This window comes from Mixophyes fleayi, chromosome 2, assembly GCF_038048845.1.
Source record: "Mixophyes fleayi isolate aMixFle1 chromosome 2, aMixFle1.hap1, whole genome shotgun sequence".
Taxonomy (NCBI): domain Eukaryota; kingdom Metazoa; phylum Chordata; class Amphibia; order Anura; family Limnodynastidae; genus Mixophyes; species Mixophyes fleayi.
The window spans coordinates 118,579,137-118,867,494 of NC_134403.1; the positions used below are offsets into that span (position 1 = coordinate 118,579,137).

At 39.0% G+C, this 288,358-nt stretch overlaps 2 protein-coding genes and 1 long non-coding RNA gene across 5 annotated transcripts; 2 read left to right on the forward strand and 1 right to left on the reverse strand.

The window, feature by feature from the left end:
* The first annotated feature begins 21,303 nt into the window (after positions 1 to 21,303).
* On the forward strand, positions 21,304 to 146,977 carry SLITRK6 (SLIT and NTRK like family member 6). 2 transcript variants are annotated; one of them, XM_075199890.1, is made up of 2 exons: positions 21,304 to 21,379; positions 144,186 to 146,977. In XM_075199890.1, exon 2 carries the CDS (start codon positions 144,204 to 144,206, stop codon positions 146,694 to 146,696), a length of 2,493 nt encoding a protein of 830 aa, XP_075055991.1. In that variant the 5' UTR covers positions 21,304 to 21,379; positions 144,186 to 144,203; the 3' UTR covers positions 146,697 to 146,977. The 2 variants fall into 2 exon arrangements, with proteins under 2 accessions (XP_075055991.1, XP_075055990.1); XM_075199889.1 differs by lacking the exon at positions 21,304 to 21,379 and adding an exon at positions 110,552 to 110,986 and having other exon boundaries at positions 144,182 to 146,977.
* Positions 146,978 to 174,044: 27,067 nt separating this feature from the next.
* Positions 174,045 to 175,199, forward strand: LOC142140206 (uncharacterized). 2 transcript variants are annotated; one of them, XR_012688335.1, is made up of 4 exons: positions 174,045 to 174,158; positions 174,280 to 174,645; positions 174,730 to 174,818; positions 175,025 to 175,199. It is a non-coding gene; the product is annotated as an uncharacterized LOC142140206 (long non-coding RNA). The 2 variants fall into 2 exon arrangements; XR_012688336.1 differs by having other exon boundaries at positions 174,730 to 174,792.
* Positions 175,200 to 178,289: 3,090 nt separating this feature from the next.
* LOC142141416 (uncharacterized) lies at positions 178,290 to 182,870 on the reverse strand. Its single transcript, XM_075199887.1, has 10 exons — positions 182,102 to 182,870; positions 181,951 to 182,022; positions 181,787 to 181,837; positions 180,905 to 180,967; positions 180,762 to 180,824; positions 180,012 to 180,074; positions 179,742 to 179,810; positions 179,454 to 179,552; positions 178,530 to 179,328; positions 178,290 to 178,380 (listed from the first exon to the last, which is right to left on the reverse strand). Exons 1-10 carry the CDS (start codon positions 182,706 to 182,708, stop codon positions 178,377 to 178,379), a joined length of 1,890 nt encoding a protein of 629 aa, XP_075055988.1. The 5' UTR covers positions 182,709 to 182,870; the 3' UTR covers positions 178,290 to 178,376.
* Positions 182,871 to 288,358: the final 105,488 nt, after the last annotated feature.

The following is a 288,358-nucleotide window of genomic DNA, read 5'->3' on the forward strand; positions in this document are numbered from 1 at the left end:
TGCAGGTCAAAATAATTTAAGTGGTGTACAAAGCTAATTTTGGAATTCCTTCCATGTTTAGCATGGGGCAAAAGGGCAATTTTATCTCTGCAAAATTACTTATTTTATATATGTCTTCAGAGGCCAAAACCAAACATTGCCTATACTTTCAATGGGTTAGCTTTTGCACATTCCAAGTGCCCTTTATACAGGAACGCAGAATTCTATGTCCATTTCAACTAATGTAATAAAGCCATTCAAAGAAATAGAATGTCCCCTCATTTTTACAATTCTTTAAAAACACAAATGAGGTTAAAACAAGCATTGAAAAAAGTTTAATATAGTAGGTGGTCTTACAGTGGCATTAGACTGGGCAGCACCGTGGCTAAGTGGTTAGCACTTCTGCCTTACAGCACTGGGGCCATGAGTTCAATTCCCGACCATGGCCTTATCTGTGAGGAGTTTGTATGTTCTCCCCATGTTTGCATGGGTTTCCTCCGGGTGCTCTGGTTTCCTCCCACACTCTAAAAAAACATACTGGTAGGTTAATTGGCTGCTAACAAATTGACCCTACTCTGTCTGTCTGTGTTAGGAAATTTAGACTGTAAGCCCCAATGGGGCAGGGATTGATGTGAGTGAGATCTCTGTACAGCGCTGCGGAATTAGTGGTGCTATATAAATAAATGGTAATAATAATAATACTTTAAATTGACATTTTACTGTACCCACCATACGCCTTTCCAAACCATAAAAGGCTAAAAATAAAAATGTATATATGCTCCTTATTATGTGCAAGGTGGTCATTTAGGAAATCTATAATAATAAATTACAGTTAGTGTCTTTACATTGTTGCATATTTTTCTCGGTAAAATTCTCTATACAAATGCTAATTTAATTTATTATATTTTACTTTTATAAATATGCCTTGCTAATAGTTTGTTATTTGATTAATGTTCTATTTATGTACTTAGTGGGTCTGATTCAAATCGGTTTAAAATAGAGCGGTGAACCTGAGCGCAGTTTTGCCCATATTCAAATCCAAGCGGATCTCAACATACATTTCAATTTAAATCTGGGTGTAAGTACACTCTGCCTACACAGAACTTGCCGTATGTTAACAGACATAACATAGTGCAGTATATGTACAAGTGTATGTGCAATATAAGGCACAACGGAAAGCTTAAAACTCTAAACAGTATAATCATTATTAAAAATATGGCTGGTTTAAAAAAATATATATAATTATTTTTTTTTACGTTAAATACATAAATCAAGATTTCCTTAATATGTACTCTGCCTACAATGCATTTTTATAATCTACCTGACTTGCTTATATATGGACCTGGTTACACATGGTCTGTGCTATCTAGTGGCTTGCATATGTGTACTTTTCCAAACAAGACTATGCCATGGCCGTCATCACTACCAGTCAGCACTTATACCTGCACTGTTGCTGGTGCAAATTATACGCCTACCAACAAGTGTACTTAATAGAAACCGAAAGATACAGCAAGCAATTGGACTTATGTCTGAACATGATTCAGGCCCAATGTGTTTATTGAGAAAAATAAGCAATATAAAATGTCATAAAATGGAGTGCACTTTAAACTTTATTATACTGTAATTCAGACATCAGAACTTATTAAAAGATTTGTTATCACAGACTGTGAAAAATGGACCTCGCTTTTCTCTGTCTGTAACGTGAGTAAAATCTATAAAGGACACTGAATTGTACATTGCTTTGGAGATTTAACTAGTAAATAGAAAGGTATAAAAGAAATTCAAATTGCGTTATTGCCAGAAAAAAATATTTTTGGAATTTTTTAGAGCCTATTTTTAGAATGATCTTAAATTTTATATAAATTTTATATAATTTAGTATCCTATAAATTCATACTGGACCAGCTGTGTGGTTCGACCAAGCCTACAGGCATGTAACTTAATTAATCTCACATGAGCAGTCACTTACGGTGCTCATCTTTTGACTGAAATATATTTATTTCATCCAGATATTTATAGAAAATTAAACTATTTTTAAAATTAGAAAACTAATCATTAAAATAGATACATAAACAAAGACTAAGTTGAAATGTGTAACTTATGTATTTAAAGTTACTCTTTGTCAATTTATGACTACTGGTACCAGGTGTCCACAAAGATTTTTATTTCCTTGTTGGAAGCAGAGGATTCGATCAAAAATCTTCATAGGATATGTTATCTTATAATACAGAACCTTGTATTCCCATTTTTTTGCTATCTGTTTTCTATGCATTTTGTATTAATAGTTTACAAAGCATTTATGTATTACACTTTCAGGGATTTTCTTAACATTTCTTTCAAAACGCCATAATAAGGGGACATTGCCTAGCAGATGATGAGATGAAACCAGCAGCAGGAGTCCCTTGGTTAGAAAATGATTTACTAAGCTGCAGAAAGCATTTAAATTTTTCCAGGTAAGGTTATCATCAGTGTGACAAAGGTAATAAAGGATTTGGAGTGAATGAAACAATAAATGTTCTATAGAATTTGTCTGGCCATGGGAGTTATGGTTATAGGGAAACAAAAGTGGCACTAACACCAAGCACTTTATGATATGATACACTACAAAATGTTACCAAGGAAAAGTCTATCATTTAGATCAGATGTCAGATTTTTCACCCTGGCTTATGTCTTTAACAGAAGCCAGGATGAAAAAAATTTAGCAGCCCTAAATAAAACTATACAATCAGATATTGAAGGGAAACTTCAAAAAAAGCTTTAATGTAGAAAATAAACTTGCAAAATGTGTCAGAGCTCATAATAAACATGTGGATGCTAATAAAGATCTGTAAGAGGAGGTTGCAACTGAACTTGGCAGATTTGGAGGACAGATTATGGTTAAAAATATCAGATTGGAAGGAATTTCTAAAGAATTGTCCGCAGGCAAACAACCAGCTTTATTTCATGATCTATTACTGCTTTACTGCCTGGAAAATCTCAATTTTCAAGATACATGGAGCAGATCTATAAAATAAAAAAGACAATGCTATCCATTATTTATAGGGATTTGCAATAAAACTGATTATAACAAACAATTGAGCTCAACACACCGCTACCTCACCTGCTGAAGCTACAAACTTGTTGGCCAATTGAGACACATACTCAGCAGAAGACAATCCCAAAACTACACTAGCAAATAATCCTACATTATGTACAAGAAATGGTCAGCTGAAGCAAATACCTCAATTTCCAATCTAAAATAATGGTGACATGAATTTGCACAAATCAGGATTCAGTGCAAAAAGAGATCTGATTTAACTTTTGGTTAATTTTGGTGCATAATGCCCCTGATTATAACCAGTTTTATATTTAGACATAGCTTAATACCCCTAATATTACTGCTTAAATGTTATATATTTTGACACTATTTTTTTGTATTGTATGCACCTCAAGTTATATGAGGAATGTAATTAATTTTAAAGTTATGTTGTTTACATTTTAAGGTTGTAATTTTAAACATGCTGAAATTGAGTTTAAGAAGCAAAGTATCTGTATCTCACCAAACAAATATTTGGTAAACTATTCAAGGCTCATTTTGTAGTGGACGCATATGCACCTTTTGCATTCAAAGGAAAAGTCGCATATAACGTCTCATGCATCCGTAAGTAAAAGTTTACTGTCAGGGATAACCGCCTCTATCAGCTGCCTGATTTAATATCTTATCATATAATCAAACAGTCAAACAATATATCACCTCTATTTTATCAGGAAACCAATAATAACCACCTTTATCTGTCATGAACCGCACTCTGCGCACTCGTGACTTGGAAGTTTCCTTTAAGGGAACACACAGGATTCCAGTTTCAATTTCATTCTCACCTATCTCTTAGGCTACAGATATAACTGGTCCCTTTCCCAACACAGGCGTACACATCCACACCTCTCCGCAACTGCCACCAGCTATGTATAAGGCCCGAAGCAAATCTATGACTTAATTACGCACACTCTGCACTCTGATAGCTAAAGAATTAACACTTCCCAATCTGTTATTTAAAGGGTAACACAGCCAAGCAATCCACCTTTTCTAAACAGGAAGTGAATTTGTTTAGAGCATTAATGACAGCACTTATTAAATGTTTAGCCTTAATATACAAAAAGAACAATGCTTACAAGTAATAGATAACAATTAACAAAAGATGACAAAATATACGGCAAACAGGTAAAATAAAAGGAGAAAGTTCAGATTATAAACTTACACATGAGTTGTATAATCTGTACCTAGGGAAATTGGCTTGGAAGATGGACAATTTAGCAATGTTGATTGATTTGCCAAATGGCAGAAAATATCTTGTAAGTAATGTCATCTTTTTAAAGACACTTTTTTTCACCTTCCCCCCTCCTACTGGGATGTGGTGTGCCACATGAAAAAACAGTCAGTATTTAACTTATGTGCAAAACAGAATGCTAATTTGCATTTTGCACCCCTTGCATTGTAACATGGTTTTGTCCAGGAGACTGAAATATGAAGTTTCTCAAGTTAAGATCCTTAATGAATCAGGCCCTATATCCGTATCTAAACAGATAAGGTTGATGAATATTTATTCACAAATAGTTGCTATATAACCTTTAAAACCATGTAATTTGGTCCAGACAAATAGGTGAATATCTAACTTCAATGATACAAACAATAACCAAGAAGATTAAAGTTAGATATTCACCTATTTGTCCGGACCAAATTACATGGTTTTAAAGGTTATATAAGCAACTATTTGTGAAGGCCTGATTTGGATGTGATGCAGCGAATTAAAAATGTCTTCTGTAAAATTGTTAAATAATAGAATTAAAAACGTCATCTGTAAAATTTCTAAGCAATAATATATTACATGTTACTCCAAATGTGACAGCAAAGTGGGCTGATAACCTTAACCTTCATCAAAGAAATACTACAATAGGGAGAGTAACATTCTGTGGAGTGTGTATTTTTTGGTTAAAAATTACATGGTAGGCCTACTATAAAATATTCAGATATATAATCCCTTATTACAAGTCTGTAAGCTGGAGGATATTTTAGAGATACCCTTTTCCTGCCTCAATCAAATACTGTAATGGGGGTGGGGGTTCAAGACAGTATAATACACTGTGTTGTACTTGTTATAAAAATAATATGTGTGTTGTTAATGCTTTTTGCATATTAGAAACTATCATTAATTGCAGCAAGAAAATACTAAATTAAAAAATCCTGCCTGGCTAGCTAATATTAACAAGACAATAAGACATCTGGACATGATTCATCTAGGAACATATCTTCTGATTTTGCGCATAAAATCCCTAAATTTGCACATGCTCAGAAACCGGACCATAAGCAACAAAATACAGCAACGTTCAAATTATCTGGGTATGCAAAAGACATTTTACTACAGTCTATGATTTCAGTGAGGGAATGGGGCGGAGAAGGGTTGTTCAACCATAGTTAATGTATAGTTAGGGCGTGCCAAACTCGAGCACACACAGCCACATCCAATTCAAGCTTTGGCTATCTCAAAAGTACTAGTTTTTTTGCTGTATCTCTTGCTCCAGCTACAGGGCTAGTCTAAGTCCTAATTACTTGTGATGACAGTCATGTATTCGTGTTATAAGTGTTTGTAATCAAGAGCAATGTTAAAAATGCATTTTATGTTCAGTAGACATTATAAACATCCTAAAAAATGTATTTCATGGGGAGAAAATATATTTTTTTAAAAAAAATCTTTTTATATTTACTGCTTTATCATTATTGCCTATATTATTAACAGGTGACATTAACTAAATTAATTTTTTTCTGTGTGTTCTTTTGCAAATTTATATTCCACATAAGTATTGGAAGCACTGTAATGTCTTGTGTAGTAGTGCTGAGCAGATCTACACCCCCAACTCATCAGCGCACATATCTTCAGATCCGCTCCTTGCTAAATGCGGGCGTGCATATACCTGAATTCTGTGCATTTTAAAACAAACGCATGCTGCACTCAGTATGCATGTCTTGATGAATGAGGCCCCAGAATCCTTATTTCCTTTATTACATTTTGAAGTAGATGCTTCCTTAGTTAGTCACGACATTGTGGAATGTGATGAGGTGAGCATTATGGTAATTAACATCAAATCACATTTAAAAGCTCTTTATCAACACTAAGAATATAAGGATCATGAACCATTAGCTATGAATCCCCATGGTTATTTAGAGGAGTAAGTTTAAGTTTTACTGTAATGTGATGATCAGCCAAGCAATGGTGAACAATGCGCGCAGACAACCCAGTATAACAGACAAGAAATAGTGTTAGTCAAACTGCAGGCAATGAAGACTGCATGTCCTGATGAGTCATTATCATCACCAAACTTGAAAATACATAAGGAAATGTATCAAATGTGACCAAAGATATCCTTTCTGTGTTTGGAGATGTTGGTGACAATGCTTCAGAATATTCATTGATATTTCTCAGTATTCACAAAGCACATGTCAAGTATGTATGTCAAAAGGTACAACTCATAAAATGTCAGGAAACTGTAAGAAATGTGTCAGTCCAAACACCTGCATCACTAATGACTGGAATAAAATCAAATCCCCTGTGAGCCAAAATATACAATTACAAAGAGTCATTGAAAATGACGCAACAATGAAGTGTCATTGATTGCAGATCTTGTCACAATCAAAGAAGCACCAAAACGGATTCTAACACAAGCAATGGGAGTTCTTCATCATTCAAGAGTTGTAATATGGCAATGAGGAAAGCAGCTTGGATTTTTTTGCATAGTGACACTGACAAGGGATGAGTACAAAAGAACAAATCGGGAAAACAAACCTGAAAACAATACCTGTGATGCAACATATAAAAAGACATCATTGACTGATTTAGGACAAACGTCTGTGATGAGTATTCTTGAATGCAAAGATAACAATCATCTATATCTGATTGTACAGGAAAATTGCACACCAGCCACGGCTATTACCTTCAACCATCCCTAACATAATTTGTAAACAGAAGACAAAATAAACAAAAACAAATCACAGTTCATTGTCTTTAATCCCTTCAGGTAGTTTGGTAGTTTTCTTAATGAGCAGAACAAAATTTGCATCTTTTGCTGTATTTGCTTCACCAAAAATAATGTTTTCATTCCAAGGTATACATAAACAATTTTCATATTGTGTTTCATATATATATTTTAATATATACATATATATATATATATACAGTATATATATATATATATATATATATATATATATATATATATATATACATACACACATACACACATATATATATATATATCTATATCTATAATATAAATGTCTAGTGGCGTGTGTTAGTCTGTCTGTGTGTGGAAAATATAAAACCAAGCTGCAGCGCCACCTGCTGGGCGGAGTTATACACTGACCTACTAAATTCTTAGTGTGTGTGGGGAAAAAAATTCAGAGAGGGCTGAAATTTGGTATACTAAGATGTTTTTAATTTGTTAATTTAATTTGTTAATTGTTAAAAGTGTTTATAAAGATTTAAAAAATATATATATATATTTCTTGAAGGAGAACTGACAGTTGGGAGTGGTTGGTGGTTGCCGGGGGTGACAGTGGGGAGTGGTTGGTGGTTGAGGCCTGGGCTATGGCCCAAATGCATGACAAGAACCTTTTTAACACTTTAAGTAGCTTGATTTGACTAGAATGCATGAGTATCATGCACGGGTTATCTTGTATATATATATATATGATTCGGCAGATATCATATATGATATAAAACTTAACAGCAACTACATGCATTGTCACAACTGCCACAGTGGTGTATTTTTTGTATGTCTGACCTTTAAATATTTTGTTTTATATTTTAGTTATCATATTTTTAATGTTATAATACTGCCATTAATGTATATATAAATTTCTTTTACCACAATCTTTTGTCCTGCTAATAGTGGGGTTTGATGTCCGGCTAGAAGTCCCAGCAATTAAAGATATCTTTATAAATTTCTAAATGCATGTAATTTAAAAAAAAAAAAACATTTTTCTACTGTATCCTCCATTGCCTCCATCATGTGATATTCTTGCTGTTAGAGGGGTGGAACGAGACACTGGTTTGCTGTACTTCCTATTAAAATAACACAACATATTAATTTATAGTTGTGGCTTTAGCAGCAGTGTGTGTCTATATATATATATATATATATATATACATATATTTATAATCGATAGTATTAAGTTAGATCTGCTGAGTTTGTACAAATATACTGTTCACTGTTTTATAATATATGCATACATTTTATAATTACAATGTTAATAATACAACTAATACAACACGTTTTAAATGACGCTACATCTTGTCTGTGGTTATTCTTGAACAGATAAGCATAAGTTATTATATGAATATTGATCCTGTGGATTTCAGGGAAAATAAGAATTATATTTCTTAGGTTAAATCAGAATTACCTTTGCGAGGAGTTGGTTGACGGTAATAGTCATAAATAACGTTATTAAATGGTCATCCATATATTTGCCAGACTATTAGTGAGATTAAAACCCTAGAAACCATTTTACATTGGCGCTCGAACAAGCTCTGCTTTAATTATGATTTTCAAAGGCCTAGAGAATCCACTTTTTTTTGCAGTGAGAACCCAGTCATGATTATGATTTTGAATTTTGATTTTCATAATGTTTTGGCCAATGGATGTTTCTGTATTTATAGGTGTAGTATGTAAGGATTTTGTATGATCTTGAAGTAATCTGATAAGTTGTTTCATGATAACTGCGAGAATTTGATGGTTATTGTTTTGTCTTCACTTATAATACAATGTAGTTGAATGAACTGGTGGGACAGATAACAAAATTAATTTACACAGGAGAAAATTTTGTTTTCATAAATACAATTTTTTATAATCCCTACTTTAATAATAAGGAACATTTTTTTGTCTAAAATTTTGTGAAAAATTATATCCCCTTCCTTTTTAATCCCAATAATTAAAAATTTGTTATAACTTCTCCTTTGACAATTTATATTTTAATCAGAACTTTTTGAATGACCAAATTTACAAGTTATGTGATAATTAGGAAACATTTGAATAACATAATCTCTATATTATACCTTTAATTAAATACTAATTCAATTTGCTTTGTACCCCAAGACATTCAATTGGTTTTATATTTTTCATTTAGTGAATTTTGTTCCCAATACATTGTTTTATTATGTTATAGCTGTACACTTTGTCTACAGAACAGGTTTGGAGAGGTAGTTTTGCATACTTGGTGGTTTTTTTCAAGGGTTGTGTGATATCTGGGCGGTATAGAACCCAGTCAAACAAAGGAATCACAGGAGTAGCTCTCACGGATTCTTATCAGGAATGCATAAGCGTGAAAACTGGGACACCATGTTCTGTATTGTAGTGGTAGGAGGTGACCATTTTGAAGATTGTGTAGAAAGATGCCTATTTAGAACAACGGAGACTGTCACGGGTTTGCAAGTAATTTCAACGTTGCCGAAAATATTGGAAAAAGGCGCAAAATACGCCAATAGTTACTTTGGGTTGATGCAATATTTTTTTATCTTAAATGCACATTTCAAGTTGCTTGTCTCTTGTAGATTAAGTATACTAGGTAATTCATAAAGGCACTCCCAATCTGTTCTGTAGAAACACGCCTTTGACAGTTGTTTAATGGGTACGACTTCGGCGACACTTAAATTATGAGTGGTTCCCCCGATAAAGTCATAATAAGCTATTCTGGCTGAGTGCAGCCAGATCTGTGAGATGAATTAACCAATCATTATAGGATTGAGAACAGCAATTCCACTCACTAGACAGGGGATATTCACACAAATCACTCACTTGTCTGTGGTTATTCTTTTTTTTTTTTTTTTAAAGTATATTTTATTGACAGTTTTACAGTTTTAACAGCATACAGGTTAGACTGTAAATCAAACAATTTGTTAATAAAAGTAAACTAATAAGAACATTGTTATACTGGTAAATATCAAATGAAGGTGGAAAGAAGAAGACAGAAAGTGAAGAAAAAGAAAGGGGGGAAGGGGAAGTGAGAGAGGGGGGAGGAGACTCAGCCCAGCATCCTGATGTCCGCTAAGTGTTCAGTAAACCATTTGCAATCGAGGTCACAGTATCGTTCTTTCTTTTCATTTTGATTTTGATTTGTCCCTGGTTGATCTGTTCCGTAGATCGCAAGCCAAGGTTGCCAGGTATTTTGGAATTTAATGGGTTTATCATTTATTACACTTGTAATGTGTTCACATCGATACGTCTGCCATATTCTGTTAATGATTTCAGCTAAAGTGGGGGTTCTACTTTTTTCCAGTTTGCTGCCACTGCACAATTAGCGGCGTTAAGAATATGGCCCACAAGTGCTGCTGTTTGTTTGCCAATGTCTGGGTCAATTCTATGTAGGAGTGTGTAGAAAGGACAGGGGGGTAGTTGTAGCGTGGTGACTCTGTGTATTAGATTATGGACTTTTTGCCAGAATCCCACCATCTTAGGGCATGACCACCATATGTGATGGAAAGAGCCCTCTTGCCCGCAGTTCCTCCAACATAAGTTAGAGGAATCAGGATAAATGGCTTTTAGGCGAGTGGGGACCAAATACCATCTATAAAGTAATTTATAAGCATTCTCCTTAGTCTTGACACATAGAGAGCTCTTGGCGACACGCGCTCTAATCCTAGCCCATTCCTCCATCTCTAATACTTCTCCAAGGTCTTTCTCCCATTTAAGTTCATACCGATATTTGTCGGGTTGACGAAATGCCACCAGGAGGCTGTAAAATGTCGAGATTAAACCAGTAGGGAGGGATTTGCTTCTGCAGAAGGATTCTAAAGGTGTAAGATGATAAATGGTTTTAAGTGCTGGAATTGAATGATATAAGTGTCTTAGCTGTAGGTATTGGTAAAAGCAGTTATGTGGCTATGCCTGTCAAGAACCTGAATCCACATGAGGACCAGAGCTGATAAAAGGATTGTTGTTGTCCAGGGGGGAAAGCTGGATTATTCCATAATGGGAGCATAATTTTGCGATGTGCTAACAGGTGAAATGCTCAGGTACAGTAGTCCCATATCTGGAGGGAAAAACGGATAGTAGGTGGAAGTGAGGAGAGAGTCTGTGTTTGATCAATATCCATAAGAGGGTCGAAAGAACGTGCATAAGCTTAGCTTCTATGTCAACCCATAACCTCGCACCAAGAGGAGAATGGAACAGGACTAGTTGGGTTAGGTGTGCAGCGATATAATATTTAGAGATATTTGGAAGGCCCACTCCCCCCTCCGAGGTTCGGCGATGTAGCATACAGGCTTGCATGTGGGATATTCCCCACCCAAATAAATCGAGAAACTTGCTTCTGTAAGGTCTTTAGTGCAAGTGAAGGAACCCGTATAGGCAGCGCCTGAAATAAAATAAAGAATTTGTGGTAGTAAATTCATTTATACCGCCGCTATATGGCCTAGCCACAAGATGTACAAGCTGTCCCATTTCTCGAGATCTCTTTTAAGTGCATTCAAAAGCCGGGGGAAGTTAGCCACATATAGCTGACTATATTGGCTCGTTAAATAGATCCCCAGGTATTTAATCTTATCCGATTGCCATCTAAAGGTTGATTGACGTTTGAGGGAGTCTAATAGATGAGGAGATATATTAAGGGGGAGGATTTCAGATTTATCCATATTAATTTTAAAGTTAGAGACTTCTCCGTATTTGTTTAATTCCTCCTGTAAAGAGGGAAGAGAAGTGAGAGGATTGGTGATTGTCGGTAAAATATCGTTCGCTTACATGGAGATTTTGTAGTCATTTACACCTGTCTGGATCCTTACTATTATTGGGTTATTGCGAACTCGGGAGTCTCTGATTATTCTTGAAGAGATAAGCATAAGTTATAATATGAATATTGGTCCGTTGGATTTAAGGGAAAATAAGAATTATATTTCTTAAGTTAAATCAGAATTACCATTGCGAGGAGTTGGCTGGCGGTAATAGTCATAAATAACGTTATTAAATGGTCATCTATACATTTGCCAGACTATTAGGGTTTGCTCCTTAAACCAAGTAAACATTCCATTACTGACAGTCAAGGACAAAACACTGGGGAAGGGACATCAGCCAAAGCAGTATCTGTACATGTGCAAGGGTGACTTTCATCTAATGTGCTCGGGTGACTCCAGCATCAGAACCCAGAGATGCAAGGTTCTGAAAAATATCAGCTAAAGCATGCCTTATATCAATCCAATGTTCCACATTCATTATCCAGGATGAGTATAGTACATGTCCTATACTTTATAAAGAGTTCTTCATATAGCATTCTCTTTACAGTTTGAAGTAATGCTATCGGGATGGCGGATGCTCTTAAATCTAGACTGTCCCAGAGCCTTCAAATCAGTATTGCAACACCTAAATCGGGATGGTTGGTAGGAATGCATTATGATATTAAATAAAAGTTTAAAGTACATATATCTGAGTGTAGTTCTTTATCTATGCAGATATGGTGTTCAGTAAATGCTGTAGAAGTTGAAAATCTGTATAACCATAATTAATAAACTGTATTATGTATTGTTGAGAAAATTCTATAAACTACACATGGAAACAGCTACATGAAAGAAACAGTAAGGGATTTCAGGGTAGTAATGGATGGACAGGTCAGCACTGAAATAATAGTGCTTATTGGCAAGTACAGTATATCATAAAACACATAATACAGCTCTAAATGGAGGAGAGAATGTCACCTCTTAGGGCTTGTGGATAGGAATCCATCATGAGCAACCTTAATGGTGGTTTTGACTTATTATTAAATTATCATTTTAGATAATTAATGTGCTTATTTAATTATTAGAAGTATATGCTAGTTGACACTTTCCATCTCTCAAAACAATCTTGTACACAATTTAGTATTTATGTGGTTTTCAGTTTATTGTGCTACTGACCATCAACTCCAGGGTGTCAGTGTTGGGGTCTGTTACCTTTAGAGAGGTAGGCAAAGAGTAATAATAGTTGTCTCCCAACTACTTAAATGAACCAGTCCCACAAAGACTATGGATCTGGACAATAGCCATGGGTCTGGCAGTAATGATTAATGGTGGCACAATATTTCACATGCACCCTATGGAGGTGGTTGTCAATCTGTACAAACTGACTGGTATGCAGGAAATAGACCTTCCTGAGGTTGTAACCGACACCCTAATCCACAATACAGTTAACAAAGAAGGAGCTCTCAAACAAGTACTGTGGGTCAGAAACACATGTATTTAACAATTAAAATAACACTAATACTAGTAAGTGGAAGGAGAACAGCATTTATGAGGACAAAAAGGAGAAATTTGCTGTTACTCAGCTGCTGAGGAATAGATATCTGCTTATTGTTATGAGGTCAGGCTGGTGTTCGGTGAGATCGCAATAACTGCCCCCAAAATAACTAGGGATGAGCGCGCTCGGATTTCTGAAATCCGAGCCCACCCGAACGTTGCGGATCCGAGTCGGATCCGAGACAGATCCTGGTATTGGCGCCAAATTCAAAAGTGAAACTGAGGCTCTGACTCATAATCCCGTTGTCGGATCTCGCGATACTCGGATCCTATAAATTCCCCGCTAGTCGCCGCCATCTTCACTCGGGCATTGATCAGGGTAGAGGGAGGGTGTGTTAGGTGGTCCTCTGTGCTGTTTAGTTCTGTGCTGTTTAGTTCTGTGCTGTGCTGTGCTGTTTAGTGCTGTTTAGTGCTGTGCTGTGCTGTGCTGTGCTGTGCTGTGCTGTGTTCTGCAGTATCAGTCCAGTGGTGCTGTGTGCTGTGCTCTGTCCTTCTGAGGTCAGTGGTGCTGCTGGGTCCTGTGCTGTGTCCTGTTCAGTCCAGTGGTGCTGTGTCCTGTGCTCTGTGCTTCTAAGGGCATAGTTATTTCCCCAATATTCCCCTGTGTTTAAAAAAATAAAAAAAAGTTTTTTTAAAAAATACCAAAAACTACTTTAATATTTTTTAATTACCACAAAATTTTCACAACCAATCCTGCAGTATAAGCCCATTGGTACTGCAATATTACCAAGTTCACACATTCAGCAGTAAAAGTCCAGTGGTACTGCAATATTACAAAGTTTACACATTCTGCAGTATCAGTCCAGTGGTGCTGTGTCCTGTGCTCTGTCCTGCTGAGTTCCGTAGTGCTGCTGGGTCCTGTGCCGTGTCCTGTTCAGTCCAGTGGTGCTGTGTCCTGTGCTCTGTGCTTCTAAGGGCATAGTTATTTCCCCATTATTCCCAAGTTTTTAAAAAATAAAAAAAAAGTAAAAAATAATAAAAAATTAAAAAAAAAAAAAATATATAATAATTATAACCAAATTTGCAAAACCAATCCAGCATTATAAGTCCATTGGTACTGCAATATTACCAAGTTCACACATTCTGCAGTATCAGTCCAGTGGTGCTGTGTCCTGTGCTCTGTCCTGCTGAGTTCCGTAGTGCTGCTGGGTCCTGTGCCGTGTCCTGTTCAGTCCAGTGGTGCTGTGTCCTGTGCTCTGTGCTTCTAAGGGCATAGTTATTTCCCCACTATTCCCAAGTTTTTTAAAAATAAAAAAAAAGTAAAAAAAAATAAAAAAAAATAAAAAAAAAATATATATAATAATTATAACCAAATTTGCAAAACCAATCCAGCAGTATAAGTCCATTGGTACTGCAATATTACCAAGTTCACACATTCTGCAGTATCTTGTGCTACATATAATGGAGACCAAAAATTTGGAGGATAAAGTAGGGAAAGATCAAGACCCACTTCCTCCTAATGCTGAAGCTGCTGCCACTAGTCATGACATAGACGATGAAATGCCATCAACGTCGTCTTCCAAGCCCGATGCCCAATCTCGTAGTACCGGGCATGTAAAATCCAAAAAGCCCAAGTTAAGAAAAAGTAGCAAAAAGAGAAACTTAAAATCATCTGAGGAGAAACGTAAAGTTGCCAATATGCCATTTACGACACGGAGTGGCAAGGAACGGCTTAGGCCCTGGCCCGTGTTCATGACTAGTGGTTCAGCTTCACCCACGGATCTTAGCCCTCCTCCTCCTCCCCCCCCCTACAAAAAATTGAAGAGAGTTATGCTGTCAGCAACAAAACAGCAAACAACTCTGCCTTCTAAAGAGAAATTATCACAAATCCCCAAGGCGAGTCCAAGGGTGTTGGTGGTTGTCAAGCCTGACCTTCCCATCACTGTACGGGAAGAGGTGGCTCGGGAGGAGGCTATTGATGATGTAGCTGGCGCTGTGGAGGAACTTGATGATGAGGATGGTGATGTGGTTATTGTAAATGAGGCACCAGGGGGGGAAACAGCTGATGTCCATGGGATGAAAAAGCCCATCGTCATGCCTGGTCAGAAGACCAAAAAATGCACCTCTTCGGTCTGGAGTTATTTTTATCCAAATCCAGACAACCAATGTATGGCAATATGTAGCTTATGTAAAGCTCAAATAAGCAGGGGTAAGGATCTTGCCCACCTAGGAACATCCTCCCTTATACGTCACCTGAATAACCTTCATAGTTCAGTGGTTAGTTCAGGAACTGGGGCTAGGACCCTCATCGGTACAGGGACACCTAAATCCCGTGGTCCAGTTGGATACACACCAGCAACACCCTCCTCGTCAACTTCCTCCACAATCTCCATCAGATTCAGTCCTGCAGCCCAAGTCACCAGCCAGACTGAGTCCTCCTCAATACGGGATTCATCCGAGGAATCCTGCAGCGGTACGCCTACTACTGCCACTGCTGCTGTTGCTGCTGTTAGTCGGTCATCTTCCCAGAGGGGAAGTCGTAAGACCGCTAAGTCTTTCACCAAACAATTGACCGTCCAACAGTCGTTTGCCATGACCACCAAATACGATAGTAGTCACCCTATTGCAAAGCGTATAACTGCGGCTGTAACTGCAATGTTGGTGTTAGACGTGCGCCCGGTGTCCGCCATCAGTGGAGTGGGATTTAGAGGGTTGATGGAGGTATTGTGTCCCCGGTACCAAATCCCCTCGAGATTCCACTTCACTAGGCAGGCGATACCAAAAATGTACAGAGAAGTACGATCAAGTGTCCTCAGTGCTCTTAAAAATGCGGTTGTACCCACTGTCCACTTAACCACGGACATGTGGACAAGTGGTTCTGGGCAAACGAAGGACTATATGACTGTGACAGCCCACTGGGTAGATGCATCCCCTTCCGCAGCAACAGCAACAGCTGCATCAGTAGCAGCATCTACAAAATGGCTGCTCATGCAAAGGCAGGCAACATTGTGCATTACAGGCTTTAATAAGAGGCACAACGCTGACAACATATTAGAGAAAATGAGGGAAATTATCTCCCAGTGGCTTACCCCACTTAGACTCTCATGGGGATTTGTGGTGTCAGACAATGCCAGTAACATTGTGCGGGCATTAAATATGGGCAATTTCCAGCACGTCCCATGTTTTGCCCACACCATTAATTTGGTGGTGCAGCATTACCTCAAGAGTGACAGGGGTGTGCAGGAGATGCTTGCGGTGGCCCGCAAAATTGCTGGACACTTTCGGCATTCAGCCAGTGCCTACCGCAGACTAGAGGCACATCAAAAAAGCTTGAACCTGCCCTGCCATCACCTCAAACAAGAGGTTGTGACGCGCTGGAACTCCACCCTCTATATGCTGCAGAGGATGGAGGAGCAGCAAAAGGCCATTCAGGCCTACACAGCCACCTACGACATAGGCAAAGGAGTGAGGATGCGCCTGAGTCAAGCGCAGTGGAGACTGATTTCCGTGTTGTGCAAGGTTCTGCAGCCATTTGAACTTGCCACACGAGAAGTCAGTTCCGACACTGCCAGCTTGAGTCAGGTCATTCCCCTGATCAGGCTGTTGCAGAAGCAGCTGGAGAAAGTGAGGGAGGAGCTGGTAAGCCATTGCAATTACAGCAAGCATGTAGCTCTTGTGGATGTAGCCCTTCGTACGCTTTGCCAGGATCCGAGGGTGGTCACTCTTTTAAAGTCAGAGGAATACATTCTGGCCACCGTGCTCGATCCTCCGTTTAAAGCGTATGTTGTGTCTCTGTTTCCGGCGGACACAAATCTACAGCGGTGCAAAGACCTGCTGGTCAGGAGATTGTCCTCTGAAGAGGACCGTGACATGCCAACAGCTCCACCCTCATTTTCTTCCACATCTATGGCTGCGAGGAAAAAGCTCAGTTTTCCCAAAAGAGGCACTGGCGGGGATGCTGATAACATCTGGTCCGGACTGAAGGACCTGCCAACCATTGCAGACATGTCTACTCTCGCTGCATTGGATGCTGTGACAATAGAAAAAATTGTGGATGATTACTTTGCTGACACCATCCAAGTAGACATGTCAGACAGTCCATATTGTTACTGGCAGGAAAAAAAGGCAGTTTGGAAGCCCCTGTACAAACTGGCTCTATTTTACCTGAGTTGTCCCCCCTCCAGTGTGTACTCGGAAAGAGTTTTTAGTGCAGCGGGGAACCTGGTCAGTGAGCGGCGAAGGAGGTTGCTTCCTCACAACGTTGAAAAAATGATGTTTATAAAAATGAATAATCAATTCCTCAATGAAGTACAGCACTGCCCTCCAGATACTACAGAGGGACCTGTGGTTGTGGAGTCCAGCGGGGACGAATTGATAATGTGTGATGAGGAGGAAGTACACACTGTAGGGGGAGAGGAATCAGAGGTTGAGGATGAGGACGACATCTTGCCTCAGTAGAGCCTGTTTAGTCTGTACAGGGAGAGATGAATAGCTTTTTTGGTGTGGGGGCCCAAACAAACCAATCATTTCAGTCAAAGTTGTTTGGTAGGCCCTGTCGCTGAAATGATTGGTTTGTTAAAGTGTGCATGTCCTATTTCAACAACAGACCTCTCAACTGCAGCTCATCCCTCCTCTGCGGGGATAATGTCTCCTGTGCTCTGACACGTCACTCTGTGTACTCTCAGCCTCAGGATCTGACACTACAGCTACCATGCCTCTTGTAGCAGCCCTCACTCCAGGGCCTCTTCCATGTGCAGTGTCCCCCTCTCTCTTGGGTTCACTATAGTGGCATGGAGTTCTCCCCCTCATCCAGGGCACACATTCCTTGCCCTGGCTCAGTCACCACGCTCAGACTTCCAGGCAATGCTGGGGGAGCCTGGGAGCTTCCACCCCAGGTCCCCAGCTACAACTCTCCTCTCCTGTGTCTTCTCTCTCTTTCTGACACTTTAAAGATCGTGCCTTTAAATGAAAAAGTCAGTCTTCATTGCACGACTATGTGCAAGTGCAACAGGGACATTTTTTTGGGTTTACAAAGTCAAACAATAACACTACGACCCTGTCTGTCTGGGGTCTGTCAATGACGAATTGTCTGGAGCATGTTTTGAGGAGGTATTGTGGCCCCGGTATCAAATTGGGTACCGGGGCCACCCCACTATGCAGTCCAGATACTTGTTTGGTGGAATTCCGACACGTGGAGGGTTTTTTAATTATATTGTGGCCTCGGTACCAAATTGTGTACCGGGGCCACCACACTACGCAGTCAAGATACTTGTTTGGTGGAATTCAGACCAGTTGAGGGTTTTATTATTATATTGTGTGGACCACTCTATCTATACCACACTACAACTCTATACCACTCTATTTCCTACTTTAATTCTATTTAATTCTATTTCCTACTTTAATTCTATTACTAATTAATTACCATAAAGAGGAACAAAAAAAACCAATTTTACCAAAAGTATAATATGACTTAGACTTACAAACACTACACTTGAAAGATCGTGCCTTTAAATGAAAAAGTCAGTCTTCATTGCACGACTATGTGCAAGTGCAACAGGGACATTTTTTTGGGTTTACAAAGTCAAACAATAACACTACGACCCTGTCTGTCTGGGGTCTGTCAATGACGAATTGTCTGGAGCATGTTTTGAGGAGGTATTGTGGCCCCGGTATCAAATTGGGTACCGGGGCCACCCCACTATGCAGTCCAGATACTTGTTTGGTGGAATTCCGACACGTGGAGGGTTTTTTAATTATATTGTGGCCTCGGTACCAAATTGTGTACCGGGGCCACCACACTACGCAGTCAAGATACTTGTTTGGTGGAATTCAGACCAGTTGAGGGTTTTATTATTATATTGTGTGGACCACTCTATCTATACCACACTACAACTCTATACCACTCTATTTCCTACTTTAATTCTATTTAATTCTATTTCCTACTTTAATTCTATTACTAATTAATTAACATAAAGAGGAACAAAAAAAACCAATTTTACCAAAAGTATAATATGACTTAGACTTACAAACACTACACTTGAAAGATCGTGCCTTTAAATGAAAAAGTAAGTCTTCATTGCACGACTATGTGCAACAGGGACAGTTTTTTTCTTTACAAAGTCAACTAATAACACTTGGACCCTGTCTGTCTTTAACATACTTGATGGGATCTCAATGACGAATTGTCTGTAGCATGTTTGGAGGAGGTATTGTGGCCCCGGTATCAAGTTGGGTACCGGGGCCACCCCACTACGCAGTCCAGATACTTGTTTGGTGGAATTCTGACACGTGGAGGGTGTATTTATTTTATTGTGGCCCCGGTATCAAATTGGGTACCGGGGCCACCCCACTACGCAGTCCAGATACTTGTTTGGTGGAATTCTGACACGTGGAGGGTGTATTTATTTTATTGTGGCCCCGGTATCAAATTGGGTACCGGGGCCACCCCACTACGCAGTCCAGATACTTGTTTGGTGGAATTCTGACACGTGGAGGGTGTATTTATTTTATTGTGGCCCCGGTATCAAATTGGGTACCGGGGCCACCCCACTACGCAGTCCAGATACTTGTTTGGTGGAATTCTGACACGTGGAGGGTTTTTTAATTATATTGTGGCCTCGGTACCAAATTGTGTACCGGGGCCACCACACTACGCAGTCAAGATAGATAGATGCGTATCATAGATAAAGTACATTCAGTGGTGTGGGGCAAATTGAAAAATATTCAAAATGCACTGACATTATCAAAAACAAGAGGTTGTCACACGCTAAAACTCCAACATGTATATGATGGAGAGGATGGAGGAGCAGCCGTATGTGTAGTGTAATGCAGACCTGTTGAAGGTTTTTTATATATTTTATTGTGGTGCCCAGTGCCCACTCCTCTAGGCAGTCCAGGTACATTTATTGGTGCGATTCATAAAAGTTCAGGGTTTTTAATATATTGTGGTGACCCACTCCTCTACGCAGTCCAGGTACATTTATTGGTGCGAATCATAAAAGTTCAGGGTTTTTAATATATCTTGTGGTGACCCACTCCTCTACGCAGTCCAGGTACATTTATTGGTGCGAATCAAACAAGTTGATGGTTTTCTTATTATATATATTGTGGTGACCCACTCCTCTACGCAGTCCAGGTACATTTATTGGTGCGAATCAAACAAGTTGATGGTTTTCTTATTATATATATTGTGGTGACCCACTCCTCTACGCAGTCCAGGTACATTTATTGGTGCGATTCATAAAAGTTCAGGGTTTTTAATATATTGTGGTGACCCACTCCTCTACGCAGTCCAGGTACATTTATTGGTGCGAATCAAACAAGTTGATGGTTTTCTTATTATATATATTGTGGTGACCCACTCCTCTACGCAGTCCAGGTACATTTATTGGTGCGAATCAAACAAGTTGATGGTTTTCTTATTATATATATTGTGGTGACCCACTCCTCTACGCAGTCCAGGTACATTTATTGGTGCGATTCATAAAAGTTCAGGGTTTTTAATATATTGTGGTGACCCACTCCTCTACGCAGTCCAGGTACAATTATTGGTGCGAATCATAAAAGTTCAGGGTTTTTAAGATATTGTGGTGACCCACTCCTCTACGCAGTCCAGGTACAATTATTGGTGCGAATCATAAAAGTTCAGGGTTTTTAAGATATTGTGGTGACCCACTCCTCTACGCAGTCCAGGTACAATTATTGGTGCGAATCATAAAAGTTCAGGGTTTTTAAGATATTGTGGTGACCCACTCCTCTACGCAGTCCAGGTACAATTATTGGTGCGAATCATAAAAGTTCAGGGTTTTTAAGATATATTGTGGTGACCCACTCCTCTACGCAGTCCAGAAAGATACCTTTTTGCAACGTTTTGGACTAATAACTATATTGTGAGGTGTTCAGAATACACTGTAAATTAGTGGAAATGCTTGTTATTGAATGTTATTGAGGTTAATAATAGCCTAGGAGTGAAAATAAGCCCAAAAACTTGATTTTTAAACTTTTTATGTTTTTTTCAAAAAAAATCCGAATCCAATACCTTAAATCCGAACCGAGACCTTTCGTCAAGTGTTTTGCGAGACAAATCCGAACCTCAAAAATAACGAAAATCCGGATCCAAAACACAAAACACGAGACCTCAAAAGTCGCCGGTGCACATCCCTAAAAATAACCACAGTCATTTGCAGCTAGTGTAGGATAGAGGCCCTGCACGATTTTTTTTAGGTGGTAGTGCAGGTTTATCTAAACTAAAACTTTGTTTTGATACATCTATTATTCATTTTCAGACTTTGCAGGACTATATGACATTATACATAAATCTATTTCAGAAAATTGATTCACAAATCTTTACTGGTTCAAAGTAAAAAAATATTTAAAGGACAAAAAATTTTGTATTAGAATTCATACATTTCTAAATGTATAAATACCACTTCCTTCTTTTTTTCACGAACATCAAGCTGTTTTCATGTTTTTTTTTACCATTCTGACAGATATTATATTATATGCATTATTAGATTATTATATGATGGAGGAACAATCTGTTTTTACATCCTATTAGCTCAGTTTCAGCTAGGAAAGATCAAAGTATGATACAAAAATTAACATCATTATTAAAGCAAAACGTACACCTCTAGAGAGGTAGGATTCGGTCGGATAATTACTTCCATTTCCAAGCTTTGAATCCGTACTTACTCTGTGTATTATTTTACTTATTAGAGCATCAACGTAAATGCACTGATGTAATTTCATGTTCTATGGGCTAAGATGAAGAGACTTTTTATATCTAACAATATTACCTTTTAATATACTGCTAAAGCCTGCCAGGCGAGTGAGCATTAAATGCATAGTGTGCTCAGGTGTTTTGTACAAAATCATGAAAATGAAAAGAAAGTGGTGAAAGTGACAAACTATTGTAGACAAAGTAAGTGATGTAAATGAAACATGAAAGAACATTCTATTAAGTGATAATAACATTAACAATGCTCCTGGCTGAGCCTCAAAATATGGAGGGGAGTTATGCTGACACAATCTGACCTTGTGTCATTTTAGATAACCTATTTAACATGTTTGGCACATCAGCCAGGCAGCTGTACTATTTTAAAGCATTTTCAAGCTGCTCTTAAACATATTACTGTGAAAGAATGACCCAGTTAGATTTAAAAGGAAAGCAATGAATTTTCAAGGTGTTCTATTCAATATGTAGAGCTAACCAGAAATTAATTTGGAGGTGAGTTCTACTTTATTCATTACTGTTTTACTCATTCACCTCAGAGCGTAAAACACAACACATTTCTAATGTCATCGCTGTGTGGAGAATTTGTAGCTACTGAATCTCTGCGCTGCATTGTATGCTGTTATACTATTTTCTTCCTAGGCTAATTAATCAGGACTAAAGGATAATTCCTTGTTTTCCTATAAACTCTACCTTTGATGGCCAAGGTCCCTATGGCCAGTGACTGCTGAGCCATAATGCTTCATGACTCACATCCTGCAGTTTCAAAGTCATCATCGGACCGAACCTTTGGAATCCTTCACCTCAATAGGCAGAAATAAAAATATTCCAAGGTGTTTTGTTAACAAGCAATTATTCTATATATTATTTATATGTTAGAGGGATAGGACTTGTGATTGATATGGAAATGATAACAACGTTTTTAATAGCTTGCCAGTCTTTGAACCAATTATAGTGTAGTAATATTATTAATGTCATAGCAAACCAGACAGAAATGTGCTTAATATGAAAACAAATGCATCTTGTAATAATTTCTGCAAGCATTTGACCCTAAAAATGTACTTAAAACACAATAAAAGTCATATATTATGCTACACAACTGCTGCCCAACATTGCAAATGCCAATTAGTATACTATGTTTATTTATTGTGCTATTGAACCAGCTTATGAAATCTTGGGCTATTGCATCATAACTGAGAATGTTGGGGGTGAAAAATGTTGTGTCTTCTGATGTCAGAAGTTGGGCCGGTTGGAAGTTTTTTAAAACATGCACTAACATGGTGTAGACATGTATGTTTATTGCCTCCAATTGCAGAAACACAATTTTATATTAATAACAAGATATTTAAACTTAGTTGTTGTTCATAAAGCTGTGGGTGATAAAGAGGCTCTTTTCCTCTGTAAAACACTATGGTGTAGATTTACTAAAACTTTCAAAAAGGAAAATTGGAGGTGATGCCCATAGCAACCCTTCACATTCTAGCTATCATTTTCTAGAATGTACTAGAAAAATAAGATATACAATCTGATTGGTTACTATGCGCAACACCTCCAATTTTCCTTTACAACATTTTAGTAAATGTACCCGTAGGACTTTTACATATAGGTGCAGTGGAAGGTTTACAACTTTTGGCCTGGGGTGAAACACAAGAAGTAGCTCAGGCTCTTCTACCAGTGAAATTAGAAAATGTGTGAGTGTGTCCTTTCCTGGGTCTAAACATTTGTCTAGAGTAAAAATATTAATTATGTAGTGAAGATGAGAAGGAAAAATCTATATATGTCAGGTACATATGAATGTAGTGCATGCCATAGGGGAGCACCGTAGAGCAGAACCTGCACAGAGGAAAGGGTGCCTGGCAATATCGAATATGGCTTATGTCATGATGCTATCAGTGGATGTGATCCATGAGGAGACAGGAGGAAGACAAAGAAGGCAATAACAATCAGATAAGCAGGCAAGAAGCAAGAATAAGCAGAAAAGTGGGCAAGAAGAAAGAATAAGACATAGAAAAGAAGAAAAGAAGCGTATAAGGTAATTAAATTACTCCAGAAAAAAAACACTGGGGGGGGGGGACTGGGCAGCATTAGTGGAATACATGGTTTATATGAACATTAAATGTTAGAGTCATGGACCTCTTTATATGTAGAGGGAAGGGGGCACTAAGGGACTAAAATGTTATCTTCAGGCCCATGTCGGGACATACCTTTGCATGATAAATACAGTAAATATCCAAGTCCTAATAATCCAATGCAAGGCAAGTTATTAATAAACCAGATTAATAAAATACCAGTGAAGTGGAAAACACATAGACCAGTGACACTTCCCCTTTATAATTATTATTATTATTATTATTATTATATTTTATTTATAAGGCTCCATGAAAGGTCTGCAGCTCCATAAATAACATTATCAGGAGTATACAATAAACAGACAGCAACAATCCATAACACATTACATAATGCATGAAAATTAAAATCACATAAAACCAGACATCTACTGCTTAAGAAATAATGCACAGATAATTTGGTATTGCAGATCCAGTTATTTATGGGACAGTGAGTGAGAGTGATGGTAAGGTCCATTGTGAAGTACTTCTGGGCTCAAGAAAACAGGGCGAGGGAAGCAGGCCTAGAGTTACAGAGGGTGATACTATAGTAGAAGGAGAACACAAGGAAAGAAGGCCCTGCTCGTGTGAGCTTACATCCCTTTACCCACTTGTACCTGAAATACAGTAAAATATTCTTCCCATCCTGGGGTTCATCTTTATCTATAATGTAGTAGCAGTTCTGTCACCCCAAGATCTGAAACAAAATCTGTGGAGATTTTATACAGACAACATAGATAGAAATATATATAAATAAACCATAATACATTATTATCATGGTTGTCAAGGATTCTGCTGGACATGGCAATGCCCACTCACGGGCACGGAGTCTAACAGGTAGGTGATATTCACCAGGAAACCCCGCAAGGAAGTATGGTCTTAGTGACACCGAACATGCCGGTCGCGGCCCCGCGAGTTAGTGGACAGCAGAGTAGTGTGGAGGAGCCAGGAGATGCTAGGAGGCAGACACTGACCCCAGAAGGTAAGTGGTAGAGACACTGGAACAATGGTAATACAATGCCGGCCACGGAGATGAGAGCAAGCTGATGTAGCGGTGGTAACTCTGGACAACAGCTGAGGAGTCACAGAAACAGTGGTAACTCTGAGAGGCAGTAGAGAGATAACCAATGCTGACACGATGTAGTACTCAGGAGGTGGTAACAAAGATACTTGGAACAGCGGTAGTTCAATACAGGCCACGAGCTAAGAGCAGACTAAAGTAACGGGGGTAACTCAGGACAACAGCTGAGGAGTCACAGGAACAGTAGCAGCTCTGAGAGGTAGCGGTGAAAGAACCAAAGCTGACACAATGTAGTACTCAGGAGATGGTACCAGAGATACTTGGAACAGCAGTAGTTCAATCCCAGTCACGAGCTGAGAGCAGACTGTCAGAAACAAACGCAAACCAAAAGGAAGACAGGAACCAGAATCACAGGCTGCAGGAAGTGAGCTTGAAGAACAGACATCAGACAGGTGAACATAGGAGGTTTAAATAGTGCTCCATAATTCCATAGCCAATGAGGGAAGAGAGGAGGTCTCGAAGGAGGACAGACTCTGCACCTGCGCCAAACTGACTGCAGGGTGACCTAAGGTGTGAGCCTGATGCCAGGATATGCCGGTTTTATGGTCTGTGAGAGGCAGGTAAAGAGACAGGTGCCCGTATGCGGGACCGGAGCATGACAATAATAAATAAATATATAAAGGTGACAGCAACATATCACTCAAAGCCAGATGGGGGCGCCAGTGTACTGTTACACCCAGGGTACTAAAAAGTCTAGTTATGACTCTGAGTAGTAACAGTAGCAGTAGCAGTAGAAGCAGCATCATCAGCAGCAGCAGTAGCAGTAGCAGAAGATAGGTAGATGGATAATCCAACTTCATAGATTTTTATTCAGTTATATGAGAATCCAGGTTCAGCATCTTGTTTAAGAGGTTGTTGCTATGTTTACATTAGCAACTTATAGTTTGAGCATATGGGCAATATAATTCATATATTTCATATTTTCAAATCTATACAAAATCAAGTTTGGCTAATCTGTTTTATGCACAAACAACTCTATAACAGACTTCTGTTTAAGATAATAATTTTAGAATAATTGAAATGTGAATAAACTCAGAATTGTATAAAAAATCTAAATGTCTATCTGTCATAAATAAAAATTACAAAACTGATTGGAGTTTTGAACTTTGATATATTTTATTAAATACAATTCTGTTTTTTCAATAATGCACTTGCTGTTCTGCAATGTATGCATTCATGTGTATAAAATAAGTAGCATTCACATTTTATTTAGAGTATAGTTTCATGTGGTTCAGTTCTTGTAAGATGCATTAGCATAAGTGAATTTCTTTGTATGTGCATTTCCCAGTTAGCTTAGTCTTATTTTAAAAAGATTATCATGCTGTTCTGTGATTACTTATATGCACACATAACAAAGAAAATCCCTCCATGACCAACAATACCACTAGTGGATAGTTAAATATTTCAGACACAACACTTACATAACGAATGAAAAGGAATTTCCTAACAACAGAATGTACACACATAACACTTTATACATATTAATGTATTGCTTGACCTATTTAGAAACAAGTTCAATATATATGTACTCAGTGGTATAAAAACACAGTCAAATCCAGTAAAGTTAAATGGTCTAGAGGTCTAGTATTGAATAGTGAACATGTGCTGATGGATCTTGAAGAACTCATAATACATTTATTTCATGACAAACTGCATTAAGGCTGCTCTGGACATACATTTAAATGTAAGTATAACATAACTGACATCATTGTAACCATCATTTCCTAGATACAGTATTTAAATGATTAAAGGTTCTACAATGCTACTATTGCTACAATAGTAGCTACTGTTGTAATGCTACTATTTAATCCATTACCTTTAGAAAATACTATATAATAATGTTCATTTTGCAAGGTTTCCCCAACTCTCCTAATGCTATGAACTGGATATTTCTCCATGGCAACTGCATATTGGTAATGTTTTACAGAAAAAAATTATATCTTTTGCTTGCTTATATGAACATCTAATTTAAATTAATTTATTACTCGACTTTAAACTCAGTCCCGTGTTCCTAGTCAGAAAGAAAATTATTTGGCTCTACCACCTGAAAATTTAGAAATCTTATAAACATTTATCCAAAAATTTTATGTTGAACCTCCTCTTAACATAGTATTCATCATTAACAAAAACTGAATGCTTATCTTACTGACATACTCACTATTGTGCTCACATTCATAGAAGCATGTACATGATTTTCATGGATATCTTTACTTTCAAATTGGAATGGGTGATCATAAAATATTAGTAAGATATTATGATAGTTATTGTGGCTCGAAGACACTAGTTAGAGAGTGCTGCACTTTAAATCAGCACTATGCCCAACCTTCCAAAAAATCCTCTTCTCACAAACATAAAACATATAAATATTTGTGAAGGCTGTGATTGTGATTGGCTCTTTGCCAATACAAAGTATTGGCAAAGAGTGCCCTCACCAAGGACAGTATTTTTTTATCTGGAATGCCATATAAGTTCAGTTCCTGGGCCCAGTGAACTCAACTGCAGTTGCTGATGCCATCTCTGTTCCACATTTGAATAACTCTGTTGTCTCCTAGGTGGCCACAGCTTGTGAATATGAGGAAGAAGTGTCCAGGATTCTGTGTTAAGGATTGAGCATGATGCCAAGAAAAATACAGGGTACCATTCTACTCCGAGCTGACAGGTAACCACAAGAGAACTTGAGCACAAATATGAAAGTCATTTACAGAAAAAGAAAATGGTAATATATTCATTTAATGTAAATGGTGAAGGATAGTCATGGTTGCCAGCAGCAGACTGTCTTAAGATTTCTACAATGACTAATTAATCTTTTGTGTTTCTATCTTCCACTGTCTCCTCATAATTCAATCATAGCGCACCACCAGCAGCTGCACAGAAATACCAATCACCAATAGCTGCTTTAATATTTTTGGCTCTTAAATCTTTTGCCTTACAGTAGCCACACTCACTTCACCCACCACCATCTACAATTGTGATTCTGCTACCTTATGTTTCAATTGTACGCCACAACTTTTGGGCAGGGCCATCTTTACCTTCTGGTTCATTGGGCATAGTTTGTTTGTATTATGATCCCCTTAATGTACAGCACTGCATAATATGCTATTGTTTTTATAAAAAAACATTAAAAATAGTTATAGTGTTGTCTGTAGATAGATCATTTTGCTGTTTTTTTTCTGTATTAAATATAAAATAAAGTATGTTTATTTATGTTTTTGTTTGGGTAAATAGTTTGTCTAAAGAAAACAAAAACAAAACAACAAAAAACGGTAATCCTGCAGCCTGACCATACACAGGAAAACACCATTTATGAAAGCGATTGACTTTACTCCTTGATTTTGTACTACTGAATTTGTGATTTTTTTCCACCAGAATGTCAGGTTTAAAATGCACATACTATTCTGCAAATAGGTTAATATGACCTAAAACAAATAACTTGAGCAGGTGTGACTATTCTGTTTTAAATCATCTTAAAAAAATGTAAATTTTGCTTGAAAATTATATAAAACGATCAAAAATAAACAAATGTGTGGTTTAAAAAAATAGAAAGACCTTTGACTTCTGGGTAGGCAGTGCTGTAACTAGCCATTTTAGTGCCCTGGGCGAGACAGGGAACTGGCGCCCCCCATCTAAGTGGGAGTGTCAATCGTCGAGTGGGCGTGGTCAACCTACTGTGTGGGCGTGGCTAGCGCTTCACAAGTTCTAGACCGCACTGAAACCCCCTCCTTCCCCATTCATCTCGGTCTGGCTTTGTAAGGATCTTTATGTAATAAGCCTCCATAGAATCAAAGTACTTTAAATGCAGCTATCACATGCTAGCTGTATAACAAAAATGAATTGGTTATTGAAATAAAACTCACTGAAACAAATTAAAACATAAATGTAACGGTACCATCTGTATCACACTGCCCCTTCATCCCACTGTGCTCTCCATCACAGTTTCTCCTTTATCACACCGTGCCATGGAGCCATCTTTATCACATTGTGCCCCCTTATCACCATCACACAAAATTAATAATTATATAATAAATATATATATATATACACACACACATACAATATAAAGAGCCTCCTAGTGTCCGCCATACAATACAGAGAGCATTCCTGTGACCGCCATACTATACAGAGAGCATTCCTGTGACCTCCATACTATACAGAGAGCATTCCTGTGACCTCCATACTATACAGAGAACATTCCTGTGACCTCCATACTATACAGAGAGCATGCCTATAACCGCCACACAATACAGAGAGCATTCTTGTGACTGCGATACAGATAAATCTCACCTGAAATTAATAGACCCACCATTAAATTAAAAAGCCCCATCAATAAATTAAATTGACCCACCAGCACCCCACAAATAAAATAGTACCCATTAAATAATTAGCCCCCACCTAAACGTCACCATTAAATTAATAGCCTACCTCCCACCCATGTACTGAGACACCCAACCTCCCTACCCTCATATCACACATTATATTAATACATCCCCCCTCCCCTCACACATTATGGCAGCATACTCCCCCTTCCCTCATAAAGCATAGCAGCATCCCCCCTCCATAATATCAGCTTACATCCCCCCCTCCCTCCTTCCATAATGGCAGCTTACATCCCCCCTCCCTCCTTCCATAATGGCAGCTTAAATCCCCCCCTCCCTCCCTCCTTCCATAATGGCAGCTTACATCCCCCCCTCCTTCCATAATGGCAGCTTACATCCCCCCCCCTCCCTCCTTCCATAATGGCAGCTTACATCCCCCCTCCTTCCATAATGGCAGCTTACATCCCCCCCTCCCTCCTTCCATAATGGCAGCTTACATCCCCCCCTCCCTCCTTCCATAATGGCAGCTTACATCCCCCTCCCTCCTTCCTTCCATAATAGCAGCTTACATCCTCCCTCCCTCCATAATAACAACACACATGCCCCTTCCCCTGCTTTGAAGCTTACCTTCTTTATACCTGACCAGCCGTCGCTGCCTGGCTCCTCTCTGCTTCTCTGCTCCTCTGCTGCCTAGCAACGTCATGACATCAGACGCTGAGGCAGAGGGCAGAGTTCAGAAGGGGGTGGAGTCGGGTGCCGGCCGCCATTTTGGATGCGCCGGGCGGCCGGCAGTCTGAATCTGAGGTCTGTTTAATTTTTTTTCCACTCCTCACACAGAGGCCGGTGCAGGCGGCCATTGCGCCCCCTTGGGACTGCTCCCGGGGCAGCGGCACCGCCCGCACCGGCCTCGTTACCGCTCTGTGGGTAGGTGTCCTGTTGATGGGCGCTTTTTTACAAGCTCCTGGAGAAGCTTGTGACGAACAGTCTCCCAGGGTGCCAGGCTGTTTGTTTCTCTACGGACTGAAGAGAGGAATCTCGAGGGTGACTCTGCTGACAGTACAGGAGATTCATGAATGTTGCAGCTAATTGTAGCCGACTGTCAGCGGTGAGACTGTGAGCCGGGAGCAGGAATGGAGCAGTGCTGAGAGCCGTGTGCAGTGCCGAGTTATACTCTACTTAGAACCTGCCTGAACAGTATATCCAGGGTTGGTGTAGCCAATTCCTGTGGCAGCAGTGTGCACTTGTGCTGGAAGGACAATAGTGGTTGCTGGGATAAAGACAGATAAGGCAAGTGAAGATGTCTTGCCAGCTCCCTGATGTTGGTTTGTCCGGAGTCTAGCTCAAAGCAAGTGAGTGTTGGTCAGAGACGTGGACTTGGACTTTTAAAAACGTATTAAAGCATATTAAAGCATATTAAAGTATAGTGAAGCACAACACGGCATTGTGATTGCTTAGTGTACCAAATAGCATTGGACCAATATATATCCATTTGAAGAAGGGGCGAAAAAAAGGAGAGAAAAGAAAAAGAAAAGAAGTGGAAAAAAAAAAGGAAAGATAGTGGAGAGAGTGGAGAAAAAGAAAAGAAAAAGGGAAAGAAGGAAAAGAAAGCCACAACCAAACCAAAATTCTGTTCTGTTCCTGTTTTTCAGTTGGGGCTTGCAACTTGTAGAGGTGTTAGAGAGAGATGAGAACTGGAAAACCTATACAAGTCTATAAAAGTCTCTAAAAGATTTATAAAAGCATAAAAAAAAACCTTGATGATGAACCTATGGCTAACTGAATGATTGGATTGACTTATACTTATACTAATTCTATATTTGTATATTGGGACTAATTAATTCTTCACTTATATTTGAAAATTTAGATTGAAAATTACGGATACAGTCTGCAGCCTGCAGTTTAAAGATCACAGATCACCAGAGGAGAGAGCTGAAGAGAATGCTTGCTCTCATATGCTTGGATATGTAAAGTATGGCCTCGGTTGGAGCCGCTATCTGTTATATCTGTTATATAGTTGTTTATGCTGCTTATTCTGCTTATGCCTATGTCTACGCTTGCACTGATGTTTGATATTTAGACTGGTTTTGCATGTGACTTACTGGACTTTATTGGTATTAGTGGTATTAATGGTATTAATGTTTCAATACTCCAACACTTTAAACTGATCCCAACTGGTATCTATGTATTAGTACTTCTATACTCCTATGCTATAATTATTGTATTTTTTTTTGTTCTTCTTGTTTTTTCCTTTTTTTTTTTTGCATGTTGATATATACTGATATATGGAGATTTTTAACCACTTTAACTACTTCAATTATCAACTAGCATTGGAAGAGACGTGTCTTTGTGAATTTACTCTTTTGGGTCACTTGATTGATATTTGATATATGGGGAGGAATCCTGGGGGGAAGAATCCTGGGGTGAAAAGTGGAAGATCTAAGCATTCTGAGGGTCGATCCCAGAATACCCAAAGTTCTCTCTTCCCTACATTGAAATTCCCTATACCTCCTTCAGAAGATAGTATATCTACAGCTACAGCTAACTCTGATTCTCTGATTTCTCCTACATTTGCAGAGGTGGCTAAAAAAGTGTCACTTATATTAATGCCATTGATCGATCAGAAAGTGGATGGCATACCTGCTACTGCTGCTATGACTGTGGCACAAATTGAATCAAATGCCAGACGTATTAATTCTTTGGAGACTAGAGTTAGTGATATTGAGGACTCTAATGAGGCCTTACAGGTGGAAACTTCCTCCCAAAGTAAAACAATTAAAATGCTTATAGATAAAATAAATGATCTTGAAAATCGTTCTAGACGTAGTAATCTCCATTTCATTGGTATTCCTGAAATGGTAAAACAAACTGATCTGTTGAAATTTTTGGAAATTGAGTTAATTGAAGCTTTAAGCGTTTCATCTGATGTTAAGAGTGTTACAATAGAGAGGGCTCATAGAATGGGTCCAGAACATGGAAATATAGATAGTCGTCCTAGACCAGTCATTGCCAAGTTCCTTAGCTTCAGAGAGAAGGAAATGATTTTACGCTCTTTCCGTTGGATCGAATCTTTGACAGTGAAGGGATCAAGGATTCTGATATTTCAGGATTTGCCTACTATTATCTCACAAAAACAAAGAGAATTTACTTCAATATGTAATTTTTTTGGGAAGAATCAGGTGCAATTTGCTTTATTATATCCTGCTAAATTACGAATTACTAATAAGGGGCAAAATTATTTTTTTGAGGATCTGGTTAAGGCGAGGGATTTTGGAAATCAGATGAATCTCTAAGACACTATGCACATGAGATCATTTAAATGAATAGGATGTCCAATGATGATATTTTGTTTGTTTTGTTTTCTGTTTTGTTATTTGTGATTGTTGTTTTTTTCTCTATGCCCCTGGTACTTAAAGTCAGGTGCAAGAAGTCAGGTCAGGTGGAAAATTGGAAAAGGGAGAAGTTTTGTATTTATAGTCCACAACTTTTATTTGGATATTGATTATTAGCTTTTGGCAATCCAAGTGCAGTCATAGATATAAAGAAATTACAATTTGTTCTCATCCTGCTTGCTGGGACAGGGCGGGAGAGGTGTATAGCAAATTCCTGATTGTTTCATTTTGCCCGAGGGTGGGGATAGGATAATTGGAAAATAATATGATTTAAATTGAGTTTCAAGAATGCTGGAGTCTAAATTTAATATTATCTCCTGGAATGTAGGAGAATTGAATTCACCGCCTAAGCGGAAAATGGTTATAAGTCATTTGAAGACTCTGTCACTGGATATTTTATTCATTCAAGAGACACATTGTAATTGTACTCGGGGATGATTTTAAAGTATTCATGGATTCAAGACTGTATTTATGCCCCTTATAAAACTAAAAAGCGAGGAGTTGGGATACTTTTGAATAAAAGACTGTGTTATACTATTGAGGATAAGTTAATTGATACTGATGGTAGATATATTCTTTTGCATTTGTTAATTAATGATGAACATTTTACATTGTTGAAAATGTATGCTACAAATATGCCTAAGCAAGGCTTTTATGCTACATTGTTGGGAATTTTTACTTCAAAGAGACCTTCCAAATGTTATTGTGGGAGGTGATTTCAATAAGGTAGATAATCCACAGTTAGATAAATCAGCTATTCCTGCCTCTTATGTTAGCTCTGGGTGGGATAATATTCAATATTTTAAAGATAGTCATGGGCTTTTGTTGATCCATGGAAAGATTATAACCCCAATGAAAGAACTTATACCTTCCAGTCAGGAGTTCATCATACCTTTTCACGTATTGATTATCTGATGGTTTTAAACTTGTTACTTTCTAGAGTAAGTTATTCTCAAATTGGGAGTATTTTAATCTCGAATCATGTCCCGATATGGATAAATTTGAGGGTGCGCTCTGATGTGGCCATTCGTCGGCCTTGGAGGTTTCCTGCATATCTGGCACAATCAGATGATTTTAGAAAATATCTTTTTCAGAAATGGCTGCAATTTGTAGATGACAATTTAGATCACTGGGAAGATACAGTACTGTTTTGGGAGACCTCTAAGTTTGTACTAAGGGACCACATCATTGTGTACATGACAAAGCAGGAAATAGAATATCAAATTAAATATGATCTTTTGAACGGAGCTCTAAAAACTGCATTTGAAGCTTATATAGAGTCCTCGTCATCTTCTTCCTTTGAGTTTTAAATGAAGAAAATCAGCTTTTGGAAGACTTATTGACATCTAATGCAAAGTCTAGATTGGATTATTCTAGGAATAGATACTATAGGTGGGGCAACAAAGCAGGGGGGTGTTAACAATCATGACCAAAGCTCAATGGAAAAAACAATATGTGGAGGCAATTAGAGACCCGACTTCAGGTCATAGATATATGTCATCCTCTGAGATTGTTCACCAATTTAAAGTATACTATAAAATATTATATAGGGTAGATATAGAAGATTTATGTCTTCACCACTCCCTTTTAAAGTCTGCTAAAATTCCTAAACTAACTGAATTACAACTTAATGTTTTTGTCAAGGTTAGCTGGGATACAGACCCCTGACCTGCCAATACTAACACTCACCAGAGGCGCGGAGACTAACGCAGCGGCTGGCCTTCACCAAGAACCCCCGCAAGGTGGTATGGACTTCGCAGCAACTGCCATGCAGGTTGCGGCCCTCTGAGAGTGGGGCAGGATCCACAGAGTTCAGTGAGTTAGAGATCTGTGGGCTCCAGGAATGACCGTAGGAATAGCGGAGCAGCGTGGAGCTGTGATGGTCTGTGGGTTTGCAGGGATGACCGCTGGGATAGGGGAAAGCTGTGAAGCCTGGAATGGTCTGTGGACTGCAGGGGTGACCGCTGGGATAGCAGAGAGCTGTGAAGCCTGGAATGGTCTGCGGACTGCAGGGATGAGCGCTGGGATAGCGGAGAGCTGTGAAGCCTGGAGTGGTCTGCGGATTGCAGGATGACTGCTGGGATAGCGGAGAGCTGTTAAGCCAGGAGTGGTCTGCGGAATGCAGGATGACCGCTGGGAGAGCAGAGAGCTGTGAAACCTGGAGTGGTCTGCGGATTGCAGGATGACCGCTGTGATAGCGGAGAGCTGTGAAGCCTGGAATGATCTGTGGAATGCAGGGGTGACCGCTGGGATAGCGGAGAGCTGTGAATCCTGGAATGGTCTGCAGACTGCAGGGATGACCGCTGGGATAGCGGAGAGCTGTGAAGCCTGGAGTGGTCTGCGGATTGCAGGATGACCGCTGGGATAGCAGAGAGCTGTTAAGCCAGGAGTGGTCTGCGGATTGCAGAATGACCGCTGGGATAGCAGAGAGCTGTTAAGCCTGGAGTGGTCTGCGGATTGCGGGATGCTCAAACTGGAGGAGACATCCACTAGGAGAACCCAAACTGAACCTAAGAACAGGCTCAGAGGAGAGGAAGTGGCAGGTTTAAATAGTGGAGGGAATTCCCTCAACCAATAGGAGGCTAAGAAAGGCTTTAATACAGAAATCAGGTCTGCGCATGCGCAGACCTCTCCAAGATGGCGGCCGCAAGTGGAAATCGGAGCGCCGGAGGGGTAAGGTGAGCCGGGTCTCGACTAGTGGGTCCCCGGCGTATGACAGTACCCCTCCTTTTAGGGTGGATACCGGACACTTGGGACCAGGTTTACCGGGAAACTTAGAATGGAATTTCCTCAGAAGACCCGGAGCGTTGATATCGGCCGCACGGATCCAGAAGTGCTCTTCGGGTCCAAATCCTTTCCAATGGACCAGATACCAAATGCCACCTTTGGAAATTTTCGAGTACAAAATGTGAGTTATCTCGAAGTCCTCATCCTGTTGGAGTTGAACAGTTGAAGACGTAGAAGAGGAAGTGGAGAAACGGTTGATGATAAGAGGTTTCAACAGGGAGGCATGAAAGGAGTTGGAGATACGAAGACTCTGGGGTAACTGTAATTTAAAGCAGACTGGATTTAGGATTCACAGGATCTTATAAGGACCTATATAATGGGGTGCGAACTTCATGCACGGAATTTTGAGGCGTATGTTCTTCGTAGAAAGCCAGACTCGATCCCCGACCTTGAAAGCGGGAACTGCCCGCCTCAGCTTGTCAGCAAAAAACTTGAATCTGGAAGACGTTCTCCTGAGGGCGGACCAGACTTGAGTCCAGATGGAAGAGAATCTTTGACATACGAAATCCACAGCGGGAACCTGGTTGGGAGGGAGGGACGAAAGTTCAGGGAGGAGTGGGTGAATTCCAAATACTAGTGGAAAAAGGAGTAGAGGAAGTGGACTCATGGTATGCATTGTTATGCGCAAATTCTGCCCAAGGTAGGAGGTCCACTCAGTCATCCTGGTTAGCTGAAGAAAAGATCCTCAAAAAGGTCTCAAGATCTTGGTTGACCCTCTCGGTCTGTCCATTAGATAAGAAGATGACAGACATAAGCAGATACCCAAGACTTTACATAGAACCCACCAGAACTTGAAAACAAACTGTACTCCTCTGTCTGACACAATCTCGGAAGGACATCCATGAAGTCAGAAAATCTCCTTGATAAAATGGTTGGCTAGAACAGGAGAGGAAGGCAGACCCACCAGAGGTACGAAATGAGCCATCTTGGAAAACCTATCTACGATGACCCAGATAGTGTTAAATCTCTTGCTGGGAGGGAGGTCCGTAATAAAGTCCATGCTAATGTGGGACCAAGGCCAAGAAGGAATAGGTAGTAGCTGGAGAGGACCCGCCGGGCCTGATGGGAGGGTTTGGATTGGGCGCATGTACTGCAGGCGGCTACAAAGTCCTTTACATCATTTCGAACAGTAGGACACCAGTAGTTTCTGGATATGATCTCCAGGGTCTTCCGGGCTCCAACATGTCCAGAGAAACGAGAAGCGTGAAACCATGAGAGGATCCTCTTTCGGAGAGCGGGAGCAACAAAAGTCTTACCCATAGGTGGAGTACAGGGAGTAGAAGCAGACAACTGCAATACATTTAGGGTCCAAGAGAGGGCGTTTAATGGGCTCTTCTGAGTCAGAGGTAGGAATGAAGGCCTGAGATAAGGCATCAGCTTTCTTGTGGCAGGTTTAAAGGTGATAATGAGCTCAAAGCGGGAGAAAAACAGTGACCAACGGGCCTGCTGGGAGTTCATACATTGAACAGAATGTAAATTCTTATGGACGGAATAGATAGTAACTGGATACAGGGCTCCCTCTAGAAGGTATCGCCACTCCTCCAAAGCCACCTTAATAGCCAATAGCTCCTTATCTCCGATGGTATAATTCCTCTCGGCTGGCAGGAGGCGCCTAGAATAGAAGGCACAGGGATGGAGTTTGTTTTGTACAGATTTCTGGGACAGGATGGCCCCTATACCGATGTTGGAAGCATCGACTTTGAGAAAAGAAAGGGCGAGACGTGTCAGGCTGCTGAAGCACCTGAGCAGAGGAGAAAGCGTTCTTTAGAAACTGGAATTCCCGTAAAGGCTCCTGGAGGCCAGGATTTGGTATTGGCCCCTTTGCGGGTGAGGGCAGTTATGGGAGCAACAATGGTGGAGAAACCTTGGATGAAGCGCCGATAATAGTTGGCAAAGCCCAAAAAGCGTTGGATAGCTTTAAGGCTCGTGGGGAGTGGCCATTGTAAGACAGCTCGTACTTTCTCAGGGTCCATTTCGAGACCGGATCCAGAAACCAGGTAGCCCAAGAAGGAAATTTGTGGAAGTTCAAAGGAGCATTTCTCCAATTTACAGAATAGTTGATTCTGTCTGAGTCTGAGAAGAACTTCGGCCACATGTCTCCGATGAGAAAGGAGGTTTTGAGATAATATCAAAATGTCGTCCAGATAGACAACCACACAAACATAGAGGAGATCCCGGAAGATCTCGTTCACAAAGCTCTGGAAGACGGCCGGGGCATTACACAATCCAAATGGCATAACGAGGTATTCGTAGTGACCATCCTGGGTGTTAAGCGTTGTTTTCCATTCAGGTTGTAGGCCCCGCGGAGGTCTAACTTGGTAAAAATCTGTGCGCCCCTGATGCGTTCAAAGAGTTCTGTGATAAGAGGTATAGGATAGCGTTTTTTGACTGTAAGGGCGTTAAGGCCTCGATAGTCGATACACGGTAGTAAGGTACTGTCCTTCTTGATGAAGAAGAAGCCTGCTCCGGCTGGAGAGGTAGAGGGCCTGATGAATCCGCGGTGGAGGTTCTCTTTGATGTGATCCGACATTGCCTGGGTCTCAAGCAGAGAAAGTGGGTATACCCGACCCTTGGGTGGTACCTTACCAGGTTGTAGAACCACCGGACAATCCCAAGGTTGATGAGGAGGACGGTGTTTAGAGTGAGCCTTATCAAATACATCAGCATAGGAAGCATACTGAGGAGGGAGACCTTGTTGGAGAGGGGTAACCACTTTGACAGGGAGAATACGAGGAAGATATCTCTGATGGCATGCGGAACTCCAAACGAGAATTTGTGGCGAGCACCAATCTATTTGCGGGGAGTGAAGTTGAAGCCAAGGTAAACCCCAGGATGAGCGGACTGGTAGCAACAGGTAGGACCAACGGAGATTTGTTCCAGATGTAGAGCTCCTACTTGAAGGCTGAGCAGGGGAGTGCGTTCAGTAATAATCCCCCTAGGTATTCGTGAACCATCAATGGCCGTAACGACAATGGCCCTCTCCAGAGGAATAACGGGTAAGGCGCACCGAGAAACCAGGGACTGAGATATGAAGTTGCCTGCTGCCCCGGAATTCACTAATGCAGTAGTAGTGAATGAATTCCCGGAGACCAGGATGGACACGGGAAAGGAACAGGTTTTAGAGCCATAACAAATAGGAGAGGATTCGGAAGGCCCATGCCTGACCTCCCTGGAGCCGGTTAGGGTTTTGCGTTCCCGGGCCTCTTGGGGCACGAATTTAGCAGATGACCTGGATCAGCACAATAGCTGCAAAGCTTGTCTTTCAGTCTGCGCTCTTGTTCCTCCGGAGTTAGGCGAGAATGTCCCAGTTCCATGGGCTCCATGGGAGATAACGGGCATTGGAACCAAGGTGCCATTCTGGTGGAGGGGCGGAAGGCAAGTTTGCCTTTACAAGCCATCGCCGCTTTAAATCTTAGCTGAAAAATCGCCGATCTCCCGCGAGATGAAAAAAACGGACTTTGATACATTTACCCCCAAGTGTGTAAATACCATTTTGTGATATCATGTACCAATAACTCTGTTGCTTATTTTATGGGCAAGTGCATGGATAAGCAGAGCATGATGACTGTGCCTGTAGGTATGCAAAGTGTTGCATCTTGTGATAGGAGTTGCTGGATGCATTGGGTGTTATTTGCTGAAAGCATGCTTGATGTGCCTGGGGTTGTGATCACATGCAGAAATGGGATTTCATTTTGCTAGAAGATAAATGTAAATGAGACTCAAGGGATTACAAAGGGAACGCAAAGCCATCTTCTTCCCATTTTTTTTTTTTTCATCCTGTATGGTGGTCGGCCTATACATTCATTGGGAATGGATTTTGCACCTTCCTGATACACTTTATATGGAAAAGGTTACCTAAGGCACATGTCTACCAATCTAATAAAAGCATTAAATTGCATGATATTGAGACATGTAATCAATACACTCCCAAAGATCCTCATTTTTTTGCATAGCTAATTTAATGTAGGACATAATTGAAAATGAAACAAGCAGTATTTTAGAAGAAGCCACTGTGAATATCTGTATTCCTACAAATTTTATCAACATTGTTCAGAGTACAACAAATTTGATTGAAGTCAGCTAAACCTTTTTGGTTATTTAATGCAATACACAAGTCATAGCAATTTGAGAGGTTACGAAAACCTTTTTCACACTAGTAATAAATTCCAGTCTTTCACATAATGTGGCCATTGTCCTGTCCTGGCCATACTTGATGAAGTTGGTTTAACAATTTCTACTTGACCTCTGGTCTGTGATTGTACTGTGTATCTACAAGCATCCTTATTGCTTCACTAATATCTACTGCTCTTTTAAACAATATTTCCTCCAGTTAACTGTCCCTTTCTTATGCACATCACACATAAATGTCTTTGAGTGCATCATTCAGACCATTTTAAATTGACAGTGGTTTAATAGTTAGCTGAACTTGATGCATGAAGGACACAGTACACTCACTTTCCAATTGGTAAAAGGTTTGGGTGCTAGGGTGCTGGGCTCTCGGGGGTAGCACTGTGGCCAGGTACATGCACTAACAATGTCTCTGAATAAGACATTGTTAGTTAGCAGGTGGCAAGGGACGTGCAATTGCTGCCATCGCCTGCCCGCTATTTCCCCATGCTGCAGTGCTTATGTGTAAACAAAAGTGGTCCCCTTTCTGCATCTGCCTGGTGCTTGGAAGAGTCATGAATGTTGCAATGCTTTTAGTGGAGAGGAGCTGAGGGGGTCCAGGAAGCAAAGAAGAAAAAAGAAAGAAGCAAGAAGTGTATTAATGTATTTTCTCTGTATTAATGTATTATTACATTAATACAGAGAAAACAGAGGGAGAAGGGTCTACAGAAAAAGACAGGGACATGGAGCTGGAGACAACATGGGTAGTGGTGGCTGGAGAAAACAGGGGCATAGGGGACTACAGAGAATGGGGGGAGAGGAGTTTGGAGAATATGGAGGGAAGAGGGGCTTATATTCAGAAATCCCCACAAGTTACATACTATTAATTTAAAATAACGTCAGGTTTGAGCAACGTTTTGTCTTTTTAGTATTTACCCACTATATGGCTTTCTCCTGTTGCTATCTATTAGTATAAATAATTTTACATCTGTAGAATACATTAAAACATAATTAAAGGTATTCTAAATGAGATACATACAGCATAAAGCTGTTTATTAAAATCTTGTCGGTAACAGGGCATTTAAAAAAAATCTGTTTGGCAGAGAGGCAGGTTTGAGATTAGTTGGTGGGCATGTGTCCATTTAAGAGAAAAGCTGGTCAGGAGGGGGGAATGTGTGACAAAAGTTGGTGGCAGAGGGACATGTGTGAATAAAGCCGACTAGGGTGCCTAGGGTAGGGGCGCATATGAAAGAAAAGCCAGTGGGAATAGTAAGAATGTAAGAATAGTAAGCATGTAAGAATAGTTGGTTGGCAGGGGGCATGTGTGAGAAAAGTGGGTGGGCAGTGGGGGACATATCAATATACAACAGGTGAGTGATGTCTATTTTTTTTTTTTGCTTTGTTCTGAAATCTAACATTTGGAACCTCCACTCTAGAAATCTTGCGTTAACTCCTGGGCAACAGTGAAGCCTGGACAGTATTCTAAGAAGTGGGAATTGCAGGTTGGCTCAAGCTTTGCATAGGGTACAGAGAAACCTTGCACCGGCCCTGGGTGACATGTTCTTGTACAACTTTCACTACAGAATTTTTATGGGAATGTAACTTATCTCAATTAACTATTCCGGAATCCCTACATATGTAGGGGCCAGTTTCTAGATCATTGTCAATGGCATTCACTCTTACTCACTCAATGGCATTCACTCACTCATACTAGCAGATTTTCCATGACTCTATATTTTAAAGGGTTGTTCAACGAATCAGACTGTTTCTTTAACATTATATTATGTAATTCCCCATATTTCTGAGCATAACCAATGTTTAAGAGAGACCTCAAATTTCACTTTGGAATTTTTCAACAGAATTGCATCAAATTTTAGTGAGAGTGGTATATAGGCCACATTGTTTCATTGTTTCCCTACACTTATGGCAGCACATTCCCCCATTCTCATACATATCAGCATCACTAATATTCAGCAAACACCCCAGTTACTAGTTTCTGTAAATTTAGTAATTTCACTGTGTAACCACATACAGTTCGCCTGGAGCCATTAGTAAGTAATATCAATGGCATTATTTTCCTACACAACTAAATGCAAACTCTCCCAATCCATGACAATCTCTAACATATACCAGATACTCCATTAAGTAATATCTGTAAATGTGACTAAATTCAATATGGACCTTTTCCACAAAACTGCACCAAAGTGTTGCTAAAAGGGTACTTTAGCCACATTTTTTCCTACCCTCCTTGCATATTCTCTTTCCAATTCATCCCATATCCCAGGAAAGCTGACTTTTTTTAAGCACACCAATGAGAACCTTCTAAAGTCAGTGATATTTAACTGTAAAATGTTTCCATAAATTTATAAAAGTTAGCAAAATGGCAATTATGTAGCAAAATGTCACCAAATTTAGACAGGTTGGTAAATGGGCTTTATCTAAATGTTAGCTGGGCTGAACATATGAGGAATGTATTGTGCTAGTAGTGAAGAAAAGAAATGTGGGTAACAAGCAAAGTGGCACATTTACACAATTTTAAAGAAAAATTCCACAGTGGAATAATACTAAATGTATGGAAGTCACTTACTGGGATGATTGGTAAATGTTAGCATTGATGTAATGGATGGTGAATTCAGTGCTAGAAATGTAGGAAAACAACACCACTCATATACTATTTTGACAAGATTTGGAGCAATTTTGCAGAAAATTCCCACAGTGAAATGTTGCCAAAGTTACATAAGTTAATCACTTGGGTGCCTGCTAATTGTTAGTGGACTGACCAATTGAGTTTGCCAAAATGTGTCCCAATTTTTCAGAAAGAATCCAGTGTTGCCAAGTTTTAAATATACAAATCCCCATATTTTGAAAATGCATAAGTGCAGGACAAAGATGTTTTTCTTCTTTTGCTATGTCATGCACTTATGTTTGCACAGTTGTTCCTGTTACACAGCTAAGTTTACAACATGGCATAGATTTTAAGGGGAGACAATTTATGCTCCTCATAATGAGAGAAGTAGGCAGATCATGGGCAGATCAGGGTGCTCCATGTATAGTGTGGAGAGTGAACTTTTGTAGTGGGATTTCTATTTTAGCTGTCATTTTAGCTAAATCTGTTTTGGTAGTAAGAAAAGGACATATTTTACACAACCTCTGATGTGGTGGTAATTAGAGGTGGATGAATCAATGCAACTGATTCTGAAATTCGGCCAATCTTCACCAAATTTCAAATTGATTTGCTAATTAATCCAGGTTCACCAAAAAATTGCCAAACAATAATTGCCCACTGGAGTATCAGACCAATCATAGTACATGGAATATAAACAGCAAGTCAGCAAATCAGCAAGCATCAACCAATGTCATATAGCCCTATAAAGGAGCTAAGATTTCGATTGGTACTCATTTTTCCTGGATCGGTCTAGAGGAAAACATCTGTAGATGCAATTTATGACACATGACATGAGCTATAGCTATCAGTGCTTGACCCCTGCCAATGTTCACTTCTCTGCACTCTCTGTAGATAATTTACACAAACCAAAATGACGCATACATAATGCAAAATTATATTTGGTCTATAAAGCACCTGGATATGCAATAGTGCACCCATATTTCTGCTTGTGAAGCAAGAGGACAGCATTTGCATTGTGGGAAAGGCACATTCTTCTTGGTGGCCATGAGGATCGGTTCACAGGCACTTTCACTGTGCAATTTTGAGTTAAAAGTCAGTCATATCAGATTTGCTGTGGTTTCACACCCCTTGCGCTAATCGTACCTCAGCCACTAATTTCAATATAATTGTATTTGTACAATCTAGGAAAATTTTACAGCAGAGGTGCATTAGTATGCACATAAAAATATAAAAAATATATCAATTGAAAAATGTCTAAACATAAATTTGTAACATTTAGAACAAAGGTAGTTCCTATGTTCCCCTACTGGCATAAGATATTTATTTATATTCACGTACCCAGAGACCAGCCTCGTTATACTGTCACCCCACTATACAATTCACGCTAAACATATGGGACAAACTTAACAGCAAGAAGACGGACATCGCTACATTCCCTTCACCTCTTACTCCACTTTGGCACCATCCGGCATTCCCTCCAGGGAATTCAATCTCGTATATCACACCCTGGCAGAGAGCAGGTATAACCCAATTCGAACACATCTCGGGGGAATATGCTCCATGCACATTTTCTGATCTTAGTGAAAGAGCGGGCCTCCCGTCTTCCTTGCATTTCTCCTACATTCAAATCGGAGGGTTTATCCAGGCCCAATGCAAATCCTCCAAATTGCAGAAACCTACCTCCTTCGAGAAATTTTGCATGCACCGAGTAGGTTTCCCAGGATTGGTGTCCCTCATATACCATGATATGTTATTACCGACCACTGAGACCTTGGAACCATTTGAGAGAACATGGGAGAGTAACACTCAGAAGACTTTGGACAAGGATGGTTAGTCTAAGCTGAGGCTCAGGATATCTAAGGTATCAATTAACACCTCAATCAGAGAAAACGCATTCAAAGTTTACACACGTTGGTATCTGGTTCCAACACGATTGCACATACTTTATCCGGACACGTCCGATCATTGCTGGAGAGAGTGCGGAGCAGTGGGGACTGTTTACCATATTTGGTGGCAATGCCCTCACATCTCAACTTTGTGGCTACTTACTCAGATCCTGGACAGTGACATAATCCTCGACCCCCTGGTCATACTGCTTTGCTCTCCTGTGAAAACCAATGATAAACATAGGGACAAACTTGTAAAACACGTCTCCAGGTGGTGATCTCTCAGGTGTGGTATATAGTGTCGATGGAGTACATCACAAGCCTTTTATAGGATAAGGTTTTAAACTTTCATAAGACATGGGATTCATGGTACACATTTTATCACACTCCATTACCTGGTACTAGTTGAGCCACTTCTTCACTTCTTGACATTTAAGCATTTTTCTCTTTTTTTCTTTTTCCCAAAGTATTGTCTCTTTTACTCCCTGGGTCGATAGCGGTGCAGATCACCCCGCCCTAGATGGATATATATCTTGTCTTCCCTTACCACCACCTTTCCCTTCCCTGGTCCCTTCCCCTTTCCTACATTTATACAAAAAAATCCAACAATATTATACTTTTCCCAGTCTGGATTTCAGGATTAGATTCAGATCCAGGCATTACTTGAAGGTTAACTGCATTTCACTATTGCAATAAGTTTTTTCGGAACATGCTCCCTACTCTACGAATATATTTAGTAGCACATGTATAGACTCTATTTTTGTAGCTATATAAATTATATGCAATAATGCCATTTTTATTTAGAATGTCCAATATCCAAATGCCAATTGTTTTTCACTTTATGTTCCTGTTGTTGTTGAAAATTAACAGATTTAAAAACAAAAAATATATTTAAATCATGCATGAGCCTTAACAAGCAGAATTTTAGGTGTAAAAAGGAAGAGGTTGTATTAACTAATGTGGTGGTCATGATGTGTTAACAGGTAGCTAATTTAGGTGTTATTTAAACTTTCTTGCCAATGAGAAATGTGATTCTGCTGAGCTCACTCCATCTGTCAGCCATTTTGTTCTTTAACAGCTTAAAGACAGCTTAAATACAGCTAGTTTGTATAAGTTATTCATTAGTAGCTTGTTTCTTGCAAGGAGCTGGGCCCATGATCTTGGATATGGCAGACAGGAGATACACCACCAGTCCCCCTTGGGAGAATTCCTGTGAGAATTTAGCAAGGTTTGTGTAAAGGAATCATGTGCAACAAGTGGTTAAGACAGGGGCGTAGTTTGCTGAAGTACGTGATTTTGTATAACTAGAGGGCTATAAGTATGTGAATTTGTAAATAATAAAGGAGAGAATATTGAAAACGTAGAACTTGCAGTGTCTTATTCTCTCTGGCTGATGAACTCATAAACTGTTAAACTGACACTTACAGGTGGACTGACTGATTAGATCCAACACTAACATGCACAATTCTGTCATGGACCACATATGTGATGATGTCAGTGTGATAAGCGGAAGGGGCAAAGTTTGATGAAGGGGCAAAAGTGTGATGAAAGATGGCACAGTGTAATGAAGGCAAGGGCACAGTGTGATGAAGAAGGGCACAGTCTGATGAAGGAAGGGGCACAGTGTGATAAAGAGAAGGGGCACAGTTTAGATGAAGGGGTAAAAGTGTGATGAAAGATGGCACAGTGTGATGAAGGCAAGGGCACAATGTGATAAAGAAGGGCACAGTGTGATGAAGGAGGAACACAGTGTGATAAAAGAGGGCCACAGAGTGCTGATGGAGAGGCAAAAGTGTGAAAAAGAAGGGGCAAAAGTGTGATGAAGGGGGGCACAGTATTATGAAGTGTGATGAAGGGGCAAAAGTGTGATAAAGAGTGTCACAGTGAGATGAAGATAGGGACAGTGTGATAAGGAGAAGGGACACAGTTTGATGAAGGAGCAAAAGTGGGATGAAAGATATCACAGTGTGATGAAGGAGGGACACAGCGTGCTGATGGAGAGGCAAAAGTTTGAAAATGAAGGGACAAAAGTGTGATGAAGGGGGGCACAGTATTATGAAGAGAGATACAGTGTGATGAAGGGGCAAAAGTGTGATGAAGGGTGGCACAGTGTGATGAAGGGAGGGCACAGTGTGATGAAGGGGCAAAATTGTTATGAAGGTGGGATTTTTTGTCTCTTCTGTACTTCTTATCAAACTAATTTGCCATAAAATAAAATTTTATTACAAATATACATATTCTTTATTTATATTATTCATATAGCAATAAATGTTTGCTGTTTAAAGTCCTTATTTGAACTACTCTCTTTATTAAAGTTCATTATCTGATTTGTATTAAAAGAAGAAAAGCATTATTGACTGAACAAAAACATTCTAAAAGAGGAGGACGCAAATTTATTTTTTGCAGGGGGGCGCCAGACATGTTAGCATTGGCCCTGCTTACATTAATCTAATAATAAGTGAGGGAATAGGTGGAGAGGTCAGGTTTAAATTTAGATAAGAAACACACAAATGTGCTTGATAACCATGCCTCCAAATCGTGTGCCACACTATAAAACAGTCATGTGAGGTCTGTTGAAAGATTCCACCATCTCATTCAGGTACTGGATAGAAAAGAGAATCTTTTTCACAGTGTCTTTTTCATTCTGTTACCTGTTAAGGCATATCACAGGATAATATTGAGAAAGCCAGCTTATCAATTGTGTAGGCTTTCAAACTCCCACCCTCTTATAGGCAAATGTCAATTGACCTGGAACCCATTTTTAATTCCTTATTATTTTGCAAATAAATGTCATAAAATGCTAGCTTTAGGTATTTCTTTTATGGCTCAATAAAGCCGTTTTCTTTAGCAACCACTGCTCCCCATCAAATATTTACAAACATTGCTGTGGACTAGCTGCTTATTGCTGCTCACCTCTTGGCTATTACTTTTTAGTAAACTCCCCACACAGTGAAAGTTGCTACTGCAGTTAATCATGCATTTTAATAAAAGTGCCTGTAATATAAACCTGAGTTCATAATAATGAATCAGTGGTTAGTATTCTATCATTTATTAAGTTTTATTTCAGGAGGTTGAAATGTTTAATTAAGGTGGTTGCTGATGACATTATTGATAAGGTCAGGATGGATATGATATTGGTTGTCATTGATATCATCACAAAGGGCATAACTCATTATGTACTTTGTCAATGGTAATGTGTTTTTGATGCTTATTTTCTAAATGTCATAACATTATTGTAGGGTAAAACTAGCTTTCATGTTATTCTTCATTTAGTGTATTTATGTTGTGCAGCTTAGGCTGATCCTATGGGGCCCAAATAGTGTAGTCAATCAATCACTAGACATATTATTAGATTGTGGTCATCATCCAACTGGATATTCCTCTAATACACACATAGTACAATTGGTTGCCAATGCTTTCATGTACAGCAATTTTTGTAAATTAATATTCTGTCTGTCCTATTCTCTGCAATCTGGGTGAAGAAAAAAAAGAAACATTCATAAATATGGTCACTTTGATGCTGTTAGAGAAATTTAGTAAATAGTTCTGTTTACATTTAATGTGGGGATCATGTGTGCGGTGCCTAAAGTAAAAATTTTCAGCTGGAGTTACTGGTGTATAATGTAGGCAATTATTTCAGATTATAGTCACACCCTTAGTACTACACATAAAGTTGGTGATTCATTTAGAGATTGATCAGGAATTGTTTGGATAAACAGGAAAACTGGGCACCTGTTACTGAGTGCACTAAATGTGCTGTCTAGCCATGCCACAATAACATAGAAACTGATGTGAGTAGGTAGGGCCACTTGGGCATGCTCAGGCACATTAACATCAATAAGACAGGTGAGGGAGCATTCCAGAAGTCTAACTCAGAGCTGCTCTATTTATATCCATTTGTGTGTAATTACTTTTAATGCTAAAAATTGAAAGAATATCTATATAACAATTAGCAATAGACAATTTCTTATGTATGAGCGTCAAATTGTGTTTTGCATTTATTTTAGAAATCACTGAAACTTACTTTTATCTATTTTTTTCAATTATTAAAGAGATTGTAAATTAATTTGGATTATTACCAAGTGGCTGGGTTGCATTGTAAAAAAATAATTGAGAAGCAATCCTAAACAAGTTGTGTGTCGTTTTTTTAACCATTTATCAATTTAGCATTTACAAAAATCATGTATTTGTTAAAGTCCTGAGACAATTTCTAAATTAATTCTTTATTCTTATTTAGTATAATTTTAAAGTTCTGCACTTCAAACAAAAAGGAATATTCTGCTTGGAAACGCAATACTTAACCAGACAACAATGACATCAGTGTGTTGACTTCTGCATTGAAAAGGATGCTGTTACTCCCTCACATTCTTCCTATCTAGCAGTTGCATTGGTACAATGTTCAAATCGAAATTTCCCACAATGTACAATAGTAATGTCCATTCATTATCTCAAGCTTTGAAAATGTTTTTTACAGGGTGAAACTTGATTTTAACTGTAATGGTCTTTCTGTTTCTTGGTCATTTATGTAATTACATTTTATTCTAAGTATGTGATCTGAATTTCTATATTTAACAGTGCTCAGATACATTCTTTAGTACTAACGGACTGTAATATTAAAGCACTGTTGCTCATAGCTATCTCACAGCTGTTATACACAACGAGCAAATATAATTGGCTTAATTATGAAACAAGATAATTGCTTTATTTAAGTCCTTTGGTCTCAATCCACAAATGACAATGAATGAGCGTGTCAATTAGTAATCATTGACTGACTATATCTACTATAGTTTGTAACCCAGAAAAGTTCACCACTGATTTTTCAAGACAAAATAAAGTATATCATTTCACAATCCATTTTACCAATTTACTATTCTGAATTTAGTGTACAACTGAGCAGTCAGCATGGTGCAGTATGTTATTTATGACATAGGTTTTAGTCTATAGATATGGATATACTGTAGATATAGATGTCTTGTTCTGTAATTGAACAGAAAAACTAGGGCTAAAATCATCAAAAATAAATTAATCATTTAAAATTTTGCTTAAAGGACTAGTAAAATGAATAATATTGTTTTTGATTACCCCTCATCCGTATTTAATGTATGATCGTCAACAGCAATACTGCTAAGACCCTAAGTTTCCAAGCAGAACAGTGCCCAGAACATCACACTGCCTCAGCCGGCTTACCATCTTCTCATTGTGCATCCTTGTGTGATCTCTTCACCAGGTAAAAAACATACACGCATCCAACTGTTCACATGATGTAAAAGAAAATGTTATTCATCAGATCAGGCTGCCTTCTGCCATTGCTCCATGGCCCAAATCTGCCACTCTGCTGCCCACTGTAGGAGCTTTGGGTATGGACAGGATTCATCAATTTGTACTACAGTAGCTCTCCTGTGGGATTGGACCAGACAGGCTAGCCTTCGCTCCCCATGATCATCAATGAGCCTCTGGCACCCATGACTCTGTCACCGGTTCACTAGTTGTCTTTTCTTTGTTGACTTTGGTAGGTACTAACCACTGCATACCGGGAACACCCCACAAGACCTGTTATTTTTGAGATGCTCTGACCCAGTCGTCTAGCCATCACAATTTGGCCCTTGTCAAAGTTGCTCAGATCATTACGCTTGCCCATTTATCAGGCTTTGAATGCATCTAATTCAAAAACTGTCTCTTCGCTTGCTACCTAATATATCCCAGCCCTTGACAGGTTTCATTGTAAAATGTAATTCAATTCACTTGACAATGGTTTAATTACTGATAAGTGTATATTGTGTCTACTAGTCAATATGAGTATCTGTCAAACAATATTGATAATTGCAATAAAACATTGAACATCAAAGCAGTAAAAAAAACATTATGCATATGCAGCATCAGAAAGAGGCATAGATTAAAGATAGATAGCAACTGTTCAGAAGTCTAATGAAAAGACAGGTCAACAAATATCAAAGAGCAGTAATCACACCCAGGTCAATTAAACTTAATACAAGTCCATGAGTGATGCCATGCCTAGACATTTATAGTAGCAGAGAACCAATTGAGACCCATGTTATATCAAGATGTGAAGATGAGCACTTCTAGATATATCTGCCTGTAAGCAGCATCACAAGGATAATAAATAGCTGTAACCCATGTGGATAAGAAGATGCCAATAAGATAGCACAGCATTCCCTGCCACAACTCTTCCAGCTAATACACAATTATTCCACAAATAGACATAATATTATGATATATGCAGTGGTCAAAGTGGTGGTGTATACAGTAATATGACATACCACCACTTCTACTAACTTAATTGTAAAACTATCAAATTCCATTCAGTTATATTCCCATTACATTTTTCATGCCGCCACTTCTAAATTTTCACTTTGACCACTGAATATATGTGTGGGCTTATGCTGTATGTCTAGTTATAGTCTACTTATTATTAATTTTGGCTAGTTTCTGGATTTATTAGTTCTATTAGTTCTTGATGTTTCTTCAGCCTGTTAATTTAATTGATTTTATTTTTCAAAATATGTTTCTAGTCCAGCGTATATACCAATTTGCCTTACACATCAGTTTATTATGTAATACATATTGTACATAGTAGTGTATGCTGTATTGTATGACACACAATGGAAAAGTTTCTTTTTTATGCAATTGCATATTGAACTTTATTCACAAATAATCTAATCAAAGATATTTTACAAGATTACATACATTCTTATTTTAATCTTTATCTTTTAAGGCAACAAACACTACTCAATCTGTACAATATATGCTTAGTCTACCCACACTTGGTAAATAACTGTCCTGTCTGTTTGTACTGTAAGTTCCTGGTGACCACAAAATGCATAGAACTCTTCCATGCAGGTTTAAGAGATTATTATAACTTGTCTGTACAATCATGAGGCAATGGGCATATATGGTCTTAAAAATACTTAGCTATAAATTTGCACTACAAATATACAATATACGCACGTACAAACATAAAGATATATACATTGGTGCTATATTTATTTGTTTGTTTTTGTTGCAAATTTAAGCTTGAAATTTTTTGAGCCTGTGAACTATTTGAAAGAAGTTATTAAAATGCATACCTTTTCTTAGGGATACTATCACATGGCAATTTATCTATTTATACTTTGAACAATTCTGAATACTATTATTCAGTGGAATCAAATTGCAATAGCAGTGTATGCCTAATTGCTTGAACTGTAATTTTATGTAAATTTTACTTGACATGATATTTTATTTATGAATGAATTATAGCCTTATATTAAAAAGGAGAAATGTTTCTAAAATAACAAAATGCCAGAGTTCAAACTTGCTGTACAGAGAACTAAAGATGTCACCTGAGAAAATGTCATGTCATCTCATGGAAAGGTAATGCCTTTGTTTAAAGACATAGATTCATAAACTCCCAGAATGGTTCAGCCAAGCACAATATTTTGACATTGCTGCAGATAATTCTTATTTTTTCCTTATACCTGTAAAGTAACATTTAATTTACATTGTGGTAAATGGTCATGCTATCTTAATTGCTATTTTCAAATAATGGAATACATCACCATCATCATCATTATCATTATTAATCTGCATGGTGCCACAGATTCTGTGGTGCCTGACATATATGACATAAATAGCATATACAAAAACAGTATTCATACACACACATATGTACAGTGGCTGATTGGCCATAGACCTCACCAAGAGCTTTCACCAAGACTTCATGGAGCAAGATTTGGTATCTTTTGAAACCTTTCTTCATTTATATTTATGTTTTTAAATTTGGAAGAACCGGGTCCTGTTCTGGGGCCTCCAAGCTTATTGAGACTAGGCCTGGCCTAGGAGGCATACTTCCTCGTGGCTTCCTAGGATTTCTGTCTCCTTATTGTTTATGGCCCATGGATCACCCTAATCTGTTCATCCATCTCACTCCCCTTTCCCTACCTTTCTCTCACTGAAACATGTGTACTGCACAACTCCAGAGATGTGATTATTAAATGTGAATGATACTAATTTAATGTTAGGACTGGTTGGAATTTTATTAAATGTGATTACTATTGATTGGATATTGGGTCTGGTTGGGAGTGAGGACTTAATATTAAACATGGGAGCTATTTATTTAATATCAGAGCTGGTTGGGCAGAGTGAGGTTTAGAGTTTCCAGTCATTACTCTACTTTACATATTTTATGTACCAATCCCTTTTCCAAATAGGGCTCTAACATCTCACGATCCAGACAAGAAGCAACTGACATTCAGACAGTATCAATGGTGGGACAATCTCAGTTTTTCAGTCTGGCCCACTTAGTCAGGACTTTGTCCTGACTTTGGGGAAAATGGGTCTGTGGAGTTGTGTTGGCTGAGAAAATATAGAATACAGGAAAGCAGGGCATAGAGATACGAAAATACGAAAAGGAGGGAGAAGAGGAGGACAGTGCGTGGGGACAGAAGATGAAAGCAATTAAAAGAGTTTCAAACACATTTCACCTCCACTTAAGATCTCATCGTTTTTTTTCCATTAAATTAAAAATAGAATGTAAGCCGAGAATCTATCTTACATACTAAGTATATTAAATCTAAATATGTATCTTGCATGTACTAAATGCAATATCTTAAAATGCAATAAGTTACTTTACAGTACATGCTACATAATAACTGCATCATGATCACAATGTACTCCTTGCTTTAAAATTTCTTTTTTTCCATATTTTAAACATGAAGCGAACATTCTATGTAGAAAACCTGAAAGGCAGAAAATGTGCATCAGTAAATGTTAAAATGCCTTTAGGATGCATCCACTGGAAACAAATGAGCTAGATAAAAATATGTTGTGAGAATGCTTTTAGTTTGCTAGTATCCAAATATTTGATTTATAAAAAAGTATTGAAGCAAAATAAATGTAAAACAATTTAACACCTAGAGGGTATCTTTTCAGCAGAATGAACACATTGCTCACTTATTGCAAATGCTAGTAGAAGAGAGATTCACTACTATAGACTCATATTTTAGACACGTTTAATGCAAATTATGGTTTAATCCAGTATTATGTAATGTGCTATCTACAGTACAGAAATCAAATTTTGTACTAAAGGTTTAGACAAACAATATTTATATTTTAAGCACCATTGTTTGCTACCCTTATGCAGAATCAAGTCTTTCAGAACAGTTTTATGTTTAAGTATATTAATTATTTTTTTAACATGTTGGGCCTCATTCATCAAGGAATGCAAATCAAATGTAATGTAGGTTTTTTTAAACGCACATAATTCGGGCATACACACGTCCTTCAACAAGGAGCAGATGTTTTGTTGAATACGTATTCAAGCGTATATAGGTAATACGTTCCTTGATGAATATGGCACTAAGTCACTTAAGTGATGTAAAAACAGGTGCCCGCAGCAGTTAATTTTATTTGCCCCTCTAATTCCCCAGCAGATGTATGTTTGTGTATGACATGCATGTTTATTGCTGATTGACAGAGGAATGCACAGGCGTCCAATTTCCTCTTTACCCTCATGCTTTATTATTATAACTATTATCATAAGTAACTAAACCTGCTTATTAACTGCTCGTATATTGCAGTATATATGATGTTTGTATTATGTTGCCTGATATGAAAAAAAATACATACAGCACACCACATACCTTTGCATGGGTTGGATATGATATAGCGAGGGTGGATCTGTCGACAATCCTCCCGTAGTGACAGTCAGACTGACGACAGATTTGGCTCTACGGAATATGCTGGCGCTATATAAAGAACTGATGATAAACACAAGCAATTTGAGTCTTTTCTTGTTTTAGAAAAACCGATACAACTCACACAAGGACACCCGTGCAGATGAAATAGATCTTTAATGAAAAGAGTGGTTAGCATTGGACCAGAAGGCATGAGCCATTTTGGAACAATGGTCAACCATGACTCAAATAATGTTGAACCCTCTGCTGGGGCAATAATCAGTAATTAAATCTATTGTTATGTGGGTTCATTGTCTTTTGGAAATGGGTAATGGAAGCAGCGTCTCAAGGAGAGCTTGCAGCTGTACTTTGTGCTGAGCATGATGCAACATGCTCTTTAACATCCCAGAGGAGCGAAGGCTACCAATAATCTCTGGAACTACGGTTACTTCCTAACTCCTATGTGGCCAGTGAAATGGGAGCTGCGAGCCCAACATAATAATTTTGAAAGTAATTTGGATGGAATAAAAGTCTTCTCAAAATGAGGGATGATGAACGTGGTGCCTAGAATACAGTTGCGATCTAGCTGGTTCTAAAAAAAGAAGTCTCACAGTCAAAAGAGTAAAAAGCAGGAGAAAGCATCTGCTTTATAATTCTTGGTGCCAGGTCAAAAAGTTATCATTTGACTTGAAACAGGTAAATAATAACAAACACATTGTTTGACAAAGCTCTGAGCTGTCTGAAAGTACAAAAGGTTTTTGTGCAACGTGTAGACAGTAATGAGAAAGATTTCCTCTTCTAATTGATGCCTCGATTCTTACAAAGCCAGTTTTATAAATAAGTGTTAATTGTCTTTTGTAACATAATTCTTTTAAAAGGTTACAAACTAGAAGAGAAGAACTTGCAAGGGTTAAGTCTACCTGAAGAAGATAGTTAGGAATGAATTGTTCCCACTCCTGCACAAGAAGCATCTACTCCAGAAAAAAATGGTTGAGAGTAATTGGGCTACCTAACTAAATGAGCAAATATAAAAGCCTGTTTTAAACAATGAAAGCTTTAGAATGACTGCTATGACAACTAGCAGTCTTTTAGGTCACAACACGGATGGGAGCAGCAAGAGTAGAGTATCCTTGGATAAATTAGCTATAGTAATTCACAAACCCTATGAATTGCTCTTTAGTCTTGAGGCAGGTAGGATAAAGCCCATCAATAATCACCCACACTTTTTATGGATCTATTTGAAGACCTGTACCAGAGACAATGTATCCAAGGAAGGATAACTGATATTGTTCAAATATACACTTCTCAAGTTTACAAAACAGATGATGGGTTATGAGTGAAGAAAAGCAAATTCATTGACAATGTAAGGGTCTGAATTTCCATCCACCATTTATACAAACCATAAAAATGTTGAATGTTTAAATAAAACAGGAGATCTAAAACTCTTTACATATTGAGAGAAACTATTGCTGGCCGTCGATGTATAGGGAGATTTATTAATATTTAGATGCTTGTCCAGTATAAATTCAAAATAAATCATTCCACCAACATTTAGTTAGCCTTTTGCAAACTCCTCAGTGACCCTGGAAAGGAATATCAGTGGACTTTGCTGGTTAATTGCAGCCTTCTAAAGGTTTAATCTGGGTAGCAGTTGATTGGTTTATGGAAATTGCACATTTTATACTTTTTAGATAAATACAATCAGCTCCATAGACTATTTTGAAGCATTTGTTTTGTTTGCATGTGTGCCCAAGGTCCATTAACTTAGAGAGAGGAACTCAATTTATGTCACACTTTTGGAGAGAATTATGTAAAGCAGGACACATTCAATTAGACATTTCATCAGCATGCAATCCCCAGTCTAATGGCAAACAGAATGAGTCAATCAGAGTATATAGCAGTATCTGAGGATCCATGACCCATTTCTTTTATGGACAAATTAAACAACAAACTGGAAAGAAATACTCCATCAATGATTATATCTTGTTATCCACAAAGCATTGAGACATACTTCTGCCTAGTTAGCAAATAAATGCATAGGCCCATTTAAAAATCAGAGCCATAGCACATTTGGTGGTAAAACTTTGCTTGGCAATTACTTTATGTTGGGTACATGCTGAATTTCACGTAACTAAAGTCAAGCCTGCTATGAAGCTTTCAACATGTAATCCCACCTACTCACACCATCCATTTAAGTCCAGTGATACTAAGAGTTTATCACTGAGAAAATTCACAGATATGGCATGGGAAGCTACAGATAAAAGATCATGGGAACTGGTGGATAATGTACATTGTCACGACACGCTAACAGCTGCTGTGACTCTGGGGGTGTTTGCTTTATGAGGTCACACGATTCCAGCCTATCTTAGCTCTCTCTTAACCTATCACACAGGTTATAGACCTACTGAATCACCTCCAAACAGCGCTCACACCTCACACACTTCAGGTTGCCACCACCTATTGAATATGGACAATAGGACCCCAATATTGTGTCCCACACTGGCACACTAGGCTTCTAGCTGCTCACAGACTAGCAAGACCCACACCAGCGAACAAAGGGTTAACTCTTCACATGTTCAACTGTTACACAAATGTAAATGCAAGCACACACTAAGCTTGTTTATCAAATGTATCAACAAATCACACACTGGCATTCAAAGGGTTAACTTGGTCGAGTTATTTCTTCTTAACAGGCTAATGGATTTGTTAGAGTATCAAGGACGCATGTGGGCAGCACGGTGGCTAAGTGGTTAGCACTTCTGCCTCAGAGCGCTGGGGTCATGAGTTCAATTCCCAACCATGGCTTTATCTGTGTGGAGTTTGTATGTTCTCCCCATGTTTGCGTGGGTTTCCTCCGGGTGCTCCGGTTTCCTCCCACAATCCAAAAATACACTAGTAGGTTAATTGGCTGCTATCAAAATTGACCCTAGTCTCTCTCTGTCTGTCTGTGTGTGCATGTTAGGACATTTAGACTGTAAGCTCCAATGGGGCAGGGACTGATGTGAATGAGTTCTCTGTAGAGCGCTGCGGAATCAGTGGCGCTATATAAATAAATGATGATGATGATGATGATGAATATACAAAAGTACAGGGCATACAGATATAGAAAATAATTAATAAACAATTAATAGATTGAGATAGCATACACAAGCAAAACAGTTTAAAGTAAACAGGGTTACATTCAGAGTGTCACATGAATTGCATACTATGTGCCATGGGAAATTGGCAAGGAAGATGGACGTCTTATCAATGTGAATTGATTTCCCAAAAAGTCTGACAATTTGTTGTAACTGGTCTCAGTTTTGTAAAGACATTTCCACACCTTTCTCCACACCCAGGGGTTGTGTCTGTGATACTTTTTTCAATCACCATTTGCATGTTGCCTGATTTAATACCTAATTCTACTATGTGACCTAACTTTTCTGTGGAGTGCCACACAGACGCAATTTTATTATTAATAAATTATGAATTTGTCCATCTTTTGATATCAAACATGATGAAATTTTGACAATGTGACATACCTTTTCCAAAGATATGTGATTTTAGCTGTTCCCGGATACCACCCGTCCCTGTCATTCACAACCCTGGGGTGATTTCTGCTCCTCCGTATGGAGTGGCACCCAGATTTCCCAAAATATGAACTATGAAGACATTTTCCTTTGAAGCTTATATTTCTATATACTTGTATAGGCCTTCAAAATGCTGCCTTGGACTGCAAGGATGTTTCGCTGTGAACGGCCACTACAAAGTCTATTAAGGTGTCCAAAAACTAACTTGTGTCAGGATATATCTCACAGCAAGAGCCCTTTGAAGCTGCTACAAGAGACATGGTTATCTTCTCACACCGGAATGTGCAAATACTTATACAACAGTCTTTCTGTCTTCACATTTTGCACTTTAGCTAAACTTATCAATGGATTAATTTGATATAACATATTTACACTGCAGTTGTGATTTATCCCATATAAATAACTAAGTTCTCTAAGTTCACGACACACATGCTCCCATATTCATTCAAGTTTTCTATAATAAGTATCCCAGGAACTTTAAAGCACCTGGAAGTTACTTTTTAAAGAGGAGGGTACTGTCACAAACCATGGCAGTAGTAGCTCTTGTCCATGTACAACAACATAGGAATACTATACTGGCTAAACTGGCTCTTTTGAGAAAAATGTCCAGGAGGTAGATGTCATAAACCTTTGCTACACCCTGGGATCAGTGTCTCACACTCCTAGTTCCATGCACAGACCTAGGTTATGAACTTGACAATTCTAGATGGTATTGTGGGCATCAGTTTTTGGGTTTGAACCCTGACTATTGTTATACAGCTATCTGTGAATCAAACATAGGATGTGAATTGCATTGCTGACTATTCATCATTTAAACACTGGATTTTGGCAATGAACAGGTAATTATTGATTTCCTATATGTCTCCTGAGTGTCCATTCTGGGTTATGAACATTGACTGTTACTTAAATGCACCCTTGAACAGGTTACTGGCTGTTTGAACCGGACTCTGACAGTTAAACTGACCACTGACTTCTCATCACTTAATCCCTGGATTTTAGCTGTGAGTGCACAACTGTCTTTTTGTTTTGTATACTTAGAGGGCATTCATATTGCCACAAAGCTAGTACCAAGTATAAAATGGGATTTACCAAGTGCAGGCTTTTTTTCTTCGGTTTTGTTTAAAAATATTGTCTTGTGTTGTGTTGTCTTAGCAGCTGTCTATCAGGTCCTATGTAAGGCCTTTTTGGGACTTGCTTAAAAGCCAACCCTGGTGAGCCACTATACCTGGAAAGCAAGTGCATTTAATTTTAACTACATTTTTGTGGTGTTTGAAGGATATAGGTCAGTGTAGGACCTGCATAAAATGAGGTGCCTTTGACAATGGAATGCCAGCTTAAATGTTTTGATTTAATATGAACCACTACCTCAGGTTTTCATTTAACTACATACACACAAATATGCAGTGTTAAGGACAAGTGCTGTCAACAAAATTCTGTATGTTGTCAATATATAGTGGGGTTATTTCTTCTCTAGTTTTGTTTGTTATTTATTCAACCTTGTTTTTGAAATATAATCACTGTTCACCTAGAGTACATATGTGAACTGAATTTCAGTTTAGATACTGATTGCTGCATAAATACTCACCTTGCACCAGACTTAAATTGTAACTTGCATATGGTTCATTGTGTGTCATATTCAGGACTTAACAACTGTGCATTCTGCTGTGCATTTATTGTCTGTATTCCAGACTAGTAATAGTGGAGTTACAGCTTAGTCACCGTCCATCTCATGTATACACATGAATTGGTTTTCACCTGTGAGCCTGATAAGTTCTCACCTTGCTCCAGACTTGGACTTCAACTTGCACATAGTTTAATATACTATGTGTCAGATTTGGGACTTAGCTATTGTGCACACTGTTGTGCATTTATTGTCTGCATGCTGGACTATAGTTAATAGAAAAGTCACTGCTTTTCTGGTTTTAATAGACTTGATTTCAGTTATTGAATTTCTCTACTCTTGCAACAGTAGTGTACATGGGATATAGTTAAAATGTCGACAATAAAAATGTTAACATTCAGAATGTTGACACAGTTAAAAGCTCAACATTCAGAATGTTGACCTTCTCATTAAGTTGACAGCGCTAAAATGCCAACATTGTGAATCTCGACAGGTTGTAAAGTCACAATGCACAGGCAGTACAGTAAAAAAAAAAAAAAATGGAAGAAAATTTAGAAAAAACATGCATGCTAATGCATCCCACAAACAACTTAAAAACAGTAGCGCTGCCATCCTAGGTTGGACCCCCATTTTTCTATTACCAGCACTAGCCAGCCGGGGCTGGTTGCACTAGTACAGGGAAACCCGCAGAGTGGGGTCCCTGGCATAATGCAAAACCTTATTTTTTTTATCTCTTTGTACTGTATTGCTGGCAGTATTGCCATTTTAAATGTAATGCTTTAGGTCGACAATGTGACTATTAACTTCACAACTTGTCAACATTCACAATGTCAACCTAATGCACATCTTGATATTCAGTATGTTTACCTCTTAATTGTGTCAACATTCTAACTGTCAACATTATGGTGTCAACATTCTGAATGTTAACATTTTCATTGTCGACATTTCGTACCCAATCTAATGTGCATGTGGATTAAGCTCCTTATCTCATTGATGTTGCTTCATGATGTCTACATATGTACCTTGGCCTATATTTTAGCCCTGTTCATCAATAGTGTACCAAGGCCTATTATGTATTACCAGTCTATTTGTGCTGCAGTTAATCATATAAATTCAGACCCTTTGACTATAGGTTGTGCTTTACATTACAATGACTGGTGGGCACATTCTCTTTGCTGGCACTATACAAAGTAACTGTGGCTACAAGCCATCTTACTTGTTGAGCACTATCAGTGCAATTTAGTTTGTGACAATATGCCTCCTGGTGTCATTGTAATTGTCCATGTTTTATCCTTTGATCCCAGGTAGAAATATACTTTATTGAAGAGATGGGTTACCTTCCTGAATGTTTTCTCTACTTTAATGTACATATGTACAAACCATTGTGAATGATCTCATTAATTTGATTTATTAAACCAATATAGTTACTGTCACTGTTCGAGGTAGGTATCAACTTACTTGAGAGGCCTTGTTCTAGCTCTCTGCTTTCATTATTATTTTTAAGTGCAGCTCCTCTTTATTTTGATCACTAGATACTGATCTCTCTTTATTCCATGTGCAATGTTTTCCCCCACTTTCATGTGCAATTGTGCTATAAATTGATAGATCATTGGTCAATACACTGTACTGCTTTGCTGAATCAATGAATGTCCCTTAGAAACAATTGAAAGAAACGATCAGCCGAACAATCATGATATTAACCCAAATAATGACTTGTACCTCATAAAGTTTGCAATTTAAACTAAGCCAAGTATACATTTCTACAGTTATTTCGTACTATACCTGATTTTTGGCCATAATGGTAACCATAAAAAAGCCAAAGAAACCAAATTGTCAGGAGGGTATATATGGCATGATGAGTATATTAATTATAGACTGAAACTGAGCTAATTTTCTCTGAGCAACAGGAATACATTTGGTACTATTCTGCAAACTGTTTGCTTCTTTTGTAACTGTGACTATATAGTGGCTATGGCTGTGTTCTAATGGGATTCTTTTTTAGCATATTTGAAATACTTTGATGCAACAGATAGGCTCCTAAAATGCTGATCCATTCAACTTTAATGACACTAATGTAACCAAATTTGGACTCCAGAGCACACTCATAAGCAAGTTTTGCCATTGATGCTGCAAGTTACGCTTTTAACAATGTATGATAGATATTCCTTGATGGAAAAAAGGAATAGGGTCATCAAAATCAGCAACCATATTGCCATGAAATTGTATGGTAAATTGATTTTACCATGATAATCTTATGTCTTTTTGTATATGGTCAGTAGTAAGAGATATTAACATAAATATTCAGCCAATTAGCCAAATCAATAATTCAGAGCTTCCCTTCACTGCCCTTGCTCCGTTGTAAATTATAGTAGATGAATTATGGACAAAATATTATTAATATTGTAGATTTGCAATGTGCCACAGTGCTCTGCAGCACCAGACAGTAGGGACATACATAAAACAGTGATATATAAAGTAGACAAAATAAATTCAGAAATGAAAACAAATCGTAGTGAGGGCCCTTCTCGTGAAAGATCTTACATGCCAATTGGAAGACGGCACAGCTGAAACAAAATATGACTATATACAGTATATGACAATACATATATGACAAAATTTAACGAAGACTAAACAGCCGTATTTCACTTTTCATGTGTAACATTGTGTGTGATACTATCTCTTTATCTATTATTACTCAATGCCTGAATGAGAGAAAAGAGGGGACAAAATTAAAAAATGTCCATCCACACTTTACACCTTAGCAGCGCAAACTAAAAATATATGCATACTCAATATGACTCGTTTATACTTACCTTTTTTATATTATTCAATAAGATGAGGTAGACAGATGGGTACAGCATTTTTGATAAGTTCAGTAGCTAAACATATTTCAATAAAGAGCAAAACACGTTATGTACTATGGTATGCCGTTCGCTGACATAAATGTTGCTCCATATGTAACATTAGTGAAGTTAAATCAGGAAAATGTCCAGTAACAGTACATTTTTGATGGGTATAAATAATAAGAAATAAATGCAATAATGGACAAAAATTTGTGCAGCTGAATACATCCTCAACTTTTACCAAACAGCGCTCTTAAGTACCGTATATATATATATATATATATATATATACACACACACATACACACATATATATATATATATATATATATATATATATAAATATATATATCTATAATATAAATGTAGAGTGGCGTGTGTTAGTCTGTCTGTGTGTGTGTGGAAAAAATAAAACCAAGCTGCAGCGCCACCTGCTGGGTGGAGTTATACACTGACCTACTAAATTCTTAGTGTGTGTGGAAAAAAAAATTCAGAAAGGGCTGAAATTTGGTATACTAAGATGTTTTTAATTTGTTAATTTAATTTGTTAATTTAATTTGTTAATTGTTAAAAGTGTTTATAAAGATTTAAAAAATATATATATATAGATTTCTTGAAGGAGAAGTGACAGTTGGGAGTGGTTGGTGGTTGCCGGGGGTGACAGTGGGGAGTGGTTGGTGGTTGCCGGGGGTGAGAGAGTGAGAGGAGTGTGATACTCAGGACCGCTGAGAGAGATCCCTGTGTCTTTATAGACATCTGGATAGATGTGGCAATGAAAATGAAGGATGAGGTGATGGATTAGAATGATGAGGTGGTGACATGTGGACAAAACCACGTTAAAAAAGGGCGCATACGTCGGGAAGTAACGCTCTTCCCCTGAGGAGGCCTGGGCTATGGCCCAAATGCATGACAAGAACCTTTTTAACACCTTAAGTAGCTTGATTTGACTAGAATGCATGAGTATCATGCACGGGTTAACTTGTATAAAAGTAAAAGCCTAGCGGCGTGTGTTAGTGTGTGTGTGTGTGTGTGTGTGTGTGGAAAAAACTATTTTCTCAGAAAGGACTCATCCAAATGACCTGAAATTTGGTATACTGACATTATTTGACAAAAAAATTAGAATAGTGAAGTCAGTTAACTTCCATCATCCCCCCTTCCCCCCGTGGGAGGGGTAGTAAAGCTAAATTTACGAGTTGAGGGCTCAAACTCATTTTCGTGAGGTAATTTTACATCATGAACACACATGTGTAGCGGCGTGTGTTAGTGTGTGTATGTGGAAAAAACTATTTTCTCAGAAAGGACTCATCAAATTGACCTGAAATTTGGTATACTGACATTATTTGACCAAAAAATTAGAATAGTGAAGTCAGTTAACTTCCATCATCCCCCCTTCCCCCCGTGGGAGGGGTAGTAAAGGCTAAATTTATGAGTTGAGGGCTCAAACTCATTTTCGTGAGGTAATTTTACCTCATGAACACACATTAAAAAGGGCGCTTGCGTCGGGAAGTAACGCTCTTCCCCTGAGGAGGCCTGGCTAGGCCCAAATGCATGACAAGAACCTTTTTTAAGACCTTAAGTAGCTTGATTTGACTAGAATGCATGAGTATCATGCACGGGTTAGCTTGTATATATATATATATATATATATATATATATATATATACACATATATACACATTTATATATATTGTAACAAAGGGAGGCATTTATCTGATAAGATGCAGAGAAAGCATACAAGCAGAATAAAACATTGGCACAGGTATGAGGTTAAACCAGGTAAAGACTTATGTATAGTTTGGTTAATTTACAAGATTTGAAAGCTCCTTCCTCTCAGCAAACAGACAGGGTGTGTCTGTTAGTGCAAACAGAGCCAGTGATGGGCGTTTTCTCTTAAAGAGAAGGTGGGTGTGTCACCTGTCCATCAAACTAAGGCTGAGGGAGATGTATCATGTATAAAAGCTTGATTGTGTCATTTGTTCACGGAGACCAACATTGGGGTAGCTGGCTGGTCTTGAGAGAGCTGGTCTATGTCTAGCTAGTGTTTAGGGTCTCCAGAACTGCTGTGAAATTCATACATTTTAACCATCCTGACAATAAAGCTGCATAAAAAGAAGAAGTTGTTCGCGTGTGCTTCAGCAGTAGCGGGCTCTTGCCACAAGTGGTGTCAGGAGTGGGATGCTCCGGGAAGCAAGTTTCCGCTACCCAACCCACGCAGACGTCAACATGGAGGAAGTACTGAGAATCCTTGTGAATGTGGCCGCTGCGCAGCAAAAACAGCAAGCTCAGATGCTACGAGTTGCCGAGGCACAGGTGGAAAACACAAGGCTCTTAAGGTAAGCAATAAGCCAGGTGAGGCATGACAGAAATGAACCACCTGGTCTGGTTCTCCAGAAAATGTCGCCAGGTGATGACAAAGAAGCATATCTGGTGTCCTTTGAGAGACTTGCAAAAAGGGCAAAATGGTCTCCTAAAGATTGGGCTGAGAGGCTGGCGCCATATCTGACTGGTGAAGCTCAGAGAGCTTATATGGATCTAGATGAGGACCGGGCCTCTTATTATTTGTGCCTAAAGTCTGAGATATTGGCTCGCATTAGAGTTTCCAGGCCAGGCCGAGCCCAGCGCTATCACTAATGGCGCTATGATAAAGAAAAACCGGTCACTGCATCCGGGGGCTGACCCACGATTTGCAAAGGTGGGTGCTGCAATCAGACCCACAAACTTATGAAGAGCTTGCCACAGTGGTAGAAAGGTTTTGTGCCCTACATCAAATGACTAAAGAACCTGCATTCTTGCCAAAGCTGTTGCCACGCCAAAAGCCAGGTTTGACAATCCTTGCTACAGGGCCCAATGGCAAAACTGCTACGGACAGAGGGCCAGGTGCAAAGCTGTCTAATCTGAAGTGTTTTGAATGTGGTGAGCCAGGCCACTTTAAGGCAGAGTGTCCTAAACTACAGGAACCCATGGACTGTTCTGTGGCACATATTGGGCCTGTGTTTCCAAGCTGTTTTGCCATGAGTCCCACATCAGGAAGTCCTTGTTTGTTCCGGGTGACTGTGCTAATCAACAAAAACCTTCTTTTGGCCTTGGTTGACTCGGGGAGTGAACTTTCATTGGTTTCTTGCTCTGCCTTACCCGAAGCCAAAACTTCTCGGTTGTCCAAGGTGAAGGTTCTTTGCGTACATCGCACAACAGAGGAGTATAAAAGAACAATACTACCAGTCACACTCAAAGACAAAACTGTTATGGTGGTAGCTGCCATAGCACCTAAACTCCCGTATCCACTCATTTTGGGGCGAGACTTCCCACTGTTTAATGAGGTCCTCGGTGAGCGGATCCAGCCGGACATGCCGGCAACTGATGCAACGGACGGAAGCCCGGTCTTAAAGGAACCGCCTAAGAATCCACAACATCTGGACATCGATCTTTGGGAACCGCCAAACCGGAATGCCATCCTGGGAGTCACAGCAACAGTTCCACTAAAGCATCTACCTGCGGGGAAACCTGGACAGTCCAAATTAGCATTGGTCGGTGATGTCGCAGATGAGTTCACCCCGCCTGTCAGTGAGGATACGGACTGGTCCGCAATACCGATTTTGTTTCCTCTGCAGGACTTTGCTCGGGACCAACTTAATGATGCCACTTTAGAACATGCCTTTAAAAGTGTGACTGAGGTAAATGGGGAAGCGAAAGCTACCCAGCCTGCAGAAGGTATACCATATTTTATTGTCAAAAATAATTTCCTGTATAGAGTTGCTATTGTACAGGTGGAAAAAGTAGAACAATTAATGGTTCCTCAGGTCCATGTACCCCTAGTGTTAAAAGCAGCACACACACATGTCTGTGGGGGAAACCTAGGGGAGGATAAAACACGGGAATGAGTTCTGCTTAGGTTTTACTGGCCAGGGGTACACATGGCAGTGAAAAGTATTACCGGTCTTGTTCCATTTGTCAGAGAACTTGTCCCAAACCCATGTACAGGGCACCTCTCATTCCAATACCAATAGTACAAGTTCCTTTTGAACAGATAGCCATGGACCTTGTGGGGCCCACTGGAAAAATCTGCATGTGGGCACCAACATATACTAGTGGTGCTTGACTATTCAACCAGGTATCCAGAGGGAATTCCCCTACGAAACATAAAATCCAGCACCATAGCTAGAGAACTTGCATTAATGTTTACACACTTGGGAATACCCAAAGAAATTCTCACAGATCAGGGTACTGCATTCATGTCTAAACTGATGAAGGACATGTGCCAGTTGCTAGGGGTTACGGCACTTCATACCTCCGTGTACCATCCACAAACAGATGGCTTGGTGGAACGCTTTAACAGCACATTAAAGCACATGCTCAGATAAGCAGTGGCTCAAGAGAAAAAAGATCGGGACACTCTTATTCTCTATTTGATGTTTGCCATCCGTGAGGTACCTCAAGCTTCAACAGGGTTTAGTCCCTTTGAATTATTGTTTGGGAGACAGCTCAGGGGTATCTTGGATATGTTAAAAGAAGGGTGGGGGCAGCAAGGTCTCAGGGAGCCAATTCTGGTACAATTTGTTTCCCAAATGTATGAGAGGCTAGGAAAGAAAGGGCCCATTGTGCAGCAACATGTAAAAGAGGCTCAGGAACGACAGAAGAAAAGTTATGACAAAAGTGCTGTTGTTCGATCTTTTAAGCCTGGGGACAAGGTCCTAGTCCTGGTTCCTACCCAGGAAAGCAAACTTTTCGCCCATTGGCAGGGGCCATATGAAGTTCTAGAGGCTGTCGGTCCTGTCAATTACAGAGTCCGCCAGTTAGGTAGGAGAAGGGAGAAGCAAATATATCATGTTAACCTCCTTAAACCTTGGCATGATGAGGAAACCTCTCCTCAGGTAGTGAGTACTGCCATTGAAAAGTCTGAAGTGCCCATAGAGCCAGCATTGTCTGTTAAGCAGAGACAACAGACTGAAGAAATAATTCGCCGGAACAGGTATGTCTTCTCTTCCCTCCCTGGGCGCACTACCTTAATCAAACACGACATTGTCACTCCACCAGGAGTCATTGTAAAGCAGAAGCCGTATCGTATTCCAGAAGCCAGACGGGTAGACGTGAGAAAGAAGATCGAGAAGATGCTCCAGTTAGATGTAATTAAAGAGTCCACTAGGGAGTGGAATAGTCCCATTGTGCTTGTTCCGAAACCCAATGGAACAATTAGGTTCTGCAATGACTTTAGGCGCCTAAACAGTATGTCGCAGTTTGATACCTATCCGATGCCACATGTGGATGAACTAGTGGAAAATCTTGCTGGTAGCAACTATTTGACAACCCTTGATCTAACAAAGGGTTATTGGCAAGTTCCCCTGACTTCCATGGCCAAGCCAAAGACTGCATTTTCCACCCCTGATGGTCTCTATCAATATAGTGTCCTACCCTTTGGGTAGCATGGGGCACCTGCCACCTTCCAAAGGGCCATGAATAAATTGCTACTACCTCACACAGCTTATGCAGCCGCTTACTTGCATGATATAGGGATTTATACCCCAGACTGGGGATCACATTTAGCCAAAGTTGAGGCGGTCTTAGCTTCATTAAGGTCAGCAGGGTTAACAGCTAAGACAGAAAAATGTGCCATAGCCATGAGAGAAGCCAAATATTTGTAAAACCCCAGCTAGACAAAGTGGAGGCAGTCAAAAATTGGGCAAGACCAGAAAAAAAGTCGCAGTTAAGAACCTTTTTTAGGCTTCGTAGGTTACCACAGGTGGTTTGTAAGCCACTTCGCCACTAGAGCTGCTCCACTTACGGACATGTTAAAAAAAAGTTGTCCAGATAGATTAACCTGGTCTGACTCTGCAGAAACCGCCTGGTCTGATCTTCGGTTAGCTCTTTGTTCCTCCCCAATTCTACAAGCACCGGATTTTACCCAGAGGTTCTTCCTCCAAACTGACGCTTCTGGTGTTGGCTTAGGTGCAGTCTTGTCACAGGAGAAGAATGGAGTAGAAAATCCTGTCCTGTACCTAAGTTGTAAGTTGCTTCCAAGGGAATAAAAATAAAACATTGGCGCAGTTATGCACCTAGATTGAGGTTAAACTAGGTAAAGACTTATGTATAGTTTAAAGTTTGGTTAACTTACATGATTTGAAAGCTCCTTCCTCTCAGCAAACAGACAGGGTGTGTCTGTTAGTGCAAACAGAGCCAGTGATGGGCGTTTCCTCTTAAAGAGAAGGTGGGTGTGTCACCTGCCCATCAAGCTAAGGCTGGGGGAGGAGTATCCTGTATAAAAGCTTGATTGTGTCATTTTTTCACGGAGACCAACGCTGGGGAGGCTGGCTGGCCTTGAGAGAGCTGGTCCATGTCTAGCTAGTGTTTAGGGTCTCCAGAATTGCTGTGAAATTCATAAGGTGTCAAATACATTTTAACCATACTGACAATAAAGCTGCATAAAAAGAATAAGTTGTTCGCGTGTGCTTCAGCAGTAGCGGGCTCTTGCCACAACATATATATATATATATATATATATATATATATACATATACACACACACACACAGATATATATATATATATATATATATATATATATATATATGTACATACATACATACAATATATACATTATATATACGTACGTACATACATATATATGAAACAAAAAAGGAGAAAAACAAGCCCATGCTCGGTATATCCCACATCATATATAGTACCAGCTGCTTGGCAATAAGCCCGCGCTCGGTATATCCCATATTGCATATGGTACCAGCTGCGTGGCAATATAAATGCCCTTATAAGTATACAAAACAAAAAGACAGTTGTTAGCGCTTATCATTTACACTATCTGTGTGTGTCTAGCAAAATGAAAACATGAGGTATTAGTTCATATTTTTATCAAAACATTTAAGCCTGCACCCCAGAATCTAGGGCATCTCATTTTATGCTTTAAACACCATTAAAATGCACTTAAAATCAGATGCACTCACCTCCCAGGTATTGGGGTTTAAATCAGGGCTGGCTTGTGAGCCACATCATAATGAGCCTTAAATAAGCTTGATGGACAGCTGCTACATATATATATATATATATATATATATATATATATATATTCATATATACATACTGTACACACAGCATATTGCTAGATATAAGCTGCTATACCTGGGAAGGGAGTGCAGCTTATATCTGCAATCCCTGCATTTGATTTTAGCTGAATTTTAATTATGTTTGAAGCATATAGGTCAGAGTAGGACCTCCATACAATGAGGTACCCTTAACGGTGGAATGCAAGCTTAAATGTTTTGATCAAAATACGAATGAACACCCCATTGTTTATTTTTGCTAGATACACACATATATGCAGTTTGAAGGATAAAAACTGAAACAACTGATTATATATATATATATATATATATATATATATATATATATATTTACTTATTTTATGGCAAATGCTATGAAGAAAGCTGCTATTTGCACAAACAACCCCAACCCACATGGTACAACATGAAGCAATGTATGAATGTATTATGCCATGATGCAATACATACATTTCAGACACAATCATATTAATATTTCCCAGCAGGTAAGTAAAGCTTGATTATTTGTCACAACAATGTCATGATAATTACTGAGGCAGACATTCACACTTTTTCGCCATAAATCATACATATATCAATTTGAAATTCCAGCTGATGGAAATGAGAAAATCAATGTCATTTGGAAGTTAGCTGTGGAAAGTAGAACCAAGGGCAATCTGTCATTCTTCCTTACATCACAGTTTTAAAATAAAACAAAGTATGTACATTTTAAAGTTGATGGGCGTTATCTAACTTTTTGTTTTTCTATATAAGCTGAGTTCATTTGTATTTTTTATTTTCAGTTTGTCCTTAGTAATTACTTTACACATTGAACTACAAAAAAAGTCAAAAGCATAAAGAAGGCACAAGGCTGAAAATATTCTTATAAATAGACTCTTACTGCAAATAAATGAATGAACATACTTGCATATTACTTAAACATTTACTTTAGACTGGCTTGAATCAGAGGCACTGATGCAAATTTAGTTTTTTGAACCAAAGGATTGATTTCAGCATTTGAATAAAAATTTGCAACACCTCTGAAACATTAAATTTAACAGCCCGTAATATAATATCCTCACTTTTCCTAACAAATAGATTTGCTTTAAATAATGAAATAAGTAAAACCTACTGTATATGCTGCATGTGCTTGTTCAGTTTCTGTGTCACATTTGTTTTAGCCCATACATAAATTCCGGTTACAGCAGTATGGTCTTGGTAATCACTCACACTATCTTGAGGTTTATTTTGACATATATATTTAACTCTAACATACAGATGGAGCAAGTTTACTTTAATGAAATAGTACAACACTCATGGCGGCATTGAGAAAATGTGTAACATTGCACCATGTTGAGAGTCAACTCACATAGGGCCTCACTTAGAATAAGACGGTCTTACATCTATATCTTAAGATACGTGCAACTCAAAATACAGAGTATAGTTGTGTCCACACCAGGATACAGCTGCTCAGAGTATAAGTCGGTGAAGTCAAACTAAAGCTAAGCCAGTCACTATCATCAACTTGAGCTTTATCTATAATCATCATCATCATCATCGCCATTTATTTATATAGCGTCATTGATTCCGCAGTGCTGTACAGAGAACTCATTCACATCAGTATAATAAAAGAAGAACAAATAAAACTTGCATGTCCCACCATACACACACACACACACACACACACACATATCAGCACCAGTGCTATAGCCAGAGTTGAGTCCTTCTTCAAATGTAGCAACACCAGGCTATGCCATGCTGGTCACACTATAACAAGAAATCCTCCTGTCATAATGTGAAACCAGCTCCAGCCTAGTCATGCATTTGCAAATGTGTGTCACTGAGAATCTGCATTTTTATGTACAAGTAGAATAGAAGATATTTTATTGGCTCACAGCAGAGTTGTTGGGGGATTTTTTTCTGTATCTTTTCTTTTCTGTATAAAACCACCCTTTCAAACACCTGCTATGAAGCTATAAATTGATTGAGCAACTTTAATTTCTGTATTGTTATTTGAGAGTCATGTTCTGATATGTGTAGCTGATGGGGAGTGCTGGTGCTCTATTGCCGTTTTGATGCTCCTGGGGTACCTCTTGGTAAGTTAACTCTCAATTTAAAAACACTTGATTATATGACACAGTATATAGGGACTCTTTGTTTAGAGTTGGGACCACCCTATTAGCAGAAGCGCCACTAAGTGGCAGATGGATTATCATGCATTTGCAAATGTTTGTAACTGTGAATCCTGCATTTTTATGTACAAGTAAAATTAACAGCTCTTTCATAGCAGTGTTACTGGGGGATTTTTTTCTGTAACTCTTCCTGACATCTATGGAGCAGTGAGTAATAGCAGAATGTCCAAGCAATCCCTGGCAGCCAAAAACTGCTTGCGCATTTTGGTGCTTATAACCCATGGGTGACAGAGCATGCTGAAGATTGTGGAACTACAAACACCAGCTGTAACATTACCAGGGTACCCACAGATTATTTAGCCAGGCCAACTGATACAAAGTATGCTCATTATTAATCGTCAAAGACTCCGGTACCAGATTATCACTTACCAGGCTTCCTTCTGACTACCGCCTGCCCTTGGCACCGTGGATATAGGTACATATTTTTAAATGAAGCCAATTATCCAATTACTATCTAATATTTATGGCTTATTAATCAAAGGTATAATAATAGTGAATTTTACACTTCCATGATTATAATACATACATCAACGGCAATTATAACACGTACAGGCAAGTGTTTACAAGATCAATCGGCAGAAAATGCAACAGCACACAAAGGGTTAAATGCGCAACACTATACAGCCCAGTTAGTGGCCAACACTGAGTATATGATACACACTTGGGGGTAAATGTATGAATCTCCGGATTCTTCATCTCCGGCGTGTTCAGCCTCTTCAGCGCTTAAATTTAAAGCGGCGCTGCATTGTAAAGGGAAACTTCATTTACCACTTGATCATAGGCTACAAGGGCTTCTAACCTGACTATACTAGCAAGGAAGCGGTTCTGATTCACTGTCACCCCAGTTTTGGCAGGTACATAGATCCATAAGACGAGCAGGGATTCCATATGGGGGAAGAAGACTTGATGATCCTCTCAGTCCTTCAGTAGTACTCCAAGTCCTCAGTCAGTTCAGCAGGAGCCATAATCTCTTGCCAGTCCTGGCATCCAGCTCATAAACTCCCAAAAGAACATGGTACCCCATACATACAGTAACATGTGCTATTTATATAGAGCTAAAACCAGTCTGCACCCCTAAAATAAATTAAAATAAGCACTTAAAATACTGCACCAATCCTAGTGTTAGACAAACCTGCAGATGCAATAGACTGCACTGAGCCAGCCAATCTGGGGGGATTTGGAAAGGCCAGTAGACAGAGCCTTTATGAGAACGCCAAAATTAATTGTACTCTGACTTTCAAAGAGGAAACGTGTCTATACATGCCAGCAGGGGAGCTTATAACACAAATATATTACATTTAATGTTTAGCATCAGAGGTAGCTCTAAGAGTAGATCACAAGAGGCAATATAAAATTAGGATTTAAGTACTATATAAAGCAATATGTGATTTTCCCAAATTATTTTTGTTTCATCATTTAACATATTCTCTTTTATCTCTAACACACAGAGCACACAGGGACACAATGGTGTGCATTTAAACAAAGGAATGATTTCTCATAGTCGGCATTCATTCAAAGTTTCTTAATCTCACAGGGTCGGACTGGCCCGCCAGGGATCCGGGGTATTCCCCAGTGGGCCATGACACCTAATAGCTTCGCCCCCTTCGTTTGTGGGGGGAGCAGGGTACTTTTTAAAAAACAATACTTACATAATTGCGGCATCGGCGCACCTCCTTTCTCCTCCCTGTTCCATTTGCACTGAATGCCGGCTGTGACGTGATGACGTCATGTCCGACATTCAGTGAGAAGCGGCGCAGAGAGGAGCCAGCATGCAAGAAAGAAGTCAGATGACAAAATACAAGAGAACAAAAGAGATGAAAGAAGCCAATAGGAAGGTAAGTAAAGGAACTGAGGCAAGGGGAGGAAAGCAGGATGAGACAGAGTGATGAAGAGGTGGGGCAGAATGGCACAGAGTGATGAAGAAGATGGGGCAGAAAGGCACAGAGTGATTAAGATGGGGGGCAGAAAGGCACAGAGTTATGAAGAAGGGGGGACAGAAAGGAACATAGTGATGAAGAAGGGGGGAGCAGAAAGACACAGAGTGATGAAGAAGGGGGGGAGCAGAAAGGCACAAAGTGATGAAGAAGGGGGGAGCAGAAAGCCACATACTGATGAAGAGGAGTGGCAGAAAGGCACATAGTGATAAAGAGGGGGGCAGAAAGGCACAGATGATGAAGAAGGGGTGAAAAAAGGCACAGAGTGATGAAGGGGGAGCATACAGCCACAGAGTGATGCAGAAGAGGGGAGCAGAAAGGCACATACTGATGAAGGGGGGGCAGAAAGTCACATAGAGATGAAGAGGACTAGCAGAAAGGCAGAGAGTGATGAAGAAGGGGGGCAAAAAGGCACATAGGGATGAAGAAGGGGGGAGCAGAAAGGCACATAGGGATGAAGAAGGGGTGAGCAGAAAGGCACAAAGTGATGAAGGGGGGCAGAAAGGCACAGAGTGATGAAGGCCTAATTATTAATCATGAGTGCTACTGATTTAACGCCGGGGTTGGATGGCATTTTCTAAATGTGCCCATTTATTTTTCTAAATAGGGCCCCCAACATTCCAGGATCCAGAAAAGCCACTACTAAAGAAATCAGCAGCCACAGGTTGTGAAAGTGACAAGAACAGGTAGGAGAGAGCAAGACAGTTTGTCAACTGTTCTGATTCTAGTGGGACAATCCCGATTTTTGGTGACTGTTCCGCCCAGTCTATGGGGCAGGCCAAGACTGTGTACTCTTTAAATACACACTGCATTCTTTATATACTACACTATGTTGCTAGCTGTCCTTTGTGGGCTTGCCACACCCCCTCTGGTAGTTTGGTTACGCCTCTCCAGTGGGTGGCCACACCCCTTCTGGTGGGCCTCTACCATTATATTCCCCCTGTGGGCCCTTCAATACCCAGTCCGACACTGCCGATGTCCCATGATCGGTGGCAGTCATCATTACAATGACCACCATTTGGAGAAGAGTTATAGTGACACTGATTTGCTGAGCAATTTATCTCTGACTTTTAGGAAATGCAGACTTCCCTAAAAACTAACACAGAATATTTCCGACTCCAGTGCTATAAACTGCAACAGCAGAAAATGTCGTCAGTGTGATTGTTGTCACTTAAAATAGTGACAGTCACATTAGCGGTATTAAGGGGGCACTGCAAGGACCTGGCAGCTGTTTAAAGCACTAAGCTTACTTAAATATCAGCATCGCTATAACTCTTGTTGGAAAGGTGCTCATCAAAATAATATACCCCTCCCCCATTAAAGCAGGTAAAACAAGTCTAAATCAATAGTAATGCCAGCAAACAGGACCACTGACCAGTGTCAAAATTGGGTGATCCCCAAATTACTTGTCACTCACCAGACTGTGAGTGCTTCTTCCCGTGTATTTAGGAACCGTGGCCGTCCACCATCCTGAGGGTCGGCGCATGCGCAGCCCTTTCAAACCTTCAGTACCTGTCCCTTTACTTAATTGGCTGATCAGGCAACACTCCCTATTTAAAGCACCTGAGTTCCATACCTCGTTGCCTGATCTTGGAGTCTCATTCCCCATGAGCCTCTGAAGGTGTTCCTGTGTTTCCTCCTGTATTCAGCGCTGCTGATACCTGTGGTTTCCAGACCACTTCAACTCTCCTGTGTTTCATCGTGACTGTTTAGCTGATTCCTATCCGCTGCCTCCGTGCACTACAGTCTTCAGCTCATCTCAACTCTCCTGTGTTTCATCGTGACTGTTAGCTGATTCCTATCCGCTGCCTCCGTGCACTACAGTCTTCAGCTCATTTCAACTCTCCTGTGTTTCATCGTGACTGTTTAGCTGATTCCTATCCGCTGCCTCCGTGCACTACAGTCTTCAGCTCATCTCAACTCTCCTGTGTTTCATCGTGACTGTTTAGCTGATTCCTATCCGCTGCCTCCGTGCACTACATTCTTCAGCTCATTTCAACTCTCCTGTGTTTCATCGTGACTGTTTAGCTGATTCCTATCCGCTGCCTCCGTGCACTACAGTCTTCAGCTCATCTCAACTCTCCTGTGTTTCATCGTGACTGTTTAGCTGATTCCTATCCGCTGCCTCCGTGCACTACAGTCTTCAGCTCATCTCAACTCTCCTGTGTTTCCTCGAGACTGCACCAGCTGATTCCTATCCGCTGCTCTCCGTGATTAACAGTTCCAGCTCAGCTCTACTCTCCCGTGTTTCATCGTGACTGCACCTGCTGATTTCTATCCGCTACCTCCGTGTACCTGCAGAGTCCTGCCGGCTGCTACCCCTCAGTTCTACTCGTGTCTGCAGCAGCTGATCCGCTCTCCGTGCTTCTCAGTGTTCCTGCCGGTGTCTACTCGCCAGTCTGCATCGGATCTCCGCCTCGCTGCTTTCATCTCGTCTAGACCATCGCTACTCTTCAGGGTCCTCCAGGAGTCCAGTTCTACATACTACTGCTTCCTGAGTATTTGTTACTATCCCTGCTGGTCTACCTACCTGGGCGCTGCACCTACTTGATTACCGCTTCACCCTCCAGGGACTTTGTATCCTGCCGGCCTCCAGCCGTTCAGGTATCTCTGCACTCCTGTCTGACAGCCTGCTCCTGAACCACGGTATGCATACTTCTCATTGACTGTGCTGGTGTATTGCATATCTTGCTGGACTGAGTTGTTCTTCTCTGGAGCTTACTATCCGCTGAGACTTTTGCCATCATTGACTGTGTTATCTTTGCCCGGATAGTTTCTGTGACTTTGTATTATTGCAGTGCTGTTCAGTCATTACTATATTGTGCATGTCATTGTGGATCAAGTTCAAGGTGCCCGTGTATCCTCTGTATTGCAGTCTCTCCCTGTGCTACTCCTCACATATATATTCAGTGGTACAACTTGCTAGAGGCAGACCACTGATCCCTGTTTCCTGTGTCACCTGTTCCAGTGTCCTCTCACATAGCAGTGGTACAACTTGCTAACGCAGACCACTGACTCCCCGGATACCTCCACCTGGATTCCATTCCTTCACCCAGACAGCGGTACAACTTGCTAAACACAGACCGCTGACTCTCATCACCTCCTCGTTGCTGTTGGACATTCCTCCTCACTATAGCAGTGGTACAACTTGCTACCGCAGACCACTGACTACCCTTCCTTTGTCCATTCAGTTCCTCGTGTACTACTACATATATATTACCAGTGCTGCTAGTCATAGACTTTCACGAGCATCTCTATCCTCCGCTGTCTCCTGTTCCGTGATCACCCCGCTACCAGAGTACCATATTACCATCTACACTGCTCTGGTAAGCTCATCACCTGGTGATCCCTGGGTAAAGACTCCTAGTGCCCATGACATTACTGTTGGCAATACTCCACGAGCATAAATTTTGTCTTTATTCGCCAGTAACAAGGGAATTTAAATGCTCTAAAAATCCTCCATTGGCCTGTCCTATCCCTAAACACAAAACTAAAAGCTGAGCGTAGGCAGAAAAACTTAACTAAATCAAAGTGGATTTCAGCAGAGCTGCTTTAGACTCATCACCCCAGCACCCATTGGTAGGCTCTTTGACTGCCAAACCTTCTTTGAGGTGTGTAGGGGCCATGTTTAACTTGACAAACGTGCAGAGGTGTCTGGAGGTGGCATATTCTACGTTCCACTTTCTGGTCTGTCATCTGCTTGTGGGTCATTCTGACACAATGCCCTCCAGGCCTCACACTCAGTTACCATTTCCCCATCTACCATCTCAGCATATGGGAAGACGTTGACCTCCAGTTGTCTCACCCTCTGATTGCTGCTGGTGATGTGGTCATCTTTTTGGGCCTGCTGGCCTATGAAAGAAACTACTGTTAGCTTAATCCCTTCCTCCTCCAACAACTCACATTGCCGCCACCATCTTGAATCCAGAGATGTGGCTCTATCCCCCTGCCTTTATCATGGCTTCCTCCAGCATTTTAATCTTTATATTTGGAACTATTGGTTTGCTGTCCAGGGATACCTGTTGCTGGTAATAGTTTCACAAATTGAAGGAACTTTTCCGGCTTTTCCTCATCTAAAGCACATTGAATATCTGTCTGGGTTGTTGTTAAAGGTTACAGGATTTTAGGTTCTTCTTTGCCAGCTACTTCTCTGTGGACAATTCTCAGTGATTCAGGACATCTGGAACAGGTTTTGTAGTCTCTTGTGACAGTTGGAACAGCTAACACTAGGGCAGCTTTAACCTTGAGACTTGTTTTCCCTTCATCCTCAGTAGCCATTTTTATCTCTGGCTTGTATTGCAGTAGTCAGGACATAGCTATACCTTTACACTGACGTCAAGAAAATTTCTTATCTTCTCCTGCTTGTCAGCACCTTTCCTTGTACTGATTTCTTCCCAGACTTCTGAGAAGTACTTACAGGGATACAGAAGCTCAGCAGTTGGCAGCTGCTGCTCAATTTACTGCAGACACAACGGACACCTCCAACCGGAATCTCCAATCTCAGAAGAGGGCTGCAACACTTTTATTCCTTACAGTCATCTTTACAAAAAAGTATTTTAATAAAAATAACAAAGTTCTTCAAGGCCCTCATTTAACTGTTTAATGAAGACACTTTTTGTTTCTTGCGGAGTCGCATCAATGGCAGTCTGGGACTTGTAGATACACAATAGTGCATATTCTATGTTTGCCATTCTGTCATCACCCTTGCTCCCAACACTACATAGGTGCCAAGAAAAACCCTTGTGTTAATCAATATAAGGCTGGTGTTTCCGATTTCCCTATCGATTTCAGCCCTGTGTCACATATAGTCACAAATTAGCATGCTTGTCAAGGCTACATAAAATGTGTCCATTAGCATAGAAGTATCTTTTGCTAGAATATGACAGATACATTGAATAACACTGTAAAATATAGTATTAAAGGCCAAAGTAACAGGTTCCAAATTGCAGGTATAAAAAAAAACACTGACATCTCCTGCTGTGAAGGGACTTTAAATATTTACATAACACAATTTAAAATTACTATTATATAAAGGTTTGCTAATTTATTACATGCATATATTTATTTACTTTATTCAAGCGTTGTTGATTAAATTAAATATTTGTAACAAATAAGTATAAGTTGTGAAGCAATACTATAGGGATTCTACACAGAGAATAAATAGCAGGGATAAGGGAATTGTTTAAACAAGTTTCAATGAATATCAATATTTTGCAGCTATTGAACTGGTCAAGCTGGGAAACTATTGTATTTTCGAACAAAGTTGTCTGTAAAAGTGTTATTTCTAAACAATAAATTTTATACATGCATATAAAAAATAATAATAATTTGAACAAACAAATATTTATGTGTGTGTTTATCTTTTTTATTTGCATTATATAAAGGATTTGTGAACTTATTCTCTAAAACAATCATTGACACAATATTTGGAATCACCCCTATGGCGTTTTGGTCATCTCTGTTATCCATAGTCTATAGAGTTTTTTAAGAAGGTCTGGACAAATTATCTAGGTCACAATGCATTTTTGCTAACTTTCCCCTGAAATAAATTCAGGATTTGCAGTGTGGGTTTACCATGGGTGGCACCACTACACATTTGTTGGATTAAATTATTCTTTAAATTCCTTATTCCTATTATCTTTACTTATTAATTATCTCTACATCTCTTTAGGATTGAACAGATGATATAAACATGTCATATTTTCATACAGTCATAGACATTACAGTACATGGTGGAAAATAGTTACACAATGTAATGCAGTTTTAATTCTATTTCAAAGCATAGTTTTATCTGTGTCTACATGTTTCCATATTTAGAACATCATTTTCTTTCGTGTTCTGGCTACATGACAACAATGAATTTTGTTGATCATATATGGTGTTCACAAGAGATCTTTTTTAAAGGTAAAATTGTTTGACAGAAAGCCTTTGGGCAAATAAGGAAATGAAAGTCTGACGTTTGTAATTTCTATTAGTGGAGCTTGAAAATATTTTTCACAGTCACAGCTATAGTTTTCCACCATTGAGAATTTAGATTTTGTAAAGTAAATGGCAATTATACAGTGAATTAAAAGACTAAATTAAAAAAAAGTCTCTATAGCAATAAGCAACACTGAATACTTATATCTGGGAAGACTAAGGAGAAATGTATCCACTGCCCATCCCCCCTAATCCTATGTAGGGATAAAAAAAACCATCTATTGCCCTTGTACATTAAATACAGACTAATTCAGAGTGTAAGTTCCTTGAGATGGTCCCTCTTTCCTCATGCATGTAATACTGTATTACTGTAATACTTTGTAATACTTTTTGTGTACTGTTTTACTATTGTATTTTATGAATTGTTTTAGTTATTTGATAATAAAATAACAGAACCCTTTTCTGGTGGATAGTATACAAAAATATAACCAGACCTTTTCTAGAATACAAAACAGACACACTTCTTCATGGTTAGTATATAAGCCAAACTCCCATTATCATGGGTACGGCTATTATACAAAGTAGATCCCCTCCTTGATGTCTAGTACATAAACTGACCACCTTGATAGTGGCTGGTATATAAAACTGATACTTTGCTTGTGCCTAAAATGTACAGGGCCCAACTTCAATTAAATATACTGTCTCTTGGATGAAGAATCTGAAGCCGCTAAAAATCAGGGTGATGTAATCAACCACATTACAGTACTGATTAGTTGATAGTAAATAAAGCAGACCCTCTGCATAATTGTTACTATACAAAATAAGCCCTCTTTATCATGAATATTATACAAAGTAGACCTTCATTTTATTGGCTACTAAACTAAGCAGTCCTCCTTATTGATGGTCGCTGTAGCAAGCAGATCTCTTCATGGTGACTAACATGTTCATCTACCTCACCACCAAATAGCTTGTGGTTACATATTTTCTTTCAAAGAGCTGCTATCAGAGTGTGTACTATTGGTGAATTTATTCAAGTTTCCTGTATTGCAGTTAACTCTTGTTGATTGCTGGAAGTCACTGAGGATTAGGAAATGGAGAACTATTAGTAAATTTTAGCCCACGTTAATATAAATTTGAGATCGAGTTGGAGTGATAGGATAGGGTAGAAGAAAGGGTGGGGTTGCAGAGGAAGTGCTGGGGTATCACTTAAGCAGTCAAAAAAGGGCCATCAATTTGGCTTCATTTCACCACTAGTTAAAGGAATATTAGACAAAGCAGAATAAGTAATTGCCAGAATGCGACCAAAGGATTACATGAATATGCACATTTAAGCAAACAATAATGGTCAGAAAGGCAAGGTATGATCAGTACAGACTGAAAGAATAATAATTCCTAATGTATTCAACCTGTTTCTACATTATTGTGCTACATTGTAATGTATATTAATTTAAGTTATTAAATGTATTGTCGTAGTCAGCAAATTGGATAAAGTCATTTCAATTAATATCGAGCAAACTTGGTTGTCTTTGTCTGAAAAGATGTGTATTGCGCGCTACGGCGTGGAAGGTTGTACGCAGCCGCAACACGTGTCAATAACAGTTTTTTACACAGTTACACATATTCGCACAAATACGCACATCTGTAAATAGTACACATTAATTGTAGTTGCAACACATAGTTATTTATGTCGAAATATAGTAGTGTTTATGTGTAATATTATAAGTTATATGCATGCTAGTAAAACCTACGGTTCAGGTTAAAGGAAATGTGTCATGTCTGATATCATATTAATCCCCTTTACATCAGCAGCTGTCCGGTTCATTCGGCGAAGAGATCGCACATTGCATACTCTAGTTATTGATGTTAGGGAATAAACCTTTAATGTGATACTGACTATAAAATGCTAATGGACTAGTTGAAACTGGAGTCTTGGTGGGAAGATCGGAACACATCCCCTGGAGAGATGACCCGCACCTTTGGATTCTTTAGTTTGAACTAGCCTATGATCTGCAACCCCCTGGACCCTCCTGAAGCCTGGACTAATAGAAGCAAGCCACACCATCTGCATTGTTTTACTGTATTTCTGTCTGCATATAAGCAGGAGCTTTTCATCTAGTGGTCAGTCATCTTGACCACAGACTTCAGACCTGAATGACTGTTCACTGGATCCAGAGCGACTGCGATAAGTAACGGCTGTACTTATTATTATTTCGCTTGAATTATTCTGCTACTTTTGAGAATAAATATTTGTGCATTGAAAACACAAATCGAGATTCGACAATCGTTTAGTGACAAAACATGCATAACAGTATATTAAAGCTTTACTGTAAGAATGCAACAGTGTTTTGGTAAATGCAATATGAAGAGAATCTGCAGATTGACCTTTAGCCTTAAGAATTATTGAAATAATTGCTGAGATTTGAAGCAGTAAAACCAATGTTTTCAGTGATAACAGTACTACAACTACAGTAGTTGTAGAAAATGGATTAGAAATACCAGGCTGTGATGACTTAAAAATAGGCATTGACACTCATTGATTGGGAAAAAGATCTAGGCCCCCCTCCGGATGACGAAGCATGGGATGACATGAGACTGGGGATAGCTAAAAGCTCCATATCCACCAAACTTAAAGAAACCTCTTATAAAATCTATTACCGTTGGTATTATACTCCTACTCGACTTCACAGCATGTTTCTCTCCTCTTCACCTTATTGTTGGAGGGGTTGTGGCCACAGGGGAACTATGCTCCATATATGGTGGACCTGCCCAATTATCTCCTCCTTCTGGGATGTGGTTTGTGGCATTCTAAACTCTCTATTTGAGGCTCCTGTTGCAAAGGACCCCTGGGTGTTTCTACTATGTTATCCTCCTCCAGAGCTCGACAAATTTTCCAAAAAACTAGCCTCACATATACTGACAGCGGCTAAATCCCTTATCGCGCTAAACTGGAAAAAAACGTCCCCTCCCTCCCTAACAGCCCTTAAAAAACAAATCTGGCATGTCGCAGCCATGGAACAGATTACCTATTACCTCCATGATAGAGGCCATGTTTTTAACCAGGTTTGGGCTCCTTGGCAGTTTGTGGAAAGCTTGCGTCCCCCTAACAATTAGCCCCGTGATAAGGACCCATGTGGGGTAAGTCCGGCTCCCTTATACGCTTTGCCCCCTAATCTTCTTGAGTCATCTACACACTCTCCACCTCCTGAGCTCTTTCATATCCCTGCTTTGTGGTCTCCCCTCCTCTCTGACTCCCTTCCCCCCACCCCATTCCCACATTTCACACTTTCACTACAGTTATATACAATTTGATACCGCATATAAAATTGTAAAAATGGTTGTCTCTCATTATAAGCTTCTATGTACAACATGTTGATTCAATTGTTCTGACTGTTTTTATACGTCTGTTCAATAATAACACAGTCTTATTCCCTGTATTTGCTTATATGACCAACCAAAATAAAGATTTTTTTTTAAAAAAAAATAGGCATTGACAACTTCATAGAGAGCAAAATAAAAATCACTTATTTAAAATGCCAATGTTCCCTGGCATATTTAACTACAGTAAATCAAATGTTTTGTAAAGGAAACTATAACATTTTATAGTGTTTTCCAAAGGGAACATAGCAGACGCAATTATTAAAATGAACTATAATTAGCAGCAGGATGTGAGTACAATGCACATATTTTGTAAGAATTGTGTGCATAGGTCTGCATTTAAACATGTGTGCTTAAGTAATTTCTATTTCATTTAAAATATTAACCGTACAAGATTCTTAAGCATACTATCCCAATTCATTATAAGTAACAAGTTACAATAACAACTGATCTTAACGTTTAATATCCTAAAAAAGTACCAGGGTTAAACCATTGATATGCTGCACTGCAGAGAAATATATTGTGACACACTAGGCAACTAGTGGATGGGGCAAAGCAATCTGTGGTCTGGGTATATGCTAAATAATGATATTGCAACTGTGTAATGAAACTGACAGATTTGGAGCTACTTACCTGCATATTGCAGTAGATTTGGGAATCTGTGGTTAATGCCATTAATTAACAAAATGTTACCAACCTACAATTCTCCAAACACCTCCCAAAAGTTTTCTCTTGCCTGCAAACCTTCAAGCATTCATGGAAAACTCATCTTTATAGACAATCACATTCACCAAACAACTTTCTTCCACGCAATTACCACCCATCCACACAGCTCAAACAAAACTAACATTAATTGTCTTTGTGCTCAAACAACCTTCTGATTCTCAAGTCAACTTTCCTGTATGACTAGACCATATTGTCCCACTAAACACATTTTCCCATTGCAATCTGGATGGATCAATATACAAAGTGTAGCATTTTTTTTTCAATTATGCTATAAAGTGTGCTGGTACTATATAATAAATGGAAATAATAATAATAATGAAATTAGTACATGGCCTGATGACATCTTATTGTATAAGATGTAAGCTGTTGGAAAGTTTTCTGGATATAAAAGGACTCATTTAGAGTAGGGCATACATTTTTCTTTTTGCATCACGCATTTCAGCATCTGGACTAAACATGCAGATTTTAGGCATATTATTGCATATCCCCTTATTTGAAAATGTAAGTATTTATTTATGTACTCTTTGTATATCTGAACTAAAATAGAGTAAACATCAATTATATGAGAGTTTTCTTTGTTTATAATCTGCCATAATAATATGTATCTATTTTATTATTTTTTGTGCAAGATATATCGATCTGAGATCAACCTTCAGAGCTATTTCCTTCTTTTTTTCTATATATTTTATGACACATATAAATTGATGAGTTTATTTGATAAAAAAAACAGTGATGAGTAACATGTCCAGTCTGTGGTAAATATGATACATTATTTGGTATTGGCTCTGCCCACTCGTAAAATCATGTGTATGTGTGTGTGCTGTAGCTAAGAAGACCATGTTATTGGAACCACATTGCACCATTCATCATCTATCTCTAGCTAATCTATCTAATTTTTTATTTTAAATGTGCAAAATATATAAATAAGCCATTAAACAAAATAATCCACACACATGTTAAAAATAGATTTTTGTGAACCCATTACTCAGAAGAAGCATTAGGCTCATAGATTAAAAATGTCATGTATCAAAGCAGTGCTTTGTGATTCAAATGTACATGGCCCATCTTCAATTAAATATACTGTCTCTTGGAAGAAGAATCTCAAGCCGCTAAAAATCAGGGTGATGTAATCAAGAACATTACAGTACTGATTGAAAAAGATATAAACAAAGGCAATTTATTGAATTTTTTAAATTCAGTTGGAGTTAGAAAATAAAGCCGTTACTGTCATTTAAGGACAATAGTTGAGAATTAAATGAAATATTAAAAATGCAAAAATGCAAGCAATAGCTCTAATTGTAGCCATACCTATAAAACTGGTTATGACATTAATATTAATAGGTTATATTAATAAAGGAATTCTAAATTTGGAACATAAGAAACCATAAAACACAATTTTGTTATTTTATGCACAATAGGTCAATTGACTGAGGATGGTACACAGAAGAGCAATCTGATTTAATATCTAATTGCCCATACAAAGAAGAATTTCTTGAAAAATAACCTTCACAGACCAAACGTACCAAAATAATTATGTTGGTATAACACCACCTCTACTCCAATAAAAGAGTCATTACTTCCAGGGAAAAAGGAAACACATTTTCTGGATGTTTAGGACTAAACTGCTGCCTGTATGCTGGTTCCACCCATAGCTTCCGCCAGGTGCCTGTTTCTGCAATACATGCCTTTAGATCTCTTCTGACATTTTCATTGTCTCCAAGTACCCTCTCATTGGATCTATCTTCTTTTGATCATCTTTTGATCTTTTGACCATCTCATATGTGAGTACCTGTGGCGCCTCACATCTGTGGATTACTCATCCCTTCATGCTCAGGACCTGCCACTCTGGTTTGGTACAAAAGACAGGCATCTACTACATAACCTTCCTTGGGACTCAATGCAACTACCATCTTGCTTGTATTGGCAATCATTCTACACTAAAACTGCTCCTGTACGCTTCTCCACTTTCTAATTGTCACTGTTTGGAAAGTCCTTGTCACACCTCATCTGCCTCTCCACTATCACCCTGAGCATGCTGCCTTCAAAGTTCTTTCCTTCTCATCTTCTATAGAACTTCTCACAATGGAACTCATCCCCCTCCTAATTTAGTGGCCGCTCCATCGACCTAATCTTTGCCCATCACTGTGATATCACTGACTTCACCATCTCCCCATTTCTTCTCTTTGACCATCATCTCCTTTCCTTTAGTTGTTCAGTACTCTTGTCCCCACTCTTCCAAAGCCACCCTCACTAAGCATAACCATAAAACCTTTGATCCTGCCACTTTATCCGCCTCTCTGGATTCATTCAGTTCTCTCTCCCATCTCTACCATATCCTGTCTCCAACAGGTTTGTCTGCCTTTATGACTGCACTCTCACCTCTGCTCTTGACTCAGTCATCCTGGCTGTCACTGTTAGCCTTCGAAGGGCAACTCCACAACTCTGACACTCCAAACCAACCTGTTGCTTGCAAAAGTGCTCTCTGACAGGTGAGTGGCATTGGAGGAAGTCACGTTCTCATGCTGACGTTGTTCGTTTCAGGTTCATTCTCTATTCCTATTGCTTAGTCCTACCTCGAAATCTTTCCATCAGGTAATTGACACAACTGTACCCTCCAGCTAACCTTCACCCTCTCACTCCAGCCTTCTCCACAGTCTCTGGGGATGAATTCAGGCCTCTTCTACCCCATCCCATTGCCCCCTTGACTTATCTACTTTGTTCAGGCATGCCCTTGTTTTATCCATGCTCAAAAAACCAACCTTGACCCTGACTCCCTTTCTAATTACTGGTCTGTCACTCTCCTCCTCACTTTGAACATAAAGTCTACAATCGCCTCATCACCTCAAACTCTCTCACTTTATGTTGGCCTTTGTACCCTTCACTTCACCAAAACTTCCCTTACCAAGACCGCTACAGACCTCCTCACTGCTAAATGTTAAGATCATTTTCCTTTATTCATCCCCCTGGATCTCTCTGCAGCCTTTAACACTGTGGACCACCGCTTCCTCCTATAAATCCTTCACTTCATTGGTCTGTATGACATGGTTTGACACTATCCACTCCCGGCAGTGCCCCTACCTGTACAACTGCTCTGCTCTATCTCTACCCCTGAATCCACCCCATCCCCACTTTATCTACCAGTAAGCACACCCAAAGCTCTGTTCTTGTCGACCTCCTATTCTCCTGTACACTTTGTCCCTTGGTAATCTCATCAACTCTTTTGGTCTCCAATAACACCTCTATGCTGATATATATATATAGCTAACTCTCTTCCTGGGACATAGCCAGCAGCTGTATTGCTGATTTAAATGTAATGTTTCATGTTCACATTGTGACCTTCAACTTTACAGCCTGTCAACATTGTGACTTAAGAAACATGTTGACATTCTGAATGTTGACATTATGGTGTAAACATTCTGTATGACAACATGTTCCTTGTCATCATTTCATACACAACACCGCTTCCCCAATCTCTACCCCTCTCTCGTATCTCCAGCTGTCTTTCTGCTATTACCTCTTTGATGTCCCAGTGTTCCTTAAACTCAATGGGGCAAATGCAGAGTTGCCCACAAATGGGAATACATTTCTCTTAAAAAATGAGCACTAAAAACAAAAGTATTTCTGCCCATATCATGATCGGCAGCATATGTGACTGGTTTATGATAAGTCATCATCATCAGCATGTATTTACACCTGCCCCATATGTCACCCTGAATGCATTGTGATGCATCCATTCACTTTTCATCTCTCCTCTGGACTACCGCACTCTCCTTTTCTCTGATCTTCTTTTGTACCACCTCTCCCCACTCCAATCCATTCTCTTCTACGCTGCTTGTTTTATTTTTATTTCCCACTGCTCCGCATCTGCTTTACCCCTCTGCCAGTGGCTACACTGGCTCCATTTCATGATCCCCCTTTCCATTATGCTAATAATGCCTCCTCATTCATTAATTCTCTCACTCCTGGCTTTAAGAATTATCCCATGCTGTTCCCAGGTTTTAGAACTCAATCCTTCGCCTATCTCTTTCCAAGGCTTTAAACAGGCTCTGAAAACGTATTTCTTTACCAAAGCCTACCAGCACTCCAACTAATCCCACCCTACTGTCCCCTACATACCTTCTCACCCATCTGTGTTACCCCTGTTTGTCTACACCTCCTCTTCATTCTACACTCTCAGGAGCAGGGCACACTTCCCTTGTGTGATCCTTCTCTCACCTATGCCTGTATTCCTTTCAACTATTCATGAAGGAGGGATGATGTAGTCAAGGGATTCTATAATATATTTTGATTTGCCAACTTGTCCTTTATTTTGTCAGAGGGATCTTGCCAGTAAGGGTCTACCCATACTTCACTATCCCCACTGAGTTCTGAAACCAATATATGAAAACAAATGAAGTACTGAACAACAGACATGGTGTCCTGTCGTAAACATAACACACTTATAGAGGTAGAGGATAATTGACAAGGGTCATAGAAGACTTTCCAAAAGGTTGTGATAGCAAAATAAAATGATAATTCTTCTATTATAGGGATGAGGAAGGAACTTTACAAGAGAATAGGGTTATGGCAAAACACATTGGCTAAGAAGCCCCTACATTTCTAAGGATGTCCATCACAAAAAGCTAGTGAGAATACGGAAATAGAATAGACTGTTGAAACAAACTCTGAAACAGCAGTTTATTGAACAGAATTGGAACTTGAATCTGTGATACTTGTTGCGAGCCATGCCTGAAGTACTTCTATGTATGCGAAAACTCCTTGAAGAAATTGTGCGAAGTAGTCTTTTGTCCATTGTTTCCCCACTTGCTTAGAAAGACTCGTAATAACCGGTGAGTAATGGAATGTCACAGCCTTGATGGGCTGAACAAGCGGTCACAGACTGTTTTTTTCTTAGACTGTAGGTGTGGAGCCACTGTGCCACTAGTGGTTGATGCTTGCTTACCTGGGATGCAGAGTCTAATAGGTTTTCTCCGGTGATATCCACAAAAAAGTAATGGACTTTATAGCAAGTCACCCACAGGTCATGGCCCCCAGTTTCACATAGTTGGACAGCAGCTGACGCAGAACTGTTAGAAAGGCTGAAGTCACAGCACAATAGTGGTTGAAGACAGACCAGGCTCAGGGAGGACAGCACAAGTGCAAGGTAACAAAAGCCTGGGCAAAGGTCAGCTAGGGATGGTCAAGGCCTTATCTATAATAAAAAATCTAAGTGACAATCAGAAAGCAGGCATAGAATAGCACGGAACACGCCAGTTCAGTTACGTGTAGTCAACGTATAAATAGTTATCGGGACACGGAAATTCAGAATATCTGTAAATTAGTTGCATTGTGTATTTAGCTGTCCTGTTAAACCTGACGCCTGTTGACATTAACAGACAAGTCTCCAACATGCTGCCGCTGAAGACAGAATAAGGAAGAGAAGGCTTGTGTACACAGCTATTGTAAGTAATACTGCTGAGTGAAGCATGTCATGCTAATTAGAGATAAACATACCAATTGTTCTCAATTCTAAGATAGATATCTGGGGATAAATGTATCAAGCTGAGAGTTTTCCGGTGTGTTTGAAAAACCAATCAGGTTCTAGCTATCATTTATTTAGTACATTCTACAAAATGAAAGCTAGAATTTGATTGGTTGCTATAGGCAACATCTCCACTTTTCAAACCCGCTGGAGAACTCTCAGCTTGATATATTTACCCCCTAATGTATTTATAATTCTAATTAACACATCTACCATGACCCCCACCCTTGGAATGCCTTTCCTCCAAAAGCATTAGATGTCTCTTTGTCAGCTAAACAGTTTTGAGCATTAAAGTTTCTATGACAAACTTGTGTACTGATCTTGGATATATTTATTCATACTAATCAGGTCACCACCAAAACAATGTTTTTCAAGATGCATAGGACATTATATATAAACATGTATAATAGTGTTACAAAATATATCTAGCGCCTTTCATAATTCTAATAAACAAAATAAACTTGTGGAAACAAGAGTAATAGGAAACAAATATTAGTATTGAGGTGCCCACTATGAAGAGATCACAAAGTAAACTTATTGCTATAATTTGATCCTGTAAAAGCAGTTTCATCTGTTCTCCTATCATTTTGATAGTGTCATATTAAAGGTCACTCATAACGTAGGTTTCAGCTTCACTGGGTTGCAGGACCAATATATATTATATTAACTATATTTACTTTATAAATTTATCAAATGTTCTTTATTTATTTTTTTATGAAATATATTCATTACTAATCTGTATATTTGCAATAGAACAAATTACCCTAAAATCACTCAAGTTTACAAATACTAGTTGGAATTTTTAAAAGAACATTAATCTTTGTTGATGTGAATGGGAACAGACGGTAGGCACAGAGACCTTTTGTAAACCTCTGCTAGTGTAATGTAATTCTTTTTGTCTATGTTTGTTTGAAAATAAATGAACTGGCATTTTGCCATTCTATCTTTTTGACATCTATTGTCCTATTCCTTTTAAGACGGTCATTGTTACAACATTTCAATTGAAGTCAAAGAATTCAAGTAAAGTTATCCAGGTGGCCACTTCCTGTGTAGTTTGTAAAATGAGGTCCTGAGCTTAAAGGGAAATTTTCATTTGAATAATCAGACACTCAATATCATTGAATACTGAAGTTGCTGAAATGCTCTCTGTTCTATGTTTGATGTGCAATTAAAAACAGAAAACTTGCATATTAATGAAACAGTAAATAAGACAAAATACAGTTAGGTAGGCAAAAAAAACACTTTTATATTTCGTTATTTTTTTATAGGCAAGTGTCTGTGAACTTGAACCAAAGGTTGATTTAGTAGTATAAAAACTGTGGGACTGATTCATTAACAATTGCAAATCGAACATTATTTGTATTTTTTTAAAAAAATGCACATACATAGGGTATACACACGTCCGTATTCAACAAGGAGCGGATCTGAAGATACTTCTGTTGATGAATTTGGGTCTGGGTCCATTCTTCTCTAACAGACAAGACACTGCACCACGGTGGCTTAGTGGTTAGCACGTCTGCCTTACAGCACTGGAGTCATGAGTTCAATTCACAACCATGGCCTTATCTGTGTGGAGTTTGTATGTTCTCCCCGTTTTTGCGTGAGTTCCTCCGGTTTCCTCCCACACTCCAAAAAACATACTGGTAGGTTAATTGGCTGCTGACAAATTGACCCTAGTCTGTGGTTCTGTCTGTGTGTGTGTGTGTTAGGGAATTTAGACTGTAAGCTCCCATGGGGCAGGGGCTGATGTGAGTGAGTTCTGTGTACAGTGCTGTGGAATTAGTGGCGCTATATAAATAAATGGTGATGATGACGAAGGATATGTCCAATACATATATGGAATAGAAAGTCAACAAAGAACACACAGAAAAAAAATCTATCCAATTAATGTCACATTTTAATAATATAATCAAACAAAACATTAAAAAATATTTTTTCCCCATAAAATACATTTATTAGGATGTTCTTAATGTCTACTGTACATAAAATAAACTTTTACAGTTGCTCCTGATTGCAAACACATATTCTAGCAGGCATACACAGTAATTAGCACTTATACCAGACCTGTAGCTGGTGCAAGTGTTACAACGAAAATGTACCTTTGAGATGCCCAAAGAGGGAATCGGATGCTGCTGCGTGTGCATGAGCTTGGCATGCCTTTACTGGACATTGACTATGTGCATACGCTCAGTTCCCTCCTTTGCGCTGGAAGATGAATTGGACGTTTCGGAATCCTCTGTTGTATGGTCTGGTTCTGGGCATGCACAGAGTAATTGTGCGCATTATACGCATTGTATCACCATTTCTGCTCTGTAATGAATCATAACAATAATTAATAATTAAATTCAACATATGCATACTTAATAAGAAAGCACTGATATCTGCACAGGGTAAGCAACAAAGTGGTGAACGCTTCTAGGGCAAATTGTAACCAATTCTGAGAACATTATTCTGCAAAGAAAAAAAGGGATATGTATCGACCAAGCTCTATTTCCAAGAGAATCAACATTTTGTATAAGGAAAGTTAATGCAAATAACACCAACTGATTTCTTGTATCCAAACTGAAACTCTCAAAGAATGAAGATAAATGAAAGCTGTAAATAATCCAATTAGAATAATGAATAATGGTTTTAAATTTTGCTTATTCATTGCAAGTCTTCAGTGATACTTTCCAAACCAATAAAACCACACATGAGCAGATCAAAAAACAGATTAAGTATTGTGATAAATAAAGATCTAAACTTTATTGAATATATTTATTACAAGCCATTGATATACAGCTATCATATTACACATCTCTGTAGAGAGAATAATCATTCACATCTTTCTCTGCCCCATTAGAGCTTTCTGTCTAAATTCTCTTGCACATAAACACATGTACACCACTACTTTTGTCAGCAGCTAATTAATCTACCAGTATTTGGTGTAAGTGAAGTAGGAGACAGTTTCAGACAGTGGTGGTACTACAGGAGATGCGTCCACTACAGGGCCAGCAGGTGATGGGTAAGCTAATCCCCATCCAAGGCCCTTGCTTTCCTTGAGTCCCCCACAGTGGACGCATGTACCAGTCTGCATATGCTCAGAAAAGGTCACAGCACTTGGGAGACTAAAGTGACATCACTGGGCCCCTACCCAAATTTTGCTAGGGCCCTGGCAATGGATTGTAGATACTCTAATACAATTAGTTGTAGTGGGAGTGGAAGGCCCCTTCCCAAATTTTGCTAGGGTCCTGGCAACGGATTGTAGATACTCTAATACAATTAGTTGTAGTGGGAGGTGGCATGTGTATGCACTACACAATTATGATGTCCTCCAGCTTTTGAGACTAGAAATAGTAATACCTATCCATTTATAGCCGTGGAGTGCTGTAAAGAGACCAGCTATGGCTAGAGTACATATAGTGTATTTACTATTGAGTGGCTATTGTTTGCATTAGATGTTCATCTTTTGTAATAAAGATACTATTGTATCCGTATTTTCTCTTTGACTGTGTGACCATAAACTCCTAGATACCAGGACTTCTCTCTGGGTTCCTGGTATCACCCCAAGCCCTCACCACACTTCAAATCACACCCAAAAAGCTACCAGTGATATTAAAAGAAGAACAATGATAAAAAAAAGAACAGTCCAATGATTCTAGACAGGCCAGAAAGGGTTAGTATAGTTCTGTGATCCAGCAGTGGTTTTAAATTTCCCTACATAATGTTTCAAAGTCCTGAATATGTTTTAAGGGAAATGTTTTCATGCAAAATTTCAAAATCTCTCCCATGCTGCGAGCTGTATATATGTCCGGTCAGAAAAATTGAGTCGTCCTGAGGCAGTGGCCGAGGCAACAGAACCTTTGGACCGGTAAATTCAAACATCCGGCCAAGTTGTTCCATCTTCATATTTCCAGCACTTTCCAAACTCTTAATGATCCTGGCCACCCAGCCATGCTACCTTATCAGCATAATAGGGATCTAAACACAGTCTCCCTGCTCCAGCAGACCCACCAGGTGAACTAACTAATGAGCAACTCCAGATTGAGTACTGTTCCTTGGCAGCAAGATGGATGAATTTGCTGCAGGATCAGTTGCAGGAATAGCAATGGAGCTGGTGAAAGGCAAAGCTCTACACCAAGCTTCGGAAATCCTCAAACACACTGAAATCTTCCCTGCAGGCCATTTTAAGTGGTCCAAATTTCTCACGCTTGGAATCCCACCCTGCAGGTTAGCTACAGGTCAGCGATGCTTGCATTGGTTGGGAGGGGGTAGTGGGATGGTGATTGGCAGGGATCTGGATACTACCCATGTGTAGCTCTCCAGGTCTGCAGAGTCCAGGAGAGAACCATTATGGTCAGAAATGGTTAATAAGAGTACTAGTCCCCATTGATGAAGTAGAGGTAATGCATTTAAAATTGCCAGGAGTTGTATTCTACATGCAAAGCAAACAGTATATTTCCTTAATGCAAAAAATTAATCATGTGGACTCTTTGTATTCCAACATGGGTTGTCCAGTAGCAAATTTTCACATTTTTTTTTTGCTTTGCTCCTAACTCTAAATGAGGCCAAATATGCATTTCTTAGGATTTAGAGTTGAAGTGTTGCATTTGACAATTAAGTTACTTATTAAGTTAATTAAGTCACTAAAGTTATATGTAAATTGTTGAAAAGATGATTAATTAAAATTCTAATTTAACATGTAATAATTTGCACAGTATGCATATATAGCACAATGCATGTTTCCTTAGTGAATCAGGCCGAGTATGTTCACAGTAAGTGTGTCTAAAATAAACTTATATTAGGGTGTTCTATATGTATTATAATTAATACAAGGACACATGAAGGATTTTCAGACAAGCAGTACATATAGACAATGAGCCATTTGCATTCAGTTTAAAGATTTTACATTATTTTTGAATGTTACAAATCTATTGCCTAAGTCTTGTTTTTTTTTTGAAGAGCTGTGTCCAGTATACAAATGGCATAAAGGAAGGATAGTCTATAAATTGCTATATCAGTGACACTGGCCAACAAGCATTTCATTTCAATTATACAAAGTACTCAGAAGATGAGAGAGACACAAAGAAGAAAAAGTGAATGACAAAGACTGTTAGTAAAAAAAAAGATGTAAGAGGGAGAGAGGATGAGAAAGAGAGAGAGAAATAAAGAAAGAGAGAACCTAAGAACAGCATCACTATAGCCAACTTTTAATTATGAAAAAAATATAATTACAGTTTTACGTATCATACATTGACTGTCTCTATTCTAATTGTGAATGATACTTTGAATACACAGTAGCACGGGTGCTGGAAGATATAACTATGTTGCTCTATTATTTGGTATGTATGGAATTATTAAAAATGTGCTGGGTTGATTTTTTTTTTAATATTAACTATATAAACAAATTGAAGTCATAGGACAACTTGACTTAGTAATAAATAAGTTTTAACAAAGCACATTATTTAGTGCTTCATTAGTTGTTTATTTCATATTCATGAGCTTTTCCATAAAGGACACAATTTTGCTGTTCTGCTTTGCAATATACTAATTAGATGATAATAGAACAATTCTAGTTTCTGAACTTCTCATTTAATATGACCTGTTATGCTCAGATATTACTCTAACTCTAATAACTCTGGTAATTGTATAATTGGAGTATATATACACAGTATACTTTAAAATGTTTATGCCTTGTAAATACACAATATTTACAAGGCAAGTAATATAAAGTAATATCCTCATGCAATTAAATTCCATTTTCAATGGGATTTTGGGCTTTTACTTTTAACAAGAGATTGCTCTATTAATAATCTGACCATGTCTGATGTTTGCGCTATGGTGCATTTTAGTAGATCAGAACTAGAAATTTAATTGTGATACTGACCAGCATATCCCTATTATATCTGTATTACAGCTGGTAATTTGAGTTCATGTAATACTTTCACAATGCAGTAGATTCCATTTCCGACAGTTTTTGGTTATATCCTCACTGCTGGAGTGTGATAAAAAGAATATCCACGGTGGCAAATATGGAGTAGCAATGTCTTGGACATTGCTACTACATATTTGCCACCGTGGAACCTGTCGGGAGATATATCACTCGCTGAACTGTCTTGGAATAGTGACTGTGCCCACCGGGCTTTCCCTGTCCCATTGGGGCTATTTGACTACGACTTTTGCCCAATATATATATGCATATTATTTTCTCTAATAACTGTGAATATCACATTGTGTACAAGTCATTATTAGACTTAAAACATTGCACAGGTTGTTGTTAGGTCTGGCCAGCACCTATTATGCATCTATGCCAAATAAATTCCATTTAACACATACTACATATTCTATTTCAAGCGCCGAGGTTATCTGCTATATATATATATATATATATATATATATGTATATATATATATCTGTGTATTAGGTGTATGGGTCCCCTACTTCCTCAGGCAGCTCTCCCTGCATTAGAAGTGCTGTACTCTTTTTTATCTACTATCAGAACATTTGACAGACTGTCCTATCGGTTCTTGTCACTTTTACCACCTGTGGCTGCTGGTTTCTTTAGTTGCGGCTTGTCTGGATCCTGGAATGTTGGGGGCCCTATTTGGAAAAAATAATGGTTACATCTAGAAAATTGCAACCAGCTTCGGCGTTAAATCAATCGGACTCCCAATTAATACTTAGGCCTTCCTCCAGTCCCAACATTAAAGTAGTACTCCCATTTAATAAACCTATTTCCCTCCCTCTAGACAGTCACTGCAATAAATTAATAGAATTTACGTATAATAAGTATGATGATTTCCCGCAACCGTCACTGCCATTAAATAATTCGTATTCACATTTAATAAATAGACCTCATGCTCCTCAAACTCAGCCCACATTCAATTAATAGCCCCTAAACTATCCCATCTGTAAAATTAAATTGCCCCACCTTCATCCTACAAACAAAATAGCACCCATTATTTAGCCACCACCTACCACACACACATTACATTGCCACAAGCCTGCTGTGCCATCACACACACATTACTGTGCCCCTTCATCGCCATGCTGTACCTCCTTATGATCACACTGCGTGCTCCATGCTGGTTTTGCCTCCCTCCCTTCTCCTGGCCCCCCTTTATCACCGTGTTCCATGCTGCTTTGGCCCCCCTTCACCCTGTTCCATGCTGCTCAGGCCCTCCTTCATACTCTTCCATGCTGCTTTGACCCCCCTTTCACACTCTGCCATGCTGTCTGCGCTCCACCTTTTGACACTCGGCCATGCTGTCTGTGCTCCCCCTTTTGACTCTCTGCTGTGCTCCCCCTTTTCACTCTCTGTCGTGCTCCCCCTTTTCACTCTCTGCCATGCTCCCCCTTCACTCTGCCATGCTCCCCCTTCTCTCTGGAGTGCTCTCCTTTCACTCTGCCGTGCTCTACCCTCACTCTGTCGTTCTCCCCCACTTGCTTCGGTTCCTTCACTTACCTTTTATAAAGGCTTCTTTCTTCTCTACTGTCTTCTGTTTTTTTCCCGACTCCACTCTGTGGCGCTCCTCACTGAACGTTGGGCGTGATGATGTCACACATGACATTCAGTGCGAACGGAGCAGAAATGAGTCGGTGAGCGCTGCAGTCACATGAGTATTTTTTTTCTTTTAAAGTTTCCCGCTCTCCCCACCAATGAAGAGGGGAGCAATCAGCGTTGGGGCCTACCGGGGAATAGCCCAGTCCCCCGGCGGGCCAGTCTGACCCTGCTTAGGACACCCAAGAAAAAGCCCTGTGTTGCTCTAGGATAGGTGCGAGGCTTTATTATTTACGTTTTAGACGGGCCAGTAATTAACATTTCAGAAGCAGTAATTATTTTATATAATCTGCATCCACACTTATCCAGGTAGAGCCAAGGTAGCGTTCCAAATCTTTGCTGAGGATTAATGCAGTGTGACACTTTCTACTACATTACGGAGGGAAAATGGATTTAACTACAACATCTCATAGAGAGCTCAGAACTAGTCCCTGGATTTATTTATTTTACCAGGCCCTGCAGGAGAAGAATAGAGGTAACAAAGCAGAGCTGGATAATATTTACTTGTTAACAAGTATTTATATAGCACATATATTACACAGAGCTTTACATAGATTATTTCATAATTCACATCAGCTCCTGCCATAGTGGATCTTATTCTTTACTACACGGACACATACACACTAAGGTTAATTTTGTCAAAAGCCAATTAACCTACTAATATGTCTTTAGAGTGTGGGAGGTAACTGGAGCACTCAGGGAAAACCTATGCAAACATGGGAGGAACTCCACAAAGATAGGGATCTGATCAAACAGCTAAGGTTTAGAATGTACAAGGAGGAGCCAGGAAGACCCTTTGCTTTTATGGCTTTTTTGTGCTTATATAAGTCTGTGATCATAATTGCAGTGGTCCTTACACTTCCATAGCTAATAATTAAACCCTGCAGAAAATAAGTGGAGTTTCATTTTTGAGCTTTCACTGTGATGTCCCAGAGTCATGCATTAGACAGTGGCAGAACGACCATCGTGCACTGGGGCCCATGAAGTTAATATGGTCTGTTGCATGACAGATTCAGAGGGTCGGTGCCCGGCTTCCTCCTCCCCGCCTACCTGCACCGGGACCCACAACCCACTAGTTCCACTTCTGCCACTAGAGATGAGCAAATCGATTCAGCCGATTCTGAAATTAAGATAAATTTTAACGGTTTACAATTTGTCGATCAATTCACAAATTGGTACAGATTAGCTAAAACTTTGGTGGGTAAATTATGCCCCCAAAGCACAGAATCTAAAGAACCCAATCTGCATATATCAATAAATGTTATGTGTCTAAAGTCTTATAACAGAAGCTTAAAGGTCCTCTGGAACTCATTCTTGCTGGATTGTTCTAAGGGAAAATGTTTGTGAATGCTGCGATTTGTGATTGTGATTTGATATTTAATTTTTCAGTACATTTACATCCTACTTTGTTAGCTGTATAGTATCTCACAATCTATTGAGCCCATTTGATTTGTGTAGGCTTCACATATCCCCCCCCCCCTCTTTATTATTTCATTCAGTTTTTTATTCAATTATTACTTTTTATTTAGAGGGTGTCACATGAGGTCTGCAGCAACCTACAGAGGTTATGTTATTATGGATTACTTCTCTACTTGTCATTATTCATATTGGAATTCAGTTATCATACAGTTGCTATCTTAATGATGTATTTTTTTTGGTACACTGACTGACACAATAAAATTGTATTCACATGGCTTTGGTACCATTGACTATGAAAGTATACAAATATCCAGGCAATACATCTCAACTCATGTATTTTTTTACAACGTATTGACTGGTACATAAACATCTATTTTTTAGTGTTGTTTAAATATACAAATAACCAAGCAATACACTGGCATGTTAACTGCTGTATATGTTTACAATGTACACACTTGTAACTATCACTACTTAGTCTGCAAATTCCCTCTTATTGCATTGGGAAACCCCAATATCAAGTTTATTGTATTGACTGACAGTAGGTTTACAGAGATTGAAGACTTGCATGAAGAAACCAAAAGTACCTCTCAGAGAATTGCTATTCCATGTTGGCAGTTCAGAGGATAAAGAAACATGGAACTCTCTAACAGCCCTTTATGAAACTGTGACAGAAAACATTCTTTCTTTGGTCACACCTTTGTAAACTTTGAGGACATTATGTCAGGTCCTAGCAGTGGTGAAAACAAAGTGCAACTAAAATTGAAATGAAGTGCCAGTGACTAGTTGCTGCAGTTTGAGGATAAGTGTGATACTACAGTAGTACTGTGATGTGATAGTTATACTAAGAGAAATGATAGCGATGAGCATTTATTGTTGTCCCTGCTTAAGTTTGGTTAGAGATGGATGAAAGTTTAACCCAAAGTGATAAGTCTAAATCTGGTATGTGCAAAAAGGTGCTAATGTGCTCAGACAATCCCACATTACTAGGTACAAAGATAGCAATGCAATGGCTAATGAAACAATGGTATTGGAGCAAATAAAGGTAGCACTGATGCATGCTCATCCGATTTATTTAGACTTAAAAAATTATGATGAGGGACAAACATTTGTCTGCTGTGCTCAATTTAAATCATGTGTCTATGAAGATTCTGATGACATAGTGTCTGATGCAGATTGGGACTTAGGCCTGTGCAAAATACTCAAATTTGCACTACTCATGTCCACAAAGAATGAAGGCATATGTGATGTCATCTGACACTGCACCTCCTTATGACTGGAACGCAGAACAGGAGATCGAAGAGGTCTGCAGGCTGAGTACAGAAAGGGTCTGTTTGCTCAAATGCAAACAGATTCAAACCTTCAGGGACATGCAGATAGCCTATAAGTAGATTTGGTGTAAAAATCTGTGCTGGTGATGATCATAAATAATAGTTATGATTTTTTAACAAAAACATATTGCCCCCCAAAATAGCATGTTCCAAGCACCACTGCTCAGAGCCTATCATAATGTAAATTAAGCCAGGGCATGTGCATCATGGAGCTTAATTTCCTAAGAGATTTTAGCTCACAAAAAATGGTCTTTCCATCCAGATAGCAATGGTCAAGTGCATTATATGTGCACAAAGGGTGAACTGAGGTTGACAGACTCTAGAATGTTGGTCATGATGAAAATACACCATAGTCTCTTTTGACAGAAACAAGCAAGACCTGACAAACCAGATGGTAGTTCCAAAAATAAAAATGAACATGTTAATTATACTTACATCGTTGTCCTTGCTGATTGCAATGAGAGAAACAATAATTTACAGGTTGATTGTTCTGAGGCTGAAGTACAACAGTATATTTTCAGTCATCATCACTTAATGTTTGTAATAATTCCATGGTAAAAATCAAGAGCTGTGAACGCTAGATGATTATTATAAGCAGTATCAGACAGCAGGAAAAGTGTAGCAAGACACATTTTACATCCCTGTCCCTATTTGCACACAAAGGAATAAAATATATTTTTAGAAACTACAGCTTTCAACTTGAACCTGCATTACTTATGAAAAAAAATGGTTTGTGCAGAACTGAGATGACAAGTACCTGATTGCTATTATTTTTAAACAATGCTGTATCCAGTTTATACACTGACCCAAAAAAAAACCTAAATGTTAATCTGTAAGCAATACTCTAGCATTTACTCACTACCTGCTGTTCCCACAGACAATATACAGTTGATAGGAAAGTGGAGAGATGAATTGGAGCTGGAATCCTGCAAATCTGGGCGAGGCAGCCTGTGACTTACATGTAAAAACTTTAAAAATATGAAGTTTGATGCAATTGATCATCTTGAGATGAAATTCAGCTGAATCATGGAAAACAAAATTTCCAGGTATTCAGACATTCGTACTGGGCATGATAGCTTAGGAAATGAGGAAGATAACAAATTGGTGGTGAGGTGTAGCAGCTCTGCTATGCAGTGTGATGAGACTTGTTTCAAATGTAGTCATTTTTTGTATATTCAAAAGACGGTTTTCAATTTTCATGTGAAACAGTGGCGTGTGTACTGTATACAGACAGACTACAACATGTAACATTCCAAAAATCCACACACATAAAACAGATATAGGGGGGTATTCAATTGTTAGCGAGATCCCTGGAAAACGAGCGCTCGAAAAATATTAGCGTTAATACGGTAATTAGTCGCTGAATTTCATCTCGCAGCTCCCTGAGTAAACTACCGTATTTACGGTATTTACGTGCATATTACCGTATTAACGCTAATATTTTTCGAGCGCTCGTTTTTCCGGGGATCTCGCTAACAATTGAATACCCCCCATAGTGTCAAAACCCCCCAGGTAAATGGCTAAATGACTCCTCAGTCCAAACCTGTATCTGTTCAATGGTAACCTAAATCTGTAATTGTCACCAGGTAGCAGATGCTGTCTCCTGGGATAGACAGAGGCACTTCAGTAAGCAGCAGGCAGAAAACAACACCATAAGTCCAAAATATGGTATATAAGGCTTAATGGCTGATATCATGACTTCCTTTACCTTCTTACCCTTATTTAACTATAACCTTAAATAACTGACACAAGACCTGAGTGTGGTAAATTTAAATGATTTATTTAAATATGGTGATGGAGAAGAGAGCAGTCAGTCCGACGTCTGCCAGGCAAAACCCAACTGTCCCTGAATTAACCATTGGGACCTCATCAACTGGGGGGACAACCAATTAAACCCCTGGGTTCAAGTGGGAGACAACCAATCACACCCGGAGCGCACATATCTACCTTAGCAGGACACTGCGTCCCGGTCTTACAGAACCCGCCCATCCTCTGGGTTAGACGGAAAGCAACCACAGGGCAAACCACAGGGGTGATGTACCTGTACCGAGACTACAGACGATTCACTCGGAGAGAGGCGGGTTCAGCATGTCCACTTCCAAACCACTGCCCGTCAACTGTGTTTTCAGGGAATTCTTCATCCAGGATCACGATCAGCCGTGCCAGCATGCCAATAACTAAGCACCAACACAAGAAGCATCCATTCCTATATTCGTGCTACCAAGTACCGACAACCAGGGAGGGTGGGTGGGCAACATCCAGAACTGCAGAGACTGATTAATTCTTCACCTATCCCACTTATAGACCCTGTCTACACCTCACCTATGACACCAGTTAACTAATAAACTCCAGCGAATAATCCAGTTTAAAGATACAGCCTCAGTTTATAAATTGCCTTCAGGCTTATTTCATCCCTCAGTTCTTATAACTAGACTCAGCTAGTTTTATTAGACAAGAAAATAATGATACATCATGTAAGTAAATTTTAACCTGTATAGCTACTACTAACAGTATAACAATATTGTCCCTCTCTAAGGGGTCTATTTATGAAGCGGTGAAGATCCTAAAATGATAAAAGTGCCAGAAAAGGCTCTTTCACTGCTTTGTCCCATTTAACAAAGCCTTAAGCAACCTTCAGCTGTTTAGCATTGTCCCCATAGAACTCTATGGGAACGGAGAACTGAATCAATTCATCAAGCTTTGCTTTTCACGACTAGCATTAAAATCTTAACACCGTCTCAGGATGGCGATACTCACCTTTTACGATGGAGTGCTGCCTCTTCGATGGCTGCATGTTCCTCCCCATTTTAAGCCAGAGTTGACTATACTGCTAATGCATGATGAAACATCACCGCATTCACAGTAAGTCAGCTCTATTTCTTCAATGGAGCAAGACCCATTGCAATGAAACAAAAGTTTTGTTGCAAAAAGAGGTTTTCACAGAGGATTGCATGGCTAGTAAATGTTCTTGAATAGCGGCGGTACATCTTTCTGCATTGTGGCGAGCAGCATCGATACAGATAATTAAGTACCGCTGTCCACTGCCCACCAATGATAGATAGAATCTTAAATGTGGGCGACCTTGGGCCTGATTCATTAAGGAAAGTAAACGACAAAAAAGAGTAACTTTGAACCTTGGCCTAGTGTCCAACTCACAGACAGTTTTCAAAAGGTTTGTCTGACAGGAACATGGATGTCTCTCTCTTCATTGGTTTCGTGAACCTTTCCCTAGGTAGTGAGAGAGACACACTGCAGACTGACACACCCTTTAATTTACACCTTGCAGCTATAGCTGCTAATGAGCCTGCTGCTTAGCTAGGAGGCCAAAAGACCTGAACTGGGACTCCATGCACTCCAAGAAACCCTTCAACCAGCTCTTACTAAAGCCAATCGGATTAGAGTGAGACTTCAGAGAGAACAGTGTTTACCTGTCTGCAAGGTGGATATGTTAGCAAACACTGAGTAAACAGGGGCATGATGACCAAATTAGCATCACTGTATGCCTTGTCCCACCCATTTGGTGACACAGATACTATCACAAAGTCACACCTACCTCTTCTCCTCAAAGCCCACCACAGTATCCACTGAAAGTAAAGCATGAAAAGTGGACAAGCATAATATTAATAATTCAATATATAGTTTGATCTTTAATTTGAGGTAACCATTTGGAGAACAGCCATCATTCCTTATCAAATTCTAAGCACGTTCTAATGCTGCTCAAATAAACCTTTCATTTAGTTTGGTCTATCAATTAACATACAGCTATTCCAATCATCTTTAGCTATGCCAAACATCATATATCATACCATCACCTTCTCACATAAAATCTCTCCTTGCTGCTTTGTCTACGGTTTCTCCGTGCCACCAACTTCTGGGAATTTTTCCAACAATGTAACCAAATCCTTTGTTTTATTGAACTTGTAAGACTCTTATTATATAAGCAAACACTTGTTTTGTACAACAGTGTTTTATTTGTTTGCTTTGTTACCTTGCAAACAAAAGGGAGGTGTCTAATACTTTTCTCAGTAAACCAACATCCTCAATGAACTGACACACAGAACTCCTGTTCAGACAAGTACAGCAGATAACACAAAGAAGAAATGTTACATTTAGTAATAGGGCGCATATCTATGTTATTTATTTCTATATAATCCTTAGAAGACCAACGAATTTCTGCAAAAGAATATAAGCCTATACAGTGCTTCAGGAAGATATTTAAAAATCATATTAATTTTACTATTATTATTATTATTATTATTATTATTATTATTATTATTATTATTATTATTATATTAGTAATAATAAAGTAACAAGTTCTATTTTGCTTTGTGAGCAGGACAATGCATTATATAATAAAAGTGTATACTATTGGTGTTATGTAATGTATATATTAATGTAGTCAGTTATTTGTGCTTACACAGAGAATCAAGAATGCAGTTATTCCAACAATAACAAAATCATATGTAACAGAGCCACTGTAAAAATAAAATACAATGCAAAATTTACTGACTGCATGGAAAATAGGATTACATTGACAATGACTAAAAGACATCCCAATTGTTTTCAATCCCCCTTAACAAATAATGACTGGGCCATTAAATTATTAAAAGATCACAACTGCGTCAATGGCACTATATAGTTTGCCACTTACAGTAAGTCTGCTTTAAACAAGGGAAAGCATGACACATTCTGTCCTATTACTATATATGTACTGTATAAACTTTGAACAAATTGTTCAATTTAAAGTAGTGGATAAAAGATAAGTAGTGGCTAATGTCACCACACAGTGGGCTTAAATTCTGGGCTTTTTACTTTACAAAGCTATGTTTAGCCCTGGCAACCATCAGCCTGATCAAAAATATTACAGCTTGGAAAATGATACTATCTTGCTGTGTAAAACCTGTGCATTGTACTGTAAAATCAACTGCATTGGTTGCAATAACAATTATATAATGACAAACCAAAGGAGTAATGCCTTTTGTGCTTTTTTTTGTCCATTGTGCTCTGGTTTTGTAAATGGCCCCTATAATGAAAGCATCTAAGTTAGAGTAGAGCAGACAAATCTTTTAAAAACCTAGATGTTAATTAAGAAGTGGACACATTTGTGTTCCGAATGTACATAGGACAATACACATGCAAATTAAAGAATACTGTGAGTATGTTGAGTGTGATGTATTTCTAAAAGTATCCAGCTCAAAAACAGTAGTAGATAGAGGAGCATATTTTGTAAAAGATAATAGGCATGTAATTGAAGATAAAGGAAATTCTGTTTGAAATGGAGCATTCATTCACAGGGGCAAAGCCAGTGAGTTCACAGAAAGTATTACTGAGATGATATTTTTTGACATTTGACATTTTTGATCCATACAAGCACTCTTTTAACTACTATCTTAGATGTTTCTGATTTAGTCATTTAACTAATTCAATTGATTACAAACAATATAGTGTAAAGTCTGGGTAATTTATGGACAGTGCATTTTCTCTTGTTTTTATGCTAATTGCCAGGCTGACTCATGTGTTACAATGTTGGTTACATGCATCCCTTACATTGTATGTACACTGACCAATATGCCATATGTTATGTACATTTACTTTTACACATTATCCTTTCAAGTTTGCTATTGTACATTTACTTGGTTATGTGCTATTTTTACATTTTACATTGGATATTTATGAGTAACATCAGTCGGCACTCATAACATAGTAACAGGAGGTGCAACTCATACTAGCTTCATAGCTGGGGAGGGGACCCATGTCCACTGTCAAAGCTTCATGTGAATATGTAGTTTTTTATTGAGCACCTGTCTCTCATCTCAATGCTCACACTGCCTAAGTCTGACAACGCTTCTCTTCCAGAGTGTAACCATAGGAAATGTAGGGTAAGTGTGGTGCAATGTAGTGAATCTTTCTCATTTCACAAGACATTAAATCCCTTTATTTGTCTTATGCTTTTTTGCTCCATCTTTATGCCTGCAGATAATGCAGACATATAATGTTGTGATGAGATAGGTGGTCTCTCTTCAGGACAGTGCTGACTAGGACTCACTACTACTATCAGGTCCAGGATCATGCCTATGTGGACATCAAAGCCTCTGCAGACTGTGCTTTCTTTGTTGACCTATAAAAAACAGGAGGACATTGAGCTCAGTCCCTTCCATGTGGGTTTAGGAGTGAAGAGCATGGCTCAGTAGCCAGGATTGCTCATTAAAATTACAGAGACAAAGACGCTGGTGAAATATAGGAGCGTGTAGTTCACAGTGTGGTGAACGCTCTGGTATTGTCACATATTTGATTTTATTTTGTATGTTGTTTATTTATATAATAAAACGGTGCATCTTTTAGAATTTATATTTTCTATGTCATTTGTATAACCTTTGGATGAAGAGTGCTAAACATTACAATGCTATCCTTACAGGGTCCCAAACATTTTTTTCATAGGAACCTAATGCCATTGAAGCATGGAAAGTGTGATATCAGTTTTTGCCAGGAAACATAAATGTAAATAAAATCTTTATTACTGTATCAAAAATGCATTATTTAAATATACATGATTGAAGTGTCTTAATTTATTCTTACAACCCACGTGTAACTTCTATGATGATAAAGGTAAAGTTCATTTAGTAATTGGTGAAAAAACTAACCATGATCTGATATACACGATGATCAAAAAATCACAAAATACATCAAGGCAACTGGTTTAGATAAAAAAATCCCACTGATTCTATTAGACAAAGTATTTAAACTTTCAAAATGCAAATAATTCATATAAAATGTGAAAAAAAAGCTGACACCTAGACACTCACTAGTATTGTTTGGATGTCCCATCTTTGAAATAATATGGCCCTTATAAGATATTTTCTGGTGACAATAACACCCTACAGTACAAAAACCATTAAGCTTTCCAGGGATAGGGGATTTATAATGTCCAGATCTCCCCGTCCTGACTTAAATAAACTTAGGTGTCCCTTCTAGTGTTAAGTATCAATATCAGAATATTTGAGGAATAAATTACTGGCAATAACAGCACAATTATCATGAAGTGAGAAGGGTAAAGTTTCTCATTCTGGTGCCTGATACACATAATCCAAAACAGATGGTCAGTTAAGCAGGACAGCTTGTGTCAGGAATACATAAAAAGTGTTTCAAAAACACCTTAAAAAGTATAATGTTACTAACTTCAATTTGTAACAAATGATCCAAGGTAAGGAACAATGAAGGAGAATTATGTTTAAAAGGTCAGTGAACTACCAGAAAGATCTCCATTGTTGGACCTTTTCTGTCATGTGTGTGTTATCCTCTTACACTGTCCTGTATCAGTGGCAGTGCCCTGCTGTTAATGCTTAGATTGTTATGCATGCAGTTTATATGTCATTCCCAGTTTCATAGCATGTGCCCTGTCAACCTTAACTTCCATAGTGGAGACATTAATGCATCTGAGGACACTTTCTGAAAGGATAATACAACTGCATTTGGTAAATAGTGCATGTATCAACAACTGGTTGGAGCGTCAGACTTTTCCTCTAACTAGTTTCAGAGTTTGTTCTTTTGCGTGTGTCTGGTCTATTAACTCTAAGCTTGTGCTCATATCTTGTTATTATCCCTGACTGTTTGCCTGGCTTACTACCAGTCCTGTTTAGATCCTTGCCTGTCTGATTGTTTGGCTCAGATTTGTGATTTCCATCTGCGTGACTAATCTTTCTGGTAACCCCTATCATTCCTCAGTCATTCTAGTTCTGCTGCCTTCTCTGCCTATGTACTCTGTTATGCCACTACATCCCAGCCTCTGAGAGCAGAGGTTTTTTTAGTTTTCCCAAGCTGCCTACTAGCACTTCCCTATTAATTTTCAAGTTGTTATTCCGCATTGATCATTTTTTGCAGTATCTTGCTGATTATAACACCCTGCTAGGCCCAACAATGATACTTCAATATGTTATATTTTCATGTGTCATCTTCTCCCCAGACATGATAATCCATTCTTTAAATCAGGGCATTTGATGACACATTAGCAACTGTTTTTTTCATGGTAGCTTCCAAAGAAATTGAAACAAAAACTTTAAAAACACTTTTTACATTTAAACACTTTCCTAACTCTTTGAAGCGTAGGGATGTATATGCCCTCCCATTCACCATCTTTGAGTAAAAATGCATGGGCATGATTGTTGTCTGATGTTTTTCATCATAGGTCTAAGTCTTTTCTTATCCCTCAGGAGTGGAATAAAATTAAAGCATATGAAAACCCAGAGAAATTAATTAGACTGATCCCTATATTTTCCTATCTCATTAAGCTTCTATCATTTACAACCAAAACCCAGAGTCTTCAAAATCATAATTGGTGGTATATTACTCCACTTGTACTATAGAAGATGTTTTCTTTTACCTGTATTGTATGGTTGCACTTACTGATTTTGTTGAAATAAAGTACTCACTGAGACTCAAGTAATAACAGTCCAAATTGCATCTGCAGAAGATGTTACATTATTATTATTATTATTATTAAGGAACCACAAAATTTTTGCAGCACCGTACAGAATACAAACATTTGACCATACAGGGTAAAACAGTGCAAAACAAAAACTAAGAATACCAAGACTCCAGAAATTCCAGGCATATCAATTATAGTGAAGGTGGAGCAGAAGAAATGGTATAGAGACAGGAGGGAAGAGGGCCCTGCACGTAAGAGCTTACATCCTAAAGGGAAGGCAAAGAGACAGCAAGCACAAAGGGCGTTAGAAGAGGGGATCAAGCGTAGGAGAAGTAAGGGTCGGGAAACAAGCGGTAAAGAGAATGAACAAGAAGAGAGGATTAAGTGGAAGGCTGGTAGGCTTTGAGGAAGAGGTGAGTTTTAAGTGCCTGTTTGAAGGAGCAAAAGCTAGGGGACAGTTGGATGGAGCATGGGAGGTCATTCCAGTGGAGAGGGGCGGCTCGGGAGAAATCTTGGATTCGGGAATGGGATGAGGTGATCAACATGGAGGAGAGGTCATTGGCCGAATGCAGGGAGCGTGGATGGAGAAGAGGTTGGAGAGATAAGGGACAATTGTGTAGGAGAGGGCCTTGTAAGTGATGTGAGGAGCTGGAAAAGAATTATGTAGCGAAAGAGGAGTCAATGTAAGGCCAGGCAGAGAGGGGAGGCAGAAGAACAGCAATGTGAAAAGACAAGGAGTCTCACAGTTGCGTTAAGCATAGAATGAAGAAGGAAGAGGTGAAAGAGGGGGTGACCGGTGAGGAGAAGGTTACAATAATCAAGATAGGAAATTATGAGTGCATGGATGATGGTATTGGTTCCATCTTGAGATAGGAAGGGCCGGATGCGGGCAATGTTACGTAGTTGGAAGCGACAGGATTGGGCAAGCAATGAAATATGGGGGGCAAAAGAGAGGGAGGAGTCAAAGGTGATGCCCAGACAGTAGAGGTGGGGGACAGTAGAGGTGGTGGTGTCAATGACAGTGATAGAGAGAACAAGGTGGGATGAGGATCTAGAAGGAGGGAAGACAATGAGTTCTGTCTTAGCAATGTTAATTTTGAGAAAGCATGAGGACATCCAAAAGGTGGTGGAGGAGAAGCAGTCAATGCGAGAGAGGAGGGGGAAGGAGATCAGGAGAAGAGATGCAGAGTTGAATGACAGCAGCGTAAAGGTGAAACTGAAGACCAAAAAAGAGATGAGAGCACCCAGGGAGGAAGTATAAAGTAAAAAGAGTAGAGAGCTAAGAATAGAGCCCTGAGAGACTCCTACAGGGAGGGCGGAGCGGGGGAGAATGAACCAGACGTGGAAACAATCACTCAACTGGTCCTGGAATATTGGTCTGGCCTGGGAAATTTAAAATTATGATTTACAAACAGTGATTTTCCCATTCTAATCTAGTATTAGGATATTTCTGATTTCCCCTTAAATTGGATTATGGAAATTCTTGAGACATAAATGATAACCAAGTATATTGAAAGTAGGTTGCCATTGTAGCCTTGACCCAAATGTATTCATGATTAAAACACAAGCAACCCTTTTTCTGCAAATGTATGCTGTGACTATCCGTACCCTGCTACCAATATTTTTCAGGATAGGTAAATATAAATTTAATAAATATCAGTTACCAAATTACCTTTAATATGCAAACTATAATTTTAATTTTATTAGAGACATGAACAGACTCATGACCAAAAATGAACCAAAATATTACAAGCACCTAACTCAGGTCTGTTATATGTTTGCAGAGTGTCAGACAAAAAGCAAGTGCAAGCTAAAGTGGTCACCATGGTGCCCAGGGATCAATGTTAGATAAATGATCCACAAGGTAAGTGAGAAGAGGAGATGTGATAGGAGGGGAGGGTGTCCTAGAAACCTTGGAAGACCCTTTAACATTTTGTTATGAGGTCCCCAAATTTCTAGTTATGTTCCTGTCTCCCGTCTCTAACATTTGCAAAACGATTCATAGTATTGGTCCAAAATAATTTATATATCTTTAATTATTGTTTTAAGTTAATTAATTAGGCTCACAGTAGTAATAATAACATATAATGCATATTTGTAAAATTAGGTATGTTTTCTAGTAACTCTTCATCTCCATTAGTGATGTCTGCAAATTTTAGATTGGCAAGGATAGAATTATCGGTTACCAATCATATCTTTGGAATGTTCACAGCAAATGATAATGAATTCCCAATTGTTTACATATAGTACATTAAATAATGACCAAGATGAAGTCTCTACACAAGTAATTTATAATAAAATTAGTTGATCATTTTAATTTTGTTTTTGTCTACAATACATTTTATGGGTTTGCACTGGTGGGAAATAGCTTACCTAATATATTATTTCTTAAAAAAGTAATGAAGACCTGTACTATAAAGTACAATATACTCCCATTAAATGAAGCATAAGGCCACTGAACAAGTGCTTTTTACTAATTATTAACCACTGATTACAAAGGATGTCATGTCTAATGACTGTGCTTAGGTTTCATTTACAGTATATTTATTATAATTTATATGATTTAGCCATTTGTACCTGTACCTTTAGCTATGCATAGAGAAAATCTACTAACATGTTGCAGATTTAAATAAAAATGACAGAAATAATATTACCCTTGTGTATGCCAAATAGTGTATTTGTCTTCAAAATGGTCAATAAATCAATTAGTGTGTGATTAAAAGATATATCCAGAAATATCAGAAAATGTAATCTAGTGCAGCAACATAGTGGCAGCCAAATAGCAATACAAAGTGCACTGTTACAAGCAAATCCTCAAAAAATCATGTATAGAATAAATGTAACCTTTTTTTTTAGTTCATTAGGGCACCTTAAATACTGTTAATCTAACAAATGACACATTTATGTACCATATTTTACAATGTATACATGATTATTCCATGCTAAAAATGTCCATACAATTCTCCAACAGTGGACTGTGCTGAAACGTGTAATTGAAGGTGCATAACTCCTGTGTATGTATGTGTGCATAATAGAAATGTGCAGTGGAAGCAGATGTGGGTGGGGGCATTGCAGAGATAACGAGGTGGAGTTTTATGTAAAATGACACTCACTCATTAAACCCTCTCTCACTGGGAAGGGCTTGAAGGCTGAGTCAAAAGTCAAAGAATCTCCATGTTTACGCCCATTTCTCTGCTTCTAGCAATCTGAGTAATAGTAATCCGAGCTAACAAGAAAGACTAGAAAGAAAGGAATGAGAATAGAGAATCTGACACAGGCTACATCTGCTGCTCAGTGCAAGTGACTGTCAAAAATGTTTATTTGCTGCAAAGCAGCTTGGCGAGAGTTAAACTCCTCAAGTACTGTCAGGATAGCCTGGATGTCTGCTTAGAATTTTAACTAAGAAAAAAGATACGTGTTACTGGATAAAAAACTATATACTAGAAGCAAACTATGCAGTGAGAGATTCAGCTCCTTCTTCTGATTGCAAGGATCGTTGTGGATGTGTTTGAGCTTGCAGCAAAGTTAATTTTGAGATGTCAAGGTTTATCCTAGTGAAAGGGTTTGCTTCTAAAAAACACGATTACCTGTCAGATTGTTGGGACTTGTATAACATCTGATTTAGCTCTTCACAGGTAAGAATATATCCCTGTTATTTTGAATATAATGGTAACATAGTACCTATGAGTATGATTAGAATTTGCAACACAAGAATCTATATCATATTGTGCTTTGTTTTATAAGCAATACATGCTGTGATATCCTAACTATTAAGGACGAATACAGCAACAGACTTTTATGAAATTCGTTACTGTATTGTGGTTTCATGTAACTTTTGACACCATTGTTATGCTGTACAGGATATATGCTTTTTGCACATAATATTTGTATAGGTCAGTAGTTGTGTGTTGCTCCACGTTGGATATCCGTTTTCTAAGGCAGCTACAGTTGGAAATGCAAAATACCAAAAGCAGTGACTGACTTATGAGTAAAGTAATAGGTATAGATTAAACATAGACATATTTTGTTGTCGGTAAATAGTTTTTTTTGCCTTAATAAAGTCCTTAAGTAGCTTCTTAGTAGTTACACACCTACTTATGGTTTACATAGTAGTGTACTAAAATTTAATTTTGATTTAAATTGGAGTGGACATTGTATTAGCCACACACAGCTACTGCACTATTATGGTGGTGTTTGAATGATGATAAGTCCAGGAAGTCATTAGTCAGTTGTTACTCTTATAACATATGGAGAGCAGTCTTCAGAGTAATTTTATAATTGTGTCAGTAAAATGGGACTATTTGTGTGCTCTAGATTATTAGAATGTAATTAGTAGACCATGTTACAATAAACATTTTCCATTATTTTTATATATTTTCTTAATTAATATATGTACTTCACTGAAAATATTACCTTAAAACAAGTTTAGAAAGTGCTGCAACCAAAAATGACAACACTGCTGGTGACCAAAATACATTTAAAGAGTGTTTATACATACTGTATCCTGTGTATACATTCTGTAACCACTGTTTAAAGTATTATAATGTGTGATTTATTTTTACAATTGTTGATTCCTTTTTTTCATTTTTAACAAAACATGCTGGACTTTAATTAAAATCAGATATGTTTATAAACTGAAAATTCCATTCTAATATTGAGAAATGGTAAAAAAAAAATGTACAGTAAAATATTTTCCAGTTGTATAAAACCACTTTTGTTTCAAGCTCCCAAGATGTTCTGTTAATAATTAGTACAGTGAAAAATCTCTTTTAATTAATGGCAGCTGTTATGACTTAAATGTAATACTCTGACTAATTTTTACTTAATAATGTTGTCTTCTGCCGAAGATTTGGAATTTAAAAAGTATTATGCGTTAATGCCATAGTTTGGTACACATTTAAACTGAACATAAATTCTAAATAGCTGTGTATACATCTCCACATTTGGAAGAGCCCGGAGCCAAAAATGTGTTGTTGATAACAAATTAAAAAGTTAATAGCCAAGACATGTCTGCTATGTTTTTTATAATATGCATAATTTGGAATGTGATGCTTTTAAGAGATCCTATATGGTGATTGTTGGATTACATTCTTATAGAATATACAGACAGTTTTATAATGTAGCAATATCACAAGAAAATCATTGTTGTGCTTAGTACTTCTGTAGTATGGAGCCAAGCTAATTTCATTAATATGCAAAATGTTGGTAAACACCATATGCATGTCAATGTTTTCTTCTTTACTTTGTCTATTAATTGAAACCTGATTAGTTGTACTCTGTATAAGGAACGTGTAATTTCAGTAGGAAAATGTGCAATACATTATGATCTACATTGCATGTGCAAAATTGACCAACCTTTATATTTAGATATCCACCTTCTAATAGGCCAGATAAATGTTCTACTAGTTAATTAAATGAATGATTGAGAATAGTGCAATGTTGTAGGAATATGAGGGTCATCAGAGCAACAGACTGCTGCCCTCTTCAGCCCAACGATAACAAAGTGTATAATGTCTAGATGGTGCTTGCTGTGAATAGACAACAAATGATAATAATTTTTGGCTGATATGTATTGATGATGAGAGTCTAGAACTGACCATTGATGAGTATTGTTACAGTAACAAGATCTCAAGAACTCATGTTAAATATCTTCGTACTGAGCAGGGGAAGTAGATACAGCTAAACAATATAGATATATATTCAGGGAGTTGAGCTCAAGGGCAAATGTACTTAGCATTATTATTGACATACTTGTAGAATTCAATATTTGGAAGAGGTTGCAATATATGTGATAGAAAATAAATATTGTTAAAGGGTAAGACAACATTTGGACTTTTTTTTATATATAAAACAAACATAACAGATCCAAAAGGTCTATTTTATGAATACAGTTACCTGCTTAGGTTTCACTGTTGGCTGCGCTCTTTATATATAGCATTACCTGTAGATAACAATTCTTCACTTCCTGCATAAATACAGCCACTTACAATGACTTTGAGTTTGAAATAATATGCTCAAATAAATTTTTACTCCTACTTGTATTGACTATCAGTTATTTTATAGAGAACAGTGGCTTGTGTGGAGAAAAGAAAGGTGTCAGGACCAAACATTTCTGAAAACAAAGTACATCGGACATTACAGTTAAATGCAAATGAGAAAGATAAGGGAAGAAATGGCAAATATACTAAGAAAACTCTACATCACTAACTACATTGTACAACAAAAGCTAGTAGTGAAGTAAAGAAAAATATGAATTTAATGAAGTAAAGGAAACTACCAGTGATGCATCCTCATCATCTCATTCAGCAGCCCCATGATAAGCGTAAAAAAATATTTGCATGCCCTACAGACTGTATCTGAGAAGCATACAAGCTCCCCTGCCCCTCTTTCCCTCAAAAAAATCATTATACTGTAAAGAAAACTGCAATGCAATACAATGCCAAATAATGCCATGGCTAACAGTTCTTCATCATCCCAAACCTATCACCTACAAAGTTTCGAACCAAGGAAATACAAGCCAAACATCATAATTTCAAGGCAAACTAAATGTCAGTTTGATTTTTTTTCCAAGCGTAACATGGATAACATGGCTATGGATAAGTGTATAGTGTACACACACACAAAGAGTAAATTGATGTTGGCATGAAAAAAGCTTGGAACGTTTGCCTATATCCAACTTATGGAGAGGCATCATAGTCTGATTTGATAGAAAGACAACACCTGATAATCCATTTGGCATAACTAACAGCAAGTGAATATGCCTATTGTACATCTAACATTGTTTTCTCTGCTGATGGTGATGATGTAGATGTCGGTCACTATGGGAATAAATTTACATCTGATGACAGTTCTGAATTGCAAACAGTATGATGTAAGTAGTAGACAAAAAGAAAATGTATAGCAGGACACATCGTAGAGTTTCTAAATGTACAAGTAACCAAAATGAGAGCTTTAGAAAATATGCCTTTCAAGTTTTTTAAATATACATACTTTTAATAAATAATGGCTAGTGCTGAGCGGAGATGGCAAGTACGTAGTCAGTATTATTTTTCAAAAAAAGCCATATCGGCTTTATGTGCTGATATTGTTGTCAACCTAAAGTAGTCACTCTCAAAATCTATTTGTACTCATGTTTATGCCCCAAGAGACATATGTGGTCAAGTGAGTATTACCAAGGTGACCATCACCATACAATGGGTGATACTAGAGTGTCCATAAATATGTCAAGACACAGGTTCTTCCCCATCACTAAAAGCAGCAGAATTATTGTCATTGCCAGCAAACTAATCCTGGCTTGAAATCAAAAATAGAACTGGTTGCCCTCCAGATAACTAAAGATTGGAAATGTAACATTTGACAATAACTTGAATATATTTTTGCCTTGCAGTCAAGGAAAATGCCACACATCCCATATTTTGTTCATGTGGTTAATCTAATAATAGATTACAGATTGCACACTTATCAAGAAATGTAAAGCATATTAGGAATGTCAAGGATGACAAGTGCTCATTTTAGGAGATCATATTGTACAAGAAAGGCTCTTTTCATGTTACAAAGTCATTTCAATTTGCCACAACATCATCAAATCAGCTAGATACAATTCTACATTGGCTATGTTTGAGAGACTGTATGTGAAATGAAACTATGTTATGATACACCCAAAATGTGTGGGAAATATCTTTTTTCTCTCTCAAGGCAAAGGCAAAAAATGGAGGACGAATTTGTAAACCGCTACACCCTTTTGCTGGGGGAACCAAGTTTGTTAGCAGGGATGATTGTGATATAAGGAACATTTTCACAATTATTTTCCTGTGACAGTGATTGTTATGCTATATGAAACAAGAAAATATGGTTCATCACAGAAACACATTGCTGTTCTCCCCAAGCCAACAATCACTAACTTATATATCTTCAAGCTGTATGTGTGTTTGCTGTGAACAGTCCATCGATGATTAATTGATTATTGAGGATTGAAGCTGATGTTTTAGGTGGTGAGAATTATCAGTCATGGTGTACGCTTAACAAGAAGGACATTAAAAATATCAAGAAAAGAGAAGATAAATAAATTGCAATAAGAAAAAACAATTGAATTGCAACCCATGCTACAAAAATGGGCACATTTTTGCTACACTTAACCAGAACTCAAGTTTGGACATTTTTAAAAGACACCTACCCAAATTCTTAAGACATTTATATAGTAAGTAAAGGAAAAATGTCAAAGAAAACAATTGGGTCAGTGGTAATGGACAATATAAAAAAAAAATCATGAAACATACCTGAATAGCCATATAGTTATCGCACCTGATTGTGATCCACTGGCATATTAGCAGAAGAAGCTTCACCAGTGGCCAAAATTATCAAAGTGTATTATAATTGAAACTCCTGACCATGTTTTTATATATTATCTGTATGTGGATTAAATGTTACCAGTAGAATTAGAAGTGCAAATAGTTATCCCCCACAAATGTGAAATTGCTAATATTTATAACATTGAATCAGCAATGGGTAACTCCTTAATTCCAAAATGACGTGATTGGCCTCGCTCCGCCCCCTCCCACCCCCCAAAATGGCGTGATTCACAGAGAATCGCGTCAATTGACGCGATTCTCGGTGATATCCAGGATCCGGGAGAAATGCCAGCTCGCCTGGGAGCCCGGGAGACTGACCCGAATTTCGGGAGTTGGCAAGTATGGTCTTGGCTACCAATAGTAATAGTAACAAATAGTCTCATACTGACCATATACATTTGTTTTCCTCTTGCATAATACAGGAAGCATTAGGTTATAAGGTGAGAGATATGTGACAATTGCTGATGCTTGTTTATTGGATCCTTGACATTGAGTACAGTGTCACTGGTCTCATTTCCACGTGGGCATATTTGGGAAGAGTGTATGTAGAAGATTGTGTATTGGGATGTTGTCATCTTGTAACATGCTTTTCAATGATGGAACCAGAAATTAATTCTGAAATGTTTGCAGTCTTTAAGGCTGACATTTCCTGTATTATCTAGGGTTCATTCAGAGTTTAATATGTGATCTATCTCTTTTCTCAAATTGACATATTTGCCCAATACTGAGAGTCTTACAACACCACTTAAATTTCACAAGCAGGAGATAAACTACTTCAGTTATATAAACATATGTTTTATGCATGCTTTGGCACACTCCATTTACAGGGACATGATGTGGGAAAAGGCTGAAAGTCCCCCTTTTTGTCTCATATTACAGACAAGCCAATAACATTAAGGTTGCTTTGTTCTTTTTTTAAATATCTTTAAACTTATAAACATCAGGGAATGCCATTTGTAGGTAATAGTTTACAAATTGCAAACTGTCATTACAAATTACCGAATACTTACTAACCAAACCTTAGTGGACTGAACTACAATTTTTGACAAAAGGCAATATTCCAGACACTCAGGGTCAGTGCTAGCACTAACCAACCTAAGGCGGTCTCTTTAAATACACCCACATTACTCATTGACTGACAACAATGGGGTTGTGTTTAATATTTTAAAATAAATTGATTGCGCCCTGCACGTTCCATCTGCCTTTGCATTGTTGGCTTAACGACATCTAAGTATTGTTTTACTTGTGTTTACCTTAAATCCAAGGGTGTGTTAAATATGTCAATCTCTTTTTCTGTAAAACTATTTTAGGTGTTAATACCTGTAGATTTGTACTGTACTTACAATTAAGAGTTATTATGCTCCATTACATTAAGCAACAGCAGAGTTTGAAATAAAAGAACATTGTTTTTTCTGCTCTATCTTCACTGCAAAAGGACCGATAGAATCTAAAAGGGCTGTAGTTCACTGTTGCATATGCAAATCTCTTTTAAAATTGGCTTCTATATATGACTGACAGACTTGAATGAACAATGCAGGTATTTTTGTACTAGCGGACATATTACATCATCTCAACCCTTAAAAATCATCGTTTCTTGTAACTGGGATGAACGTACATTGGACTGTTTACAATCTAGAGTGGAGGAGACTTTCCCCATTGCAGCCTGATCCTTCGATACACACTGTCCGAGACTACGGGCACCAGAGCATCATGACGTCTATCTAATACGTCAATACTATTTGGGACCCCTGTCTCCAGCATTATACATAGGTACAAACAGTAGGGGGCGGAGATATTCCCCATAATAGCTGGATTCCTTGGCATACGCTGTTTTGAGTCTGTAGACACCAGAGGCACATGACGCTTATTTAATATTTCAATAATTATTTGGGACCCCCGTCTCCAGCATCACACAGAGGTGCAAACAGCGGGTTGAGACTTTTTCATTATTACCGCTATTATAATAATTCCAAGTCCTCTTTATGTGTGTCCAGAATTAGAGACATTTATACAAGGTGTACTGGCCACACAACTTGCTATTATTTCTCATTAGGATTATATCCTGCTATAGATGATATACTGCTTTACCGGACATTTTATTATTGAATGGAGGTTGCATACACAATTGCATTTAGTATATGTGACACAGTTTAATGTTGTGCATATTTTATATTGCTTTTTTTTTAATTGTAATAAACTCATCTGGATACAACGAAGCCCGCTATCAGTTACGGTTACTATTAATATTTTCTTACATATGATATGTTATGTTTGGCGCACCCATATTTTTCTTTTTCTCTGAAATAAAAGAACATTGTCTTTTCTGCTCTATCTTCACTGCAAGAGGACTGATAGAATCCAAAAAGGGCCGTAGTTCACTGTTGCATATGCAAATCTCTATTAAAATTGGCTGCTATATATGACTGACAGACTTGAATGAACAATGCAGGTATTTTTGTTTGGTTGTGAGAGATGGGACTAGATGAAATGAACAGAGGAGTGTATTCCATAAACAGGATGCTATATTTGTAATGTTTTGCATGCATTCATGGTAGGATGTTTTGTGAGTTGATAAGTCACAAATGGTGCATAGGTGATTTCTGAGTTCAGGTTAGTTCAGTTCAGAACAAAATACAGACAGTATACAAGGGTACAACAGGACAGAGTAAAATGAGTATAGACAATACTTCAATATCCCCAAGCATAGCAAATACAGTGGTGTAGGAGTAGAAGAAATGGTATTGAGACAGTAGGGAAGAGGGCCCTGCTCATACAAGCTTACATACTAAGGGGAGGGGAAACAGACAGCAGGCACAAGGGGAGTCAGTAGAGGGGATCAAGCACAAGAGGAGACAGGAAAGTGGGAGGTGATAAGAACATGGAAGGAGTAGGTTATGTGGATAGCTGGTAGGCCTTAAGGAACATATAGGTTTTGAGAGCCTGTTTGAAAGAGCCAAGATTAGGGGACAGGCATATAGAAGGAGGGAGGGAGGTTGTTCCAGCGGAGGGGTGCAGCTCAGGAGAAGTCTTGAATTCTGGCATGGGATGAGGTGATCAGTGTAGAGGAAAGGCGACGGTCATTGACCGAACGCAGGGAACGGGTGGGAGTGTGGAAGGAGAGGAGGATAGAGATATAGGGGGCAGTGAACTGGGAGAGGGCCTTGTAAGTGACAGTGAGGATTCTGTAGGGGAAAGGGAACCAGTGAAGAGCAAGTCAGAGAGGGGAGGCAGAGGAAGAGCGGCGTGAGAGAAAGATAAGTCTCACAGCCGCATTACGAACAGAGCGAAGAGGCGCAAGCTGGAAGTGGGGGAGGCTGGTGAAGAGAAGGTTGCAGTAATCGAGAAAGGAACTAGTGAGAGCATGGATGATGATTTAGCAGCATCCTGAGAGAGGAAGGGCCAGATGCAGACAATATTTCATAGTTGAAAGCGACAGGATTGGGCAAGAGATTGAGTGTGGGGGGCAAAAGAGAGGGAGGAGTCGAGAGTGACACCCAGGCAGCGGAGTTGGGTAACAGCAGAGATGGTGGTGTTATTAACAGTGATGGAAATTTCACGGTAATTAGAAGATTTAAAAGGAGGGAAATTAGTTCAGTTTTCACAATGTTGATTTTGAGAAATTGTGAAGACATCCAGGAGGAGATGACGGAGAGGCAGTCGGAAAACCAGAGAGAGTAGGGTGGGGGGTGGTCAGGAGAAAGGATGTAGAGTTGAATGTCATCGGCATAGAGGTAGTATGTAATAATATATTTTTTTTTTTAACTAGCGCCACCCATAATTTGCATCACTCTACAGAAAATATGTAATCATTCACACACACGCTCCTACTCTCATACTAGGGTCCATTTCTATCAGAAGCCAATTAACTTACCAGCATGTTTAGACTGTGGGAGGAAACAGTTGTTTAAACATGATTGTGGCAACATATTTGGGTTGCAAATATGAGGTTAGACAGAAAAAGTACTACACTATTCAGTGTAACAAGTTCTTGACTTTGACATTTATATTTTGCTGTAGGTGTTTGGAGCACTGTATTATGTGATGTGATGCAATACAGAAAGCATTTCAAAATAGTACTAATTCATCAGCAAATACTTTAATTACAGTGACTGTGCAGGTTACAGTGTGGTTCTGTTTTCAAAGTGTTATGATAGATGATAGTTCAGTGCTGTAAAACACCTGTTTAAAGAGAATGCCTGGAGGCTTTTTGGTTTTGTTGTTTCTGGAACAGTGCAAGAATAAAACATACATGTACCTACGTAGTTCAGTTTAAAAAAAAACATATTGGTACATGTGAACTCAGTGAAAACAAACAGACACACGTACATTAGATAAGAATGTGAATATTATTACTGTGTAGGATTAGAATAAATGAGAGCAGTGGATCCCATACTTTCTCAGTTTGATGCACCCTTAAGGTCTCCACCATTTTTTCAAGGCACTAGTTCCCTGACTTATTTACCACCGGTCTTGGCTGCGGTGCCCCTATGAGATTACCCATACTTGCCAACTCTCTCGGAATGTCTTGGAGACTCCCGAAATTCGGGTCGGTCTCACGGACTCCTGGGAGAGCTGTCAAGTCTCCCGCATCTCGCAATTGCAGGGCTAAAAGGACACAATTTGCGGTGAATCGCATCATTCTGGCCCCGTGACAAATATGCTGTTTTGTCGTGGGGCCAAAATGACGCGATTGGCCACCTCCCTCTCCCGGAAACAAGTTGCCAAAAGTAGGCAAGTATGAGATTACTGCGGCACCCAGGGAACCGTGGCGCACAGTTTGGGAACCACTGAACTAGAGATAAGGAAAATCACTGCAAAACTTCACAAACATTGAGTTTCATGGTGGAACTGGCCATACTGGTAAGACGATATTCAAGTTACACTTTTGCTTTGACTTTCTTCAGAATGCCATTTTGTACGGTATTTATAAATTTGCAATTTATGGAATGAAAAGAGCTGGGACAACCGCAGTGAATTCATTCTGCTCTGTTATGTGGTTGGGACATGTGGGGGAACATTTAGAACTAAATTACCCTAGCAAAAATATGCAATCTCACAGCTAAATGCATAATGAAGCAAATACTAATATAAACTATTAGAAACCCCAAATCAAACAGTCTCCTTATAATGTTTGACTATCACTGGGAGCGTTTAGAGATATTTCTTTCTTTGGTGGTTATTGGGTTAAACTGTGTGGGTGATGTTATGATAGTGAAGGTACAGTACCATGAAAATTAACCTCTATCTTTGCACTAACCGATAAAGGAGGAATGCAAAGTTGGGAGCTCTGTATAAGTAGGGTACAGTATTTCATCAATTTGTCATCAGATTTATTTTGATAGTTTCCATGAGGAAATTTATGACATTCCATATCATCTTTTTTTTAATGTTACGCAGCCTATTGACAAAAAATAATACTTTTGGACCAAGTGTCATTCAATGATGAACACAATGGGCCTGAGTCATTAAAAAATGAGCATATAAAGGAGTAAGTTTGCTCCTGAGCAAACCATATTGCAATGCAAAGGGTGTGTAATCAGATTTATATTTGCAATCGTCAATCTGCAATTATCATTGTATACCCTTAGTTGTAGCTTATTACACATACAGCTGCAGTCTTTATTTCCACATAATGTTTTTAAAATGTTCTGGCCAGAACCTGTTTATGCCATATAATTGAATTAAATATTCATTTGTATATCCACTTTTCAATTTCCATATATACATATCTTTATGCGCCCATGAACCAAATCCATATGGTCATTTTAACCCGGATTTTTGCTCGCATCCCGAGGGCTGCAAATTAAAATTAGCGTTAAAATTACCATACTAACAGGAATACCATAGGAACGGTATTCCTATAATTGAATCTGTCCCTATAAATCTGTTCCTACGTTTTAAATTTACCTCCCCCTCTAATGCAACATGGTTTTTCCCAGGTACAATGTTATGTATTTTTTGTGATTTGTACTCCTTAATTACTCAGGCCCAGGGTCCGAATCAGGGGGGTACGGAGGGTACTCTTGTACTGGGCCTCACAATTTCTGATGACAGCCCTGCTCAGGCCATGTGAACCATCTCACTGGCAAAAAAAAAAAAAGTTTCAGAATTCATACTCCCTATAATACTGTTACATAATCTGGTGCAGGTTTGCTTCTATCGCAGGGTGACTCCCTCGCCCGTTGCCTCCCTACTTTAGCGGTAGCCCTCCAAGGATACAGCGCTGGTGCTGGGCATTCATTTAGGACAGGGTGGGGGCACACTGTCCATGAATTTATTTTTATTTAGAGAGTTTCATACAGTATCAATTGGAAATTCAGCGCTACAGCATCTGGTGGTAGAAAACTTGACTGCAAGTAAAAAGAATTCATTGAGACTTAACGCTTTGGGAAGCTTCAGTAAAATGATATGATGTATTTCCTTAACGCTCCACAGTGCATTAAATGAATGGCGGGATGATGCACCAAATGTCAGTTTAATGGTTGCTTATTTTGAAGGACAGTTGTAGAAAAACAAATAAGTTTAAACCAGGATTGAAAATTGTTTTATTAAAAACAGTATATAAGAGAGAGTTCTGAACACATCCTATTGGCATGAATTAAGGCAGTGAATCATACAATCTCACTTCCTGTCACTTGACAAGAAGTGTCATTCTCACTTTTTTATTCTAATCATAGTATTATTTGCATTCTACTTTTGAATTTCTCTGAACTACACTTCTCATTTAAGCAATTGTGTCTCCAACATTCTGTTTCCAGGTTGTCCATTTACGTTATTAAGTGCATTTAGGGCCATTCTAACAAATGGGCAATTGAACTAGGTCCACCAAGAGTGGGGATCACTATTACATTTCTAAATAAAAGAGTCTGATTTTAAGAGTCTCAGTCTCAGGCCCCTGGTGTCCTCAGAAAACAAGATAGCTTGCTTTAAAAGGGCAGAGTCTCCTTTTCCAGGTGAAATATAAGTTCAAGCTATACTTGCCGACTTTCTCAAGTCGGCGCCCGGGAGCTGCCTGGGGAGGAGGTCGGTTAGGGGGCGGCTCTATGCAAATCATGTCATTTTGGTCCGCCCTGTGCCGTAATGACGCAAACACGTAATTTTCCAGCGGGGCAAAATTCCGTGATCTCTTGAGAATTGCAGCATTTTGGATCTAATTCTGCCCACTTCTCTAGGAGGTGGGCAGATGTGGAAGGCTGCCATACTCTCCTGGGAGTCTCCTGGACATTCCGGGAGAGTTGGCAAGTATGGTTCAAGCTACACTCCAAGAAGATTTTCTTGTTTCTCTAAAAATATATCAACTTCTCTCAAAGACTTATTGGACCAATGGAAACAGTTTTGCTGTCAAGAAAATCGCGACATATGCTTTAAAGTTGCACGTTTCCTCTTATGTTTTGCAAAGTGGCAGACCTTTACAGTGGGCCAACTAATATCTCAAAGCAGATAAGAGTGCTTCAATTCTGGGCTCTGAATAAGTTATGGCTTAGTTGAACCCTGAAAGCATGTTTGATACAGGAAAGAAGCGTTTTTAATTTTCTTTTTTTATAATTCATATTAATTTGTATAATAATAATTAATATTATTATTATCATTTATTTGTTAGGCGCCACAAGGTATCCGCAGCGCCTAACAAATAAACTCTACTGTATGAAACTCTCTAAATAACATTATTCATATTAATGTTCACTTGAAGATAAGATAAATTAATAAGTGCAGTTAAGCATTGTACAGAAGTATAGATTGTCCAGTATTGGATATTGAATTAGGGCAATGTTCAGCTGAGAGCGCTTATAGCCTGTATGAATGAATCTCATTGATATTGGGATATTGTGGTACAGGACAGGGCATATCATAATCCGCACAGATCCGCACAAACCATTGCATCAGGGATTGACCATTTGCAAGTAATATGCCTCCTAGCAGGCAGACTTCTAGCTGCATCCTTCTCACATTAAATTGCAGATACGTTAACACGGCCTTACTGTATTTGGCTGACAGTTGTCTGACCCTATCCCCCTTACTGGTTATCTCCCTAAACTGAATCTGCATGTGGACATACATGTACACATTTTGTGTCTGCTTTAAAAACAGATGTATGTACGACTCTGTATTTGACACTTAGTTGCTTAGTAATGCTAAAAAAATACAATATTTGTTATCTGAGGTAAAAGGTGCCTCCTGTTTCAATAATAATATAAATATTCAACTCACCCTACCCAACTAATGACTTTACCAAAATATCTAAATACTTGCTGACTTTGGCAAGTTGGCATCCGGGAGACCCAGGGGGGATGGGACAAGACCAAATGATGTGATTCGCTGAATCCCACCCCCTAAACTTTCATCACAATATCTAGCCTATTACAGCAGGGAGCGGTGCCATGATAAAGCGTGAATCACATCCTAAGCCCCGCCTCCACCACATTACTAATGACATAGTCAGGAACCGGGAGGTTGTCCTGCCCTACCGTAGGTCCAGATGGACTCCCAGAAATCCAAGAGTCTCCCAGACATTCCAGGAGGGTAGACAACTATCTAAATCAATATAGCAAGTGATAGAGCACATATATTAAATCACAAGTTGCTTATTTGACACTGGGGTTAATTTAGTAATTTACAAATTAATGGCGCAGCATACAAGGCCTGTAAAAGCTGTCATGAAAATCAAATTGTGTTAAACACTGATTGTACAACCAGATTTAGAGTCAGGCCGATTAACATCTCTATTTCAGTTCAGATATCACCCCGGGAAGATCAATGTCCATTCTTTTATATAGCAATTAGACACAATGAAGCATGAGGAGTATTAAACCCAAACAATGTAATTACTTGGTTTGGCAGTAGTTCTGTGCGCGTACAGTGGAACTACAATTATGTAGAGGAGAGCCCTGTTTATCATGGGCTGTTGCAGTGCTATTGCCTGCAGTAGCCCCCACCAGCGAAGAAATGTGTTGCACTTCTCAGACAAATGTTTCAGAATGCAAAGCATTGGGAAGCCTATTTAACAAGGATTGCAGAGGTACATGTAATGCTGCAATCCTCCTATCGCTATCACCATTTCAAGATGTAATCACTAGGGAGAGGAACGAGTAATGGATACATCTGTGTTTAATCAGGGTCAGTGCAAGGTTTCTAGGTACCCTAGGCAAAGCTTCAGCCTACCATCACTGCTCCCCCAATACCCTCTTCCCACAGCTCATCACACACACACACACACACACACACACACACACACACACAACTATTTGCTTAAAAATCTGGCAAACTCAGTTTATTTATAGAGATGATATCAATGCACATTATTAAAATTATCTGAACCAGTGAGAGTTGATAAAAATAGAAGCAGAAATACAAGAAAACTTAGAAGGCAACACAATAATGTTAAAGTATAATGAAAACCTCCAAGAACAAAAAAATATATACAAAAATATAGTTACAAAGGTAAAAAAGAAATTCCCACACAAATGGTCCAACAACTGTTGAATCCTTGTGCCAATAATATATATATATATTTTTAGTCAGTTAAATGCTGTGTGCAATACTGTTAGGTACACGTAGCTCTGCCTTCACAAGCAGTACAGTGTGAGGTGGGGCTTACCTCCCAACTGTCCTTGTAGTTGGATCAAATCCTGACTAAGCGTGACAGTCACCCAAATTTTAGAGTGCACCACCAGACTCAGGACAGTTGGCAGACTGTCCTACTCTCTCCTTCCCGTCTTGTCAGTTTCACCACCTGTGGCTGCTGGCTTCTTTAAATCAGCTACTGCTTGTCTACATCCTTGGAGGCCCTTATGGGGAAAAAAATGGGTACATGAAATTTAAAAAACTCCAACTATCCCCGAAATTAAATCAACAGCACCCATATTTAATAATTAGGCCTCCCTTCAGCCCCAACATTGCCCCAACATTAAAATAATAGTACTCACGTTTGATAAATAAATCTATTTCCCTCAAACCAATCCCAACATTAATTTAATAGTATTCTCATTTAATAAATAAGCCTACTACCCTCCAAACAGCCCCAGCAATAAATTAATAGCATTTATCTATTAATACAGCCATTTCCCACAACCATTCTCAGCATTAAATAATTAATATTCACATTTATTAAATAGCCCTCCTCCCCAAACTTAGCACCACATTCAATTATAGACCCAAACCACCCTAGCATTAAATTAAAGGCCCCGTCATCCCATGTTAAGCTAATAGGTCCCACCAATAAATGAAATTGCCCTACTATCACCTCACAAATAAAATAGCATTCATTAAATTATTAGCCCCCACCTACAATCCACCATTAAATTAATAGCCCACCTTCTACCCATGTACTATTAAGACAGCCCCCATTTCCTCACACATTATAGTAGCCTTCCTCTCTATAGTTTTCTCTCTGTAGCTCCCCTCCTTATAGTTTACCATTGACAGCCCCTCTTCCCTATAGTTTAGCATAGGAAGCTCTTCTTCCCTATAGTTTAGCATAGACAGGCCACCCGTGACCCCCTCCGTGGCCACGCCCCCCACGATCGCATCCCCCCATCCGCGCCCCCCCATAAAAAAAAAGCAAAAACAGCTGTTCACTGTTCTGCCCCACCAACGATGGGGGTGTGGCTATCAAGAATCGTACCTCACCGGGAAATACTCCAGCGGGCCAGTTCGCCGCTGGCTGTAGGCCTATAGGACAGCAAACAATTACCACAAACAAGAGAATATAGAATAAACAATTTACCTGTAGATATGCAATTCCATCCACTAAAGGGCCTCATTTACAAAGCATTACAATACAAATAAAATTGTCCAGAAAAACAACTTTCTCAGAACTAGTAGCAAATAATCTTTCTGGGAGAGTGTGCAACTTACAGAGCATGTATTGTGCACTGCAAATGGAGAAGCAAGAAGACAGTGCAGGCAGCTGTCAGGAAGAGAGTTTCCATGATTGATACATTTAGCAGTAACTCACATGGGGCTACATTTGAAAAAAAAATAAATGCACTGCAAAGTGTCCATAACTTGTGGCCACGTGTAGCAGCCCCTGGCTCTGCAGCATTTGCTTTAGCTTTAGCTGTTTGGGTATGATGTGACCTGCCACACAGCAGGAGAGTTATTATAGTAATATATATCTGTAAGCTGCAGTCTATAGCTTCTGTTATCTTTGCAAGGTTGGTCAAAGTTCTTTGTCTATATTTAGCCGTGATATGATAGATGTGCACAAGTATATAAAATATCTCACCATTGACCAATGAACCCTATGAATTACCTAATCCCTTCCCTTCTTCTGACTTATCCTCTCTCACATTTTTAAAATGCTTAATATGATAACATAACCTTAAACCTTTACTTAACCTTAACACTTATGGTATGTAATAAGTGACACACTGACTTGTTGTCAATTAACTATGTTTATTAAATAACCTTGGATTGATATGGTGGAGGGATAACACTGCACTCAGCCTTGGCTACTGATCAATACTAATCAGGATGTCCCATTACGAGTCACCCAACCTCGGGACATCCATATTATCTGCCATTTTTCCTAAGTGAACTGTTGTATTGTATCCTTAAACTGGAACAATAATTCCCAGGCATTCTGGAGCCTGAACTCTTCTGGGCTAATCCTAATGCATTACAAGCCAGCCCTGCACTGAGCCTAAGCCGACTCTTTGAAGTGAATGGATTCCAAACATCTCACTATCATAAATGTGCACTTTACCAACCTTGCTTATCGCCTGTACAGTGTTCTCCTGCCACTCCAAGTTGCTCCAGAATCGGGACTCCAGTCCTGGCATCGATCCCATGCAGCAGATGGTTCTACTTACCTCCAGGGCTAGAAGAGCACACCCGTACTATACCTGGGCCTGCGCACCAATTGGCCCATTACCTCCGGGGCTAGATCAGCACACACCTCCATACCCAGCCTTCTGACTCACTGCTGACTCCAGGGAGGAAATAGCAAGACTGTAATTTCCCGCTGGCGACTGCTGTGTGCCGTGCTTCCAGATCTACACTTCCCATCAGATTATACAAAGTTCCAGGCTCCAGCTCCTCGCTGTCAACTGATATGTGCTGTGCATTCAGGCCTACCTTCCCCGCCAACTTATACACACGTGTATAATCAGCACAGCCATCCATATCAGCTCTGCTGCTAGCTATGGACACAAACACGTTAAAGCATGCTGACAGTTATGTATCCAGTCGTGTGACCCGTTTGTGACCAGCTGAAGGATATCTACGTAAACAAAGCTCAAAAGTTTTGTAATCTGGTACGCATACATCTGCACAAGTGTGTCCTGGGTGTTTCACATATATCATATGGAAATACTGCGAGTTCAGCCACTGTGACTTTGTTTGAGAATAAGCTGTAACTTGTATTCTACATCTACACATTGGATGTTATATTACAGTTTTTGTTTCCTGGTTTCTTCTCCACTGGTGTTTCCGGTCCTACTGTGGGTTCTTGTGTGATCCTAATATTATATAAATATACTACACTATTGTGCGCCTCCTCCTCCATTTTTCTTTTATATATATATATATATATATATATATATATATATATACACACATATGATGTAGATTAGATGGATACATGGAGGAGGTATATGAATACAGAGCCTCAGTAATGAAGTATATTATGAACTTTGATGATTAATTGATGTGAGAGAGTGACGAAGTTAAGGTCATTGTTCACAGCACTGCATCCACACCAGTTATTTAGTGTTATAATATCATAAACAACTGGGAGATTGTCTCTATAATTTAAGCCATTTGACACAGAAATATATGACTTTTTTATTCTTATGGTAATTATGCTTTAGTATTTCACCTGCAGTGAGTGGTTTACATAGGATGAGCACCTCATAAAGCTAGTTATGGTATTTCTATTCACACTAATTCAATACAAAGAAAGTTATCTTTATTTTAGCTCTTGTGCATATTGTTCCTGAAAGGGATTTTTCCACTGTTTTCAATAATGACATGTTCTGTCTGTTCTCCTGCCAGTAATAGTGAAAATTCATATAGTTCTTTGTAGTGATCTACAATGAAGTATCGGATAAGCCATCCATTTCTTTTGGTTAATGACTGTAATAATTTTGTACTTACACCATGGGGGTCTTACATTGTACATATTGAACCTAGAGAAATCAAACACTTAATTTACTTTGAAAAAACTATATTTTTTTTAGGATTTACTGAAATGAACTTATGTGAAAGTATGTTTTGTTGAAATTAAAAGTTTGCGCTAACAAGATCTGGTAAAACCTATTCACCTCTTGTGTGAACTTTGTAATACTATTTTAATGATAAATTCTGTCCTCTTTTGTTATCAGTTTTAGAAGTAAGCATCCCTGTGGCTACTTTGGAAGCAGCAGGAGTGCCTTATATAGACTGCATTGAAATGTGTGTGATCTCTGTTTCAGATGTCACACGACAGCTAGCTATATGTACAATTTTAGAAAGAATGAGGCATGCCATTATATAAAACGTATAATACAGCTCTGCAGCTCCCGGAAAGCTAATGCTGTCAAATGTAAAAGTCTGCTCTCATTAAATGTAATTCCACGATTGGTGGAAGTTTTACCACAATACAATACTATTTTTGATAAAGTACAATCATAGAAAACGAATTAAAATGAATTACCGTATATTCCGATTTTTTATTTTATTAGAAAATAGTGTTGGGTTTTAGGTAAAATGCCTGTGAAACAGTGCATGTCAAACTTAAGTGTGTTTCATGAATCAAAGTAAATCATACTTGCCAACTCTCCCGGAATGTCCGGGAGACTCCCGCATTTTGTGAGAGTCTCCCGGACTCCCGGGCGAGTGTGGCAATCTCCCGAATTCTGCCCACTTCACTAGGAAGTGCCCCACTTCCTAGTGAAGTGGGCAGAATTAGATCCCAAACGCCGCGATTCCCGGTGAATCGCGGCGTTTGGCCCCGCCCCCGCTGTCAAATGACGCAATTTGCGTCATGACGTCACAGGGGGCGGGGCCGAAATGACGCGATTTCGGCCACCCCGCCCCTTCACGCCCCCCTCCACTGGCTGGCTCCCGGAAGGGAGCTGAAGAAAGTAGGTAAGTATGAAGTAAATAAAGCAGGCAGCATTTAATAAATGCCTTTGTGCCACAGCTAATGACAACCACAAGTACAAGTGGATATGGGGTTGTTAAATCCAATAGGTTATATCCCCATATCCATTTACATGGTTTTGCTAGCATTAAGCAACTGTAGTAAAAGCATGATTTTTGATGTCTGTGGATTAGGTACCCAAGGTAGTTTACAAGCATTAGCAAGTAATTAGCATAACATCAAACTAGTTTCTTTAAATTACTTATGTATTAGGTACTGTTAATCTAGAATCCAATACCAGAAATCTTGAAAAAAAAAAAAAACCTCTGTGTATCTTGACATCACATTGTAAATATATATTTTATTAGCACATCTGGCTCTATGACTACTTAACATCTTTAACCTTTAAGGCTATCTAAAGACTAGCTCTGCTGACACATTATGCAAGTAAGAAGTTCATGGGGTATAGTTACTAAACTGAGGGTTTAAAAAATTGTAAAATGTTGTCTATAGCAACCAATCACATTTATTTAGTACAGTCTACAGAATGATAGCAAGAATCTGATTAGTTGTTATAGGCAACAGCTCCAATTTTTCAAACCTGCAGTTTAGTAAATATATCCCCATGAGTCTTTATATGTTTTTTTTTTTTCTATCTAAGATGTGTTATAAAGTAAAGTACATTATGGTAAAATGTGGTCAAAAGTTGGCTTTGCATAGACTTCAAAGAGTATTTTCACTTGATTGTGGCTCCATCAGTGGTACGGAGGTCCACAGTGAAACAGGGCTGCAGACAATTGCTATAGCAAAGATCTATAACCAAAGCCCCATTTGACTACTAGTCAAAATGCAGAGACTGTTCTAGTGACCTCTAAACAATACAGAGACCAATATACTAAACATCAAGCATTCTAGGGATTTATGTACTTTCCAGACAACATTTTACTAACAGTTTTAACAGTTCTCAACAGTTATAACAATACAGAGAACATTCCAGTGAATATATTACAGACAGCCTTCCAATAACCGATGTACAATACACAGAGCATTCTAGTATTATTTATAAAATACACAGCATTCTAATGATCTCTATACAAAAAAGAGAATATTCTCTTTTATTTGTATAGCTCACTATACAGTATATAGAACTTTATACAATAGAGAACATTGTAGTGATCTTTATACAATACAGAAAGTATTCTAGTAACCAATATACAGCACATGAATAGAGGAAAATGCTTTATTTAATTAAAGTTATTTTAACATTTTTAAATTGTTTTAGTGCAGTTCCAGGTCACGCATGCGAAGACGGGACCCAGACTGGCAAGCAAGTCTTTGCTTACCACTGTCAGACAATGTCACCAGGGAGCTGAGCAGTGCTCAGCTGTAACCTTTTAATTTTAGAAGTGATAGAAGATAGTGATAGAAGATTTAAAAAATCTTTCCTATTGCCGACTTTTGGAAAAAAGACCCCATAGTTTTCTTATACTGTGCCTCACAAGTGTGTACCTTTCCACTTACTTATATACATCTTCCAAAGGAATATGCATAATAAAAAAAGAAAAAAAATAGAATTAGACTTAGAAAAAAATAAAGGTAAAAGCAAAAACCTTGGAAGGTACATATTTAAAGTTAACTGTACCCAGTTAACAACTAATATATTTTTTAACCTATAGCCTTTTAGTAAATTAATGAATATAAATCATTCCATACAGAGAACTTTATTTATCCAATGTTACAATGGAATATTTTCCTAGGGGCCTTTTGAAACACAATGGACTGCACTACAAAATAATCCTCAAACCCAAAACTCTAGATTTTCCAAAGTCATTAGCCAATTGCTCTTCCTAGATTCCTTTACAAGCTATACTGGAACCCCTCCTGGGTTCTAGGGATGTAAAAAAACAGACTCACCATTTGAGCCCCATCTGAAGCAGTGTTAAACTAAGTAATAATGAAAATCACTCTTACTGCTATTTGTGTATACAGCTATCCGCCTTACTGGATAGGTGTGAACATAAACTAAACACTAACCTAGAGATAGGGTAAAACTATTGCTCCTACATAGTGGGGAATGTCTGTCTACTCCATGAATAAAAAATATAATTACTGTAATTACCATTCATTCTCCATTGATTTTGTTCGTAGTGAACTGTGATTTTATGATCCAAGGGGTTGGGAAAAGCACAGCTGCTGCAGCCTAGGACATGATGCTATTGGGAGGAGTACAGTGTTTTGTGGTGCACAATTGTGACAGGGAGAGTATATTCTCTCCAATGTATGCAGCAGACAACGAGTCAGTCTTGGGAAGGGAGGAGATTCTATTACTACTTAGTATGGTGATTAGCACAGTCGTGACAGCCCCGTCCACCTTCACATTTTTACCCTCAGTAGCGCCAGTGACACATCCGGGGAGGGGGGGGGGGGGGGTTGTCGATCAGGGCAATCACCCTTCTGTAGGCAGGGACGTTCTGCCTACAGAAGCTCACTATGTGCTGCAGGTACATGTTGGCAGACAGAGAATCCTGCCCCGCCGCTCTGATTATGTTTTAAGTACTATCAGAGCAGCCGCGCACCATACTCAGGGACCTGCAGCATATAGTGTGCAGTTCATTGATAAAAATAAAAAGAGGCTGGTGTCTAACCCCCCCCCCCCCCCCCAAAAAAAAAGAAGATCCACCCTTGAGTACCGCCTGTTAATTTTAAAGAAAAAAAAAGTGACAAAGCGATGTGGAGCAGGGTTTCAAGAACACGGAAGCTTAAATATTTACTTAAACATGAATATTTGAATTAAAGACATGTTCATTTTACCAACCATGTATTAGCCTGGCATGGAAGTCGGGGAGATATGAGAATATTAGCCTAGGGCCTGAACACTTAATCAGGTACTTGCTGTATAACTGGATTCTAAATAGTGAGCCTCAGTTTTCCCACCTTTCCCATCCTCTGATCCTTATTTGCAAAAATATCTCATGGCATTCCCTGCAACTTTACAATATTCAAAGAACTGCCCTACCCCACAAAAAGATATTAATTGTCAAATGCCATACATTGATTCGGGATCCCCCCAATGAGCTAGATGTATCAAATATATATAATGAAATCGATAATATCTGATGAAACACGCTAGAATACATGAAGCCTGATATCCAGAAAACAGCTATTTAAAATCAAATTGAGAAGTAGGACAATTCAATCTCCAGGAAATCTCGCAGGATTGACTGTGACGGCCAAGAATTACACCAGCACCTGGTATGCACGATTGAGATTTTTATCAATATCTTGATCGGTGTTAAATTTATTAGCCTGAGATCCAGAGAAATCTAACAACACAAGACACCAAAGATATGTGCAATAATTCCTTTTTTGGTAATTTGTGTCTACCCAATTGTTTAACTAATGTTGTTTCAACATGAACTCTAGAGAGCTAAGTGCACCAGTCTCTTTTTCTATGAATAGATGTTTAATTGCAATTTAGCAGTTAATATATCCTCTGAACAGATGAGGGACTGAAATGTTTTTCTATTGTTTGTTCTGGCACAATTTGTTTTTTAACTTTTTATTTATAACAGCAGGTAGTAACAATACAGGACATTGAAAATGTTAAATAGGATTAACAAGAAATGCAAGGAGGGAGCATGAACAAGGCATACATAGTATATGATGTTAATAGTAAAGTAACAACAATGTAGATCGCTAGTGAACGCAAGGTGTTCATGATCCAGCATTATCATATAATGAAGAAATCCAAAAATCAAAATAGAGAGACCATGTAGAGTTGGGAACACAAGGAAGGTAAGAGAGACTGCTGGTTATTTTGGGTTTGATGGGAGGGGAGCAGGAGAGAGTGGAAGGTGGGAGCTAGTACGAGGGAGGCATAATCCCAACCAGGGGACTGGCGCCCCCATATAAAATAAGAGAGGAACGTCAAGCAAGGGAAGGGGTAGAAAGGGGGTAGTATCTACTGCGTTGTCGAGAGTAAAAGTGAAGAGCAACACAAGAGAGTGGTAATGTAAGTGAAAGGATAGAAAGCAAAAGGTGGAGACAAGTAAAGAGGAAGCACAGGGGACATAGAGAGTGCCAGGCATGCTAGTGCCATTATAGAAGAACCAGGGGCCCCAAACTTTATGAAAGGCAGTAACAGTGTCACGGAGGAGGCTCGTCACATATTCCATGGAGACGGTGTGCCAGATTCTGTTTATAACAGCAACTCGAGAGGTTTGCAAGCCTTTCTTTCAGTCACTGGCTATCTGAAATTTGGCAATGTTGCATATGTGGTGAATAAGCTTACCAAATGATCTGGGAACCCCCCTGATAGATTGAGATAAGAGCACACATAAAGGATCCTTAGGGACATTAATTGTAGTAACCTGATTAATCAAGAGTAAGACGTCATCCTAGAATCTAGAAATGAGTGGGCAGTCCCACCATATATGGAGGAAGGTTCCTGTGAATCCACAGTTGCACCAACAAAGATCCGTGGTGTGGGGATAGATAGAGTGCAATCTCATGGGAACCATGCACCATCTAGTGTAAAGTATTTTCCTGAATAGCTGTGCTAATGGAAGACCCTACAATCCATTGCCAAATGAGAGACCATCCCTCCTCGTCCAGCTGTACTCCAAGATCCTATTCCTATGCCTGTTCAAATGGCTCCTTGGAAGGGGATGAGGGGGACAGAAGAGAACTGTACAGAATCGAAATATAGCCTTGCAGTCTGGGGTTATAAATACAGTGGAGGTCAGACTGAGTTGGGGAATGAATCTTAGCTGATTGTGGGCTTCTATGAAGCTTTTAAGTTGGAAATAGTAGAAGTGGAGGTGGTTGGGAATGTCATGTTACTCACGCATCAGATGAAGAAACCGGTCCAGACGTGCCGTCTGCCAAGGATGAGCAAAAGCACTGATGTAACCCAGTGGAAACCGAGGGTGTTTCCAGAATGAAGTAAGTGGGCAGGGATAGGAGGCTAGTTCACATTGTTTTTTCAGTTTGTACCATGTCTCTAAGGTTAAGCGAGGGGGTAGTGTAGGCTGAGGCTGGTCTGATATTCCTAGAAATCTAAGATAAAAATCTTACCCCCAAGTCTGTGGACATCGCATCTTCAATACCCACTCATTTTTTAACCCATAAAAGTGTCAGCCAAGAGATGAGGTGGCTCAGTTGTGTGGCATGGTAGTATTTATCAAGTAAAGGAAGGCCTAAGCCCCCATTGTGTTTAGATTTAACCAGTCAGAGCCTGCAATGTCTAGGTTTTTTACCGTTTCACACAAATTTGACACAAAGAGACTGAAGAGACCACAGAAAGGGGTCTGGGACTTTAAAAGATAGGGTTTGAAATAAATACAACAATCTGGATAGGACGTTCATTTTAATTGCATTGATTCTCCTGAACCACAAAATGCAAGGGGAACTCCAGGTATGTTGATCTTGTTTGATACGAGATAGTAATGGGGGATAGTTGGCCTAGAAAAGAGTATCGTAAGAGTTTGTGAGGAAAACATCCAGGTAGCGAATTTCCCCGAGGACGCCATTGGAAATCAAAATTGAGTTCCAGAAGTTTCTTAATGTGGGACGTAGGATGTAGAGCGAGCGCCTCTGATTTGGAATTGTTCACTTTATATTCAGACAGAGAACCAAATTTCTGCAATTCAACAAATAGATTAGGGAGGGAGAGTCTGGGTAGAGGACAAGGTTAAGAGGATATCGTCCACAAAGAGAGAAATCTTTTATTGCCTACTTTTAACCTGGACTCCCTTCACATCCGGGTTCAGTCGGATCCAGGCAGCAAGTGGTTCAATGAATAGTGCATAGATGAGAGGGGGGAGAGGGCAACCCTGTCTAGTCCCATTCCTAATACCAAACACAGAGGAGCTCAAGCCATTAGTCAAAACTGAGGACGGGATGTGGTATAAAGCTTAAATACCTTGAAGAAAATTGCCAAAGAATCCAAAGGTTTTGAGGGTTTGAAACATGAATGGCCAGGAGAGCCTGTCAAAGGCTTGCTCAGCATCTAGCACTAAAATCACTTGGTTGATATAAGAAATTAAGTCTATATTCTGCCTGGTATTATCAAGGGCTTGTCTACTGGGAAACAAACCAACATAATCTGGGTCAATAAATTGTGTTAAATGAATGTTCAACCTGTTTGCGTAGATCTTAGTGAATAGCTTGACGTCCGTGTTTAGCAAAGAAATGGGGCGGTAGTTAGCACAAATTGTTGGGTCTTTATTGGGTTTTAGTATAACTATAATAGTGAACGGGTGGTGTCCTGGTGAAACTTTCCCCCATGTAGAACAGAGTTGAAAGTGGAAAGCAAATGTTGTATCAGAATGTGCAAAAAAGTCCTATAGTACGTGATGCTAAATCTGTCAGGGCTAGGAGCCTTAGAGGCTTTCTGGGCCTTGAGGGCCTCTTTAAGCTCCTCCTCAGTAATATCCTTTTTCTATTTGGTAGCTAATGTCCTATCTTGTTTTGGTAGTTTGCAGGTATTTAGGTACTGCTGTATAACTGCTGGTGAAGAGGGTGAGGGGGCCACACCGTCAGATAGTGGTCAACTAACCTCCTCGAGAAAAGAAGGGAGAAGTGCCCACTGAGGTTAAAGCCCCAAGGGGAAAAAGGAAGTTGGTCTGTCTTGGTTGAGACAGACCGAGTGGGCTCAGAGGATGGGAATGGGAATCTGTGTATCTATAAGAATACATGTAAGGAGAAGATGGGCACTATACAGTCCCCTCACTCCTAATTCCCAAAGTGTAGGGGGGCAAGGCTGGGCAAGCAAGCCCAAGCTGGCCCACCCAGAAACACAAAATATGGTTTAGCAGAAATATCATATGGTGTAACATTGGAGCAACTAAACAAATGAAAATAGAAAACAATAGAAGGGACATGAAAAGAGAATCCAGTGGTAATTAAGTTTCCATGTTGTCCGAGATGCAGGAGGGCGACAGAAACCTGAAATCAGCCTCTAGGCCCCCGGACAGCGTATAAAGACGGTAACCTTACCTGGACCAAGCCACGGTAAATAAGCAAGCTGGAACTCCAGGAGGGATGAGGGGGAATGTCCACATTTAAACCTGAGAATAACTGCAAAGAGAAAAAAATTGAATGCATAACAGTCACATTCAAACAAGGACAACAAGTAAAAGTAAGCACAAATCATGTATAACAAGGTACATATCAAAGAGACATGAGGTGCAGTAAATGAAGTGACAGCAACAATCATCTAATGAGGTATCTGCTTACAGTGGGCATCAGCTCAGTAGAAGCGCGTCAGAAGTGCAGCCTCTTGGGTCATGGCCAAGGCGAGTGCTAGAGGGCTACTGGAACCTGGGTCCCAGCAAGAGGGGCCATAATGTTCAAAAGTGTCTAAGGGGAAGGGAAGCTAAAAGTGAGCAATTACGGTTCGGAGGCGGGTTCTGGTACCGTGCGTCCCGGGTCAAGTTTCCATAGCAGGTCTCTGCCTTCATTAGGATCACGTAGAGTGTGTTGGCAACCCCCCACATCTACAATCAATCGTAAAAGAAAAACTCCACTTTTATTTATAGCAATGTTCTCCTAGGCTCCTTGAGACTTTTATGAGTTCTCTATGAATTATCTGTGCTTCATAATCGTAGAGGGCTCTAAGTCCTGAAGATTTGAACCTTAGATTCTTCAAAGAATATATAGGGGGAGTTTCTACTTGCTGTAACTATGCTGTCTTTGATTTTAAAGGTTAGAAACTCGAGGACAACAACCCTAGGAGGTTCAGAGTCTTTAGGTCTGGAGCGCAAGGCCCTGTGGCCAGGCACAATATGAATATATTGATCAGAGAGTTTGGAGATCACAGATTGAAATAGGCAAATCGGGTACGGTTCTAGCTATTGGTGGTCCATCGTCTCAGGAATATTGCTGAGTCGAAGATTCCCTTTTCTCAAGATCCTCTGCTTTATCTTTAAAGAATGCCAGCTCTCTGTGAAGATAATCAATATCCTGCATTGCTTCAGGCAGTGTTTTAGTATTTGAGTCCACTTTATGTTCAGTAGATGCAGTACGTTTAGTCAGCAGTGCAGTTTCTCCACGAAGGTCAGTTGACAGTTTTTGAAATTCAACTGTGAATGAATACTAAAGAGACACTATCATAGCTTGAATAGAAGCCAGCGCGTCCGTAGGATCTGTCGGTATTGCAGATGAAGCATGAGGAGATGGAGGGGTGGAAAGTATAGGAGAATTCTGTCTCGTCATATGTTGAAGGATCCCCATTTGTGTCCTGCTCCTGCCTCTGGCACTGTTTTTCTACATAGTGGATGACGGATCGCCAGTAGGTTTTAGACAAGAAATTGTGTCCAGGTAGGGCGGGTCGGGTAGAATTAATTAGGCAGACATGGAAAAAAGTGTGCAAACCTTCAGTGTATTGTGATAAGGATACAAACTGTGAACATATGGAACAATCCAGGAAGAGTCAGACTTCACACATGAAGTTCCTTAAAGTTGACACCAGGTCGCAAGCTTGTAACAGGTGTTTGTGATTTTTTGTGGTTTTTTTGGTAGTTTTGTTTTTTGTTATATTTGTTGTTTTTAGTTTTTCAAAGTCAGCTTCTAAAGCAAAAGTATACATTAAGAGCCTGGGTGAGTTCAGATGACACTGGGTGTAATATTACAGTCTAGCCACGAGGGGGGCAGCAAAACCTCACTTGCAGGTATGCACTGAGTGCCGTCTGACTTAAGAAGGAAGCAGTTCAATAGTGAACATGGCAAACTGCTGAAGGTTGACAGGGACCGTTATGTATGGAGAATAGAGGTATCTGGTCCCCTAGTACTGACCTGTCATCCGAGGGCTCAATGCAGGGATCCCAGGTGGTGTTTGGAAGAGTCTGCAGCCAGCCTAACAGCCTATTCCATGCACTGACTCAGCTTTCCATCAGAAGGGACAGCTGCCAGTAAACTCTGCTCATCAAGAGAACGACAGGCAGAGGGTCCCGATCGAAGTGTAGGCCAATTTGGTGCCCTCTGTAACCAGGGTATACCTGAAGTGAAGTAGCAATGGCGGACAGTGAACTTCCAGCAGGTTGAGCCTGAGGAACTTGCATTTCAATGGCAAGGGATTTTGCCAGTCCAAATGAGGAGCTGCTGAGATGTGCGTCCGTTTAGAATGGCTGCCAAGCCACGCCCGCTGACACAATTTTTTTTTATCATTTAAATATCACTATTAACACTGTTCACTTTGGTCTATGACTCTTTGATTCCTTGGGATAATTTAAATTTGATAAAAAAATGTTCCTTGTTCTTCCTTTGGATTGTTTATCAATGCACTACATTAATTTCATCTAGCTACATTTTGCATTGCATTACCTTCTTTCCAGATGGAAGGTTGCTAAGACAATACATGTGTATGCGTTGCATTTATGTAATGATATAATGTTATTAACTCTACAAGGGCTTGGTTAGTATATTTACGTATTTCGAGCATACTTGCTTACTCTCCCAGAATTTTCTATTTCACCATGTTTTATGAAAAAAGTTTTTGGAGTATATTACATATTGATCCACAGACTCAGCTTCTTTTAAGTTCACTCATTCTGGCACCTGATATACTTCCAGGCTTATGAGTTTAGCTACATTTTTTACAGAGTTTGTAAGAGCACAGAGTCTCCTTCACAACTACAGGAGCTATTTAGTAGCCAGTCAAGTTTTTATTTCTATATTTATTTATTTATTATATTTTGTTTTAGCATTGCCTGAAAAACTCAGTGCTTAAGTTACTGTTTTTATCTGTCTAGATGTATCATATACACCATCCAGAGAGCCAGCCAGGTGATACTATGCCATCTATAGTGCGAGCCAGGTGCCTCGCCTCCATGCCACTCTCAGTCTAGATGCACTTACAGGCTATCCAGAGAGATAAGTGCCCTGACGGTGAAACAAGTACTTCTAAAGACTGGAGTTGGCTGTCTTTGTGTCCCACAGAAGCATTGACAAGTGTGTTCCCTGCTGTAGACCTCAGCCCATGACCTGTTTATAACTTAATGATGAATGTTGGGTTGACCTTATGGATTTCAGTTTCTCTGGGAATTTAGTATGTGGGAATAAAATTATAAATAGCTGTTAAATGTGCATGCATTTATCCTTGTGGTATGTTTCTAAAATTGCCCATGTTGTGTATAAAAATACATCTCTGAAATTAAGCCTATTTCACTTTTGGTGCATAACTCCAATGAATATAGGCAAAACTAAAGGTTAAAAATACTCACTATATCTCTAGCTGAATATCTTGGGTGTCTGCTTGTTTAGTTGGAGTCTTGTTGGTGATGTTCTTGATGTTCTTTCACTATGGAGCCTCTCTAAAGGCAATATGGAACTAGAAAACCAGCTATGGAATATTAGTAACACTGAGAGCCAAAAGACAAGTGTTAAAATCATGAACAGTAGTACTTTCCAAGTATACTTGCACTTCACTCATAGATAATTCTTTAAGAGTTACACATTTAGGAAGAGTTGGATCAAATCTGGAAAATACTCAGTAGAAGCCTTTTTGTTGAGAAGTTGAAACTGCACACGATAGGAGTCAGCCGGCAGGTCATGATCACATCAGTGAATCCATCACAGTTTCTGCTGCAAGCAAAGTAGTCTTATTTGTTCAGAAGGGGTAGCAGGCAACATATTTGGACTTTAGAAGGCCACGTTGGTAGTTAAGGAAGGGGAAGAGAGAGGGCTGAACAGCATCCTGTCCCAGGCCACAGTGACATATAAAATCTAATGACATGCTCACTTCCTCTTCTTTCCAGTAGAAAACGCAGAGATAATACCACCCAGTTCACATATCAGGATTAAAGAATGGTTTGAATACTGAATGCTTATTCAGTTTTTATTATGTGAATTTTGAGATCTTGAAAATAAATGTTAAATTAGATGTATTTATGGTGTTATAAAAAAATTGAAAAAACATGACAAAATGAAAAGAGAAAAAAAGGATGAGGATACATATGAGAAAAAATTAGACATTTTTTTTTTCCTTTCCAATAGACAGTGTTATTATACCTCGGTCTTTGGTTGTCATCAGGACAGAGGGACATATGGGCATTTTATGGGCACATTTTATATTGGTCTTAGATTGCCCAGTACACCCCTCCTCTTAAGGTTATGAAGGGTAAAAGTAAATTAAAGACTGTGCCCATATTCTATCAATTGCTTGGTGATGTGTTAATTGCATCTTAGCTGGTCTTTTTATTATATTATAATACACTGCACATATATCATTTTGTATAATACTTACTATATGCATATATTATCCTTAGATTGAAAGCTCCCTTGAGCAGAGCCCTCTATCCTCATGTCCTCTTCCTCCTGTTTACCTTTGCCCCCAGCTCCCTCCCTTTTTTCTCCTTTTCATCACTCGACTCCTGACGCTGTCTCTCCTCTTCTCCCTTGCCTTTGCATCTCTATCTTTGCCCTGATCCTGTTAGTAGTGCCCACACTAGTGGGCACAGGTTCAGCCTCCTTTCTTCACTCCCCACTTCTCTCCCTTCCTAATCTATCTGTGCACTGGTGTCACTTTTATCTCTTTGCCGGTGTACCTGCTCTCTGCTGAGTTTGTAATTTTTGTACATTTTGCACCACATTTGTACTTTTTGTACTTATTGCACTTTGTCTTTGTACTGCCTGTATGCTGTGTACTGTTACCCTGTTCTGTTGTCCCATGCTTTATGTGCGGTGCTGCAGACCCTTTGTGGCGCCTCATAAATAAATGATAAAAATAATAATAATAATAATAATAATAATAATAACAATAATAATATACATATACATATATAGTAAAACCAAGTGGCAACATTTTAAGTACAAGTTAACCCATGCATGATACTCATGCATTCTAGTCAAATCAAGCTACTTAAGGTCTTAAAAAGGTTCTTGTCATGCATTTGGGCCTAGCCCAGGCCTCCTCAGGGGAAGAGCATTACTTCCCGATGCAAGCGCCCTTTTTAATGTGTGTTCATGAGGTAAAATTACCTCACGAAAATGAGTTTGGGCCCTCAACTCGTAAATTTAGCCTTTACTACCCCTCCCACGGGGGGAAGGGGGGATGATGGAAGTTAACTGACTTCACTATTCTAATTTTTTGTCAAATAATGTCAGTATACCAAATTTCAGGTCAATTGGATGAGCCCTTTCTGAGAAAATAGTTTTTTCCACACACACACTAACACACGCCGCTAGGCTTTTACTTTTATATATTAGATAATGCTAAGAATTTAGTAGGTCAGTGAATAACTCCGCCCAGCAGGTGGCGCTGCAGCTTGTTTTTTTTTTCCACACACAGACTAACACACGCCGCTAGGCTAATATATATTAGATATCTATGACTGTGGGGCATTTACAATTGAATGTAAGCAACTTGTACTATGTACACAGAATCTACTATTCTGTAACATATTGATCCTTTATTGGTCCACTGAGCCAGACATTGATAATTAGTATTATTATTTTACTTTTGTGCCCTCCTTTCTAAAATATTTTTTTAAAAAATCATTACGTTCATTGGCTTTGACTGTTCAGAGGGAAAATGCTTTCATGAAGTGAGAATTTAGTTGTGTATTTTATCTATCATTATTTAGTAACTTACACAAATGCGCATGCACACACACACTTGTGTGCGCTCATTAGGAGGATTTTAAAGTAAACGGGTAATACATAAAATCCTGGATTCTAAATTTGCTGCATATCCCAAAGTTATCAATCAGGTTGAAAATGTGATGTTACAGACTTGCCTGATTGTTTTATCCTTATGACTTTTAGGGAAAGCAACAGTTTTGACAGAATGTGAGATTATTGCATTCTTTATTGAAGTTTACCAATTTGAGTTATTCTAGAATAGTTTAGTTATATTGGTTTATGTTGGCTTATTAGGCATCAACATTGCTTTAGCACCACTAAACACTTATTCAAAGTGCAAGGAATTGGCAAGAGCATGCCAATTGAAACTGAGGTTTTGCAGACAAGGTAGTGCTTGTACATTATTGCTTGTGAGGTCTTTACTATAGTGATTCTTTCCTCTGGAGAAGAGAGAAATTCCAATGATTCAGTTTGTAGGATGATTAACAGTTTTGGAACAAAATTAAAAAAAAAATTGTGTATTAATTGAACAATCAATTTAATTTTATCAATGGTTTCATACAGTGCTGTCCACAGAATCACACTTGTGACATAACCATTTTATTTAGAAACACATCCTCTATTTGATAATTGATACAAGAAAAACTACACTGTGCACATAGAATTGGAAACAAGCCCTATACAGTTACAGCTACAAAATCAAAATATTCATAATTAATTTAAGCATACAAACGTTGAAATGCACAGTTATCAATTCAATCAGAAGAATATACTCATAAGTATAGAAATGGTATCTTACAGAAAATGGATGGGTTATGTTTGGTCAGATTAGGTCAAATAGAGGCCTTAGGCAGGGTATCCATAATAGGCCGTCATCTTCTGATCTCCAGTTTTGCTACAATCTGTACATTAATCAAATATGATCATCTGATAATAAACCAGCCAGAGCAGCCCACATAATCATCTACCAGACAAAGGTTTCTATATGGTTAAAATGCAAACTTGAGTAGATTTCATCATGAAGTTCCTGTATGATTAATTATCAGTCAGAGGTTCCACCACACATGGCATCAGAGGTCCCCACACGATAAAATACTAGTCAACAGAAATACCCACATGATTTTATACCACCCTAAATAGTACCAATATGATTACATACATAGCAGCAGGGGTACCTACATGATTGTTAACCAGCCAGCAGATGTGCCCTCATGATTATATAACAGCCAGTAGGATCCTGTAGTTTTTTTTTAGCTTCTTTTTTCTGGCAGTCAATGGTCTCTTCACACTAACTGGAATAAGGAGCACCCCTACAGTCATGAGGTCTGGATTACAAAACCAACTAGCATTAAAATGCAATTGAAAGAAAGCCGCTGTGGCTTCATCCAATAAAATCATGGGACTTTACTCGAATGAGTCCATGGTGGTTTCAGGTGATTTCGCTGTTGTTACTGAACCAATTGTCTTCAAGTACAAACAGCTATAGCATTTTCAGTGGTGAACTTAATGTTACAGCCACTGGTTGCAGACTGTCACAGATCACAATTGGACAGCACTGATTGAAGTTTGCTACAGAATTCTGAATTGCAAATAGAAATCCTAGCCTGTAGTCATACACTGTAAACTAATTAAACTAACGTACATTCCTTTTTATTGTATGAAATTTTTAAGCTGTTATTCATTTTATAAAATGGGTTTTGACACCTATAATTTTTGTGTAGTATGCATTGATAATGAATGAAATGCATAAAATATTTAATATACATACACATGTACTTTATATGTAATTGAAACTACATTTCTTCTAATTTTCTTAAACTGTTCCTTATCTTTTTCAGGAAGAAGCTATTTTTGGACAACATGACCGCCTTAATTATCCTGCTATATATATTTCTTGTATCATCAAGGAGAACAACTTCTGGATCTTTCTTGATGGGATCATGTAACAATCTGTGTTTGTGTGATGAAAAGGATGGTACATTGTTTGTGAATTGTGAAGAAAAGGGTATTACAAAATTGTCAGAGATAGAAATACCCCCAACTCAATACTTAGAGCTTAATCTCTTGAACAATGGCTTGTATAAACTACATGTTAATGAGTTTTTAGATTTCATTAATTTAATATCTTTACACCTTGGTTTTAATAACATTGTAGAGATTGAACCGGGAGCATTCAATGACCTCACTATGCTTAAAAAACTTCATATCAATCACAACTCATTGGAAATTCTCAGCGAAAACACTTTTTTGGGACTGGAGAGCCTGGAATTTCTTCAGGCAGACAACAATTTTATCACTACAATTGAACCAAATACATTTAGTAAACTTAACAGATTGAAAGTTCTTATACTCAATGATAATGCCATTGATTTCTTACCTGCAAATATTTTTCGCTTTGTACCCCTGACTCACTTGGATTTAAGAGGAAACCAGTTACAAACTCTTTCTTATGTTGGATTTTTAGAACATATTGGAAGAATTATGGAACTTCAATTAGAAGATAATAAATTGGTTTGCAACTGTGATTTGTTACAACTGAAAACCTGGCTGGAGAATATGCCACAACAATCCACAATAGGAGATATTGTTTGTTATAACCCTCCAGATTTGAAAGGCGCTCTTCTACGGAAATTAAAAAAAGAAATGTTCTGTATAACAACTCCTAGTAGTGATCTTGAAGAACCTTCCGTACCACTATCATTGTTCGGTACATCATCAATAAGTGATGGTAGGATACCAACAAAGATAACTTCACTACAAAAAAGTCCAACCAAGGAAACATTTGTTCTCACAAAAGCAACAACTGTACTTCCAAGCTTTTACTGTCCAGTCCCATGCCATTGTTCTAGTTACAGTCTATCTGGAACATTGATTCATTGTCAAGAGCGGAACATTGAAAGCTTGTCTGACCTGGAACCTCCACCTCTAAATCCAAGAAAGCTCATTTTAGCAGGAAACATTATTCATAGGATATATAAATCAGATTTTACAGAGTATGGGACCCTAGGAATGCTTCACTTAGGTAACAATCAGATTGAGATAATCGAGGAGCAATCTTTCCAGAAACTGACTAAACTGCAGAAGTTGTATTTAAATGGAAATCATATGAGAAGTTTAAACCCTGGCATATTCATTGGACTGAAAAATATTGAATACTTGTATTTGGAATACAATGCAATTAAAGAAATTTCATCTGGAACATTTTCTGTAATGCCACAACTAAAAGTTCTTTATTTAAATAATAACCTTTTAAAAACATTGCCAGAACATATATTTTCTGGAGTTCCATTAACAAAACTAAATCTTAAAAGTAACCAGTTTGTAAATATTCCAATTAATAGAGTTTTAGAAGATTTGAGCTTGGTGACCCAAATTGAAATTCAAGATAACCCTTGGGACTGTACATGCAATTTAATTGGACTTAAAAACTGGATCCAACAGCATAAAATGGTTGTTGTTAGTGACATTCTTTGTTACTCTCCCAGAGAACTGGCAAGAACGGAACTGAGGTCCATTGACAATGAACATTTATGCCCTGAACTAGTAAATAGTAAAGAGTTTGTGACGCACGCAAGTTTCAACAATCTTACACCAACATCAACAACTACAAATAAAGCTGATACTATATTAAAATCAATTTCTGATTACATACCACTTTCTGTTTTAATTCTAGGTCTTCTGGTTATTTTAATTACAGCTGTGCTTTGTTCTGCTGGAATAATAGTTCTTGTTTTGCACAGAAGACGCAGACATAAAAAGAAACAGGAAAATGGACAAATAAGAGAAAACAGCCCTCTTCATATTCAGTACAGTATCTATGGTCATAAAACAACACACCATACAACAGAAAGACCAGGGTCATCTATGTGTGAACAGCGGATAACAAATCCAGTTGTTCAAGTTTACCAAACACCTCCATTTACACCAAAACATTTAGAACAGGACCAGGAGGAAGACAAGGAGTTTAATGAGTCAAAGAAATCGTGTAGAGGGCTCATAGAAAATGAGAATAATTCATTGCAAGCTACTTCAAACATAAAATTCAAAGATCCGTCTGCAGAATTTCTATCTTTTCAGGATGCAAGTTACCTTTATAGAAATCTCATTGAAAAGGAACAAGAAATCCAACAGCTTGGAATTGCTGAGTATTTGAGAAAAAATATAGCTCATTTGCAGCCCGGTATAGACGTGCATTATCCTGGGACTCGAGAAGAGGTAAAATTGATGGAAACACTTATGTATACTAGACCAAGGAAGGTTCTGGTAGAGCAAACCAAAAATGAATATTTTGAGCTCAAAGCCAATCTTCATTCAGAACCTGACTACTTGGAAGTTCTAGAACAACAGACGTGATCTACAATTATTTGCAATAAACTATACACAATACTGCATTGTGAACTCAAACATATCATCTACTATGGTAATATGAAGTGCCTCACTAAACTGTCTTAATAAAAAATAAAAAAGCAAAAGCACACTCATAATCTTATACAAACTCAGGGATATATAGCTTTATGAAGATGTGCATATATTTAAAAATATTGGATGCTATAAAGATATTGTAAATAGGATGTCCATAAAAATGCATTATTATATTTTCTAAAAGAAAAATAAATCATTTTTAAAACACTAAAGTACATTGAACATTGACTTATCATAATACATTTGTGTCATATACACATGGAACAAGTTTATTTCACCTAAACTGTGTAGTGCAACATGTGTTGGCATGTAGAAACATATTGACTTCATAGCAATGTGATGTGTCTAAGTGGGCTTAGAGCACTGTATTCTCCATGTGACAAATGCCTGCTCATGCCATTTGTCTGAAATAAACATACTGTATCTTTAAGTACCGAGTAGGGAGAAATATTATGAACATTTTAATATTGTCATAATGCCAATGTTGAATTATGGCATGTTTGTGTTTTATACTGAAATAGCTTTGTAGTCTTATGAGTAGCTTTATAATTTAAAACAAATGTGCAAACTAGTGAGTTATGCATGTGTTTTATATGTATACATATGCTTTCATATGGAGTTACATATGTGTGTCAGTGTATTTTATATTTATGGAAATATAAGTTTATGAGTTAATTAATTATTGTACAAATTCAAAATTGATCCTATTTAAGGTTTGGAAGTGTAATATCTAGCTGTAAATTGCAGATGTTTTAATCTAATATGTACGGATCCATAGTGGTAACTGCAAAATCACTAACAAAACAAGAGGAGTTAAATATAGCTAAAACCTAAACTTTTACATAAGTAATAATAAAAAAAATGAAAGTATGAAGTGAACTTATTAGAAAGTTTAAGTGAGCAAAAAATACAACAATAAGGGATGGTGTCTAAAACATATTAGAATAGTACTCCTATCCCACAGTCCACTCAATGTGAGTTTCACACAAAGCAGACTGAAAACAATCAGTCTAGTAAATTTACAACTGGAATGTTCTTTTTTATCTGGAGTATAATATATCAAAATAGTACATACATAAATAAGTAGAAGTAAAAACTAATAAACTAAAATTATTGCATACTTGCCTACTTTGGGCAAGTTCTTTCCAGGAGGGGGCATGGCGGGAGGGGACGGGGCGCAGCCAAACTGGTCATTTTGGACCCGCCCGCGATGAAAATGACGCTTTGTCGTGGGGGGCGGGGCCTAAATGTCAAGATTCACCGCAAATTGCGTCATTTTGCGATGGCAGTACCGGGATGCAGGAGATTTGCCAGCTCTCCCGGGAGTCCGTGAGACTGACTCGAATTTCGTGAGTCTCCCAGACTTTCCTAGAGAGGTGACAAGTATGAATAATTGTCATATTTTTTTTTTGCAGGCTTTAATTCTTTCTAAATAATACTGATTATAGGTTATGCTTTATCTATATTTAAATCTTCTATTGTTTTTTCAGTGATTTTGTACGGATACATATTATCATTTGTAAATACTAAATGTCCAATTTAAATGTAACAGACTTATTGTGGTCATATTAATCTCTTAACATGTATATTCAGTTTTCAGAATATTTTTATTTTCATGTTAAAATACAGTTTTGCTTGTAGATTCACCTACTACTTAAAGATGTCACAAAACAGCAGAATTGTGGTTGAATTACAATGTATTGCACTACAGCTTTATTTTACAACAGAATTTAGCTTGGTTTGTATAAACTATTTATTGTTTGTTTTATATATTAATTTTCTCACAAACATTCTGTGCTTGAGTGCCTTTAAGAAAATACGAATAAATCAGCTCAATATAATAAAGGCAATGTTCTATATTTTATATATATATTGATAATCATAAGTGATGTTTAAATGGGAAATTAAATTAAAATTAATTTAGGAATACTGTATAATGAAGATGGAAATGTAGTATCACTGTTGAGCTCATCACCAATTTAATTCCATCCCTTAAATGCGAGTCTCCTTAAGTATATTGTACTTTTATCTGTTATGGGGTAAGGTACACCTACACTTAATTACATAAACATAGCTTCTCCCTATAGTCAAGATAACCACTCAAATACAAGTTCACCAAAGTACTCTGACAAGCTCAACATATACAGAGTATAGTCAATTATTTCCCATTCCTTCAACACTGAGTCCATTGCCATGTTACCATATTTGTCTGAAATCTTCTTACATGCTTTGCTGTCTCGGTTTGCCTGCAATGGTCATCAACTTAGTTTCTCCTGATTTTACAGTGTGGTCATGACCCTTTTTACATTAAGATAGGTATAAACAGGATTTATAGAACAATTGTTGTGACAATTATTGTGCAGCTCAACTTATAAACATTTAGTATATACACTTAAAGTTCTTACTAATTAATAATGGATTAAAGTTACTCAATGCTTATTACTGGTAAATATACTGTATATATACTTTTATTTTTTGCTCATTTCTAATAAGTATCCTTGATTAATTGGATTGATTTTATGAATGTCTTATAAATACCTCTGGCATGTTTATTACTGTTATTCTGACTGTGCATTGTTATATTTAACACAGTCACATCAGAATGTTTTTGGGAGACTTTTTTTAATTGCTACATTGTTTTCTGCATTACCAGTAACCAGTAATGTTTGTTAATTTTTATACCTATGTGTTACAGTATGATCCAGTTTTGAGGTGAAACATGTTTATATTTTAATTATTTCCTTTTTTGTCGCTTGAATATGTATTTGGGGTTAGCAACTCTCAGTAATATACCACTGATTTAGGATAATATGCTTTATTATTTTTCAGGTATGAAAAACAGAACTGCTAAAATCATCATTATTGTTCATAATGAATTTTAAACTTTTGGGCAAACAAAAATACATATGTAACACCCCCCTCAGCCCGACACTGGGAGGGATATTGCAGGTGTGCTGTGTGTGTTCTATGTTCATTCTTGATAGTGCAGTGCCTCCACACATGTCCTCTTCTGCAGTCTGTGTGGATGTATACAGCTTTGCTCCACCAGGGGATGATTTTAGAGACACCCTCACAGGAAAAACAGCTATCAAAAATACACAACAATTCCATTTACATAACTTCAAGAACATCAGTGGCTATGAAATAATGACTCTTAAAATGGGAAACCATATATCATGTTACTATATGAGAATCATCTCATTGTACCAATCATATGTTCCTATAGTCCTACCACTCTGACAGTCACAGCTGGTCACACAAGTCTACCACACTGACCTACCCCCAAATAACATGTATAACATCTTACATAGTTAGTGAATAGGTATCCGTGACACCACAGCTCATTCAATAAACCTCCTCAGTCACAAAACACTTTAGAGGTGTAAACCTACAGTTCACACCACACCCTCTTTCATGCCAGAACACTCTTTCAGACTAGCTAAATAATGCAAACTCTATAGTAGTTTTATCATTGAGTAAAATTGGTGCATTTGGTTGGTAACCTTGGTTACATGAACTTGGCAGAAGTAAGTTAATCTCATTGAAGCCTTAAGAAGTCCCCCAATGCTCCAGTATGAAAATAGTAATTGACTGAAGATAAACATAGACTTGTATGGACAAAATAGTGAAGCAAACTATGCAACTTCTGAATAGTATAGTTTTGCACATATATCTCAGTCTCTGTGTCTGAAATATGTATATGAGTCAAATGTTAGCACACTTATCTGTCATTGTTGGGCCTGGATCCTTTATATGACTCAATCAATGTGGACCAGACCTCCTTTTGCTTCCTATACTTTATGCTCACACACAATTCACCCAGACCAGGAGACACCCTCTCTGGCCAGAGACTAGCTTTGAATGCCCACTGCAGGAAGTCCTTGCTGGGCTTCCTGGTAGGTTCAATAGCACTGGTCACTTTCCACACACTAAGACTATCTCAGTAGCTCACTGCGGGGTCTGTGTCTCTTTCCTCTCCCAGTCCTCATCTCTTAATGGTTACAATGTGGTGCTGACACTCAGGCACCTTCCTCCTTGCCCTGCTGGTACCTTATCACCTGCTGGCAATATCTCACAAGAGGGCTCTCCCTTCTCTCTTTTTCCCTGCCTCGCTTTTCTCAGTTCCACAATCCTGATTCCAGCCTCTCGCAGCCTCATTAAGTGCTCTTTAACCTTCTCCTCTAATCTCAGCAGTAGGAGCTCACATGTGGGCTGCACTACCCCTCTTGTGGTGCTACTTGTGGTGCTATTTTGATGAAGCCCTGATATGGCAGGGGTTATACATAATACTGTATACTCACAAGTAAATTTAAATTTATACAGAAGTTAACGTCACACACTACTTACAAACAACAACTATAAATGGGTACACCTTCCAAAGCAAATTCAATACTATGACTACTTTGCACATTAACTGCTGCAAACATTTTGAAAGCTCTACAATGCCGCTCCAGGATTTGTTATAGCAGTCCAAGGGGTAAATGTATCAAGCTGAGAGTTTTCTGGTGGGTTTGAAAAGTGGAGATGTTGCCTATAGCAACCAATCATATTCTAGCTGTCATTTTGTAGAATGTACTAAATAAATGATAGCTAGAATCTGATTGGCTTTTCAAACCCGCTAGAAAACTCTCAGCTTGATACATTTACCCCCAAATGTTTAAAACAATAATGGATCACAAAATTCAGTTTTAAATTATTGTTTTTTATATGTCCAAATTTACAAGATTTTAATCAAAAGCAAATATTTACTTCCTAGAACTGAAGTCCATCTTGCAGCATCCAATACACCACAGTTACTTTTATAAAGAGAAACGCCTTTTGTGCTACATTTAGAATCAAACTACCTGCATACATTAACAGTTATATATTATATACAATGACATAGATTAGACACAAAGAGGTAAAGGGTGTTTTTTTCTGTGCACTGCAAACCGCCCCACATCGGATACAGTTTTTATTCCCAGACTACATTTTTTACAGTTCCTCAGTTTAAAGGCTTCAAACTCAAACCACAATCAATGTGTTGCTATTTCCAAACCCCTGAACTCCATGCAGTTTAGGCCAACCCGCAATCTGCTTAGACCAAACCGCATGGTATAACCGTATGAGAAACATCCACATTTATCCAATACATTGGCTTCCATCCCAGTGCTACTCAACATCGAGCCTGGTTCAAATAAACGTTCGTACCCAGTTCATACAAGAGCATGCACTACAAGTGTAGACCCCCTTAGAAATTAAAGATTAGTATCCCCTATAAAGACAGAATATATAGTACTGCTATACATTTATATATATATATATATATATATATATATATATATATATATTTGTGTATATATATATGTGCATGCCCTCTACATCTAAACAGTGATTGTGGGCCCCTTATTAATAAAAAAATCATGTTCCCTCTTTATTAATTTAGGTAATATAATTAATGTTAGCCCCATACTTTTTTCCCCTAGGATATGTCCCTTAAACATACCTGAAAACTTACTTTCTTGGCCTGATATAATCCACATAGTGATAAAAAAAACCTTTTGGACAATATGGGCAGCTCACAAGCTTTTCCCAGCGTAAAATGAGTTAATAGAACCCGTCTATTTACTTGCCAGACAGCCAATCAGTATTGCTGAGCTTTGTAAGAGACCACTCCTGATTTTCTGCCCAGCTAGTACAAGGGAGATTAACACTTTTGGCATTGGGATAAAATTGTTCAGTGTCCGTCTCCTTCATATGCTGTGGGCTTTTTTAATCCTTATATAGATAGATAGATCTTTCCTATTAAGGAAAAATAGAAAACTTTAGCTATTAGGGCATGCTTTTATTCAACAGGTTTGTTTAAGTGAATTATTCCTTCATTTAAAGAAATTTATAAGTACTTTATCAATTCACAGTTAGTTATGGAAATAGTGCACAAATGAAAATGTAAAACCATGAGCTATTTCTGTCAATACTAAGCTGTGCAATGTCCTATTGACCATTGCTAAACTGACTACCACTATCCCTCCCCTTCTGTCTGACCTTGAGTTATATGGCTATTTCACAAGCTATTAAATTAATCCGGATAAAAAGGACATAGTGGATTTTTCTGTCCCCTGTTTGGACAAGTTGGTCTTAGAGCATCTGTTCCATTTCAATTAAGCCTTCAAAAAATGAAATACCTGCCATCACTAAGCGATACCATCAGCTCTTCCAAGCTAACTGTACACGGATTTTCTTCCAAATTAAATTGGACCTTACTATGTGGCCACATCACTATATCTCCTGGAGAGTCTGTATCAATGCTGTCAAAATTAATATCCTCCCCACTTATCATTAGGTAGCGTATTCACCTGTAGCCCAGAGCTGAACTTTCAAACACCTTGTTTTACAATAAGTGCTTTTTATAGTATGAGTAAGGTAGATCTGGCTGAATAAAAATGTGTGCCGTAATGCTGCGCACCACCATCATCAGCTATTTATAAAGCACCACTAATTTCACAGTGCTTTACAGAAAACTCACTCACATTAATCCCTGCCCCACAGGAGTTTACAGTCTAAATTCCCTAACATACACACAGACAGTATGAGACAAAGGTCAATTTAATAGCAGCCAATTAACCTACTAGTATGGTTTTTTTTTGGAGTATGGGAGGAAACCGAAGCACCCGGAGGAAACCCATGCAAACACGGGGAGAACATACAAACTGCACACAGATAAGGCCATGGTAGGGAATTTAACTTATGCCCCCAGTGCTGTGACGCAGAAGTGCTAAGCACTAAGCTGCCATGCTGGCCTTGTGAATCAAACAAGGGAACTTATATTTGCAAGTATATAAAGTAAATTAAAAAAAAGGCGTAACTTTGCACCTTGGCAAAACCATGTTACTTTGGAGGGGGAGCCAAATTTAAAATGTGATGGCAGATTTATAGTTGCTTTAGGGTATGTCCTAGATCAACTTTAAATTTCAGTGTAAATATAAAGCTATCAAGTATATGCTATCAAGTATAAGTTGCATACTGGCTAGATGAAAAACCAGCCAGTATTTAACTTATGTGCAAAACAATAAACTAATTTGCACCCTTTGCATTGTAACATGGTTGTCCAGGAGAAAACGGATTCCTTTTTTGCCTTGCTTTCCTTAATGAATCAGGCTTGTCATGTATAATATACTTTACGTCATGTATATATCAATATGGAATGTATATAAATATGAAATGTGTAAATAAAATATATACATACTTAAAGAAGTAGATAGATACCCAATTGAAAAGTGTAATGTAATTTGATGGCACTATATAAATTTAGGTGATGATCAATGAAGGTGAAGTGCCCCTACAATAAAAAAATTCAAAGACTAGTCATACAATAAATTTGGAACTTAACAGCCCATCATAGACACTTTTGCTACAGAAACAGGTAGAGTTCATTGGATGGACAGTGGTAGAATTAATACAGTTAAACATTGACAAAACTAAATAGACAAAAGTGGCCTGCACCTTCACTTGTTTATTTACTATGCACTTATCGTTGGGTAGAGTATACATCCGGAGCCAAGTGAAGAGCTTTCAAACTCCAAGTGAAGAGCTTTAAGTGCTTGTTATATTATGAGTAAGATAGATCTGGCTGACTAGAAATTAGTGTGTGCTGTAATGCTGCCGTTGTGAATTAAACAAGGAGATTCATCACTCGTGTATATATATATTTTCAAGTATATATAATGTCATGTATATCAATATGGAATAAATATAAATATGAAATGTATAAATAATACATATTTTAGATCAGTGAAGTGTAAAAAATATGTACACCAGACAGTTCCGTTTAAGCAATAGTTGGCACACAAGTATATCACATGTATATCTCGCATTGATGATATTTGGTTGCCAAACATCTGTCTTGATCTGTCTTGATAAGACAATGCAGCTGAATTTTAAAGTTCACATTCTGAGTTATTAAGAGACAGAATTTGGCATATTGATCACCCAACCAGCAGTCAGTTGAGAGTTGGCAACACTAGTAACATGCTAAAAGCTGTAAGACATTGCAATAAGTTACAAACAGCCCCCTCCCCCAAAAAAGGAAATTTTGATGCAAGAATGTACTACAATGAAGGTTTCAGAAAATTATTGGTGAAAAGTAGAGGAGTCAAAATTGTGCAAGATGGCATTGTCCTTGAGGATACCCAACCGCCCATAGGTTGAAAAGAACATTCACAAAGGTTAACATGCTGAGCACTGTAGCGAGAGTCACTACCCCCTTTGTGGCTTAAGTGCTTCATTTGTATGTGCCCCCCACAAAAGCTAACATTTTGGTTATTGGTTGTTCAACTGGAGATTAGATAGGGATGTTAAATGAATCATGGGCATTTGGATAACAGTGGTCATCTTCCTCAGTGGTAACCAATCATCACCCTTATTTTTATCCTCATTGGAAATGTCTACATCAATTTCATTTTTTCATACGGAGCCGCATTTCCTGAATATAGAAGATATACCAAGTAAGTACCCGTGAAGCAGCATGTGTGACACATTGGAGAGGGTCAGCAGCAATAATTTGGAGAGGGTTAGCACTGCAGCAAATACATTGGAGAGCATCAGCACTGCAGCAAATCCATTGTAGAAAGTCAGCATTGCAGCAAATACATTGGAGTGGGCCAGTAGCAATACCTTGGAGAGGGTCAGCAGCAAATATATTGAAGAGGGGACAGAAGTGGCAGCTTGAGATCTTAGACAGACAGAGTCTGCTTCAGTAGACATTATTTAACAGATGATGAGACAATAAGGGCACAATGCTAAAGGGTGCAAGATAGCATTGTACCTTGGGCCATCAACCCTGGTGTGAAACATATATGGGTTTGACAGCTACAGGATTAACTTAATATGATTGGAGAGTAGCAGAATGGATAGGGTTATAAAGTCGACAATATAATGACTTTGGTAGTATTATTAGGACATCAGTTGAAATGTAGTCAATATTTATTAGCTTGACAATTCAAATGTAGAAAGTTGTATACCTAACTCTAACCTGTCCCTATACTTAATCCTGTTGATATCCCTAGACCTGTTCCTAGATATATTCCTGTCCTTAGACCTGTCTCTATCCCTATCTCTAGGCTGTCCCTATCCCTGTTCCTAGACATGTCCTTAACCATATCTCTATTTTTATCCATAACCCTAAATGTATAGTGTCGACATTTGAATCTACATAACCATACTGTCCACCAAGTGAATTGGCGACCTAATAATACTGTTGAAACCTGAATTGTCTTCTGTTACACAAGCTGATAGACCAGGGACAAAATGTAAAATAGTGCAAGATGTAATTGTCCTTGGGCTCATCCATATGTTAAAAAGACATTTGCATAGTTTAGCAACTGTATTAGTTGATGAACTAGACAGAATAGGACAGAATAGATAGCAGGCGTTTTTTGTTTTTTTAACAAATCACTAATGATCATTTTGCTAACAGTGGTCATCTTCCTCTATGTTAATGACCATGTCATTACCCTCATTATCATCATCACAAATGTCATGATCATCATCTTCACACAATATTAATTCATCCTCACTGGAATCTACACATTGTGTTGGTAATTGGCAGCAAGAATAGAATTTTTCATACAATTTGTAGTTCATTTTGATGAACACCAGTTTTTCTGAATTTTTGGGAAGTAGTCTCCGACGACGATTACTCACAACGTTCCTGGCTGTGCTAAACACTGTTTCCAAGTAAACTCTGAGGGTGGGTAGCTTAAGCACACAATAGATACTTTGTACAAGGACCTCCAAATTTAGTTTTTTTTCCCAGAATTCAAAGCGACAAGGTGTATCTGATTGAGACATGCTAGAGATGTCAGTAGTACATTTGGGCAATTCTTTTAAGCTTGACCATAGGCAGGCGCGGGCTGTGAGAGGTAAGCCCGGGGGGCACACAGGCGGCCGCATCACATGAAAAGGGATCATGTCATGTGATGCGGCCGCCTGTGCGCTGACGTGGCCACATCTCATGTCATCATATGTGGCCGCCGGGGAAAAGGCTGTATATTACATCCGGGGGGGCGGCCAACCGGCCTACCCCCGGCCCTAATACCGGTCAGACTGAGCGGCCCGGGGGGGCCGATGCCCCCTGCCCCCCGGGCCAGCCCGCCCCTGACCGTAGGTCATAAACTTTCACATTTGTGTACTATTTTTTGCTTCAGATAGTGGCATGGCAGATGACATTTTTTTGCAAGCTCTGCAATGTTTTACATGCAGCCGCGGAATTTCTAAAATGGCCATACATTTTACGGGCCACAAACAGCATCTCCTGCACTGAACCCTCATTTTTTAAGAAATTCTACACCACCAAGTTTATTTTGTGTGTCAAGCATGGTATATGTTGAAATTCACTGAATCGTAATACAAACACAATGTTGGCTCCATTATTGGCAATAAGGAATCCTGAGGAGAGTCTTAACATGGTGAGCCATTTTGCAATCACATTTGAGTTTTTACAAATTTTGACACCAGTATGTTTCTTTGTGAAATCAGCTTTACATAGAGTTGCTTGCCTGTGAAAGACCTGGTATTGAGTGCTAAGTCTACTATGCAGAAAGGATGAGGATGGTAAATTTACCGATGCTACGGCTGCTGCTGATGGCGATACACCTACCCAATGGGCAGTCACTGTCATATAGTCTTTGTTTTGACCAGGACCTCTTGTTCACATATCCGTAATTAAGAGGACTGTTGGTAAAATTTATTTTTACAATCCATTTTTTAGGGACTGAATGACTTTTTGCTAAACCTCACAGTACAACTGAGAAATTGATATTCTGGAGAAATGGAATTGAGATGGAATTTGATAATGTGGACACATGATCTCAGCTAATCATCTATAATCCGATGTATTGATGGCGGAAATAGGGCGCACATTCAATGCTATCATAACTGTCATGGTTTTGGTGGTCTCCTGTGCAACAGGATGCTGACTCTCATACTTGTTTCCTCTGACAAATAAAATGTTAACTCATCTTGCTTCCTTTTTGTATAGATTTCTCTCCCCCAGCAGCAGCAGCTGTAGCATACAAGGATGTGTCTTGGGAATCATGGATTGCATTATTGGAGTTATTTGCTATTTGATAAATGAATGCTGCACTAATACATACTAATAAAGAGATAGTTGATAATGAAGGTGTTGACACTAGTGAGGATGGCAAGTGTCTATCCATTCAGCTGATAGATGATGCTGGACTGCTTTGTACTGTACACAATTTTCCACGATTGGAAACGCGACTTGAATGAAATCACTGAAAATTAAATAGGTGCCTAGATGTTCAACGTCCCTACCTTTACTTATTTTGGCCTGACAATGGGTACAGATGCCTTGACAAATGTTGTCTGGGTTTGGATGAAAATATTTCCAAACACAAGAGTCTTATGCCCTGACATGATAATGTCCTTATCATGGGTATCTGCTGGTGGTAACACTGGTGGCTGCCTTACTTCAACAAAATGGTCATCATCCACCTCTTTATCTCAACCATGTACAACACATTCATTTTCAGATCCATAATTACTCCCTCTTGTACATTTGCAACTTCCATAGTAGCCTCCTCAATTTCTATGGATAAATCATCATCAACACTTACACTATTACTACCCATCCTCACATTTCCAAATGGTTGAGGACTTTTCAAAGAAGGCTTCTCTATTATTACTGTGTCTGAATTTTAAACCTCAGACTCCGATATAGCACTCATGGGTACCCTCCTTAGACTCTCCTCAGGATTCTGCGAGTGCCCAAGTTGTTCTTCAAACTCAGTGTTATCTTCAGACACTCATTTAGCTGTTTTAGAGGACATTAGTAACAGAGGTACACTATGAGCAACAAGGTGGTGCATGTGAAGTTGTGGAAGATGCACAACCGCGTTGGACACTCTGTTTTGGAATGGCCATTCTAGTATATATACCAGTAACAGGAGTAACAGGACCCCCACTAGCAAAAAGTGGACATAGTCTGAGGCATGTCATATCACTACAAGTGGTATATTTAATGTTAGTTATTTTCCTTTTCTTGGACAAATCACCACATTCATCAGAAAATTCCCTCTTAATCATTCAAATCAATCAATCAAATTCCCTTCCTTGCATCAAGAGCTGACATTTTTTTTTAAATGAATTTGACAAATAGTGCTTGGATTTTCAGCTTTTGTCAACTTTTTTCCTGCATTACCTTTTATTAGTAGAGGTCGTAACAGAAGTACTACTGCAGTATTGGTACCGGGCTGCTCCTACAGTGATCTATGGTTGCCAATAGGAGTAATGCTTCTTGAACAGATTGGAGCTACTTGTAGATTCCTGCCACCACACTAGGGGAATGCCCAATGAGATGGGGAAAGGAAGGAATGTGATTTTACAATACCTCTGTCACTGGTTCAAAATATACTTCTAACAAACAAATGTTATATTTTAATAGGGGGTTGTGTTTTTTATATTTTTGTTGTGTTTAACTGCTGCTGACCCTGCCCCGCAAACTCCCTTTTTTTTAATATGGATATCATTGAATGACTATTAAAATGGACAAGTATTGAAAAATAGAAAAGATTAGAATATATAGGTTTTTTAGGGGTGTGCAGCTGCATGCTGACCCTCACAAACATTCTATTTTAAATATAGATTTCACTGAATGACCCTTTCGAAATTAGCAAGTAGAAAAATAGAAAAAGAGTAGAATATATAGCATTTTTTGGGGGATGTGTAGCTGCATGCTGTCCCTCACAAACAGCCTTCTTGAAATATAGATTTTACTGAATGACCCTTTCAAAATTTTCGAATATTAAAAATAAAGAGATTACAATATATAATGTTTCTTGGGGTGTGTAGCTGCTGCTGATTATTACACACAAACACCCTTTTTTTTAATATGAATGTCACTAAATGACCCATTCAAAACATACAAGTATTGAAAATAGAAAAGATTAGAATATATAGTATTTTTTGAAGTGTGCAGCTGCTGATAAACCTCACCCTCAAACACCATTTTTTTTAATATGAATGTCACTAAATGAGCCTTTCAAAACTGACAAGTATTGAAAAATAAAAAAGATTTCAATAGAATATATAGCAATTTTTTTGGGGGGTGCAGCTGTGTGCCGACCCTCACAAACACCCTTTTAAAATGTAGATTTCACTGAATGACCCTTCCAAAATTTGCAACTTTTGAAAAAATATAAATTATTAGAATATATTAATATATAGCCTTTTATTTCAGTTGTCACTGCCCCACACAAGATTACTTTCAGTAGAAAAAACTTTCTATTTTAAAAGAAAGATATCTATATGTTTCTTTGGTTTTGCAGCTAATAGTGTTACAGGATAATGAGGAGAATGATGTATGTGTCAAGTAAGTCAGTCACCAGTGGTACCACCTCATGCCCATGATTTAATTATCATGTCTGGGCAATGGAATCTGTAGCTTTTGTGATGCCTCAATAAGTAGAGTTAGGCACCTCCTAACTTCATCATAATCATCATTTATTTATATAGCACTAGAAAATTCCACAGCACTTTACAATTGGGAACAAACACAATAATAAAACAATACTGGGTAATAGAGACCGAGAGGTAAGAGGGCCCTGCGCGCAAGCTTACAGTATCCCTGTTACTTTATTTGCAACAAGTTTATTCAAGCTGTTTATTAAAAGGTGGAAAATCATGTACAGTAGCAAGCAATCCAGCATTAGCTGGTAGCAGAATGGACAGACCCCTCATGCAATATTCACCCTCAACACCTTTTTAGGACTGTGTCATCTTTCACCCCTCCACCAACACAAACATTTGTCCACATTGCACCTTCATTACTCCACTCACCTCTTGTTAACACCCATGAACTGTTGTCCTATTTATTATCTCTAACAAGTAAAGCCTCCACCTGTCGCCAGAAAATAAAAAGTCACACATCTTACAATCCCCTTACCTATCCTTCTCTCTCTGCTTCTATTAGCCGGTGATATATCACCTAATCCTGGTCCCCCACACTCCTCACACACACATACATCAGAACACTACTGCTCTATAGCAAACCTCAAACACATTACCTGCCTCCCTTCTCTTCCAAAGTCCTTTAAAGGTGCCCTTTGGAATGCACGCTCTGCTTGTAACTAACTTACCTCCATTCATGATCTCTTCCTCTCAAAAAACCTCAACCTTCTGGCAATAACTGAAACAGGGCTCATGTAATCAGACACTGCCTCACCTGCAACACTTTCACATGGTGGCCTCCAACTCACCCACACCTCCAGACCTGAAGGCAGACAAGGAGGTGGGGTTGGACTACTTCTCTCCCCACAGTGCACATTCACAGTTCTAACAAATGTCCCATCACTCACGTTCACATATTTTGAAGTACATGCTATTCAAATTTTTAATCCATTCTCTCTATGTGTTGCAGTGATCTATCATCCACCTGGAGCACACCAACAATTTATTGAGGATTTCTCTGCATGGCTCCCTCACTTCTTATCTTCAGACATCCCCACCCTCATTCTGGGTGATTTCAACATCCCCATTGACAACCCACCTTCCAAAGCTGCTTCCAAACTACTCTCTCTATCCTCCTTAGTTGACCTCTCGCAGTGGATTGAATCATCTACTCATCAGGATGGCCATTGCATTGATCTTGTTTTCTCTAGACTATGCTCACTTTCTAACTTTCTTAACACACCCTTCCCCCTCTCAGATCATCACCTTATCAGCTACACGCTCACCCCCACTGCTCTAACCTCTCTACTGTCTAACTCTACCAAGCCTCCTCATACCCGCAGAAATCTTAATTCTATTAATATTCAACAATTTTCCACCTCTCTTCAACACCTTCTCTCCCCTATCTCTACATTCTTCTCCCCTGAGATGGCAGTACCTAATTTTCACCAAACCTTAGCAACAGCCATTGATCAAGTGGCTCCAGTGACACTACATCCTACACATCGACTTCGATGTCAGCCGTGGCACACTACAGCAAAGCAAAATCTTCAAAAACTTTCCCGTAAAGCAGAACGACACTGGTGTAAAACTCACACCTCTAATGACTTCTTCACATATACATTTATCTACCGCTCCTATCGAAATGCTCTGGACACTGCAAAACAAACATACTTCCAATCTCTTATCTATGCTCAGGCTTCCAACCCCAAACACCTTTTTAAGACATTTAAAGCTCTTCTCAATCCTCCCACCCCAAGCCCTCCATCCACTATCAGTGCCCAGGATCTTGCTTCCTATTTCAAGGACAAGATTGATAAGATCAGACTAGAATGGGTATCCTCTTCCTCGACAAGCAATTGGTTCAATTCCTTCCCACCAACCTCTGACACCCTCTCTTCATTTGACCCCACAAAAGAAGAGGAAATTTCTACTCTCTTCTTATCCTCCTACTCTACCTCCTGTCCTCTTGATCCTATTCCCTTGCAAATTGGTAAATCCCTGTCTCCCGTGCTCATCTCACCTTTAACTAAAATCTGTAATCTCTCGCTGGCATCTTTCCGTCACTATACAAGCATGCAGTGATTACTCCTATTCTAAAAAAAACAAGATTCGACCCAAACTCTCTCTCAAATTACCATCCCATCTCTCAGCTGCCATGCCCCTCCAAGCTTCTAGAGAGACTTGCCTACACTCGCCTCACACGCTTTCTTTCCGCAAACAACCTGTTAGATCCTCTTCAGTCTGGCTTTTGTTCTCAACACTCCACAGAAACTGCGTTGATTAAGATTGTCAATGATCTGATCACTGCTAAAACGAAACGCCATTACTCTCTCCTAATTCTCCTGGATCTCTCGGCTGCATTTGACACCATTGACCACTCTCTTCTCATAAAAACACTGCAATCCCTAGGGCTTCAAGACACTGTTCTATCCTGGTTCTCATCCTACCTTTCTAATCGTTCTTTCTCTGTTAATTTCTCTGGGGCCACCTCTGCTCCGCTTCCTTTATCAGTTGGAGTACCGCAAGGCTCAGTGCTGTTCTCTATCTATACCGCTTCTCTTGGAAATATAATAAGTTCCTTTGGATTTCAATATCATCTCTATGCAGATGATACCCAAATTTATCTATCCTCTCCTGATATCTCGACATCTGTGTTGTGCCGTGTAACTGACTGTCTTTCTGCCATTTCATCTTGAATGTTCTCTCGCCAACTCAAACTTAATCTTTCTAAAACAGAGTTAATAATATTCCCACCCACTAAAAAGAGCATACCTGACATTTCTATCTCTGTTGATAACATGACCATAAATCCCACCCCACAAGCTCGCTGCCTAGGTGTAATCCTTGACTCACCCTTTGTTCCCCACATTGATCCTATATCTAAATCATGTTACATACATCTAAGAAACATTTCCAGAATTCACACATATCTCACGCAAGACACTGCAAAAACATTAATTCATGCACTTATCATCTCCCGCATTGACTATTGCAATTCCCTCCTTACTGGTCTTCCCAAAAACAGACTCAAACCCCTACAATCTATTTTGCACGCTGCGGCAAGATTGATTTTCCTTGCAAATCGTTATTCCTCCGTTGAATCACTCTGTATGTCTCTACACTGATTGCCTGTTTTCTACTGAATCCAATATAAAATACTCTTACTAACCTACAAGGCCATCAACAAAGCTGCACCAACATACATCTCCTCTCTTGTCACAAAATATCTCCCAACTCGGCAACTCCGTTCTGCACAAGATCTTTGTCTCTCATCCACACTTATTACACCCTCCCATTCCCGATTACAGGACTTTTTCCAGGCTGCACCCACTCTATGGAATTCTCTCCCTCGCACAATAAGTCTCTCCTCTAGTCTACAAGCTTTCTCTGAAAACCCACCTCTTCAGACAAGCTTATAATATTCCTCAACCACCCTCTTAACCTCACTACATTACCCTATTACCACCCATTACACAATTTCACACAAGACAACTACCCCTTGACCAACATTGTTGTGTGACAGGATCATTTAGCTTATTAGTCACTTTTACCTTTACAGTCTGGCTGAGACGAAATGCAAAATGTAGACTTAACCTCATGTGTCAAACTCCCATTGTCCAATATATTGTAAGCTTGCGAGCAGGGCCTTCTCACACCTTTGTCTGTTTTACCCAGTTTGTTTATTAGTTTACTATGTTTGTCCCCAATTGTAAAATGCTACGGAATATGTTGGCGCTATATAAATAAATGATGATGATGAACACCTTCATAATCAACCTCCACATTATTAGTATGTAGTCCAGCATCCAATTTTTAAATGCAAACTGACTTCCTAATGCAATCTATGATTCTCAAGAGGCATCCTTGCGCACTATGGCTGCAGCTACTGTAGGTGAAACTTCTATTCAGAAGGGGGCCAAGAAGAGTAAACATAATTTTAAACAACAACTTTCTGTGAAGGGAGCTCTGCAAATATGACAGACAGCATCCTGTTGCACAGCAGATCACTAATGTCATGACAGCTATGTTAACATTGGATATGCGTCCAATTTCCACCATGAATGCAACAGGATTTAGCAGATTAGTTGAGATCATGTGTCCATGCCCTCAAATTCCATTTCTCCTGAACAGCAATTCTTCGGCTGTTCCTGCGCTTTAAACAAAAAGTCATTCAGCCTCTAAAAAAATGCCATTGTACCAACTATCCACTTTTTTACGGATATGTGGACACTCAGTCCTGGTCAAACAAAAAAATACATGACCATGACAGCCCACTTGGTAGGTCTTTCGCCTTCAGCAGCAGGAGTGCCCATAGCATTATCATCATTCTCCTCATTGATTCAGTTTAGTACTACTAGCACACAGTGCTAAGTCATTCATAGCACCCGCTTACTACTATAGATAAGATACTGCCCCTCGCATATTTGCTTTCAGATTGAAACACTTGCGATTTTCAAAGCAAAAAAAATATATATATACAGTTTGGGGTGTGCTGCTCAGAGAGAAATAGCACCCTGTTTTTTGTGGTGGTAATCGTTAACACGATTACCACAATTATGACACCCACGAGACCTAGAAATAAAAATCTAATGTATTAAAAACTGATGTAAATATTAATAGACTTATCTGAAAACCGGCTTTGCAGATCACCGATGGAGCAGCATGATGACCGCAAGTGATTTCGAATGAAGAGCTGTCCTGCACTACAGTTTAGTGTCATCGCGACTTCTATTAATGTTAATTTAAAGCGGCAATGTCGGGACCCCGCAAGTTAAGTGTTTAAATACTTAACCCGACATTGCTGCATATATATATATATATATATATATATATATATATATTTATTTAATATCGATCCAATAGTCACAAGATTTAATTTGAACATCACCAAAATCAACAAGATCAATACATAAAAAAAATTAAAGAAAGGAATTGAAATATAATATTCCGCAATGCGTTTACATTTTTGCTTGCTATGTTTTGATTGTAAATGTCAGACAGCTAAAACTAGACTTAACTGTTTTTTCTTTCTCAGGTCCCAGTAAGAACCAAAGTCACATAAATAATTGTACGATTGCACTTTGCATAAGTACTTTTTCCAATAATACACTCATATAAAACTGCTTATTAATTAAATGTTTGTAAATAACACAGCACTAGCATATAAAACCACTGAAACTCTCTTGACCCATGTAACATAGTTTTCCTTATTTATCAATACTTTGCTTTTGTGAAAGTGTTTCCATGCCTGAGGTAATTCAACATTTTAGTCATAGCATTTTTGGGTGTGTCTCTATAAAAAAAAAGTCAAATACACCTAAAGAACATTGCCTAAATGAGTAATTAACAGAATCATCCAACTCGACAAAACTTGCCATAGCACAGCCAGTTATGCTTTTAAATGTATAGAGAATAACGCTTGTTGGTTTATTCAACACCTTTATGTGTAGCTATCATACATAGATGTTTTTCCATGGTTGTCATTAGACACTTGTGGTTGGTGTAAAAAACAACATTATTACATATTTTCTGAGCCAAGTTTTGAGGACAATAAGGGTAAATTATGAATGATGAACTTGTGATGTCTGTTTAATTGCATCTCTTTTTTTTTTCTGGAAGCACATGGATTTGCAGGCAAGGATGGTATCCGTGCTAGGGGTTCAAAGGTCTGCACAGAGAGGCAGATCGAAAGCATTCCCTGTTAAGTACAGTTTAGGTGCAAAAGCATTCCTAATGTGACATAATATGAAGGAGAAGCAGAGAGCAGGGTCTTACATGTGAAGCCAGCTACTGCTCTTCCATGTCACTGTTGTGCTGGGAGGGTGGCACTTGGCTATGATGTCAAAGCACCACACTGCAGAGTGGGGGGGGGGGGGGTGCACTGGTTTTGAATTGAATACATTATTTCTCCTTCCAGTTACACTTTGTGAAAGAAATTTGCAGCTCCACATCGAGCAGTGTAATAAAAAGCTTCAAATGCACAGTGACAAATGTAATAATGGCAAGTCCCAATATCCCACATTCACATGAATAATTTCAGATATAAACAAGCCTAATCCATGTAGTATTTTGAAATTATTAAAAGGGATGGGCCCAAACTAGTATTTAGGTGGATAACCAAAACACACAATTTGCAGACAAGCGCCAATCTATAGAAATACTAATGTAAATAGCATATACTAGAACAATAATGGAAACAAATTCAAAGTCCCATGTTCCTTTAAGAAAGAACAAAGCGTGTTGACAAAGTTCCACAGGTTCCAATGTCCCTCGTAGATCAGGCAAAAAACATAAAAGGAAAAAGGAAAAAACAAACAAACAATAGTGCAGATAGTACATATATCAGGATGGTAGTGATAGAAACCCCAGTTAATCCGTGAGTTCATAAAACAATTGGAGCACCAATAGTGGTAACGGGTTAATACTTAACCCCTGAGGGGTCCACACTCACCAGACGATATAAATAATTAGGCATATACCACAGCCGTTAACCGTCATCTGTAGAGTGTATCTTCAAAACTGGAGTTCCACTCAAACATTAACAAATCCAGAGAAAGAAATAAAACTCCATAGTGTAAAAACGTATGTAGAAGTTTTATTAACAAAATCACTAATTAAAAACAATAAAATGCCAGAAACGACCAGAAGATGGAGAATGGATGTGCCCTTACCGTCCTCAAGATGAAAAGAAGCGTGTCTGAGGTAGAGAAAAGCAGGTGGAGTTTTATGTGATGCTTTTACTGCTGCTGACTTGTTTATTTTCCAGAGTATCTGACAAAATTCAAAAATTGGCAACTATGACCAGTTTGATTTGATAGTTTAGATGAAGTTCGTATTTTTAAATTTGTATGTACAATATTAACTTATTTTGCAGGCATTATTTTTCTAATTAGATGTATCTTTGTATATACAGGAATATTATTAATATTTACAATATGAAAACTTTCAAGTATTTTACAACGATTTGCAATATGGCTGCTGTAATAGTATGTCCCAAAATTATATGTAAATGTTTTGCTTCAATAAACTCCTAAATAGTTTATTACACATAAAATAATTATTAATTATGTGCATAATATAGTTTACCTTTGCAGTAAACAAGATTACAATTGACTCCATTTTCAGTGGCATTCACTTGGTAAAAATGTTCTTCTACAATGGTAGGGATGGCAAATTCAAATCAAGAAAGACATCTGTACACATTGCAAATTATTTCAGATATCCTTTGTGTATAACTGTGGAAAGGCTCTTGGAGAAATAAAGTAAAAAGTACCAAATAAATTTAAAAATGAATATTTAATAAGACAAATTAGAGCAATAGGAGTTCAGTTACATCACTCTAACTTCCATCAAGGATTGAAATATCCAAAATCATCCGTATATGAAAGAAGCAAATAAGTGTATCCAGTGTTGCACAGACATTGGGCTCTCTCACTTAGTTAATAAACTATTTTCATTTACATATTTGCACGTATTCCTGCCTGCTGATTCAGCATAAGCATTATAAGCACTGATACAGTATGTGAGAAATGCTTGAAATTTTATGCAAAGCTGGAAATGTCAAATGACCCAAGAGGTGCATCAGAAAATTAAAGATAAAAGTAGCCATGTCACTATAAGAAGAGGAGCGAAAGGATATTCAAAAGCTTATTTATGTGTTTAGAACCCTAGCAAATAGAAATGGGTGGCATGTTTTTTAAGAATTGTTTAGTGCAGGCAACAACAAATGTAAACAAAATGTTATATTGCAAAAGCACCTGATGCCATCATTGTTTCATGAATTAATAAAAGAGAGCGTGAAGAAGAAAAAGGGTGAGGGCAAGATCAGGAAAATAAGGATGGGAACGTGGGACAGAATGGAGAAGAAGCTATTTGATAGGTTTGTCATATGTGTGTGAGGATCTGAAAAAGTGTCTGTTGCTCCAGTTGCCGGGACCTGGGAATTGGCCTGTTCCTGTAATCACCAATTGCTAGAGCCAGGAAGTAGTGCTGTGCCTGTAGTTATCAACTGCCTGGAGCCAGAAACTAGGTTTGTGCCTGCAATTTTCAACTGTCTGGAGCCAGGAATAAGCACTGTATCTGCAATTACAAACTGCCTGAGAATCTGAAAGTAGCATTGTGTTTGTGTTCACCAAGTGCCTAGAGCCAGAGACAAGTATTGTACATGAAACTACCAACTGTCTGGAGCCAGAAAATAGTCTATGGCCAACTACTGCCTGGAACCAGGAACTAGCAGTGTTCTTGTAATTACCAACTGCCACATACATTATCTGTGGTTATTTACTGCCCAGAATCAGGAATTAGTAACTGTATCCACCAACTGCCTGAAGCCAAGAATTAACACAGTGGCTATATTCATTAATGCATATTCCCATAACAGCTGCAATAGTTTTTTCACTACCTTACATATCAAGTACTACTCCACTTTTAATGTCATTGTATGTTATTTGTATCATGGTCCACTCAATATACAGCGCTGTGATATATTAGCGCATTATAATAATAATAATAATAATAATGAGATACAGCAGTCTCAGTAATATATTGATCTTAATGGAAATAAGACAGTCCATAGTTCAGGGAGTAAATGTATTAAGTGTCAATTTCTGCAAGTCGCCGGAAATTGACGAGTTTGCAGTCAAAATTTAAAGTGCCAATGGCTTTAAAGGCAAAACAATGCCTTCAAAGTCATTGCTGTTTTAAATTTAAATCGGCTCTTAATACATTACCCCCAGGTCTCCCTTAATACAGGAGAGCAGAGGGATATTGACTAGATGGTGTCAACTATTTTGGCCATGCACATACCTAAATATTTTAGCTTCTGAGGTTTCCATTTAAATGGGAAATTGACCTTTAAACGTTTTTCTGTCTTGGATTGAAGGAATAAACCATAGTATCTATCGTACTTACATTTATTTAAAAGCATCTGCTGTGTGTCTTCAAATATATTGACATACCTCTTCTGCATAACTTTCTCTCTTAAACTTAAAAAGTACATACATAAGATGATGTATCTGGGGGTTTGTCCAGAGGCAGGTTGGAATTTGGGACTCTGTGTGCTCTCTTGACTCCATAGTTCTGTGTTTCTTGCTTCAGGGAATATGGACCTAAACAGACCAGAAGAAACTCTCAGGAGAACTTAAACATCTATGGAAGCCAGATTATTCTTAAACAAAAGATTGATATATATATATATATATATTTATATATATATATATATATATATATATATATATATATATATATATATATGGAATGGTTATGAGCAGAATTAGATAACTGCCCTTGATAGAGCTAATCTCACAAATTCCAGGACACTGAGTGTAGTGTATAAATGTGGCCAGTAATCAACAGGCTTTGCAATTGGCATACTGTGCCCTGGTATGAGTGCAACAAGTTTTGGGGAGTAGGCCATGGTAGCCTGTGAGGTGTAGTTGTGCTGTCATTACTGGTGGATCAGGTGTTCAGGGAAGGCAAGTTGTGCAAGGGGAGCACAGCTCATTTCAAGATAGACAAAAGATGCCTTGTGTGAAGATGAAGCCTTGATAATGTGTGAAATTACAGTTGAGATGCATGGGGACTGAATGGCTCCAATCAGATATTAGCAGGTCTTCATGGCTGGTAACAGATTTCATTTATTTTGGGCTTGTGTATGGGCACATGATCGATGGATTTACAACAAACCACACCTATCTTTGTGAGAGTGGGCCCAGGAGAGATTAAGTGAGCAGGAGAATAGGTGCTGTCACAAATAAAACATATTTAGTGCATTATTCAACACCAACCTGAAGCGATGGTATAAGATGAACTCGTCCATTGTGCTTTTGAGGTATATGTGCAGGACAAGTCCCACTTATCTTTAGCATTGAAGGGTTTAAATAATGTTTACATATGATATATAAATGTGCACAATCCTTATATAATATATTGATCTGTCTTTCATATTGAGTAGGATACTGAAAGGGTTGCACCTATATACAAGTGCACTTTTCAGCCTCAGTTGTCTAGAATCTGACACACATAAGCCACAATGTGAGTGGATTTAGGGTTGCTGAGGGAAATCACACTCATTACAAGCAAAGCCCCCTGGATGACACATTTTTTTTATAATTTAAATGGATTTTTTATCCACATTTCACATTTAATTGTTTTGTATAATTTGTGCAATCGTATTTACCAGCTTTGCTCACCAGAACAGTCTATACTCCCATCAATCAGTATTTAGCTATATATCTTTGTTTTGTTGTTTGGAATTATGTTCCAAGTAAGGGACCAACAAAAGGTAAACTAAGTACTTTTTAAACTAATTTGCCTGGTAAGTATAGGTGGGAATCCCCCCTCGGTGTATAATAACTACATACCTCCTTTAAACTAGCCCACACAGTACATGGATGTCCTTTGCTATGAGAGCAGGTACTTTTTACTTCACCTAACATATTTGCTACAATATTGTTATTTGGTATCAGCTAAAGATTTAATTGTCTTAATATCACCATTCAACATTTTTTACAGGTTCAAACAAACTTGGTAAGGAACCAGGGTATATATCAATTGTTTCCTAAATTTTCAGATTGCTAATTGTCTCATGCCCACATTACAGCTTTACTGAGCAATAGAGTACAAGGCATCATATGATAGTGTGAAACCCCTCTGGTATGGATATTGTGATGAGCACACACTTACTTGGGGTATCCTGTTGTTCCTTGGTACCCCACTTGCTGTTGCCCTTCTCTAATTCTACGGATATGGTGTGGGTGTGGAATCCACCACCAGGGGGCCCCTGAATACTCAGGGATTTAAATCACAGTTACAGTGGAATGGCCACTAGTGGCGATGCAGTGTAAGTGTACATAAATATAGGGTGCTCAGTTCAGAACAACTGGTAACTTTTTTACACTCCTCTTCCTTCAGCACTCACTTAGCATCCGTAAAACAATTTTGACAGTTCACATACCAAGTGTTATAGGTACAAGTATTACACAGAATCAGTAAGAGCTAATCATGTATACAGGTGGACGTTAGGCATGGACCAGAGATTCTTGCATTACGCTTGTGCACACCATCTCTTACATAAGAGACCCTCCTTTACAACTTGTAACCACACTGCTATCATGCAGCGGCAGCCTCATAGTATGGGGATACTTTTCCTATTGAGGCTGTATGGAATGACTACCCAATATACAGGGACCTCCCTTTATCTCTCTACTAAAGCTGGGAATATTGCTTAGGAAACACTTCCAGAAAAAATTTGGGTGTTACACATCCCAGTAGTCAGGAATTCTTCCACTACATGACTATCTCCCTCCATTTAGAGGCACAGTAACTCACAGTCTCCCATGGCATCTGGCTGTAAAACCTCTCCCAGTCTGCTAACACTCTCAGTGACTATATCCAGAGCTTTCTTCCCCCTTCTGCATAAACAAATGCTCCTTTGTGGCAGCTGCCACCCACTCACCCCTTCCCAGGGTCTCTGTCTGCCAGTCACTCAGGCCTCTCTTCTCCAGTCAAGCTCTGACAGGTAGTCAATTTTAAATGCTCTACCATACTCATGACTTCTGGCATTGGGGACTCTCCCCCACTTGTCCAGTGTCACCCAGGTGCATCTGTCATGCAGTACTGCATTTCTTTATGCTCTAGTACTGCACTGGTGCCTGTCCTGGGATACCCCTACAGATGGGGATCTGCATCCCCATGGCCCCTCCCTATAGGGCTCTTTTCGGCCCTTACTGGGCTCTTTATGGTGTGAGGGTCTGTCGCCCTTGAAAGAGTTCTTAATAAATGGGCCTTGTGGATTCCACCGCTCCCCCCACCCCACTTGCCAGGGACCAGGGACCCGGGACCACCCACCTCCTTCCCGGATACCAGCTAAATGGGCTCCTCTCCCCCAGGGTGGAAAGCTAGGGTCTTCATAGGAGCAACCACACTAAGGCTTCCAACTGTTCAGTAGTAGTAAATGGGTTTTATTTTTATTGTGTCTGCTGAGACTGATTGGAATATGGGAGAGCTGGACTGATGCATACGCAGAATGGGAGAACAAAGAAGAGAACAGGTAAATCCGGCTAAACATCACAAAGACAGTACTACATCATAATACAAGTATGAATTAAGGACATATTTAAATATTGTGGATAAACTCACAATATTGATTGTACATTTGCTTTATAATGATTGAATTAATCTTAACAATAAACTTAAACATACATCTTAAAATAGAAAATTCACAGGTAAACTAATCATAAATTATAACACAGAGGGGGGTATTCAATTGTTAGCGAGTTTTGAAGTTCGAGCGCGTTAAGTCATTTTTTAGCTATTTTTCCTTTTTTTCGAGCGCGGAAACTTCTCCCTCAATTCTATTTTTTTTTTTTTTTTACCGAAAAGGTGTTTTCGCGCTCTAACCGTTTGTCAATGTTAAAGTATAGGCTGGATGCGAACGCTCAGCGGGAAAAGCTATTCAATTGTTTTTTAACGCTGAGTGTGAAAAAGTAAAATCTGCAGTTTCATCTCGCACCTCTTTGGTCTGCTCAAAGTAAAAGATTTTTTTTTTTAGTTATTAAAAAAAGATATTAAACTGAAGATTAGGTGTAAAAGTTAATTAAAACAACCTGAAAACGTAAAATAACTTTTTTTTTAACAAAAATACAGTGTAAATAATGAAATATTTTTTCAAAGTTCCCCCTTTAAAAAAATCCATAAGTGGTGCAGTCCTATTTTATTTAAACTAATTTTTTTTTTTTTTCATTCCAAACACTTGAGTGTACAGTTGTGGTGATCAGCTCTGTGGTGAACTGACTGTTGCCTCAGTGTTTTTTTTGTGCATACCAATCTTTCTGAGCATTTTCCAGTAGTGTTCGTTGGTGGATTATCCAGGATTTCCTAAAGATAAGTATTGTATTTGTGCTTGGTGTTGTCTGTCTGTCAAGTTTGCAAAATTAACATATAAATTAATCACTTACACCAATTTAATATCATATAAAAATAGTGCATCTCACAGGTCCATTCATCCCCTGCACAAACATTCATTTCCCCTACAATTTTTGTTAAAAATAGTTAAATACTTTAGTTTCAAATTCACCCCTTTTAATTATTGTCTCATTTCAATGGAGCCATTCGTGGACACAGTGTGGATGTACATGTATGCTGCATGTATGGAGGAGACTGCTTTGGATGAAATGCAAGGTGCTGCAAATGTGGGAGTGTCTGGAGAGAATGTTGATGTTTGTGATGTGAATGCGGGTATGGAAGAGGGAGAGGCTGTGGGAGAGAATGGTGGACAGGCAATGGCTGCATTGTCCAGTGTGGCAAGTAGGACTAGGATCCCCAGGCCGCGTCTGTACCGCAACAGGCGTTTGCTTGATGGATTGGCCGAGGACGAGGTGAGAAGACTATATCGCCTATCGTCCTCTGCAATTTACAATCTGTATGAGATTGTAAAACAGGACCTGGAACCTCAATACCCTAGTAACCGTGCAGTCCCTGGACTTGCCAAACTGCTTGGTGTTTTGCATTTTCTTGCCTCAGGAACATTTCAGCCCACCTTGGCAGTTATTGCCGGGTATTCCCAGCCCACTTTTTCTAGGATCCTGTTCCAGGTCCTAAATGCCCTCAAAAAGCACACTGCAACGTTTATTAATTTCCCGCAGTCTGCCAATGAGTGGCGTGAGGTCAAAGCTAAATTTTACGCTTTGTCTCAAATGCCCAATGTGCTGGGTGCAATTGATTGCACCCACATTGCCCTTACACCACCCCGTCGAATGGAAGAATGTTTTCGTAATCGAAAACACTTCCATTCCATCAATGTTCAGATGGTTTGTGATGCAAAGCAAAAAATCACTAATGTTGTTGTTGGTTTCCCAGGTTCATCCCATGACTCCTTCATCCTGCAACAGTCGTCCTTATTCCGTAATTTCGAAGCAAGATCCTTTCCAGATGGCTGGCTGCTTGGTAATTTTTTTTTGTATTTTTTTTTTTTTGTTAATTGTGTATTACAGTTGTAAACCCTTAAAAAAATGTAATGATGTGTCACTGTTTTTAAAAATGTTTTTTTTTTTTGTGTTTTTTTAAGGCGACGGTGGATATGGAAATCGTTCCTGGTTGCTGACTCCTTTAAGCAACCCTGTATCTTCCTCAGAAAAAAGGTACCAATCAGCACACATTCGTACCAGGGGTGTAATAGAAAGAACCTTTGGTACACTTAAAAGCCGGTTCCGCTGTTTAGACCGGTCCGGCGGTGTGCTTTTATATTCACCCTCCAAAGTTTGCGATATAATTATTGGTTGCTGTATTCTTCACAATATTTGTATTGCAAACCAATTGGAGGTTGAAATTGATCCAGACATTAGTTTGGATTTGGACCTTTCTCCTGAGCTTGGTCAGATGGAGGAGTTTGCAACTCATGTTCGTCAACGTGTAATAGAAGATTTTTTTTCATGTAAGTATTTTTTTTTTTACAATGGTAAAATTGATGTGTGTATTTTATAAAAAAAATAATGTTCTTGTACTATTATATATACAGGAATGATGGCAAACTGTGTACCTGGCCCCAAAGGAGGATATAATCTAGCTTTTCAGAAAATGGGTAAGGAAGTGAAAAATAACATCATGGTGAGTATAATTGTTTTTTATACTTTAAAAAAATGTATTTGTTGTATTGCATTTATATGTAAGGGAGTGATGTGATTGGATATGTCAATTGATAACTGAAATCTTTTGACAATATTGCTGACCCTTAATAATTTTTTTATGAAATGCAAATCAAATTTATTTTTCTTAATAGAGTGATACTGACCTAATTTTCTTTTTTCTAATAGATCTCCTAAAAACAAAGCAACATGGATCTTTTGGATATTGGACTGAAAAAAAGATATGCAGAGAGAAGCAGTGTGGTGTCCATTTATTTTGTTTTTTTTTCTCTAGGACTATACACAATAAAATAAAAACGACTTATTCCAAAATGTATTCATATCTAAGTTTCAAAAAGTGATCACTGCAGTACCTTTTTTAATAATCATCCAACAAAAGTGACTTTACTCTTAAATATTGTTTCCTTTATTTTTTTATATCAATAAACAATTATTTTTTTTTTTTATTTTTTTTTTTGGGATAGGCACTATAGCAGGGGAAGAGAAACGCAGTTTGGTCCCACTGTCATAATTAATAATCAACCACATACTGTTCAGTGCTGCCCTTGATTCCTTAGTGAGTGCTGTCCCCTAAAAATTGTAGTTGCCCTCCCCCCTAGGGACACCCAGCCCAGTGCTGATAGCACTACGGTTCTTCCTAATACCCCTGGCCTGGGGCTTATAAATGGGCATTTTGTTTTTATCAACAAAAAAAAAATATATATTTATTTGAGGAACTACATGTCCCAGCCAGCAATGTTTGCCTAAATAGTGTGGCCATGCAGCTACCACTCTAACTACAAGCATCAGGATTCCCATGGCACCCAAAAAAGATTGATGCCACTTTGAGAACCAAAAGTGTCTTCATGCTCTTACACACATGGCTGGCTGGGATCTGTAGTTCCACAAATCAAATTATTAAATAAAAGCACAACACCCTCATTACAACCACAAATCTTTATAAAAAAAAATAAAAAACCCATTAAATACAATAAACACCCTCATGTACACCTTATTCAAAAAAAAAACGAAAAAAAGTAGCATTGCTGAAATACTCTGTTGCAGCCTTTACTAGAAAGACATGACAGCTACCGTGTTCTGATGCAGATGTACATCTTCTGAACCTAAATTTAAACTTAACCCTAGTGCAGCCGACCTACTGCTGTTTAATTAGAAAAACTCTGGAAAAAATGTCAAAGCGTAACCCATATTTTCAATAAAACAGCACTGGGCAAACCAGCCTGGGTGATTAGCACTATAGCAGGGGTAAGAATGTCCTAATGATTAAACACCCACAGACTGTTCAGCGCTGAGCTGGATTCCCTAGGGAGTGTGTTCCCCTTTAAAAATGTAAACGAGCCACCCCCCCCCCCTAGGGTCACTCACCCCACTACTGATAGCACTAGGGCTCTTCCTACCACCCTGGGCTGTGGGTAGTAGGGTAATAAAGGAAGAATATTTGTGTAAAAAAGTGAAATAAAAAACCATTTTATGTTGTGGAACTACAGGTCCCAGCCAGCATTGTTGCCCAAAATAGTGTGCCCACGCTGCTACCAGTATAAGTACAAGCACCAGCGTACCCACGGCAGCCAGGGCATGTTGGCACTTGTCAAAGCACAAGTGGAAACATGACGTGACACCCACGGCAGCCTGAGACCTGTAGTTCCACAAAACAAAATTTTTTGTTGGTTTCTTTTATATAAATATTTTTTTTGGGTAATGAGGTTGTTGTGATTTTATTTTACTATTTTGTTAAGTGGGTATGCTGGTGCTTGTACTTATACTAGTAGCAGCGTGGGGACAATAATTTGGCAAACATGGCTGCCTGGGACATGTAGTTCCACAAATCTGATTTTTTTTTTTTTCCATACTATTACCCTACTACCCAGAGCCCCTGCCTAGTAGGAAGAGCCCTAGTGGTATCAGCACTGGCCTGGGTGTCAATAGTGGGGTGGCACGCTTACATTTTTCAAGGGGAACACCCTTGTTAGCGAATCCAGGCCAGCGCTGAACAGTCTGTGGGTGTTTAGTCATTATGGCATTCTTACCCCTGCTATAGTGCCTATCACCCAAGTTGTTTGGCTATAATACACCCTGTTGTATCAATACCTTTTTAAAGAAAACGCTATACTTAGTTTAATCCCATTGAAAATTATCTCAAACTGCTATCTTGAGTGTTAAACATTCAACTCTTTCCCTGGAAGTTAATTTAATAATACTATTTCTTACCTAACCACAACTTTTTTAATTTTATATTTAATTAAATTAAAAATATGTATGCAAATTTAACCACTAATGACTATATATCAGAGTAGGAGCCATTACAACCGTCATACATGTATACAAAAAAATTTAGGGTACATGTAAAAATGTCATGTCTATTCTCTCTATTGTCATGTGCTGCTTTTTTTTTTTAAAAAAAATGGTTGCAGTAGTTCACAGTTAACAAGTCTACAACATCCCAACTTTAAAAAATGGTAATACTATCCCCCTAAAATATTAGCAAGGTAACTGCATTTGATGAAGGTGTATCTATCTAATAATTAAAGGAACAATAAATTCAAAAGTAAAATTTTATTGTACAAAATACATAAGATTTTTAATACATTTTTCTTAAGTTCATTCAGGCCCTTGGATATTCAAGCTGTTTCTTTAAAATGACATCCACCAATTCCATCCGAACATCTGCAAGAAATTTTTTTTATTAAAAGCTTATCTTTGAAATTAATATTACATTTCACATCTAAATACTGGAACATTGATATAGTGCTTTAGTTTATATGGACACAAAACATATCCTATTGACTCTTGATAAGGAGAAAAATGTTAACATTCAAAAATAGACTGCATTAAAAATGTATGTCTAAGTCAATAGTTATATAGTTTTTTACCTGAAAACTCTAGTTATGTCTGCAATTTTCCATTCCATGTTCCTGAAAGTTGTATCCATCCAATATTTGGGTGCAATCTTAAAAAAGTAAAAAGAAAGAAGTGTATGTAAAACCTGTATTTTTTAACAAAATACAAACATAACTTTTAAAACAAGGAAGGATCAGTATGGAGTACAATATTCATTGTCCATGTCACATCATATCCCTTCCATTCTGCAAAAAAAATTAAAAAATTACATTTTTATGAAAAAGAATAAACTGAAACAAACTCACCAAATATTTAACAATGCTGATCATTCCTGATGTTGAAAGGTCTGTACATTTCACTTTTTCCTGTGTTAGGATAAAAAACAAAAAATATGATTACTTAAATTTTCTCAAGAATAAAAAAAAAAAGGAAAGATATATTTATGTATATATATATATATATATATATATATATATATATATATATATATACACACACACACACACACACACACACACACGAGGAGACAGACACACATACACACACGGAGACTCAGACATTTCAGGCATGCATCCTAGAGAGAAATAAATAAATACCAAATAACATTGTAACGTAATGCTTTTGGATGATGTTATCCTCTTGCTTTCACTTCCTACGCATTTTGATCCACGATGCTTCTGGGTTACCTAGAATTGAATGTAAAACATAGAAATTAGGATACATTTACATTCGTATAAGAAACTTATAGACATTACTGTACATATGACATATTTTTGTTTTTATGTCACTAACCTATTATCAGTTATACGCTTCTTTTAACTAATCATTTTCTTACCCTTCTTCCTCAGATGAGACGGGGTTGATGATTTCCTCTTCTGGATGTTCCTGTAACAATCTCCTCCTTGCTGACTCCGCTCTTCTTACTTCCACCACGGGGGTGTGTAGTGCAGATGACGTCCTCTGCTGTGGTGTTGGGGGAACAAATCCAGAAATGTTCCAATCGGCTAATGGGACTGAAACATTACCCTGTACTCGCCGGAGTCTCAGCTCTTCACTGATATTCATTACATGCATTGACAGCATTTGCAGATGCATTGTCTGTTGTTGTTGTAGCATATGCATCTGTGCCATGGATTGATTCATCTGGTAATACACTGCTGTATTCTGCTCCATTGCAGCAGCCATTCGCGTTTGTAAGTTGTTATTTACTTGAATCGATGCTGACATTTCACTGTGCACTGTGATGAGTCGCTCCAGTAACGAATTGGTGGTATTACGGGAGCTTCGTACCTCTTCCACAACAGACGTTAAACGGTCTACCGAGTCACCAATTCTCTGAACTCTGTCTTCCATATTTCGGCGAGATGTTTCCTGCCTTCCTTCCATCTTTCTGGCAAAGTCTGTGATGGAATGAAACTGAGTGGCTTGTTCTGGCAGACCGTGCACCAGTTGTGTTGGAAGACTGGTGCCTGTGGAAGGTACCCTTGCTTGAGATGGACCTTCCCCTTCGGTGGTTGGAACTTGAAGGTTGGGGAAGGCTTGCTGTAGCATCTCAAATCTTGTTGCAGCATCTTCGTGGACCAAACTGTCAACTGGCGAAAATGTCAGTGATTGACTGTCATGTTCTAATTCCTCTGTAAAACCAAAAAAAAAATACTACATCAATTATTCAGATATTACATTATATGATTTCAATGTTTAAAATAATTTGAGTCATGCATGTATTCTGATTAAAAAAAAATAAAAAAAAATTAGTCACCGGTTACTGAGCAGACAGGAGATGCTATTTCTTCCATGGCAGCTTGAGAAAAAAAGGTGGATACTGGTGTTACCACCTGTTCCCTTGGGATGATGGATTCTAAAACATAAAATAAACAAATAAAAATTAAAATTTGTCTATTAAATACCCCAAAAATATGTGAGACATTTCATTATCTAAAATGATACATGTGTACAATTACAATATGTATATTCCTATGGATCTGAAAAAAAAATACGATTATATTGCTAGATAGTTATGTACACACAATTTTCAACATCTTCATACCTTCACGACTATGAGCAAGGGTTACTGATGTTCCCCCTTCTTCACACATCTCTTCAACGGGTCGGCCTTCTATACATAAAAATAAATTAGATAAAATAAATTATTACATATATATCTATATATAGATAGATAGATAGATAGATAGATAGATAGATAGATAGATAGAGAGATAGAGAGATAGATAGATAGGTATATAGATGAAAAAAAATGAGACATTAAAAAAAAAAGTTGCTGAGACCAAACAAAAAATTAATTCTGTGTAAACATTACCTCGCTGTACATCAGCAACAGGTTCCGAGACGTGTACCTCAGTCACTCTTCTTCTCTTGTGAGCTGTAAGTTAATTTTAAAATACTATTAGATGCTATTATTAATTGTTGACAAGGATTTAAATAGTAATCAAGAGTGACAATGAGGAATAGTGAGTGAGAGAGTGTGATAGTGAAAGGAAAAGATAGAGAGAGATAAAGCAATATTAAAGAAAAAAAGAGGGAGAGTGACAGTTAAAAGAAAGAGTGATAGTGAAAGAGCGAGAAAGAGAGAGAGAGAGAGAGAGAGTGAAATAGAGAGAGACATCATCATCATCATCATCATCATTTATTTATATAGCGCCACTAATTCCGCAGCGCTGTACAGAGAACTCATTCACATCAGTCCCTGCCCCATTGGAGCTTACAGTCTAAATTCCCTACTATAGACACACACTCACACACAGACAGAGAGGGAGAGACTAGGGTCAATTTGATTTCAGCCAATTAACCTACCAGTATGTTTTTTTTTTTTGGAGACATTGATAGACCTAAGAGCGACAGTGATATAACAAGAGAGAGAGTTATAGTAAAAGAGAGAGTGATAGTGAAAGAGCGAGAAAGAGAGAGAGAGAAAGAGAGAGAGAGAGAGTAAAATAGAGAGAGACATTGATAGACCTAAGAGCGACAGTGATATAACAAGAGAGAGAGTTATAGTAAAAGAGAGAGAAGGAGATATATGCATATTGTTTTACAATGCAAATATAATTACCTTTTTTATTTGGTTCAACAGTTTGGGCAGGATGAGTAGACTTGGTTAAACGGCTTTCTTTTTCTGTAACAAATAATTATAATAAGCTTTGCAAAATGTACTATATTTAAAATATATTCTATCTACTTGATCACAATATATACCTTGATTGGAAGCCGTTGTCGCTACTTCCACTGCGACTTGTCTTGGCATAAGCAATGTCACACCTATAATAAAAAATAAAATTTATTTTTAGTTATATAGAAGCAATAACATTACATTTTTGTTTTTGGACAATTTTATGGAAATATTAGATGCACCAAAAATAACAACTTACATTTTACATTGGAAGAATATTTTTTTGATATATATTAATTGCATGCAATAATTATAGTAACAAGTGTGACATCAATTCCCTGGTATTATTAGACAAATGATATACATTTCTATCTTACTATTACAAAATTATAAACATGTAAATATGTATGTGTATATGTAGATATGTATGTGTACATGTAGATATATATATATACACACACTTGTAGGTTAATTGACTGCTATTGGAATGGTACAGGGACTGATGTGAGTGATTTCTCGATACAGTGCTGTGGAATCTGTGGCACTAAAAAAAAAATGGTGATGATGATGTATGTACATACATACACAAATATGTTTGATTAAATTTTGATGTAAAACCTAATAAAATAATAAACAACTTTATTATGGAACTTTTTTTTTTTTTATTTAACATAGGTGATATTGTCCATAAAAACTGTTATGTGTGAATAATATTGCTTTAAGGTTAAAAGTTTAAGGGCTACATTTAATAAGCTGTTGATTAGAAAAATTGGGGATGTTGCCTATAGCAATCAATCTAATTCTAGCTTTCATATAAAGCTAGAATCTAATTGGTTGCTATAGGCAACAGCCACACTTTTGCTAACCCGCAGCTTAGTAAATCTAGCACTATAATGGGTGTAATGTGTAGTGTAAAGTATGTAATCTATGGAGCATGTATACATGCATGTTACATCTTTATATCATACCTTCTCCTTCGACACTCCTCTGGCCCTTGTGTCCTTGAGAAGAACCCAAATCTAAAATACATTAAAGAAAGATTTATTAGTACATCTTTATATAAGATTTTGGCAAGGCAAGTAAAAAAAAAAATTACAAAAAAAAAAAAAATTATTATACATTTGCCATTTACCTCCTGATTTGGATTTTCTCTTCCGGGGTACTGCTTCACTTTCATGTCTTCTCCTTTGTGCTGCATCTTGTTCTGCAAAATTGTAAAAATAATTTTAGAATTCTATACAAATTTAATTGACATCGTCACTTTTATAGACAATTATACATACCTCGTGGCTGGAAGGTGGATGGATCAAGGGTGTCCACTGTCCCTTCCACTCCTTCCACAAGATCATCACTGAGAATTTGCCGCATCTTCTTCTCCCAAGGCTTAAATTTTAGGCGCAGTGGCTTGCCACCACCGGTTCCCCTAGAATGACGGGCAACGGCTGCCATCTTTGCCTTCGTGGTGCGCTTGCAGTCCCGAAAGCGTTTCATGCAAACCGCAACTGATCGTACTCGAACACCTACTGCGGACACAGCAGAGGCAATCTGGGACCAAATCTTCTGCTTATGCTTGAAGGACGCCTTCAGCGATTGGGCACCCTTCAGTGTCTCGTAATGTTGCAGTACCCCAGCAACAAGGACTTCATTCTCCTCAAGTGTGAAGCGCCTGGATCGTGTTACAGATGGTCCTTCTTCATCATCAGATCCACTCTCTGTAAGATGTTGCTGCTGGGTGCTTGTGCTGGCTTGCACGCTGCTCACAAACTGCTGCCGCCTTCTTTCTTCTTGGCGCTCCTCAGGACGGTCTCTCCATTCCTCGCCACTGCTGACAATTTCTTCTTGGGTTCCCTGTGTAGAAGAAGAAGAAGAATCCCTACGCTCCCTAGACATGGCTACTCTAATAAATTTTCTTTGCAAAAATAAATAAAAACTATTGACTATTTAACAACACTTGCCTAAGGATACAGTACAATATCCTACTATAATACTAATAACAATTAATTAAACTACACAAGTACTTGACTAAAAAAAAAATTCAGTTGTATTAAAAATAAATTATAATATAATTTTTAAGGGACCAAACTAGGTTAAATACAATCTATAAACTACAGAAAACTAAATGATAACTAAGGGAAAAAGGACAATAATACAACTGTAGAAATACAGCAAAAAAATGATGTAACACTAGATAAAAATATAGCAGTTGTATTTTAACTAAATTATATTATAATTTTTTAAGGGACAAAACTACGTGCAATACAATCTATGTAGACTGCAAAAAAGTAAATGCAAACTAATTCAATTTTTATCCTAAAACAAGTCAAAACTGCAATTGCTTAAATACAGGAAAATAAAATTTTTTTTTAAAAATGTGTGTGTATGTAAATGTATATATATATATATATATATATATATATATATATATATATATATATATATAAGGAGATATATGTGTGTGTGTGTGTGTGTGTGTGTGTGGTGGGTGCAATTAAATAAGTGTGGTATGTCTGTAGTATATTCTTGTGTGTATTTGCCTGTATTGTAAAAAATAAAATGTTATTTTTTATAAAAAAATATGTGTATAGTGCAGTGTAGAGTCAACTCACTAATCCAATTTCGAAGATTAGAGCAATGGAGAGCAGTCAGGAGTCACAAGCCTCAGGAGTCACAAGCCACAGCAGTCACCAACCAAGTCAGCCAACAGCTATCAGCAAATGACAGTTTGCTGTTGGCTGCATTATTTTTTCATACTGAGCTGCCAGCGTAAAACACTCCCCTTAGATTTCAAACTCGCTAGGACCAATAGTAGAGCGCGAGGCGGAGGATGCAAAAAAACATTTGCATTGAGCGAGTTTGTTTTTAAAACGAGCGCTCAAACGGCAATAAACGAGCGCGGAATTTTTTTTCTTTTTCGAGCGCGAAATTTTAACGCGTCTCGCTAACAATTGAATACCCCCCAGACTCTCTGAGTGGTCCATAACCTTGATGTAACCCACTGCAATAAAAACTATCCATTTGTATACACCTCTAAAGATACATTGTAATTGGTAGTCTCCAACCTGTAGGCTCTTCTCTCTCAAAATAATATGCTCTATATGTATACTAACTTTGTAAGCTTGTAAAAATAACTATATTTATTTGATGTTTCGTGAGAAAGTGCTGGAAGGTATGTTCCTCACAGATTTCTGTAATATGTGTCAGAGAAAATATTTTTGTTAGAAATATTTTTCTTTCTAAAGTCAGGTTTCACAAAAGCCAGACAAAGGCTCTGGAGATGGATTGGAGAAAGAATATGGGCAGGTTCACAATCAATAATTCAGTGCAGATTTGGGACTGATGGCATAGCTAATTACAACTGCCTTCAGCTTGTTATAAGGGTGTGGTTACAAAAACTGTTTGCAGATAAAATCTGGGTAAAGAGAGGTTTTTTTTTTTAATATTTCTCTCTGAGTAACAAATTGCTTAAATAAATTATGTTAAATCGGTTTAAAAAAAAACAAAGAATAAAACCCATATAGCAGATCTTGCTATATGCTGCTATGGACAGCACTTGCATCATCTCCTCATGTTCCTCCCTTGGTAGATTCTTTCACCACACTCCTGAATCATTTATTGCAGGAAAAAGAGCAGTATAGAACATATATGTCCTTAACCACTGGCTTTTAAACACTGTACCTGACATGCAAGTTTACACAGCTACATAGCATGAAGCCTCATGTAAAAATTAAACCTATTCTATTTTATGTTTCTATACCCATTTCCATTCATACTTGTGCATGCATAGGTTTGCATTGTGTCTTTTGTATTGTGCTTGCTCCATTTCAGTCCCTTTAAAGCAGGCCTGTCCAACCTGCGGCCCTCCAGGTGTTGTGAAACTACCAGTCCCAGCATGCTCTTCCAGCTATCAACTGGTTGTCTACTGGCAAAGCATGCTGGGACTGGTAGTTTCACAACACCTGGAGGGCCGCAGGTTGGACAGGCCTGCTTTAAAGTATGTCACTGGATTTGGAAAAGTCAAAAGCTTCACAGCATTGTTGTTTTGCTTTTTCCCCACATTAATAGAGGTTGACTTATCTCTTTTAATGCAGGTAGTCCTGGGGGATATTGATTGAGTAATAGACTGAGCGGCTACTGTTGGACCCAGTCAATTCAGTTCATTATGAAGCAGGTTTTATAGTGGAGCAGTTTGCCTGATATTTTGGGGGGGGGGGGGGGGGGAATATTTCCAGAAGAATATAATTTAAGAAGACTTCTAGTGGATTGCAAGAAGAATAATTATTTTGGATTACACGAAGAATAAGTGGTTCAAGAATTTGAGGGACCATGCTGCCCATTTTTTATTTTGTTTTCATCTCTCTGTGAGTAACATTTCCTTAAAAACTGATTTCTAACCAATCTAAGGAACATTCATTCTTATATAATATCCAATTTATTTAAACGGGGATTCTACATATAGTGCTCACGCTGGAAATCCCATTGAAAAGAATGGGCAGCTGAAATGAATGGACAAAAGCAGACTATGCATACTTCACTATTCTGAAACATTGTATCTTGTAGTATGTCCGGACCACTGATTGGACAGTGCTCTTGATACACATTGCTCTTGATTCATTTTACAAGTCAAAATAAGTTAAAAATAGCAAAATTGGCATTCTCTGCCAAGAAAATCCACCATTAGAAAGCCGCATAGGATATTCACTGAACGGCAGTATTTACAGGCATAAGATTCATGCTGTCCCAGCACATGGGGAAAAATTGTTTATCTTGTCATGTCAATGTGATACACAACATATTTATGTGCATTAGTCAATATAAATAAGAATGTCAATTTAAAGCAGTTGAAGAAAGATGGACATTTTTGTAAGTTTTAATGGTGTAGTATCATACTAGAGAAATCAATTGCAAGTGAAAGGAAAACAATAAAATATATAAAAGAAAATATCAAAAGGAAAAAGAGAATAACGAAATTGTAAAATGTTGATACATATAAAATATATGTGAATTAACAAAATCAGTTCTACAAATATGTGCCATAAAACGTCATACTTTATATTACCATTAAATAATCAATTTAATATATAAAAACAGTACGGTATATTAATTATATTCTAATACTCCAAATCCACTATTGGTTAATAAATGTTTTTCACATATTCCCAAATCCACTATTGGTTAATAAATGTTATTCACATATTCTTTAGGATATTTAACAAAATAAGAAAATAGATAGTTATCCAGGTAAACCAGGATTTACTCTCCAAATATTGAAATAGTATAACAAAAACTTTAAAGAATTTTAAAATCTACTGCTTAGTTGATCCCATGGATACAAGGTTTTATTAAAAAAAACATGCATTTCTGCATTAGAGCCATGTAAGAAAAAGAACTGTTTTACTAAGTTTATAAAGTTTTATCATACGCTACATAGCATATACCATGTGTTGTTCCCAGTTCCTATCCACAGATCATAAATATACTGTATATCACCTGCATTCACTGGAGCTCAATGATTGGGGTGTTACTAACACCTGCAGGTCATAGAGTGAGGGCTGCAAAATAATCAGTGTTTCCTGGCCTGTGATCATGTAGCACATCAGATTTTGGTATACATTGTTTTTTCTTAAACTCATTACTGGCAGATATCATAGACAACGAACTGTGCTACAAAGGTGTCAGAGACAATTTGAGTAAACAAAAAAGTACAAAAAATGTATGGTGTTATTTATAATATTCCTACTTAAACCCATCCAAACATTTTCCATGTTTTGCAGTTTAGATAGTTCTTAGGATATAATATTATTTAATTACATATATTTATGTAACTCCATCATACCCTGCAGCATTTGATAGTTGGGAAAAACATATTAATAAAACCAGACTGGGTATTAATAAAGAGACAAAAAGGTATGATGGTCCTGTTCACAAGCTTACACTCTAAAAGAAAATAGAAGTTTGATACAAGTGCCACAGATTGCACATTGGGCTATCCAGATTGCGATGGGCAAACTGAAAATTGTAAGATTGATACGGTCATCTATTTAATACAACTTAATAAAAAAATAAATATATAACAATTAAAAATTGGTTATTAGGATTTCAGTTGTTCTTTTTTTCTTTCTAATTAGTTTCAATCTAATTTCAGTTAGTGACTAGTTGATTTCAAAGTTAAACAAAGAAAACAAAAAAATAAAAAAGCAAATACCGTTACTATGTAAACTATCTGTGATGCTGATGGAATATGTTTAATGTATGCTAAGTAATGTATATTTGGCACAATATATGCGTCTGTATATTAGACTTGGTGATGCATATGAGTTTGCTTATTTGTCTTCACATATATGCCAGTTCTTGCTTTGCATATTACATTTATTGCTGTATAATAGACTCTGCATATTTGACGTGACACTAGATATTAGTCTTTATATCAAATTTGCACGTAATCGGTCTGTGTATAATCATTATCAGCTGTAGCTATTTATATATTACCACTTATTTTACAGTCCCTGCCCCATTGGAACAGTCTAAATACACACACACACACACACACACACACACTCTTTGGGAACTCATAACCCCAGTGTTGTGAGGAAGAAGTACTAACCTCTAAGCCACCGTGCTGTCCTATAATACTGGAGGATATGGGCTGCCTATTAACCTTGACATTAGAAATGAATAAGGAGCCCATATGCGCTATCACCATAGACAGGAAGACTTTTATGTGTTTCTCCAGTTTCACCTGTGTGGTATGAAAACTGAAGTGACACATTCATAGAAAAAATACTTTTTACGTCCTACTAAAAATATTATTAGTCTGATTAGACTATTACAAATAAGGAATTTATACTTTCAAGCTATTACTAAATGCGCACTGTAAATACATTTTTACCCTAATTATGTTTCCTTTATCTCCTCCCAGATGCATTCTTTCAGTCTTATACATGTGTGTTAAACCTTCCCCAACACAACAGCTTGATGTTATGGCCTAGAGCAGTTGCAGATGACACAACTTCCTACATTTGATCATTGTCTGTACAGGGACTCAAGTAAAACTGTATATCATTAGCAAATAATGCTGGAGGTTGGAGTGCATTTTTATATTATTATGCTTTTCTATATTAGGGTTTTTCTGATATTCTTGCAATGTGGGGCCCTTTCAATGAATCACTATAGAACTATACTACATAGTGGAAGTATATAGTGAATATAGTGAAAATTATAATTCCTGTTGGGGTGGCTTACATGTTATCATTATTAATTATTATTATTATTAATATTATTATCTTATATTTATAAGGCACCACAAATGGTATGCAGCACCGTACATGACATATACAGAAATAAGTGATCCATAACTGATAAAATGATACATGAAGAACAAAATACAAAGTCCAGACATACTAAATGAACTAAAATACAGGTAACATGGCAATGCAGAACAAGTTATTTTCTGGACAATGAGAGAACGTGATGGCAGTTACCAGCGAGAAGTAGGCCTAAGCTTAAGAAAACAGGGCTAGGGAATCAGGCCAAGAGGTACAGAGGGTGATGGAATATTAGAGGGAGAATACAGGTAAAGAGGGCCTTACTCATGAGAGATAACATCCTAAAGGAAAGGGGGATACAGAAAAAGGTTGGTACCATCTGGGGGGTGAGGGTGAATACCAGGACAAGGGAGTTAGGAAGAAGGCTGATAGGCTTGAATAAAGAAATGAGTTTTAAGGGCACACTTGAAGCCTTTGAGAGTAGAGGCTAACCTGATGGGGCGTGGTAGATTGTTCCACAGCTGGGGAGCAGCCCGGACAAAGTCCTGGAGCTGGGAGTGGGAAAATGTGATCAGTGAAGTAGTGCGGCAGCGTGAAGGGGTCAGTGAGGAGTGTAGATAGAAATGAGGTTAGAGATGGAGGGGGTGGAGGACTTATTGAGAGCTTTAATGGTGAGGGTGAGGAGATTAAATTTAATTCTGTAGGCCATGGGAAGACAATGTAGAGACTGGTGGAGTAGAACTTGAGACATAACAATTGAGGTGGGCAGCAGCATTGATGATAGCCTTAAGAGAGGCAAGGTGAGAGTCAGGTAGGCCAGAGAGAATGAGGATATAGTAGTCAAGGCGAGAGATTTTGTGGCATCTATGGCGAGAAAGGGCCGCATCTTGCATATATTCCCGAGATGGAAATAGAAGGATTTTGAAAGGGAAATATCTGTAGAGGGACATGTCTGTAGTTTGAATTTTAATGAGCATTAAATACTCACAGAGCATTGGTGAACTATATGTATACAACTGTAGCCCAATGGAAAGTGAAACGAAAATAATACCTGCCAACCTATGATTTATTGTGATAGAATTAACTATAGGACACCCACCACCATAAAATATGTGACATTTATTCTTCAATCAAATGGAATTTTTAAGAAGAGAAGTAGTAGAAAGCTTAGCAGCATAAGTAAAAACACACGTTCTTAAATGCATTCTCAGGTGACATTCCTCATCTACTGGTTTAACCTGACAACTACACTGAGTAGTGTTTTTAATGCCCAACAACAAACCCATTGAAACACAAAGGGTATAAGACTAAGTATAAGGAAGTAAAAGCTGGTAATGCAAAGTAACACAAGTCAAGCAGAGTTCAAAGCTCTCAATAGAGAGATGACAAACATCAAATACATCAAATACAATCAAAACAGTCATGTTTTACAACTTAGAAGTGTAAACATTGTCTGAACAAAAGTTAAACTTGTGCATTGAACTATACATACTATAACATGAATACAAGCTTTGTTTACTCTGGATATCCTACAGTGAATATAAAAAGTCTACACACACTTTTATTGAGATTGCAGGTGTTTGTGATGTAACCTTTTCCACATTTAATGTGACCTTGCAACCAACAAAATTCAAGTGAAAAACAAATAGACAATTCTTATGAGAAAGAAAATAAAAAACCTACAATACCTTGGTTGCCCAATTGTGCACACCCTTTTATAATGGGACTATTGCTGTGTTCAGTGTTTACCAATCATCTCCTTGCAGTTTTCTTGGCTGCATAGACTGGGATAGACATGATCCACAAAGAGCTTGGAAAACATCTACAGGCTCTCATTGTTGAAAGGTACCAATCAAGAGAAGGGTATAAAATAATTTAAAGTGCATTATATATACCAAAGAGCACTGGTCATCAATAAGTCAAAAAAATGTGTTAAAAAAGGGATGTTCGTGCTCCATCTCGTAGGCAATTGTAACTCCCCAAATAATGAAATAATATATAAACATAATACAATGCCTGACTGACTTGGTACAGGTCTTTTGGCAGGAATCTTTTACTTGACACGCCTTTCTGCTTCGTAAAATATGAAAATATAAAACAACTAATTTATGAAAATCCTCAAAACTGATTTTGCAGATACCATATATGAAATAATCTTAACAGCAACTACAGGCGTTGTCACAACTGCCACTGTGGTGTATTTTTTTGTGTGTCTGACCTTTAAATATTTTGTTTTATATTTTAATTATGTCATATTTTTAATGTTATAACATTGCCTTTAATGTATATATAAATTTCTTTTACAACTATCTTTTGTCCTGCTAATTGTGTGGTTTGATGTCCGGCTAGAGGTCCCAGCAATTAAAGATATATTTATATATTTTTAAATATATGTAATTTTAAAATACATTTTTATATTGTATCCTCTATTACCTTCCTCATTTGATGTTCTTGTTGTTAGAGGGGTGGAACGAGACACTGTTTTGTTGTACTTCCTATGAAAATAACAACATGTTAATTTATAGTTGTCGCTTTAGCAGAAGTGGGGGTGTAGAAAATGAGTACATGTGGATGACAGATCAAAAAGTGCTTTAGCATATCCTCTGGGTGTGTGTGTGAAAGGTGTGGTGGCTAGAAAACTATCAAGTGTGGAGGTAGAAAATGAGTGAGGGTGAAAGGGTCAAGCATAACCCTTTGGCATAAATATGCTTTTTGCAAGCACTATGTAGGTGCATGTGAATCAAGTGCTGGACATAAATTTGCATTTTCCTACCTCCACTTTTGGCAATGATCTTACTTTTTTTGCCACGGTGAAAAGAAACCAAGTCAAGTGCAGAGGTGAACAAACCAAAAACATTATTAAATATGCAACATACAAATATATGACATTATTAAAAAATATATTATATAATTAAATGATTATGTGTTTTTTTACATTTTTTACAAAATTATATTTTTTGAAATGTAAATGTTTTGCTTCTCTATATTTTACCACCCCAATGCTATTAGCTGGTTCCAGGGTGCCCATGTCCCTTCCACAAGAACCGGACTCAGCAATCACAGAAGCAATTCTTGCAGACATCAATGGTTCTGGGCCTGACTTCTATCACATTTTCATCTCCTGCTTGTGGGAGGTGGACTGCATATTTACTCCAATTATTTAGGCACAGTTCTCCAGTACCCCAGTGACAAGGATGTCATTCTCCTCTTCGGTAAATCTTTGGGCTCTTGTTGCGGCAGTCACATCCTAATTGTCATAGCTGCCAAAATCTGCCCCCTTAGATGCTTGGGTGCTTCTAGAGGGTGCAATGCTGTCCACAAAATGCTATTGCCTACTCTTATTCACTGCTGCCTGCCACTGATGTCACTAATGGATCCTCAGCATGCTTGTCCTGTGGGAAAAGACTTTGCCTACACTCCCTAGACCATCCTGCTCTATAAGAAAGTTATCTAAATATGTACGAAATGTACAAGTTAGCTTTTTCTAACTAATAATTCTAACTAATAATTTACTTTAAACAACTAAATCTTATTTCTATCTTGCCTATATCAATTAAATTATACAATGCACATAGAAACAACTTAAGGTATAATAGTACAGTTACTAAAAAAAATATGCAATATAGCTTTGCCTACCAAAACAATTTTTAAGTATAAGAAGCACAAATATATTGTAAACAAAAGATGTAATATATATATATATATATATATATATATATATATATATATATATAAATATTGTGGCAAGAGCCCGCTACTGCAGAAGCACACGCGTACAACGTCTTCCTTTTTATGGTTCTTTATTGTCAGGATGGTAATAATGTTTTGACACCGTATACTTGTACAGCAATTATGGAGACCCTCAACGCTTACTATACATAGTCCAGCTCTCTGTCCAGATCAGCCAGCTAGTCCAGCGTTGATCTCCCTGAACAATGAAACAAGCAGGGTTTTATACCTGACACTCCTCCCACAGGCCTAGCTTGATGGACAGGTGACACACCCACCTTCTCTTTAAAAGGAAACGCCCATCCCTGACTCTGTTTAGACTATCAGACCTACCCTGTCTGTTTGCTGAGAGGAAGCAGCTTTTAAATCATGTAAGTAAACCAATTTTAAACTACACATATGTTTTTACCTGGTTTAATCTCCACCTAGGTACATAACTGTGCCAATGTTTTACTCTACTTCCCTGCTTTCTCTGCATATTGCCAGCTAAATGCCTCCTTTTGTTACATATCCCTCCCCCTAGCGTCTCCAAGTAGGGGGACGCGGACTTCGCGAGGAGCTCATATTTTCGTGACAACGCATCTGCATTTTTGTGTAGAATCCCAGGCATATGTTCTACTGAGAACTTGAAAGGTTGTAGTGCCAAGAACCAGTGGGTTACCTTGGCATTTACCTCCCGGTTGTTCTGCATCCATCTTAATGGTGCATGGTCTGTTATTAGGGTGAACTCTCTGCCTAGGAGATTATAGCGCAGAGCTTCTGTACCCATTTTATGGCGAGACATTCTTTCTCCACAGTGGCATATTTTTGTTCCCTTGGAAGTAACTTACGACTTAGGTACAGGACAGGATTTTCTACTCCATTCTTCTCCTGTGACAAGACTGCACCTAAGCCAACACCAGAAGCATCAGTTTGGAAGAAGAACCTCCGGGTAAAATCTGGTGCTTGTAGAACTGGAGAGGAACAAAAAGCTAACCGAAGATCAGACCAGCCGGTTTCTGCAGAGTCAGACCAGGTTAATCTATCTGGACAACTTTTTCTTAACATGTCCGTAAGTGGAGCAGCTCTAGTGGTGAAGTGGCTTACAAACCGCCTGTAGTAACCTACTAAGCCTAAAAAGGTTCTTAACTGCGACTTTTTCTCTGGTCTTGCCCAATTTTTGACTGCCTCCACTTTGTCTAGCTGGGGTTTTACATGCCCTCGACCAACAATGTACCCCAAATATTTGGCTTCTCTCATGGCTATGGCACATTTCTCTGGGTTAGCTGTTAACCCTGCTGACCTTAATGAAGCTAAGACCGCCTCAACTTTGGCTAAATGTAATCCCCAGTCTGAGGTATAAATCACTATATCGTCCAAGTAAGCAGCTGCATAAGCTGTGTGAGGTCGTAGCAATTTATTCATAGCCCTTTGGAAGGTGGCAGGTGCCCCATGCAACCCAAAGGGTAGGACATTATATTGATAGAGACCATCAGGGGTGGAAAATGCAGTCTTTGGCTTGGCCGTGGAGGTCAGGGGAACTTGCCAATAACCCTTTGTTAGATCAAGTGTTGTTAAATAATTGCTACCAGCAAGATTTTCCACTAGTTCATCCAAATGTGGCATCAGATAGGCATCAAACTGTGACATACTGTTTAGGCGCCTAAAGTCATTGCAGAATCTAATTGTCCCATTGGGTTTCGGGACAAGCACAATGGGACTATTCCATTCACTAGTGGACTCTTCAATTAAATCTAACTGGAGCATCTTCTCGACCTCCTTTCTCACGTCCACCCGTCTGGCTTCTGGAATACGATACGGCTTCTGCTTTACAATGACTCCTGGCGCAGTGACAATGTCGTGTTTGATTAAGGTAGTGCGCCCAGGAATGGAAGAGAAGACATCCCTGTTCCGGCGAATCATTTCTTCAGTCTGTTGTCTCTGCGGAATGGACAAGGCTGGCTCTATGGGCACTTCAGACTTTTCAATGGCAGTACTCACTACCTGAGGAGAGGTTTCCTCATCATGCCAGGGTTTAAGGAGGTTCACATGATATATTTGCTCCTCCCTTCTCATACCTAACTGGCGGACTCTGTAATTGACAGGACTGACAGCCTCTAGAACTTCATATGGACCCTGCCAATGGGCGAAAAGTTTGCTTTCCTGGGTAGGAACCAGGGCTAGGACCTTGTCCCCAGGCTTGAAAGATCGAACAACAGCACTTTTGTCATAACTTTTCTTCTGTCGTTCCTGAGCCTCTTTTACATGTTGCTGCACAATGGGCCCTATCTTTTCCTAGCCTCTCATACATTTGGGACACAAATTGTACCAGATTTGGATCCCTGGGACTTTGGTGCTCCCAGCCTTCTTTTAACATATCTAAGATACCCCTGGGCTGTCTCCCAAACAATAACTCAAAGGGACTAAACCCTGTTGAAGCTTGAGGTACCTCACGGATGGCAAACATCAAATAGGGAATAAGAGTGTCCCAATCTTTTTTCTCTTGAGCCACTGCTTTCCTGAGCATGTGCTTTAATGTGTGGTTAAAGCGTTCCACAAAGCCATCTGTTTGTGGATGGTATACAGAGGTGTGAAGCGCCATAACCCCTAGCAACTGGCACATGTCCTTCATCAGACATTAAAGGAGTACCCTGGTCTGTGAGAATTTCTTTGGGTATTCCCAAGCATGTAAACATCAATACCAGTTCTTTAGCTATGGTGCTGGACTTTATGTTTTGTAGGGGAATTGCCTCTGGATACCTAGTTGCATAGTCAAGCACCACTAGTATATATTGGTGCCCACGTGCTGATTTTTCCAGTGGTCCCACAAGTTCCATAGCTATCCGTTCAAAGGGAACTTGTACTATTGGTATTGGAATGAGAGGTGCCCTGTACATGGGTTTGGGACAGGTTCTCTGACAAATGGGACAGGACCGGCAATACTTTTTCACTGCCATGTGTACACTGGGCCAGTAAAACCTAAGCAGAACTCGTTCCCGTGTTTTATCCTCCCCTAGGTGTCCCCCACAGACATGTGTATGCGCTGTTTTTAACACTAGGGGTACATGGACCTGAGGAACCATTAATTGTTCTACTTTTTCCCCCTGTACAGTAGCAACTCTATACAGGAAATTATTTTTAACAATAAAATATGCTATACCTTCTGCAGGCTGGGCGGCTTTCGCTAGCCCATTTACCTCAGTCACACTTTTAAAGGCATGTTCCAAAGTGGCATCATTAAGTTGGTCCTGCAGAGGAAACAAAATTGGTATTGCGGACCAGTCCGTATCCTCACTGACAGGCGGGGTGGGCTCATCTGCAACATCACCGACCAATGCTAGTTTGGATTGTCCATGTTTCCCCACAGGTGGATGCTGTTGTGGAACTCCTGCTGTGACTCCCAGGATGGCATTCCGGTTTGGCGATTCCCAAAGAGCGATGTCCAGATGTTGTGGATTCTCAGGCGGTTCCTTTAAGACCGGGCTTCCGACCGTTGCATCAGTTGCCGGCATGTCCGGCCGGATCCGCTCACCAAGGACATCATTAAACAGTGGGAAGTCTCGCCCCAAAATGAGTGGATATGGGAGTTTAGGTGCTATGGCAGCTACCACCATAACAGTTTTGTCTTTGATTGTGACTGCTAGTATTGTTCTTTTATACTCCTCTGTCATGCCATGTACGCAAAGAACCTTCACCTTGGGCAATCGAGAAGTTGTGGTTTCGGGTAAGGCAGAGCTGGAAACCAATGAGAGTTCACTCCCCGAGTCAACCAAGGCCAGAACCAGGTTTTGGTTGATTAGCACAGTCACCCGGAACAAACAAGGACTTCCTGATGTGGGACTCATGGTAAAACAGCTTGGAAATGCAGGCCCAATATGTGCCACGGAACAGTCCATGGGTTCCGGTAGTTTAGGACACTCTGCCTTAAAGTGGCCTGGCTCACCACATTCAAAACACTTCAGATTAGACAGCTTTGCACCTGGCCCTCTGTCCGTAGCAGTTTTGCCATTGGGCCCTGTAGCAAGGATTGTCAAACTTGGCTTTTGGCGTGGCAGCGGCTTTGGCACGAATGCCGGTTCTTTAGTCATTTGCTGTAGCGCACAAAACCTTTCTACCACTGTGGCAAGCTCTTCGTAAGTTTGTGGGTCTGATTGCAGCACCCACCTTTGCAAATCGCGGTTCATCCCCCGGATGCAGTGATCTATCACCAGAACTTCAATAATCCGAGAAGGCGAATTCTCCTCAGGCTGCAGCCATTTCTTTACAATTTTAGAAAGCTCAGCGACTTGCGCTTTGACCGGTTTTTCTTTATCATAGCGCCATTGGTGATAGCGCTGGGCTCGGCCTGGCCTGGAAACTCCAATGCGAGCCAATATCTCAGACTTTAGGCACGAATAATCAGAGGCCCGTTCCTCATCTAGATCCATATAAGCTCGCTGAGCTTCACCAGTCAGGTATGGCGCCAGTCTCTCAGCCCAATCTTTAGGAGGCCATTTTGCCCTTTTTGCAAGTCTCTCAAAGGACACCAGATATGCTTCTATGTCATCACCTGGTAACATTTTCAGGAGTACAGGACCAGGTGGTTCATTTCTGTCATGCCTCACCTGGCTTAACTCTTCTCTTAAGAGCCCTGTGTTTTCCACCTGTGCCTCGGCGACTTGTAGCATCTGAGCTTGCTGCTGTTGCTGCGCAACGGCCACATTCATGAGGGTTCTCAGTACTTCCTCCATGTTGACATCTGCGTGGGTTGGGTAGCGGAAACTTGCTTCCCGAAGCATCCCACTTCTGACTTGGGATGTGCACCGGCAACTTTTGGTGTCTCGTGTTTTGTGTTTTGGATTCGGATTTTCTTGAGGTTTTGGGTTCGGATTTGTTTTGCAAAACACCTGCCGAAAGGTTTTGGTTCTGATTTAAGGTTTTGGATTCGGATTTTTTTTAAAAAAGCATAAAAAGTTCAAAAATCAAGTTTTTGGGCTTATTTTTACTCCTACGCTATTCTTAACCTCAATAACATTCAATAACAATCATTTCCACTAATTTACAGTGTATTCTGAACACCTCACAATATTGTTATTAGTCCAAAACGTTGCAACGAGGTATCTTTCTGGACTGCGTAGTGGAGTGGTCCCCACAATATAATAACAAAACCATCAACTGGTCTTAATTACACCAAAAATTGTACCTGGACTGCGTAGAGGAGTGGTCCCCACAATATAATAGGAAAACCGGCATCAACTGCTACCGTGTTTTCTCTGTGTGTCTGCCGGCCAAGACGGGACTCGTGTATACGGATGCTTCGGTGATTGTCTAGGAGGCTTACCTACTCCATCTGGACATTGCTGATTCTTTGCTAACATCTCTCCGTGCACGGACTACCCACTGGGAAAGCGCACACTTAATATGCTGATTATTTTATACTCCGCGGTAGGAACATCTATGTTTTTATTTAATAAATGTTTTTAGCTACTACCTAAAAAGTATACCTCTCTTTTTCTTATATCTATCGAGAGGTTTTGGAGAAGAAGTGAGGAGCGGAGGTCTATATTTTGAAGTGCCAATTTTAAAGAATCTACGGTACAATTCCCTATGATCTCTTGAAAGAACTTGAACATTATACCATCAACCAATATAAGTATTCTTTTCCGTTTTATATATTCATCAGATTTACTCTACCTATTTTGTATGGGAAACCTCAGCGCAAAAAAGTAATTTACCTATAATATTTTCTATATGTGATTTATACTTTGGTGTAAAGTTTTAATTTTCTGATTTGCAGCAGTGGTATATGTAGCGCTGTAAGGGTATTATATACTTTATTAATTCAATAACAATCATTTCCACTAATTTACAGTGTATTCTGAACACCTCACAATATTGTTATTAGTCCAAAACGTTGCAACGAGGTATCTTTCTGGACTGCGTAGTGGAGTGGTCCCCACAATATAATAACAAAACCATCAGCTGGTCTTAAATACACCAAAAATTGTACCTGGACTGCGTAGAGGAGTGGTCCCCACAATATAATAGGAAAACCGGCATCAACTGGTCTTAATTACACCAAAAATTGTATCTGGACTGCGTAGAGGAGTGGTCCCTACAATATAATAGGAAAACCATCAACTGCTCTTAATTACACCAAAAATTGTACCTGGACTGCATAGAGGAGTGGTCACCACAATATAATAAGAAAACCATCAACTGCTCTTAATTACACCAAAAATTGTACCTGGACTGCGTAGAGGAGTGGTCACCACAATATAATTTAAAAACCCTCAAATGGTCTGAATCCCACCAAAAATTGTACCTGGACTGCGTAGAGGAGTGGTCCCCACAATATAATAAGAAAACCCTCAAATGGTCTGAATCCCACCAAAAATTGTACCTGGACTGCGTAGAGGAGTGATCCCTACAATATAATAAGAAAACCGGCATCAACTGGTCTTAATTACACCAAAAATTGTACCTGGACTGCATAGAGGAGTGGTCCCCACAATATAATAAGAAAACCATCAACTGGTCTTAATTACACCAAAAATTGTACCTGGACTGCATAGAGGAGTGGTCCCCACAATATAATAAGAAAACCATCAACTGGTCTTAATTACACCAAAAATTGTATCTGGACTGCGTAGAGGAGTGGTCCCCACAATATAATAAGAAAACCGGCATCAACTGGTCTTAATTACACCAAAAATTGTATCTGGACTGCGTAGAGGAGTGGTCCCCACAATATAATAAGAAAACCATCAACTGGTCTTAATTACACCAAAAATTGTACCTGGACTGCATAGAGGAGTGGTCCCCACAATATAATAAGAAAACCCTCAAATGGTCTGAATCCCACCAAAAATTGTACCTGGACTGCGTTGAGGAGTGGTCCCCACAATATAATAAGAAAACCCTCAAATTGTCTGAATCCCACCAAAAATTGTACCTGGACTGCGTAGAGGAGTGGTCCCCACAATATAATAAGAAAACCGGCATCAACTGGTCTTAATTACACCAAAAATTGTATCTGGACTGCGTAGAGGAGTGGTCCCTACAATATAATTTAAAAACCCTCCACGGGTCTGAATTCCAAAAAAAAAGTTTCTTGACTGCGTAGTGGGGTGGCCCCGGTACACAATTTTTTTACCGGGACCACAATATAATTAAAAAACCCTCCACGGGTCTGAATTCTACCAAAAAAGTTTATGGACTGCATAGTGTAGTGTTCCCCACAATATTATTTAAAAATTTTGCAGCAACAGTCAACGTTGTTTAATATCTGATACACCTCTATCTGGACTGAATAGTGGAGTGGCCCCGGTACTAAATTTGGTACCGGGGCCACAATACCTCCTCCAACTTCCAAGTGTAGTGTTTATAACATATAAACACTACAGTAGTTCTAGCACGTCAATACCTCTTGTTTTAAATTATGACAGGGCATTATACTTTTGGTTTAATTTTTTGAATTTGTTGACATTTTGTTTTACTTTTTGAACATGGTAAACGACTGTTGAATGGTCACATAATGCCAAAAAAAGAGTTGCAAGATGGAATTGTCCTTGGGCCCTCCCACCCACTCTTATGTTGTTGAAATAGGACATGCACACTTTAACAAACCAATCATTTCAGCGACAGGGCCTACCAAACAACTGTGGCTGAAATGATTGGTTTGTTTGGGCCCCCACACCAAAAAAACAATTCATCTCTCCCTGTACAAACTAAACAGGCTCTACTGAGGAAATATGTCATTCCTCTCCCTCTACAGTGTGTACTTCCTCCTCCTCACACATTATCAATTCGTCCCCGCTGGACTCCACAACCACAGGTCCCTCTGTACTATCTGGAGGGCAGTGCTGTACTTCATTGAGGAATTGATTATTCATTTTTATAAACATCATTTTTTCCACGTTGTGAGGAAGCAACCTCCTTCACTGCTCACTGACCAGGTTCCGCGCTGCACTAAAAACTCTTTCCGAGTACACACTGGAGGGGGGACAACTCAGGTAAAATAGAGCCAGTTTGTACAGGGGCTTCCAAACTGCCTTTTTTTCCTGCCAGTAACAATATGGACTGTCTGACATGTCTATTTGGATGGTGTCAGCAAAGTAATCCTCCACCATTTTTTCAATTGTGACAGCATCCAATGCAGCGACAGTAGACATGTCTGCAATGGTTGGCAGGTACTTCAGTCCGGACCAGATGTTATCAGCATCCCCGCCAGCGGGTCTTTTAGGAAAACTGAGCTTTTTCCTCGCAGCCATAGATGTGGAAGAAAATGAGGGTGGAGCTGTTGGCATGTCACGGTCCTCTTCAGAGGACAATATCCTGAGCAGCAGGTCTTTGCACCGCTGTAGACTTGTGTCCGCCAGAAACAGAGACACAACATACGCTTTAAACTGAGGATCGAGAACGGTGGGCAGAATGTATTCCTCTGATTTTAAAAGACTGACCACCCTCGGATCCTGGCAAAGCGTACGAAGGGCTTCATCCACAAGAGCTACATGCTTGGTGGAATCGCAATGCTGTACCAGCTCCTCCCTCACTTTCTCCAGCTGCTTCTGCAAAAGCTTGATCAGGGGAATCACCTGACTCAAGCTGGCAGTGTTGGAACTGACTTCTCGTGTGACAAGTTTAAATAGCTGCAGAACCTTGCACAACACGGAAATCATTCTCCAGTGCGCTTGACTCAGGCGCATCCCTACTCCTTTTCCTATGTCGTAGGTGGCTGTGTAGGCTTCAATGGCCTTTTGATGCTCCTCTATCCTCTGCAGCATATAGAGGGTGGAGTTCTAGCACGTCACTACCTCTAGTTAATTTAGATTGCAAGGCTTGTAAATACTTTGAAGATAAAAAAAGCAGGCTGCACAGACTGTGGAGATAGAAAGTGAAATTAAATGGACCACGTTACTTTGGTGGCTATCTATGCCCCCCCGCCCTACACTTGTATTTTAATATAAAAAGAGCAGCCTGCATAGACTGTAGAACTAGAAATTCAAATATACAAAGAAATGGACAAAGACAGTTTGGTATCTGTCTGCATCCCCTCTCCACTAGGAGTAAAGTAGAAAAACTATTCAGCCGTTATATAATCTAGAATATAAATAGAAATTGAGAAAGGCAATTTGGTATCTGTCTGCATCATAATCATCAACATCCTCCTCAGCGCCAGCTACGTCAATATCCTCCTCCCGGTGTACAACATTCACACCTTCATTAGCCAAATCTGTGACTGGACTGTGGGTGATCCTTCCAGCATATGCAGAGGGCGTGCTGCAAATTCTGGATGGAGTCACCTCTTCTCGTACAGTGATGGGAAGGTCAGGCTTCACAACCACCAACAACCTTGGACTCGCCTTGGGGATTTGTGATGTCATCTGTTTAGAAGGCAGAGTTCTTTGCTGTTTTGTTGTTGTTGCTGACAGCATAACTCTCTTAAATTTTTTGTAGGGGGGGGGAGGAGGAGGGCTTAGATCCTTGGGTGAAGCTGGACCAATAGTCATGAACACGGACCAGGGCCTAAGCCGTTCCTTGCCACTACGGGTCGTAAATGGCATATTGCCAACTTTACGTTTCTCCTCAGATTATTTTAAATTTCTCTTTTTGCTACTTTTTGAGAACTTGGGCTTTTTGGATTTTACATGCCCTGTACTAGGAGATTGGGCATCGGGCTTGCCAGATGATGTTGATGGCATTTCATCATCTATGTCATGACTAGTGGCAGCAACTTCAGCATTAGGAGGAAGTGGGTCTTGATCTTTCCCTACTTTATCCTCCAAATTTTTGGTCTCCATTATATGTAGCACAAAATACTGCAGAATGTGTGAACTTGGTAATATTGCAGTACCAATGGACTTATACTGCTGGATTGGTTTGGCAAATTTTGTTATAATTGCTTTTTTTTTAATTATTTTTTTGTATCTTTTTTTATAAGTTTTTTTTTAAAAAAACTTGGGAAAAATGGGGAAATAACTATGCCCTTAGAAGCACAGAGCACAGGACACAGCACCACTGGACTGAACAGGACACAGCACAGGACCCAGCAGCACCACTGAACTCAGAAGGACAGAGCACAGGACACAGCACCACTGGACTAATACTGCAGAATGTGTGAACTTTGTAATATTGCAGTACCACTAGACTTTTACTGCTGAATGTGTGAACTTGGTAATATTGCAGTACCAATGGACTTATACTGCAGGATTGGTTTTGCAAATTTTGTTGTAATTAATTATTTTTTTTATTATATTTTTGTATTTTTTTTTTAAACTTTTTTTTTATTTTTTTGAAAATGGGGAATAATGGGGAAATAACTATGCCCTTAGAAGGACAGAGCACAGGACACAGCACCACTGGACTGAACAGGACACAGCACAGGACCCAGCAGCACCACTGAACTGAAAATTGACAGAGCACAGCACACAGCACCACTGGACTGATACTGCAGAACACAGCACAGCACAGCACAGCACAGCACAGCACAGAACTAAACAGCACAGCACGAGATCTACCAGGACAGAGGACCACCTAACACACCTTCCCTCTACCCTGATCAATGCCCGAGTGAAGATGGCGGCGACTAGCGGGGAATTTATAGGATCCGAGTATCGCGAGATCCGACAGCGGGATTATGACTCCGAGCCTCGGTTTCAGGTTTTCATTTGGCGCCAATACCCGGATCTGTCTCGGATCCGGCTCGGATCAGAAACATTCGTGTGGGCTCGGATTCACGAAATCCGAGTGCGCTTATCTCTACTTCTGACACCACTTGTGGCAAGAGCCCGCTACTGCAGAAGCACACGCGTACAACTTCTCCCTTTTTATGGTTCTTTATTGTCAGGATGGTAATAATGTTTTGACACAGTATACTTGCACAGCAATTATGGAGACCCTCAACGCTTACTATACATAGTCCAGCTCTCTGTCCAGATCAGCCAGCTAGCCCAGCGTTGATCTCCCTGAACAATGAAACAAGCAGGGTTTTATACCTGACACTCCTCCCACAGACCTAGGTTGATGGACAGGTGACACACCCACCTTCTCTTTAAATGGAAACGCTCATCCCTGGCTCTGTTTAGACTATCAGACCCACCCTGTCTGTTTGCTGAGAGGAAGCAGCTTTTGAATCATGTAAGTAAACCAATTTTAAACTACACATATGTTTTTACCTGGTTTAATCTCCACCTAGGTACATAACTGTGCCAATGTTTTACTCTACTTCCCTGCTTTCTCTGCATATTGCCAGGTAAATGCCTCCTTTTGTTACAATATATATATATATATATATATATATTTATATTTATATATATATATTTATATTGTGTGGCAAACTGCTGCATATATGAGAAAATGCGAAGGTTTTGCAATCTTTAAGCACAAGGCAAATGTATGTAGTTTTTTGGGGGATTGCAAGTGCAAAAGTTGCTTACTATAAATATATTTGCAAATGTGAGGTATACATAGGTGACACAAACCTAAATCACAAAGCAAGTGTGTAAGACTGTTTGCTACAAAAATGTATGCTTCAAATGTGAGGAATTTATAGGTGATTGAAACCATCATCACAAAGCAGATGTATACAATTGTTTGGTGGTTGTGAATGTGAACTACAAGTGCCATACAGCCTTTTCCACAAACACAACTGTTTAATTTATTCTTAGGGAAGCAAAATATCGCTTTCCTTCATGCCAAAACAGCAATATGAAGGAATTCTAGAGGGCTTTGATGATTGTGTCCACTATGCAGCAGGAGCAGCAGGGGGCGTTGCTGGATGTAACCACCACACAACAAGCACAGCAGGCTCAAATGCTGCAGGTTGCAGAAGCCTAGATAGAAAATGCAAAGCGCTAGCTCAAGTAATGCAGGTGCATGATGTGTCTGAGGTGTCTGTTTTGCAAAAAAATGATGCCTCATTTGATGTGGAGGCATCTCTTAGCTTTTGAGAAAGTCGCCCCAAAACTTAAATGGCAAAATGGAAAAAGTGGCACCATATTTGAGTGGTGAAGCTCAGCGTGCTTATGTTGATTTGTCTGATGAGCAGGCTGCTATCAGCAAGTAAAGGATGAGATTTTGGCCCAGATAGGTGTGACTGGAGCTCAGCGCTAGCATGACTGACATTATCTCCCAGGAAAAATGGTTCACTCACAGCTGGCTGAATTCTCTAAAGTGATAAAGAGTTGGTTGCAGCCAAATACCAATTCACCTGTCCGTATGGTGAAGATACTGGCAATTGACCATTGTGTCCATCGGCTGGATAGGAGCTTGCAGAGATGGGTGCTACAAGCGGATCCGCAGTCTTACAAGGAATTTGCTATAACGATAGACCATTATTTGGCCCTGCAACACATGTCCAGGAACCAGTCCAACGCTCACTGGACCTGGGAAAAGAAATTACAGAACGGTCGCCTACAGATGCTGAATACAGGTCCACGACCACTGCTCAACCAAAGTTTCGCCCTAGGAAACAAAAGGAGCCATTGAGACAATCACTTGCCGGTGACACTGTCGTGAAGAATTTGGGGCCATCAGACAAAGTTGAGGACTGGTCCCCAATTCGTAGGCTGATTTCATTGCAAAACTTTGCTAGATATCAGCTTAATGATGCCTCTCTAGAAAATGCATTTTAAACTGTTGTGGAAGTTAATGGTGTGGTAAAAGCTGTCAGGCCGGCAGATGGTGTATTTTTTTTTTGCTCTATTTGATTTATAGAGCAGGGGTTGTTCAGGAGAAAAATGTTGAACAACTGTTAATACCGCAGGTACATGTACCTTTAGTATTGAAAATCACATACACACATCTTTATGGGGGTCATTTGGGAGAGGATAAAACTCGGGAAAGGGTTTTACTACGGTTTTAATGGCCAGGAATATGTTTGGCAGTCAAAAGGTATTGCTTATCCTGCCCAATATGTCAAAAAAACCTCTCCAAAACCTGATTATAGAGACCCATTGATTTCTATTCCCGTTGTTCAAGTTCCCTTTCAACTAATAGGAATGGACCTGGTGGGTCCGCTAGAGAAATCGACTCATCCTGTATGTTTTGGTGATTTTGGACTATGCTACGCGCTTTCCAGAAGCCATTCCCCTACATAATATCAAGTCAAGTACTAAAGCAAAGGAGCTACTACTTCTTTATATGAGGGTGGGGATTACAAATGGAATTCTAACAGACCAGGACACTCCTTTTATGTCAAATTTAATGAAGGAGTTAAGTCAGCTACTTGGCATAAGAGCCCTTCACACCTTAGTCTATCACTCGCAAATGGATGGGCCGGTGGATCGCTTTAACCGTACTCTAAAACAAATGATTAGGAGGGCGGTGGCACAAGAAAAAAGAGATTGGGATACACTACTCCTTTTTCTAATGTTTATGGTATGGGAAATACCACAAGCCTCAACGGAGCTTAGTCCATTTGAACTCTTGTATGGACGACAACCTAGGGGCATATTGGACATCCAATGTGGTTCAGTTTGTTGCCCAACCGTATAAAAGGATGAGACAAATAGGACCTCTAGTGAAAGAACACTTTCAGGATGCCCAGGAGCATCAGAGATGGCATTATGACACTTGGGCAGTAGTTCGTTCCTTCAACCCAGGCGATAAGGTTTAGGTTCTTGTTCCAGGCGATAAGGTTTAGGTTCTTGTTCCCACCCAGGAAAGTAAGATCTTTGCACACTGGCAGGGATCTTATTAAGTCATAGAGGCGGTTGGCCCAGTGAACTATAGGGTCTGCCAGTTGGGTAGAAGGTGAGAAGAACAGATTTACCATGTCAATTTACTAAAACCTTGTCAGGAATCCTGAAACTTCAATGCTAGCTGTCAAACCAGAAACTTAGTGAGATACCCATTGAGACCTCCTTGACATCACCTTGGTAGCAACAGGTGGTAGAAATGGTGGCTCGAAACAGGGATGTCTTTTCTCCTGTCCCTGGGCGTACAGCTCTGATAAAGCATGATATAGTCACACCCTCTGGGGTGGTAGTTAAACAACGGACCTACCGTATACCCAAGGCCAGACAAGCTGCAGTGAAGAGGGAAGTTGAAAACATGCTTCAACTGGGCATCGTGGAAGAATCCACCAGCGAGTGGAACAGTCCGTTTGTGTTGGTCTCGAAGCACAATGGGCCGATTCGCTTTTGCAACAACTTTAGACTGTTAAATAAGGTCTCTCAGTTTGACACATATCCCATGCCACAAATAGATGAACTGGTAGAGAATTTAGCTATAATTAGTATGTATTTTTCCACATTAGACCTCACAAAAGGTTATTGGCAAATACTGCTAACAGTCTCTGTCTGTTTACACCTGAAGACTTATTTTAATATAAAGTATTGCCTTTTGGGCTGCATGGGGCAGCTGCAACATTCCAGAGGGCTATGTATATGCTCTTAAAGCCCCATTAGAGCATATGCTACTGCATAGGTGGATGACATAGACATCTATTGGGAGTCACATATTCCCAAAGTGGAGGCGGTGTTGGAATTTTTGAGGGCACATGGGTGCTTATGGCCAATCCCGAAAAATGTGCATTAGCTAAGCCAGAGGCAAAATACCTGAGATATATAGTTGGACGTGGAAAAGTCAAACCCCAGGTCAACAAGGTGGAATCCGGAAAGAATTGGCCCGAACCAGGAAAACCCAGTTGAGAACATTGCTGAGCTTGGTAGGATACTACCGCCGAATCATAGAGAGCTTTGCTATGCAGGCTACACCACTGACCATGTTCCATTAAAATGGATGTAGATAAATAAGGAGGTCAATGTCAGAGTGACTTGGTGGTTCTTGGCATTGTAGCCCTTTCATTTCAGCATAGAGCATAGGCCAGGGGCTATGCATAAAAATGCAGATGCTCTCTCCCATAAACATGTGCTCTCCTCAGTATGTGCTTCGCCTAGGTTGACGAAGCTAAGGGGAGGGGTATGTGGCAATAGGGGCAGTTTGCCACACACTGGTAAGTGAGAGACTGGTGGTTTCTCTGGGGAGCTGCAGGCTGAGGATGCAGTGAGGGTTAGGTCTACACACACACACACACACGCCACAGCACAGGTGGAGCACCTGAGCTTAATTAATTAGGGGAACAACTAGTGCAGTGCTTGGGAGGAAACATAAATAGCTGACTTATGCTGTAGGTGGGAGATACACTGGAAAATTGACAGAATAAATTTACTAATGGCAAGAGTTCTCAAATTTTAATTTTTAAATGCTTTTCACTCATATTGTAATTTATTGTCTGACTGTGTGTTCAGCGCTGCTGTTAACAATTGTAATTGTAAAGTTAAATCAGTTATTATAGAAATGTGGAAATGCTCGCATTCATAAACATGAATTAAGATTGGATAATCCCTAAATAACAATAAATGTGCTAAGTAAAAAAATACTATACCACAATAGGAGTAATATTACATTGATTTGGAACAAAAATAAGTCCCCAATAAGTAGAAACTTGATTCCATATGACATTAAGTTGTAAATAAAAAAATTTCAGCAAAATCCTCTTGAGATATGTTGACTCATTTTCAATGCGCAAAAATGCCTAGATGCAGTGTAAATTTCTTTTGTGGCACCAAATACCTCAAATTACACTGGCCGAGCAAGTTTTCCATCAAAGTGCATGGGTTTTTGGTGCAAGATGACAGCATTTGCCAAGACTCAAAAGGTTGGACTGTTCAACTGAAAAGTTGGGCAGGGTGTAACAATTAGATTGGGGGCATTTACTTTTGCTGAGAAGGGCAAAAGTGAGATTTTATTTTGTGGTGCAAGAGTACTGAAATAAAATAAAGGAGTGAAAAGAGTGCATTTATAAGGGTGTTTCATGTTGTGTTGAAGGGAATTCAAACATTCGTACTCCACAAAATGATTTGATTTTTGCACCAGCTTTGAGATGGTGAAAATTGGATATTGTTATATACTTTTAATAGGAGTTTTGTCCTTCCAGCTCAACTTCAACGTAAAAGTTAATTTCTTGGCACACTTTGCAAAACAAAGACACAAAATTGCCACATCTAAGAAATGAAAGTCTACAAATATCCCTTACTGTTTATTTCATAAATAGTGCGGCTTTAAAGTGGTAGGACTTATGATGTGTCTGTATAATCCAACACTCTTTTGCAGGACAAAATGGAAACTGTGCATGTGATACTAGACATATGCTATTTCTGTTTTTAAACACTGCATAGCTGTCAGGAATATAGAACTTGTGATTTTTGTAACACGTGTATTACTATATATGGATTTGTTGCTTTTGCAAAAGCATCTATGTCACAGTCTATTAAGAGATTTTGGATTTTGGACTACTAGAAAGAGCACTTCCACATACCCCCCACCTGTCCCTATTTCAGATTCACGTCTCCAGATTTTTCTGTCTGCAGTCCTAGGCATACTTCTAGTTTGCTGAGGCAACTTGCACTATGCACCCAGGGTCTGATTTTTTAAGGAGCTCAACTGGCTATATGTTGTGTATAATGCACACAATTACTCTGCACATGCCCAGAACCAGGCCATATGCCATAGAACGCAGCACGCAGCATCGTTCAATTCATCTTCGTGCAGAAAGGACATGGTACACAAAGTGCAAATTACTAGTGATGATAGCTGAGTATGCATGCTAGAACATGTGTTTGCAATCAGGAGCACCGTAAATATATATTTTATGTACAGTAGATATTAATTACATCCTAATAATTGTATTTAATGGGAAAAAATATTTTTTAAAAAAACACATTTTTTTTACATTTTAATGCTTTGTCAATAATGACAATATTATTAAAAGGTGACATTAATTGAATAGGTTTTTTTTCTGTCCATTCTCTTGTGACTTGATATTCCACATATGTATTGGACATATCCTGTAGTGTCTAGTTTGTTAGTGTAGAGCGTACCTACGGCCTACAATTTCAGGGGTGAAACGGGGAGGAGAAGGGGTGTTTGCACAAAGTCAATGTACAGTAAGGGTGTGCCAAGCTCGAGTACACACAGCATATCTATGGTACATGATTTTCACTTGCACAAACTGCAGATCTAGTCTAAGTCCCAATTACTAGTGATGATGGCTGAATAAGCATGCTACCACATGTGTTTGCAATCATGAGCAACATAAAAATGTATTTTATGTACAGTAGATAATTACATTCTAATAAATGTATTTCATGGGAAAAAATATAGAAAAACATTTTTTTATTTTTTAATGCTTTGTCATTATTGACTATATTATTAAAAGGTGACATTAATTGAATAGTTTTTCTTTTCTGTGCATTCTCTTGTGACTTGATATTCTACATATGTTTTGGAAGTATCGTGCAATCTCTTGTCTGTTAGAGCAGAATGTACCTAGACCCGTATTCATCAACAGACATATCTTCACATCCATGAATACAGTCGTGCGTATATCCGATGCACATGCATTTTTTTTTTAAAAAAAAGCACACATTACGATCATTTTGTGTTTTGTAATGCATAAGGCCTCAAGTGTGTTTAGTACAAGAAATCCACTGTCTTTAAGGGAAAGTAAGCCTGGATTTCTATTTATACAATACAAAGGAAACAAATGATGAAAAGCACTGCAAAATCTTTTCTCTTTAACAAAAGAAGAAAATATACAGAAAATAGTTCTATATGCCTATAAATAAAACAAACTTACTGCTGTGAAATTGAAAAGAATTGTACAGAATTGTAAATGCTGTTTCACTAAGAGCACAGTTTATATCAAGTGATGTTCAGATCCATTGCAATAAGTGATACTGCTGAAAGATGAACGGGAGGAAAGATGTTGCATGTATCTCTGATGTTGTTTAGCAATAACACGAAAGCATAATGAAGTATGCTACACTTAGACTTTATACATATAATGCAGGTGCTTATTTATGGGTTTCATTTTCTGTTTAAAATCATATAGTTATTGATAGATATAATAGAACACTTTTTATTTACTGTTAAGATGAGTATTTGTATGTTCCTGCTACTTCTGGCATGATCAGGGCTATATCCACACTTGGGTTTCTTATTCTGCACTGTCACATGTGTAAACACAGGTTGCTTTTTGCTCTTGACAAGAGCTATGTATGCAACTGTCCTATTTCTCTGAAATGGTTGACTTTTCTGTGACTTTTTATTTTTCTAGTACTGCTTTTCTGGTTTCACACTGCCTTGTTTATAGCTAAGCCCTAATGACCACACAAGGGGCCTGCTTCATTAAGGAACTTAGGCAAGAAATTGAGTATGTTTTCTTACTTAAGTTTTCTGGACAAAACTATGTTACAATGCAAGGGATGCAAATCAGTTTATTATTTTGCACATAAGTTAAATACTGGCTGTTTTTTTCATGTGCGACACAATAGAGCAGCAAATACATTGAAAAGGGTCAGCACTGCAGCAAATACATTGGAGATGTTCAGCAGCAAATACATTGAAGAGGGTCAGCACCAAATACATTGGAGAGGGTCAGCAGCAAATACATTGGAGAGGGTCAGCACTGCAGTAAATTTATTGGAGAGGATCAACACTGCAGCAAAAACATTGGAGAGTGTCAGCAGCAATTACATTGGAAATGGTCAGCAGCAGTATATTGCAGAGGAGACAGCAGTGGCAGTATCAGATTAGATGGACAGCATTGGCATTAGTAGACATTATTTAACAGATGATGAGACAACACACAGGTATGATACATACATGTGTTCGACAGCTACAGGATTGACATAATATCATTGGTGGGCAGCAGAACAGACAAGGTTATAAAGTCCAAAATATAATAACATTGACAGTAGTATTAGGACAACAATTGAAATGTTAAGGGCTAGATTTACTAAGCTGCGGGTTTGAAAAAGTGGGGATGTTGCCTATAGCAACCAATCAGATTCTAGATGTCATTTTGGAGAAAGCACTAAATAAATGAAAGCTAGAATCTGATTGGTTGCTATAGGCAACATCCCCACTTTTTCAAACCCGCAGCTTAGTAAATCTAGCCCTAAGAGTATTTATTAGGTTGACAATTCAAATGTAGACAGTATTATGCCTTACTTTATCCCTGTCCTTAGACCTGTCCCTATCCCTAACCCTATCCCTAGACCTGTCCCTATCCCTAGCCCTGTCATCAACCATATTTCTAGCCCTAGCCCTAACCCTATAATAATACTGTCAACATCTGAATTGCCTACCTAATCATATTGTCCATTATGTGAATTGGCGACCTAATGATATTGTTGACACCTGAATTGTCGACTACTGCACAAGTTGACAGACCAAGGCCAAAACAGTAAAATAGTGCAAGATGAAATTTTACTTGGGTCTGAACCATATGTTAAAAAGAAAATGCACATAGTTTAACAAACCAGCACTTCAGCGATAGGGGCTGCTACTTTTGCGGATGAATTGCATAATTTGTTTGGGTCCCCACAAAGAAGAACATTTTGATTGTTGGTAAATGAACTGGACAGAATAGATTGTAGTTTATTTTTTTTTTACAAATTATTAATGGTCATTTGGCTAACAGTGTTCATCTTCCTCTATGTTGATGGCCATGTCATCACCCTCATCATCATCCTCTTTGCTGATGTCATGATCATCATCATCAGACAATATTAATTAATCTCCACTGGAATCTATACATTCTGTTGGCAATTGGTAGCAAGAATTGTATTCTTCATACAATGTGTAGTTCATTTTGATGAACACCAGTTTTTCTGCATTTTTGTAGACATGATCACTCACAATGGTAGTTTCATTTGGAGAAGAAGCTGATGTAGGGGATGTTTCATGTGCGACTTGAGCCAACAGATTGCTCACAATGAGCTGTTTAAATTTGTGAAGATTTATGCCATTCTGAAAGAAAGACATGACATATGTCTTAAACCTAGGGTCAAGCATGGCTGCCAAAATGTTGTGATCTAATTTCAAGATGCTTCAAACCCTATGGTCCTGGCAAAGTGAATAAATAACTTGATTCACAAGGCCAAAATACTTTGCTAAATTGATAACTCATCCATCAGATTCTCCAGCTGCTTTTCCAGTAGTTTGATTAGAGTTATGACTTGACCCAGGTTGGCAGTGTCTGAACTCACTTCATTTGTTACTATTTCAAAAGGTTTCAGTAGTTTGCTGAAAGGAATCTACAATGTGCTTGCATAAAATAACATGTCCCCCCTCTCCCAATCTCATGGTTTGCTCTGTAGGTGTTGACGGATTGTTGCTGCTCCTCTGATCGCTGAAGCACATAAAGTGTGGAATTCCACATTGTTACTACCTCTTGCTTAAGTTGGTGGCATGGCAGATATCATTTTTTTTGCAGCCGTTACCATTCACCAAGTCATAATGCACACACAATGTTGCAATGCGTGGTGGTTTGCAAACTGCAAAAAAATGCCCTTTAGCAAATTTACCCTAAAGTTCCGTAAAAATATCTTTTATTCTCCCTCTGAATTGGACACACAATTTGCTCATACCTGCCTTCCTGCTTCAAATAGTATTGCCTGTGCATATTGATAATGTCACTGATTGAGCAGTTAGTTAAATGAAAATGGTGGAATATGTAATAAACTGTTTAAACAATGTAACAGGAAAATTAATTGGTGTTCACAGTAGATTGCACATCAACTTTGAATTGGTCCACTAACCCTACTGATTCATTCAAAAGCCTGCGGAGATTATGTATATAATTACCAAGAATGAGTTCCACAAAATGATTTTCCACATTCCCTCACTAATGTTTCTGGTTCAATGCAATGTAAAACAAAATAAATATATAGGTTATGTGCCAAAGGGAGGTAGATAGAGGAGGTAAGGTGGATAATTAGACTAAGTATCTCTAAAAAAGCTATAAATAACTACTCCCTTGTCAAAAATAAATATAATAAACAGAAAACTGTAAAAATCCCAATTCCACTTCATAAATTTAAGTCATAGAATATACTGAAAAATAGGCTAAAGAAACAGTGGTATTATGAAAATAGTCAAAACAATTTTAAAGGAACAACAAAAACAGCTTGAATAAATATTAAATATGAATATATTCAAATGTAGGAATTGCAACACCCAACCATCACAAAGAGACCAACATTTAAATGAAGAAAAGTTATAGAGACAAAAAAACTAATAATGTCAACTAAAAATTCAGTAATTCAAAGAATTAATAACATGGCAATTCCTACTATGTTTCCAATATTAAAACAGTTCTGAACAGCCATATCAGCTAATTTCATAAAACATTACCTTAGCAGAAGGAAAAGCCTCTTTGTGACACCAACAAACTGCAATAGCACAAACTTAACAATGTCAGGAGAGATAAAGTTTGTAGCATATAGAAAAATGATAAAATCCAGTAAGAGCCAGTAAATATGTAGTGCTTCCCCAACATCCATAAATTGGAAATATCCCAAGTAAATGAAAGAGAAGTTAATTTGGAAGGACATCATCAGCACTTTTCAAACTGGCCAAACAGTAAGGTGTGACAACATAGCAGAGTAGTATTGACATAGTTAATGGGGGCCATTGGGTTATTAGTGGTGACTGGGCAATGCCCTCTAGAGAGCATTTGGTCAATCGCAATACAGAAAGCTGAGTTTCCCAACCAAGAAAAGACTCAAGAATCATTTACACTTAAGATGACAGGTCCGCTCATGTTAGTTACTGTCTTGATATCTCTTCTAAGTGGTAAGTCACTTCAGTAAAACTCCTTCTCTAGGGAGACTCAAGCAATTGACGGAAAACTATCCTATCATGTGAGAGGGCTTGTGTTTACGCAATAGATGGGTGCCCAGCTGTACTGTATATCTGGTAACTGCTCTGTGGAGCTTCTTAACTCATTCTATGCCATACTAGTTCTTATAGCCCAATCACTGAGGACCAATGGTAAATCTACTGTATATCATATCATGAACAAGATATATAAAGTGGCAGACATCATTTCAACTCTAAGTTGTCCTGTCCATATAAAATGCAATGTAAAAATAAATATCTTGTATCTAAAATGATCTTGGATATACAGTCCTTCATTAAAATATCACATTTACTGTGAGAAAATTGGTCACCAGGCATCCATCTTGCTTCCAAGGATGCTAACAGCTGATCTTTTAATCCAGAACAGACATTCGACCAGATAAGCGAAGTCAGTCAAAAATAGGACACTGGATATATGGATGTTAACCTAACCATAGTAGTGTTGCTTAGTCAGCTTTTCTGCCATATTTGGAATATTGCTTACTACTTAGCATATTGATTTAAGCATAATTTTCTGTGAATTCTGAGTAGTTAAAAATAACTTGTTTAAAACTTTTATTAGTCTTTGGCGTGCTATATCCAGTTTTGTGTCATTAAGGACCGTGTGAACGGGTGATGAGTAAGCTATGGCCCAACATTGCATCTTGTAAGTAACCCCCTAATAGGTAAATAAACTGTGCTAATATGATTAAGAACAAGAAACGACAAAATAAACCATGCATCTTCATTTGATACACGTCAATAATATAGTAGTTTATGAAACTACTCTTGCTATAAAATAAACAAAACCAAAATAGATTTTTTTCATTAAAATATATTATTTCAAAACGGGGCAATCAATGAGGGACCAGGACCATTCATATGAAGTCACACCTGTAACAACCACTAGGATTTCAACCAAAGGAATGTAAACATCAAGAAGGAATAGGATCAACAGATTTATTATTCTAAAAGAAGTATTAACACCTAACAATAATGAAAGTCAGCAACATATTTTAGAGAACAAAGGGAGGAAGATAGTCAGATAGCAATTGATCCCTATTTCAAGTGATCATAAGTAACTGCAGAGCAGGAGAGACAACAATTTTGTTCTGCCACTCTGCTTATCTCTGGAGATAGTCACAGTGGTTTCTTGATAACATCTCTGGGTTTCCCCATCATTGGAGAAAATTTCTTTCATGTACTTTGAACACTATTTGACTGATAACATGGTTATGAACTGAATTAAATGGTTCAGTTAATAACTCATTAATGGAACCAGAAGCTGTCAGTGACATCCTGGCTCCAGTCGGATTGGGTAACAGGAAAGTGCTTAATTACCAAGAGTGCAAGACTTGGATCTGCATTCTGTTGCACTGAGGCCCAGCACAATAGGATGAAAATCTACAATGGGATGATGATAATGAGTGACACTCAGATTCATGATCGGAAATACGTCTGTTTGCATCATGTATTTTACCTGAAATAGCTCTACATATGCCAAGAAACAGACATTACGCCAATGAATGCAATTGCGTGCAATTCATGTCCACACTTAACTGGCACAATTGGATATTACTTGAGAAGTGGGACAGGGAAATGTAGGTCATGTACAGAAAGGGTGTCTGACACACATGTGGCCTATTCAAGTCCTGTGTTTTATGTAAGTATGTTTGTTTGCACCTGTATCTTTTGTACCCATTACAGCTCAGGTGTAAATGCTGACTGATAGTGATGACTGGCACAGCATAGTCTTTGAATTAAATTGTATACATATACATGTCAGTAGCTGTCACAGAACAACTTTATGCAACTAAGATATACTATAAAATTACATTGTAGGTACAGTATGCATCAAAAGCATCTTTATTCACGTGAATAATGTAAAAATAAAGTGCAATTAAATATTTATTTAAATGATTAAACTGTTAAGAGATATTATTTTATGATCAAATAAAAGTAGTATGTGTTCTAATGTTACCTATTATTGTACATAAGTATGTGTGTATACTGCAGTCTGTCTGGTGTGTCGATGTACTGCAAGTTCTGTTTAGGTAGAGCATACTTCCACCAAGATGCAAATTGAAATGTATCTTGAGAGTTGTTTGGTTTATGTAAGGGTGGAACTATGCGGCTTTTTAAAAAATGCAACTTACGTACAATTTGCATTTGGACATGAATTATTGTGTTTAGTTCATTTGTGGTCAAAAAAGAGAAGGAAATTCAGAAGATGAATGTCTGCAGACCAGAAAGACTGCATACAGGCAGAGTTGGCCTGTTTCCTAAGAACAGATGTAACTAGATTTCTATAGGAGCTCTTTCCAGTAAATATGTATGTATAAACACTTCCATTTGCTCTCACAGTAATGTTTTCATATGTTCAGACGTAACATGTTTGGCCCATGTGACTTCCTGTAAGATGTGACTACCTGTACATAGTCTGTACCTCCTAACATTTAGAACAAATTAATGTCCCCCATTCTGTTAAACTCCGCCCACAAAGGGGGCAAATTTAGTAGCCACTGGTGGTCAGATCCACCATTTTAATGATCTTTTCACAACTGTCACTTTAAAACTGAAATGGTTTGAGATAATAGCTGAAGCATATAAAGTGTGCAATTCCACCTTGTTACTATCTCTTGCTGGGCGTGATGCATATGTTTGACAGTTACATGGTGAAATTCATATGGTCAACACCATAAATATAGACAGGGTTGGAAAGTTGACAATAATGACATTGAGAATATGATTAGGTCGATAACTGAAATGTAGCCAGTATTTTTAGGTCAACAATTCGAATGTGAAATAGTGAAGCCAGCGAAACAGAGAGTAGATTGTCTGTGCTTGACTTTGAGCAGCACATGGCTCAAAAAGAATCACTTAATTTTAAAATCCAAGTGTTTGACTGTGAAGGCAGCTGTGTGAGGAGCAGCATCACATCTGTACTAGAAAGAGGCCAAAAGACAGGGCGCTGTGCTTGACAGCACAACCCAAATAAAATAAAGCAGTTTCTTTAATGAATCAATTGCATTAATTTGAATTATATTGTGGAGCAGTGACTACATTACAAGGTAATAGTCATTCCTTTCCCTATCTCATTGGCCATTCATGTGTGTGGTGGCAGCTACAAGTAGCTCCAATCAATTTCAAGTAGCTTTACTCCTGTTGTCATTTGTGGATCAGTATATAGATCAAGAGCATCCCAGTACTAGTACTGTCAGTAATAATACTTTTCCAACCTCTACTAGTAAAATAGGTCTTGTGAGAAGAAAGTAAAAGAAAAGGTGCTCCAAATCCAAACAATGTTTGTTAATCTCAGAGAACACATCAGCTCTTATTTTAAGTTATTAAAGGTAAATAAGTGGATGATTGATCAGGTTGTGGTTTCAAAACACAAAAGGTATATTTTGCAAATAAAGTTAATAAATAACTTCAAAAGTACCACCAAAATAGGGCCTGATTCATTAAGGAAAGTAAATTAAAAAATGAGTAACTTTTCACCTGGGCAAAACCATGTTGCATTGCAGGGGGAAGTAACTTTAAAATGTGAGGATAAATTTATAGATGGGGTAGGGCTTATCCTAGATTAACTTTAAATTTCAGTGTACAAATAAAGCTATCAAGTATTTGAAAAAACAGCCACTATTTAACTTATGTGTAAAAATAATAAACTAATTTACACCCCTTGCATTGTAACATGGTTTCATCCAGGAGAGAAAATTTTGACTTACTTTCCTTAATAAATCAGGCCCATAGTGCGCAAGTGCAGCTAGTACCCGCATGAAGTTTGTAACAGGATGCTCTGCTATACAAAGGGCAGAGCTGAGTTATTTATGCACAAGATGATGCATGGGGCTCAATTGTGTAACAAAAGTTTTAGTCACAGTTACATTGGTCACTTTCCTATAGCGTAAGACAGTCCAATGACACAGTTCACTATAGGTTATCTCTTCCGTTATCTATTCTTGTTGTTTGGGTCTTTCTCCATGTTAACTTTATGTGACCAACTGCTCATCCTCCCAGCCAACCACCACATATTGGTTAAGCAGTTTATTTCCCCTCTGGCTCCCATCATTAGTTACAAAAGTATACTTAGTATAATGTTATATAAAGTCTGATTTTGTACTCAGTGAAACAATAATATTAATATATCAGATGTGACCTCAATAGTGTACAATATGATAGCAAATAACTGCAAAGTTTGCATTTAATTATGATCACATCGTACACAACATAATCATAAATATACATTGATTCAGATTGATCTTTCATACAATTTTAATAATTTGACAAATTATTAAGGGAAAAGTTAGTGATGAATGTGATGAATTGTGTAAAAAAAACTAGCTAACATTCCATACATCACATGCAATGAAAGGAAAAGGTGCAGACCATGTCTACTTTTTGCTAGTAGTGGTACTGTTACATGTACTAGAATGGCCATGGAAAAATTCCCAAATACTATGTTCTCACTCTCAGTGTAGGTCTGTCACCTCTAAATCAAACAAATCAGTACAAGAAAAGAACACTGAGGCTGAAGAACAAATTGGGTGTTCACAGAATTCTGAACAGAGTCTGAGGATGATTGAGTGCTTAATGTGAGTCTGACCCTTCTGATTATGACACTGTATTTATAGGGCAACCTCCTGCCAAAATATCTCAACCATTGGGAAATGTGTGAATGAGCAGTAATGATGATGATTATATATAGACTGAGGATGCTTATTTGCTAATGTGCAACTGGATGAGTGGAATAATTGTGGACCTGAAAATGATGAATGTATTGCACTTGAACAAGATATTGAGGATGGTGATGCTAATGATTGTGTCCATTTAAGGCTGCCACCAGTGTTACCAACTCATGCCCATGATAAGCCTATTGTCATGCCTGGGCAAAAGACCACATCTTGTGTGTGTAAATATTTTTATCCCAACCCAGAGAACATTTGTCAAGGCATCTGTAGCCTTTGTGATGCCACAATAAGTACAGAAAGGCACCTCCTCCTTTTTCACATCATCATCATCATTTATTTATATTGAACCAACAAATTTCACAGCACTTTACAATTGGTGAACAAACACAGCAATAAAACGCAATAAAACCATACTGGGTAATAAAGAGAGACAGATAGTTAATAAGGCCCTGAGTGCCAGCTTACAATCTCCCTGATATGTTATTTGCAGCGAGTTTATTCAAGTAGCTTATGAAACGGTGTAAAATCATGTATAATAACAAGCAGTCCAGCATTAGCTAGCAGCAGAATGGATGGACACTTCATGCAATCTTCACCATCAACACCTTCATCATAAACCTCCTCATTACTAGTATTTTGTCCAGCATCCAATTTTCAAATTCAATCTGACTCCCATAATTCGATCTATGATTCCCAAGAGGCATCCTTGAGTTCTACAGCTGCTACTGGGGGTGATTCTTTGATACAGAAAGTGAGCAAAAGAGTAAGCATAGTTTTAAACAGCAATTGTCTATAAAGTGTTTTTCAAAAGGAACAAAGTATGACGGCCAGCAATCTGCTGCACAGCGGATTACTAAAGCCATGCCAGCTATGTTACTTTTGGATGTGTGTCTGATTTCTGCCATAAATACATCAAGTTTTATTGAGATCATGTGTCCACGCTACCAACTTCCATTTCATTTCCATTAAACAAGTTAAACAAAAGTCATTCAATATATAGAAAATGTCAACTATCCACTTATCTATGGATATGTGGACAAGTGGTAATGGAGTTAAAATCAGATGCACTCACCTCCCAGGTATAGGGGTTTACATCTAGCAAAGGCTGGCTTGTGAGCCACACCCAAATGTGCCTTAAATAGGCTTGATGGACAGCTGCTATGACAAAAAGGCAATATTTTGAAACAAAACCAGAGGAAAAATAAGCCCGCGCTCGGTATATCCCACATTATATATGGTACCAGAGCGCAGGCTTATTTTTCTCTGGTTTTGTTTCAAAATATTGCCTTTTTGTCATAGCAGCTGTCCATCAAGCCTATTTAAGGCACATTTGGGTGTGGCTCACAAGCCAGCCTTTTCTAGATGTAAACCCCTATACCTGGGAGGTGAGTGCATCTGATTTTAACTGCATTTTAATAGTGTTTAAAGCACATAGGTCAGTGTAGGACCTGCATATAATGAGGTACCCTTGACGTTGGGATGCAGGCTTAAGTCTTTTGATCAAAATGTGAACTAATACCTTATGTTTTCATTTTGCTAGACACACACAGATATGCAGTTTAAAGGATAAGCGCTGATAACTTTCTTTTTGTTTTGTATACAATAAAGGTCAATCCGTCTAAACCACTCCGAAATGTCAGGGGGCACAGGAGATCGCCAGTGGACTGGGACAACTTCTAAAACGGCATTACACAGATACCAAAGTAAGGATTTTTTGTATTGAGAAATTGGTATATTTGAGATACTAAATAACCAGAAGTCTGGTCCATCTGGGGTCGAGGTGCCTAAAATCTTCTCTGTAACAGTTTTCACCTTACTCCGAAAGGTCCCTATCACAGGTCAGGACCATCATATGTGGAAGGTGGTTCCTGCTCCAGAACCTCATCTCCAACACAACCGCGAGACATCCGGGTGCATTTTGCTAAGTTTGGAAGGGCATCTGTACCAATGGGAGAGAACCTTGTATCGCGTCTCCACCACAGAGAGGCTAGAGGAGCTCGCCATTGTGTATTGGAAAGCTTTGACCCAAAATTGTTCAGAGGTTTCTCTCCTAAATTCTCTGTCCTAAGTACTGGCATAAACAGGAAATTTGGAGTATAAGTTAACAATGAGTATTTGGTATATCTTTGAGATATACCAAATCTTTGGTATATACCATACCAATATCTTTGGTATGTTTGGGTTCGGAGGAGATGCAGCATAATATCCATAACATCTCTCAATTGTAAATAGTGTCTAATTTGCAGGTATAACCAAAACTCTGAAGCAGAGAGACCTAGTATGTCCTGTAAGAGAGAGAAGGCATGTACTCATCCATTAACCAACAGCTGGCCACTCCGAAGCGTCTTTTCTGTGTATCAAGTTCCAAAAGCCCCTGGTGTGAGTCCGGGTATAAATTCAGGATTGGGAGTCAGGGGAGTAAGAGGCAATTGTGGGGATGATATAAATTTTAAAGTTTGGAGTCTGGACCAGCATTGAAGAGTGGACCCAATTGTGGATGTGAAGTGTGTGGGAGTTTGGACAACCTGGGTAATATAGTTGTGGAGACCCCCATTGCATGTTCTTCAATATGAATCCACTACTTAAAGGGTGTCGTTCTAGTCCACTCCATCACCCTGTTTAGAAGTACTGCCTGATAATATTTAGCAAAGTGTGGGAGTTGAAAGCCCCTGTCACGGGCACTAGGAGTCTTTACCCAGTATCACCCGCTGATGGTCTTATCAGAGCAGTAGAGTTGGTATATGATACTCTGGTGGCAGGGTGATAATGAAACTGGAAACAGCAGATGGTTAGAGAATGCTCAGAAAGTCTATGACTAGCAGCACTGGTAAACAATAGGTAACTGAACACGAGGATCTGGATGGACAAGGACACGTGAGGGTAGTCAGTGGTCTGCGCACGGCAAGTTGTACCACTGCTATAGTGAGAAGGAATGTCCAGGAGTAATAAGGAGGTGGAAGTCAGCGGTCTGCGTATAGCAAGTTGTACCGCTGTCTGTAGTGAAGGAATGGAATCCAAGTGAAGGTAACGGGGAAGTCAGTGGTCTGCGTGTAGCAAGTTGTACCACTGCTTATGTGAGAGGATATATGCAACTGGTGACACAGGGAAACAGGAATCAGTGGTCTGCCTCTAGCAAGTTGTACCACTGAATATATATGTGAGGAAGGACACGAGGAGATAAATACAATGCAGAGTCTACACGGGTACACTGAACTTGATCCCACGTTGAACTGCACACAATAATAATAATGAATGAACAGCATTGCACAGATAAACAAAGTCACTAGAATAGTCCAGCAAAAGGAAACACAGTCAATAATAGCAATAGTCTCAGAGGATGGAGACTCCGGAGGAGAACAACTCAGTCCAGATGGATATGCAATACACCAGCACAGTCAATGAGAAGTATGCATACCGTGGTTCAGATGAGCAGGCTGTTAGAGATAGCTGCAGGGATACCTGAGCAGGAGGGAACTGACGAGATGAGAAGTCCTTGCAGAGTGGAATCGGCAGGTAGGTGCAGCGCACTGTAGGTAGGCCAGCAAGGACGACAAAATACTCAGGAAGCAGTAGTATATCGAATTGAACAGCAGGAGACCACGGGAGAGCTGAAGCGATGTAGCAGAGCTGTAAGTCGAGGAGCGTAGACTCGATGCTAACAGGCAAGTTGACACAAATGGACACACTGTAGAAGCAGTAGGCAGCGGGTCAGCTGATGGCAGGTAGAATGCAGACTGGAGCGCTGAGACGAGCAGGACTCTGTAGACACGCTGAAGTAGCTAACAGGAATCAGCTGGAACAGAAGCAATGTAACACAGGAGAGTTGGAGAGATCTGTAACTTGTTAGACACACGGAGGCAGTGGATAGGAATCAGCTGCTGGAGTCACGATGAAACACAGGAGAGTTTGCAGTAATCTGTAACTGTAGATATACGGAGGCAGTGGATAGGAATCAGCTGCTGAAGTCACTAGGAACACGAGGAGTAGAAGTGGTCTGGAAACCACAAACGGCAAACAGGAATCAGCATCAGCTGAACACACGAGGAGGCACTGGAACACCTTCAGAGACTCATGAGGAATGAGACTCCAAGATCAGGCAACGTGGTATTGATCACAGGTGCTTAATATAGGGAGTGTTGCCTGATCAGCCAATTAAGTTAAAGGAACATAACTGAAGATTAAAAGGGACTGCACATGCGCAGTACCTCATAATAATGGACGGACACGTTTCCTAGCTACCTTAAAAGTAGCACTCACAGTCCGGTGAGTGACAGTACCCCCCTTTTAAAGGTGGGCACAGAACACCTGGAACCGGGTTTGTCCGGAAATTTGGTATAGAACTTTTTCAAGAGGGCTGGAGCGTTGAGATCTTCAGCTTTGATCCATGAACGCTCCTCAGGACCAAAGCCCTTCCAATGCACGAGGAAATGAAGAACTCCTCGCGAAATTTTAGCATCCAAAACCTGAGTAATCTCAAAGTCTTCCTCCTGATGAACTTGAAGTGTCCGAGGTGCTGACGGAGGGACCGAGAAACGGTTGATGATGAGAGGTTTGAGCAAGGAAACATGGAAGGCATTGGAAATACGAAGACTCTTGGGAAGTAAAAGTTTGAAGCAAACTGGATTTATAACTTGAATGATCCTATATGGACCAATAAAACGGGGAGCAAATTTCATGGATGGAACCTTCAAACGAATATTCTTAGTAGATAGCCACACCCGGTCTCCGACTTTCAATGGTGGAATAGCCCGTCTCTTTTTGTCCGCAAAAGACTTATATCTGGCAGAAGTCTTCTTTAAACAGGTTTTTACCTGAGCCCAAATATTTTTGAAGATTTGACACAAAGTCTCAACAGCTGGAACTTGGGTGGGCGGGAGGGCAGGAAATTCCGGGAAAGACGGATGGTGACCGTAAACCACAAAGAATGGAGTTTTAGACGATGATTCATGGTACATGTTGTTATGAGCGAATTCAGCCCAAGGAAGTAATTCTACCCAGTTGTCTTGATTGGCTGACGAGAACATCCTTAAGAAAGTCTCAAGATCTTGGTTGACTCTTTCAGTTTGTCCGTTCGATTGAGGATGGTAGGAAGATGAGAGTGCTAATCGTATGCCCAAGGTCTAGCAAAGGGCCCGCCAGAATCTGGAAACGAATTGTACTCCTCTATCTGACACGATCTCGGACGGACATCCATGAATACGGAAAATTTCTCTAATGAAATGTTCAGCCAGGGTAGAATAAGAAGGTAAACCAGACAAGGGAACGAAATGCGCCATCTTCGAAAATCTATCCACCACTACCCAAATGGTGTTGCAATTCTTACTAGGAGGAAGCTCAGTAACAAAGTCCATACTAATATGGGTCCAAGGCTTAGATGGAATGGGTAGTGGCTGAAGCAACCCGCTGGAGTTCTGCGGGGGGTCTTGAACTGGGAGCATAAATCGCATGCCGCAATAAACTCTTTGACATCTCTCCTCATAGAAGGCCACCAATAACTTCGAGAGAGGATTTCAAAGGTCTTGCGTTCACCAGCGTGTCCAGAGAAACGAGAAGAGTGAAACCATGAAAGGATTTTTTTCCTAAGAGCAGGAGGCACGAGGTTCTTCCCAAATGGTAGCACTTTAGTGGAAGAAGCAGCCAGAGAAACACATTTGGGGTCTAATATAAAGTGGTTAGGAATCTCTTCAACGTCTGAGGACGCCACAAAGGCTCGAGATAGAGCGTCTGCTTTTTTATTCTTTGCAGCTGGTTTGAAGGTTATGATGAGATCAAAACGGGAAAAGAAAAGAGACCATCTTGCCTGACGAGGATTTAAACATTGAGCAGACTGTAGGTATGACAAATTTTTATGATCCGTAAAAATTGTCACCGGATGATGAGCTCCCTCTAACAAATATCTCCACTCCTCCAATGCTACTTTAATAGCCAGCAACTCCTTGTCCCCGATGGTGTAATTCTTCTCCGCAGGCAGAAGACCCCGAGAGTAAAAGGCACAAGGATGGAATTTTTGTTACTCCGATTTCTGGGAGAGAATGGCTCCTAAACCAACATTAGAGGCGTCTACTTTTAGGAAGAAGAAAAGCGTCACATCAGGCTGTCGAAGGATGGGAGCAGAGGAGAAGGACTCTTTAAGAAATTGAAAGGCTTGGAGAGCCTCAGATGACCATTGCTTAGTATTGGCCCCTTTGCGAGTTAGAGCCACAATGGGAGATGCAATTGAAGAGAAGTCTTGAATGAAGCATCTATAGTAGTTGGCAAAGCCTAAAAAACGCTGAATGGCACGAAGAGTAGTTGGCTGAGGCCAAAGTAACACAGCATTCACCTTTTCTGGATCCATTTGTAGACCAACTCCGGAAACAATATAACCCAAAAATGGAATCTGGGGCAACTCAAATGAACATTTTTCTAATTTACAGAATAATGAATTTTTCCGGAGTCTGGAAAGAACTTCGGCCACTTGTTGGTGATGTGAAGGCAGGTCTTGGGAAAAGATGAGTATGTCGTCCAGATATACTACGACACATACATATAACAAGTCCCGAAAGATCTCGTTAATGAAGCCCTGGAAAACAGCAGGGGCATTACATAACCCGAAGGGCATTACTAAGTATTCATAATGCCCATCTCTGGTGTTAAAAGCTGTTTTCCATTCGTCACCGGACCTGATTCTAATCAAGTTGTAGGCACCACGAAGATCCAACTTAGTAAAAATCCGGGGTCCCTTGATCCGATCAAACAACTCAGTAATCAGAGGAATGGGATACCGATTTTTGATAGTGATAGCATTAAGTCCACGAAAATCTATGCAAGGGCGTAATGATCCATCTTTCTTCTTCACGAAGAAGAACCCAGCTCCAGTGGGAGAAGTAGAAGGTCGAATAAATCCTCGCTGGAGATTCTCTTGGATGTATTCAGCAGTAGCCTGAGTCTCAGGTAATGAAAGTGGATACACACGACCCCTAGGTGGTCTTGCCAGGTAACAGGTCAATCGGACAATCCCATGAACGATGAGGGGGAAGACGTTCAGACTGAGCTTTATCAAAGACATCGGCAAATGAAGCATACTGAGGAGGAAGTCCCGGTGAGGAAGGTGAAATGGAGGTTTGCAGTATTTTACGAGGAACAACACGAGAAAGACAATGTTGGTGACATTCAGGTCCCCAAGACATAACTTGAGGAGTGCGCCAGTCAATCTGGGGAGAATGACATTGAAGCCATGGAAGGCCTAAAACAATCGGACTTGTAGTAACAGGAAGGATTAAAAACGAAATTTCTTCTCGGTGTAGAACACAAATCTGAAGGGTCACTGAAGACGTACTTTGGGTGATGAGACCGTTGATAATACGTGATCCATCGATAGCAGTCACCGTAATAGGAGTCTTCAGGGTAATCACTGGTAGGGACCATTGATTTACAAGGGATTCAGAAATGAAATCTCCTGCAGCTCCTGAATCAATCAGAGCTTGGGACTCAAAAGACTTAGTAGCAAATGAAATGGTAACGTCAAATGCACAGATTTTTGATTTCGTAGAAGATGGAGAGGACTCCAGGGACCCTAACTTCACCTCTCCAGAACTAGTTAGGGCCTGGCATTTCCCGATTTTTTTGGGGCATGACTGGAGCATATGTGTGGCATCAGCACAATAGGTACAAATTCTATTCTTAATTCTTTGATTCCTCTCTGCAGAGGTTAGTTTGGAACGTCCAATCTCCATCGGTATTGTCGAAGTCAGCAAATTGGATAAAGTCATTTCAATTAAAGTCTAGCAAACTTGGTTGTCTTTGTCTGAAAAGATGCGTACGGTACGCTATGACGTACAAGGGCACGCTACGGCGTGAAAGGGCGTACGCATCCACTACACGTGGCAGCAACAGTAATTGGTCTTTTACCATACATTCGCACAAACACGCATACTTATAAAATAGTACACATTATTGGTAGTTGCAACACATAGTCAGTTATGTCGAAATATAGTAGTATTTATATGTTATATCAGAGTTACATGCATATTAGTGAAATACACAGAACGGGTTAAAGGAATAACATCATGAGTGGTATCATAATGAACCTTGTTACATATCCTACTGTTTGGTGCGCTCTGCGAGGGAATCGCAGAGTGCATACGCAAGTTATGAATGATAGGGAATTATGAACTACTTAAGACTAAGGAATTCTGGCGGGAAGAGCAGAGCATACCCCCTGCAGAGATGACCCCCTCCTTTGGATTCCTTAGGATGAACCAGCCAATGATTGACGACCCCTTGGACATTCCTGAGACCCGGACCAATAGATGCAAGCCATACCATCTTCATTGTATTACTGTACTTGATTGTGTATATAAGCAGCAGCTTGTGATCCAGAGTGCAGACTTCTTGTCCCCAGACTTCAGGATTGAATGACTGCACTGGATCCAGAGCGCCTGCGATAAGTAACGGCTGTATTTACTATTACATCGCTTGAGCATATTTTTTCCACTTATTGCGAATAAATCTTTGTGCGTTGGAAACACAAATCGAGGTTCGACAATCGTTATTGGTTAGCGACAATACGCACATTACAGTATTACCGGAAGCAGGACGAATTTGAGAAGTGGAACGAAGAGATGTTTTAGCTGAAGTAGTTCTCTCAGAGTCCCTCTCACGAAATCTGAGATCCACACGATGACAAAGAGAAATCAAATCTTCTAAAGACGTAGGGAGTTCTTGAGTAGTAAGTGCATCTTAAATTTTATCCGAGAGCCCCTGCCAGAAGGCGGCAATTAACGCTTCAGTGTTCCACTGAAGCTCAGAGGCTAAGATCCTAAATTGAATGACGTACTGTCCTACTGTACGAGAACCCTGTCGTAAACAAAGAATGCTGGAGGCAGCGGAAATAACACGACCTGGTTCATCGAATACATTACGAAACATGGAAATAAATTTGGCACTATCCTGTAACAACGGATCATTTCTATCACACAGAGGGGAAGCCCATGCGAGAGCTTGTCCGGAAAATAATGAGATGAGATAGGCCACTCTGGAACGATGAGTAGAAAAGTTTTGAGGTTGGAGCTCAAAATGTACTGAGCATTGGTTGAGGAAACCTCTACATGTTTTGGGATCTCCATCATACTTTGACAGAGTTGGCAGGTGAAGCGTGGAAGCCGTAGACACCTGGGATGGCACTGAGGAAACGGAGGAAAGCACAGGAGCATCAACAGGAGCTGTAATATTCTGCCCATACGTTCTTTGGGAGACTAACGTCTGGTAACATTGTAGTAATAGTTGTTGACGAACATCCTGTTGTTCCACACGGGTGACCAGATGCTGCAGCATCTCTTTAGCTGTGGGTTCCGAATCTGGGTCTGTCATGGCCTGATCTTACTGTCCCGGGCACTAGGAGTCTTTACCCAGTATCACCCGCTGATGGTCTTATCAGAGCAGTAGAGTTGGTATATGATACTCTGGTGGCAGGGTGATAATGGAACTGGAAACAGCAGATGGTTAGAGAATGCTCAGAAAGTCTATGACTAGCAGCACTGGTAAACAATAGGTAACTGAACACGAGGATCTGGATGGACAAGGACACGTGAGGGTAGTCAGTGGTCTGCGCACGGCAAATTGTACCACTGCTATAGTGAGAAGGAATGTCCAGGTGTAATAAGGAGGTGGAAGTCATCGGTCTGCGTATAGCAAGTTGTACCGCTGTCTGTAGTGAAGGAATGGAATCCAAGTGAAGGTAACGGGGAAGTCAGTGGTCTGCGTGTAGCAAGTTGTACCACTGCTTATGTGAGAGGATATATGCAACTGGTGAAACAGGGAAACAGGAATCAGTGGTCTGCCTCTAGCAAGTTGTACCACTGAATATATATGTGAGGAAGGACACGAGGAGATAAATGCAATGCAGAGTCTACACGGGTACACTGAACTTGATCCCACGTTGAACTGCACACAATAATAATAATGAATGAACAGCACTGCACAGATAAACAAAGTCACTAGAATAGTCCAGCAAAAGGAAACACAGTCAATAATAGCAATAGTCTCAGAGGATGGAAACTCCGGAGGAGAACAACTCAGTCCAGATGGATATGCAATACACCAGCACAGTCAATGAGAAGTATGCATACCGTGGTTCAGATGAGCAGGCTGTTAGAGATAGCTGCAGGGATACCTGAGCGGCAGGGAACTGACGAGATGAGAAGTCCTTGCAGAGTGGAAGCGGCAGGTAGGTGCAGCGCACTGTAGGTAGGCCAGCAAGGCGACAAAATACTCAGGAAGCAGTAGTATATCGAATTGAACAGCAGGAGACCACGGGAGAGCTGAAGCGATGTAGCAGAGCTGGAAGCCGAGGAGCGTAGACTCGATGCTAACAGGCAAGTTGACACAAATGGACACATTGTAGAAGCAGTAGGCAGCGGGTCAGCTGACGGAAGGTAGAATGCAGACTGGAGCGCTGAGACGAGCAGGACTCTGTAGACACGCTGAAGTAGCTAACAGGAATCAGCTGGAACAGAAGCGATGTAACACAGGAGAGTTGGAGAGATCTGTAACTTGTTAGACACACGGAGGCAGTGGATAGGAATCAGCTGCTGGAGTCACGATGAAACACAGGAGAGTTTGCAGTAATCTGTAACTGTAGATATACGGAGGCAGCGGATAGGAATCAGCTGCTGAAGTCACTAGGAACACAAGGAGTAGAAGTGGTCTGGAAACCACAAACGGCAAACAGGAATCAGCATCATCTGAACACACGTGGAGGCACTGGAACACCTTCAGAGACTCATGAGGAATGAGACTCCAAGATCAGGCAACGTGGTATTGACCACAGGTGCTTAATATATTGAGTGTTGCCTGATCAGCCAATTAAGTTAAAGGAACAGAACTGAAGGTTAAAAGGGACTGCACATGCGCAGTACCTCATTATAATGGACGGACACGGTTCCTAGCTACCTTAGAAGTAGCACTCACAGTCCGGTGAGTGACAGCTCCCCTGTGTCTTCCGCCTATATAAAACGTCATGGCAAAACCTAAGTGACTTACCAGCCCAAACAAATTTGCATACCAATGTTTGTAGATCTAAGAAGAATCGGGGAGGAATATGTATCGGGAGGGTTTGGAGAAGGTATAAGATCTTTGGATGAATATTCATTTTGATAATATTTATCCTCCCTAGCCATGAGAAGGCCTGAGAACGTCAGCTGCCAAAGCTTGCTCGAAATTTGGGGATCAATGGAACAAAATTAATTTTGTATAAGATGGAGTGGTCTTCCGATAGCAGTACCCTAAGGTATTTAATTTGAGAGGGATGCCAGGTGAAGGGGAATGAGCTTTTAAGACCTTCCGCAATGAGTGGTGGGATGGAGAGGTTCAGACCCATCAATTTTGTATAGTTGATTTTAAAATTGGACAGTGTCCAAAACCTCTTAAATTCAAGCTTTAAATTGGGCAATGAGATTAAGAGGTTGGCGATTGCCGCTAATAGGTCATCTGCGAAGAGAACCAATTTTTATTCTGTCGTCCCCACCTTTACCCTAGAAATATCAGGATTTTTTCTAATCGACCGGGCAAGTGCCTCCATATATACGACAAAAATCAACGGGGACAACAGGCATCCCTGATGTGTGCCATTGTAAATGGAAAATGGGTCAGAGAGAGAGCCATTAATCTTAATACGCGCAGTTGGGTTCTTTTAGAGGGAAAGGAACCTATGAAGACAAATCAGACTCGGTCCTATGTGCTCCAGCATGCCTCGTAGTAATTGCCAGTCCACCCTGTCAAAGGCCTTCTCAGCGTCAGTGGATAACAATAGGGTAGGAGAATGACCTCCTTTTATGTGGTGCATCAAGTCAATAGTCTTGGTGGTATTGTCTCGTGCCTCACATCCCAGGACAAAACCTACTTGGTCGCTATGTATTATGTCCAGTAGGAGGGTTTTCAGGAGGTTTGCCATCATTTTCGCAAAACATCTACATTTAATAGGGATATTGGACGATAACTGGAGCACAGGGAGGGATAATTGTAATGTGTGCTTCGAGGAACTGTAGGGAGAAGCCTGACTTATCAGAAATCTCATTCATAGCCTGTAGAAGAAGGGGATTTAACACCTGGCCGAACATCTTATAGTAGCTAATAGTGAATCCATCTGGCCCTGGAATTTTACCAGTTGCTGTGGAAGCAATGGCTTCTTTTAGTTCCTGTATAGTGAAAGGTCGGTCTATCATCTCCCTATCCAGTTCTGAAAGCGTAGGGAAATTGCATCTCTTGAAAAAACCTCTAATTTGTTCCCATTTTAGATCTGAATCTATCAGAGGGGGAGAACTTGCTATATTATATAGCCCAGAGTAGTAGGCATGGAACGCTAATGCTATGTCCCCAGTCAAGTGGCTCTCCCTCCCTTTTGTATCTTTTATTGACTGGATAAAAGAGGCCGCACGTTGGGATCTTAATGCCTGAGCTAACATTTTACCAAGTTTGTTGCCCCATTTAAAGTATTTATATCTGCATCTGTCATGTGCCAATTTTGTTCTGTCACCTAGAAATTTATTATGAGCAGTCCTAGCGTCCGTCAATTCTCATAAAGTTCCCTCGGCCAGAGAGGATTTATGGGTAATTTCCAAATCTCTAATTTTAATGAGGAGTTTATCTTTTAGAACATTTTTTTCTTTTTTGACCTTCGATCCTAATGAATGATGATGATCTGGATGATCTTTCCTCGTAAGACACATATATGGGCCTGCAAGATGGTAACTTTAGACATTTCAGCAGAATCGTTATGAGTGATATAATCTTCTATAGCAGCACCTATTTGGTCTCTGCAGTAGGTGTCATGCATAAGGGACTCGTTAAGACTCCATGTCCATTTTTTGGGGTTTTTAAAAGGAATATGCATAATAAAGGGACACTGGGGCGTGGTCTCACCAGGTTATTTGGCAGACGTCTGTCTGTCGAATCAAGTGAAGGTGTCTGTGACTAACTGGAATATAGTCTAGTCTGGAGTAAGTTGTGTTGGGGTGTGAATAAAAGGTGTAGTCTCGGTTTTAAGTACGCCTTACCTTGCGATATATACTACCCGGATGTCTCAGAGCTCCCACTGAAGTATCCAAAGTTGGATCCAGGGTCCAGTTCAGATCACACCAAACACCACTACACCTTCCAATCGTGGTTCGAGATAGCTCAGGGTTGCTGCTAGAAAGGATGCCTGGTTAATGTTTGGTACATAGACATTGATAAACGTAAATTGTTGATAAAAGATCTTATATTTCACAAGAAAACCTCTGCCCTCATCAAAGGAGTGGTGTGATAAATACAAGATTTGTAGAGACTTAGAAACTGCGATGCCCTTTGTTTTCCCTGCAGTTATATTATTATTATAAAAAGCATGAGGGTAAAGTTTATTCCACAAAAGGGGTGCTGAATATAAATTGAAATGGGTTTCTTGGATGAATGCCACATCAGCCTGATCTGAATAGAATGAATGTAATGCCTGTGACCGTTTTTCAGGAATATTTATCCTTTGGTATTAATGGAGTATGTTTTGAGGATGTGCCCTAAAGCTAAATGGGTCCCTGAAACATTATTAACTGGCATCATTGCTTAGGGGGGATCTTGGGAGAGTGTCTTCGTAAGACAGAAGGAGTTTGGTGATGGCAGAGAAGAGAGAAGAAGGGTATAGAGTGGAGATGAACATAATGAGGAATGCATAGCACTATAAGAAAAGGGAAGAAACATTTGACAAAGGAAAAAACATGAAAACAAGTACAATGTACCGCACCTGTGGACCATGTGGGAGTCAACCCAATACATGGTGACAGGTCTGAAAAATCAAGCTGTGTATAGAACAAGGGTAAGGAGATCACCGCCCTCTCAAGATTTTACAATACAAAGTCTTTTATAAACACCGAAACTGAAAAATAATTATTTGAATGAAATTAGATAAAGGTAAGTAACCTAAGCATATATCTGGGTTTGATATGTAATAGCACTTGAAAACGGACACTACTGCAAACTACAAATCTACAATTATGAGAGACTTCTAAATGTTAAAATGGAATATTAACTACGGGGCAACAATATATCTGGAACAGAAAACAAATATGAATTGGTTTACCTATGCAAACATATGAAATACAGTTCAAACATTCCAAAAGTTCGGAACCCCTTAGAACATTATGAATGATATGTAAGCGGTAGACTACTAAAACCACTTTCCAATTCAAAGTGCTGCAGGCAAGTTGCGGGTGGGAACATTTCTAGGACTTCTGCTTGGGTGACGGACTTCTTACCATTGCTCCCATTGTGGGAGGGGAGGAGGTCGGAGCTTAGATGAGCTTACCTGCCATTCTGGCAAGGGTAGCTGAGGAATATTCTAAGTTGAGCAGAAAGTATTAAAATCTGTGGTGTCTCTTTGTAAGGCATGTTTCCCATCTCAGTTGGCAAGTAGACTAAAAGGGAATCTCCATCGATATTTTACTTTGCGCTTGCGGAGCTCTTCCGTTAGAGGTCTCAGAAAGCGCCTCTGTTGTAAAGTATGCCAGGAGAGAACTCTATTACCATTAAAGTCAATGTTGTCCAGATCTCTGAGTTTCTTCTTTCTTCTTTTTGGGTGTGGTAATGCAATCTGCAAATTATAAATCTTGGTTTTTCTGTAGCAAGGGCTTTGGGGTGCAGGGCTCTATGGGCTCTTTCAAAGATGATGCAGTTTGATGGATCAAGTTTCAACACCTCATTGAAGATCTTTGTAAGGACATCTACAATCCCCTGGAGAGGAACCTCTTCCAGTATCCCCCTAATTTGTAGGTTGTTGCGGCGTCCCTGATTATCAAGATCATCTACTTTTGCTGGGAGATCTCTGAGTTTGGAGGCCTGGTATGCAATCACCTCTTCTAACTTCGCAACATATACATTAGAGGCGTCTCTAGCCTCTTCCAAAGAAGTAAGTCTTGCTGCTAGATGTGAAATGTCTCTATGTATGCTGGAGATGGCAGTGGATATTGTGTCTTGCATTTTATGTTCCAAGTCCAATATATCTTTTTTGGTGGATAAGAACTTAACATGTTGGAGAATATCGTGTAAATCTGCAGAATCTTTGGGAGGTGAGTGCAACGCCATGGGTACGGGTTCAGTTGCTCGTTTCTGTGTTGTTTTGTCTGAGGGGAGACTAGATGCAGCGGTGGACAAAGATGCCCTGAAATATTGGTGTAGATCTGGATGCTGGGAAGTGTCTCTGCCACGAAGACCTCTTTTTTAGCTCCCACCTTCTTATCTTTGCCCATGAAGATTGAAGTAGGTTTGTTAATGTGAGGTTACTTTAGATATCAGTGTCAGTCATTAATAAAACATTTAGGGAGGAACGGTAAGCCACATACCCTCATTAGTTCAGCACATGGCGGGGGTTAGTGTCGGTCAGGTGCCAAGATGTTATCGAATGAGCTGCCGATTCAATAGCACTGACCTGATGTATAGCTTTCCACAGTGTCAGGAGTCCTCACCTGGGTAATGTTATAATAGAGTGGTTGTGAGGTCCCAGAGGCGCTTCCCAGTTAGGAGTTGAAGTAGATGGGACAAGATGGTGTCTGGGACCTTTGCGACTAGAAACGTTGCGATTTCGAAAATTGAGTTGTCTTGAGTGAGGTTGAGTAGCCTCTTGCAGGTTGTAGTCAGGAAAATATAAAATACAAAAGTCCCAGAGCCTGCAGGATGCCGTCTCTTGGATCCCATCACCTCTGAAAGCTGTGCGGCTGGGGACACGCTGCAGTCAAATAGGATGTCACTGAGCAAGTTTTGCTTCAGACACTGTCACCCTCCGGACGTCAATGAGGGGGTTTACCAGTCTCTCCGGGATCTCCCGCTGCTAATCAGCGCAGGAATCAGTCCTGTGAAGTGAGCTAAGTTGTTGTTATAGATGCAGGAGCGTCCAGGCACCAAGTAAAAAGCTGCGTCATACTTGAGCCCTGCAGAAAATGTCTGCAACTTTTAACAGGTAAGTAGATGTGGTGGTTAACAGGCGCCTGAGAGGACCACTACAATTACAGAATCCAGACAGCACGCCGAACACCCCGTCTTCACACTCCTCCGGATCTCTGAATATAGATTAATTATGATGGGGGTCCATAAGTTCAGGGCAATCTGATGAGTTCCGGCTCAGTCCATCGAGGCAGCACACATCGTCAGTTATTTACATATCTGTCAAATGCACTGGGCAGTGATATAATATAGATTTTAAGCCTCCAGGGGTAGCAAACTTGAAACTAATTACAGTTAAATGTAGAATAAAAAACCTTCTTCAAGCTGTTATTTGGTTATAGTTACGAGCAGATGTAAGATGGATGTCCCAGAAAAACACACGATTCAGCTAAGTCACACCTCATATGAGTTTTGTTTTAAATAAAGTCCCATGTTTTTGTTCATTTATATGCAAACATTGTTTACATAGGCTAAACTATTTCTGCATTACTATTAATATTTCTGCCATCTAACCTGATTATTGTTGCGGAATCTGTTATATTGATGTTTTTGTGAATACATGAAAATTGCATGTGAGGCTTTTTAACATATTCATTTAGTATTTTTATATTGTGTAAGCCCTTTTGGTGATTCAATTTCTATGCCACTGTGTAATTGATCTTTATGACCCTAGGTGAGCAATCCAGAATTAATGAATACGCTTATGAAATACATGCAATATTCCTAAAGATAACTCAATTTGTTCTGCTAATTTATAGAATTATTGATATCTACTGCTGACTCTCTTTATACCATGACTGAAATATTTATAGGAATCTTGTTTAATATGTATATGATACCAAAATGTACTTTTAGACATACTTTGGGTATGTCCAGATCTGTGATTTTTTTGGGGGGAAGCTATTTAAAGTGCTTTGTCATTTCATATATAATTCTAAAACACCTCTATCATACCCATAATCCCACTTACATTAATGATATTTTAAAAAATCTTGTTACGGCCTGTGAGTGTTGTTCTTTCAAAAAGGAAAAGGATTATTGTATCTTATACACTTTGGGCCTTATTCACCAAATAATGTAGATTGTGTGCGTATTATCCGCAAATTTGATCTGCGCATGCCCTGAACCAGACCATACGGAGCTCAATGCAGCAGCGTTCAATGCATCAATGTATGTAAAGGACATCAGGTTCTTGCAATTTCAGATACTTTGGGCATTTCAAAGGTACTTGCTTTTCTGCTGTATCTCTTGATACAGACACAACCTAGTCTAAGTCCCAATTAACTGTTTTATCACTAATACCTATATTATTAACAGGTGCCATAAATTGATTTTTTTTTCTGTGAATTCTTATGCAAAATGTATATTCCATAGGTATTGGATGCAAGGCCGCCAGGAGGAATTTTGGGCCTCAGTACAGCAACTTCGTGGGTCCCCCCTATAATCGACTAGAAGGGAAAACCTATGTGCCGCCATATAGCGGAAGCACACCGCCAAAGGAGTGTGACCATACCATTGGAAGGGTAGCTGTGCATCATTGGGCTTTACACACTTGCTCCTTTAGCCCACATGCTCTTCACTCACATACCCACTCTGCCCACATGCTTTACACACACATACCCCTCTGCCAAGCAGCTTTACACACATACACATACACATACTCCCTCTGCCCACATGCTTTACACACACATATCCCCTCTGCCAAGCAGCATTACACAAACATACCCACTCTGCCCTCATGCTTTACACACACATTCCCCTCTGTCCACATGCTTTACACACATATATCTCTTCTGCCAAGCAGATTTACACACACACACCGTCTGTCAAGCAACTTTACACACATATGTATCATCCCCATCACATTACCCCTTCTTCTTAACTTTTTCTCCATCAGTAATTCAGGAACAGGAGGATTTCCAGCAACAGCCTCCAGCATTGTGTACCATGTGACTACTGCAGCCACATGACCTGGTGATGTTACAGTGACTCTAACCGGGATCTAGCTACTACCTTATGAAGGCAGCCTGTACAGTCCCTGCATAGACTGTCACATAGCATACTACTGTGGGGGCATCATTCATTTATAGAATATTGTACTAAAAGATGTAGTACAATATTCTATGAATGAATGACACTGCCACATTTAGTAGTGTGTGACTTGACAGTCTATGTAGGGACTGCATAGACTTACTGCCCGACACCCCCCACTGTTTGACCCCCTTTCCAGGCAACACTTAAAGCAAAAAAAAACACAGTAGAAAAAAAATTAAAGAAGAAGAATAAAGAAAAGCTGGCAGTCTGCAATGCAAGCCCGGGCTCCCTGGCACACCCGGGGCCTGGTAATCTGTACCCGTTCTCCCCCCTTCCCTGTCGACGCCCCTGAGTGGAAGTATCCTGCAGTGTGCTGTGTAGTAGAGCTGAGCAAACATACACCCAAATTCATCAGTGCACGTATCTTTAGATCATGTCCTTGTTGAACACAAATGCAAGTTGCACTCATATGCATGCCTTGGTGAATCAGGACCGGAATGGATTAATAAAAAGTAAAAGAAGGCAAGTCTATCTGGACCTGGCCTAAAAGTTTTAGAGAAGAATTGTTTCACCAATACTGAATACACTTATATATTTGGAAATAATAATTGTAGGAACACAAAGCACAAAATAAGAACTACTAAGACATTTTTTCTCTTCAACTGACTGCAGGTGCCTCTGACTATAGATTCAGTCTGTGTTCTGCATAACATATTGAAGCATCTGTGGGATGTCAGAAAAGGTATTCATGCAAATTAGGGATGTGCACCGGCGACTTTTGAGGTCTCGTGTTTTGTGTATTGGATCCGGATTTTCGTTATTTTTGGGGTTCGGATTTGTCTCGCAAAACACTTGACGAAAGGTCTCGGTTCGGATTTAAGGTTTTGGATTCGGATTTTTTTTGAAAAAAACATAAAAAGTTTAAAAATCAAGTTTTTGGGCTTATTTTCACTCCTAGGCTATTATTAACCTCAATAACATTCAATAACAAGCATTTCCACTAATTTACAGTGTATTCTGAACACCTCACAATATAGTTATTAGTCCAAAACGTTGCAACAAGGTATCTTTCTGGACTGCGTAGAGGAGTGGGTCACCACAATATATATTAAAAACCCTGAACTTTTATGATTCGCACCAATAAATGTACCTGGACTGCGTAGAGGAGTGGGTCACCACAATATATATTAAAAACCCTGAACTTTATGGATTGCACCAATAAATGTACCTGGACTGCGTAGAGGAGTGGGTCACCACAATATATATTAAAAACCCTGAACTTTTATGATTCGCACCAATAAATGTACCTGGACTGCGTAGAGGAGTGGGTCACCACAATATATTAAAAACCCTGAACTTTTATGAATCGCACCAATAAATGTACCTGGACTGCGTAGAGGAGTGGGTCACCACAATATATTAAAAACCCTGAACTTTTATGAATCGCACCAATAAATGTACCTGGACTGCGTAGAGGAGTGGGTCACCACAATATATATAATAAGAAAACCATCAACTTGTTTGATTCGCACCAATAAATGTACCTGGACTGCGTAGAGGAGTGGGTCACCACAATATATTAAAAACCCTGAACTTTTATGAATCGCACCAATAAATGTACCTGGACTGCGTAGAGGAGTGGGTCACCACCATATATATAATAAGAAAACCATCAACTTGTTTGATTCGCACCAATAAATGTACCTGGACTGCGTAGAGGAGTGGGTCACCACAATATATTAAAAACCCTGAACTTTTATGAATCGCACCAATAAATGTACCTGCACTGCGTAGAGGAGTGGGTCACCACAATATATATAATAAGAAAACCATCAACTTGTTTGATTCGCACCAATAAATGTACCTGGACTGCGTAGAGGAGTGGGTCACCACAATATATTAAAAACCCTGAACTTTTATGAATCGCACCAATAAATGTACCTGGACTGCCTAGAGGAGTGGGCACTGGGCACCACAATAAAATATATAAAAAACCTTCAACAGGTCTGCATTACACTACACATACGGCTGCTCCTCCATCCTCTCCATCATATACATGTTGGAGTTTTAGCGTGTGACAACCTCTTGTTTTTGATAATGTCAGTGCATTTTGAATATTTTTCAATTTGCCCCACACCACTGAATGTACTTTATCTATGATACGCATCTATCTATCTTGACTGCGTAGTGTGGTGGCCCCGGTACACAATTTGGTACCGAGGCCACAATATAATTAAAAAACCCTCCACGTGTCAGAATTCCACCAAACAAGTATCTGGACTGCGTAGTGGGGTGGCCCCGGTACCCAATTTGATACCGGGGCCACAATACCTCCTCCAAACATGGTACAGACAATTCGTCATTGAGATCCCATCAAGTATGTTAAAGACAGACAGGGTCCAAGTGTTATTGGTTGACTTTGTAAACCAAAAAACTGTCCCTGTTGCACATAGTCGTGCAATGAAGACTGACTTTTTCATTTAAAGGCACCATCTTTCAAGTGTAGTGTTTGTAAGTCTAAGTCATATTATACTTTTGGTAAAATTGGTTTATTTTGTTACTCTTTATGGTAACTACTAATAGAATTAAAGTATTAAATAGAAGCGGCAGTTCCTCTTTATGGTAATTAGTAATAGAATTAAAGTATTAAATAGAATTAAAGTATGAAATAGAATTAAAGTATTAAATAGAATTAAAGTATGAAATAGAATTAAAGTATTAAATAGAATTAAAGTATGAAATAGAGTGGTATAGAGTTGTAGTGTGGTATAGATAGAGTGGTCCCCACAATATAATAATAAAACCCTCAACTGGTCTGAATTCCACCAAACAAGTATCTGGACTGCGTAGTGTGGTGGCCCCGGTACACAATTTGGTACCGAGGCCACAATATAATTTAAAAATTGGGCATCAACTGTCACCGTTGTTTAATATCTGATACACCTAAATATGGACTGCACAGTGGAGTGGCCCCTGTAGTAAATTTGGTGCCGGGGCCACAATACCTCCTCCAACTTCCAAGTGTAGTGTTTATAAAGACAGACAGCGTCGAAGTGTTATTAGTTGACTTTCTTAACCCTAAAATTGTCCCTGTTGCAAATATTCGTGCAATGGACAGTTACTTTTTTATTGAAAGACTCAAGCTTTCAAGTGTAGTGTTTATAAAATATAAACAACAATACAGTAGTTTTAGAGCACGTCAATACCTCTTGTTTTAAATTATGACACGGCATTTTACTTTTGGTTTAATTTCTTGATTTTTTTAAAATTTGGTTTTACTTTTTGAACATGGAAAACGACTGTTGATTGGTCATATAATGCAAAAAAAAAAGTTCCAAGATGGAATTGTCCTTGGGCCCTCACACCCACCCTTATGTTGTTGAAATAGGACATGCACACTTTAACAAACCAATCATTTCAGCGACAGGGCCTACCAAACAACTTTGGCTGAAATGATTGGTTTGTTTGGGCCCCCACACCAAAAAAGCTATTCATCTCTCCCTGTACAGACTAAACAGGCTCTACTGAGGCAAGATGCCGTCCTCATCCTCAACCTCTGATTCCTCTCCCCCTACAGTGTGTACTTCCTCCTCATCACACATTATCAATTCGTCCCCGCTGGACTCCACAACCACAGGTCCCTCTGTAGTATCTGGAGGGCAGTGCTGTACTTCATTGAGGAATTGATTATTCATTTTTATAAACATCATTTTTTCAACGTTGTGAGGAAGCAACCTCCTTCGCCGCTCACTGACCAGGTTCCCCGCTGCACTAAAAACTCTTTCCGAGTACACACTGGAGGGGGGACAACTCAGGTAAAATAGAGCCAGTTTGTACAGGGGCTTCCAAACTGCCTTTTTTTCCTGCCAGTAACAATATGGACTGTCTGACATGTCTACTTGGATGGTGTCAGCAAAGTAATCATCCACAATTTTTTCTATTGTGACAGCATCCAATGCAGCGAGAGTAGACATGTCTGCAATGGTTGGCAGGTCCTTCAGTCCGGACCAGATGTTATCAGCATCCCCGCCAGTGCCTCTTTTGGGAAAACTGAGCTTTTTCCTCGCAGCCATAGATGTGGAAGAAAATGAGGGTGGAGCTGTTGGCATGTCACGGTCCTCTTCAGAGGACAATCTCCTGACCAGCAGGTCTTTGCACCGCTGTAGACTTGTGTCCGCCGGAAACAGAGACACAACATACGCTTTAAACCGAGGATCGAGCACGGTGGCCAGAATGTATTCCTCTGACTTTAAAAGAGTGACCACCCTCGGATCCTGGCAAAGCGTACGAAGGGCTACATCCACAAGAGCTACATGCTTGGTGTAATCGCAATGGCTTACCAGCTCCTCCCTCACTTTCTCCAGCTGCTTCTGCAACAGCCTGATCAGGGGAATGACCTGACTCAAGCTGGCAGTGTTGGAACTGACTTCTCGTGTGGCAAGTTCAAATGGCTGCAGAACCTTGCACAACACGGAAATCAGTCTCCACTGCGCTTGACTGAGGCGCATCCCCACTCCTTTGCCTATGTCGTAGGTGGCTGTGTAGGCCTGAATGGCCTTTTGCTGCTCCTCCATCCTCTGCAGCATATAGAGGGTGGAGTTCCAGCGCGTCACAACCTCTTGTTTGAGGTGATGGCAGGGCAGGTTCATGCTTTTTTGATGTGCCTCTAGTCTGCGGTAGGCACTGGCTGAATGCCGAAAGTGTCCAGCAATTTTGCGCGTCACCGCAAGCATCTCCTGCACACCCCTGTCACTCTTGAGGTAATGCTGCACCACTAAATTAATGGTGTGGGCAAAACATGGGACGTGCTGGAAATTGCCCATATTTAATGCCCGCACAATGTTACTGGCATTGTCTGACACCACAAATCCCCATGAGAGTCTAAGTGGGGTAAGCCACTGGGAGATAATTTCCCTCATTTTCTCTAATATGTTGTCAGCGTTGTGCCTCTTATTAAAGCCTGTAATACACAATGTTGCCTGCCTTTGCACGAGCAGCCATTTTGTAGATGCTGCTACTGATGCAGCTGTTGCTGTTGCTGCGGAAGGGGATGCATCTACCCAGTGGGCTGTCACAGTCATATAGTCCTTCGTTTGCCCAGAACCACTTGTCCACATGTCCGTGGTTAAGTGGACAGTGGGTACAACTGCATTTTTAAGAGCACTGAGGACACTTGATCGTACTTCTCTGTACATTTTTGGTATCGCCTGCCTAGTGAAGTGGAATCTCGAGGGGATTTGGTACCGGGGACACAATACCTCCATCAACCCTCTAAATCCCACTCCACTGATGGCGGACACCGGGCGCACGTCTAACACCAACATTGCAGTTACAGCCGCAGTTATACGCTTTGCAATAGGGTGACTACTATCGTATTTTGTGGTCATGGCAAACGACTGTTGGACGGTCAATTGTTTTGTGAAAGACTTAGCGGTCTTACGACTTCCCCTCTGGGAAGATGACCGACTAACAGCAGCAACAGCAGCAGTGGCAGTAGTAGGCGTACCGCTGCAGGATTCCTCGGATGAATCCCGTATTGAGGAGGACTCAGTCTGGCTGCTGACTTGGGCTGCAGGACTGAATCTGATGGAGATTGTGGAGGAAGTTGACGAGGAGGGTGTTGCTGGTGTGTATCCAACTGGACCACGGGATTTAGGTGTCCCTGTACCGATGAGGGTCCTAGCCCCAGTTCCTGAACTAACCACTGAACTATGAAGGTTATTCAGGTGACGTATAAGGGAGGATGTTCCTAGGTGGGCAAGATCCTTACCCCTGCTTATTTGAGCTTTACATAAGCTACATATGGCCATACAGTGGTTGTCTGGATTTGGATAAAAATAACTCCAGACCGAAGAGGTGCATTTTTTGGTCTTCTGACCAGGCATGACGATGGGCTTTTTCATCCCATGGACATCAGCTGTTTCCCTCCCTGGTGCCTCATTTACAATAACCACATCACCATCCTCATCATCAAGTTCCTCCACAGCGCCAGCTACATCATCAATAGCCTCCTCCCAAGCCACCTCTTCCCGTACAGTGATGGGAAGGTCAGGCTTGACAACCACCAACATCCTTGGACTCGCCTTGTGGATTTGTGATAATTTCTCTTTAGAAGGCAGAGTTGTTTGCTGTTTTGTTGCTGACAGCATAACTCTCTTCAATTTTTTGTAGGGGGGGGGAGGAGGAGGAGGGCTAAGATCCGTGGGTGAAGCTGAACCACTAGTCATGAACATGGGCCAGGGCCTAAGCCGTTCCTTGCCACTCCGTGTCGTAAATGGCATATTGGCAACTTTACGTTTCTCCTCAGATGATTTTAAGTTTCTCTTTTTGCTACTTTTTCTTAACTTGGGCTTTTTGGATTTTACATGCCCGGTACTACGAGATTGGGCATCGGGCTTGGAAGACGACGTTGATGGCATTTCATCGTCTATGTCATGACTAGTGGCAGCAGCTTCAGCATTAGGAGGAAGTGGGTCTTGATCTTTCCCTACTTTATCCTCCAAATTTTTGGTCTCCATTATATGTAGCACAAGATACAGCAGAATGTGTGAACTTGGTAATATTGCAGTACCAATGGACTTATACTGCTGTATTGGTTTTGCAAATTTGGTTATAATTATTATATATTTTTTTTTTTTTAAATTTTTTTTTTTTTTTTACTTTTTTTTTATTTTTAAAAAACTTGGGAATAGTGGGGAAATAACTATGCCCTTAGAAGCACAGAGCACAGGACACAGCACCACTGGACTGAACAGGACACGGCACAGGACCCAGCAGCACTACGGAACTCAGCAGGACAGAGCACAGGACACAGCACCACTGGACTGATACTGCAGAATGTGTGAACTTTGTAATATTGCAGTACCAATGGACTTATACTGCTGGATTGGTTTTGCAAATTTGGTTATAATTATTATATATATTATTTTTTTTTTAAATTTTTTATTTTTTTTTACTTTTTTTTAAAAACTTGGGAATAATGGGGAAATAACTATGCCCTTAGAAGCACAGAGCACAGGACACAGCACCACTGGACTGAACAGGACACGGCACAGGACCCAGCAGCACTACGGACCTCAGCAGGACAGAGCACAGGACACAGCACCACTGGACTGATACTGCAGAATGTGTGAACTTTGTAATATTGCAGTACCAATGGACTTATACTGCTGGATTGGTTTTGCAAATTTGGTTATAATTATTATATATATTTATTTTTTTTTTAATTTTTTATTTTTTTTTACTTTTTTTTTATTTTTTAAAAACTTGGGAATAATGGGGAAATAACTATGCCCTTAGAAGCACAGAGCACAGGACACAGCACCACTGGACTGAACAGGACACGGCACAGGACCCAGCAGCACTACGGAACTCAGCAGGACAGAGCACAGGACACAGCACCACTGGACTGATACTGCAGAATGTGTGAACTTTGTAATATTGCAGTACCAATGGACTTATACTGCTGGATTGGTTTTGCAAATTTGGTTATAATTATTATATATATTATTTTTTTTTTAAATTTTTTATTTTTTTTTACTTTTTTTTAAAAACTTGGGAATAATGGGGAAATAACTATGCCCTTAGAAGCACAGAGCACAGGACACAGCACCACTGGACTGAACAGGACACGGCACAGGACCCAGCAGCACTACGGAACTCAGCAGGACAGAGCACAGGACACAGCACCACTGGACTGATACTGCAGAATGTGTGAACTTTGTAATATTGCAGTACCAATGGACTTATACTGCTGGATTGGTTTTGCAAATTTGGTTATAATTATTATATATATTATTTTTTTTTTAAATTTTTTATTTTTTTTTACTTTTTTTTAAAAACTTGGGAATAATGGGGAAATAACTATGCCCTTAGAAGCACAGAGCACAGGACACAGCACCACTGGACTGAACAGGACACGGCACAGGACCCAGCAGCACTACGGACCTCAGCAGGACAGAGCACAGGACACAGCACCACTGGACTGATACTGCAGAATGTGTGAACTTTGTAATATTGCAGTACCAATGGACTTATACTGCTGGATTGGTTTTGCAAATTTGGTTATAATTATTATATATATTTATTTTTTTTTTAATTTTTTATTTTTTTTTACTTTTTTTTTATTTTTTAAAAACTTGGGAATAATGGGGAAATAACTATGCCCTTAGAAGCACAGAGCACAGGACACAGCACCACTGGACTGAACAGGACACGGCACAGGACCCAGCAGCACTACGGAACTCAGCAGGACAGAGCACAGGACACAGCACCACTGGACTGATACTGCAGAATGTGTAAACTTTGTAATATTGCAGTACCACTGGACTTTTACTGCTGAATGTGTGAACTTGGTAATATTGCAGTACCAATGGGCTTATACTGCAGGATTGGTTGTGCAAATTTTGTGGTAATTAAAAAAAATTAAAGTAGTTTTTGGTATTTTTTTAAAAAACTTTTTTTTATTTTTTTAAACACAGGGGAATATTGGGGAAATAACTATGCCCTTAGAAGCACAGAGCACAGGACACAGCACCACTGGACTGAACAGGACACAGCACAGGACCCAGCAGCACCACTGACCTCAGAAGGACAGAGCACAGCACACAGCACCACTGGACTGATACTGCAGAACACAGCACAGCACAGCACAGAACTAAACAGCACAGCACAGAACTAAACAGCACAGCACGAGATCTACCAGGACAGAGGACCACCTAACACACCCTCCCTCTACCCTGATCAATGCCCGAGTGAAGATGGCGGCGACTAGCGGGGAATTTATAGGATCCGAGTATCGCGAGATCCGACAACGAGATTATGAGTCAGAGCCTCAGTTTCACATTTGAATTTGGCGCCAATACCCGGATCTGTCTCGGATCCGACTCGGATCCGCAACGTTCGGGTGGGCTCGGATTTCATAAATCCGAGTGCGCTCATCCCTAATGCAAATGTGTGTCTTTGGAAAATATTTATTAATAAATTAATCACGTATGATGCCCATACACAGGGCACTGGGAACCACGAGCATGGTTGAACAATGACATTCATCTGGGCATCATCTGACTGGATTTAGGTATTTTCTATTGAACATCTCATTAATCCCAAAAATATTACTAAATGATTCCCAGGCTTTTGGGGCCCATGCATGTGATTTGTGGCAAAACCATTTAACTGGCTGTTAAATTTGTAGCATGTTCTGGCATCTTTCACGACTTATTACTAACTTGCCCAATGTGCTTAAATTACAGCATTTTTTATTTGTTATTAGTATTTATTCATAAGTGCATAGTAAAGTCAAAGAACCAAGCACACACTGGCATGCACACCCATATGTGTGCTTGTGTGTGTACAAATGTTGCATGTATAGATTGTGAGCTTGCGAGCAGGACCTTCTCACCTCTTTGTTTTACCCAGTTTGTTTATTAGTTTACTATGTTTATCCCCAATTGCAAAGTGCTATGGAATATGTTGGCGCTATATAAAAAAATGATGATGATGATGTATGTTGAGGTCCGGTGGCCGTCCTTCACCATAAACGATTATCTCTATTGACCTGTGTTACAGTTTACAAATCAAAGTTCTCACTACTATAAAATATCTGCTTACTCTATAAACCATATTGTAAATACATTAGAAATTGAACACAGTGCAGAACATAACCACAAACTGCAAAGTTTCAGCAGGAAGTAAAAATAATGCCTTTTCCTATCACATAAACAAAATGGTGTGGTGGCGAGGGCACCATCAAAGGTCAATTAGATTTCTAAATCTTATCTGACTGAGCATTATAAGTTATGCATGGAAATCAATAGATTAAGGTGATTATGTTTGATATATGGTCTTTCTTGATGATGTTAAAGTATCCTGTATGTTTGTACTATTTACTATGTGTACATAATATGCTATGGGTTCAGGAATTCTTATTTATTGAATTTGTTTAGCATTTTTTTTACACCAGAATGGTACAGCGTGCAAGTTGTTAAACATTTTAATAAATGTGTAAAAGTTAAACAGTTCAATAATAAAAGATAACTAAACATGTGTTATTCAATATTGCCCTCTTGTGTTAAAAGGTTAGTATTGCATAAAAACAGTATTTATCTCATATGTCATTTTAAGAATAGTTTAAGATTGCAATAGGTCTAGAAATCAGTGGATAACAGAAAATGGTAATACCAATTTTAAATGTAATTTGATATCCAAATGCCTGTTTAAATCAACTTAATCTTGTCAAAAATAACAACAATCTTACCCCACAAATTGGTAAACAATAAGGGTACCTCTTATTTAAGACAAAAACATTAATTCACCATGCTACCAATTGCAGAGGACATTTGGGAATAACTGAATTAATATGATTTAATTATAGTACAAAAGTATCACATGGGAATTTAAGAGCATGGGATGCGAGGCAAGGGTGATCTGCTAGTCATGTTGCAATATATATCTAGTATATTGACCATTTCTCTGCCAAGGAAATAAGAGACATAACTTTATAGTACTACTCCTAGATGGGAAATTATGTTTGTATTTTATTCTTTTATTATAGTCCCCAAGTCCCTCACAAAAAAAAAATTTCTCTTTTTATCTTGCAGAAGGTCTGTCCTCATTGCATTATTGGAATTTTTATTTCAGTTTTGATTCCAACTTTATATAGAACATTTTTAAACATCCCACTGCCATTGTTTTCCTCCACTTCACCTGAATTATGGGGCTTCTATTCTGGGAATCCTTTCTCTGCACAGTGGGGGTCCAGGTTTTGTATTGTAACAGCACAACAGAGGGCCTGGCACATGAATAGAACGCAAGTTGAGTCTTATGTCAGACCCGCTTCCTGTCTTCATCATTGCGCTGCTTTATGCCAATGATGTTCACCCTTTAGAGTTAACCTTACTTTTCACTGAAGTTCTGTAAAAATGTTTAGAAGAGTATCACCTCCCTACTCTATTATAACCAGCTGAAGCAATCTCCCATATCTTTGGAACATGATCCAATAGGATGTGATGCCAGTGTAGCAGCAGAGACTGGAGTTTGTTTAGGTGTTGTGTCATCGCTGGCCATGACTCTGCACATGTACCTACCAATTCACACACTGCATTTCTGCAGAGCTAGCCTGTCTTTCCCTGCCTGCCTGCACTGTTAGGGGCACCCCATAATGTAATATAATTACTTTACTTTAGTCTTTAAGTTTGCCAAAATTTGCTTTAAGAAAATATTCTCAATTTGATTCATTTTAAAATTGATATGATCTGCTTCTCTTTTCGTCTAGGGTACAAAAATGATTTTACTCTAGCACTATTCTCCTTTTTCAGTATTCTAGGGCTGCCCATTTTTTTGATAAACATCAGCTTTCATATCCACAGATAACTTTCAGGAATACCATTGTTTTTAATCTAATATTTTACATTTTTTTTGTACTTTCTTTAATCTGTCTGGATTTGCAATATTCTTTCTGTCTTAAAGATGTATCTTACTGTTCTCATTGATGTAGGATTCATCTATAGAAATCAGTGTGAGAAAATTTGTGCACCTTATTCTGATCAACCTACTACAAGAGGTTCTCCAGGAATCCACACATCTCCAGAAGTCAAATATTCTGAAACAGATTTTCATAATGTCTCAAGAGCAGATGATATCAGATTCTGCTTGATCAAACTGCCAAACCTATCATACTATTCAGCATCTGTATGCCAAGATCATGGGGAGATTACAGTGACCACTGATCCTCCATTATCTATCACTGAACATCTAGTTCCTCCTATGAAGTGTAAGACAAAATATACTCCAAGGTGCATGTACCAGTAGTAAATAACAAGTGGGGAGTGGTAGATAAATATACTGATCTTAAGGTTGTAGGTAACAAAGTAATACTGTGTAAAACCAGATTTAATAAAGCAATAATAATACAAGAGACAGTTCTGTCCAGAAGATAAATACACAATGACAAACAAATATACAGAAATTAACTAAAACTAATAAGCATGCTTAGATATATGATAGAAAGACAAAAAAACACCTGGATAACTGATATTAACAGTCCCAGGATGGGATGGATAAAATGAATAAGACAGCCTGTCAAGGCATGGTATTAAAATAGTTAATGTCCTCCTACCTTTGAAAAGGATCCTTGATAATGTATATGACGAAAAAATGAACAAATTGTATAATATAGAAAGAGAAAAAAAGGAAATAGGAGAGAAAAATGTTCATAATAAAAAAAGAAAATGTCCAGAATTTTTTTTTTATTTAATCACAGTCTTTCTTCAGTACTTAAAACAAAATTTGTATAAAGTATATTAAAGTAACCTGTTCTCCTGGTGTCCAGTATTCGTATCTCCCATTTTAATGGGAGAAACACCTTGGAAACTGACTGATTTTATGGACATTTATGACCTGCACTACCTCCTTACATTAACATCATAAGCGGGACTTATATTCCTTGACACCGCTAGAATATGCCAGCTTATCATTATGAATCCAGACACTATATGGAGAGAAGATCCTCACAGCCGGGGACAGTGGTACTAGCCTACACCATTTAGTTTAAGGACTGTGACCTTTCTTCCGGTTGCATCGATATTTTCTTCTTTGAACATTTACATAAAGAAACAACTGTTGAAATAGGCCTAATTATTAAACATTGGTATATATAACACAGTTCTGTCAAAGTACAACGCCGAATTTCAGCTGGGGAAAATGGGGTGGATAGAAGTGGCCTTGAGAGACCAGGGGTTAGAAGAAGTGGCTGGAGACAAAAGGTGGGCAGAATTGTCTGAAGAGAATGGAGGGGAGGGGACTGGAGAGAAGAGAGGGAGAAGTGGCTGTAAAAAAAACATGGGAGAGAACAGGGGTGGGGCAACTGGAGAAAACTGGATGGAAGGAACAGGTGTGGTGACTGGATAGAACAGGGTGGGTGTTAGAAAGAACAAGGAGGGGGATTCAGGAGGATTGGGGTTGAAGAGAAGTAGGGATTTTCTTTGGTACATAAATATATGGTACATTAATACTATATAACATAGGTCATAATTAATTATAAAAATGAAATCAGTATTCAAAAGATAGTGATGTCTTAAGAATTATAATCTTAATTAAATATGTTTTACTCCTGAGATCTGTCACTCCAGTCTTTCTACACCCACATCTACAACTGATATTGTATCTTGCCCAGGGCTCTAAAATATCTGGTTATGGCTCTGGCAGTAAGTTCCTGATGTGTTCCTGGATTTCCTCATACTGCAATTTTTGGAGGCACATGCATTCATAGCATTATTCCTATGCTCCCTGCCTGTTCCTGGATTCAGTGCATATCAACAGACATGATCTTTGGTTTCCAGTAATTACTCTCACCTTTACCTTTGCCATGCTCTTGTCCTGACCCTTATCACTCTGTTAAGAATTTTCCAAGTTCTCAGATTTTTCTAGAGCAAACTCCAATCCTGAGACTCTGGTCTGAGGACTTCTCAACCACTGTTAAGACTTGTGGTATGTTGAAATATCATGTGCTTTTCTGTGTCTGACTCCAATTGTGACTTCAACAAATTGATGGTTCAACCTTAAAATCTGACTGCTATTACGGACTCATGTGATGCTATTATCATATATTTGTTGGCAGCATGTAGTTTTGATGATAATATACAGCCCTATCAAACCTCTCCTTTCTTGACATTCTCTCTTTAGTCAGTTGGTTCTGCATTACTGTACAGGTTTGTTCGCTTGTACATATGAATAGACTTCACTGCATGAAGAATATTCAAAAACTTATGGCAAATAATAAAGTCAAATAATTTTGAATAATTAATGAAAATATCTGTTTTTCTCCATTATTAACAAATATTACAAATATAATGGTACCCAGTGTGGCCATGTGGTATTTCTTATTCCACATGAAGAAGTAATGTTGATTATATGATTTTTAGAAATACTTTACTTATGTGTGAGTTAAAGGTGATTACACAATAGGTTCCAACATTATCTTTTTGCAAAGATACACATAGATGACTTCCAATCAATAGACGGCTGAAGTGTTTTCCATATCTGTCACAGAAGTGGAGTCAATTTTATTTGATCATCCGTGAAGACTTTGTCAATAGAGATGAATGGATTGATCTTTGTGAAGTTGAAATCCATAAAAAAAATCTTAAATTTGAAGAAAACAAATTAATTTGTAATTCAGGACTGATATGGATGAAGTCTAGCAGGGATGGGTATGGACATTATTGAGTCCTATAAACAGTCAAAGTAGCCATTCTAACTTCTGCTAGAGATATTTGTCAGTGCCTGTATAGTATATAATTATGACTGCTCTTTTGGTGCTGCTACACAGTTCTGTCATTTCATCCATGTCACAGCAAAGCTGACAGCACGGTTTATATTCATCTATTTCTCCGGTACAAATATTCCTAAGTGTAAATAAAGTACTTATCACACCATACAGGATATTATCCTATTTCCCTATACCTAGACTTTCAAAATAATTTAATCAGTTTTATAGCCCATTATTAAAATGTATGTGTATATATTATATATGTGTGTGTATATATTATATATGTGTGTGTATACATTATTAACACTGTGGGTGTTTATGACATACTAACACTTCTCCTGCTGCCTTCAGACAGAAGATGACTACAAACCACCATCCCAGAGACAAGATAATATCCACCCAGATGGCTGCTACCCCCTTTCATAAATGTAAGTATATACCCCAGATGCTCTTTCTTTCCACGCGCAGAAACCCCAAACATACAATAGAAAACATATGACCAGCACCAAAAGAGGAGTGATAAATTTGCAGGGTAGTGTGGGAAATCTTGGTGTGACACAGTCCTATAATTTGCTGTCAGTACAGAGGAAGTTCATAATTCAAGTCTCCACATGAATTAAATTTTGAACTATCATCATCAGCTATTTATATAGTGCCACTAATTTCGCAGCGCTGTACAGAGAACTCACTCACATCAGTCCCTGCCCCATTGGAGCTTACAGTCTAAATTCCCTAATATACACATCCTCGCACACACAGACAGAGAGAGAGAGACTAGGGTCAATTTTGATAGCAGCCAATTAACCTACCAGTATGTTTTTGGAGTGTGGGAGGAAACCGGAACACCCGGAGAAAACCCACGCAAACACAGGGAGCACATACAAACTCCACACCGATAAGGCCATGGTTGGGAATTAAACTGATGACCTCAGTGCTGTGAGCCAGAAGTGCTAACCACTAGGCCACTGTGCTATATTGGGCGTATGATGCCAATTAAAACAGATTAGTAGGATAAGGTAGAAGATTTAGATATCTCTAATAGTTTGTTGTAGTGTTTTGCTGTTCTTTGTGTCACTTTAGTGAGCCCAAAGCATTTTTATATATATATATATATATATATATATATATATATATATATATATATATATATATATATATACAGCCATGGGTTGAATAAAACTGTTTTCTATTCAGAAAATACATTATGGGCATTTACCCTTCAACACTGAGCTGTTCAAACATACAACTTTAAATAAAAATAAAACAAAGATCTGGGTCTGGGGACAAATTAAACAGTATTTACAGTGTTTCTCAAAGTTGCTTTCAGCAGCCAACCTGCCTCCCAGCATAACAGCAGCTTTCATTTCATTTTCCCTCTGATAAGACCAGCAATTTTTGCATTAAGATCTCTGTGCCTTTCTCCAGATGAGTACCAGGGCTGCAGGTTGTTTGTGCAATCTGTTTTCCCTCACTTATTTTTAATCATCTTTCTTTGATATATGTTTGTGTGTCCAACTGTGCTTTAACTATTTACATTTATTGAAACATTGTATTAATATAAAAGATAATACACAGCTTATTAAAATGACATTGTGTCCTCTAAAAAAGAACAAGCACCTCTATTGCACATAACCCCTCTTCATTGGCTATCACGGGGATATTTCACTAAATAACTGACAGCAGTGCGATAAACAGTGAATAGGAAAAATTCGAAACAACGAGCAACACCAGCAGCGTCCAGCAAGGAGCAGGAGAAAAGGCAGGAAAAAGACAGTTACTATGGAAACTAGGTGAAGCTGATTCTCTTGCAAAGCTGCAATGTCACCACTGTCCAGCCACTGAGGCTAGACAGTGTGGAATATGTAAATAAAAAAATAAAATAAATTAGGAGGTTCTATTCCCTCCTTGTCCAGGAAACTTCTTTCTAACCTTGACAAGATTCAGTGTGTTCCCAGTTATGCTAAAAAGTTTTTCCTAGCAACAATGAGCAGTGCATCAAGATAGTGGGTATTACAAGGATGCAAAAAGAATCTACACTTGCAGTATTGGCAAAAGCTGGTGCTATATGTGCAACAGACCAATAGGAAGCTATTGATCCACATAATCACATCCCCCCTGCCCATAAACCAACTCAACTTGAGCTGTGGATGTGCATATTGGATTGAAACCCCATTCACCCCCACCATAATTGCCACAATGCCACCCAGGACCCCAGAGGATGCCCATGTCTGAGTACTTTAAACCCTGCAAGTGCTGTCCTCCACTTGCTTATTTCACCTTCCTAAACATCGCTGCTTATACAAGCACATTTGTAATGTGTCCTCTATATGAGAATAAGTTCCTACACCAAACGTGTTTTTGCATAAAGCTTACAATATTATACTTCATCTAACTGTAAGTATAAAAGTTTTAAGATAATTAATATAATCTAATAACCACAAAATAAAAAGTCATAGGTCTACTTTGCCACAGTGCACCCAATTTTATATGGATATGGAGGCCAAAATGATGGCATTTGTGGGGGTGAAAAAGTGTACCCGTATTAATTGGAGGGGTTAGACTGATTGAGGAGTGCCTTGTTACAAATGGATTAGGTGCACAAATGTGCTTAGTTTTGCACCAAAGTGGAGGAATGAGAATGGATTTATGGGATAGGCATATTCAGATGAGCTGATAGCAGTAGAATTTTGCCAAAATGCTTCATTTTTATGGCTGTTCAAAGGTGGTGTAAACTAGGCTCATTCTATACTTTTAATTTGTCTCATAACCGATTAAAGACATAAATGAGGTTATAATGATTATTATATTTAGGAGAAAACTTTAAAAAAATGAAGGGGTAGTCAAAAAATATTAGTAGGTCAGCATTTGAAATGGTATCCATAAAACTACAAAATATATACATCCACCTTTTACAGGTGCAGTTCCAAATTATGGGAATGGGCATGTACCTTAAAATGTACTGGATGGGCAATTAGGTGCATCTGCTTAAAAAAAAAAAAGTGTAAAAGTATATTAGTGCACATCTGCATTTACATTTTGGTTGCGCGGGGGGGGGGGGGGGGGACTTCATCTGTGTATAATAGAGTGGGATGGCAGTACTACGATGGAATACCGTATTACTACTGAGCAATGTAGTCTACCCTTAAGGTTCAGATCTGACATTTTCAATTTTCAGATTTAGTGAACCTTTAATTTGATGAATGGTGCAATGCCTATGATTATTTATCTTATTCTTTATTTAACACTAATTGCTGAGCTTTTGTGGTCCTCTAAATATGGCAATGTGCAACAAGTACCATTACACACAATACAAAACCTGACAGGCATCTATACCTATCACTATAGTTGATACAACGCTAAACTTTTTTTTAACATCATGGTGCAAACTGCAATGATGCACTGTACATTTTTAGCCACTAGTGAGATGTCAGTTTTTATCAGTCCATTGTAGTTAATGAAAGTGAATACCTGGTGCCAAAATCAAGCACTGTAGCTGTAATTACCAACTGCCAGCAAATGGTGCAATATGACCATCAACTCCCTGGAGCTACGAACTAGCACACTACCTGTATCCACCTACTGCTCAGAGACAGGATTTAGCACTGTGCCTGTGGTTACCAACTACCATATTACCTGTACAGCTGCCAGGAGCCAGAAACTAACATATTACCTGTATCCCCCAGCTGCCTCGAGCCAGGAACTAGCATATTACCTGTATCCCCCAGCTGCCTCGAGCCAGGAACTAGCATATTACCTGTATCCCCCAGCTGCCTCAAGCCAGAAACTGGCATATTACCTGTATCCACCAGCTGCCCAGAGCCAGAAACTAGCATATTACCTGTATCCCAAGCTGCCTTGAGCCAGGAACTAGCATATTACCTGTATCTCCCAGCTGCCTTGAGCCAGAAACTGGCATATTACCTGTATCCACTAGCTGCCCGGAGCCAGAAACTGGCATATTACCTGTATCCACCAGCTGCCCGGAGCCAGAAACTAGCATATTACCTGTATCCCCCAGCTGCCTCAAGCCAGAAACTAGCATATTACCTGTATCCACCAGCTGCCTCGAGCCAGGAACTAGCATATTACCTGTATCCCCCAGCTGCTCAGAGCCAGAAACTAGCATATTACCTGTATCCCCCAGATGCCTCGAGCCAGGAACTAGCATATTACATGTATCCCCCAGCTGCCTCGAGTCAGAAACTAGCATATTACCTGTATCCACCAGCTGCCCGGAGCCAGAAACTAGCATATTACCTGTATCCCCCAGCTGCTCAGAGCCAGAAACTAGCATATTACCTGTATCCCCCAGATGCCTCGAGCCAGGAACTAGCATATTACCTGTATCCCCCAGCTGCCCGGAGCCAGAAACTAGCATATTACCTGTATCCCCCAGCTGCCTCAAGCCAGAAACTGGCATATTACCTGTATCCACCAGCTGCCCAGAGCCAGAAACTAGCATATTACCTGTATCCCAAGCTGCCTTGAGCCAGGAACTAGCATATTACCTGTATCTCCCAGCTGCCTTGAGCCAGAAACTGGCATATTACCTGTATCCACTAGCTGCCCGGAGCCAGAAACTGGCATATTACCTGTATCCACCAGCTGCCCGGAGCCAGAAACTAGCATATTACCTGTATCCCCCAGCTGCCTCAAGCCAGAAACTAGCATATTACCTGTATCCACCAGCTGCCTCGAGCCAGGAACTAGCATATTACCTGTATCCACCAGCTGCCCGGATTCAGAAACTAGCATATTACCTGTATCCCCCAGCTGCCCAGAGCCAGAAACTAGCATATTACCTGTATCCCCCAGTTTCCTTGAGCCAGGAACTAGCATATTACCTGTATCCCCCAGCTGCCTCGAGTCAGAAACTAGCATATTACCTGTATCCACTAGCTGCCCGGAGTCAGAAACTAGCATATTACCTGTATCCCCCAGCTGCCCAGAGCCAGAAACTAGCATATTACCTGTATCCCCCAGCTGCCTTGAGCCAGGAACTAGCATATTACCTGTATCCCCCAGCTGCCTCGAGTCAGAAATTAGCATATTACCTGTATCCACCAGCAGCCCGGAGCCAGAAACTAGCATATTACCTGTATTCCCCAGCTGCCTTGAGCCAGGAAGTAGCATATTACCTGTATCCACCAGCTGCCTGGAGCCAGAAACTAGCATATTACCTGTATCCCCCAGATGCCTCGAGCCAGGAACTAGCATATTACCTGTATCCCCCAGCTGCCCAGAGCCAGAAACTAGCATATTACCTGTATCCCCCAGATGCCTCGAGCCAGGAACTAGCATATTACCTGTATCCCCCAGCTGCCTCTAGCCAGAAACTAGCATATTACCTGTATCCCCCAGCTGCCTCTAGCCAGAAACTAGCATACTACTTGTATCACCCAGCTGCCCGGAGCCAAAAACTAGCATATTACCTGTATCCCCCAGCTGCCTCGAGCCAGGAATCAGCATATTACCTGTAACCATCAGCTGCCCGGAGACAGGAACTAGCATATTACCTGTTTCCCCCAGATGACTCGAGCCAGGAACTTAATTTTCCACTATTTTAAAGTATAAAAAAAAAAAATCAAGGCATGGGACCATGGCTTTGCCTCCTGGGATTTTGCCTGATAAGATTGTGTTTCAAGCCATCATTGGTTATAGCACATGTTGTAGCTGGACTATTTTATTCAATAAGTCCTATTGAGAATACACTGCACTGAAATAAAAAAAAAATTAAAACACTTTTAGTTCTACAAATATACTAGCATCATAGGATTTTTTTGAGTAACCTTTTAAAGGAATAGTTCAATATACTCTGGGTTGGGGATAGATTGCATCAACTTTCCAGATTTCCAAAATCTGCCAGCATTACACTACATTACATTGAGAATGATAAACTAATGTAGCCACTCCAAGAATACATATGATAGCTTCAGAGCACAGAACAGCTCTGTGTGTGACGATCATTACTTTCCCAACTGACAATGAGCATGTGAACAGAGTAATTGGACAATAGCACACAGCTGGTCGAGGAGACAGATCAGTCATTTTCAGCTATATTAGAGGTGCTGCCTACTAATAAGACATTGCTGCTGCAGCTTCCAGTCAAGGCACATTGCATGAATATGTAATTATTTAATATGGCTCTTAGTTTCTCATCTTGAGATTGATTTTATTACTTGCTTTAGAAATAAAAAAAAAAACGAATTTAAAATAAAAAACTCATGATAGACAATCTTTAAAACATGTTCAGTTCAATATTTTTTTGTCATGGAAATTGTGATGTTTTAGAAGGAATGAGACGTACTTCTTCTAAGATGCTTTCCTAAATTGGATGTTAATTTCTAACTTTCCTCTTTAGAAATAGCAGTTACTGTACACATTACTGTACATCACTCCTCACCACAAGAACAGTGTGGGACAGTTTATTAAATATGGATGTGTAAAAATGCAGTGTTTGGTTGGTTTAAATCTGTCAGGTAATGTGATGTATTGCAGCTAAGAATAAACATGATGGTAACTTGGAGTCGTTCACTGATCTGGCAACTGGCTTGTTTGAAGCTTATAAGTCTTAGAATGTTGTTGCAATTCCCATCACTCCCATAGCAAATAATAAAAAAATGATACGATCGTCTAGCAAATTTGAGTTGCAATGTCTTTGCCCTAACATTGCAAATTAATAAACTGACAGTACAAGTTGCATTAAGTTCCAGTGGTTGAGGTGGGCAGGTATATGGTTATATGCCATACAGCTATTTCACCTACTGCCTTCATTGTAAAACTATCAGATTGCATTCACTTTTAGAAGCACCACTTCTAAATATCCATACCGCCACTTCTATATTTCCACTTGAACCACTGTTTCACCTATAGTATAATGTCAGCTTGTCAGCAGAGTTTTCTATTATTATTTATTTATGTATTTTTGCAATGCCACCACCCCCTTCACAACATAAATAATGTTTTGTTTTCTGAATTTTGTTTTATTAATCATTCGATGCCTTTTGCTTTTTATTGTGGGTTAAAACTTTCTCTGAAGAGATTTAAGAAGGAGAGTCTATTATAGAGACTCCCATGTAAGATCTGATTAGTTGATAGCTTTAACATATTACACAATTTTTCACACCACTTTTAAATATCAGTAATGCTGAAACTGTTTATCAAGCTTTTAACTATTTAGAACTCTTAGGTCATTATGCAAAAAAAAAAGAAGGGAAAAGAAGATTAGAAATCAAAACGACACTAAAAAGCATTAAAATGAATGGTCTGATGTTGCTATTTTTATTAAACCAGATGATAAGGGGGAGGGGAAGTTATTGTTGGCAAATAGTTTACTCTCTCATTGCAAGTTCTATACTACTCTCCACACTATTTCAGTGGAGTTGAGATGATTTTAGTGTGCATATGTACATCAGGTTATATTGAGGCAAGAAACAATTTTTTTATTTCTGTATCCCCTTGTCACCCCATCTATTTTTCTATTTTTACTTCCAATAATACATCATTGCACAATCCAATCCACTGGGGTGTCTTATGATTTCTAGTATTTGTTCTGTTACCTCTAACCTCTATTATATTGATCACTACCTCCAACCTCACACAGCCTCTCTGAGGTCTTATATACATGACACTAAACAATTTGAATGAGTATTCAAAAATGTTTGATTGAGATCTAATTATTTTTTCATCACTTGTGACGTCCAGGTCATCTACACCAAAATTCCAAACATGGGGGGCTTAATAGTTGTAAAAACATTTTTAAATCAAGATGTCCATTTCTCAGAAGAGCCGCAGGAGTTATTTTTTTTATTATTATTATTGATCAAACATATTATTTGCATGATTTTAGGCATTGCAATGGGGACCAGGTTGTCCTTAGCTTTGACAACCTGTAAATAGGTCTGCTTGAGAGAAGGGGATGCTACAGAAAATAGGGAGGAGAAGGGGATGCTACAAAAAATGGGGGGGGGCATGCTACAGAGAATGGGGGAGAGATGGGTAAGCTACAGAAAACAGGGGCAGGACTTGCTATAGTGAATAGGGGGGAGAAGGGGATGCTATAGAAAATGGCTGGAAGCAGGTGGACGGGGGCATTTTAAAGAAAAGCTAGTGGACAAAAAGCTGGCTAGGGCGCTTAGGGCAACGCTTTATATGAGATACAAGTTAACCCGTGCATGATACTCATGCATTCTAGTCAAATCAAGATACTTAAGGTCTTAAAAAGGTTCTTGTCATGCATTTGGGCCTAGCCCAGGCCTCCTCAGGGGAAGATCGTTACTTCCCGATGCAAGCGCCCTTTTTAATGTGTGTTCATGAGGTAAAATTACCTCACAAAAATGAGTTTGACCCCTCAACTCGCAAATTTAGCTTTTACTACCCCTCCCACGGGGGGAAGGGGGGATGATGGAACTTAACTGACTTGACTATTCTAATTTTTTTGTCAAATAATGTCAGTATACAAAATTTCAGGTCAATTGGATGAGCCCTTTGTGTGTAAAAAACTATTTTCTCAGACACACACACACACTAACGCACGCCTCTACACATGTGTGTTCATGAGGTAAAATTACCTCACGAAAATGAGTTTGAGCCCTACCAAATTTCAGCCCTTTTGGAATTTTTTTCCCCACACACACACTAAGAATTTAGTAGGTCAGTGTATAACTCTGCCCAGCAGGTGGCGCTGCAACTTGTTTTTTTTTTCCACACACACACAGACGCCACTAAGCATTTATATATTAGATAGGCTGGTAGACAGGGGGGCATGTGAGTAAAGCTTGTGTTATGCGGCAAGCATATGTGACAAAAGTTGAAGGACTAGGGGTGGCATATGTAAGAATAGATAGTTGGCAGATGGGTATGTGTGAGAAAAGTTGTTGTGCAGCCAGGGACATGTCAGTGTGTAAGAGGTGAGTGAAGTTTTTATTTTTTGTTGTTTTATTCTGAAATCTAACATTTGGAGCCTCCCCTCAAATATCCTGTGGTTGCCCCTAGGCAGCAGGAAGCCTGGACATCATTCTACATCAGACATCAGTACAACTGGACTACAACCTTGACCGTCAGCCAGCCAGGAGGAGGTAAAAGTCCTTTTTTTTATATTAGAAATGTCAAGTGTGTTAGGGGCTGGGAAGTAAGATTTTTGGGCGGTTAGCCTAAGCTTTGCCTAGGACGTCAAGCAACCTTGCACGGGCCCTGAGTTTTCTTTGCAATTTTAGATAGTTACATGAAAGCAATCCATTGTATTTGAGATTGTTTGGGATTGACTGCATCAAACCCCACAAAGAGGGGATACACACTTTGAAGACTATTTACCTAGTGAGCCTTAACAAGATGATAGATCTATATTTTAGCTGATAGGAACATTTTAAATGTGGTATTGTAACCATTAGTTAAGATTGAAAATAATATAAATATGAATATTAATTGTGATTACTTCTAGATTACACATTTAATTATAAATATAATATTGAAATATAGTCAGAATGAAATAATCCAAAGAATATTGTTGTACTTTAAATTCTATCCCTTTCTTATTTTAATATTTCAATAGATTGATAAATAAAACTATTTCTTAGCTTGTAATGAATATTGTAATTAATATTTTTACATGCAATGACTGATTCTTAAGTTATATTTGTGATGATTTTTAAATAAAACTTTTGATTATGCACATCTTACAACAGAAATATTATATATATTCAAACATGAAAGATTGTAAGTAATTATAACATTCTTGATGGAAATAGATCATCAATTGCTAGACCTATGATTCTTCCTTGAGCTATTTGTATTAATGCAAATGGTAATTAATGTGATTATTTATTGTTAGTAAGGGTGGAAATCTATCAGATCAGAAAATGTGCTTTTATTTATACTGTTTATTTTCCCTTTAAACCTTTATCTTGTTATACTGTATGTTAAGTTAATTTGTCTATTTTGCAACAACTTTAATTTTAATTAACATTGTCAAGCAGTACGGTGCAATGGAATGAAACTCAGGGCTTTTATCTATAAGCTGTGTAAGGTGGTTACAGTTTATAATTCAGTTTAGGGACATTCTGTATTAAAATAACTGGTTTGGATTTTGGGACTTTTTGCCTTCTGATGAAACTATTTGTGTTAATGGAGAAACACGTTGAAGTTATTACACTAAGGGGTAAATGTATCAAGCTGACAGTTTTCCGGCGGGTTTGAACAACCAATCAGATTCTAGCTATCATTTATTTAGTACATTCTACAAAATGACAACTAGAATCTGATTGGTTGCTATCGGCAACATCTCCACTTTTCAAACCAGCTGGAAAACTCTCAGCTTGATACATTTACCCCTAAATGTGGAATGACTTAACTTTTGCATGGGAGCTCACTATTATTCGGGATCTGAAAAAGGCTGGTGTCTTGGGCGAAAGAATGGCGGGTTGATGAGATCATTCTACTAGGATTATCTGCTGATTATCCTTTTGAGCTATTAACAGAGGGACTTCTTTTGAAAAATTACAAATGTTTCCACTTCTACTACTTGCATCTAAAGACTTTTTTTGGTATTTGTTCCTGATCTATTATTATTATTATTAATTTTTATTTATAGGGCGCCACAAAGTATCCTTAGCGCCGTACAAGGACAAACAATGGCACAGTACAAGGTGAAACAGCACAGTACAAGTAACAGTAAGCACTATAACTCTGGGGGCTCAGTCACAGCAAGAAAAAGAGGGAGGGGAAAAGTGAGTACAGGCAGGTAACTATGGCCCAAGAGGGTGGGCACGGATGACAGGTAAAGAGTCACTGAGGGGAGCGGAGAGAAGCGAGAGGAGACAGAGGGCAGAGGGTTGGAGAGGAGGTGAACTGAGTAGCTGGAGAGCGCAGTTAAAAGTGATGGAAACAGGAGGCAGGAGAGCCCTGCTCAAAGGAGCGTACAATCTAAAGGGAGGTGAAGACAGACAAGCACATGGATGAGACAGGAGAGACAGAGACGGAGTCGAGGAAGGGGGAGAAGGGAAGAAGGGATGAGTGTCACTCACCGGACTGTGAGTGCCATTTCTCCTGTGTTCAGGAACCGTGGCCGTCCGCATCCTGAGGGTCTGCGCATGTGCAGCCCTTATGAAACCTTCAGTACCTGTTGCTTTTAATTGATTGGATGATCAGGCAACCCTCCCTATTTAAACCACCTGTGATCATTACCTGGTTGCCTGATCTTGGAGTCTCATTCCCCATGAGCCTCTGAAGGTGTTCCTGTGTTTCCTCGTGTATTCAGCTCCAACTGATTCCTGTCTTCTACGTTTGTGGTTTCCAGACCACTTCAACTCTCCTGTGTTCATCGTGTCTGCTCTCCGCTGCCTCCGTTACTACTGCCGGATTCCAGACCGTCTCTACTCTCCCATGTTCAGCGTGCCTTCCCTCCGCTGCCTCCGCTACTACTGCCGGATACCAGACAGCCTCAACTCTCCCGTGTTCATGTTTCCAGTTTCACTTACTACTGCTTCCTGAGTATTGCTCCGTTGATTGTCGGTTACCTTCCGTGCGCTGCACCAGCCTGATTACCGCTTCCATCCTCCAGTGGTCTCTCCTCCTGCTGGCGTTCAGCCGTTCAGGTATCCCTGCACGTCTCCTTGACAGCTTGCTCTCTTGAACCGCGGTATGCATACTTTACATTGACTTTGCTATTGTATTGCATATCCGTCTGGACTGTGTTGTGTTCATCTCCGGAGTCTTCCATCTACTGAAGCTATTGTTACTATTGACTTTGTTTCCTATTACCTGGATCTCTATAGTGACTTTGTATACTTCAGGCAGCGCTTGTCAGTTATTATTGTATTGTGGATATCATCGTGGGATCAAGTTCCGTGTGCCCCGTGTATCCTCTGCATTAGATTCATCTCCTCGTGCCCCTCCTCACATATATATAGCAGTGGTACAACTTGCTGACGCAGACCACTGACTCCTGTTTCCCATTGACACCTGTTTTAAGTATCCTCTCACATAAGCAGTGGTACAACTTGCTGTACGCAGACCACTGACTTCCCCGTTACCTACTTGCACCTGGAATCCATTCCTTCACTATAGACAGTGGTACAACTTGCTATACGCAGACCACTGACTCTCCTCACGTTTACTTGTCCATCTGGTTCCTCGTGTACATACATCTAAGTCATTACCAGTTGCTGCTAGTCATAGAGTTTCCTTGAGCATTCTCTCACCATCTGCTGATTCTCCTGTTCCGTTGTCACCCTGCTACCAGAGGACCATAGTACCAGCTATATTACTCTGGTAAGAACATCATCTGGTGATATCCTGGGCAAAGACTCCTAGTGCCCGTGACAATGAGAAAGAGAGGAAGCCGACCAGAGGGAGTTTAGGCATGAGACTGGAAGGCTTTTAGGAAAAGGTGGGATCTAGGATACAAGCCAAGATTTTCTAGGACAGCTTCCTTTCCAATACTACAAGTATTTAATCATGCTGTGGACTGTGTGCTCCTTATTAACATGTGATTTGAATTGATATACTTCTCATTGAAATATTATGCTTTTATGGCTTTATGAGTGCAAATTGTTATAATTAGAATTATTTTATTAGTACCTGTGGTATTCTGTTGCTTGACCAAAATGTATATAGAGAAGTGATTAAATGCTCCTTTAATGGGTGCACATACACAACCAAAAGTAGGAACATTTGGATTAGTCTTAAAATTGTCCCTAATAAAAAGGTGGCCACTTGTCACTATTAGGGGCAACTTTTATGGTTATTTTTTTGAAATCCTGAAATATGTTTATGAGCATGAATATTTTCTGCTGATTTCCAAGAAAAGACTTCAAAACCATAGCCTCAAATCGAGCAAATACTGAACATTAGTGTTCTTTTTAAAAATCCAGGAAACTTTGTGCTGGTGGAGCCATAGTAGGTAGCTTTTGTTCATCAAAGTAATTAGGTGTAAATGATTTACGTAGCAATGCATTAAATACTGGATGGGAGCTAGAAGAATACATGATTAATCTGTTTAGAGATGTAAAAGCATTCTAGTGGTAACTGTATCAAACCTTTAAGAAAAGGAAGTGTTGCCCATAGCAACCAATGTGTAGTACATCCTAGAAAATGATGGTAGAATCTAATTGGTTGCTACACCTTCTCTTTTCTTTCTTAGATGGTTTAATACATTTGCACCTAAGAGTTTTATGTCAAAGCTTAATCAAACTTGCAAGTTAATTGTAGAGAACCAAACTTGATTGCCTAGTTTAAATTTTGGATTGTTGTTGCATCTTTGATATGTAAGTTATTTCCTATGACAGTATAGTGTTTATGTAAAAGTTTGAAATTGGTATTGAGTTATTACAAATTGTTCCATACTGCTGCGAGTTATGCAATGATGTGATTGAATCCCTATTTTGCACAGAATGGATTTTGAAAAGAGGAACTGAGTTGTAAACAAGTTCTGCCATTGCAAAAAAAGAAGTACCAATTGCCAAGAAGTTAAATAATAGCAGTGGTACTATCCCAGGTGTTGATCGATTATGTTTGAATCAATATTGGTTTCTGAATGGTTCACAGGTAATAGTGAAACTTGAAACTGTGAAATCTCACCCAGAGCTATAAATTGATTTCCCTCGTCAAAAATTATGGCATGAAGATAGACAGCTTCTTTAATAAAAAGTTCAACTGTTGCTGCAGAAACATTTAAAATGTGTATTGGAATAATGTGTAATTTTCAGTATATGGTTTTATTGGATATGGATAGTTTTGGTCACTCAGGAACTGGTTAGGTTTTAAAAGGTCAAAGCGCTTTCTGAAAACATTTTGAAGGGAACATAAACTTTGTAATCAGATATCTGGATGCACTAGAATTGGTTCAGAAACAAACCAAATTTTAGGTTTGTCAAATTCAGCTTGATCTATCCAATGGAAACAGACAAAGTTTAATTCACCTCCCATAGGATATTAGTATTATCATGAAAAGTACTAAATGGTACATTTACTAAAAGAGCGTTTTATATAATCTGGTGCTTTTTCTGTAGTTTTGCAAACTGCCAGATTTACTAAAGCTACTACAAAAATCGCTGGAAAAGTAATACATTAATAATCATTATTAAAATGTTTTCAAGTAAATAAATACAAAGTACTATATTGTATCCCCCTGTAAATGTGGTAACCAGTTCTAGGCTTTGCCAGGCTTTCCCAGTTTGAGCTTGTAACAATATAACAGGGAGACCAAGAGCCTGTGGTCCCCTAGTGATAAGGTTGTCCCGCTCTAAACAATTGAGAGCATGACCTCTATTGGTATCAGGTCCACAAAAAAGTGCATTCCCATCCTATCCAGAACCAGCCCCATGCTGAATAGAACTGGTGCTCTTCCGGGCATCTCTGGTTTGGTGGGTGCCAGACTAATACTAATAGTTAAAAACGAAAAACAAAGTATTATAGAACTACATATACCAGCATGCAGATGACACCCAATTGGCCTATTGTGAAACAAGTAATTCCACCGCAACTGTAATACAAAAAAAAACCACACAAATTTAATTACAATTTTATACCACAGACACACCAAAACCCTTTTATTGCCACTTTATTAAAAAATAAAATCTTCCTCTTTGACATAGTCCAATGGGAACCTTTTTTCCTGAAGTAATCAAATTGAAAATTAAATTAAAACCCTATTAGACAACAATATATTTTTCTTATGGGACCCCATCATGAAATTACATTGAATGGATTAGAGCTGTATAAACTCTTGCCGCCCAGTTAACAGGCAGCTGATAACAGTCTCATCTATACTATGCAGACGTAAGCTGATAATGATGCAATACATATCTATGCTCCTGCTGCATCTGTACAGTGTATTATACAGTAAATTGGACATATTTTAGAATGTGTGCAACTCAAATTGTGTGGATACCCATTTTGCACACTCTTTTCTTTTAACTCACTGAGCCTGATATAGATTTGGAAGCAAAAATGCTTCCAGAACATAAATGTGCAACTATGTTTGCAAGATACAGTACGCCCAATTTAAAACTGATCATATAGATACATCCAGTGAAAAAGTATGGCTCATTTTAAAATCAGTAAATTTGACATACTGTAAGATACTGTTTGGGAGCAATTTTAGCAATTGGATTGAATATTTCTACATGGACAAAATATTCTGTGCTTCGTGTGGAAATAATGTAAAGTGCTAAATAATATCATAAGCTGCTCATACAGTATACTGTACACTAAGATATGCATATATACATATAGATTGTGATACATTTGGCATGAAATGCATACAGTGTCAAGCATGCAATAAACTAAACTTATGCAATGTCATTTCTCATATCGTTGTTATAAACTCATATTACATCCATTATGGGGGGCATTCAATTGACGGCAAGATTTTTACCTGTTTACCTGGTGGAGCGACCGTTATTACTTAACCTAGCATTTAAACTTGTGCAATTCAATTTTAAATCTTTCAACCCCGCCCTTGTGCGCTAATGATTGGTCTGAGCGAGTTTTTTATAGGAGTGGAGGAGGGTTTAACGCGGCCATCTTGACTATATAAAAATTAATGCAGCCATCAGCAGACTATCATTTGCTGATAGCTGTTGGCTGGTTTGGTGACTGCTCTGGCTTTTGACTCTCTTCTGCATTGCTGCATTTGGCTTGTGAGTTTTCCTGAGAATTTGCATGCAATTACACTACACTACATTATTTTAAAATCTATTTTTTTTATTAAAATTTTTATTAATATAATACACAACACTGCCATACGTTATTATACATACACATAATACTACAGACATACCACGGTACTAACACTTTACACCACACATACATACATACATACATACATACATACATACATACATACATAATAAAATACCAATTTGTATCCCTCATTGGTATTTTTTTTGGCTGTAGTCACACAACCACATACATATGCCGCCACCAAACTGTGTTATTTTCCCTGTATTTCTGTTTACTGTGCAGTATATGTTTTGTTTTAAAAAAAAACAAAACAAATTCAGATAGGCACATTTCTTCTAACCTAGTTGCCATTTAATTTCTAATTTTTGTAGTAGTACACTATTTTTATTTAAAGTGCAGATTTGGTAATAAAACATATTTTAGAATCTCTTGCCCAATAATTAGCATTTGCTAGCATTTTTAGTTCAAAGTAATATATTTATTAACTATTGTATAGTATCTGATTTGTGCAGAATAGTTAATATACTATTTTAATTTCCTAACTGACTGCAATATCATTTATTTCAATTGAATTTAATATAGTGCATATAGGTAAAAGTATTTATTAATCTAGTTGTTTAAAATTGTACCATTGTAGTGTAGGCTAGTATTTTGTACCATTGTAGTCTAGTATATCTGTATATTGCAGATTAGGTAATAGAAATAGTTATTAACCCCCAGGCAAGTAATTTCTTCTGGTTAGTATAGGATAGTTATTTATATTAAAAAAATATATAAATAACAAATTAATAAGTGTATTTAGGTAGATATTAAATTTGCAAGCTAGTTCCCTTTTTGAATAATAGTAAAACTTTAAAGAGCAGCCATGTCTAGGGAGCGTAGGGATTCTGTCTTTCCACAGGACAGTCAAGAGGAAATTCAGAGTATGGAGAGAAATGGACAGAGAACCGTGAGCAGCGTCGAGAAGAGCAAAGAAGACAGCAGTTTGTCAGAAGCGTTCAACCATCAACAAGCAGACAGCAGGAACATCCTGAAGTTGACAGTGATGAAGATGATGATAAGGCGCAGCAGCATCACGCTCCAGGCGCTTCACAGAGGAAGAGAATGATGTACTTGTTGGTCGGGTACTGCAGCACTATGAAATGCTGAAGGGTGCATATGCTCAGAAGACCTCCCACAAACATAAATCAAAGATTTGGAGCCAGATTGCCTCTGAAGTATCAGCTGTTGGAGTTCGAGCCAGAACAGTTGAAGTTTGCCAGACGCGCTTTCGGGACTGCAAGCGCACCACAAAGGCAAAGATGGCAACTGTTGCAAGACATACCAGGGGCACAGGTGGTGGCAAGGCACTGCGCATCAAATTCAAACGGTGGGAGGAGAAGATGCGTCAGATTCTGAGGGTTGATCTTGTGGAAGGAGTGGAAGGGACAGTTGACACCCTGGAACTTTCCAGCTACAAGGTATATTTAGTTCTTGTGGAGACAGTGCACATCTTTAGGTAACAAGTTGGTATCCTTGTTGCATATCATTTTACAGTGTACATAAAGACAAATTAGACAGGGTAATCAGATAACTGTTCAAATTAGCTCTGAATCACCATAAGCTGCAACAGGATGTATTTTATATTGAAAACATAAATGTTTTGGACTATAATGAAGTGTAAATTATTGCTGCACAACTGTACTGTGAGTATAGTATGACATTTTTCTCTATATGCATTATTATGTTGACTAATACAGCATATGACCTATACGGAATCTCCTGTAACTATAGTTCCACACTCACCCACGCCACAAGCATCATCTTCAGCAATAGCAGACACTAACGATGCACTGAATACTATCCAAGCTATGAATGTGGAACTTCAAAATTAGTTCACAGTTCAATTTCAAAAACTGTCAGTCGACCTACAAGGCAAAATTGCTACATTCTAAAAGAACCACATCTATAGTGAGTAAGGTAGACTTTAACACTAAGATCTTGAACAAGGCAACTCCAAATATAGATTATCTACAGAGAGAACTTGCATTTTTCAAAAATAAGCTGAAGACCATGCGAACAGAGAATGGAGGAAGAACCTCAGGGTTCGCAATGTATATGAATAAGTGGATATTCAACACCTTGAACCCTACTTACTTTGCATATTCCATTTCATTATTTCTGAGTTTTCAAATCACAATATTCAAATTGAACGAGCACATAGGGCTTTGTGTCCTAAACCTAAAAACCTAGAGATATTGTTCTCAAATTCCAGACATTGACAGAATAGTCAACGCCTGCAGGAACTCACCACATGACTTTTCAAGACTTGGCAACTTCCACTATTAACACAGAGAACTTTGTGAAGGGACAGGAATATTGCATGGACATAGCTAGAGATATATATGGGACTTTCCATTTTATCTTATTGTGGAAACTGGATGCCAGCAGGTTAGAGTCTAGGACCCCAGTGAAGTCACGGACCTGCTTCAGGAACTATACATTGGTTGTCATGTCCCAGCTGCCTCACAGCAACTGTGAGACCACCTTACAATACGTACCTTCCAGTTACCACTGAAATACTAACTAAATTACTAATCATCTATCCCCATACATCTAACCTTTACTGGTGTAACTGTGGGAAAAGAAGCACTTTTTAAAAGTCTGGTGGGATTGCCCGCTTATATCTTGATTTTGAGATAACCTATTAGACCTGATCACCCAGATTTCTGTTATTTAATTACTAAATTACTCTGCCCACATGTCAGGTCTAAAGATAAGTCCTCTGATAAACTAATATGCATAATTTGCAACTCAGCTGAACTTCAAACCGCTATGACCGGAAGAGAACTTCACAACCTTCCAGAAATGCAGTCATCAATAGAATTTGGAATGCAGCCTCCACAGAATATATAACAAGCCTTCTCCATGATACAGTTATTAACTTTCATAAAGTCTAGTATCCCTGGTACTTGTATAACAGCAGTAACCCATCGGGTACCTCATACGTTCTCCTTAATATATCCCATTGGGCGAGAAATTTTTCCTACCTGTAAAGATCGCATATGGCCTTTTATTGAGTCCTACCCTATTCAACATCAGATTTGCTTTACTTACTCTTCCTCCTGATTTTCCAGGCCACATCCTCCATCTGCAACCGCTCATCTTTCTGTGTAACAAAATATATGAATGTTTTAATTTCTCATGTCATATGTATTATTGTTAAATATAAAAACATATCCTGGATGTTTATTGTGCAATAGAAAATGTCTACTATGTGAAACTTTGAATGAACATTTTATTTTCATGTACCCACAATTATTTGATTATGTATGCTTATATCTTCCCTTTAATATATTGCTAGAACATATTTTCCAAAATGATACCCATCTAAAGCATGTGAAAATAATTATTTGTATTACACAGTTACGGTATATGCTTTTTATAAAAAGTTGTAAAGTTAACATGAACTAATGTGAACTGAACTAATGTAAACTTTACAACCTTAATCTCATATCACAATGCTAATAATTGGTCATATGTCATTAAACAGGAGGGCCATCAAATTGTAGCCTGGTGGGCAAGACTTGGTTCAGTAGCCTATTAGGAACATTTTAAAGAAAAAAAAATAATTCAGGTGGCCCAGTGACTCAGCCCAAGGTAGCCCATTATGGCACCAGTACGGAGGCAGATGCCCACCTGTCTAAACTTAAGAAACTTCATATTTCAGTCTCCCGGTCAAAACCATGTAACAACGCAAGGGGTGCAAATTAGTATTCTGTTTTGCACATAAGTTAAATACTGACTGTTTTTTCATGTAGCACATCAGTATCAACTTTAAATTTCAGTGTACAAATAAGCTATCAAGTATTTGTGTGCTACATGAAAAAAACAGTCAGGATTTAACTTATGTGCAAAACAAAATACTAATTTGCACCCCTTGCATTGTAACATGGTTTTGTCCGGGAGACTGAAATAAGAAGTTTCTTAAGTTAAGATCCTTAATGAATCAGGCCCCTAGATTGTTAACTCTCTCATAAGCAAGGCCCTCCTTAACCTTTATTTTCAAGTCTGCATTTTTTTCTATCTTGTATGTACATTTTATGTATGCCCTATTTCTGCTACTATCCAGCACTGCAGAGCACTGTGGAGCTTAACATATCATGATGATAATAATAAAAATAATAATAATAATAATAATACATTAACAAATCACATGTGTTTCTACATAAGTAAGAATCAGCAATCATTATATTTAATATTGAAGTAAGTCTTGGAAACCTTTTGTTATTTTCCAGTTAATTTTTCACAAGACATAGGGCTGCCAATTTGTCATATCGCTCCATTGTCTCGGTCGTTATTAACTGAATGCCTGGGTTATTAATTCCAGTATCAATGTATTTGTACCTGTATTTACCAAGGACATATAGTACATCCTTGCTAAAATATTAAACCCTCATGATTTTTTCATAGATCAATAAAATAATTGCTACTTTTAATACTACAAGAATGTGTTTGGATCATCACTGGGGTTATCGATCATTATTTTATCACTCAGCTGTCTCCGTGTTTGAGAGAACCTGCAAAATCATAGATAGTCCTTCAACAATCCTGATATATAACATAACAATGTAAACTGTCAGATACAGCAGATATGATAATGCATCACACATAACATTACACTCAAATAGATAACTTAATACTGTACTGCATTTTAATAAAGATGCTGGATGGATGCAAATGTAGCAAAGAGGCATCATATATGTAATATAATAGGTAAATAGCATAATACTGTACTGTATTATATTGTAGATGCTGGCATATGCATGCATCTGGAGCAAAGATGCATCATATGCATAATATATGCATAACATAACACAAAACTTGCTGTATTATTATTCTGTATTTATAGAGCACCACGAAATTTCCACAGCGCTATACATAGAACAGACAGTGGACCGTATATGGTAAAACAGTACAAAATGATAAACAAAAAATAATCCAAAAGCTCCAAACATAGCTTGCACAGTAATGTTCGAGCAGAAGAATAGGTAGAGAGACAGGAGGAAAGAGGGCCCTGTTCATAAGAGCTTACATCCAGGGCCACCTTAACAACAGTATGGGCCCCCGGGCACAGCAGTGCACCGGGGCCCCTATATATATGTCTGGCGTGATGACGTCATCACGCCCGACATTCACTGCGAGCGCATCACGGAAGAGAGGACCAGGGAGTGAGCCGGATCGTCACCTGACCTGAATGGTCAGGTGACCGCAAAAGGTAATTTGTAATTTGTTATTTTGTTTTTGTTTTTTTTTCTTCTTTACAGGATTTTTTTACAGCAGCAGACCTGGCAGGGCCCCCGTTCCCCCTGGGCCCCCGGGCACCTGGCCATCGTGCCCAATGGGAAAGACGGCCCTGCTTACATCCTAAAGGGAGGGCAAACAGACAGGAGGCACAATAGGGAGTCAGACGGGATCAGGTGCAGGAGGAGCAGAGACAGGGAAAGAGAGAGGTGAGGAGATCAAGCATGGAGAGAAGGTTAGGTGGATGTCTGGTAGGCTTTGAGGAACAGATGAGTTTTAAGTGCCCGTTCACAAATTAGGGGACAGCACTAAAAGCAGATTAAGCAAATTACTGTGAACAGATAGTACTAGCGCATGGATTGCAAAGAGGCGACAGTCAACACCATCTTCTCCACAAGCTGTTTAAAAATGACAGCAATCTAAATTTTATTTAGAAAAAGACTATTTAAAAGACAAGTAGCATTCATGTAGGCTCGAGGCTTGTGCAAATACATGCTGATGATCAGTGTCGGACTGGGGCATGAAGGCCCCACCGGGGGACTGCAATGCTAGGGGCCCATCAGAGGGGGTGTGGCCAGCCATCATAGAGGCAAGACCAGACACTAGAGAGGGAGTGGTCAGCCCACGAAGGACAGCTAGCACCATAGTGTAGTATATAAAGAATATAGTTTGTGTATAAAGAGTACACAGTCTTGACCTGCCTCTTAGATTGGGCAGAACAGTCACCAAAAATTGGGATTGTCCTACTAGAATCAGAAAATTTGACAGACTGTCATATCTGTTCTTGTTACTTTCACCACCTGTGGCTGCTGGTTTCTTTAGTTGCGGCTTGATCTTGGAATGTTGGGGACCATATTTTGAAAAAAAATGGGTACATTTAGAAAATTCCAACCAGCCCCAGCTTTAAATCAATAGCACCCATGATTAATACTTAGGCCTTCCTCCAGCCCCAACATTAAAGTAATCGTATTCCCATATAATAAATAAAACTATTTTCCTCTCTGCAAACAGCCCAAGCAATAAATTAATGGCATTTACGTATAATAAATATACCTATTTCCCACAACCGTCCCTGCCATTAATATACCTATTTCCCACAACCGTCACTGCAATTAAATAATTCATATTCACATTTAATAAATAGACCTCATGCTCCTCAAACTCAGCCCCACATTCAATTAATAGCCCCCAAACCACCCCAGCATTAAATTAAAGTCCTGTCACCCCATCTTAATTTAATAGGCCCCACTATTAAATTAAATAGCCCACCAATAAATTAAATTGCCCCACCTCACCTAAACTCCATACTATAGCAGGCCCCCCTCCCATTTCACTCACACAGTATAACAGGCCCTCTGTCCCTCCCCCCGTCACTCACATACTATAGCAGGCCCCCCTCCCCTTTCACTCACACATTATAGCAGGCCCCCTCCCCTAATCACACAGTATAGCATGCCCCCCTCCCCTGTCACTCACACAAATAGCAGCCCCCCTCCACTGTCAGTCACACAAATAGAAGGCCCCCTTCTCTGTCACTCACACAAATAGCAAGGCCCTCTCTCCCCTGTCACTAACACAAATAGCAGGGCCCCCTTCTCTGTCACTAACACAAATAGCAGTCCCCCCTCCCCTGTCACTCACACAAATAGCAGCCCCCCTCCACTGTCAGTCACACAAATAGAAGGCCCCCTTCTCTGTCACTCACACAAATATCAGGGCCCTCTCTCCCCTGTCACTAACACAAATAGCAGCCCATCCTCCCCTGTCACTCACACAAATAGCAGTCCCCCCTTCCCTGTCACTCACACAAATAGCAGTGCCCCCCTCTCCTGTCATTCACACAAATTGATACCCCCTTTCAATCACACTTAACTTATTGCTGCGGCTCACATGCTTCCTGTGTGTTCAAAAGCAATACAGGAAGTAGCACGCTGTTTTCTGTTTAGCGAAAGTGGCTGGGCCCTGAGGAGGTGCCAGCCACCCACTGCAACACTGACCCCGCCACGCGGCACTTGGCCCCCGGCCCCTACGTCACCTGAGGACACAGGAATAATTTTTTAGCCCCACCTCATCACAGAAGAGGGCGGAGCTATCTGCCATCAGGGCCTACCGGTGGATTCCTCGACCCCCCTGGGACCCAGTCCGATGCTGCTGCTGATGATCGCCAGCACTAAGCAAACCGCTTCTAATTGGCTGATTTCAATTTCATTTCATTTGCATATATTATAGAATAATGTTTATGTTTTTTTTTTGTTTTTTTTCAAATGTACTTTTATTTGTACATGACTAGGAAGGCTATATATGCTGTATTATATGAAGCCTAATAGTAAATGTGTTTTTCTCTAAGAAAACAAATATTTACAGAGTTATTTACAATGTTTTATTGCACTTATAACCTGGTTCTGTGTATGTGGTGGAAGTACACATGCTGTAAATCTGATGCATATCGTACAGATGCAGATCTGGCTGACCTGTCGTGCTGTTAGAATGTATAGAAGTTATTGAAATGACAGTGGAGGGAAGGGATATATTTGTAAGAAAGGTGCTAGGTGTGGTGTAGCAAGTAGATATAAAAATATAAGAAAGTGGATAGGTTAGGCAAGGTGGTGAAAGAAGTCCTAATAGGTCTGGGCTTGTAACATTGTTAACTTGTTTATAGCTCAAATGCTATGTTTATAATGGTGGTTAGTGTTAATAGCTCTTGGGGAGTCTGGATGGGAGGGGTAGAAAACAGAATGGGAAGGGGTTAGATTGTTTATGCTAGTGGTAGATTTTGTGTATATCGTATGTATATAGCAATAGTAGGGATTTTGTGAAAACAGCTCAGAAACAGGTTTATAGCAGTAGTGTGGTTGTGTGTACAGCTCTTACACAAATTTGAGGTGGTGAGAGAGGAGAATGTTTATGCTGACTCTTGCATTGATCCAGTGCCAGAGTATTGGATCAATTTCTGGTTCTGTTCCTGGTTCCTGTTTGTATTTTTCACCCTTGTATCCTTTTTTGGGGTCCTCATTGCCATCTAGCTCTGTTCCTGACCATTATTCTGTTTAATGATTCTGGTTCCATTTGATTCTTGGTTCGACATTGGCTATCATAACTACTCTTCTGCTCATCAATTCCTATCCATTTGTATTCCTGGCTTGACCACAGCTACTTTGACCATTCTTCTGCTTCACATTTTTGGCTTTGTTTGGATCTCCTGGTACTGACCTGGCTTGGTCACTATGCTCTGTTCGTGTCTCCAGCTACCTCGCTTGCAACTGGCTCTAAGGTCCTGAACCTGCATATGCCAGACAACTAAGACTAAACATCCTTGTGGGGGTCCCTTGTGATCAAAAGAGGCATCTTAGACTCCATGCCTCTTTGCTCAGTAGCATCAACTGCTACCAGGATTAAGTCTACTATCCTGCTGTAATTTGTGACAATGTGATTGGCTGTGTATAATTAATGTGTAGGGAGCATTGATCTGGAGGGGGGGTTATCTGACTCCTGATTAACAGGAAGGACATAGACAGACACTGATTGTCTGTGCAGCTCAGGGTGCAAGTGAATGGAGTCCCCAATGGGAAGGTCTGGCAGTCTAATATTAGTAGAGTTCATTTAGGCTAGAAAGCTAGAATAGATAATAACTGTCCATAGTGTCAATGTGGATAGGTGAAAAATAGGTGGGTGCTGTATACAGAAGTGATGAGCTGGCGATAAGTATATTGTATAGGATTAAAATATAGAGAGAGGGGTAAGTGAGTGCTAAGTTGTTGAGATTTTGGAAGGAAAAAAGCTAATAAAAATAAAATGTTTCACAAACAATGTCAACTGATAATAGTCCTTCCCCATTTGTCTTCCATTTAATGTTTAAGCAAGATTAGTAACTAAGAACAATTTACTTTTTAGGCTAGTATCAAATATGTCTCAATGTTCTTTAAAGTATTATTAAACGTGAGTATCAATTTCTTTTTGTTTATAACATGTGGTCACAAATTTATTACACCCCAGTTTTCATCTTAGCTTGATGTATTCCTCTTTTATAACTGCAAAATTAATCCCTGTGTATAACACTAATTACTTTAGTCCAGACAGTATATACAGTTAATTAACAACCTTTTGTCTTTCGGTCAAAAAAGTTTCCTACACACAAATATACATTTCCTTAGATCTAATAGTCTCCTTTTATGTACCAGAGTTCTATGTGGAACAATGATGGAAATTTTTGCAAATCCAAAAATGCAAATCAAGTGCCCTACCAAGGCCCAGTGAGAAGCTTACTTTCGAATAAAAACTAATCTTATTTGTTAGGCATAAGCAGTCCTTCATAAATCCAACCTGACACTGTGTTATAAAATTATTTTCCATAATATATTTCAGATTTATATCTCTAAGTAGGGAATTCAATTGGCCGCATTACTATCAAAAGCAAAAATTAGTATTAGAAATTACCGTACTAATGGTAATAATGCGCACTATTACCGTAGTAACAGTAATAGTGCGCAGGCCGAGTTGAACTCCCCCTTAAGAATCTCTTCCCTCCCTGAAGTCATCACAATTCTATAATTTACCGGCAAGTATATATAATTAGGTTTACCAAGAGTGGCAGACATGGTATGCATAGACAGGGATAGCAAACCTATTAGTTTCTCTTTTCCCCCAATAGAAGCGGTTACTTGAAAAACAAACAAGCTAAATCTAAATCATTTCATCATTTTAATTACCAATGTAGTAAATCAATTATAATGGAATATTTGTAATAATTATCATATCCCATTTTCAGAAGTATTCTAGACAAAGAATAAGCCTGGAAGCCCTAGGTAATGAATCTTGTTTGCATGCCTTCCTTAAAAGGAAAGTTGCAACATCTTCTTTAATCTAATGATCCTGTGACACTAGTGACATGTCTAATAATACAGAATTCTCACAGTTGAAAAAAGCAAAAGATCGGGGTAAAGTATATACCCTGCAGTGATTTATTTTGCTTGCCTCTTTCTTGTCTGTGTTATAATGATTGAAGATGTGTTACACACTTGGAGTTTTATACTGCTTGTTAATGCATTTTCCTGTGGTGAAATATAATTAGATGCTAACTTTTTATGTTCAAGGCACCAGACATTTACAGTTTCATGCCTCTCTATGGTATTTTAATTTGCATTGCACAGCCAGTTGCCCTAATAATCAGTTCTTGGCTTGACATCTGTTTCTACAGAAGTTCTATAATATGTAAGTTATATGATAGTTTTGTGCCATAAGTGAATGTTGCAAATAGAAAATACTTTGTTATACAAAAAATACTTTGTTAACATCACCAGAAAACTTCTGCAAAACAGATAAAAAAAATTATAGTATTTTAAGGTTTTATGCAAACCTTAATTACTCTCACCCCAAAAAATTTTTTGAGGGGGTGAAAGTGTTTATAATTTTATTATCAAAAATGAAATGAACAAAACTATCTTCATAAATCAGAGACTCACAACCCATTCACAAAAATGTATCATAAAAAATTAAAATGTATAATCTAGAATCATGTATTGTAAGGTGAGAAAGATTATATTAAATATACTCACACGTGTGTGTGTGTGCATGTAATGATTTGTTTTTTCAATGTATGTTTTAAAGATTAGATAACCGTGTTTAAGTATTATGTGAAAGAATAATTTTGAAAGCAATTTTTATTAAAGACGTATGTTATGTATCATTTCTGTTTTCATCTTATTTCACCTTCTGTTACCAGAAACTAATGAACTCATGTACAATCAGCAGAAAAGTATGGCAATCCATTCTTCATAGTTACCAAGCTACAGGTATATTGTGTAGACTGTAAACATTTACTTGAAAAAATTGTGTTAATGTTTTGAAATATCTCTTCATCACTGTTGGGCTATATATTCTATTTTCAGTTTTCACTATTATCAACAGCAACATACAGAATGGGGAGACATGATTACTGGTAACTGTAAAACAAGTAGTGATGTCCATAGCAACCAGACATTTGCTTTCATTTTCTAAGGTGTCATGGAAATTGATCATTAGAATCTTATAGTTGCCTGTAGAAATATTGAAATCTCCAGAATATACCTGCAGACAAGCTGCTATGGAACTACAGAAGATATATTACCATATGTTTAGTACAATTAACTATAATTATATGGTTAACATGTCAACATAAATTATGTCGACAAGCAATATGTCGACATGTACAAAATGTCTACATTCGCAAATTGTTGACAAACTAAATGTTAATAGGTACACTATATCTACAAATCAGAATGTCAACATCCAAAATTTTGACAGTTTCAAAATGTCTACATTGACAAAATGTCAACAACAAGAATGATGACAGGTGCCCATGCATACAAAATGAAAACGTCGAAATTCAAAACATTGACAGGTAAAAAATTATTATAATTATTAAAGTTATCATGATATGTTAACTGCCATATTGTCCACATGAATATATATATATAGAATGTCTCTAGCTAAAAAGGCTAATGCTCAATCTATACAATTATATGATCTTTTTATTGTTTATGTACCTGTATGTTCATTAGAAATAATCTGTATTATAAATCACATTCTCTTTACTGTATTTTAATGATAAAATATAGATTTGCACACTAAGAACCCAAACTTTATTATTTTGTATTATATTGATTTATGTGCTTGTATAGCTTAGAATAATTAAGTGAATTTTATAATCCTATTTCCTTTTTTTAAAAAATAATTTTATACTGTAATCATATATTTTTGTGTTATGTAACCTTATAAAATTCTAAAATGTTTTTATATTATATTCATTGTTGTGAAATGTTTAGATTCATATTTCAAGTGTTTTAATCTATTTATTATCAATATTAATAAAAATTGTCTATTCCAAAAATTATTATTAGGCAAAAAGCTGAAAACACAACAATGATTTATTCAATTTTTTAAATGTACAATGCATGTAAATCAATAATAAATCCATGTCGCCTTCACTCCACGATATGACAGTTATATTCATGAATTCCAGCAATGGGCCCTGTTTTATGCCAAAATGACAGATTTTCTCTTTTATCTGTGTAAATATTTTTTTTAAATCAGCATTATATTTTTATTCACTAGTGACTCATAAGCATACCTAAAATATGGAGACATTAACATATTACATGTAATAGTCTAGAATTTTAAAAAACAATTTTGAAAATATTGTTCATTTTAAAACTAAGCCACTAAAAACTTGTTACAAAAAATTTCCTTCTACTTTTTGATCTATAAGAATAAAATAAATATACATTTATTTTAAAAGGGCACAACTAACTATGCACATATATACTTGTCATTCACTTTATTTGTTGAATTGCTCCCATTTTCACTATTACACACTAATCTTGACTTTAAGGGAAGCAAACACCAGGATTTCGCATCATCCGTCACAGCACGCCATACAAGCCTTCTGTCACTCACCGGACCGTGAGTGCCTCTTCTCCTGTTATTAGGAACCGTGGCCGTCCGCCATCCTGATGGTCTGCGCATGCGCAGTCTCTATGAACCCTTCAGACCTGTTGCTTTTAGTTGATTGGCTGATCAGGCAACACTCCCTATTTAAAGCACCTGTGGTCATTACCTCGTTGCCTGATCTTGGAGTCTCATTCCCTGTGAGTCTCTGAAGGTGTTCCTATGTTTCTCCTCGTGTCTTCAGTTCCTGCTGATTTCTGCATGAATCATCATTGCTCCACTCGTGTCAAGTTCTCTGCCTGTGTGCTACACAGACACGGATTACCGCTACCACTCTCCTGTGGCCTCTACTCATGTCGGCGTTCAGCCGCTCAGCTATCCCTGTGTTTCTCTCGTGACAGCCTGCTCAACTGAATCGCGGTATGCTTACCTTCTATTGACTTTACTAGTTTATTGCATATCCGCTTGGACTGTGTCCTGCTCATCTACGGAGTCCTTTATCTTCAGAAGATATAGATGCTATTGACTTTGTCTCCTTTGACCTGGATCTCAGTAGTGACTTTGTATCTCTCAAGCAGCGCTTGTCATTTGCTATTGTATCGTGTAAACCATTTGGGATCAAGTTCCTTGTGCTCTCCGTGTTACCTTCTATGTTCCACTCATCTACACTAGTGCCTATCCTTACCTATAGCAGTGGTACAACTTGCTGTACGCAGACCACTGACTTCCCCGTTATCTACTTGCACCTGGAACCAGTCCCATCACTATAAGCAGTGGTACAACTTGCTGTACGCAGACCACTGACTTCACTACCTCCTATCTACTCCTGGACAACTCCTCTCACTATAGCAGTGGTAATACTTGCTGTACGCAGACCACTGACTTTCCTCACGTCTTCACGTCCATCAAGATTCTCGTGTTCATATTGTCTAATCCATAACCAGTTGCTGCTAGTCATAGACTTTCCTTTAGCATCCTCTCACCATCTGCTGATTCTCCTGTTCCGCTAGTCACCCTGCTATCAGAGGACCGCTGTATGTATACACTACTCTGGTAAGACTACATCTGGTGATATCCTGGGCAAAGACTCCTAGTGCCCGTGACAGTAAGATCAGGCCATGACAGACCCAGGATCGGAACCATCAGCTAAAGAGTTGCTGCAGTATCTGGTTACCCGAATTGAACACCAGGATATTTGCCAACAACAGTTGCTGCAATGTTATCAGACTTTAGCCTCCCAAGGAACTTCTGTGCAAAATACAGCAGCCACTGTTGAAACTCCCGTGTCATCATCTGCTTCCCCAGTGCCATCCCAGGTGTCTACTGCTTCCACGCTACACCTGCCTACTCCTTCAAAATATGATGGAGACCCCAAAGCATGTAGGGGTTTTCTGAATCAATGCTCTGTCCATTTTGAGCTTCAACCTCACAATTTCTCTACTCATCGTTCCAGAGTGGCCTATCTCATCTCCTTGTTTTCCGGACAGGCTCTTGCATGGGCTTCCCCTCTGTGGGAAAGAAATGATCCATTGTTACAAGATAGTGCCAAGTTTATTTCCACGTTTCGAAGTGTATTTGATGAACCTGGTCGTGTTATCTCTGCCGCATCCAGCATCCTCCGTCTACGCCAAGGATCTCGCACTGTAGCTCAGTACGTCATTCAATTTCGGATACTAGCCTCTGAACTTCAGTGGAACACTGAAGCCTTGATTGCCGCCTTCTGGCAGGGGCTTTCTGATAAAATTAAAGATGCACTGATCTCACAAGAATTACCCTCTTCCTTGGAGGATTTGGTTTCTCTTTGCCATCGTGTGGACATGAGATTTCGTGAGAGAGATTCTGAAAAATCAACTTCGCATAAAGCACCTCTTCGCTCAGGACCTTAAGTTCGTCAAGCTCCATCTCCAGTAGTACCTATGGAGATAGGTCGCTCCAAATTAACTTCAGAGGAAAGAGACCGAAGAGTAAAAAATAGACTCTGTATCTATTGTGCTGATTCTACTCACATGCTCAACTCATGTCCTAAAAAGTCAGGAAATGCCAGGCCCTAACCAGTTCTGGAGAGGTGAAGTTAGGGTCCCTGGAGTCCTCTCAAAGTTCCACGAAATTAAAAGTTTGTGCTTTTGATGTTATCGTTTCCTTTGCTACCAAATCCTTTGTGTCCCAAGCACTTATTGATTCTGGAGCTGCAGGAAATTTTATTTCTAAATCCCTCGTGAATCAATGGTCCCTACCAGTGGTTTCTTTAAAGATACCTTTTACCGTTACTGCTATCGATGAATCACGCATTATTAATGGTCTCATTACTCAGAGTACGTCTCCAGTGACTATTCAAATTGGAGCCTTACATCAGGAAAAAATTTCATTCCTAATTCTTCCTGTTACTACCAGTCCTATTGTTCTAGGCCTTCCATGGCTTCAACTGCATTCTCCTCAGATTGACTGGAACACTCCTCAAGTTACGTCTTGGGGGCCTGAGTGTCATCATCGTTGCCTTTCTCAAGTTGTTCCACTCAAGATACAGCAATCCTCCATTTCACCGTATCCACCGGGTCTTCCTCCTCAGTATGCTTCCTTTGCCGATGTATTTGATAAGCTTCAGTCTGAACGTCTTCCTCCTCATCGTTCTTGGGACTGTCCGATTGATCTTCAACCTGGCAAGACTCCTCCTAGGGGTCGTGTGTATCCACTTTCTTTACCGGAGAGAGAACCTCCAGCGAGGATTTATTCGACCTTCTTCCTCTCCCGCTGGAGCAGGATTCTTCTTCGTGAAAAAGAAGGATGGGTCATTACGTCCTTGTATAGATTTTCGTGGACTCAACGACATTACCATCAAAAATCGGTATCCCATTCCATTAATTACTGAGCTTTTTGATCGTATCAAGGGAGCCCGGATCTTTACCAAGCTGGATCTCCGTGGTGCTTATAATTTAATTCGAATCAGGTCCGGTGACGAATGGAAGACAGCTTTCAACACCAGAGATGGTCATTATGAGTATTTAGTTATGCCCTTCGGGTTGTGTAACGCCCCCGCTGTTTTCCAGGGTTTCGTTAATGAGATCTTCCGGGACTTGTTATATGTTTGTGTCGTCGTCTATCTGGACGACATATTAATCTTTTCTCAGGACCTGCCTTCTCATCATCAACAAGTGGCAGAAGTCCTTTCCAGACTCCGAAGAAATTTGTTATTCTGCAAGTTAGAAAAATGTTCATTTGAGTTGCCCCAGATTCCATTTCTGGGATACATTGTCTCCGGAGTCGGTCTTCAGATGGATCCAGAAAAGGTGAATGCTGTATTACGTTGGCCTCAGCCAACTACTCTTCGTGCAATTCAGCGTTTTTTAGGTTTTGCTAATTATTACAGACGCTTCATCCAAGATTTTTCCTCGTTTGCGTCTCCTATTGTGGCCCTAACCCGTAAAGGGGCTAATACTAAACAATGGTCCTCCGAGGCCCTTCAAGCTTTCCAGTTTCTCAAAGAGTCCTTCTCCTCCGCTCCTGTTCTTCAACAGCCTGATGTGACGCTTTCCTTCTTCCTAGAGGTAGACGCCTCTAATGTTGGCTTAGGAGCCATTCTATCCCAAAGATCGGAGCAACAAAAATGTCATCCTTGTGCCTTTTATTCTCGGGGCCTTCTACCTGCAGAGAAGAATTATACCATCGGGGACAAGGAGTTGCTGGCTATAAAAGCAGCATTAGAGGAGTGGAGATATTTGCTGGAGGGAGCTCGCCATCCTGTGACAATTTTTACAGATCATAAAAATTTTGTCATAATTACAGTCTGCTCAATGTTTGAATCCTCGTCAAGCAAGATGGTCTCTTTTCTTTTCTCGTTTTGAACTTATTATAACCTTCAAACCAGCTGCTAAAAATAAAAAAGCAGACGCCCTATCTCGGGCATTCCCGACGTCCTCAGACGTTGAAGATGGTCCTAACCACTCAATATTAGATCCCAAATGTGTTTCTATGGCCGCTTCCTCCGCTAAGGTGCTACGATTTGGGAGAACCCTCGTGCCTCCATCCCTTAGGAAGAAAATCCTGTCGTGGTTTCATTCTTCATGTTTTCTGGACATTTTGGTGAACGCAAGACTTTCGAAATTCTCTCTCAAAGCTACTGGTGGCCCTCCATGAGGAAAGATGTCAAAGATTTTGTGGCTGCCTGTGAATTGTGTTCCCAGTTCAAGACCCCCCGCAGAACACCAGCGGGTCTACTTCAACCACTACCCATTCCTTCCAAGCCTTGGACCCATATAAGTATGGACTTTGTTACTGATCTTCCTCCTAGTAAAAAGTGTAATACCATTTGGGTAGTGGTAGATAGATTTTCGAAGATGGCACATTTTGTTCCTTTGACCGGTTTACCTTCTTCATCTACCCTGGCTGATCATTTCATTAAAGAGATTTTCCGTATTCATGGATGTCCTTCAGAGATCGTTTCAGATAGAGGGGTGCAGTTCATTTCCAGATTCTGGCAAGCCCTTTGTAAGACCTCGGGTATTCGATTATCATTCTCATCTTCCTACCATCCTCAATCAAACGGACAGACCGAGAGGGTCAATCAAGATCTTGAGACTTTCATAAGGATGTTCTCTTCAGCCAACCAAGATAACTGGGTAGATTTGTTTCTATGGGCTGAATTCGCCCATAACAATATGTATCACGAGTCATCTTCAAAAACTCCATTTTTTGTGGTTTACGGTCACCATCCGTCTGTTCCGGAATTTCCTGCCCTCCCGCCCACCCAAGTTCCTGCTGTAGAGACTGTTTGTCAGACCTTCAAAAATATTTGGTCTCAGGTCAAAACCTGTTTAAATAAGACATCTGCCAGATATAAGTCCTTTGCAGATAAAAAGAGACGGGCTATTCCACCACTTAAAATTGGAGATCGTTTATGGCTATCAACCAAAAATATTTGTTGGAAGGTCCCATCTATGAAGTTCGCTCCTCGTTTTATTGGTCCATATAGAATCATTCAAGTGATAAACCCAGTTTGTTTCAAACTTCTACTACCTAAGAACCTTCATATTTCCAATGCCTTCCATGTGTCATTGCTCAAACCTCTCATCATCAACGGTTTCTCTGCTCCTCCTTCAGCACCTCGGCCAGTTCAAGATCATCAAGAGGAGGATTTTGAGATCACACATATATTAGATGCAAAAATTTTGCGAGGTGTGCTTCGTTTCCTCGTTCATTGGAAGGGCTTTGGCCCTGAAGAGCATTCATGGATTAGGGCGGAGGATCTCAACGCCCCAGCTCTTCTAAAAAATTTCTATTCCAATTTTCCGGGCAAACCCGGTTCCATGTGTTCTGTGCCCACCTTTAAAAGGGGGGTACTGTCACTCACCGGACCGTGAGTGCCTCTTCTCCTGTTATTAGGAACCGTGGCCGTCCGCCATCCTGATGGTCTGCGCATGCGCAGCCTCTATGAACCCTTCAGACCTGTTGCTTTTAGTTGATTGGCTGATCAGGCAACACTCCCTATTTAAAGCACCTGTGGTCATTACCTCGTTGCCTGATCTTGGAGTCTCATTCCCTGTGAGTCTCTGAAGGTGTTCCTGTGTTTCTCCTCGTGTCTTCAGTTTCAGCTGATTCCTGACTATTGCATTGCCGGTTTCCAAACCGCTTCAACTCTCCTGTGTTTCATCGTGTCTTCAGTCCCAGCTGATTCCCGACTATTGCATTGCCAGTTTCCAGACCGCTTCAATTCTCCTGTGTTTCATTGTGTTTTCAGTCCCAGCTGATTCCTGACTATTGCATTGCCGGTTTCCAGACCGCTTCAACTCTCCTGTGTTTCATCATGTCTTCTGTCCCAGCTGATTCCTGACTATTGCATTGCCGGTTTCCAGACCGCTTCAACTCTCCTGTGTTTCATCGTGTCTTCAGCTCCTGCTGATTTCTGCATGAATCACCATTGCTCCACTCGTGTCACGTTCTCTGTCTGTGTGCTACACAGACACGGATTACTGCTACCACTCTCCTGTGGCCTCTACTCGTGTCGGCGTTCAGCCGCTCAGCTATCCCTGTGTTTCTCTCGTGACAGCCTGCTCAACTGAATCGCGGTATGCTTACCTTCTATTGACTTTACTAGTTTATTGCATATCCGCTTGGACTGTGTCCTGCTCATCTACGGAGTCCTTTATCTTCAGAAGATATAGATGCTATTGACTTTGTCTCCTTTGACCTGGATCTCAGTAGTGACTTTGTATCTCTCAAGCAGCGCTTGTCATTTGCTATTGTATCGTGTATACCATTTAGGATCAAGTTCCTTGTGCTCTCCGTGTTACCTTCTATGTTCCACTCATCTACACTAGTGCCTATCCTCACCTATAGCAGTGGTACAACTTGCTGAATGCAGACCACTGACTCCCAGTTTCCTATTGGCACCAGTTACAAGTTTCCTCTCTATAAGCAGTGGTACAACTTGCTGTACGCAGACCACTGACTTCCCCGTTACCTACTTGCACCTGGAACCAGTCCCATCACTACAAGCAGTGGTACAACTTGCTGTACGCAGACCACTGACTTCACTACCTCCTATCTACTCCTGGACAACTCCTCTCACTATAGCAGTGGTACAACTTGCTGTACGCAGACCACTGACTTTCCTCACGTCTTCTCGTGTTCATATTGTCTAATCCATAACCAGTTGCTGCTAGTCATAGACTTTCCTTTAGCATCCTCTCACCATCTGCTGATTCTCCTGTTCCGCTAGTCACCCTGCTATCAGAGGACCGCTGTGTGTATACACTACTCTGGTAAGACTACATCTGGTGATATCCTGGGCAAAGACTCCTAGTGCCCGTGACACCTTCTTACCATGGGACACTCTGTCATGGTTTCCCAGTGTGAAAACAGGGATATAAAAGAAAAAAATGCACTTTAATTCAGCTGCAGAAGTGAAAAAAGACTGGGAGGTAACATGGTAGCATGTTGTGTAGCATTGCTGAATTACAACCTCTATGACTATTACACACTTACCTTGACTTTAAGGGATGAAAGCTATACACCATGATCACTTTTGAATTCCTGGTCGCGACGTTTGTTGAACGATTCATTATTCAAAAGAACTGAATTGATCATGATAACAATACATTGATCATTTTCCATATTTTAAAATAGATGGTCAAATTCTAGGCAATTCTACACAAACAAGTCATGAGGTCAGTAGTTCCTCTCTGATTTATGCAAGTCTGCAAGTAATGTTCTGTGTTTTTTTCTTCTTTGCCTGATGGTGATCTTTCAATATTTACTGTATTTTTTTCAATTTGAGCTATGGTTGTAGCCTGCTCCTTACTGAAGTAACGAATTAAATTGTATACTCCTAATTTCTTTTGTCCAAGAATACCGACGCCTGTGCCAACCTTCCAATTTAGTTTGGGTTCTCGGTATTCCATGATCAATGTTCTCATGAACATACCAAATTGTTGGTGTAGATAACATTATGATATCTCCCAAGGTAATAGTTCTCTTCAAAATATATTATAACTTGTCCTACACTCAGGGGAGGGCTGGGGGACAAGACTTGAATCAGCAGCCTATTTTAAAGGAAAAATAATGCAGGTGACCCAGCCAAAACGTAGCCCACTATGGGACTGGCCCAGGGGGCAGATGCTCCTTTGCCGCCCAGTCCAGACAGCTCCTGTCTGCATTAGTCGGTAAAAGGCTTTTTAATTCTTTAAAATCAGCTGGAATTTCACTTGTTGGAAAAAATGTAAGCTCTTCTAAATGCCTCAATTTTAAGGCAAAATCACTGTCCTGGCATTACTCTTGGGCTAATACAGTGGAATTCATGCTGCTCCAAATGTTCTCTTCCAAGAGATATAAACAGCATTTATGAGTGCCGCTTCCAAATTCTAGTCGAGCGGCATTAATGGCAGCTTTTAAAAAAGTCAGTAAGGATGTACTATAGAGCAAGATGGATATTATATTTGGATGGATAGCCTTGTAAGAATTTAACATAACATTCTTGGCTTTTGCTGGGAAGTAACCCATAGACCAATGGTACAAAAGGTCTTTGGTTGCAACCATAGCATGGATGCTTTATAGTTGATTGAATATTGCGGAGCAAGTTTTAAAAAATATGGACTACACAAACCTAAAATGTTGGGAACAGAAGCTTAACCAAATATTTAAAATAATGTGAAAATAAGATTGCCTTATTAAAAAAACAGATACAATTACAATGGATGTAAAACCAAAATGGAGACAGAACCCTTTATTGGGTAATTAACTGCAACATACAAGAGCATGAGATCCTAGCTATCATTGCATTTCTAGATAGGTGACATTTAATAGAGATCTTTAAAGTAGCATTTTTAATATAACAAAGGTAACAATTACAACTGGCTATAACGGAGGTGTTGATAAAGAAAAATCAATAGCTGGGTAATCAACACTTTGTTTTCTTCTTCAGTGAATCGCGGCCCTCGGTATGCACTGCTGGAACCCATTTCCGGGTCTACTTCTTCTTTACTTTCATGCTTGTCCTCCATCTCCTCCTCTTCCACCTCTGGAATGGCAGGTGATTTAGGGAGAACACTGGTCTATTCTAATTCTTCATCACTGGAAGTATGACCGCGGAGATCTTCCTCTTGATGCTCATGTGAAGAAGCCTATGCTCTCTGCTGTCTAATTTAACAAGTTAATATAATAAAGTAAAAAATTAAAACATTAAAATTCATTGCTTTGAAAGAAAAAAAAAAATAATACCAGCCTGTTGCAACAACCAACAAATTTGGCAATAAGCTCTCAGAAACTGGGTCAGGAAAAGCTTGATATACCACAACAACCAGCAAGCTCAGTCAGTTAAATAGCAGTTTGCCTAATGGGAAGTGCTTTTATTAGGGCTGATGTGAGGCACGAACAAGTAACAATACTATGCAAATTCTGTTGCAATGATTGAATGCTTTAAATACATGTTTTTGTTAAGGCATCATATTTTTTTTTAATAGAGCTAATGACAGAGGCGGAAATAATCATAAGTACAAGAAAAATCAGTATGGGGTTTGCAGTGTTTTATTACTAGCAGTCCAAATAATAAAACTTCCATTTCCTTACTTTCGAGATGGAAAACTTTAATAGATATACTAAAGTCAGTAAAGTAGCTTTTGGTTGTCACTTATTCTACAGTAATAAGAATAGGCATGGTCGTGGGATTTTAAGAGGATTGAAATGGTTGCGGTAAATTATTTTTTTCGATTACAATTAATAACAGTCACATAGATTTAGTGCATTCATTTCTGCAATAATAGGGTTAGAATGATTTCATTTATGAATAATATTCCATGACAACAAATGATCATTTGCAGACATCAATGTATGCACAAAGAAAACTAGAGAAACACTGGAACATCCTCAAGAGTGATGAATATGTATGGAATGTTAGCTATTTTATTTTTTTCAGACAAATCACCACATTCATCATTAACTTTCCCCTTAATCCCATCAAGAGCTGATTTTTTTTATATATTAACAAATGTTGTTTGGATTTGGAGCTACCTTACTTACACTTGCTTCTCACGTGACCTTTATTTTTACAAGTTGAGATTGAAAAATTATTACTACTGATAGTAC

Excerpts from the sequence above, each read along its gene's own strand:
- SLITRK6 (XM_075199890.1), top strand. The coding sequence starts at position 144,204 with ATGACCGCCTTAATTATCCTGCTATATATATTTCTTGTATCATCAAGG.
- LOC142141416 (XM_075199887.1), bottom strand. The coding sequence starts at position 182,708 with ATGTCTAGGGAGCGTAGGGATTCTTCTTCTTCTTCTACACAGGGAACC. Across the intron at positions 180,968-181,786 it reads GAGGAGTGTCGAAGGAGAAG|GTGTGACATTGCTTATGCCA; the intron begins GTATGATATAAA and ends TTTTTATTATAG. Across the intron at positions 179,811-180,011 it reads TGTTGCTGATGTACAGCGAG|AAGGCCGACCCGTTGAAGAG; the intron begins GTAATGTTTACA and ends TTTTATGTATAG.